We start from the raw sequence: 275,940 nt of genomic DNA, 5'->3' as shown, positions 1-275,940 counted from the left end.
AAGTTGGCTAAATATGGCAGACCTGCTCTGGCGGAGAAGGAAGCAACAGGAGTTCGATGCGGAATTGGGCTCTGGTGAACACGACATCAATTTTAATTAGCAGGCGTCTGCAGCTTCCCAACCAAACCAAAATAAGTGGCAAAGGGAGGGCGCTGGGGGCTGCTCAGGGCTCGTTTTGGGGTCCCAGGTGGCTCTGCCAGGGGGAAAGAGCCCCAGGGGTGCCCTCCAGGCACCAGCCCGGCTTGTGCTCAGCGCTGCCTGGGCTGCGAGCGCAGCAGCACTACTCTGCTGTCACACAGATCTTTTAATCTGGTGAGGAATCATTCATTTCCACCTCCAGGCCTAACACAGGCTGCCAGGGGGATGCTGAAGTTTGAAAAGCCCTATCATAGATCTGTTGTAGCTCGGAGAGAAGGGAAAAAGCTTTTCCTCTAAATGACTGTAAATGTTTTTTGCTCGGAGATGCTGGCTCACAGGGGGCTGGCGATTTATGAGCCGGTGTTTGACCTCACTGATGGAGACCTCCATCACCTGTCACCTCCCAAGGCCGCCACGGAACGATTTTTGGGGGAAGCAGCAGCCTCTTCTCTCAACACCCCTCAGGCTGGATGGTGGAGTTGCTCCGTGCCCTGCCTGTGGAGCGTTAAACCGGGGTTGGTTCTCTGGGATCTCTCCAGGCAGGGGACAAAACACTCCACAGAGCCCAACCCATCATCCTCTCCAAGCAGCACCGCTATTTTCGCCATCGATCCACTCCTGCAGAACACCAGGCATCATGTTTTTCAGGGGTCTCTTGTTCCCCAGTGCGGGTTAAAAGCAGCAGGTAAAAGGAACCCTTTGAAAAGTCCTTTTTCCCTTTCCCTTTCCTTGGTAATGGATTGAGGCATTACCAGCGGTCAGGGATGTTTTAAGGCATGGCCTGCTCAAGATAAAAGCAAGGTCCACACACAGGGCTTGGCTTTCAGTGCTGATTTTCTGTCCCTGGCTGCCACATTGTGCTCCCGCGTCGCTGCCTCACGTTGCACCCGCGCCCAGCTGTGGGATCAGGACAAGGTTATGGACAGCCCAGTGCTGAGAGTAGTTTTAATTTAGCTCCTCAGAGGGAGTTCTGCTGAGTTTTAAGAGGAAAAAAATTAGACACATTCCAGTACCTACAGGGATCGACAGCTCCAGAAACGTTCTTAGTGAGTGAGGGTAACTGTGGGTGCCTTTCCCTGGAAGTGCTGGGCCGCGTGAGCACAGCTGGCGGGTGTAGAATTTGTATGGGATTTGTATGAATTGCTTGGAAAGGGCGGGGTTGGTGGCTTTCCAGGGAGGGACCCCCAAAGAGCATCCCTGAAAGGGGGAATAACTGAGAACTGGCTTAGGGAGGCTGGAAAAGGGGAAAACCTCCTCCTGTGGAATGAGAGCTGGGCAGATACAGAGCGTGGCAGAGTTTTGTGAGGAGGGGAGTGACCAAGATGTGTGTGCTCCAGCTGGGGCTGGACTTTAGGGGGCCGTTGGTCTGGGGCTGGAATTTAGGGGGCCGTTGGTCAGCAGAGCCACTCCTGAGTGCTGGTGGGGCACAGCCCCAGCCAGGGAATGCTGCAGCAGCAGTGGGAGCTGGGAAGCAGCAGCCCAGGCCCTGCAGCTTGCTGGAGGAAGATGGAATGCTGCTTCCGTAGCCAACGCTCTTGACGCTCTTTTTAATACATATATTAAAAGGGTGCTAATAAGCAAATCCGTCAGTTATGCAAATGAGTGGCAATTGCATCTTGAAGAGCATCCCACAGTTTAATTACATCATAATTGCAATGTAACACTTTAATTACCATATGCATCACGAAATCATGAGCACTGTTTCTAATCTCTCCACCAATATTTCAAATCAAACAGATTGCACAGGGCCCGGCGTCGTGCTGCCATCCTGCACAGGGAAACTGTGGCTATCTAAAACAGGGGCCAGACAAGGTTAAGAGAATAAAAGCAGGTATTAATTGAAGGCCTTCAGTAGATACATCTTGGGCAGTCAGAAGTCTGCCGGGGCTACGCCCAAGGTGGAGATTTTCATACAGTTGTAAGTTTGGTCCATTTACATATCAGGGGTTAACCCTCCAATTATATATAGCTATATATATATAACTGTATATACATTATATAGTTTTAGGTAATGAAGTCATTTACTCCAAGTTTATCCCCTGTAATTCACTGTTGTTAACGTCTCTCGGGGCCGGAGGCAGTGAGGTGTCCTTGAGTTTCAGGCCTAAATAAAACCTGAATCCTAAGGCACGAAGATGCCGGGTTCATCCCATCCCCTGCAGGATGGAGGCTGGGAAGGGCTCCCCTGTGTCCCTGCCTGGCCCTGCTGGCAGCAGATGGCTGCACGAGCGTTCTTGGCCAGCGTCTCCAACCACGTCCCACCGTCAGGGCCGTGCTGGAGCCGCAGCCCTGCGCCCTGGGAGCAGAGGGAGGGATGGGGCCACGCTGGGCACTGCTCCAGGATCTTCCCTGGTTTAACCCTCTCAGTCTCCACCCCTGCCCGGTTTGGGGTGATCACACCAGCCAGCTCGGATGAAGGGAGGGAGATTTGCAAGTGGCTGTTTTTTGGAAGAAGGCGTTCGATGAAAAAGCTGCCTGTGATCCTTCCTTCCCCATCCAGCACAGAAAAATGAATTTCACATTCTCCCTCTCGCCCCAGAGAGGGAAACAATAAAGTTTACTGGGGCAGAGCTTTAGCTGGAGGCCTGGGAATTCGATTTAAACCAGTTGATTTCGTAAATCTTCCCAGTTTGCATTCTTTACTTTTCCTCCCATCCGGCTTCTTTCCTTTCCCCCATAAAGCCACATCTAATAAAAGACTTAAGAAAAGCAACAGATTGGCTTTAAAAGGGACTAAAATCCACATCTGGGGACTAAGAGATGAATGTTTTTAAGCAGATGTGGGTGTGATGGAGTGATGGATCAGGAGAGGAGCTGATCCAGGTGAATCCCTCCTGTCCATGGCAGCGCCCCAGCTCTCCTGGCACACAGAGCAGGGCCAGGGTCTCCTCCCAGCCCTTCCCAGCACTGCTGCTCTTGCTGCAGGTTGCACATTTGCTTTGCCGTGAGCTGGCGGTGATTTAAAATCATCCCGCGCTAATCCATATAAATTCTTTTAATCGTGGATTTAATCTTCTAAGCATGTGGTAATTAAATTACACACCAGTCAGACACATCAACAAAAGGTGTGAGTTTACAGGACAGACCACGGCCAGCACAATCAGGCTTTTGATTACTCCACTGTTCCCTCGTCACGGGTTTTTCCCTTTCTGTCTGTTTTTCTCAAGTCATTTCGGTTGGAAAGGCATCGAGTCCCATCTGTGCCTGATCCTCACCTGAGTGCACATCCAGCCCTTCCTGGGACACTTCCAGGGGTGGGCACCCCAAACCTCCCCAAGTTCCGATGCCCAAGAGCTCTTTCCATGGAGAAATTCCTGCTGATGTCCAACCTGATGTTCCCCTGGCACAGCCTGAGGCCGTTTCCTCTTGTCCTGTGTGACAGGGAGAAACAGCAGAGAAGATACAGTCCCAGAAGGAGTTGATGGCCAGGACAGGGCCTGGAGCAATCCAAATGCTGGAATGTTCCTGGAGAGCAGAAGGAGATCTGGAGGAAAGCACTCCGGGGCTCCCTGAGCAGAACATTTTGATGGGCTGGTGTTAATGGAGGGAAACACCGCGACACCAGAAGCACATTAACAAATTAAACTTTGGTGCTGGGAAGGGGAAAGTCTCAGTGAACTGCGAGGTGGGGAGATGGCTGACTTCGGGAACGTGACAATTACCGTACTTAACTTTTTTTTTACTTTTTTCTTTTTTCTTTTTTCTTTTTTTTTTTTTACATTAAGAGCCAAATAGGAGCATATATTTAATTCATTAAACCGGTCTGAAGTGGCTCCCTCCATCCCAGAGCAGTTAATCGGTGCTCAGTGTCTCCTAATGAAGGGGTCCCTGTAAGGTCAGCCCCGACACTCGTTAGCTAATCGGAGACTTATTTGTTTTGCAAATTGCTCTCCCATTTTGAACCTCCGCGCAGCAATTTCCGTGGCGGGGAGGCAGGAGAGAGTTCACGGGGCTGGGTTTCGGAGCCCTCAATCTGTCACTGGGAGGAGGATAAAATTAGGATGAAATTAGCCTGGGAAAGAGAAGGAGCAGGATGCCGGGTTTGTTCCAGGCAATCCAGGTGCGTCCCCCACGTCGGGACTGCGGGGTGGCTGGAGGGCTGTGTGGCACCATCCCGCACGTGCCAGGGGACAGGGGACATGGTGTGACACCGCAAACTCCTCACCACGCCTGGCTGGGCAGCGCTGTCCTGCCCTTTCCATGCTCCTCTGAGGTCCATGGGAGACCTTGAGTGGTCCTGCTGCCCTGCCCACGTCCTCTGCCCAGACACCCGCACCCTTCGGTGCCCCGAAACACTGGGGATGTGCACAGAAAGATGCTCCCAGGGTGGCAGCGTCCCTGCTCCGTGTGGCCGAGGCGGCTCGGTGGGAGCAGAGCGCAGTGTGGGGATTTCGGGGTAGAGGCTGAGCGGTGGGGACACCCACAGAGCCCGAGGAAAACACAAAGCCTGGATGAGCTGTTTAAAGCCTTTTCCTCCTCTCCCTGAGGCAGCTGGAGGTCTGGCTGCTGTCCTGAAGCACGCGACGGGTCCACCCTGAGTGGGAATTCATGTTTATCTCTGGAGGAGGAAGCATCTCCCACCCTTTCCGTGGATGAAGACCCTCGTCCCTGCTCCGTTCAGATTTTGTTTTACAGATGTGGGAACAAGCTGGCTGACACGACGTCCCTTTGCATCCCAACCCAGCTCCATTCCTGTGACACAAAGGTGACACAAAGGAACGGAGCTGAATTCTTCACCCTCCAGGGCTGGAGGGGGCGAGGAGTGACCCAGAAAACAGGGAGGAAGGCGTTTTGCATTTTGTATTTTAGGTCCAAATGCAGAGCGATGTGTGGACTGGGGCTGTCAGCCTTTCCTCCCCATCCCACGGTGGGTGATTGAGAGCCCAACTCCCAATTTCCCTCCCGTCTGGAGAAACCAGGAGCCAGAGCAGAGGGCAGAAGCTCCCTGTGCTCGTGCTGGGGCTGCTGCCCTGGCTCTCCACTGACTGACCTTTGGCCATGAACTTTTAGCAGGGATTTTCCCCTGGTTTCAGAGCAGGATGACTGGGAGCACCGGGAGCAGACCCCGGCTGTCCTGGCTGCTCTGCTCATTCCACTTGGCAGATGCTTGAACTTACAGCAGTGAAGGGGGTGAAAGAACCTTTATTTTCCAATATCACAGGCAAAAAACAAAACAAACAAAAAACCCCACCACCTTTACTTTAATTTCCCCTTTAAAGTAATGGCATCTATAGTGTAAAGAAAGCGTTCCGCTGAGGCACAATTTTTTTTTTCCCCAAATGTCATGGAAATGGAGGAATTTCAGCAACTGTATTTCTGTGCAAAAGAGGAGAGAAAGTAGATTAATTTTAAAAGGTTACACTGATTGCAGTCAAGCATGGACCTGCAGCAAGGAGGGGTGGGAATGAGCTGCTTTTCTCTCTGTGGGGCTGTTCCATCTCAGCATCTCCTCAGGATGCTGGGGCACTCCCAGTGCCAAAATTCCTTAACTCCGAGAGGACCGAGCTCGTGTGACCCTGGAGCTCGGGAGAGAGCAGCCCTGGCTCCTGAAACATGAGGCTTCACCCATGAGCACGAGTCCTCATGCAGCTGGGGGCTGGTGGTGAGGAGTTCCCTGGTAACAAGCTAAAGAGGGAATTTTTACTGGACTTCTATTTCTCTGACGGAGCCCTGACATCTGAGAGGAGCTCCTGGTCCTTCAAGGTGGTGGAGCTGATTTCCTGCAGCTCTGTCAAGACAGAGAAGCTGCTCAGAAGCCTCTGTTTCCAGAGAGGCTGGAGGAGAGGCGTGAGTCTGACATGGTGGTGGAGCAGGTCAGGTTCTGTGGGTTCTCTCCAGCCCAGCCTGGGGTGGTTTGGGGGCTGCAGTCCTGGCTTGGCTCTGCTCCTGAGGACAGGGGGAGCTGCCTTTTGGAGACCTGCTGCTCTTCCAGCATCTCCAGAAACCTTGGGATTGGTTAATTCCTGGAGCAGTTTGTAAGAACCAGAGTGGCAAAGGCAGCCTGGAAGCACCAGCCACAAGGGAAGTGTTCCTGCAGCAGCCTTGAGCTGGGAGCATCCCCAGGGCAGGGTGGGGTGTCCTGCTCAGAGGCTCCTGGGCCCTGGGATAGCTCTGCTGATTTGGCTTCACTTTCGCAGAGATGGGCCCAGTTCCCTTCTTCAGGCACTGGCTGCACTTGTGTTACACACCGGGCCTGGCCGTCGGCCTCTGGGATGGGATGGGATGGGATGGGATGGGATGGGATGGGATGGGATGGGATGGGATGGGATGGGATGGGATGGACACAGGCCCTTGGGGTGGTGTTTCTCCTCACCATCACCCCCAAGGCACCATGGCTGGTGCTGATGGCAACTTCCATCCTCTTGCAGGGCAGTGGAACACAGCCTCGAGGGGTCACTTGCCATCGTAACTCATGGGATCTTCTTCTCCTCACGAGGACGAGAGCTGGGGGCAAAGTCACCCAAGCAGAAAACAAGAGCCCGAGCCTCTCTCACGAAAGCACGAGGGAATTTTTAGATCCCAATGACCAAACCTCCCTCCCAGAGCTCCTCTCCTCCTCTTCCCTAAGCGACAACCTCTGCGTGGCACCAACACAGGCGCAGGAGCCGTCCCCGCGCTGCCGCCTTCGCTCCGGCGTTTCCCACATCAAGCGCGAACCAAGGCTGACCTTCCTCGGAGCCGTACCCACATCTCCACATCAATACCCGGCCCCACGAGGCGCTCTCTGAGCTTGAAAGCTGTCCCCATCGCGGCGGGGTCGTGCCCCGCAGCACGGGGCTGGGGACGCCCACCGCCGCTCGGCACAGCCGCCGGTTCCCCGCGCTGCCCCGGCCACCTCGGGGCTTCAATGGCAGGAGGAGGAAAGGTTTCTCCTTGATCAGGAGGGATAAGAATAGCGAGCGGCAGGCGGCGGTTGGTGGGGTGAGGATGAAAGGCGGCTGGCTCTCATTCTTCCCCCGCGCCGGGGCGATCTGCCCCTTCCTTTCCCGGGCCATAATTGCGTGGGCACGCCGCCGCAGATGAGTGTCACGCTCCACCAAAGCCCCAGCGCCGCGAGGCCAGGGCTCCAGGCTCGCCGGCAATGAGCGGGGAGGCGGCCAGGAGGCTTTTGATGCCGCTCTTCTTCCTCTGACGCGCTGAAGGATTATCAGGCTCTGAGGAAGGCGTTTCTCTGGCTCGGAGCTTCGCCTCGTTCTGCAGAGGAGAGCAAGGGCTGCTGTGCCACGCCAAGGGGGCAGAGGGGCAACGCCGGCCCATCGCCCAGGAGGTGCTCAATGGACCAAGGCCAGACCCAAACCCAACATCCCCGAGCCCTCCAGGGCACCATCGCCATGGTGGACACGCCTGTGACCCTTCCTGACGGTGGCCGCTGGCCTTTGGTGGCTTCTGCCCTCGGAGGTCGTGCTGGGGACAGCACGGTGCGGAGAGCAGAGCCCTTGGACGTGCTGTGACACCCCAGCACCGCGATTCCCAAGCCCAGCAGCTGCGGTGGGGTGTCGTGGCCTCCCACTTCCCTGTGTTTTTTCAGGTGTTTCCCCTGGCTTTGCTTTCATTCCTTTATCACACGCACACAGAGCAGAAGTGGGCTCGAGCCTCCATCTCCAGCAGCTGAAATCGAATAATTTACCCAGCGTATCCCACCTGGAGAAGAATTCCCGGCTGGTCAGCAAATTGTGAAGGAGTTCACTGTATCCTTTGGAGCAAGAAATTATCCTGGAGTGTAAGTTACGGCTCCAGCAGCCGTACAGGTACGGAAAATAAAATGAAGAAGGTGGGTGAGATGGAGATTTAAACGACGCTGTAGAAAACAGTGAGCAGGGGACACCTTGATCAAACTGGGGGTTCCGTTTGGAAGAAGGGCACCTGGCAGCAGTGTCTGAAGGAGAACAAAGGGAAAAACCTGACACAAGAACCTGGGAACATCGCCTCAGCTCTCCCAGGGCAGGCATCTCACAGCTGAAGCCCTTTTCCCTGCATTGGCGTGATGCTGCACAACATCATCCCTACATCTGGCTGGTATCTTGGGGGGGGATATTTTGCCCTATTTTTAGGAAATGCCAATATGGATTGAGGACTTTTTTTGGGGTCTGGGAGGGAAAAGGTCAGCCTGAGCAAATTTCTCAACCTGAACTGAAAGCAGAGTGGGGTGACAAACCCACTCCAGCTTCAGATGGAGCTAATTAAAGTGCTGACATTTTAAGACATGATGATGCGAAATCTCTTCCTTCAAGCCAAGTCTGGGCCCTTTTTCAGAGTTCAGTTCTGCTGCCCAGAGCTTCCAGGAGAGGCACAAGCCAACTGAGAGGGGCGATGGGTTGTTTTTAACGTGGTATTGTCCTTACAGTGCAAGCAAGTTTTCAGCCTTTGGAAGAACCTGTAACGTCAGAGATCCCCCCCAAAAAAGTGGGGCTCTCCAGCTCAGGAGCCTGTGAGAGGATTTGAGTCTCGGCTCTGTTGTGTTTTACCCTGCAGGGAGAACAGGGGAGCAGAGCCCCAGCCCCACAACACGGGGGTAAGCTGGGGTGGGTGCACACCCCAAAACCTGTAGCATCACCCCAACAACTCTCCCCTGCACGAACAGTGATGTAAAATCGAACTAAGCGCAGTTTCCGGGGGGATGGAGGCTTTTGGGGTGCCCCTGGGAGGGCCGGGGAGGGTGGGCTGTGGCAGAGCCGTGTGCCCTGCGCTGCCAGCGGGGCCGGGGCTGGCTGGCAGGGAGGGAGCTGCAATCAGGAGCTCTATTGTGGCTCTCGGGCTGCCGGCACAATGCAGCATTAAGAGACAAAGTCAGCTCGGCTCAGTGGGGTGCGGGAGGTGATTTGGGGGAAGGAGAGGCCGGCTCTGACAGGTAGAATGAGCCTGGAGTGACGGGGGAGAGCCAGACTGAAGGCAGCGCCTGCAGTCTCTGGCTCCAAGCCGAGTTGCAGGTCTGGGAGGGTGAGGGAGCCGTGCTGCTCCACTGAGAATATCTCGGAGTTGTTCCCAGGAGGGACCTGTCTGCACCGGCCCCAGGGACAGGGATGCACCCAGGCATGAGACACAGCGGGGTGGATGGACAGACAGACAGACAAACAGGCTCATCTCCAGGGAGAGATCGATCAGGGCAGGGCAGGCACGATCTGCTTCAGCAGGAAAAGCTTTCCATGTGAAGGGAGCTGGCAGGATGCGGGGTCAGCAGGGGGCGGATGGGGCAGCAGCATCATTCGGGGTTTGGGACTCACTTTAAAGCCCCACTCCTCATCACCATCCCTTCTGCAGGTGCCCAGGTGCCCCTACCCCTGCCAGGTAAGGGCACAACGGGTCCCAAAGGGCTGTGCTGGTGCTGGTGGGGGCAGCCAGGCTCCACGGAGCCACAAGTGCAGCTTCTCATAGGAGGAAAAAAAAATAGTTTGGGGACAACCAATTTCATTAGCTCAGAGAAGAGGTGAAACACTCCGAGTCTGCCCCACCACCGTGATCTCAATGAGGGTGAGGTGCTGGAGGTGAACTGGGGAATGTGAGGATGGAGGTGAGCTGGTGGATGTGAGGATGGAGGTGAAGTGGGGACTGTGAGGATGGAGGTGAGCTGGTGGATGTGAGGATGGAGGTGAGCTGGTGGATGTGAGGATGGAGGTGAAGTCGGGACTGTGAGGATGGACTTGAACTGGTGGATGTGAGGATGGAGGTGAGCTGGTGGATGTGAGGATGGAGGTGAAGTCGGGACTGTGAGGATGGACTTGAACTGGTGGATGTGAGGATGGAGGTGAAGTCGGGACTGTGAGGATAGAGATGAACCGGTGGATGTGAGGATGGAGGTGAGCTGGTGGCCTCTCCCCGGCTGAGACATTTTCTGCTCCGTCATCCTGAGTTTTCTGCTGTTTTGCCAGGCTGTTCCGGGGAAGGCGGCTGTGCCGCGCCGCGCGTTCTCCCAATGCCATCTAGTGTCAGCTCCGGCAGCCCAGGACAGTTATTTTAAGGCATCGGCGCTGATTTATTGCAGAAGGATCTTTGAGGGCCAACAGGCTGCCCAGGCTGGTTATTAACAGCAGCGCGGATAACTAACGGGTGGGTGCGCAGGCTGGGCTGGATTATTTTTATTATCGCTCCTGCTTCGCACTAAAAACCCACCCTGGCAGGACGGAGTGCGAGGATGCAGTGCCGTGTCCCAGGTGATTAAAGTCTTTCAGTCTTCAGCCACTCGTCTTGCAGCCCCGCCATCACCTGAGGCTTAATCACTCAGAAAAGCGCTGTCATGTCCTATTGTCGCCGTATTGGGAGCGCGACCTCTTTCCCGTTTAGCTGCCATCTGAAAAGAATGTAACTTGCCGGGAGACAGGCGTGACTCAGGGGACTGGTGATGGGATGTGAAGATTTTGACCTGCGGGCCGCCCATTTGGAGGCTGCCAAGGTCAGCGCAAGGGCGACCATGCCCTCGGCACACGGTGATTATTTGGCCAAACAACCCAAAACAGGCAGTAATGGGTCTGTCCGCGGGGGCTGAGTGCTGGGTTGGACTCTGCTCCTACGGACATCAAGCCCCACAAACCCCTCCCCACCTGGGGTTTGGGGCTGTGTCACTGCCCGCTGTCCCCTCCTGCTTAGGAATTTGTCCTCCACATCTCCCCCTTGCCACCGCTGCAGGGGCATGGTCTGCACAGGCTGAGCACGCTCTCATTTCTGCCTCCTGAGGGGCAAAGAGCCACAGCAGCATCTCCCGTGTCCCATTCATCGCCCTCCTGCTGCCGGGGAAGATTTCACAGGACAGATGTGCCCCGTCCCCTGCTCGCCCTGTCCCCTGCTCGGCTCACCACGATTTAGGGTCCCTGCTAACCTCATCCTCATCCTCAGCCACTGCTGACCATGCCAATTTATCTCCTCGGCTGCAAACCACCTCATCGAGGCAGTTGGAGTCGGTGATTAATTAAGGCCTCCCTAGAAATGAGGTTACTCCCTGCAGCCTCACGTATAAACGTGAGATTAATGGGTGCCGGCCGTGTTAGATGGCCACGACCAGCCTGGACCGGGCAGGGTTCACCTGCTCTCATCCAGACGGTCCTCGAGCACAGATTTTCCATGGAAGAACTTCCAAACAATCCCGTGGGGTGGGGAATGCAGCTGGCAGTGCAGTGGGGAGCCATGGGGCTGAGGAAAGGTGTCCCAGGGCTGAGCCAGGCACGGAGCAGCCCGTTTGGAAGCAGCACCAGCGATGCTCCCACGATGCTCCCGCTGGCTGAGCCAACATCCAGCCTGCTCTGGGTGTTTAATTTTCACTAATCTGTTTGGGCTTTTTAAAATTATCCGCAAACAAGGTGCCTTCTTCATGGAATAACAATGGTGCTGGGGACACGGAGCTGTGCCCACACCCCTTCCCTGCCGCTCAGCACCGCTCCGGAACTTTGCCCAGGACTTGTTTTTCTGTCCTCATCCATCATCGACACACGGGATTCCGCCCTGCTAAGCGGCACGTGTGTGCAGCATGTCCCGACAGCAGGAGCCGGTCCTGCTGAGCCGTGTCAGAGCCTTCGCAATCCCCCTGGGCCACGGAGCTGGAGGAGGGCTTAAATACAAGGTTCTTTAATAAGATGAAAAGAGCCCTTTCTTTACCCACTGGTTTTCTGCTTGCTCGTTCATGCTGCCGGAGCCCTGGGGTTGTGTCAGGGCCTGCCTCTCCGTGGGCTGACAGGTTTCCTAACTCCCCTCCCTGCACTGTCAGCACAGTATCAGGAACAGCAAATACCAGTTGCAGCAGCTGGAGGAGGAGGAAGAGCAGGTCGCAGCAGTCCCTGGCCTCGTGTGTTTGGGGTTTTTTTCCTCCAAAACATCCTCAGTAGCACCGGTGACCTGGAGAAAACCCTGTGCCCCGGCGTGTGCAGCAGGGAAATGGGTCTAACCCCGTTCAGCCGTCTCCTCCAGAGCTGCCTGCGGTGTTTGATTCATGTCAGCGCCTTGGCTGGTGACTGCGGGATGAATGACGCTATATAAATGCAAAGTGTTATTAATATTTCATGTTGTAGTGAAAATGTACTAATGGGGCTTGTTCCTGGAAGATAAAGTGCTGCCATTAATACACCTCTGTGTCCCCTGCGCTGGGGACTCACCTGTGCAGGGATGCGGGGGGCTCTACCCGGAGCAGGAACTGCCCATCACACCAGGCACCTCCCCAAAAAAGGAGGTGAACCCAGAAAAACACAAAGAGCCGCTTCTGATGCCCACAAAAAATAGGGGTACCTGGGGCAGAAGGTCCCCCCACCCAGCACTGGGTGCTGGTGGATGGGTGCTGCTCTGGGTCCCCCCTGCCTGCCCGTGGGGGACACAGCCCCTGGGGACGCCCTTCCCGGCACGGCGGCTGCACAGGCAAGTTTAAAAAAAATAAAAATAAAAAAAAAATAAAAAATGGGCTTGTTTGATTTCAAACTGCAGAACTCTTCCCTGGAGCCATCCGCAAACACTGGTAATTTACTTTACAGCTGTTTAGATTTGTTTGTCTACATTTTTTTCCAAACCCCAGCAGAATTGCAAATGAAACATGTGTTTGCTCCTCAAATGACTCCAGCCCTACCTGAACTCTTGTGCCCCACACTTCCTCGGACCCTCTCCCCTCTGACCCCCATCCCTGAACCCCACAGCTGTGAGATGGGGGCCAGATCTCAAAGAGGGGGTTCTCTGAGCTGGGGGTTCATCTTGGGAGGGCTCCTGATTCTGGTATCAAGGAGGGGTGATGAGGAAGAGGCTTGTGCCAGCCTGCAGGTGAGGGGAGAGCAGGTAAACTGGTGAAATTATCAACTGCAACCCACTTATCAGAGGGTGGCGAGGGATGAAGGCTCTGCTGAATTATTGCCATGGTGCAGAGTTTCGATAAAAAAGGATTATAAAGGGCAGAGTTCGGCTGAGAGGCTCCCGGAGCTGCAGGCAGGGACTCTCAGGGATTCGGTCACTTTGGAGCACTGGGAGATGGGTGCAGGGAAGGCGTGGAGGGACCCCAGGGTGTGCTGAACGTCCCTGCAGAAGCTGAGGACAGACTCCTACCCGTCCCCACGGCGGAGCAGCCGGCTCAGCCCTTCCCGGCGCGGCAGCGCTGCGGGGCCGCCCTTCGCCTCGGGAAATCTGGCATTCCACGGGACACGTGGGGATCCGCCTGGAGCTTCATCCCTTCCCCCGGGAATCTCCTCCTCGCTCCCAGGAGCGCGCTGGGGTGACTCATGTGCCGTTCCTTGCGCCGGGCGACGCGCTCCTGCCCGAGCCGCAGCAGCGCCGCCGAGGGACGCCCGCAGGTGAGCGGCCTGGGGACCCCCCCTCTGCCGCGACCCCCGGGCCCGGGGAGGTGGGGAGGGCGCTGGGGAGGTGCGTCTGCCCAGCCTGGCACCAGGGAGATGGGCGCTGCTGCAGGGAAGGAGGAATCGGGGGTTTGCACGTTCCTCCAGGGAGCCACCGGCACCCAGGAGAGGGATCAGAACCGGGAGCGTCCGTGGTGGCTGCGGCCCTGCGGGTGGGTGCATCGGCTGAGCAGGGGATGTGTTCACCCCTCGGCGAGGGGTCATCCTGTTATTTCACTGCTAGGCAAAATATTTAAGGAGAGTCAGCGCCGAACGCAGCCCTGGGAGCCTGGGAGTTTGTGTGGCACGATGCAAGCCAGGGTCAAACCGGCCGCGCAGGGGCCTGGGGCTGGTGAAAATCGGTTGTTTTGGCCTCCCGGCTCCCACGGCAGCTCCGCGGCTTTGCAGCGGCTGTGCAGCCCCCCAGCCCAGCCGCTGCCTCTGCCCTGCGTGGGCACGGCGTGGGCACACGGAGCAGCGGCACAGAGCTCCTCCTGCGCCGCCCGCAGATTCCAGCGATGGGAGAGGAGCGCGGCCGGGTGAGTCACGCCCCGCCTGCTCCTATTTGTTGTGTGCCTGGAAACGTAAGGAAGATTAATAACAAATACCTGGGCAACGAGGCGGGAGCTGGGGCGGGACGGGGGCCGAGCCGCGCACCGGAGGTGGCGGAGGCTGGAGGATGCTGCGGCTGTGGCAGAAATCCCGAGCGTTGTGAGGTCCCCGTGTTCCCAGAGTGGGGGACAGTTCTTGGAGGAGACCAGCTAGGAGACCCTGGTGTCCCCGTGTGTCAGCACAGGTCAGGGATGGTTCCAGGAGCGCGGCTCAGTGCTTTGAGGCACACAGGGGCGCCAGTGGGGACCTTTTGCTGCTTTTTCGGTGTCACAGCGTCTTCTCTCTTCCCAGGCTGGCTAACAGGATCAGGGAGCCATGAACTGGGGGGTGTTCGAGGGGCTCCTCAGCGGCGTCAACAAGTACTCCACAGCCTTCGGCCGCATCTGGCTCTCCGTGGTCTTCATCTTCCGCCTGCTGGTCTACCTGGTGGCGGCCGAGCGGGTCTGGAGCGATGACCACAAGGACTTCGATTGCAACACGGAGCAGCCGGGCTGCACCAACGTCTGCTTCGACCACTTCTTCCCCGTCTCCCACATCCGCCTCTGGGCCCTGCAGCTCATCCTGGTGACGTGTCCGTCCCTCCTGGTCCTCATGCACGTGGCCTACCGGGTGGCCAGGGAGCAGAGGCTCCGTGAGACCAAAGGGGACAGCTACCGCTGCATCTACCCCAACCCCGGCAAGAAGCGGGGCGGGCTCTGGTGGACGTACCTGCTCAGCCTCATCTTCAAGGCCAGCGTGGACCTGGTCTTCCTCTACATCTTCTTCCGCTTCTACAGGAACTACACCCTGCCCCGGCTGGTGAAGTGCGAGCTGCCGCCCTGCCCCAACGTGGTGGACTGCTTCATCTCCCGGCCCACCGAGAAGAACATCTTCACCCTCTTCATGGTGGTCACCACCTGCATCTGCGTGGTGCTCAACCTCGTCGAGGCCACTTACCTGATCGGGAAGCGGTGCCGCGAGTGCGGGCGGGCCGGAGGAGGGGACAGCCGGCGGCACAGCCACGACTGCCCCGTCTCCTGCGCCGACCCCGCGGGCACGGAGGGACAGGGGCTCCATGGGGATGACTACAAACCCCACCCGGCCGCCATCCCGCTCACGGCCTCCTCCCCCAGCACGCTGTCCGAGGATGAGGCTTGTTCCTAGAGCTGCCCAGGGGAAAGCAGGAGCCGCTCACCTGGCCCGCAACTCCCTGGCTGCTCTTGCTCCGCTCTGCCCCGGTGCAGGAGCGCTGAGGGTGGCAGCACCCTGGAGCTGGGCTGTGCCCCAGGGGTCTCTGCCTCTCCTGTCTTGGGAAAGGCACTTTACATCATCCTGCTGGGTTTGGGGCAAAGCAGGGGCTGTAGGACACATGCTGGAGTGACAGGGAGCAGCAGCTCCATGGCAGCTGTGAACTGACAGCGGTGCCCAGACTCTGAGCCTGTACCAGCCAGGACACCCCGATCCCCCAGGAAACCCCTCTTCCTGTGTCTCACCCCACAACAGCCACCTCAGACTGATGCAATTGTCATTAATGACACTCATTAGCTGAGTGGGGACAAGAGCAGGTCCCTGGTGCCACAGCCACCGCGGGCGTGAGGATCCGGCCAGGCAGGCAGAGCCCGCTGTGGGCTGCTGGACCATCCTGCCTGGCCAGGGCAAAACACCTGAGCAAAACAGCCAAGCACAGGAGAGGAAAAACACCCCAACCATTGATTAAACAATAACATTAAATGGCGGAATCTGATCTCGTTTATTGTTGTAGCACATCGCGTTGGGCCGTGACACGGGCGGCACTGCCATTTCCGAGGCCATCAGAGGGAGCTGAGCATTAGCTGGCATGAATAATTAACAATAATTTCATGGCAAATGCACTCGCAAGTAACATTAACGTTGAACATGCAGCTCGATCTGTTACTGGTTTTGCTTCACTCAGAGGGTGTGATAATTATTTTTTCCACCAGCAGCGACGGTGCCAGCGCTCCCTGGCTCCGTCCCAAAGGAAGTGGCACGGGGGGGTGAGGGATCACCACCGCTGTGTCCTTTATGTGACTGAGGCCATTCTCAGTGACAGATCATTGCAGTGATCCAGCTGAGACCCTCCAGGGCAAAACTGAGCTCTTTCCCACAGCCCATCCTGGGGAAAGGGGGATCCTGAGGGGCTGCTGTGGCCAGGGGGATGCCAGGGACAGGCAGGGCCGAAGGGGAACCAGGAGCAGGCGTGGCTGCAGCACTGCTGGATGGGAGGGCAGGGACTGAACCAGCTGAGGGGGCTGAGGATGGTGGAGAAGCCCTGGGGGGATCCCAGCCACTGGCACAGAGCCCTCTGAGCCCACGGCAGCTCCTTGTGCTGACACCAGTGAGTTTGGGGACCTCTGGGGTCAGAGAGGCAGACGGTGAAATACAGATAGAATTCCCTCCACTTCTTCTCAGGGGAAGCTGTGCTGGCGCTGCCTTCCTTCCATCCGCCCCTGCTGCTGGATTATCCACACAGAAGTTTTCCTTATGAAGCCTGTAACGTCAGAGGACACAAGTTGTTCTTTGTGTGCGAGCCATTGCCCCGATTTAAAGAGCATGGGCTGGGCTGTTTGTTTTCCAGCAAGGCTGGCCACTCCTGCTCCAGGCTGGAGAGTGAAACCCCGAGGTGTTCCCCTCTGCAGGCGCTAATGGGGACAGAGATGAGCCCCAGAAGAAACACCCTGTCCCACTTCCACACATCAAAGCACAGCAGGAGCTGCTGCCCCCGTTGCGAGACACCTGAAGATCCAGTTGCTGGATGTTGTTGCGCCGTTGTGTCGCGCTCAGAGCGAACGTTGCAGAGCTTCGGGTGCCTTGCACCATCCAGGATTGCGATAAGCAGCAGTCAGCCAGAAAAACGGGAGAATTTGGCTGCTTCTTTTGGTATCAATGCTGCAAAACCAAGGGTCTGGATACTGGGATCCCTCCTGGGATGCAGGGTCAGAAAACCAGGGGGTGCGTCACAATAAAAGCTGAATATTTCCCAGATTTTGCATCCTCACACAGGAAATTCCCTGTATTTGCTCATGGGGTCCCAAAAGACCTCCTATATTTTATTTTAGGATTTTAAAGGGGGATTTTAAAGAAAAAGGATTTTAAAGAAACTCACCACTACTCCAGCCCTGGCAGAGATGTGTTGCGTGCACAGGTCAGGGGTAGCTTGACCCTCCCAGCTTGGGCTGGTTTCTGCCTGGCCAAACCCCCCTGTTTGCTGGGAATTGAGGAGAAACTCTCTGATTTATGTCCAGCCCCGCTGCTGGCTCCCAGGATCCCATGACTCCTCTGCCCCTGTTCTTGCGGGGGAGTCTCATCCCTGGGGATGTGGCCCTGGAGCAGGACAGCTGTTGGCAGGCAGAATCCTGCCATGCCCCATTTAAGACCCCTCTAAAGAGACTTTGAGGTTTTCCTGCTGGTTTGGCGTCCGCCTGCTCCACCGTTGGGGTTTTTCCTTTACGGAGGAGCCGAGGTTGGGCCTCGCTAAGTCGCTGGGTGTTTCAGTGTTCACATCTGGCACTGAGGCCTTTCACCTGTCGCCCCACTGTGCCAGAGCAGGGTGGCAGCTGGGTGACACATCCCAGGCACATCCCTGAAGCTCCCAGGTGCTGAGATCTGCAGAACCACGCTGGCACCTTGTCCCTGCGCCCACACTGGCAGAGGCACGGCGGAGGGGGCGAAGGGATGCGCCCCTTTGACGGATTTATGGATTTGCCCAAACACCCAGCTCAGCGTTTCAAAACACCGCAAAGCGCCGGGTGTTTCCGCTCCCCACCCAGCTGCCTGAGGGAAATCTTCTGCCCGAGCCAAACGCACCTGAACTTTCTCACCGTGGCCACACGGCCGCTCCTGAAATTCCAAAAGTGCAGGCGAGAGGCTGCCCGGGGGTGAGCCAGCCCCGCTCTGCTCCTGGCCCTTGCAGGGTTTTGGCCGCGGGGCAGGGAGCAGCTGCCTCTGCAAGGAATCAGAGCTGCCGGTGCTTCTCGACAACTTCCCTCTCTCCAGGGTTTTCCACCTCACAGGCCACAGCCCCCAGATTCCTGCCCAACTCCTGCCGCAGCAGCCGGCGGTAACAGCATAGCTCAAATTCCTGATCCGGGCAGCTCCGGGGTGAAGGAAGGCTCCGGAGCCCTCGCTTGGCTCTCATCCGGGATTGGGGTGCCTGTGCCTGTCCCCTCCTCCAGGCTCACCCCATCCTGCACTCCCGGGGTTTGTTTTAGGTCTCCCGGGCTCCCATTCCTGTTCATCCCCAGCCTGGCTTTATTTGACCTCCTGGAGACAAAAGAGCCTCCGGGCAAGCGAGCGGCTCCTCGTCTGCCTGGAGAGCAGGGAGCAAACCTCTCCACCACCAAGCAGCCCGGGGCTCTTCAGACGTGTGCCCATGGGTGGGGTGGCCCTGGCGAGGTGCCCAGGTGCCCTGTGAGGCTCCAGCACGGCTGCTCGGCCCCAGGGTGTGCCGGAGGATTCCAGGGAAGCCTCGGGACACTCTAGAAACCAGGTGAGCCAAGGAAGGCGCATTCCTACATCGGCACAGGAATCTGTCGGGGCTGATCCACTGGGCATTCGGTGGGATGGGGCTGGCTCAGCCTCCTGGGAGCCCCCGGTGCTCCGGGGAGAGGGATCCCCACTTAGGGACACCTCCCAGGTCCCTTGTGAGGCAGCAGCGGAGCAGGGTCCTGCAGCACGGGGACCCTGCTGCCACCCTGCTCCACGGGAAAGGTCCCAGCTGGCCACACCGGCCCCGCCAGGGCGGTGCCTGCCAGTTCCTGTAGGTCGGAGATACCGATGAGCTGTTGCAAAACTATTACTAAGGCAAAATCATTTAAAAAGTGGGTTACGGTTGCGTAACCTGGGACTCTCAGCGATGGTGGCTGGTGGGCCCGCAGCAGGTCTAGCTGCTGAGCCTGCAGCGCCCAGAACACCCCTGCAGGGGATGGGACATCGCCTGGAAGGAGCTGCTGGTGTTTCCCGTGGAGGGATCCGTCTCTGCTGGTCTCCCTGCGGGATTTGACCTGCCTTTTGTTGTTCCAGCCGAGCGTGTGTGTGCTTGTGAGTGGCAAGAACGTCTCCGGGAGCTGTTTGCCAGACTCACCCAGTTACTGGGAACCAAACCAACGCCGCTTCCCCTCCCCTCGCACGCTCAGACAATCCCTGGGCGTGCAGGAGGGCTGCGGCTGGGAAGGAGCTTCCCTGCTCCCAGAGGCGCCCGGATCCCGACGCTTTTCTGTGGCTTTCCCACCCGGACAGGTACATCCCGGGGCACAGGGGCTCTGGGGCTGCCAGGGTTGAGGGGGGACAGCCCCATCGTGTAACGGGGTTCAGGTGGGAGCTGTGTAAAAGTGGGACCTGGGGCTGCTGTGACTGTGGGGTCAGAGGTGGGGATCCCAAAGTCAGGACCCCACAGGCCGTGCCGGGGTCCCCATCCCGTGGGGTGACGCAGGGGGATGGCGCAGTGTGGCACCCCAAAGAGCAGCAATGACCACCACAGGCCTTGCAGCTCTGTCCCGCTCCCAAAAGAGGCAGAAACCCCCTGAGAAAAGTGGTTCTGCTGAGTCTTCAGCCCAGGTGGGAGCCGGGCGCTGTCGGGCGCATCGCCCTGCGCCCACACGGGGCAGGACCCGGCCGTGACACAGCGGGTTGGCATCCCGGGGGCTGGCAAGGGCTCTGAGGGAGGCAAACCGGCACTGCCGGCACAGCTGAGCACACCTGAGCGCTGCCCCTGCTCTGCCTGGCCGCCATCCAGCACTGGGGGGCCCGTGGGGCTGGCACGGTGCTGCACACACCCCCTGCCACGGGGACTGGCACGGAGCTTGGCACGGAGCTTGGCACGGAGCTCACGTCCCCCTCCTGCCCCACTGCGGGTCCATGACTGGAGCCAGCGCTGGGCTCAACCGGGCACACAGGTGCTGGGCAGGTGGGTTATGGGCAGGTGGGAGCTGGGTTGGTCTCACCAGCACCAGGGATGGGGTCGTGGGTGAATTGGCAGGCTGGTGAGGGGGGCACAGGCTCTGGGGGCATGCAGAGGCTCCAGGTTCTATCAGCACCAGTTTTGGGGGGGAAAACAGCAGCTCCCCTCTGCCAGTTTTAAATCCAAGGGTTGGGTGGGAACACGGTGATTGCTCCCCACCCTGACTCCCGGCCAAGGGTTTGCCAGGGAGGAAGACTGGGCTCCAGACCGGGCAGTGCGTGAGGGTGTGTGGGCATGGGCAGAGGCGCAGCCCTGGCACTCGGCACAGGCTGCCAGGGTCCCCAGCCCGGGGCCACTCAGCTCGGCCACACCTCCTGGTGTGTCCCTGGGCCAGAAGTGTGGGAGCACAGGTTCAGGGCTTGCTGCGGGGTGGCCCTGGACAAGGACAGGCTCTCTCAGACTGCTCTGTGGGCTCCGGGCAGTGCTCCAGCTTCTGTTCCGTCCCCACAGCCCCGGGACACCGCAGCGTAACGCGTGAGAGCCCCCTGATCACCGGTTTGCCGTCGCGCCCTGGCTATGCGCCGTGCCGGGCACTTCCCACCCCACAGCCCCCGGTGAGCGGGGAAGGAGCCTGAGCCTCCTCCAGGTACATCTCCGGAGGCACTGGGTGGGCAACAGGCAGCGGCAATTCCTTAAAAGTGGGAGCGACCCAGCGTTCTGTGAATCCCTTTTGGCAGGGCAGACACCTTCACAGCGCAGAGGGTTGTAAAAACCACCCGGGTTCGTAAATCCAGGTGCAGTAAAGCTCCGGGCTTAGCGTGTCACCCTCCTCACACGGGGCAGCCCCAGGCGGAGCTGCGGAGCCGGTTTGGCCGTCGGGACCTCCGGCGTTGCTGCCGGAGCAGGAGCAGAGCGCCGGCCAGGGTGACGTGCTGGTGACACACGGCCCGTGACACACACGGACTCTCACTTTCTGCAGCCCCGCTGTCACTTGTGTTTGGGCTGCCTCAGGTATCGCCTGTGAGACAGAAAACACGTCCCTGTGGCGTGTCCCAGCAGCCCAGGGCTGCAGGAGCAGCCATTTCCCCTTTGGCTGTTGAACCTGGCCTGCTCCAGCAGATCGTGCTGCCAGCTTGCAGCAGCACGCACAATCAGGTGTGGAGCTGGTGGAAGGGACTTGGCTGGGTGTCTCATCCCTCACAGCAAAGGGAGTCAGAAGGAAGTGCAGAGAGATTGAATCACCTCTGTCACAGAGTGTTGCAGGCTTTACTGTCTGCAAGGGTGAAGAGCCCCCAGCTTAGACGGGTGTAATGTGGTGGGGGAGAGGGTCCGGAGGTCCACGAGATTTAGTGCAGTGTGGCCCCGGAGGTGCCTCCCACTGCTCCTCACCCACCGCTGCTTCTGCCCCTCCAGGTCGGGTGACTCTGGTCTCCCCCGGCTGCCATGGATTGGAAAACGCTGCAGGCGCTGCTCAGCGGGGTCAACAAGTACTCCACAGCCTTCAGCCGCATCTGGCTCTCCGTGGTCTTTGTCTTCCGTGTGCTGGTCTACGTGGTGGCGGCGGAGCGCGTCTGGGGCGACGAGCAGAAGGACTTCGACTGCAACACGAGGCAGCCGGGCTGCACCAACGTGTGTTATGACCACTTCTTCCCCGTCTCCCACATCCGCCTCTGGGCCTTGCAGCTCATCTTTGTCACTTGTCCTTCCCTCCTGGTCATCATGCACGTGGCCTACCGGGAGGACCGCGAGAGGAAGAACCGGGAGAAGAACGGAGAGAATTGCCCCAAGCTTTACAGCAACACGGGCAAGAAGCACGGCGGGCTGTGGTGGACCTACCTGTTCAGCCTCTTCTTCAAGCTTGTCATAGAGATCCTGTTCCTCTACCTCCTCCACAAGATGTGGGACAGCTTCGATTTGCCACGGCTGGTCAAATGCGCCAACGTGGATCCCTGTCCCAACACCGTGGACTGCTACATCGCTCGGCCAACCGAGAAAAGGGTCTTCACCTATTTCATGGTCGGAGCCTCCTCCATCTGCATCGTCCTCACCGTCTGTGAGATCTTCTACCTCATCTTCAAGCGAGTTGTCCAGAGGGCAAGGAAGTGGAGGAAATCCACCAAGCACTCTGTCAGCTACAGCAAGGCCTCCACCTGCCACTGCCACGTCAAGTCAGAGGAGAAGGACAGGTCCCAGCCTAGGTGTGTGGCAGCCCTGACTGCTGTCTGAGGGGTGCTGGGGAGGGTGGGAGAGGGAAGAAGCGTCCTGGTGTGTGCCAGGGATGGTTGGCACCACAGGTGACCACCAGTGATGCCACCACCAGACTCTTCAGGCAGGACCTCGATGGCCATAAGGGGAGGGGGACACATGCATGGGAACTGTCCTGCTTGGGACCATGGGGACATCGCTGGTGTCCCAGTGGTGTGGACACGCTGGGTGGGAGCTGGGTGCTGGCTGCCCGTGGCCACGCCTGAGGGTGTCTGTTCTTCCCACAGAGAAGAGCTGTGAGCTCACCCATCCCAGCCGCTTCACATTCCCCTCAACTTGGCTTTTCCAGCCTGACAAATCCTCAAACCCTCAAGAGTCGACCCGTGTGAAAAAATGACTAAACCCAACAAAATAATGTCCCTGGAGAGAGACCCAAGGTGCCTGAGCAGACACAGGTAAGGCAAGGATAGCCCTGGAGCTCTGCACAGATCCTCCATGTCCAGCAGTTTCTCTTGGGTCCTGCTGCTCCCATGCTGGGTGTGAGTGCACGCAGCTGGTGCCCAGGCAGGGCTGGTGTCACCCAGGGCGCGCCAGTCCTCCCAGCCCGCTGTGCCTCACACAGGCACAGTCCCAAGCGCTGCTCTCTTCTGCACCAAGAAACCAGAGGAATCCTGGGCTCCATGGCCAGAGCTCCCTTCATGCACCCAAAGTAACGACAGAGGACCAGGGCTCCAGTCGGTTGGCAACAGTTCTGCTGGCCCAGTTTGCCCAGTTTGCCATTACTGGGGCAGGGCAGCTTCACCCCCTTGGCTCACACAAGCACCAAGCCATGTCCTGCCCAAATGCCCTTGCTGGCTCCGCTGCTTCCCCTGGTGCCTCTGTGTCCCCCCCTCACCTCAAATGCACATCGCACATGGCACAAGCTACGGATCCAAAAGGCCAGCAAACGTCATGTTTGGAGACACCAAGGTCTGCTCTGCATGCTGGAAATCGGGGGACTGGTGAGGGCAGAAGAGGCGGGTTTGCAGAGGTTCCTCAGGAGCCTGCAGCCAGGTCCTTCACATCTGCTCAAGCCGGGCATCAGTCGAGCCCACAGCCGAGCTCACGTCCGCCCGTTCCGCCTCTCCCAGCTTGTCACGCATCGTTAAACTTTAATTCAGCAGAACCTCACGCTGGACCCCAAGGAAATCAAGGAGGGATGAGCATCAATTATTTACTAAACCTTGATAAATATTACAATAAATAGAAATGATTTCCATTTAATCTCTCTTTAAGCAGCACGAGTGGAAAGCCCGCTGTTCCCAGCTCCGCTCGTTTCACAGCCCCACGAGCCTGTCGGGGTGTGCTGAGACTCCCGACAGCAAAGCTCCGTCTGGAACCTGCGGGGGATTCCCGGCCGGGCTCCGGTGGGGGGCATCCCGAGGACGGATGGGACGCGCGATCGCAACCGGGCTCCAGTGGGGCTCAGCCCGGGAGCCTGCGGGATGGGGGCCAGGAACCGGCAGGGTTCATCCCGGGAGCCGGCGGGGCTCAATCCCGTGAACGGGCGGGACTCATCCCGGGAGCCGGCGGGACGCGGGACCGCAGCCGGGCTCCGGTGGGGCTCCAGCACCACCCAGCGCCCGCCGCGCCGCACGGACCCTCGGGGGCAAACCACGAGCGCCGCAGCCGCGGTCCGGCCGGAGCGGGCAAGGACGGAACATCCTCGGGACACCGATCGGGGGACGGAGCATCCCGGGGTCTCTGGCTCAGCGGGTTTCCCGCAGCCGGAGGCGAGAGTGCGGGAGCACCCGGGCTTCCCACCGCTCCCCCCAGCTTCGGCCCCGACGAGCGCGGCCGCCCCCGCTCCGCCCGCCGGGGCCGCCCCCTCGTCCGGGGGCCGCAGGAGGGGGCGGCCCCGCACACCTGCGGCTCGGCCCGGCCCGGTACTAAAGCCCCGGCCCCCAATTTCCTGCCCGCGCTCCTCCTCCGGCTTCCCCGGGCCTCGAACAAACGGAGCGAGCTCGGTCCGACCGCTGGCACTCAGCGCGGCCCGAGCCCCGCGGGACGTGCCCGGAGCGGCGGAGGTGAGTGCGGGCACCGGGGACACCGCCAGGGCACCGCGACCGCTCGGGGACACCGCGCTGGGGACGGGGCACTCCGTCACCCCACCGCTGCCCGGGGCTCTTTTAACGGCACAGTCGGCACTTCTGTGCTTAATTAGGAGCGGTTAATGGGGAGTCGGGGCTGCGGCCGCTTTGTCCCTCCCTAACAGCCGGGATGAGCGCCCATGGGGTGCGGGCTTGGCTCCTCAGGATCCCGGGAGTGGCAGCAGGGTGGTGAGGGGTGCAGGGGATCCCCTGGCGAGGGGGCTGGGGCTGGGAGTCCATCGCCCCGCGGCAGGGGAGCTGGTGGGGGGCTGTCCGTTCAGTTTGGGGTGTGCCCTGAAGAGGCATCGGGGTGGCAGCTGTACCCCAAGGGGTTGTGCTTCCCCTCGAGACCATCCTGCTCTCTGCTTTTTGGGAAAGCTGGGGCAGCAGCAAATTTATGAGGCCCCACGGTGCCTCCTCTCTAGGTGCCCTGAGCTCCTTGGGCAGCCCCAAAAGAGCCCCTGCTGCGGGCGGTCCCCGGAGCGGCCAGGACAGCCACGAGCTGTGGGTGCTGCTGGGAGAGGGGAATCCCTTTCTCTCCCAGCCCCCTGTCCCTGCACTGTGTAGGAGGAGCCCTCTGAGGCCCCTAAACTCTGCCTGGAATCCTCCCTCCCTCAGCAGTGGGATGTTCCTCAGAGGGTTTGCTGGGGCACTCCGCAGGGCAGCTACATCCTGAAAACCACGAGGTTTAGGCGGCCACATCTGCCCTGTGCTCCCCAGCACGGGCAGAGGGAACTGACGTGGCTGCTCTCTTCTCCCTGCTGGCAGAGGCAGAGCGTTCCTAGAAGATGGGTGACTGGGAATTCCTGCAGAAACTGCTGGACCAAGTCCAGGAACATTCGACGGTGATCGGGAAGATCTGGCTCACCGTGCTCTTCATCTTCCGCATCCTCATCCTGGGCTTGGCCGGGGAGTCCGTGTGGGGGGACGAGCAGTCGGATTTCGTGTGTAACACCAAGCAGCCGGGCTGCACCAACGTCTGCTATGACAAAGCCTTCCCCATCTCCCACATCCGCTACTGGGTGCTCCAGTTCCTCTTTGTCAGCACCCCGACCCTGATTTACCTGGGCCACGTTGTCTATCTCTCCCGGAAGGAGGAGAAGCTGAGGAAGCAGGAGAGCGAGCTTCGGGCTGTCCACAGCAAGGACCCGAAGATCGAGCAGGCCCTGGCAGCCCTGGAGAAGAAGATGTCCAAGATCTACATGACGGAGAGCGGGCGGCTGAAGATCCGAGGGGCGCTGATGTGGACGTACATCACCAGCGTCATCTGCAAGAGCGTCTTCGAGGCCGGTTTCCTCGTGGGCCAGTGGTACCTGTACGGCTTCTCCATGGTGCCCCGCTACGTGTGCAAGAGGGACCCCTGCCCCCATCAGGTGGACTGCTTCATCTCCCGCCCCACCGAGAAGAGCATCTTCATCATCTTCATGCTGGTGATGGGCCTGATCTCCTTAATCCTGAACCTCCTGGAGCTCTTCCACCTCTGCTGCAAGAACCTGCTTAGCAACATCAGGAAGGTGTCGGGGCCAGCTGGGCCGAGCCAGGACGTCTTTGTGGATGACATGGTCTCAAGTCCCTACGCGCCCAAGCACTACCCCTTCCTGCCCATGGCCGAGAGCCACGCGCCCTCCTACCAGACCTACAACAAGCTCTCCAGCGAGCAGAACTGGGCCAACTACCGCAACGAGGAGAACCTGGCACTGGGCAGCGGCAGCAGGGCCCTGTCGGACCCCTACAGCCCCCGGCCTGCTGAAGCCTCCGCCCCGGAGGAGAAGCTGGGCAGCCGGCCCGGGAGCTCAGCCTCCAAAAAGCAATACGTGTAGTGCTGGGCTGGCCCCAGCTGGCAGGGGGACATTCCTCGGTCCCTTGTGCCTGCAAAGGTGCTGGCTGTGGGCAGGCAGCTGCCTCCTGCCCGGTGCTGTGCCGTACACATTCCCCTCTGGATGCTCCAGAGACCTGCCCGCCCTGGGGCGGGATGCTCAGGAGCACGGCCGTGGAGCGCAGCCTCTGCTCTCGCCGGTTTTCCCCACAGACCCTGCAAGGAAGGAAACAGCACAAAGTTCCCCGGGACGCCGTGTCCTGCGTGCCTTGCCGTGGGAAAGGGAGAAACCCCTGGAGCCGCGCCGTGGAACGGGCTGTCCCCGAGGCCGCGCCTGGGGGCTGCTGGCCATTGGGAGCTGCGGCTCGGCCGGACCCCAGAGCCTCGGCCGGCACGAGAGCCAGGAGTGCAGCCGTGGGAAGCTGCTGGTCTCCAGCCTCCACACGGAGCAGGCTGAGCCGGGGACTGCCGGGAAAAGCTGGGCTGGGGCAGCGCTGACTGATCCTGGCCACCAGCCCCATCCCGTTCCAGTGGCCCTGGCACCTGCCCAGGGTTTGCTGCAGAAGCTGCCCCCTCCCCGTGGGACACAGAGGGGTTAAGCCAGTTCTGTTGTGACCAGCAGATCCCAATGGCTGCAGGGTCGCTGTGGGTGACCCAGGAGTGTGAGTTCCTCCCCTCCTGACCCTGGGCTCTTTCCCATGGGATTTGTGCCTTTAAGTTATTTTTAACCTGCTGGCCTGAGCACGGAGTTTCTGCCTTAAAGCTGCAGTTTGCAGGGACTTTGGGGAGCCATATCCAGCCTGGCCGTGTGCCTTGGAGCCCTGTGGGGTTTGGGGAGGAATCAGCCCAGCACCTGATGTTTTGGGGGTTTGGGGGGTTTTATCACTTTGCACTAGTCATCTCCTGCTGTGGGCTGAGGGGCTGGGTGGGATGGAAGAACCATCTGTTGTCACAAGAGCTGTCACCCTGACTTCCCCAGCCCCCTGATGCTGTGAGAGGGGATTGTCCTGCTGTGACCAAGGGGCTGCAGGTCCTGTGTGACCCAGGTGTGAGTGTGGGGTCTGGGCACTGCCCTCAGCGCTGTTTCCCTTCCCCTGGCAGACTCGGTGTTGCATCTTGTTGAATAAAGTCGGATGAATGAGAAAAGTTGAAGGTGGTGTGACTGTGCTTCCTGCAGCCCCCAGCTGGCTCCAGGAGGGCGGGTGAGGGTTTGGGGCTGAGGGAGGGGGAAATGCCGTTCTCTGGGGGTGATGGGTCTGGGGTGAAGGGGTACATGGACACCCAGTTGTGCTGCAGGTGCCACTCACCCACTGAAAGCACAACCCTCCCTGCTGTGGCCCCCCGTCCCGTTGAGCCCAGCCTTAACTCAGGGTTTTGACAGAACTATCACACCCCAGGCTCATGGTGACCCAAAGCAGAGCTCAGCCCCTCTCCCTCCACTGCAGATAAACCCAGCAGAGGCCATGGAGCTGCTCGTGGCTGCATAATAGGTGGAAATGAGCCACCGATAAAGGCACACAATGTGGCTGGGGCTGTTTAGTTCCCCAGCCAAGCCAGGCCGAAGCAGAGCTGCTCTCTATCGAGGGCCTCTCCAGTGAGGGTGGGACAGGCTAAAAATACCCTGGAGAAAATGAAATATGGGTGATATGGGGCAGTATCGCTGCCATCGGCCACTGGAGGAAATGAGGAGGGAGGCACCCGGCTGCGCTGCCCTTGGGCTGGCGGCCGAGCCCACCCTCGGCTTCCTCCCCGCTGGGGACAAGAGGGAGTGAAACCCCCTGGGGTGGGGGTCTGGGCACTCCACCAGCTCCCAGCTCTTCCCTGTGCCCTCCTGCAGGGTGCTGGGGTAGAGCTGCTGTGGAAGGACCCTGCCTGCTCCCACTGTTGTCCAGCTGAGACATGCCAGGCCACCCCAGCGCATTGGGGGGCCACATCCCTGTTTTCCCCAGGTACCCCCAGAGCCCTGCAGCTCTGGGGGGAGCAGCCCAGTGTGCAGGGCCAGGAGGAAATGCCCGAGTGAAAGGGAACGGAGCAGCCGCGCCATGTTTACCCACCACAGTGTCCCCGGGTCACCTCCCCTCTCCTGGACTCCTATTTTTGTTGGCACCGGGGGAGCATCACGCTTTTCCGAGCGACCCTGCAAGGTGGAAAACAAGACGGCCGAGACCCCCCCCCTCCCCAAACCTTGCCTGGATCCAGCACCAGGGCACTGCACAAACACAGCTCCGTGTCCCACTATTGTTCCCTTGTTGTGACAAAGAGGTTCGGGGCAGCGGCGGTGACCCCACGCCGCCGGGACGCGCTGCCAACAACAACAGCGAGGGGCTTACCTGCAGGCCAGGCTGGGGAGGGGGCAGCAGCAGGGCTGGGGTTGGCAGCAGCCCCCCTGAAGGTGGGTGGGCAGCTCTTAGGCAAATAAAAGTTTGGAGCTGATAAGAGCCCAGGCTGGCCCGGCGGAGCCCTTTGGCACAGCCCGGGGGACAGATAGTGGCTGGACAGGCTTTTCTCACACCTCCAGCTCCCTCCTGAGTAAACAGGTTCCTCTGGTCCCTTGTGGGAACGGCACTCGCTCTCCCAGCCCTGCATGATGATGCTGAGCCCCGTGTTGGCACAGGCAGCCTGAGGGCTGCGGTGAGCGGCTCCCAGGAGGCTCTGGCACCCCCAGAGTTAGGAAACACTTTGAGGCAGCTCTCCCAGTCCTGGAGGGACTCCCCAGAAGCCCAGTTCCTGCTGGGGGTGTTGGTCTAACACCAGTCACAGTCCCCGGGAGCCCTGGGGCTCCTCTGCAGGGAGGTTTCTGCCCTCCTCACAGTTAGGACCAGTCCGTGCCAGGCACCCTGCTCAGCTCTGCCATGGCCTGGGACAGTTTTCCTGCCTGAAAGGCTCTGCCTGAAGTGCTGGCCAAGCACCAAGGAGTTTATTTTTAAGCTTTCCCAGCACACAGCAAGTGTCTAAATCTGACCCACTCAGGAAGAGCTGAGGTAGGAGTAGAATCCCAGTTGAGGGGGAAGAAGGGCAGAGAGCTGGGCAGGAGGGTGCCAGGCAGGGCCACAGCGTGGCCACACTTGCCCACAAGGCCTTGTCGATGCCCAGGTGTGTCCTCAGGGGGAGTGGGAGCAGTCAGGAGCATCCTCCCGGGCCAGGCACAGAGCCCTGACCCCAGCACTCTGTGCCCACAGCACCCACCATTGGGGCAACCCCAAACCAGGAATAATCCTGCCCTTTCCAGCCACTGCCAATGGTGCACAGAGAAGGAAAACCAAACCCCACGGAGCTCCCTTCCTCCCCAGGGTTATATTTAGCCCTCCACTAGGGTCGCGCCATGCACAGGCATGGCAGACAATGTGGCCCTGTGTGAGAACTGCAGGAGGGAGGAAACACGCTCAATAGCTGCATCCTGACATTGTCGCTCGCCCCCGGCCGTTTCCTCCTGTGGAGGCACCAGGACTGCGGTGCCCAGCACCCTGTGCCCACCCTGGCGTGGGTCCCAACCCTGTCAGCAGTTCAGGGCATCATCCTGATGCAACACCGGGCAAGCAGAGGCTGCTGCCCGCAGAGCCAGGGGCTTTTTGTGATATGGGGAGATCCAAGTGGCCTGAAAACAAGGACCCACGGTGGTCCTGGAGTGCTGGGGATAGGGAATCAACCCCGAGCTGTGCCCGCAGGAAGAGCCAGTGCTGAATGGGAAGGGTTCCACTATAGCTGTCCCCAGCTATGGCTCGAGGGATGTGACTCGGTGTAGAGCAGAGCTGCTCCTCTCCCACAGCACTTCACGGCTTTTGCTGGCCACAGAAGGAGCCCCCAGGCACAGCATGGAGGGAGCCATAGCAGGAAACGAGACGTGGAGGCTGGGAAAGGCTTGGCTGCTCTCAGAAAAAGGGCAAAACCAGAGCCTGGGAAAAGCCTCGGCTGGGAGGGAGCAGAAATCTCCAGGGGCTGAGGGGAACACGCTGAGGGGATGTTCTATTTGCTCTCCAGCGCAGCCAGGGTGAGCACCCGCCGTGTCCCGGCGCTGTGGGAGGGTCCGGGTGTCCCGGGGTCACCCCACTGTGGGGAGGTCAGGGTGTCCTGGGGTCACTGCACTGCACCAGGACGGGACACGAGAGCGTGAGTCCCTGCAGGCCCCTGCGCCCCCCGCCAGCTCCCACCCTGCTCCTCTCCTCCCAAAGCATCAGCACTCCAGGAAGGGCCCGGATGGCCTTGGTCCATCCCCGTGCCAGCAGAGTCACCTCATGCACAGCTGGAGCATCCCTGCTCTGATCTAACCGGACATCCAGGGCAGCCATCCAGGTGTGCCGGATGGCCGGGGGGATCTCCCTGTCCCCCCACACAGCTGTCCCAGTCCCCCGAGCCACCCCAGTGAGCTGGGGCACAGCTCGCTCCCGGCATCCTGCCGGCGGAAACCACCACCTGCTCCTCTCACGAGCTGTTCACGATGGATCTCGGGAGCAAAGCAGGTCCTGGGCAGGACAGAGGGTCCATCGGGAAGCTACAGCTGCCCTCAGGCCATGCTAGGAGCTCTGCAGCCAGCCTGACCCCCCCCATGAGCCTGGGGCACAGCCAGCACAGGCTGGACTGGGACCGGGAGCACTTGTGGCTGCTGGATTCAACCCCTGATCCATGGCACCGTGCAGTCACAGCCAGCCTCAGATGCAGGGGCACCCCAGAAGCTGGACAAGCCTTGGAGGATGCTCTCATACCCAACACTGGCCTCCTGGCCAGGCGTGGGGCTCCTTGCCTGGGGCCAGGCTTGCTGCAGGCAGCGCTTCCACAGCACTGCCCAGCTGTGCCCTGCTGGGAACAGCTGGATCCCAAACCCCCTGCACTAGACCGAGCCTTTGCACGGGAGTGGCTGAGTGCAGGCTCGGGAGGGCAGCGTTTTACCATAATGGTTTATTCAGCAAAGCTTCCTCTCGCCCTTGTCAGCCGCCGTGGCTGCTCGCCCTAGCCCTGAGAGCTGCCTGCTCCTATTCTTGTCCCGCCGGCACTTCCCAAGCGGCACATTGTTGGGATTCAATGGGAGGAAGGGTGGGTTTACAGCTCTGAAGGCTTAGGAGAAAGGCGAAGGGTCTGGGAAGCGTTCTCACCCCTGTCCCAGCGCCTTCGGGAATGCACAGCCCTGCAGCAATGCCGGCAGATGGACGGGAATCCCCAGACACAAGGAAAACAGCTGGAAGCGCTGCAGGCAGGGGATGGGGGCAGGACAGGGGCTGCCAGCCAGGTGCCATCAATGCCCAAGCTGTCACCAGCAGGGCTCAGTCACCGTGCTGGAGCAGCCTCCCCCACCGACACTGCGTGGGCCTGGGGCAGGAAATGGGGCAGCGAGGCCCCCCCAAAGCCCGATTGTGCCCGGCCGGCCCTGGGAACGAGGGGATCAATGGGCTGTAAACAGCCGGGGGAGCCGCTCCGGCGCGGGGTGAACAAAGGCATTTCAGAGACGGTTTCCGAGCTGGTCCCAGCTGGGAGAAGGAGTGGGACCGTTCCCATCCCAGCACACAATAGGGAACAGCCGTCACCCCACAGCCTGGCTGGGAAAGCAGGAGACAAAGGGGAAGGGGCTACTTCAGGGGACAGTGCCAGCCTGCCAGGGGTCAGTGTGGTGGGCACTGTGAGCCCCAGGGCAGGCGGTGGCAGTGGGACAGGGCTGAGACAGGCTCTAAATCACATCCAGGCTCCTCCTGCACCTTCTCCCGAGGCTCAGCTACCCTCGCAGCAAAGGTCGGAGCGTTCCCGGCAGTGCCGGGCCACGAGCTCAGCTGAGAGCAGCAGTCCAGCCCAGGACAGAGCCGGGAGCACGGCAGTAAAGCTGTCAGCGGGGCAGGAACGGCTGGCCGGGGCGCAGGACGGCGCGGTGTGAATGCTGACTGCCTGCTGACCTCAGCACTCGCACCGGGCACGGCAGATTTATCGTCCCCGGGAGGGGAAGGCCGGGCCGGGGCAGAGCCAGGGCCTTGCTCAGGCACCACGGGAAAAAACAATCCGGGAGACAGCGATAACCCGGGCCCTGGCCCTGCTCAGGCTGCTCTGGCTGGGGTTTGTCCCTGCTGTGCCAGCAATGCCTGAGCCTGGAGGGGACAATGGCCCCCCGTGCCTGCTGCCAGCCTGTCCCTGCTCAGCACCCCAGTGTCCCCTGGGACCCCACCCTATGCTGTCACAGCCCTTCTCCTCGAGATAAAGAGGTCAGAGGGAAGCAGATGACGAAGCTGGGGGAGCTGGGAGGGAGGCACAGGCACAGGCATTCCCAGCGGCTGGGAATTCGGTGCCTCCTCCTCCTTCCTGCCAGGCCTGGAGGTCAGTGCCCGGCCAGGGACAGCAATGGCATCTGTCCCACTGCAGGAGCTGCTCCCTGAAAATGCAGGGAGCAGAGACATGCCCTGGGACAGGGCTGGGGCTGTGCTGACGCAGAAGACACCGAGGCCTGAAGATTGACAGAAGTTTATTGTGCAGAGGGCAGGGATCTCCCCTTTCCCGACACAGAACCACACTCAGAGCACCACAACAGAGCAGGACCAAGACTTTCTGCTCCCCCTGTCACCGTTCCTGGGAGGGTTGATGCAGGGAGGGGGTCCCCAGAACGCTCCATGGCTGCTGGAGTAACATTGGGGCGTGGGGCTGTATTGGGGTTCATCAAGGGGGTCTGGAAGGAGGGCAGCAGTTCTTCCAGTCACTGGCAGTCAGCCTGACCCCATCCCGTGGCACTCAGGTCCAAACTTCTGCCTTCACACCACGGAAGAAATCAAACCTGAGGAGACACAGATGGAACCAGGCCGAGAGTGTTTTGTGGTCCAGAAGCCAGGCCTGGCGAGAGCTGAGGAGTTTCAGACTCGCTCCATCTCCACACACAGCTCCCTGCCCGCTCTGGGTACCTTGAGCAAATCCATGGGGCGGGCAAACCTGACCCTCCGGAGGGCCTGGGAGGGTGAGGAGCAGCAGGTGCAGGAGGAGAGGCTGGTGGAAGCAGTGCACTGTCAGGGGAGTCCCCAGCAGCCGCTCCAAGGCACTGCCTTTGCCCAAACCACCCTTGATTAACTCTTTTCCGGGCGGTTCCTGTTGAGCACGGCCCGAGGGGCGAACTCCAGCTTGTCCTTCAGGCTCACCACCTTGGTCACGTCCTCGCCCACGATCTCCTGCAGCTTGCGCTCCTCCCGCTGCTCCGAGATGCTCTTCTCCTCCTGGGCCGTGGGCGGGGGGTCTCCTCGCAGGAACCACTCCAGCTGGGAGCCCACCAGCCCCACCACGAAGGCCACCGGGAAGGTGACGTACGGGGCCTTGGAGCGCACGGCCGCCCACAGCACGGACCACATGCCTGCCGGGGGCGGGACGCGGCGGTCACCGGCCGGGCCCGCTCGCACCGGCGCCTCGGCGCTGGCCGCACGGAATAGGGACCCGCGTGGGCCGCGCCGGGACCCCCGCCCGGGTCCGCAGGGACCCCCGCACGGCCCCGGCCCGGCCCCGCTCACCCGGGCCCGGCCCCGGCCCGGCCCCGCTCCCGCCCCGCTCACCCGGGCCCGGCCCCGGCCCGGCCCCGCTCCCGCCCCGCTCACCCGGGCCCGGCCCCGCCCGTTCCGGTCACGGCCGTGAGGGCGCGGCGGGGCGGCGCTGCCCCCTGGCGGACAGCGGGGGAACAGCAGCGCTGGAGGAGCGACACGGGGGGACACGGGGGGGACATGGGGGGACACGGGGGGGACATGGGGGGACACGGGGGGGACATGGGGGACACGGGGGGGACGCGGGGGGACACGGGGGGGTACATGGGGGGACACGGAGTGACACGGGGGGACAGTGCGGAGACACGGAGTGACACGGAGTGACACGGGGGGACAGTGCGGGGACACGGGGGAACATGGGGGGACACGGGGGGACATGGGGGACACGGGGGAACGCGGGGGGACACGGGGGGGTACATGGGGGGACACGGAGTGACACGGGGGGACAGTGCGGAGACACGGGGGGACACGGGGGGACAGTGCGGGGACATGGGAGGACACGGAGTGACACGAGGGAACAGCGCGGGGACACGGGGGGACACGGTGGGGACACCGAGGGGGAATCATTGGGGACACTGTGGGGACACTGCGGCGACACGGGGGGACACGGTGGGGAAGTCCTTGGGGACACCGGGGGACACGGGGGAGTACCGAGGGAAATTCATGGGGGACACGGGGGGACACACCGAGGGGGGGTGTGGAGGGGGAGTCATGGGGGACACAGGGGAACCCTGATGGGACACGGTGGGACAAGAGGGAGAATCATGGGGGGACACTGCAGGGGGCAAAAGATTGGGGGACACGGAGGGGCGTAAGGAGGAGTCATGGGGGACATGTGGGGACACCGAGGAGAAGTCATGAGGTGACATGGGGGGACACCGAGGGGGAATCTTAGAGGGGACACAAGGGGGAGGGAATAAACACGAGAGGACAAGAGGGGAGCATGGAGGGGAGTCGTGCTGGGGACAAGGGGGTGTCATGGGGGGAGCCACGGGGAGACACCCACAGGGCGAGACCCCTGGGGAGTGTCGCAGGGTGTCACCCACCGGGAAATACACAGGGAGAGTCACAGGAGGAGTCCCATGGGAGACCCCAGGGACGATTCAGAGAGAGCCACGCACGAGTCACTCGGCTGGGAGAGCCACAGGGAGACGTCATGCGGGAGTCACGAGGAGTGTCACAGAGAGACACCCACGGGGGTGTCACGGGGGGTGTCGTGGTGGGAGACTCACGTGGGGAGTCACGGGGAGAGATCCACAGAGAGACACCCACAACAGGAGATCCATGGGGAGAGACTCAGAGGCAGAGACCCCTCTGGAAGAGGCACATGGGGAGATCTGTGGGGAATCTCCATGGGGACATCCACGAGGAGACTGCAAAAGCCCCTCTCGCACTGCACAGTCAGCAATTTCCCACAGCACAGACACGCATTTCCCACCCCACGGATACAAAAGGATGGCAGGCAGGTGAAAGGCGAGCCCGGTGCCGGCCATGACCCCGCAGGGAAGTGGCCGCTGGCCCGGAGTAACCAAAGTCATCTTTATTAATTGCGGCGGTTCGTTACAATAAAAAGGGAGCCACGTGTCACGGTCACTGCACGGCGCTGGCCGGGGCGGGGGCTGGGGGCCCTTCCCAGGCACATCCCTAAATCCGGGGTGCAGGGGGAGTGGGGTGGGGAAGGGCTTTGGGGGGCTGAGTGGGTGCTGCCGTCACGGAGGTGTTTAGCACCGACGGGCCCCCAGGAGCGAGGGACCCCAGCGAGGTGTCCCCCAGCTGCCCGCCTGAGGGCCCGGGCGAGGCTTGGCCCCAGATTTCGAGAGCTACCTGGCACCCACTGGCCCTGCCCTGGGGGGTGGCTGGTGATGCTGCGTGGGGCTGCTGGAGTGGCAGAGTGAGGGACACGGGTGGGGTCGTCCCCTCTCTGCCACCTAAAGCGACACTGAGGGGGACAGGATGCTTGGAGCACGGGGTTAAGGACAGGGATGAGGCAGATGCAGCCTCCTGCCCCACCACACTGCAGTGCCCTGGAGGAAACTCTCCGTCCTGCTCCTGGCTCTGTGCACAGGGATGGGCGAGCTGAGAACAACCACATCCCAGGATGTCCCTCGGCCCTGAGAGGCATCAGGTACGCGACAGCCCTGTGCCGGGGTGTTCCATCCCGCGGGGCTTCGGGAGCTCAGGGGGAAGGGGTGACCCCCTGAGGAGGTCTCTCTTGTCCACACTCAAGGGAGAGCCGCTGCCCACGTCCACACTCCCGTCCCACCCACCGGTGCCAAGCCCAGGTGGGACCCTTGTCACTGCAGGTGGGAACAGGCTCACTGGGGAAGCATCTCCCACCTACAGCGCCTGTCCACGGCTAGTGCCACATCGCAGAGGCGCTCCTGGACTCCAGGAGGGAAGGACAGACAGATGAGGGATGGACGGAGGGGAAGGAGGGGGAAGGGGAGAAGCGCGTGGCGATGCTCCGTGCGAGGGAAGCGGGGCGGCTCGCCGTGACCGGTGGCCTCTGCTGCTCTGGTCCGTCCCACCAGGCAGGACACAGCGCTGGTCACGTGTAGTTTCTGGTTTATTCCTTGGGTTATATTTATATATGTATATAGGGGAGGGAGCCCTGGGTCCCCGCGGCACCTGAGCCGCAGGCGGGGGGGAGCAGCGAGGGGACACCTTTGTCCCCACCGCGTCCCAAAGCCTCGTGCCGGCAGGGCAGGGCTGGGGGGCCGTGGCCGGGCAGGGGCTGGGGGCCCGTGCCCACCACACACCAGGGGATTGCACTGAGTACAGAGAGGCGGGGGGGCCTGCCTGCAGCCCCCTCCCCTCCAGCCCGGCGGGGCCGGGCGCTGAAGGTCACCTCTCTTCGGGTTGGGGTGCAGGGGCGGGTGTGCAGAAGGGCTGGGGAGCGGGAAAGGGACAGAAAGCTGGGACACAGCCCCAGGGAGGGCAGAGGGAGGGAGAGCCCCGGACCCCAGGAGAGGCTGGCAGGGGCATGCGGGCGGGGGTGGGGGGCAAGGGGACGGGGCAGAACCGGGCGTTGCGTTCACCCGCCGTCGGATCCACGAAAGGGCTAAGATAGAAAAGAGAGAAGCTGTGAGTGGGGCCAAAGAGCTGCCCCAGGGTGTCCCCGCGGCCCCCCATCACAGTGAGCTACGGCCGCGCCGTCCAGTCCGGGTAGAAAAGCGGAGGCTGCGGTCACAGCCGGGTCTGCGCCTCGGGGATGTAGATCTCGATGCTGTCCGCGCTCTCGGTGGCCGAGCTCTGGCGGAAGGAGGCGGCTCGCTTGGCTGCCAGGAGCCGCTTGCGGGCCTCCTGCCGCTGCCGGTCCACCGAGTCCAGGGAGCGCTCCTTCACCGGGTGCACCTTGGAGCGCGGCGGCTTCTTTGGTATCGGGGGAGGCACCTTCTTCTCCTCCTGCACAGACAACAGGGGCTTCAAGGCTGAGTCCTGCCGGGAATGAGCATCCCGGAGGGCTCAGCTGCTGCAAAGCCGTGGTGAGAGGTTCCACAGGCTCTCCCACAGGTTACAAGGCAGGGCTGCACATCTTCATCCCCCCCGTGCCAGGACCGTGCCCGGCCCTTTGCAGGGATGTGTCAGTGCAAGAACAGCCCTTCTCTAGCCTGACTTTTTCCCAGCTCCGTTTTTCAAGGGTTTGCTAAAAGCAGTCACAAGTGAGAGCCCAGCAGTGGTTTGGGTGCGGATGTGCTTGGGGACGAGGAGGGAGGGAGAGGTGACAGGTACAAGTGCCAGCGGCAGAGCCCTGCCCTTACCTTGGGCTCCATGATCTTCCACCCATTGGCCTTGAGCTGCTGGAGCTCCCCAAACTTCATGCTGACATCCTCAATGGAGAGCTGCAGGAGGTCCCAGAAGCCAGCCAGGTCTTGGAAGGTGGGCACAGGGAATGCGTTGGGATCCTGTGGGGGCAGTGGGACAGAGTGTCCTCCTCATCCATCGGTGTGACATTGGCTCTGCCGGCCGTGGGGCCATCCCATCCCCCTGTGCTGGGGGCTCTGTGTCCAGCTCTCCTCTGTGGTGGTCCATAGTCACTGGCTGAGGGTATGGGACATCCCCCTCCCCACCACAGCTGGCCCCCGCCTCCGCTGCCCACACTCACCATGTTCTGCTGGCAGAGGCGGTAGAACTGCTGCACCTTCTGGGACATGAGGAGCTGGGCACTGCCCACTGCGCTCCGGATCTTCTCCAGGACTGGGGGGAGAGGAGACAGTCACGAGCCGCTCAGAGCCCTCCAACACATCGTGTCTCTTCTCTCCTTCACATCCCTCTAGCCCCAGAGGGCTTCCTGGTGTTTCTCGCCCTCACCCAACCTCCTTAGCCCTGGCAAGGAAGATGCTCTAAGGTGGGAGCACTGCAGGAAAATGACCATGCCCCCGCCCAGCTCTGCAGGATCCCCAGCCCTTCTCTTCGCTGCGACACCCCACCCGACTCACTCTCCTCGGGCAGGTCATAGTCCTCCGCCTCCCTCTCCATCTGCTGGCACCAGCCCTCCATCTTCTCCACCTCTGCCTGCAGCAGTTTGATGAACCACTCCCCGTCCCGATGGCACGGGGAGGCGCGGCCGGAGTCAGGGAGGCTGCGGGAGCCCCGCTCTATCCAGGCGTCCCGCCGGGGCACCTCCACCGCGTCGTACTGCAGCTGGTAATCCTCGCGGTACGCCCACTGCCCCTGCGTGTGCACCGTCTTGTACACGGCGTACTGCCGGCCCGACTCGGGCTCCGAGGAGTGCCGCTGGAAGGGCCGCCCGAACTGCAGGGCTTTGTCCTCGGTGGCCACGGCCAGGCCGGTGAAGCCCTCGAGCTCCAGGTCCGCCTGCACGCCCGCTGTCACGCTGTTGGAGCGCTTGAAGCGCGCTCGCCTGCGGAGACGGGGGGAACGTGGGGACCCTTGTGGCCAGCGGGGATTGTCCCGTGTCCCCCCACCCAGCTACTGCACCGCCAGGGGCGAGGTGAGGGATGCCCACAGGCTGGATGGGGCTGGGAATGCCGGGGTGGATCCTGGAGCATTCAGGGCCACAGGGACAGCCCTTGAGCAGCTGCGATCTGCCAGTCCCTCATCTCCTCTGCTCTCAGCCTGTTTCCATGGCTACCGGCACTGGACTGAGGGTGGAGAGGAGCGCGCACCAGGCTGCGCGGGCACAATGCCGGAGCTCCCCTCCCGCAGGCCAGGCGGGTTCAGGCACACCTGGCATTCCCATCCCAACCAAAATGTCGTGGTTGGCTGAAGAAATGCCCAAAGGTTCATCTGCACCTGGCGTGGGCTCGAAGCTAAGGGCTGAGTCCGGCAGAGGAGACCCAGCACGGGGCAGGAATAGGGCAGCAGCGAGGACAAAGGACAGGACAAATCCTGCCCCAGGTCGGGGCAGCTAGCCTGGGATGGGGATGGTGCTGAGCTCTGGGGTTTCAGCCAGAGGGGAGAGGGAAAAGGTGTTTTGGGGTAATGCTGGTGTGTGGAGCTCAGGAAGCCCTGGGGAACCCAATGCCCCAGAGTGTGGCAGCTCTCAGCCCAGTCCGGCCATGTGGTACCTTTTGTCCTCCTCCACCTGCACCCCGATGGAGTGGAACTCCCTCTGGCTCCGGCTCTCCGTATCCGAGTCAGAGACGGCCTCAACCTGCCGAGGGGCAGAGGGAGAGCGCTGGAGGGCGGCCCCAAAATGCAGCGTGGCGGCTCAGCACGGCCCACACCCCTGGGGCAGCCCGCAGGGAGGAGCGGAGCCCACCTGGACGCCGATGGAGGGACGCCACTTCCGCTGCCGAGCCAAGCTCCGCAGCTCCTCCCGGCCAGGGATGGCCTTGATGATGAGCGTGGAGGGCTTGGGAGCGGCTCGGGGCTGCACCGGGGGCAGGTCGAGGGCCACGGCCGTCACCTTGGAGCTCTCCAGGCTCTCGGCCGAGTTGCAGCGGGCCGCGGTGTCTTTGGACCAGGCGGGGCTGCGGGCGACCTCGCTGGGCAGGTAACTCTCGTGGGTGGACTCGGTGCTGCTCTGCGCCGTGACAGAGATGAGAGGTTTGGCTTTGGTTCCTGGAGGGATGGGAGGTGGGGCTTTTCTGTAACTGAAGGCTGTTGTGGGAGAGGTGCAGGATGAAAAGGCACGTGAAAACACAGACACTTGCTCATTTCCCGCCGCGAACAGGGGCCCCGGGGAATGCTGCCCATCTCCTCCCACAGCACCGGGATCATGGCCCTAAGCTGGGTTAGATATGGGCCGGAGTTCAGAGCAGGTGTTTCACCAGTTTTTGGGATTGGAAAACATCCCAGAGCCACACTGGCCACATTGCTGCAGCACCCAGCAAGGGGCAGAGATGGGGACAGAAGTGGAGTGAAGGAGGGAATGGCTGCTGGGGGCACAGAGCAGCCCCTGACTGGGACTGGGTGATGAGCAGGACACTCACAGCCCGTCCCGGGCACTATAAGGGCAGAGGGCCAGGAGGAGGGCAGCAGCAGCCCTCGGCAGGTGCCAGGTGGGCAGGCAGGGAGATGCGGGGTTCCCTCGCGCGGCCAAGCCCTCGCCATCCCCCAGGACTCACAAGTGCTGGGCTTCAGGATGCTGCTGGTGATGGGCGGCCCAGGGGGGGCCGACATGGAGAAGAGTGAGAGACAGTCGTCGTCCTGGGAGCAGCCCGCCTGGATGGCCCGCAGGTAACTGTGGCTCCGCATGCGGAAGCAGCCGGGCAGGTCCAGCGCCTCCACGGCCTGCGACTCCACCTCGCCGAAAACCGACTCGCAGACGGCCTCAAACTGGTGGTTAAGCTCGTCGTTGATCTGGGGAGAGCGGTGGGTGAGGCTGAGCCGCGGCAAGGGATGCTCAAAGCGACCTCCACCACATCCCTGTCCCAGCCCGCCCTGTGAAACCCGTGCCACGGAACGCACCTGGCCGGTGGTGAAGGAGCGCCCGTAGCTCTGTCCCCGCGGGAGCATTCGCGGTGGCGTGCAGCAGCTGGGACAGTTACAGATATATGAATCAGAATAGTGCCTACTTGCAAACCTAATGAGAGACAGTGGGAATAGAAGGGATCGCACCAAAAGCAACACATTCCAGCAGAGCATTCGGAAACGCAGCCGCAGCGGTCCTCCCGCCGGCCTCTGCCACTGTCCCCACTCCTCACTGCCCCCAAAACTGTCACCCGCTGGGACTGAAACACGTCTCAGTCATCCCCCTTTGAACGTGCCTCTTCTCCCCACGGTCTGCATGTGGCCGCAGCAGCAGGTCCCCCCCCGACAGCCCAGCTTAGCCGTGTCCTCCCCAGTGCCCTGACACAGAGCAGGGACAGGGCTCGGTGCCGCTGCACTGGGGAGTGCAGCAGTGAGCGGGGACAGTGCTGTGAGCAGGGACGGTGCTGTGAGTGCCGTGAGCAGGGACATGCCACTCGTCCTCCCAGGGAGCCCTGGCCCACGGCCCCGCTGCTGCCCGCAGGGCTGGGACGGGGCCGGGAGGGAACAGCCCTTACTTGGTCCTGGCCTGGTCGGCGCTGGAGGAGCGGCGGTAGCTGTCTCGCCGCGTGGCCGCTCTGGGCAGCACTTTGGAGCTGATGTCGGAGTCGGCGCTGTCCTCGTCGCCCATGGCCTTGATGTAGCTGCCGCTGCGCATCCGCCGGCACGGGATCTCCCCGTCCTTGCCCGCCGGGTACCCGCTCCACTCGTCCTGCGGCACCTGCAGCAGGAGGAAAGCGTGGGAAGGCGTGGTGGCCGGGCTCCCACAGGTGGGGCACAGAGCCGAGCCGTGTGCCAGCCCAAGCCCAGCCCAAATCCAGTGCACCTGCCTGGCTCCTCTGTCCTCCCCACGCGCCCCAGAGCTGCAGGGACAGACCCTGGGGGCTCTGACCCCGTTGGAAAGCCCCCAAATGCAGGAGAGCAGATCCCTCCTAGCAGCCACAGCTCCTCATCCCCACGACGCGGGGCGGCGCAGCAGCTCCCACCTCACGGCCCCCCGGGCAGGAGCGTCTGGGCCAAATCCCACCCATGCCAGAGCAGCACCCGCCTGACGTATCGGGCACCACGTGCTGCTGACGCCAGCACCACCGGGTCCTTATAGGGCAGTGGCAGGGGGACAGTGTCCCCTGGGGTCCACAGCCAGGGCGGTGGGGCCGGCACCCTGCCCCGATGCCCCCGCTGCCAGCAGAGATGGGCCCCAGCCACCCCCACCCCTGGCCAGCGTGGCATGGCTGCTCCCTGTCTCCTTCCCCCAGGAAAGGGAGAAAAGAGTTAATTAGCTTTTAATTGGAAGGGGGGTGACCTAGAAGGGAGCCTGGTGATGAGGCAGGCGGTGGCACCCAGCCAGGCACACAGGCAGGATAAAAGCAGTGAGAAGGGAGCAGGCACAGGGCTGCTGGTGGCTCGGAGCTGACAGCGCTGGTCTGACCCCAAATCCAGCACAGGCCAGGAGGCAGCAGATGGGCTTCGAGGGGACAGCGGGGACCGTCACAGGACCACGGGAATGGGGCACAGGCGCTGGGGACGTGGAGCAGAGCTGGAGCATCCCCACAGCACCCCAGGCTGTCAGATGGAAGGTCCCAGCTCTGCCTCGCCCCACAGCACAGTCAGCCCCAGTCCCCTCACCCTGCCCAGCCCCTCACCTGCAGGTACTGGTACGCTCGGTCTTTGGCCTTTGCTTCCTGAAGCATCAAGGTCTTCTCGGTGCCGCCGGCGCTGGGATAGGCTTCACGCGCCTGGCTGACGGTCATGGTGTGCCAGGCACTCCTCTTGAGCGTCTGGCCGTCCAGAGACATGGACATGCCGGCACAGGCCAGGCATTTTCCTTCCCCGCCGCCCTTTAGACTCTTCAAGGTCAAGTCTCTGAAGGCACTTTCGGGAGCGTCCACGCAGTACTGGGTGCCCTGGTCGGCGGCGTGCCGGCCGGACACCATGTAGCTGCTGTCGCTGTCCAGGTTGTCGTCGGAGCTCCACCAGCCCAACATCTTGGACCGGTGCCGGGAGTCCACCTTACGGTCCTTGCTCTTGCTGCGCTTGCCGTGGCGGGACTGGTGGTGGTGGTGGTGATGGTGGTGGTGGTGGTGGTGGTGGTAGCCGTCCCCGCGGCCGTCCATCTTGGCGCCGTTGTAGTCCCGCTTGGCCGGCGCCTCCAGGGAGTGGGACTTGGCGAAGAGCTTCTGGACGGAGTGGACGAGGTGGCGGATGCGGCTGGGGCTCTCGCTGCGGGGCTCGGCGCCGCCGGCCCGGGGGTACTGCAGCGTGTGGAAGCCGTCGTGGTGCAGCGGCAGCTGCTTCTCGAACTGGTCCAGCAGCGTGGGGGGCAGGCGGTTGATCTTGCTGGAGGGGTGGGCGGTCGCCATGCATTCGTCGCAGGAGTCGTAGGGCTGCTGCGCGTGATGCATCCTCGGGAAGGTGCTGCTGGCGCTGGCGGAGGGTGGCTCGCTCAGGGGCCCGCCCGGGCACTCGCTGGCCGTGCCGGGGCTCCGCGCAGGGCAGTAGGGATGCTCCAGGGAACACGGCTCGCTGGGGCTGAGCAGGTACGGCGGCCGCCCCTCGGGGCCGTGCGGGGTGTGGTCGGCGGGATGCTCGCAGTCCTCTGGGATGCAGCGGCAGCGGTGGCCGGAGGAGGGCTGTGTCTGGCTACGCTCCCCATGGTAGCCCTTCATCATTTCAGCACCCACCCCATAGCCTCGGCATCTTGCAGGGATGCCCCTGCGGGCTCATCTGTGGGGACAGAGACAGGCACGGTGTCAAGATCACCTCTGCACCCCCACCTGCAGCAGAACATTGGGGCTACCTCACGGGAACCAGCTGAGAAGGCCGGAAGGTTCCAGGGCAAGATTCAGCCCTGTGGCTGGGCAAGGCCCTGTGAAGCACCAGAATCCTGGCTCTCCACGTGGTGGCAGGAGCACAGTGCCCGGGCCAGGCACCCGGGGTCACCCCCAGCTCAGGTGCTCAGAGGGGGCAGTGGCAAGGAGAAGGTGCTGCCGGCAACGATGCAGGCGGCAGGGCCTGCAGACAGCGAGGGAGGACACGCTGCCATCAGCAGATCCTTGTTTTCTTCTCCAACACCAAATATTATGAAGTGTTTCTCCATTAGAAAGCGGCTCTGGCTGAGTTTTTCAGCCGTTGCGATTCACAGCGCCGCTAATGAGCCGCCGCGGGGCGCGGGGGGGGCCGCGCTCTGATGTCTCCATCCAGCCCCACACGGAGCTGAGGATGGAGACCCACGATCCAGGGCTCTCCTGCCCTGCAAGCCCTCTGGATGGGGAGCCAGGAGCAGAGGTGGCTGTGCTGTGTGAGCCCCAGGCCAAAGCGGAACGATGGACGGCGTCGAGCCGGGCTGAGCCTGTGCCAGACAGCCATACCCATGGAGGTTTGTGTGCCTTACAGTCCCTCAAAGGCTCTGTCTTTGGTTTGACTGTAAATGAGGAAATTACTTATTCTCCAGAGTATCTCGGCTAATTAACAGGCATCGTTAATGCTCTTGCTGTTGTATTTGGGCCGGGTGCTGTGGGCAGCGCGTCTCCCAGACTGGCTGCAGGGAAAGGTGACCATGGGACATTCCCGGTGGCATGTGGGGATTTGACCATGGAGGCTGGACACGAGGGACACTGGGAGGGCCAGGGCTGTGCAGGAGGTGTTGTGCCCCCAAGCAGCCCTGGAGGAGAGAGCGGCTGGGGGTCCCCAAGGGATTTGGGGGTGGGCAGCGATGGCATTTTGGCCCTGAGAGGCAGACAGGGCCCTGGGAACGCATCTGCCCTAAGCCACCACGACCTTCCCTTCCAGACTTGAGGCTGGGCAGCTCCGTCCTGCGCCGCTCCCCATCCTCAGATCCCGCTCCTGCTCTAACAAGGCTCCCTAATTGCTGAACGGAAGGCGCAGCTGGTACAGAAGATGCGTCTCCCCTCCCGAGAGAGATGTTGCGAGGAGCCGGAGCAGCAGCGTGGGATGGAGCTGCCTCTCCGCCCTGGGATCGAGCAGCGGAAGGACGGACAGACAGACAGGCTCCCAGCCCAGCTCTGCCTCCGCGGGCTGAGCTATCATCTCCTGCTCGGGGAGGGAAGCTCTCAACTGATCCAAATATTGCTGCCGCAGCAGCAAGAAGGAGTCAAAATATCTGCGGAGCCCCGTCAGCGCCAGCCCGCCGGGCTTTTGTGCACGGCAGGTGCAGGAATTCAACAAAGCCGGAGCCGCAGGCGAGGCAGCGCCGCAGCTCCCCCGCACCTGTGGAGCGCTGGCGGCGGGTGGGGACACGCCGTGGTGGGGGATCCATGTCCCAACTCACCGAGGCGACACGGGTGTCTGCGCCCTGCCCAGGGACCCGCCGGGCTCCCCGAGGGATCCTCGGGATGGAGAAGGGGTCGGGAGCGAGCCTGTGGGGTTCAGCGCTGGCAGCGCAGCTCAGGGTCCCCGTGCCCATGTGCCAGCAGGAATGGGGGATGCGCAGAGGGTGGCAGAGGCTGCTGAGCCCGCTCCTCTCCCCTGTCCCAGGAAGGCAGCGTGGGCAGGTTGGCACACGGGACTGGGGCAGCTGGCTCATGGCCATGGAGCTGCGTCCCTCCAAAGGCCAATCCACTGAGCAGCCCTTGGGATGGAGGGATTAGTGCCACCGAAGCACAGATTTAAGTCGGGGGGGAAAAACCCAGCCCAGCTGAATTTTGTGCCATTTAACACCAGGGTAATTACCACCAGTGGGAACCTACCGCCCACACAATTATGTGCTAGGATAAACTGGAAGAGCATAATTACCATTACAAATAACTCACTCCTCGCCTTTATTGCATCCAGCGCCTGGAGAAACTCCCACCAGTGGCTCCCCACCACCACTGCCCTCTGATGTCTCTCCCCATTGCGAGGGTCAGCACAGGGAGGAGAGGGGCTCGTGGTCCCTGGTGCTCCAGCCCATCCCGAAATTCAGCCTCCTGCTTAATTTCCCATAGGAGCACTTGGCAGAGGCAGTTCCACTTCCCAGCAGCTGCCCCATGAGATCTCTGCCTTGGAGGCAGCTCCGTGCCGAGGCCCAGGGCTGCAGGGATTCAGGGCAGACTCACCAAGAGCCTGAGCTTCCCTGGGACCCCACAGCACTCAGGATTCTCCCATCTCTCCTCCAGCTCCAGAACACCAGCGGGGAGGTGAGAGGAGATCAGACCCCAATGTCTCAGTCTGTCGAACCACCCTGACACAGGGCAAGATGGGGTTTTCCAACGTTTCCAGGTGTAACGCCAAGAGCTGGGGTTGATGGCCTGCACTCAGGGGGTCCTGGCCCCCCGCCCTTCCCCAGCAGCCCCACCATGGGCAGCCCATGCCGGGCTCCCAGTGGAGCCTCTTGGCGGCACTCACCGCCCGGCGCTCAGGGGGATGCTGTCCTCATGGCCCCGCCAGCAGCAGCTCCTCCACGCTGGGAATCCCTGGGGCAGCAGGCTCTGGGGGAGGAACAGGATGGGGATGAAGCCAGAGCAAGGGTGTCCCTCCCCAAAACCAGCCTGAGCCACGTCCCCGTGTAATTTTTTATCAGCCCATCCTTCCATCCTCCCCTGAGGCCGCCCCACACCAGCGCAGCAACGGGGACAGCTCTGCACGGCCACGGCCACGTGTTTCACCCAGCTTAGCCCCAAAACCATCCCCAGTCCCATCCCATTACACAATTCCCTGCCAGCGGGTGCCAGGGCCGGCCCAGCGGCCACCTCACCATCGAGTTTCATTTGCTCGGGATCCGGCCGCTCTCTCCACAAAACCTCCTCCCGCCACCTCGGCTTTCCAACATCACCAAAGGGACTTTTATTTTTCCCAGCCGGGGAAAGGCGCGAGCTCGGCCCGTTCTGCTCTGCAAATTAATGCGAGATTCTGCCAGCTCGGGTCCTGCTGGGGACCTTTATGGCTTGGGATGAAAGCAGGAGAGAACAAACACGCAGCGTGAGCGCCCGGCGCCGCGCGCGAGCTGGAGCCGGGGAAAAAAATAAAATAAAGTGGTTTTCCCACTTAGGGGCTGAACAAATTTGATCTACGGTTGTCGGAAGAAAATAAATATGGAATACCGCCAGGTCGTTTGCACCGTGCTTTTAATCTATTTACTCTTTCCCCGCTCGTTGTAAGCGAGAAGGATTGTGGAAAGCAAACATTTTATTTTATTAATTATTGTTCTGCTGTTTTGTGAGGCTGAATTAGTAAAATTTACTCAGCCTGGAGGAAAAAAAAATGAGGGGTTTAGTAAGAGACCACCTAATTTGGCACAGAAAGGGGAAAGGTGAAGAAAGGGAAAGGGAATAGGAAAGGAAAGGGGAAAAAAGAGAGGAAAAGGAAAGAGAAAAGGGGAAAAAAGGAAAGAGGAGAAGGGAATGAGGAAAACGGTGTGAGCAGGGTGCAAAGATCATAGAAAAGACACGGGCTGCAATCAGGAAATCAAAACCAATTACTGTTAATAAAAGAAAACAAAGAAACTGCAGGCAGGCACTGCCTGCAGAGGGCTGTGAGGGGCAGGATCCAACAGGGCACAGCTGGAAAAAAGGGATGAGGCAAGATTTTTTAAAAGTCATGAAAGATGAACACAAGCTGAGGAACTGCAAATGTGAGTGGCGCAGAAAGTGTTTACCGAGGCCACTGGGAAGGCCACAGAAGCCAGCACAGCTGGCTGGGACCCCGACAGGGCTGGGGGGTTCTGGCACCCTGGCAAATATGAGGGATCCTGGCACCCTGACATAACTGGGGGGCTCTGGCACCCTGAGGCTGGGGACAGCTCCCCTGGCTCAGCCCTGTCCTGACACACCCCTTCTCCCCGAGCATGGGTGCTTCCCGGGCACCAAACCCAAATCCAGGGTGCCCCAGGGCTCCAGGCCAGCGCGGCCGCCCCGCTCCACATGCCAGGGGGATGAGGACAGGCCGTTCCACGGGCCGGGCATGTTATTAAGCACATGATTAATTTTGGCACCAGCCCCAGCTGCCTGACAGCTCCTTCTCCAGGGCTGGGAGAGCGAGCGCGAGAGGTGCTGCCTCTGCTGATGCAGCGGTTGGTGGGATGAAAAATCCTGCAATGCAGCACTGCTTCTTAATGAGCCATTTGTCTTTGAGTCTTCTTCACTCATTACCATGCCGGGAAGAGGGATGGGAGTTGCCCCACGTCCCCATCTGAGCAATTACTCCTGGAGCAGAGCGAGGAAATACGGCCACGACGCGCCCAGCTGCCAGGGATCCCTGCACGGCCATCGGTGCTGGGGCTCCCCGCCACAACACCACTGGCTCTGGCTGCTGCCACCACGGGGGGAACAGGAACCCCCTCCCTGCGCAGCACACACAGCCCAGGACCACTGCCCTGGCCCCCGACCTAATTCTCTGGGGGCAAGAGCCGTGCTGCTGTGCTGGGTGTGCAAAGGAGCTGGAGCGTCCTGGAGCTGCCAAGGAAAAGCCAGCGGAGAAAGAAGCCTGGCATTCCATCCCTGCAAAGCCCAAACCAGATCCTGGTGGAAGAGCCACATCTTCAAAAGCCCTTTAGGACGGGGAACACCCGGGCCTGGCAGCCAGATCCCAGGAAGCTGGCTGAGAAGGAAAGAGGTGGCACAGGGAATGGGTCATGGCCGTGTCCCTGTGCAGGTGCAGGCAGAGGAAGGGTTGGCATGGCTGAGAAGCCACAACCCCCCTGGCACGGGCACCTCCAGCCCCCTCGGCCCCACAGCAACGCTCACCCTGCCCACAGGAGCCAGGACACAGCGCACAGGGCATCGACTGCCAGAGGTGGGACTGCACAGCCAGAGCATCAGGAGCGCAGCCAGCTGAGCTGGGAGAGCACCGTGGAGGGACCCCCAGGCAGGGCAGGGCTCCAGGGACCCCAGCCCATGCCAGCTGGCACGGGGATTGTGGGCACCGAGCCGCACGGATGAGCTCTCATCACGGGTGATGCCCACGGACAGCTCCCCTCCCGTGGACACGCTCGACATCTTCCCGCACTGCTGCGGCCAGCAGCAGCCGGCACGGGCTCCCTCCAGGGCTTGGAGGGAAAGGGGGACGTGCAGGTGACACCGGGGAGCCAACGGAGAGACCACAGCCTGATGTGCACCTGCAGCAAAGGGAGGGACAAGCAGCGACTTCCCCCTGTGCTGCACTCGCCCTGCGGGCTCTGCCCACATTCCCACTTCACTCCAGCGGTGCCCCAGGTGGGCGGTGGGCTCCAGGATCCCCCAGGAATTAGAACTGCCTGTGCCAGAGGCACTGGGGTCTTGGCAGCCCGCTCAGGCCCTGTAGCTGTGCCAGGGGCCCCGGCTGGCAGCAGTGCTGGGTGAACCCCATTCCCTTATCACGCCCATTTTTCCCTCCCACCCACATGGAGCCACCAGCTAGGCCATGCTGCCGAGGCTAAAAGAGCCGCTTACTCCCCGGCCACGCCGTGCAACGAGCCAGGGATCGCTCCAAAGCCTCTTTGGTGAGCTCGGGGCAGCACAGCCTCAGCACTGAGCGTGGCAGCAGTGCCAGCTCTGGCCATCTCCTGCCCATTTCCTCCAAACCCCAGGGCAGGCTGTCCCTTCCCTCCGCGGCTTCTCTCGCACTGAGCCCCCCGCAGGCTGGCACTGCCCCCCTGCTCTGCTCCTGCCAGGTGCTTGGCTGAGCCAGGGCTCTCACCTGCCGCCAGCGTCGCTCCTCATCCTGCTCTCCCCGGCACGGGACACTCTCCGCTGCAACCCCAAATAACACCAATCCCAACCGGTTCCCGTCCCCATCCCCTCCCACGGGGCCGCAGGGGCCGGAGTTTCCAGGAACGGCGAGGAAGCAGAGCCCTCGGTCCCTGTGCCGGCAGGGATGCCCCTGGCCATCATCCCGTTCCCAGGCTGCATCCCCCGGGGCCGAGGCTGGGATGAGCGCAGCCAGCCCGAGGCGTGGCACAGCCCAGCTCGCCAGCAGAGGACCCAAACTGCCGCTTTAATGGATGGGCTTAATTTGCAAAGCTGATGAAAACCTAAATATTTAAATACATAATTCTGCACGATGCTCTTAGCGCGGGGACAGAGCCAGGGGAGGGGGGGGCACGGCTGGTGAGTGAGGACACGGTAGGTGTGGGGGACGCTCTGGTGGGACAACCTGGATCACCTGGGCCAAGAGCACCCCCATCACGATTTGGGGACCATGCACACCCTTGTCCCCAAAGCCATCAGCACCCGCAGAATGGATGCCATGGGTGCGCTGCTGTTGGCACTGGAGACCTGCTCCACCACCAGAAGCATCCCAGAGAGAAATGTGAGGAAAAGGGAGCGTGGTCCAAGCCAGGGAGCTGTGAATGGCAGCGGGATGAGCCCCCGTGGAGATTACACCACCAATATTCGTGCTACAACAGCTTAGAGATAAAAGAGATTACCAGGATTTACCAGCAATACAAATTGAATATTTAATTTCAGTTGCAGGGGAAGAGGAAGGGCTCATCCCAGTGGTGCACAGAAGTGCGCAGGTGGTGGGCCCAGTGAGGTGTTTCCAGCTCTTGGGGGAAAAACTGGTGTCAGGGCTGTCCCCAGGAGCCAGAGGGGCTGCGCATTGTCATAGCAGTGGGACTGGGCATCCTCTGCCCAACCTGCCCCCAGTGCCATCTGCTCACCGGCTGCCAGCTGCACGGTGCAGCCTCTGCCAGCACGTGGGAGCTCCTTGGATGGGCCACGTGTGCGGGCCCAGCACCAGGGCTGCTCTGGGGGTGCTCAGGAGGGGTCCTGACCCCCACACTGCCCTGATCCAACGCATGGCTGCGTCCCTGTGCTCCCCTCTGCCCTGACCAGGATGTACACAGCCAGGCTGTGCCAGGGTAAGGATGTCCATGGATGAGGCCATGCCACCCAGGGATGAACTTTGCAGGGGATGGGGCAGCAGGGAGGGAGACAGATCCGAGTATCCTGTGGGACGGAGTGGAGAAACCCCCAAGGGGACCCGGCCACCCTCTACAACACCAGAGCAGGGGCAGAGGACAGGCAGCAATGGCCCCCTGCCTGCTGTGAGAACGGGGCTGCTGGCTGGCCCCAAGCCCAGCACGGGGTCCCCATGGTGCCACCGAGGCAGGTGCCCATCCTGGCTCACCACTCCACGGCCGGTGTGCCGTGCTGGCGCGGGTGCCGGTGCAGGGCGGGCTGGGGGAGGATGGCAGAAGATGAATGAGGGAGTCGGGAGGCTAATGGCATTGTCTGGAAAGTAGGTCGTGTGCTGAGCAAAAAGATATTTATATCAAAGCTCGTTCCCCCGCAGAAGCTCCTGAGCTGGGTACAGGCAGCACCACGAGCCCATGGCCGCTGCTCCGCACCCCCGTGACACCCGTGTGGCACCCGCGTGGCGCCCGCATGGCATTCCACACCCCCACGGCACCCCCTGCCCGACCCCGTGCCCGGCCCTGCCACTCTGGGCACCCGCCAGCCCCGGGGCTGCCCTGCTCAGGGGCGGCAGTGCCGGAGGTGAAGTCATCCCCACGGAATGGGAGCCACGGCAGCTTTGTCTTTTTCTGACCTGGCTGCAGGCGCTGGGCACCGAATGGCACCAGGTTATTTTTATTTTAATGCGACCTTTGCCAAGGTTTGATGCTGCCCTGGACGCTCCCCAGATGGGCACAGTCAGCCCAGGATGGCCACGGCGGGTCCAGCCCAGCCTCAGCACCACCCTGGCCTCTCCCAGCACCCAGCTCTGCCCATGCTCCTCACATCCTGCATCACCCCTGACCGGAGCTTGGCCAGATCTCTGCCTTGCTGCAAAGCTCGGTCACCTCCTTCCCCGCTGAGAGGAGACCTGTGCCCCGGGATCCCTCCCTCACACCACCAGCCTTCCCAGAAAAGCCAGGAAATCATCCCAGAGAGCCCAGATGGAGTCAAACATTTTTGCCCCCTCTGACCACGCTGCCCCGGCGGTGAACATGACCCATCCAGCAGCCATGGGGACATCCAGCTCCGCTCTCCTGTGCCCATCCCCATCCCACACCTGGCAGCCTTCGATCCGGCACGGGAGCAGGTTCATTTCCCATAATAGCTGTGTCGGCTGGATTTACAGCCTCGCTCCGAGTTATTAATAATAATGGCCTCACTCTTAAGTAGGGCTTTTCATCTGCCTCGGAGCCCTTTCCAGAGGACGTCTGCAGCGTTATCACCATTTTATTCTCGTTTCAGTGGGCACAAGAGTGAGATGGAGAAGGGGGCAGCTGATCTGAGGTGTGGAGTGCATGGTCCTGCAGGAAACCCAGCCACGAGAGCCCCAGGGATGCTGGAATGCCCAGGGCCTGTCGGGGGATGCAGCCACAGCACCGAGGCTCCTTCCAGCCGTACCGTGGTGATTTACACCGGCAGCGAGCCCGGGCCCTGCCGCACGGATAAATCCACTTCAGGCAGCAATAAACCAGCGTCACCACATCGGTAATCCGCAGCGCTCCCACCACCGTGAGGAATCCAGGGGCAACGCGCACGTGCCGATAAATCCCGGACTTGTCTCGGCAGGGAGGTCCCTGGGGTGGAAATCCCCGCCGGAGCCGCGGCCGGAGGGGTGGGTGCAACCGGGCTCTCGTGGGAGATGCTGAGATCCGTGCTGGGGGATGGATCCAGCACACGGGAATCGGCCACGTGGGACCGGGGACATCCCCGAAACGCTCCCCACGTGTCCCCCCGCGATGCCCACCCACCCCAGGCGGCTCCGGTGTCTCCCCGCCGCGCGCCGCAGCGGGGCTCGATGGGCAGATTTATTCCCCTGTAAGAGAGCTTTGATCTGAAGTTATTTTTTGTTTACTAGCAACAAGGTATTGTAAATACATCTTTGCCGATAATTATAGAGTCTGGGCGCACATCTTAATCTCCATAAAATATCAGATGCTACAATTTGCCTGATTTAATGAGATCGGAGGCTGATAAGCCACTGAGGTAAGCTGTAAACTTGGGGGGGGAGGAGGGAAATGATCGCAAATGTGCTAAACCGCCTTCGTCCTCCTCCTCCTCCTGCCGCTGCCACGTGCCCAGCCCGGGAGCCTGTGCCCTGCCCCGTAGCCCCCTGCCCAGCTCCCGGGGTGTGCCCGGGCTGTGCCGCAGCAGCTTCACGCAGGGATGGGCATTTAGGGCAAACGGAGCTTTTTATACAATTTACCTCATTAAAACTCCAAGAGCTGAGAGCGGCACCGGGCTGCGGCCGGGGGCTGTGCCTCGGCACACTCGTGGGCCCCGTGCCGTGCCAGGGGGGAGCCAGCACAGCCCCAGTGCCAGGCTGGGTCCATGTGAGGGCCGAGGTGCGAGGACAGGGTCCTTGGGGGGCACGGGGCACGGCTGGGCTGCACGGGCAGGTCAGGACGTGCGTGTATCCAGGTGTGTCCAGGCATGTCCAGGCACGTCCAGGCATGTCCAGGCATGTCCAGGCACGCACAGCCCTTCCTGACACCACCGGCCATGCCAAGGGCAAGCTGGGCTGAGCCCCCCGTGCTGCGGGGGCTGCCCGAGGTCACCCTCCCGCAGGAGTACAGCCGTGCCCTCGCCACGTCCCTCCACAGACACGGGGGTCTGCACGGTCCCAGGTGCCCGGGGTGGGGGTCCCCTCCTGCAGGGATGCGGGGGGGCCCTGCCTGGAAAGCAGGAGGCTCCTCCCGGTAACGAGCAGCCCCGTTTCCACAGCAACCTTAAAGGCCGCACAGGTGCCGCCTCACCAACTGTGGCGTTTCGGGGGGCACCCAGCCCATCCCCCTGCCCAGCACCATGGCCTCAAACAACAGCACCCCGGCTCCCCAGCCAGCAGGCCCCAGTCCGTCTCCCCCAGGTGCCACCTGGGCTCAGCCACAGCCCCCTCCCTGCACTGAGACCCCCCCAAAGGGTGCAGATCCCCTGCACCAAGAGAGACGGGACCCCCCCCAAACCAGCCCTGTGCCCACCCCGGCGTCACGAGGAGCCGGTGGTGACCTACAAATGTCAGGCTGACAGGTTAATTAATTTCCCTCTTCCCCGGGCCGTTATCAGATGGATTCAGACGTCACCTGAGACTGTTAATTGGGCTAATTATCCCAGTTTCAGATTTTAAATAATTAGTTACTGTTGACTCCAGCCTGACTTCCACAATTTTCTATAAAAAGGTCAGACGGGTCCTGGATCCCAGAACCCAAGAGATGGGGTGGAGGGGCCGCAGCAGGGGCCAAGCACACCGAGACCCCTGAGCTGGCTGGGGACAGCGCGGTTCCCACAGTGCCTGGAGCTGGCAGGAGAGGGACATCCTCTGCCTCAATGGAAACCAGGAGAGGGAAGGGGGTATGGAAGCACAGGGTGGAGGGCGAGGAGTGGGAGGGAGCCCCCTCCTCCCTCCCTACCCCAGCACGGTGACAGCTGCCCCAGGCTGAGCTCCCTGCCCAGGCTGAGCCACAGCAGAGCCCAGGCCCCGCTGGGCACCTCGTCCCTCCTGGTTGGACTCCCCAGGGCTGAAATCTCAGTCCAGGGTTTTCAGCAGCTGTGATTTCCCCACTGGGTTTCTCTGCGGACGCCGGGCAGGGGGCACAGGGGCAGCACCTGCCCTGCAAAGGGTGATGGTGGCCAGAGCAATGCCTGCTGCCCACGGGCTCCCTGCAGGCACTACCTGTCACCTGCCCGGGGCATCGCAGAGAGGGACACGCTGGGCAGAGGGACGAGCAGAACCAGCTCATCCCCAGGCTCATTCCCTCAGGAACACCGCGCTTTCTCCCAGCCTCATCCCCGCTATTAATAGCCTTCACTAGCCTCCTCGGGAGCCATTTGCATATTTGATTGCAACTCCGGGGCGGGGCAGGGCCCTTCAATCAGCCGCTCCCGCAGTCTCATTTGCATGGGTTGACATTTTGTTCTGGGAGCAGTGACACCGGCACTGCGGTTTGGGGACACGCTTCTGGGGGCCCGAGGTGAGCACAGTGTCACCAGCCGGCAGCGCTGCCCCAGAAACTTCACACCAACCAACCTGTGCCAAGCCGGGAGCACCAAGCGGGGCGGGCAGCCCCTCCCTGGCTGTCCCAAACCCGTCAGGGAGTGATGGAGCCTTGGTGGCCCGTGTCCCCACGTGCCCTGCCCCGCTCCCCAGCCCGACTCACAACACTCCGTGCCCGTCCGACCTGCCCGGCGGGACGATCAGAAGCGCCCGGCGGAGGGAAGGCTGTGCCCAGCCCGGCGGGCAGGGCGTGGGGTGACGGGCACGCAGCTCTGGGTGGTTTCTCGTCCCACCGGCCCTGTCTGGAGCTCTCGCACATCAAAGGGCAGCGGCAGGGCTGGACGTCCCGGGGGAGCGGGGGGACCCCGAGCCCGTGGGGACCCCCGGGGGAGCGAGGGTCGGGACCCACAGCCTCTCCGGTTCGTCCTGCGGCTGCGACCCGAGCTTGGGACGGGGGCAGCGGAGAGGGATCAGCACCGCGGACAGAGCCCGCCGCCAGTGCCACCATGGCCAGCGCCACCGCCGCGGCCACCGCCGCGGCCGCCTCTGTCCCTAAGGCCACCATGGCACCACCGCCACCACAGCCACCAATACAAACTCCCAGCACGATAAACTCCCAGCACGAGCACCACTGCCACTGCCGCCACTGCCGCCACTGCCACAGCCACCACTGCCACCACTGCCACAGCCACCACGGCCACCAATACAAACTCCCAGCACGAGCACCACTGCCACAGCCACCACTGCCACCATTACCACCGCTGCCACCACTGCCACCGCTGCCACCAGTGTCACACACCGCCCAACAGCACGTGGCACAGGCGGCCCCGCCACCAGCCCCTCTGGCAGCCCCAGGCCAGGGAGGTGCCAGACAGCGGCAGGAGGAGCTGGGCGGCTCCAGGGCCCCGGGCAGACACAGCCGGGAGCGGTGTCCCAGGACGCCCTCGCTTCCCCCTGGCTCTTGGCATCACTTGGCAGGAAAAAAACAGGCCAGGGTGAGGCGTGGGATCAAGCCTCGGGATGACAGGGATCCGGAGAGGGCTCTACTGCTTCCCTCCCCCCTGCCTCAGTTTCCCCTCCAAGAAAACTCAGCAGAGATACGGGTTTGTGTCACGGAGAGGCAGAGTGGCAGGGGAAACCACGGAGAGGTACGGAGGGACACAACCGCCGCTGTGACTGTGCCAAGGAGCCAACTGAAGACAGGCAGGGCTCGAAGCACAGATGTCGGCACCGGCTGTGCCGCTCCCCGGCAGCGGGGCCGTCTGGCAGGCAGAGCCGGGGCTCCCCGGCTCCGTGCACGGACAGACGCACAGACACACAGGGGACAGACCCTGCCCCTCGCAAACACCGCGGTGCAGCCCTGCCCTGCTCCCCACGCCCCAGCGAACTGCCCCCGCGCAGCGCACGCCCTCCCCCAACGCTCACGGCTCGCAGCCCCAGCACACCCCCCCTGCGAGGCGCACAGCCCCCGGCCCGAGCGGCTGCTCGCCAGCGCACACAGCCCCGGCCCCGGCCCCGGCCCCGGCCCCGGCCCCGGCCCCGCAACGCTCACAGCGCCCGGCGCAGCACACGCAGCCCCCAGCCCGGCTCCGCGGGGAAAGGGAGCAGAGACCTCGGCGCTGGGAGCTCCCCATCCCGGTCGGGCGAGCTTCACCGGCTGTGCCGAGGCTCGTCTGAGCCAGGGAGCCACAGGCGGCACACGGAGGCGAGAACGTGGCTGCCAAGGAGGAGGAGGACTCGGCCATGGAAGGGTTAGGGCTGTGGGCTGCCTGGGCGCTCCATCTCCACCCGGGCCGGGGAGCCTCGCTGAACTGGCACAGCTGGGCACAAAGCGGGGCTCTCCCTGGACCGAGGCTCTGCAAGGAACGGAGCCCCCAGCGCGCAGCCAGGCCCTCTCCCCTCCCACCCACCGCCCCACTCACCCGCCGCCGCTGCTAAGACATGAAGTTGCCGGCCTGGGCTCGGCAGGAGTCGGAGGACGGCCGCGGCAGAGCGGCTGGATTCCCTCTGATCCTGCAAATTCCCTGCGGGCTGTCCATGCCGCGGCCAGGCCGCGCAGCGAGGCCGGAGGCGTCCCCGGGGTCACGGCCGCCCACGGCAGCGCGGCGGCGGCGGCGGCGGCCGCGCTCCGGGTGCCGACACCGGCACCGGCACCTCGCAGCCGGCGAGAGGCGGTGGCGGAGCCGTCGCCCCCGCGCGTTGGGGACACACCCACGCGCGCTCCCCGGCGCGCTCGGCCACCCCCGCGCACCAACGCGCACCCCCGGGAAGGGGCTGCCCACGCCCGCAGCGCCGCACGCCCACGCACCGCCCCGCACGGACAGACGGCCCCGCACAATGACGGATGGACGGACAGCCGGCCCCGCACGGACAGACGGACACACGGCCCCGCAGGCTGATGGATGGACAGACAGCCGGCCCCGCACGGACAGAGGGACACACGGCCCCGGACAATGAGGGATGGATGGACACCCGGCCCCACACGGACAGACACACAACCCCACACACTGATGGATGGACAGACACCCGGCCCCTCATGGCCAGAGGGGCACGCAGCCCCACACATTGACGGACGGACAGACACCCGGCCCCGCACAGACAGACGGGCACTCGGTGGCTCTGCATCACTGCCCCGGATGACTACGCAGCCACGTGCACCTGGCTGCTCCCCCTCACAGCGTCCCCCACACTCCTCTGCACCCCACAGGCACCTGAGTGCAGCTCTCGCCCCCAGCAGCTCCCCACTCGCACCCGCTGTAGGGGAAATGCATTCTTCCCCTAGCATGGGGCTGTTCCCAGTGTGCCCCCACCCAGGGAGGCCCAGGGGAGCCGGAGGCAGATGGGTGTCATGGCACAAAACATGAAACCTGAGGCCATCCCTCAGCTCAGCTGCGCAGACAGCTCCAACCCAGGGTGCATCAACCACCGCGGGGTCTCACCCCAACCCCATGTCTGGGGACACCAACCACAGCAGGAACAGCCACTTCCAAGGCAGGCAGGGTTTCCCCAGTACCAACCAGTTCGCCACTCCCAAACAAGTGCCCCAGCACCCGTTGTACCACCACAGCACCTACATCCCTTTGGGAAAATGAGAGGTTCCCCAGGAATGGGAAATCAGCAGGTCCTGTCACAATGGGACTCAATACCTTCGGCTTCTGTAGTCCTCATCCTCTCCCTCCAAGGCAGCACCCCCACATGCCCCACAGACAGGCTGCTCTCCCCCTTCCCCTCTGCCCACCAAAAACTTCAGCTAATTCCCAGCCCAAACAGCTCCTGATCCTCCTGCAGGAGAGGGCTGGGCAGGCAGCGAGGCCCCATCACCGCCCGCTGCCCAGAGCTGCCAATTTAAGGCCAACCAGACTCTTGGTGAAGCACTGAGCGCTGGCAGCCGCGCCGCAAACATCTGCTCTTCCAACGGCATCGTGATTCACAGGCTATTAATTGGGGCATGGCAGCGCTGGGAACTGTTTGCATCCCCTGGCTTTGCTCAGAGCCACAACTCCCTGCCGACGAGGTCTGGGTGCCGGAGACAGAGCCAAACCTGGCCGCAGTGGAGCCGCACCGGGATCGGCCACGGGGCACGGTGCCCAGCTCCCACACCCGCTGCACGGACACGCGGCAGCGATGCAGAATGAAGCCCAGGAAAGCAGCAGCAGTGGTGCCTGGTGCTTGGCAGGAACAGCCAGAGCCACAGTGCCCGCCAGAGCCACGGGGCAGCGGGCAGGCTGCCTCTCTGACAGGGTGGGTTGGCGGGTGCTGGAGGCGCTCTTCAAGCCACTGTCATCAAATATCGGTGTGTTTCCATATGCTGCTGAGACACTGACTTCAAGGGGAGCCACGGAGAAGACCCTGCTGGGGCAGCACCAAACAAAGGCTGTGGGGAGCCTCCAATGACAGCTAGGAGGAATCTGAATTCAGAACCTGATTAGAAACCATGTCATGGCTTCTTCCTGCTCCAGCATTTGGGGAGGAGTGAGCCGGGGGGCGAGGTGGAAAATCTAATTAAAATTGAGGGCAGGTTGCAGAGGCAGTGACACAGGTGCTGCAGGAGCACAGCTGTCTGTGGGAGGGGGACACCGGGTGCTGCAGCACCCCTGGCCCCGCAGAAATGGGGAAGGTACAGATTAATTCTCCTTAATCTGATGGGCACTTGCTCCGCTGCCACATGCTGCAGCGGCTGACAGAGAGCAGCCCGGCCTCCCCACGGCTCAGCTTTTGGACCCATGGTGGCCAGGCCCTCTCTGTCCCCCTGCCAGTGACACTGTACAGACCTGGGAGTGAGCTGCTGAGCAGGACAGGGTGAACAGAAGGGGCTCAACCCTGCCTAGTTGGGAGGAGATGAGTGCAGAGCTGTCTGCCCTGTCCACGGATTTCCAGGTGACCCCCTCGCTGCTGCTCCAGGAGGGACCAGGCACCACAGGGCCACTGAGACCGCCACGATCTCAGTGCCACTTTGCCACCCCCAAGAACAAGGTGCAAACCCTGCTCTGACAAAGCCCAGAGCCAGGCTGAAGGGGCACCAACGCAGGTTCTGCAGCACCAGGCGCCGCTCTCCGCGTCCCCCTCCCCTCGCCCTCCCCAGCACCTGCCTTGCCCTGTGCCACCTGCATCGCAGAGATGTCCTCCCCACTCTGAAGAGCTGCCACCCCACAGCCGGGGTGTGCCCCGGGGCACGTCCAGCCGCAGCCCCCAGCCCCCTGCCCGCCCCGCGAGTCCCCCGCTGCTGGCACGTCTCGCCTGCTATTCTTAGCTCTCCAGCGCTGCGCTCTCCCGGCAATGGCACCGTATATTACTATTATTGCTGGCTGCCAACGTCTTGAAGCAGGCAGCCAGGATCGTGATGGGGCTTCCACACCCCTGGTGAACCTGTCGTTCGGTCCTCGCTGGGCTCTGCTCTTCAACAGGCTATTTCGGGAAATCCAATTTGATGGCCAGAAGGAGCACGAGCCACACGTTCAGCCCCTGCGCTGGATCCAGGCTCCTCCAGTTTCTGCTCAGATCCAGATTTTAGCTTCGCCCGTGTTGGCAAGAAGGGCCAAGAGTCACCTTTGGCTCCAGATCCAAATTTCTGGCTGGGTGGGATCCAGGGTTTCGGCTCAGCTTGTTGGAGAGATGCGAGCGTCTGCAAAACCTGGATCTGGAACCCCAGCCCCCACCACAGCAGCACCACCTGGGCACGAGACCCCAGCACGGGGTCTGATCCTGCCCTGGAGGGTGGGCAGAGCTGGGGAGACCCACGCCAGCACAGCCACCCACACAGGCTCTGCATCCCACAGGTCCTGGCACTGCTCTGCCTCTGAGCCTGAAGGTTGAGCCCCCCCAGGCACCCCCAGCCTGAGCTGCCCAACACCCTCCACTCCTCCCGTGCCTTGCCCGAGCTGCTGGGAGCCAGGTCCAGCAGGAGGATGAGCGGGCTGGGGACTGCTCCTCCAAGCCCACGTGGCACAAGCCTTGGTGCTCAGGAGGGAGATTTGGGCAGCAAGCTCGGCACCATCTCACCCAGGCTTGGAGAGGGGGACACCATGGTTTTGTCACCGCATTCCCTGGAGCTGGTCCTGGTGCCCTGGCTCAGTGGGGTAACAACACCCAGGGCAGCCCCAAACTCAGCTCACACCAACACCTCCCACGTCAGTGCTCCCACCAGCCCCACAGCCAGAAGGGGCCCCTCCAGGCTCGGACGTTCCACGGTCACTTTGATGGCTATTTTTGCATTCCCAGCCCTGCCGGGTGCTGTAATAATGCTTGAAAGGGCTGACATGCTCCTTCCAGCCGTGCCCATCTCCCAGTGGCCTTCCCACTGCTCCATCCCCGCACAGAGAGAGTCCTCAAGGGCTGGGAGCCATGGATGCATTCGGGGCGACAGTGGGAGCACGGAGATGAGAAAGACCAAACATTACATCCATTTCGTCAAGGAGAATCTGCACTGCTGACCGGATCCTGCTCCAATTTACACCAAGGAAGGCTGCCTGCTCCCAGCCTGGATTCCCACGGGGATAACCAACACGCACCAGCCAGGCTCTGTCCCCCGTTCCTGGCCAGGGAACAGGCAGGGCTGGGCTGTGGGCAGCACAGCCCTGGACCCCACGAGAGAGGTGACACGCGGGGCTGGATGTCACAGGATGGAGAGGGACCAGCGGTCCCAGCGCCAACTTGCTCTGCAGGTTTGGCACAGGATGGAGGGACCAGACCGACCTCTCCAAGAAAACCCAGCAGTCTGGGGGAAGGAAGGTGGCAGCAGGAGGGAACAGGGCCCCCCGAAGCTCTGCTTGCCTGCCAGGCTGGGTTGGACCATGGCGCCTGGATGCGCGGTGATGGCCACAGCTCAGCTGGTTCCTCACGCCAGCTCCCGGCACCCGGCCGGGCACGGTCCCCGCAGCCAGCGCCCCCCGCCCCCGGCGCGATGGGGAGGGGGAGCCCCCTGGGCCGGGGAGTGGTCCTGGGCCTGCCCCGAGCCCTCCGCAGAGGGAGAACGCAGGATGGCTGGCGTCGCCATCCGGGAGAGGCTGGAGGGGCTGCGGGCTGTGCCTCCCTCCCCGGCGCCTCGGGCAGCAGGAGATGGGGATGCCCGCTGGCGCCTCTTCTCCCCCACCCACCGGGGAATCCTGGCGGAGCTGAGCACCTCGGTACCGGTGAGACGCCCCCTGCCATCCCACGGCTCCCTCCTCCACAATCCCCCCCCCCCTCCCCGTTCACCCCCGCACACCCGCTCGGCGGGGCTGGATGGGTCCGCAGGTGACACGTCCCGTTCCCGCGGGGCCGGCTCCGCACGGCTCCCGTGCCCCGTTGGTGAGAGCCTCCCTCCTCACCGAGCACCGCGGACCCCCGGGACCGCTTCCCCCCACCCCCACGCTGAGCGCCGCGGAGCTCGGGGAGCGGCCCCCGCTCCGCGCCGGGCACCGCGGTACCCCCGGCACCGCCGCCGCTCTTACCCCGCTCCCTCCTCCTACATCCTCCGGCGGCTCCCGGGCGGTTCCCCGACGGCCCGACGCGGCCGCCCCCGGCCCGGCTGCTCCCGGCCCGGCTCGGTTGGGCTCGGCTGGTCCCGGCTCGGCCCGGGCCGGCGCCCCGCGCGTGGGAGCGCGGCGGGCGGCAGCATGCGAGTGGCGGCGGCCCCGCAGTGCAGCGCGGGCGGGCGCGGAGCGGCGGGAGCGGAGCGGAGCTGCCGCGGCGCCGCCAAGACACGGCGGTGGATTTTCCCCGGGAGCCAGAGCGGGCGGCGGCGGCGCAAAATGGCTCCGGTGCGGCTCTGCCGCCGCCTCCCGGCGCCCCGGGACCCCCGTGATGTGGCGGGGGAGCGGGGGGAGCCGCACGTGGGGCCGGGGAGATGATTGCCGGAGCGGGGATGAGCGGTACCCACCCGTGGGCATCCCTTGAGGCACCCGGCGGAGCCGCACTGGCACCGGGACAAGCGGTACCCGCCCGTGGGCACCCCACTGGATCACCCCAGGGAGCCGAGGGCGCTCCGAGACCGTCAGCCACGCATGGCCACGGGCACACTGCCTGCCAGGGAGGAGACAGAGCGCAGAGACAGCCCTGGGGGTACTGAGCTAGCCCTGGGGTGTCGGGATAGACCCTGAGTGCCAGGACAGCCCCAGGGCGCGGGGACAGCCCCGGGCAGGGTGTGGCCCCGGTGGCCCAGCCTTCCCCCGGCAGACCCGGGGGCCACCCGCTGCCGCCTTGCCCGCTGAGCCGCTCACACCACACCCTGTAATTTGATAATAATTATAATAATAATAATTACAGCGTGCGCGGGCTGGAAGTGCAGGAACAATAACCCGGGTAACGCCCTGCACGGTGGCAGGAGCAGCGCGGTGGCACATGCTCCATCCTGGTGCCAAGCTGAGCCCAGAACTCCCCACCACGCCCTGCCCAAAGCGTGGGGGGACACGGCCCGAGCAAGTGCCCTGCGTGTGTTTTCAAGCAGTCGTGTCCATGCCCCAGTGCTGTGGTTTCAAGTCCCCAGACTGAACAGGACACCCTGGAAGGGTCAAAGCTGGGGATGCCCCCACTCCTGGTGCGCAGAGAGCCCCCCAAAAATCCTGGTGCCCCCTGGGGATCTCCACTCCCAGACCCCTGCAGCATCCTGCATTGCCGACACTGCTGCTCCTGCTGCATGCGGGGAGCAGAGCTCTGCCCCCTCCTTCAGCAGTTATATAAAAGGATTAAAATTTAATATGAACTTCAAAAGGGGAAGGACTGGGTGGTCGAAGGCAGCTGGCCCAGGGCCGGGCATAGAGCAGAGGCACCTTGGGACACGTCCCAGCTCTGCTGAGCAGCAGCACTGCAGCACATGGAGACCTCATCCAGCTCCATGCATGGGGGCAAAGTGTCCAGGCACCATGGGCAGCACCAGCATCCCATGACCCCACTCTGCCTTTACTGAGCCACGATCTCTCTGGGTCACAGTGGTGCACAGCTTCCATGGCACATGGAGACCCCATTCCCTGGGGTCAGGCCTTGCCCTGCACCTCCACCTCTCTGCTGCCATCCAGGAGCCCATGATAATCCACCACCCACAGGCACGGCATCATCCACCCATCCTGGTGCCCGTTCCACACCAGCATTCCCCAGGCATCACATCTGCTGCCCGGTGCCTGACATTTCCTTCCACGCACGTGGGTTGCGGTGTTCTGGAGAGCAGCCCTGCTCGGGGGGAGCAAGAACCCCCCAGCCGGGGGGCAGCTGATGCACCCCAGCCCCCTCCATCCCCGGCGTGGCTGCACAGCACCCGGTCTGCCCTCCCGCCGGAGCAGCGCCGGGAGCGGGGCTGTGCTGGCAGCAGGAACGAGCCAGGGCTGGGAAAACACCATCTTCCGCCCACACAGCCGCCCACGGCCCCGCGCCCGCTCCGCCGCCCCCGCCGCGCCGGGGCTCACGGGGAGGGGGCGGCGCGGCCGAGGGGGGGCTGCGCCCAGCACGGCCGCCCACCCATGGGCCGGGCAGGGGACGGGGCGGGGGACGGGGCAGGGGACGGGACAGGGGACGGGACAGGGGATGGGGCAGGGGATGGGACAGGGGATGGGACAGGGGACGGAACAGGGGATGGGAAAGGGGATGGGACAGGGGATGGGACAGGGGACGGAACAGGGGATGGGACAGGGGATGGGACAGGGGATGGGACAGGGGATGGGACAGGGGACGGGGCAGGGGACGGAACAGGGGATGGGACAGGGGATGGGACAGGGGATGGGACAGGGGATGGGACAGGGGACGGGGCAGGGGACGGAACAGGGGATGGGGCAGGGGACGGGAAAGGGGATGCAGGCTCAGCAGCCCCCCGTGCAAGAGCCGCCCCGGGACAGAGTCCTGCCGCAGGAGCGGGGCTGGGCTGGGGAGCCAGGGCTGCTCCGTCTCCAGCCCTCCTCGGGGCACAGGAACTTCTCGGTGAGGGGCACAAGCACCCGCCAGTGAAGAGACCGGGGAAGCCTTTGGCTCGTTCATTTTTAATCCTGGTCAAGAGCAGGAGGGGGGCAGGCATGAGGTTTAGTGACATTGCAGGACAGGACTGGCCATGGGGCCTCAAACAGCCCCCTCAGCAGCACAGCTCATGCCGTGGGGGTTTTTGGTCATGCGTGTCCCTGCAGGATGGAGAGCCCCGGGAGACGACAGCAACCACCGAGCATCCCTCGCCGTTCTGTCTTCCCACACCCCTCTGTGGCTCAGCTCCCATTGCTGGGCGAGTCCCTCTCACAGTGCCAGTGCCACTCTCCCAGTGCCAGCGACGCGCTCCCAGTGCCTGCAATGCGGGGGGCAGGATCTGTGCTTGAGCAGGAGCTGTGGGCGCGTGGGAATGCACAGAGAGCAGAGCGGGGTGGGAGGAGGGGGGTGCACGAAGCCAGAGCTCCCCCCACGCTGCTCCCGATCCCTCACCTGGCAACAGGAACCACATCCCACCGGGACTGTGGCGCCGGGGCAGGCGGGGGCGGGACGCTGGTGCCCACCCCGCTAAGAGGAGGTGAAGGAAGATGCTCGGGCGCCGGGCACCGGCCCGGGCGGGGCCGGCGGGGGCAGCGGGAAGCAGCGGCCGATCTTGCGCAGGGTCCGGTCCAGGTCAGCGCGGAAGCGCCGGATGGAGAAGCAGTAGACGAGGGGGTCCAGGCAGCTGTTGAGGCTGAGCAGGGCCACGCTCAGTGTGTGCAGCACATCCAGGGTGTCGGGGGGCTCGCAGAGCGGCTCAGGGGGCCGGCTACCCACCCAGGGGGCCAGCGTCAGGTGGTAGGGGGCCACACAGACCACAAAGACCAGCAGCATCCCCAGCACCATGGCGCGGGCCTGCTGCCGGTGGGAGCCCGGTGAGGCCGCGGCGGGCACCGAGAGCGCCCGGGCGATGGAGGCGTAGGTGCCCAGCACCACCAGGAAGGCGACGGAGAAGAAACCCACCATGGCGTAGGCGTAGCCCCGCTGCCGCCCGTGCTGCTCGAAGCAGGCCGTGGTCCCGGCGTGGGTGGGGAAGGTCTGGTGGGTGGCCAGGGTGGGCACGGCACAGCCCAGCCCCAGCAGCCAGGCCAGGGCGCAGGCCAGCGCGGCGCCGCGGGGCCCCGTCAGCGGCAGCACCCTCCGCGCCGCCCGCACCGCGCAGAACCGGTTGAAGCTGATGAGAGCCATGAAGGTGATGGCACTGTAGGTCGCCAGGTAGTAGGCGGCCCCGGCCAGGCGACAGGAGACCTCCGAGAGCAGCCAGTCCCCCCCAGCCAGGTAGTAGCGGATCCAGAGGGGCAGCGTGAGGTTGAAGAGGATGTCAGCCAGCGTGAGGTTGATGAGGTAGATGCGGATGGCCTTCCTCACCTTGCCGCTCTGCAGGAAGACCAGCAGTGCCACCAGGTTGCCCGGCAGCCCCACGCACAGCACCAAGCAGTAGATGACCGGCACCAGCACGAACTGCACCGGGTTGTTGGGCACGCACTCGCCAGGGTGCTCCTCCAGCAGCGGTCCCGGCGCCGAGCCGTTCATCCCGGGCTCCTGCAAAGATGGGGGACAGTGGCACAACCCTTGGGGACATGGGAGGGACGTTGACCCCGACAGAACAACCTCTCTGGCTGGCCCCTGCAGTAGCTGCTGGGCGCTGGAGGCAGAGCCCTGCGAGGATGCCATCGTCTGCCAGAAGGGCTCAGCTGACACAGGAGAGGAGGAGACCCCAGCTATGTCCCCCCACACAACAAGGAAACCTAGAGGCCACTGTCAACTGCCCAGCTAGAGCTCCCAGGGAGTGGCAGGCACAGCTGCAGCACAGCCAAGGGACAGAGCTGCAGCCGGAGGCACCCCGAGGTGCCGCACTGGCTCCAGTCGGCAGCTGCGGGGCTTAACACCTCCCACACAGCACGTGCCTGTGGGGCCACCCACCCCCAGCCCTCTCCCAGCACCCCAAATTCCACACAGAGCCAGGCATGAGGAAGTCACTCACTGGCTCAGCGAGCTCCAGAAGGGAGAAACCCGGGTATGGACGGGGGGTACAAGCACAGGGCCAGCATCCCCCCATGCCCCCCAGTCCTGCACAGCAGGGTTTGCCTCTGCTCCTGGCCATGGAAAACCACGCTGTGCTGCAGTGGCTGTATCCAGGGCTGCAGTTATTTCACCTCCCATCACTGCCTGCCCACACCTCGCCAACGAAGGCACTGAGTCACCAGCCGGTGTTTTCCAGTTGGCAGGGCTGGATTCGGCACACGCAGCACCCAGCCCAGGGTTGAGGCACGGAGAGCACAAGCTGCCGAGCCTGGGAGACCTCAGCTGGACCCCAAAGGAACCTCTGGATCCCTCAGTGGTCCCCTTTTCCACCTCCTTCCCCATCGTTAGCACAGTGAATGCTCCATCTCACCCACACCACGACTGTCACTTACCTTGTCGGGTCAGGCAGGAGCGGCTGCGTCCCCTCCGGCTGCTCCTCACTCTGATCCAGCCAGGCTGGGGACGGCTTTAAGTCCTGGGGGAGGCAGGGGCTGCCTGCTACCCACCATCCCAAGCCCCCCTGTGTGTTAGTGCCTGTGGGACAGCAGCTGGAGCGGGGAGAGCACCTGTGTGTGTATGTAATGGGGGATTCCCTGCTGGAGCCACCCTAAGATCCCCTGCGCCGGCTGACGGGGCTGGGGGCATGTGGGAGTGGCCAGTACTGGCCTGGCTGACCCCCCTCTGTGCCCCCAGCCACATCTAATTCCATTTCCCAGGGCCCTTCTCCCACCCACGCCTGGATGAAAGCAGCAGAGGGTCAAGTTTCTGCACCCGGCAGCTGGGGAGAAAGAGGGATGCCCCAAAGGGATCAAAGCAGGAATCTGCCTCCTCCTGGCTCTTTGTGCTTTTGTTGGCTTCAAAGCTGGTTTTAAGGGGAGCAGCCCTACAGGCCCCTCCAAGCTTTGGGTGGCCCTGCAATTTCCGTGTGTTCCTTTGGGACACCAAAGATGTCACCCCAAGGTAGTTCAGGTCCCATCAGGGGTACAGGGGTATCTTACACCCCTTGCTCACCCCAACAGCCAGGCTCCCCACACAGCCATCCCAGCCCCCTTGCTGGGAGACACACAGGGTTCAGATGGACCGTGGTTCACCCCGAGTGTGCTGTGCCCATCTGGGGTGGCAGAGGGTGGCTCCTCGGGGGAGCAAGATCCACGAAAAGCACATGCCTGCCTGGGCACTCACTCCCGTCACCCCCTGGATGTGCAGCAAGGGGCCTGGCACATTGGGTGGCTGAGGGATCCACCCCAGATGGGTTCTCCCCACTGCCCATCTGTCTCTGTGCCAGCTCCTGCAGCAGCTCCCACATGTTCCCAGGCCTTGTGTCCAGACATTGTCCCCAGGGACTGGGTCCTCCAGCCCCAGTTCATCCCCATAGCCCCCGAGGCTTAGCGCAGGGGAGAGACAGAAATAAACAGGGAGGCAAAACGTGAAAAACCAGACATTTTATTCCAAAATTTGAAAGCCCCCGAGAGAGCAGAGCCAGCCCCTGCTCAGTGCGGCCGAAGGCTGGAAAGAGTCGGACAACTTGTGTGAGTTTAGCAACGGAGCTGCCGGAGCAGTGCCACAGCAGTGTCACCGTGGTGCCACAGCCACCGTCCCACAGCACCAGCCCAGGTCCTGTAGTGTGGGGACAACCAGCACCAGAGTCACCGGCAGAGGCAGGAGAGGACACACAGTGTCTCGTCACCAAGTTACCCTGCAGGACGCGATGTCGTCCCTGAAAATACCATAAAGGCGTTGCTTCCCACCGGCCGAGCCGTCTGTCCTTCCTGCCTCTCGTCACTCGAACTTGGGCCGGGGGGCAGCTGGGTACCCGCGGATGTTGAGCAGCAGGAGGAGGCCGAGGCACAGGGTGGCTGGGGCACACATGGCCAGCGGCTCCTGCAGCGCCAGCAGCGTGTAGATGGCACCTGGGCAAGGAGAAGAGCGTGAGAATGGGGCTCTCTGCCCGAGGGTGTCCCAAGACCCCACGATGGGCAGCGGGCGCCCACCGGCTCTCACCGATCATGACGACGCTGAGGATGAAGTTGCTGATCTCCTGCAGCAGCTGGGGCCCAAATGCCAGCAACAGCCCGGCCGTCACCTCCAGCCAGCCCACGGCCACCAGGTACGTGCCCGGCTCCGGCACAAACCCCAGCTCCTTCAGGGGAAACACCTTGGCGAAGCGCACGAACTCCGATGCCTGGGAAGGGTGGGAGGGGAGTGAGGGAGCCCTGAGCCAGGGCTGGGGGAGATGCAGCCCCTCCAATGTGTCTGCTCTGCCCTGCCCTATCCTCCCAGGGGATCAACTCTACATCCTAAATAACCACACACCCTAAGGGGACCAGCCTTGAACCCCAAACTGCTTGGCCCTGCAGCCCAGCACCTCAACCTGCCCATTCCCCCCAGGGGATCAACCCTGCACCCCAGTGGGATCAGCCCTGCACTCAGAGGGATTCTGGCTGACTCACAACGAAGGGCTCAGCCTTGTACCCAAAGTGCTCCACCCTGAACCCCTGTATCCCAACCTGCTCATTCTCACCCAAGGCTCAGCACTGTACGTTTCCCCTGGAGCTCAGCCCTCCATCACAACCTGTTCCTTTCCCCCGGAGCTCAGCCCTGCACGCCAAAGTGCTTTTAGCCCTGTGCACCGCCGTCCCCAGGCTGCTCATTCCCCCCGAACCCGCGGCCGCGCTCACCATGTGCCGGTGCAGATCGGCGGAGAGCCAGTCCGAGACCTTCAGGGCGCCCGTGAGGAGGAAGAAGAGCCCGAGCAGGGCACGGAGGGCGGTGAAGGCCGCCGCCATGGCGGGACGGGCGGGCCCGGGGGCGGAGCGGGGCGGAGAGGCTCGGCCCCGTTCCCAGCCCTGTGCTCAGCTTGGCTCCGTTCCCAGCTCGGCTCCGTTCCCAGCCCGGCCCCGGCCCTGTTCTCAGCCCAGCCCCGTCTCCAGCCCGGCCCCGGCCCTGTTCTCAGCCCGGCCCCGTCTCCAGCCCGGCCCCGCTCCGCTCCGGCCCCTGCCCGCTTCAGCCCGGCCCCGCACGGACAGGGACCCCCGAGCCCTCGGGTGCTGCCGGGGCAGGGGGTGCTCAGATGTGCAGCGTCACCCCCCAGGCTGTGACACGTCCCCGCCAGCAGCACCACCCTCCCACCGAAACAGAGCTGGAGCATAAAGGGAACCCCCACCCCGTAAGTCCCACAGCGGGTGCGATGCATGGCAACACCTGCTGCCTTGGGGTGCGAGCGGCTGCGGGGACCGCAGATCAGGCGGGGGATAGGCAGTGCTGGGCACAGCTCCGGGCGGCAGGCAGGAGCCCATCGAGCAGGCGGCAGCGGCAGCGAGGATGCCGTGACCCCAGGGAAGCCGCTTCGGGGGGAACGGAGGCGGCCGCGCTCCCCCGGCCTCTGCGTCACCGCCTGCGCTGCTCCGCCACCGGCAGGGCCGAGCTCGCAGAACGGCAGCAGCCCGGGATTGGCGACAGCCAGGCCCAGGGGAGCCGCAGGCGCTGACGCTTGTGTAATTCAAGTGGAATTTTTTTTTTTTTTTTTTTAATGTCAATAAATCATGAGAGCCCGAAGTGTTTTCCAAGCACCAGGAAGCACTGCGGGGCACAGAAAGCACGGCCAGTCTGGACCTGCACCGACCCCAGCTCGGCCACCACAGGCACTGCCGGGCCAGGGGCAGTGACACTATTTTTATTCCTGGCAGCATATGATTCTTCAGCTGCTCACCATGATTTGGAGCACGGGTTATCACACAGTGCAATGACAGCAACAGGCCAGGGCAGGCTCCAGGCCCTCATGGCTTGGAAAGGAATTAAAAAACCACCACCAAACCCTGAAAAAGTGAGTGCAGCAGCACAGTGCACATGCAGGGCAGCAGTCACTGCACCCAGGGTAGTGTTCAAGTGTAGCTGCTATCAGCCTCTGATCTTTTATTGATTACAGAAGCTGCTTAATGAACTATTTGGCAGAATGAGGAGTCAGCCTCAACAGAGGACACCCCAGGTGATGGTAACAGCCAACACCAGCATCAGGGAAAACCCATCCCATCCCTACAGGACACAAGCTGCAGTTTGCTCATAGCAGGGAGCTGAGGTGAAGTTCAGCACATGGAATGCTGGGACAGTTTCTCACAGGAAGCAGCCAGTGCTGCAACAGTGGAAATGAGGACAAGTTACTGGAAAATAACAGAATCTGAAGAAAAAAGGCTTTACAAGCTGCAGTAGCTGTGGAGACAAAGACACTGAACCCCAGCCGCTGCAGGGCAGCTATTGAGGAGCCACAAACCACACTGAAGTCTTTTCAAGATCGAGACAATACCACAAAGTCATCAAATGAGAGTGAAACACCTCAGATTGCCCTCGCCCAGCACGTGATCGCCTGAGAGAGAACAGCAGCAGCTCCTAGTGCAGCACCAACCCTCCCTACCACGAGCACTCCCTGGCATTCAGACCCCTCTCAAGCATTTCATACCACTTTGCCACATGAAATTCAATTTATTTTCATGTTTCTAATCTGGCAAAGCAGGTCCCAGCCAAATGTTCATGACTCTTCGTGCCACTGCAGGAGGAAACCCTGCTACAATGAGCAGAGCCACCACTGGTGTATTTCAACATATTAAACAAGTTGATATTTAAACAAAGGATTTAATGAATGACAGCATGAACCACAGTGTACGTGCACAGTGCAGCTGCCAAAGCACCAAGTGAAGCAACATGAACCATGGCAATTTGTCCTGCAGCAGCTAAACCCAGCATTGCTCTCTCTGGCTTCTAGAGAACTCTAACTCTTGGCATCTCAGGCTTAATTACTACAGACATCACCAAGAAAGCTATTTAAAACCAACCAGGCACAAGTAAACATTTGGAATTCTACAATACAAAACTAAGTAACACGCAAAATGAGAGTAAGGAATGAGTGAAATTTCCAGAAATTTGTGTTTCTCAGACCCAGCCATACTAATCCACACTGACAGACTCACTGACAGGTATTCACTGAATACCCTCCAGAATAAAACAGAAGAAATTTGTAAAAAAATATTTAAATATTTTATTTTAAGAGCTGTATGTTCCTGGTTCCTCTTCACTGCACTCAAGACTTCTTTTTCTGCAAGTGCAAAGCACACAATTAGATTTTGAAAGAAAGACAGAAAACAACAGCAGAAACTACATATCATGGAATCATCACTCAGAATCACAGGCCACGTGCCTGCCAGATATTCTCAAGTATTCACATCAGATTTGAGATTAACAGAATTCATATACTTTTAAGATCAGATATGGCTTTGTGTGTTTTCCTACCCCACAGCAAGGAGCAGCAGTGACAAACCACAGAGAATTCAACAGGAATTCCCCCACGGAATCCCACTGCCTTCATACCTTACAGGTCTACTGTTACTTACCTGTGACTCCCGAGTTAAGGTACTCAGCATGTTGCTCCTCAAACAAGATTTTAAATATCTGAAGTTTCCCCTTGTAGTTTAGTGACAAATTAAAGGGAAAATATCATTAATTCCAGCTCTGCAAGTTGGTTTATATCCCTGAACTGCTGTTTGCTGTGCTCCTGCACATGCTGATTTATACACCAGGTTATTTTTTAAATTCAATGTTAAAGTATTCCAGCAAATAGCTTTTTAACAAGGTTTAGCTGAATTAACATCTGAGAAGCAGCTGCTCTATTTTCCTTTTCCCATGCTGACAATCACCAACTGCAGCCTGAGTGCAGAAATGGTCATTTCTTGTTTGACCACCTGCAGCACACAAAGGACAGAATTTCTTTGCTGCTGCAGGGCTGAAAAGCCTCAGACAATGGTTACATTTTAGCTCTACAAGAGCAAGATACAGAAACTTTATATAAAATTGAGATTATTCACAGGTTTCAGGCAGGAATTACACAACCCAGCACAGGGTCATGAGCTACTGAACCCTCATAGCAGTGTAAGGACACCAACTACTTACTTGTCCACCTGTTCCCTTGGTCCTTCCACACACCACTGGGCACCGTGCTCGTGCTGGATGTGCTCATGTTTGGCTCCTCAACTGGAAAAACATTCCCAAGTTATCATACCCACAGCGATTTTGAAATCTTTTGTACAAACCCACGTCTAGAAAGGTATTTTTAGCTGCTGCTGTCAAGGTATCAAGCCCAGGTGGAATCAGGGTGCTCAAGCCCACAGAGTGACAGCAGGGACTGCGTTCTACATTTAATGTATCCGTTTATCCCAACTTTCTCAGTGACCCCCAACTCAAAGGTACTCCTCAGTGACCAAACACCAAGTGTCCAAAAACCTTTTATTATTTCATCCATCCAGGACAAAAAAGGCAATACTTACTTCCCATGGATGAGCACTCTGGCATCACTCAGCTTTCATCTTCACCTAAAGGATAACAACTGAAGTTATTAAGAGTCATACACAGCAAATTGTGACCATTTCAACACTAACTTAAAAATAAAGTTTTAACATACATGGACTGATTAGTCATAAGGGGAACTTATTATTCCAAACTATTATGTGGAAGAGTAAGGGGCAGAAATAGGCTAGCCTAAACACTCATCAAGAGCTGAAGGAATATGCAGTCAGTTGCCTAAAGAACTGTACCCTGAGCACAAACCATAACCCCAGTCTGAGCACAGTGAGCTTTGATTGCAGCCAGAGGTATACTATCCCTTATGTGAAGGCATTAATTTTGTCAGCTACTTCAACTCTATGACCCTATTTTTCTCCTGTAGCAATGCCCCTCTCTTCCCCTTCCTGAGGGAGTGCAGTGCTCCTGGCCTCTTGGAGCCCTCATGTTCTACAGTCCAACAAGTGCTTCAGAAGCCAAAGGCAGACACTACGGGTTGGCACTGTCACTGCTTTTATCCTCAGCAAGGTTCTTCCCTCCTCAAGACACCCCCCCCCCTTTACTATAACTGAGGGCAGCCTGCAATGGTGAGAGCTGGGGACGTGGTGCAAGGCTCTGCACAGCTCCAGTTAGGAGGCAGATCCCACCATGGGCACAGCATGATCTGACCAGGCAGGGACAACTTCAGGCTTTAATCTCCAACCCACCACCCACCTGGCTTTCCTCACAGCCCTTGGGAGCAGGAGAGTTATGCACGTTTTGTTTTCTCTGCCATAGCAACAAACACCATGCATAAGGGATACTATATCTTTGTGCATCCTTTGAAAACTGCAGATTCCCTGCTAGCCACGCTCCTCCCAGCCCTCCCCAGTTAGCTCTTCAGTACTGGTGTTCAGAAGCAACATTTATAGAGATGGGGTGTTCACAGACCACTGCAGGATTGCACAGCCAAGTCCTAACGTGTCAATCATTACCTAGCAGCAATGACACAGGTGGGAGAAGGCCAATCCTCCCGTTTTTCCTTTTCCAGGCAGCAGCTATTTAACAGCCCCACTAGCTGGTATGGAGAGTGAAAAAAATCTGAAGCTAATTAGCTGATTCCAAAACTTGCTGGTAGTGGAAGAAGCCAAGTGATTCCCCAGAGCAGCATACTTGGATGAATCCTTCCCAACATGCTCAGCCTCATTGAACATAATGAAACAGAACACTGGCCTTCCTGATCATGTCACTGCAGCTGGCAATGATTAACAGAGACATGCAACCCCATTACTGCTCCAGTCCTAAAACTACTCACAGGCCTCAGTGTTTAGCTATGGGGAGAACTGCAAGCAAATCAACACTTTGTATGCTTAATGTTACAATAAAGCCCCATCCACGCTGTGCTGTGCTCTCCTGCCAGCACCAGGCTCTGCTCGGAGGGCCTAGCAGTACGCAGATGTATTCTGACACCACACTTCTGAGCTTCAGGTAAGCTTTTGAGAAAAAGTGTACTTCACACACAGATAAAACCAAGATGAAACACAATGCAAGCACTTGAATGTCATTTCTTGTACCCACTTGTTACAGATTGACTTAGAGCAGACATGACTAAGTTAGCTACCACACCAAGTTTCATTACTGCAGCCAGAGCTGGTTTGAGCCCCATGGTTCAGTCACAAATTGCTTGCTCCAAGAGTGTCAAAAACCTGCTTAGTTCAAGCACGTAGATGAGGCAGATGTGCCAATAACCCCTCCATGACATTCCTGCAGGTCAAGTATCCAGAGCACACTGGAAAATTTAAAGTCAGATCTTGAGCAATGGTTTAAGATCAATAATTCAGTTTTGCTACCTGACAGCACAGTGGCTGCCAGCAGGTTTGCTGCTGGATCCCAGTCCCAGGTAAGGATAAGCCATCACAAAACAGATTCAAGTCACAGGTAAAGGTAACCCATCATGAAAAGCCAAGCTGACTTTGTGACAAGGTGTCAGTCACTGTGTGACCAGCTGGCAGGGGCTACACTCACTGTGGTGTAACCAAAGAGCTGTTGTCATTATCTTACGGTGCACCTGCTACTTCAAGGGTTCAAGGGAACATGGAAAGTGGCTACAGCGGAGGGCAAGGCTGTCCAGCAGATCCCTGTTCACAAGAGTCCTGCCTGGAAGGTAACAAAGAAGGGTCCAGAAGTGACAATAATACCAGAAACAAGAATGCAAAGCAGAACTTTGCAGAACAAGGGAAAACATTACAACACCTGAGAAATAAACTGAGCGTCAGACAAGAGCCAGATCATTCACTGGAACAAGGGACCTTGAAATTCAGGTTCAAGAGCTAATGCAAAAGAGCTGGAGATCAGCACGTCTGGATGTCTGGCAACGTAAGCACGTTAATCCTGGAACACTACAGTCAGGAGTTCTAGTAATGAAGAGTTTAGAATTACATCCCAAGACTGATAAAAAATGAAATTGTACATTGCACTAGCAAGATGACTCTATGAGGCAGAAGTACAGAATCTCATCACTGTCAATTAAAGCAGAGGAATATATCAGGCTTGTCAATCAAAGGTTATAATAAAGACTGCTGCAAAGTCCAATATGAAACTCACAGGGATATTCAATCAAGCACTCATTTATGTCCTCAAAAATATTCTGGATCAGTCTCAGAGCTGCTTGTTCCAGTAGCTTGAGGTGATTCTCACACAGCACACACAAGGCAAGAGCAGAGGTTACTAACACATTCCCACCAAGCCAAGACTCTACACAAGGATGAGCTGCAGATGGGCCACTTCATCACTACAGGAAGTTTAAACGTGTTCTTTTCCAGGCACTGAGAGCACCTTATCAACTACCCAACTGAGTTTAAGATTACATTCCCTCTTCCCCACAGTGCTCATTTAAGAATATCTTCATTACATCAGAACTAAGAAAAATCCACCCAAGCCAAGTCGTATGTACAGAGGAATCATCGGGTCTGGAAATCCTCATCTAAGAATCACAGTAAGTTACTTGTTGTCTCTGAATGAGACCAAAGCTTTGAACCGAAAACCACGCAGCTTTGATGCAAGCTCAGCATACAGGTATGGAGTGCTGCACTGTAATTCCACAGTCAGAAGTGTGATGTCAGAATACCCACAGTATAAGATTACATAGAAAGTCACCAAGTTATATTATATTGCTTGTTACCTACCTGTACGCAGTCGGCAATGAGAATCTTGGAGCAAGCAGGAATACTACATCCGGGTCCTAATGTCCATTGCCATTTCTGGTACTACGTTCCTCACAGTTATGAACTGCAGAAATGCTGGCTAAGTGCAGTTATGTAGCAGGCCACTAGTTTAAAGTGTAAATTGCAGTCTCAAACTCCAGCAAGAACTTGCTGCCACAGCAAATGGTTGCCAAGGAGAAACCAAGAATTTGTCTACCACAAAAATACCACAAAATCTCAAAAGCATTTTCAATTTCTCATCAGCTGTATAAATGATTAGTGTAATGTATCTACGCCAGAAGGTAAAGATTATTCTGTATTCATTTCTGAGAAAGTGTGAAGATATATGTGTAACGATACCAGTTTCTACTTGCTGCAGTTTTTAGAGCTCCAAGTGTCAAAATGGGCTCAATTTTGATTAAACAAACTAAATTGCAACAGCCAATGTCCTCCAAGTCCAGTACAAAAATGTTATGTGATCCAGACCATCCAAAAACAGGTCTGACCAGCAAAGCACTTTTCTGAATGATTTTAGAAGATTCAATTATATAAATCTGAGTTTATGAAAGAAGTCCAAAACCTCATAGGAATAGGTCAAAGGAATGTCACTTTCTCGCCTCCCACGATCAGTAACTTTTATCAGATTTTAAAGTTGACATGTTTGCCAGCTTTTAAGACACCATCTTTAAAAGGTCTTGAAAAGAAGTTGGCTAGTTCATCACATGCCTGTTTAGTACATGCAACTCAAAGCAGAACTTGTTTTAGAAATTCTGCTTATGCAGCTACAACAAAGCCAGATTTAACCAAACTTTCAGATGTTTTGAAAACCGCCAAATCTTTCAAATATATTTACTAATCATGGTTTTGCAGCTCAGCTATTTTAATACCTAGCAACAGTAGCTTACGTACAAAACAGGGGTACCCAAAGAAAAGCTCTGTAAGGTACAAAGACAGCAGCATCCTTCACTCTTCCAAGTTACAGAACTACAAAAGAACATACTTTAGGATATGCACCAGCATCTCTTTTAATAAAGAATGACATGTAATCTGAAAAATAAACTGAAAAAATTAATTTAATGTTCACGTTCAGAATTCCCCACCTCGGACACCTTCACCTTTTGAGGGTGTCCCACGAACACCCTCCAGAAAAGATATTGTTTAAAACCGCTTCAATAATGCAAATTGCATCGATACTGCTCATTTGTAAACTATCCAGTACAAGTAACTTCCAAATACTTGGGTCTGCAGTTTAGGAGCTGCCAATTTGCAATTTCCTCCTCGAGAGCAATTCATTGTTGTAGCATGTTATCAACCCCAAAACTTTTCTGGGTAAGCAAAAAGCATTCACCAACCAAGCTGAATTGCTCTTTAGTGAGCTTCATGTTCCACATCAGTGTTACCTGTATCAGCATTTCCCAACTTGCTATTCTGTCATTTAAGGGGTAACAGTACTTCAAGAGGGATCAGACATCTGTACCCTAACAACCCTGCGATCTGACACTGAAGTTTTAACCAAAGGGAAAATTTAGCAGAAAATTTAGAATTAGCCAATGCTTAGCACAAGGAATGGAAGGATACTGGGAAGATTAAAGCTATTCACAGAACTCCGGTGGCTGGGGATCATGTGAAGGTACAGCCAAAGCTAAGTTTACCAACTTTGTGCCAAGCAGGTTGATGTATCCTGCATTAACACCGAGGTATTTGACACTGGGAAGTCAAGTTCCCAGTTTACCTGGTACATTGTAATAATAAGCAAAGCAACTACCTTACCAATGAGTCCAGAATGCTTTGAAATTCTTCTGGGGCTTAATAAAATGAACAGCAAACTAAGAATTCATCAGATCTTCTACAAAAAGAACCTTAAAGGGAGTTTATTTGCACTGTGTAGTTAACTCTTAAAACTCCAGATTCAGATACTACTTTTGAAGCATTATCTCCAAACATCAATAATAAAAGAGCGATAACCATCATGCAAGCAAGCTGATTGCTGTATTTTACATACAGGATTTTAGGATTTGCCCACCAGCTACACAATTTAAGAATAGTTCCTGCAGTCCCCATAATACAAATGATTGTATTCTGAACTAGGCAGATTAGTCCACTGTTAGCATGAGGACATAAGCAAGTTAACCTTAATCACTCGAGTAACACTTCTGGTCTTTTTTGCCAAGCAATTTCAGGCAGGTGTACAATATGGAGCAAGGCCAGATCCTGTAATCTCAAGACAGCTTAAGAGCATATAAATATCACATTAACAATCCTTTAGTGAGGAAGTCAGCCAATACAAGGCATCCTATGAATTTATTTTAAAATAACCATTGCTAGTCTTCTGCTTAAAGTCTTTGAAAGATTCCAAGCAGTAACTGCCAGGGTGGTAAGTGCTACCATCCCACCACCCATAGCTAAAATATGGACTTCATTACTGCACTGCTTGCAGCGAGGCTTTAAATAATGTATCTTTCAGCATTTGTAAGACTTCCATTTGCTTCCTTATTGCAGCACAATTACTGCTCAAAAAATCTGCACCTACTGCAAAGTTCGGCTACAATTTAACCCAATCTTTGGCTAGAGAGGCACTGTGGGAAGAGATCTCACTCTTCACTGCAGTTCCACACCCTGGTCTAGGTCCGACCTCAGCTCGAGGCTCTCAGGTTACTGTGGCAGGTGTGGTATTCGGCCTCGTTTGTTTAACCACGACTGGCAAGAAGAGTTACTACATTTAGTTTTCTATTTATTTGAAGCACAGTAAAAAAAAGGTTGGTACACTTTGGGAATTCAGTGGCACAAGGTACACTGCCATCAAGTTAGGGACGTTATACATCAAAAAAACAGCTAAATTTGATTTTGAAACACTGCATTACATAATTAAATTGTACTCGCCCAAACAGACCACTTACAAATATTAGGTCAGTAAGTTTCTAACATCCATAAAAACGTAGCTTTCTTACTAAAATGCAAGAATTAAGAAGTCGGTGTCTAAACAAGACAGACAAAAACAAACTGGAATGAAACTACAGGTCACATCTAAAATCGGGGCTTTTTGTTTGGGGCTTCATATTCTTCTCTCCCTCTACCATATCCTGGTGTTGTTCCAGGCCCCATTCCTCTAGGACCCTGGCCACCCACGGGCCCCGCACCTCCCTGCCCAAAGCGTTCAGGACGCTATTGGAACAGAATTAACAGTTCATTATAAGTAGTTGATGTCCATGTGTGTTAAGTATATATTTTTAGAAGGTTCCGTAGTCAAGGTTCGTCGATACAATCACCATTGAGCCGATCCACAGGTACCGGGAACATAGAAAGGAAAAAAGGGTAATTTAAAAATTAGTTTATTGTAATACATGCCTTGAGGTATGTTCCCACTTGATGCATTCTCATACATCTGTTACAAAGAACAGATCCTCCCTGCAGTGCTAGAAATGTAAGCATTAGTGCAGATGTGAATTAACAACTTCCAAATGAGCTCTAGCAAAATTTTCAACCAAGTTAATGCAAACAGCTTGCAAACTTCTCACCTTTAGTGCAGTAAAAGCTCAGATTACATCACTGTCATTTCCAAATAAGCCTAATGAGAGAATGCAGCTCCAGTTGGCTGAAGCAGGAGCTGACATTCATCAAATGTAACAGAATGCCTACTCACCAGGACTGGCATGTGCTGTCTAGAGACCATGTGCTTTTCAAGATGGGGTTAAGACTACGGTCTGCTGACTAAACTGCAGAGGCCTTTGGCAGTACCAAAACTCATTGTGAGCACTACTGCATTGCAAGAAGAAAAAAAAAAAGTGAAAAAAGCTACTGACCAGTGCTTTACCTAACCAACGCAACTGCTCGAGCAAAGACTGGCACTTGTTCAAACTCAACGTACTCCGGAGCTGCTGGTGCTGCATCAGATGCAAAACGTGTTCCAAGCACTCAGTGTTTCCAGTTAGAGCTATGCACAGAGGGATGTGTGCATCCAGGCAGTATCTCCCTTCCCGCCCCACCTTCACCACAAGCTCTTGGAAAATTCACAGCTTCACAGCAGTTGAAAGGTTTCACACCAAGGTGTAACAGCTATGTTACTCTGCAATAAAGCAGAGACTTCAGGTCTATTTACTAGCACCTCTAGTTGCATGTACTTTGTTCAGTTACTGTATTACTAGGTGTGATCAGCATTCAGCCTACAGAACTTACACATTATGAGGTCAAAGAGAGCTTTAAATTTTCATTTCAACCAAGGTTCCCACTACCGAGTCACAGAACAATGGTAGGTGGTTTGTTACAAAAAGTATCTGCAACTGAAAATGCACACTTCAGAGCTCCTGACTTCTGAAAGTCAGCATGAATCCTTCCTAGAAAGGAGTTTCACTAACATTACTTAGGTTAGTTCTGCCTGATTCATGGCAGCCTCAGCTCATCTCCAGTTCTGTTTAAAGGTATCAGCCCAGGAACTGTGACAGCATCACGTGGCAGAGATCCCCAACCTAAGAAACTCCAGGCAGTTAATCCACCTCACTGTCACATCTTTTGACCAGATCACATTTCAGGTATTACACAAGTTCAACATGCACCTGTACCATGATTTTCAGGAGAAAAATGTACATAGTATCCACCACACACTGCCTAACTGCTCACAGGAAGCTCAGGAACTGCTTAGATATCAGTAGGTTATCGAGATACCTTAAGGCAAACAGCACTGTCTACTGAATCAATGATGCTCTGTGAAGTTACCATTCCAAAGATCCGTTCCCCAAAAAGATCAAACAGAAGGTATCTGAAAAGCTACTAAGGTAGCTCAGTTCATTAAGCCAGAGGCCTAAACCCACCCAAAAATCATTTCGTTCAGCTTGTGCTACAAGTGCACTCCCTTTCAGGAGGGTAAAAGCACACTGGTATCGCCACCTAAGCCAACAGATTCCCATCCTGCCCATTAAACACTTCTGCTACATCCATGGTGCTTCAGTGTAGGAACACCAAGCAGGCTCCAAGCCCAGTCACACATGTAGTGTGCCAGAAATCAGTTTGGAAACATACCTCAGAACAGGAGATATGGCATAGCTTTTAACAGGCTCTACCTTTGTGTCATGCCCAACACAGGAAAACAGACTGGGCTATCTATCATTCCTTTGGGAAACAGGAACCACAAATGGCTACAGTCCAGGATAGCTGGAACGTGTGTGAAGCTAAAACCCAGCATTTCTGCTCTTCTACAGCAACATCAGCACAGACTAAGGGATATGCTGTTTACCATTGATTACTTAAGGTAATCTGCTGCTGGAACAGACCTGAGCACAGATTGTGAACTGAGCAGCACACCCAGACCAACAGGCATCCAGCCTACCTAGGCTTGGAAGGGCCAAAACAAACAGTGTGACACACTGGGAAGGAGAACAACAACAAAAAAAATCTCTCTTGTCCATCAATACAGAACATCAAATTACTGAAAAGCTACCACATTAAGTATTTTGATGAAATTTGTCAGATTCTCTAGAATTCAGAAAAAATCCTTCCAAGCCTAACAGTGACGCAGAATTTCTAAAGTCCAATGAAGTCAGTTAATTGCAAATATGCTTAAGAGCACGTTTGAATTCACTTACAATTTCTGAGTGTGTAAGCTACCATAAAGGTTATCAACTACACTAGTGCTACACACTGCCACGTTGTCCTGTGTTAAACACCTGACAAGAGAGTCAGCAGTTAACAGTGACATTTCCACAACGATCCAAACACTGGAGAACTCATTCCCAACTCCCTTGTGCTAAGCTAAAGCCACCACAGGATACGTTACCATGTCACTTCCCATCATAGAACCACTCATGGCTGCTTGGCCAACTCCTGGATTAGCTTCATAACCTATGCCGCCACCACCTCCCAGAGGTGGGAATTTCTGGGCTGCTGAAGCATAAGGATCTAAGAGAGAGAAATATATAATCATATTCTGACAATTTCTACGTTAGCCACATGAAGTAATTACTTAAAAGATTCTTTACCTCCCATGTTCATTGTGGCAGCACCACCCATTCTCATGTCTCGCTCCCTCTGCATAGAAGAAACAACTTTTAACTTGGATAATCAACCACCAAAATCCAAACTTTTCAGGAGACAAAGCACATGTACAGCCAACTACTGCTACTGCCCGTACACAAACACAGTGCAATCAACAGCCCAAAGGAAGCAAAACACAGCGATCTTGAAAAATACATCAACAAAACTCCTGAACAACATAGCAATGTAACCCAAGCCCACCACGATGTCACTTACTGGATCCATGTAACCCATTCTACTATAATTCTCTTCCCTCTGTCTTCTCATCTGCTCTTCCATCTCGCGCTGACGGATCATCATCTCCTCCTCCCGCCGGCGACGCTCCTCCTCCTGCCTGGTCACCCCAAAGCAGACTGTTAAACCCCGGGAGTGAAGCACATGGAACACACACCAACGTCACTCGCTCCAGCAATACAAAGGTACCAACTGATTACACTTCAGAAAAAACCCCATACTCTATGGAGTTCAAATACTCGAGGAGAAACTTACACAGCAGTTCAATTTCGCAAACACAAACTGAAGCAGCAATGCTGTTACTTGAAAAATAAAAACTTTCATATGTAAGTAACTGGGGGAGAAAAGTGTAAATGTAACTTTGAATAAAATCCCATGAAAGCCAAACTAACCTCAGCTGAATTTCCTTGCGTTTCTGCATTTCCTGATTATGGAGCTCCTCCATACGCCTCAGCTCCTCTTGGCGCCTCATGAGGTCTGCAGAAATGAAGCCTGTGAGCAGCTTTTTCACAAAATGCCATGTTTTAAATATTTCTGAATTAGATCTGCCTCAGCTGCACTGTGGCAGAGAACTACCTTCCAGTGGCACTGCTCTTACCAATACACCACTGAAATAAGTATCAAAAACTACCAGTTTCTCTTTACCTCTGAAATTCTCAAGTTCATAGTCAGAAGCATGAATTTACTCACTAAAGCATTAAAGAACCATAGATTTAAGCCAGCACTTAAAGAAAAAAGATAGTAAGAATTCAGAACCAATTACCTTGACGGAGGAGATTTGCCTGATGCTCATGATAAGCATCTTCCATCTCACTTTCAAGTTTGTCCTTGGCATCTTTCATGTTTTTTGCCACTTGCTCTCTCTGCTGCTTTTCCATTTCATCTAAAGATTTCCATCTCTGGGAATATTCAAATTCAAAACTGCCAGGCTGAGCAAAACGGGGAGGAGTCTCTCTTTCCCTGCAGAAACAGAGATACTCAGAACGGGCAATCCTGGAAACTCAAGGTCAATACAAGATCAGAAGCAAAGTAACTGAATTATCAGGGAACATCAAGGGCACCCTGAGAATACCTGACAACCACAGAAGAGAGAACTGGCTGCGATGCAAGTGCTGCATCTGCCACATTTAGACAACAGCACTGAACACAAATAATTATCACATGTGGAGACTCCTGCACTATCACAGCCAAGCAAATCTTCAGAGCCCTACTGCTTTGTTTGCCTCATTCTTAACTGTCTTTAGACACTTCACTGCTGACAACTGCAGGTGCAAAACCCTCAAAACAAGACAGGCCTTTGCCCAAGCAAGCACAGCTGAGGTGGATTTTTCCAGCGCCAAAGCACACTGTGTCAAACGCAAATAACAGCCTTCACTTTCACTTAAATAGCTCTAAAGATGCCTGAGGGCCAACAGTTTGTCATATAAACTCGAACTTAAAATTCAATAATTTACGGAACAAAACTACCAAGTTCAAAAGCTTTCCACAGATTACCAGTATAAAGTATTTCAACATCTTGGAACACTATTAATCCACATTATTCTCAAAGCTGCCTCTAAACAACTTATGATTTTTGATCAAAGCAAGGAATTTTGAAATCTTTCTAAACCGAGCAAGACTGACTGGATCTCCCTCCCTGCACTCCCTTTTGTGATCTGGGAAAACATAAAATTCCTACAACAAACAGGTTTAATATACAGATTCGAACACGAAACTGATGTTTCAGAAAAGATTTCTCTTGACTCTTTAATACTCCTCTAGACTCTTTGTTCCCTTATGCCAGTAGTCAGCTCATAAGGCAAATCCACATGCAACAAGTTCATGCTAATCATGGAATGAGTTAAAATTTTACTTTATTTCTCATTTCAAACTATGAATGTAAATTTCCAAGTTCCCCACAGGATCATCAACCCCAGACATGCCTTAAGGGAGATGACAGCTCTCAACAATAGCATGAAACAGTTCAAGTCTGATTTTTGAAGTTTCTACATACACCAAAACCATCTGTCGAGCTGCTATTTCTTTGTAATACAATGTAAAAAATGTCTTGTGTAACACTTGGTGAATACGCTAAACAAATCATTATGTTACTTTAAACTATGAACAAAAAAACCCCCAAGAACTGGAAATACAACTGAAAATCTAAAGCGTTTCTGGGAAAAAAAAAAAAAAAAACAAAAAACCAAACCATATCCCTCAGTGCCAGGAACAATACTACTTAAAACATCATTAACACCCTCTTTATATCAAAAGACAGTGCCTACTTTTGATACATCGGATTCTTCTGAGCAAGCTTTTCTGGAAGACCATCTTCATCATCCAGCTGTTCCAATGGTTCCACAATAACTGGCCTGGGAGTACTGAACAGAAAATACTCGTTTTACTCCTCTAAAAGCGTTCATTCCGAAAAACTAGAATCCTACAGTCTTTATTCAGCTTAAAACTATAAGATTCTGGCAAAGTACTTACGTTGTCAACAAAAACACCCCCTCAGTACACCGTTCAAATGCTTTCCTTGCAGCAGGCTTTGATGCAAACTCAACAATGCCTTTTCCTGTTGATCTACCTCGATCGTCTACAATCACAACAGCTCTTTCCACCGGACCGAACTGGGAAAAAGCTTCCTCGAGCAACTCGTTGGACACGTAGGGTGAGAGGTTCCGCACCGACAGGGCAGCGGCGTGAGTGGCAAAGCGAACGCGGAGCTGCCGGCCCCTCATGGGGGTATCGTCCAACTCTGCCTTTGCGATTTCTGCAAGAGCCCTAGATTCCTGGGGGAAGTGCAAAACCCAGTTTTAGAAAACTAAGCTGTACATCACCACATTGCGAGAACGAAACGGATGAACACACAACATGAATGCCTACCAATTTAATGAATCCAAAGCCTTTCCCCTTGTTGATAAAAACCTCTCCTGGCTCCCCGTATTTGGCAAAAAGTCTTTTAAAGTCTTCATCTGTGATATCAGCAGGCAAATTCCCAACAAACAACCTGCAGCGCTGTGTGTACGTCTTCTCCCCGGGCCGCCTCAGCAGAGAGAGGTTCGCTTTAAAGCCCTACAAAGAATCAGACCAGTTCGAGCCGCCACTGAGTGCCGCACACAGAATCGCGAGGAGCCCTGAGGACCCCCTAGAGAACACAAACCGCAGCCCCGGCACCGCCAAAGGCACCGCCAGAAGACCCAAATCATAGTCCCGGTGCCACCGCGAAGAGACCCAAACCACAGCGCTGGCACCGCCAGGGGCACCGCTCCGAGATTCAAATCACGGTACGGTGCCACCGCGACGGACACCTCGAGGGAACCTAAACCGCAGCCCCGGGCAACGCGACGGGACGCAAACCGCAGCCCCGGGACCGCCCCGACACCGGGGACCGCTCGCATCCCGCTGAGGCGCCGCCGCCTCTCCCCCGCTCCTCCCCTCAAGATGGCGGCGCGAGCGCGCGGAGCTGCCGCCATCTTGTGCCTTAGGGAGGTGGGGGGGGGCCGTGACTCACCTCGTCCGACAGCTTCTCGCTCCTTTCTCCCGAGCCCTGCTGTGTCCCGAGGCTCTGCTGGCCCTGGTGCTGCTGCCCGCGGCCCCGCGGCTCCCCGCCCGGCCCGCCGCGGTGCCCTGGGCCACCTTTGTGAGGCCCTTGCGGCGGGCCGCCTGGCCCCTTGGGGCCGCCGCCGGGAGACTGTCCTTGTCCCTTCTTAGGGCCGCCGGCCGGCGTGGGGCTGGGGCTGGGCTTGGATTGCGGCTGTGGGCCGGAGGGAGCCGAGGAGGGAGCCGAAACCGGCGGCTGCTGCTGAGGCTGCTGCCCGGCGGGAAGGGCAGAGGATGGAGGCGCTCCTGCCTGGCTGCCGGTGGGTCCCGCAGTGGTGGCGGAGGCTGAGGAGGATGAAGAAGGCGGAGCAGAGGTCGACGTGGGCGGCTTCGGCGGTTCGGGCTTCGGGCCTCCTCCCGGCGGCCCGCCCGGGCCTTGCGGGCCTCCCGCCATCGGACCGCGGTTCTGTCCCATGCCCATGCCGGGCGGCGGCGAGCGGAAATCATGGTTGGGGCCGCCGCGGCCACCACCGCCGCCGCGCCGATGAAAGCCACCGCCACCGCCACCACGGCTACGGAACCGATCCCGCGACATGGTGTACCGGAGGGAGGAGGCGGAGATGACAAGAGAGCTCCGGCCGCGGCGACTGCTGCTGCTCAGCGCCCGCTGCGCAAAATGGCGGCGAACTGAAGGGCCTCGCCGCCGCCTTTGTCCGCCCCTAATATAGCATCCCCGCCCCCGGAAGCCCCCTCCTCTCCGCCAGCCAACCACCGGCACCGGAGGCAGTGACGGGCAAGTGAGATCACCAATAGCGTGTCGCAATTCCGCCAACTCTTTGATCTCATTGGTAACGAGCCTGCCCCCTGTCCATTGGCGCGTTTGACCGCCGACGTTGGCACGGGACGGTCCGTTAACCCCCCGCGTGCTGATTGGGCAGTTTGAGCGGCGGGTGGCAAAATCACGGCACCGTGATTGGCTGGCTCGGCTGTCAATCAGGCGGAGGCGCGGTCCGCGCCCGGCTGCTCGGCGCCTCAGGGTGCGCTCAACACCGGCTGCGGCTGGAAAAATGTCAAATAAACGTATTTTCAATTACAGTTCGCTGCTTCAGCGCGGCCGGAGCTTTCGCTTCTGCTTTTTATCCCAATCTGCGATAAAAAATGTCCGATTTATGCATTCAAGTGTGGTAGTGGAACCCCGGCGCCAACATGAGGGGTCACATTCAGTCTGTTCCATGTGAAAAGTCGGGCAGGGAAGCGCCAAGGAAGAACCCCGCAGTTTCTTTCCAGATGCCCTAGGAAAGCAGGACACGGCTTAGTGCAAACAAAAAGTGACGCCAGTTCCCCAAAATGTACATGGTGCATTCTGAGATGAGAAATAAAGCAGCTGTACCAAGACCGTAGTGTTTAAAAAAGTTCCGACATTGCAAAAGCACATTCCATCTTTTTAGTGTCCCTGGTTTAAGCAGTGCCACACAGGAGACACAACATGACACCAGCACTGCCTTCCTTTCACCAGTTTCAGTCCATCCCTCTCTCAAGTTCCCCGGAATGTTTCACATTCAGTTTCAGGCCTGAAAGAAACAAAATCAAACCCCGTGTGAAACCCAAGGGAAAGTCCCACGTCAATTGCACAGAGCTGGAACAGTGGCAGTGCTGTGATAAAACATGGTCAATCTCATAAATATTTCTGATACTCTGGGGAAGTTTCGTTCTTCATTGAATCATGGAATCACAGAGAAGTTTGTGTTGGAAGGGACCTTAAAGATCATCTTGTTCCAAACCCTGCCATGGCAGGGACACCTTCCGCTATCCCAAGTTACTCCAAGCCCTGTCCAACCCAGCCTTGGACACTTCCAGGGATCCTGGGGCAGCCACAGCTGCTCTGGGCACCCTGTGCCAGGCCCTGCCCACCCTCACAAGGAACAATTTCTTCCCGATATCAATCTAGCCCTGCCCTCTGGCAGTGGGAAGCCATTCCCCTCTGTCCGTGTAAATTGTCTCTCTCCATCTTTCCTGTCAGCTCCTTCAGGTACTGGAAGGAATTAGGTCTTCCCAAAATCTTCTTTTCTCCCAGCTGAGCAATCCCAATTCTCCCAGCCTTTCCTCATATGAGAGCCACAAAAGAGGTGTTCCCGTGGCTTTCTATTTTTCAAATAAAAAGGAGCCAGAGATTGATCCTGACCCCAAATCAGTGGGACTTCATCCACTTCCAAGCACTGCAGGATGGAAACTCCAGGTTGTTTTAAAATGGATTCTGGCCGTGGCCCTGCTGCTAGCAGTGAGTGTTTCCACCACGAGGTGTCTCAGAGGTTAAATCACTGCGAGAACAAATTTGGGACTGGCTCTTATCACTCACAAACAACTGGCATCGCCTCGCTGTCACATCTGGTTCTGTCTCTTCAGGAAACAAATAATACTGAGTGGAAAAGGGTTGAGTTTGACTTTGTTGTGTCTTCAATATAAGTGAACTGTATTTTTGGGAGCTACTAATTTTTATCATTCTTCAAAATAAATAAGGAGTACAATTCTTCTCGTAATTCTGCAAAAATCTGCACAACAAAAATCAGAACAGAAATGGGAGGGCCAGCTCAGATCTCTGCTCTGTGTGTCCAGGGACAGACCCAAGGGAAGGGCTGGAGTTGTGGCAGGGGGAGGTTAGGTTGGATATTAGGAAAAATTTCTTCCCCAGAGGGTGGTGGGGCACTGACCAGGCTCCCCAGGGAATGGTCCTGGCCCCAAGGCTGCCAGAGCTCCAGGAGCATTTGGACAATGCTCTCAGGCACAGGGTGGGGTTGTTGGGGTGTCTGGGCAGGACCAGGAGTTGGACTCAATGATCTCTCTGAGTCCCTTCCAGCTGGAAATATTCTGTCATTCTATGACTATGAAAAATCTATACAATGAAAATCTGTAGAATTGATCTGAAGTCCACAAAGTGGCTTTGAATTTCTCCAGATCTAGTAGAGGCCAGGGTAAGAGTCCATGTTTTGCAGCTGCAATATGAGTGTTTATCCTGGTCTTCAAATCAAAGAAAAACTGATGCCTGAGCAGGACTTGAAGTAAAAACAACCTCCCTTAACTTAACAACCACCTGTTTTGTTAAGTGTTCGTGCTGGGCAGCTGGCTGATTTCATACAAAAACAGACACTGAGGAAGAAAGTTTGGAACGTTCTCCCCAGTATGTTCCACTGTAAATAAATATATCTGAGACTAGAAATTCTCTATGACACCTGGAGTAAGAGTTGAAGTATTTCTCCATCCTTCACATTGACCTGTCTATTGGGATGTTCAGTGCACATATACATCAGTTCAGTTTAATAGGGGCCATTGAGAGAAGCAAAAAAAGAAGAACTCCAGACCTTTCTTACCCTCAAAATATTAATCTATTTAAAAATAACACTAGTGTTAGTACTTCTGAGGATTTTTCATACTGTACAACTGATCTAAAAATTGAATTAAGCCATGGTAAGAAGCAGTCCGTGACTAATGAGGAAAAGACCTTAGAGGAATATGAGAGAGGGAATCAGGCTGACACAGAGGTGCCCAAAGTTCTGAGTGTCTCAGCTGCCACAAGCACAGGGTAATCCTCAGGTAATCCCTGTGTGGATCTCAGCAGGTGATTGATTCAGATAATTTTTTTCCCCCCTAAACTGTTTCCTCCTGTTATAAACATAAACACAAGACTGGCAAGGAGAAATCTGAATTATGTCTGTATTATTAATTGCAGATTGTAGGAGGAAGGAGCAGCGTGTGTCCAAGCTGCTAATTAGGAATAATTACCCCATGAGGTTCTCTAAGTGTCCCAAGTACAAACAAACACGAATCCCACTAACATCCCTTCCCACTGAAGAAGCAATTAAACGTTGGGAGGAGATGCCATGTCTGCACTCCCTGGACTATTTTGACCAAGAAGAAAACAGTTTAAGGGCTGTGTGCACAAATTCCAGTATGTCCCAGAACTAGAGGTGCTCAGGAATTTTAAGAATCAGGAAGCAAAGGGAGGAGTGGGAAGGGAGAGCAGAGCAGGGAGGCACCCAGAAGGTGCAGGGTAGAGTCCTTGCCCTGCTGCAGTTTTTCCTAAACCAAGTCTGTGGTGCACTGGGATAAGTCTGCCTGGAAGAAAAGGGATTCCTGTAGAACATTTCATCATTCTGGGGCTCACCACGGTGTCATGAGGAAGTGTGACCTTTGATAGAATAAAGGAGGAAGCAAAATGCCAACAGCAACACGTGGTACCTGAAGCTGAGGCAGGATGGCAGGAGCGGCCAAGAGCTGCTGCAGTGGCTCTTCAGATCATAGCAACTTTCCTTGGCACTCAATGATGAAGATTCCTCTCCCTCCAGTGCTGTTTTCACCTCTCCTTGGGCACAGATTAAATCTGCTCTCCAAGAGGTTTTTCTTCTAAACCATGACAAATATGCCTATAGGCTTAAAAAGAGAGAGCTCTGAGGTGGGGAAGTTCTGTGACTTGACAAGATCACACAATCTGGATGAGCTGGTCTTTCCCTCCTCTTGCTGCCTGTGTCTGCTCTGCCAGTGGGCAGAGTGAACCTTGGACAGCTGAGCTTGACAAAACTGTCTTCCAAGAGGCTCCAAGAGCCCTCCATTCCCAGTGATGTTAATTGGAGTTAAGGGTGCTCACTGCCTTGCGGGAGCACTCAGCACAGTTGTACGACAAATCCATGTCTGTCAATCCAGACATGTCCTTGAGCTGTGGAGAGAAATGAGATAGACGTAACTAGAATTTATCCCACTGCCCTACAGTTAACAGCATCCATGTCATCTATTAAGAGAATTTAATTTTTCTATGGTTTTCTACTAAAATGAATTTAATTTTGGTTTTGGTTTTGGTTTTTTTTCTGATTAAGAGAATTTAAAACTCTGTCATGTTTTGTCACCTGCTGATCACAGTCCCTCAGATGCAGCCCAGAAAGCCAGCTGGGCCCTGGGCTGCATCCAAAGGAAGAAGGCCAGCAGGTTGAGGGAGGGGATTCTCTCAGACTACCCGGGAATACTGCATCCAGTTCTGGTGCTCCCTACAGAAGGGGAATATGGAACTTTTGGAGCAAGTCCAGGGGAGGAACATGAATTTGAAAAAGGGATTCCAGCACCTTCTCTGTGGAGACAGCCTGGGAGAGCTGGGGCTGTTCAGCTGGAGAAGAGAAGGCTGTTTGGAGAGCCCACAGCATCTTCCAGGATCTGCAGGGGCCTCCAGGAAACTGGTGAGGGGCTTTGCATCAGAAACTGGAGGAATGGCTTCCCATTGCAGAGGGGAAATTTAGGCTTGATATATGAAAGAAATTCTCCCTTGTGAGGGTGGGTGCAGATTGCCCAAAGAAGCTGTGGCTGCCCCTGGATCCCTGAAGTGTCCAAGGCCAGGCTGGACTGGCCTTGGAACACCCTGGGATAGTGGAAGGTGTCCCTGCTCATGGCAGGGGGTGGAATTGGATGGGCTTTAAAATCCCTTCAAACCCAAACCATTGTGGGATTCCGTGACAATAAATACGTGGCAAGAACGGGATGTTACTGTTAGATAGAATCCTGTTCTTCCATCTCACAGGGACAAGCAGGGAAACATAGATCCACTCTGCAAAATCCCAGCAATTCTGAGCTGAGCTCGGGTTAATGTTTGGCTATGCATGGAATGTCAGTGGGGCAGAAGGGAGTAGACTCACAATGCTCTATTTCATCAGGATACCATGACTTCCTCAAAAATCTAAGGACTGGCAATGTCTTCTCTGTATATATTTTTTTTTAATCCACTGCTATTTCCAAAAGACAAACACAAAAAAGGGAACAGAAAATCAAAACCTTTTCTTTTTTTTTCCATAACACAAAAAGGGTGGAAATATTAAATTAAACAGTTTTATTCTACATTTGGAAAAAGTGATGTAGTCACAGCATGAATTCAGGGTGATACTAAAAAGCAGCAACCAGAATTTGTGAGTGGGCAGTAATTTCCAATAAAGATTCGAGTGAAGTTCTCCAAACAACACAATTGGCCAAAGAACTCCAGAGGTTATTCATGTCAGTTTTCAGTGACTCTCTGAAGACAAAGATAAAATGAATCCTGCTGTAGCATCAGGCAATTGAAGAGACTTCCCAGGGGATTACTCCCCTGACAACCTGACACCTATCCCAGACCTTGAGCACAATCAGATTTTGTGAAAGTCTAACAAATCCCTTTTTGAAAATTAGTTTTGACATCTTATTATGGCAAATAATAAAATCTAAACATCACGGTAACATGATGACTAGCAGAGCCTGCAAGCAGTCTGAGATGTCTCGTTTTACTGATCTCACCCCGTTTTACTCCAGGAGCTCACAGCGTGAGCTTGGTGCCAGCATGAACTCTCTCACTGCCAAAGGACCACGGGAATGTCACGGGGAGGAGGTTTACTTGGGGTGGGAGTTTGGCTTTTTCTGCAGGGAGACAAGAGCAGATAGCAAAACAAAAGGAAAGACCCAAAAGCGAAGAGAAAAGTCACTTTTCCTTTCTTCTGCTTCAACAAAAGAATCTGCCTTTGAACCTGCTACAAAATTTCTGTTACTATAAACTGTGTTTCCATTAGAAAAACTTTCCAGTAAGTCTGTTCTGGTAGCACAAGAAAGGCATGAATTTAGCTGGAATACAGATAATGGCTGTATAAGAAAACCATGTGCAACAAAGAGAAATTTTCTGCTTGCTCTTGTAGCAACCTCCACCCACTGATCTGCTGGGGGTGAGATGCACCCATGTCCCAAGAGGGCATCGAGCTGGTGGTCTGCATTTAAATAAGAAACTCAGTTCTCCATCTGGATTTTGTGCTTCTGCCGTAGATTTTTTCCCAGCAGATCATCCAGTACAAAAAAATAAGCTTCAAAATGGTGCGCTGACGATTTTTGAGGCTCCAGAGTAAGAAAGATGCAGAATCCCTGATGCAGAGCAGCATCAGCTGTTTGTAACATAGAATTAGCTACAAAAGTCTGCATCCCACATCTCCACGTTGGTCACTGTCTGTTTAAATATTTCATGATGTGTGCAATTAGGTTCTTTCCTCCCTGTTGACTCTATGACTTTAGAAATCCAAAGTACTTATCTTGACCCATGTTCTGGGTTTATTTTCACATTTGCACATGGAGAATGAATCAAAACAATTTCTTATGTATTTATAACCAGATTCACTTTGGGGATCTGAGAGCTGCCATATTTGGTGTGCAAAAACTGCTGTCTGGCATGTTTGGAAACAAAAGCCTGTGTTATTGAGACTTAAAAAGAGGATGCAAAATAGATTTATAATTATTGTAATTAGAATAAAAGCATGATTGCACTGAACTTAAATGCTGGTCCAAATTTCATACACATACACAAACCATCTAAACAGAAATTAACTTCATAATTAATATTGGATCATTCCTATTACAAAACAAAAAAAAAAAAAAAGTCACTATTAATTATTGATGATGCTTGTGCTTTTCCCGAGCTGTTTCCATCTTTTCCCCTCCAGTTCATGGAGTGCTGGGGGTAATGCAGCGTATACAAATAAATCACTCAGAAGTGTGTAATTTACTCCACGCTCCTGCACGCAGGAGGACCTGCTCCTGGATGTTCTTACCAAGCAGAATACAGAGGGGCATTTGTTTGCACGAGCAGAGCTAGAATATTCTCTTTAGAGTTCAGCTTCCTCCTTTCATCCCACCCACCACCAGACACTTCCTGACATTTCTCCTGCAGGCAGAGCAAGGCAACTGCCTTTCTTTTTTTTTTTTTTCCCCCTCCTTTTTCAACGGCTGCTCCTTCAGTTATCTGTGGGTGGTGGGGGAAGGGGATGTTATCTCAACAGCAAACACAGCCAGAGCAAGTCTGGGAATGAGGGGGAGTTTCAGGATGGAAATAGGCCCCTGCCAGCGCTCCTGCGTCTGTGTCTCTATGACTAAGCGTTCGCTTTTTAAAACTTGGCTTTTCTCTTTCCTTGATCCTTGTTTCCAAGCCTCCTGTTCCCCTTTGTCCTGGCAGCTCCTGACATCACCAGCGCCAGGGAAACGCAAATCCCACCCAGCACATGGAGGGACAAAGCCTGAGCAGCCCCTGAGCTGGGACACAAACCCACGCCCTCACTGCCCCTGGGTCTCCCCTGTCTGCTCAGGGCTCAAGAGGAAATACCACTACAACTGTTTTTTCACTGAAATATTCCCTGTATTTTCTTACAGCATTACAGCCCTGCCTTGGAAGAGTCTGCAGTACGAGCACCTAAAATTAAGAGATGTCCATGGTTTTGCCCATCTCTGGGACAAAAAAGACCGCTGGCTACTCATCTGCACATCCCTTCTCAGTTCATGACAACAAGGACAAACAAGTGCCCAAAGCACCACATGGTTTAGTGGTGGTGGTGCTGTGTTGATGGTTGGATTAGGTGATCTTAGAGGTCTTTTCCAACATTAACAATTTCATGATCCTTTGTACAACATCTGCAACAGCCATATTTTCCTCTACCCATCTCCCAAAGCTGTCTTATTTGGATGTTCACTGGAAAAGGAAACAAGACTATTTGTTGTTATTAATTCATGTTTGGCCCAAAACGCACAGCAGGGCTGTTCCACCTGCAGCTGGAATTCTCTGCAGAGACACCACACTGAAGCAGAGGCAGGAGTGCCCAACCCACAGGGCTGGCAGGTTTTCAGGAGTGCCCAGCCCCACTCCGTACGGCTGGCAGGTTTTCTGGATGATCTATATTCAGCTGTGCATGCCCGTGGGGATGAGCAAAGATTGTTCATCCAGTTCACTGAACTGCAGCCTGCATGTGGAGGGGGTTTCGTGGTTCCTTTTTAAATGTCACTGGTTTAAAGAGGAATAGTCTCACACAGGATTGTGCAGTGGATTGGAATATGGGCACTCCAGGGGTGAATTAAAAAGCAATTCAAAAACAATAGTGTGGAACAATCTTATCTTTTCCCTGCCTTTTCCAGGTATTTATCTTGGTCTGTTCTGTTGGAGTCATCACCACATTATCCATGTATTCTGCAGTGTCTTTTTAGCCACATTAGGGCACAGACAGTTCATGTAGAATCACAGAATCATGGAATGGTTTGGGTTGGAAAAGACCTTAAAGATCATCTTGTTCTAAACCCTGCCATAGATAGGGACAACTTCCACTATCCCAGGTTGTTCCAAGCCCCAATGTCCAACCTGGTCTTGGACACTTCCAGGGATCCAGGGGCAGCTACAGCTTCTCTGGGCACCCTGTGCCAGGACCTCCTGTGAACACACAGGGCTCCCTGTTCCCTCTCAGGGAACAATTCCTTCCAAATATCCCATCTAACCCTACCCTCTGGCAGTGGGGAGCCATTTCCCCTTTTCCTGTCATTCCAGGCCCTTGCAACAGTCTCTCTCTCCATCTTTCCTTTTGTCCCCTTCAGGCACTGGAAGGCCACAATCAGGGCTTCCCACAGCTGGGCCAACAACGCCCAAGAACCAAGAGTCTGAAGAAGCTGAAGAGTGTCCTGCTCTGGTTCCAACACCCTACGGAGAACAGTTTTGGATGTCTCAGACCACGCCAGGGTCGATCTGGCTTGAAATGGTGGCTCTCACTGTCACCCCCTCATCTGTCCATTATAGCATCAGCATCAGCAAACCCACAGCAGGCAAAGATTTCAACAGCACGTGGCTGATCTATGACCTATTGCAGTGACAGCACCTATTTCTCACAGAATACTTTGTACAGCAGTCTGAAGGCATTTTTTGTTGGATGCTGAAAGTTCAGGTATTTCCATCACTCCCTGATTTACTTAGGAGAATCAAGCAATGACACAAAGATGCCCGTTCCCTTTAAAATGCTTAAACAAGTTCATTTTATAGCATACTATGGAAATTTACAATGTAGCCCCAAGAAGTTACAGTAGTTTTGTGGAGTCTTGGGATGCCAGTGGAGTTCTCCTGGTGTTTGAGGTTATTCCAGAGTGGCTGAGCATTTGGTATTGGGATGGCATGAAAACAGAGGCTTAGTCAACACAAAACCACCCACAATTTCTAAACTTCAGCCTGAAAACATGAAGGCAGCTTTTACAAAGCCTCAGAAACCAGAGGGCAAAAAGAAAAAGCAAGTTTATTTTCCTAAATATCTAAAAACCTAAACCAAACTCAAATTTTTAAGGTCTTCCTCATCCTTGAGTTTATCAGCATTTTTGTTAATAAATATTTCTTCTTCATTCTACTTACGATGTAGTAAATTTATTTTTCTATTTTCTGCCTTCCTAGAAAATCCCATTGAGAAATCTGTCCATTTTCAGCTGGTCCACACACGTACTGCACATCTGTGCTGTGAGCCACATGCTTTTGGGACACCTGTGTGTTCACAGTGGGCTTTTGTGCACAACACCTGGGGAACCCTGACACGTGCAGCCTTAAACTGAGACTGTATTAGAACTTCTAACTCTTAAAAAATTAAATATAAATCCCTATATTTTTATTGTTATTGTATTTTGTCCCCATTAAAAATATTTAAATAGTCATTATTTTCATTTGTAGCTATCTAAAGATAAAATTATTTTTTAAAAATTACTATAAAATTTCACATCAGGCTCACAGTTCACATATAACATCTTTTGCCATCAAAAAACTCCAAATTCTTTGAGAAATTTCACAAAACAACTCATCAACTAGAATTATTTTAGACTTCAGGACAAGGATTATTTTAATTTAGACTTGAGGATGAGGATTATTGCGTAAGTGAAAAGCACTAATTATTAAATTATCACATTAATTATCTCTCTGTCCTTGGAATGCCATGATTTCTGAGAGAGACCTGACAGGATCTCCTAAATGAATCCCAATATTCTGTATCCAGCATTTCAGGCCAGCTGAAGGACAGTGTTTATATAAGGATCACTCTAGTCACCACTGAAATGCAGCTGCAGCTCAGCATCAGCCTATAATTGTGCAAATAACATAAACTGGGAAGTGGAGGTTTCCTTTAAGACCAAGTTTTAATTAGCAGATAGATTATTTAATTATCAAAGAGACAGGAACATGTTGTCCTTACCAACTTCTGGGTGCTGACAATGCCCGATATTGCTCACAATAAAAATCCTCCATGATCGGTATCTCAGACATGGTTTCAAAGGTTTTCTTAATAAGTCATCAGTGTTCATTGGCTACATGTTACATAGTTCTCTTTTAATTACTGTTCTGTCTTCTACTGGTTAACAACTCTCTTGCTTCTCGTGCTAATTAGTGCCATGCTCAGTGTTTCTCTCCTTTTGGGTTGGTGGTTTCTTGGGTCAGTGGTCCATGAGTTGGTGGTTGTGATCTCCCCCTGCCAGAATGACCCTTCACCCGGCTGGATTTGATTCAGCACAATTGCCGGGTTGGGTTTACTAGCTCATTCCTCAGCTTGGCAGTTCTGCCAGATGTCTTTGTGGCCCATCAATTGTGCATTTCCTATGTCCACCATCACTGGCACATCCTTCTCCCCAGGCTTTGTTATAAACTCCCTCTAGGTCTGAGATCATGAAGCATGTCCAGGCCTCAACCTTAACAATTTTACCAACAATAACTTGTTTTTCTAACACCTCAACATCACTTAGAGCTTGTGAGCTGCTATTTGTCCCACGGATCAGACCTCCCATCTCGTTGATGAGGCTTGAAAGCACGCACGCATCAAACATCGCAGAACAGCACCAACAAACGTTCAATTCAGTTAAAAAAAAAAAATCACTTAATTCAAAACGAATTAATTCACGAATGACGCAGCAGAGGTACAAGAGGCAGAACAGTTGAGGTGGGCGCCACGGGGGCGACAGGCCGTGAGGGCGGTGCTGCGCCCCGGCAGGGCCCTCAACCCCGGCGGCGCCTGACGAGCCGGGACATCACCGACCACCTGCCGCCACCGCGACAGCCCCGGCAGCCGCGCCGCGAGGTCACCGCCGCCGCGTCGCCGCTGGCGGCCCCGTGACGGTGGCGGAGCTCCCGGGCCGCTCCCGCCGCGGGATCCCGGAGCGTTCCCCCGGCCCCGGGGCCACCCCCGACCCCGCGGCCCCGCCGAGCCCCCGCCGCGCTTGCGCGGGCGCGCGCAGGCGCGCGGCGCATGCGCGGAGCGGCCCCGCGCTGGGCTGGTCGGGGCAGCTCCGGGAGCAGCGGCCGCGGCCTGGCGGGTCCGAGTTCTTACCCCCCCCTTCCCCTCTTCCCCCCGCCGCCCTCCGAGAGCCGCCGGGCCCCCCCCTCAGCCCCGCCCGCCGCGCCGCGGAGCCCCCCGGAGCCGCCGCCCCCCGGAGCGCGGGGGAGGCTGAGAGGGAGTGACCCCCCGGCCCCTCGCCCCGGGCTGGGACAGCTGAGGGGGGGCGCAACATGGCGGAGGCCAAGGAGGAGGGGCCCGGCCCCCGCGGCAGGGTGAGTGGGGGGCGCGGGGGGCGCGGGCGGGGGCGGGATGCGGCGGGCGAGGCGCGGCCCCGCCGGGGGTCCCGGGGGCACCGAGCCCCACGAGCTGCCCGGCCCCAGGCCGGCGGCGCTGCCCCTCCGGCCTCGGGGCCCTTCAGCTTCCTCTCCCCCAGGGCAGTGTCCAAGCATCATCGCTACGGGCGTCTTGGCATCACTTAAATAATAAACTTGCAGCTAACCAGGAGCTCTCGTCACCGATCATCTCCTTGTTTAAAGCACGATGTCCTTGCTGCTCCTCTTAATTTCAGTTGCCCATGTCAGGCCAGAGTGAGTCAAGATGGCAGCACCATCCAATTCTTGGGTACTCACGCTGTAACCATTGAGTGACTTTCCATTAGCCATGCCCCTTCCAGGACTTGGCTGTAACCCTTGTGTGACTACCATTAGCCATGCCCCTTCCAGGACTTGGCTACAACCCTTGTGCCAGTACCTTTAGCCGTGAACGCTCCAGCTCTTGGTCCTTCGTTGTCACCTCTTGGTCTGTAAGCACACTGTCCGTTCTCATCTATTTGGTATAGAATCATTAAGTCGGAAAACACCTCCAAGATGATCAAGTCTAACTTTACTTGAAGAATTACTTCATCTCTTAAAGCAGTGGAAGGTTTTTTGTGGCCAATACTTTGTAGCTGTGAAGGAATCGTGGGTGAATGTCTTAAGCATCCCTGAAAATAATCTTGCCATGAGTCCAGGCCTCTTTCCTGCACATATGTAGCATTTGGTGGAAAGCTTTGCGCCAGGAATGAGGTTTAAATCATGTTTGTGCTTGTGTGGAAGAGTCTGTAGCCCACGACAAGACTGAGCTGTCCAGTTTCCTTTTCCCAAATATGAAGAAGCTTTCCTATTCTCCAGGCTGGGGAAAGACAAGAGCAGAGGCTCAGTTTTTCCATTGGTGCATGGGAGAGAGATTTAACTGCTGCATTTGTCAGGGAACTTGAAACTTGTGATTATAGTGGAACTAGTTGTGGATGGACATTGAAACTAATTGTTACCAAACAGAACATGACCTTCCAGGGTCTCACTGGGTGAGCTGTGTAGATGTCTGACTACTCTGCAGCTAGGGAATGAACATCATCTGTCAAATGTGTGGTTCTTAGACCTGCGTCTTTCAAACACTTTATTTGCAGGCTCCCAGAATTTCATGAAACTTCTCACAGACAGTTCATAAACATTCAGGTCTTTGGGGGAATCAAATAGTGGCTAGCTGCAAGAAGTGTGAAGGGAAATGATTGCATGTAGGACGGTCACTTGAGAAATCTTGAATTAAACTTCGTTGCCAGTGATTGAAATGTTGGTGGACATAAGGAAACACTTTTACGCCATGAGGACAGTCAACTGTTGGAGCAGCTTGCTCTGAGGTCGTGCAGTCTGTCCTGGTGTCTCTGGTTTCTTCGTGCTCATTGCCTTGATGTCCTCCATTTATCTGTAGAGTTACTCAGTGTCACCTGCAGAAAAAGAGAATGTTGCCTTTTTGCTTTTCAAGCTTGTCAGTTATCCACTGAGGAATAACAAATATCATCAGGTCAATATCATCTTCACTGGTCTCAGGAAAAATCATTTCTCTCTCTGTTGGCTAATTATTCCCTGGGTGCCAAGTCTGGAAGTCTCCGTCGGTTGTTGCTCCACGTGTCTCTGTAAGTTACGGAAAACTTCCTGTGCTGTTGGCATCAGCAACGTTCTCTGCTCATTCTGAAGCAGAGGACTTCAGTAAAGTTTAGGCATGAGCCAGGAAAGTTGTGTTGCCCTGAGCAAGTTAGGAAAGAGGAAACACAGCTTGCTCGTGAGGCATCATTCCAAGGCCAGTTTTGCACCAAGATGTTCTTGAGGAACACAGGGGGAAGTGAATCCTGGGCTGCTCCAAAGGCTGATGGAGCCTGTGAGGAGGGAGATTAACAAACTGTAAATCCAGCGCACAGAGAGCTCATAATAATTAATGAGGTCATGGAAGACCTGCATATCCCAGTTCTCTTCCCCATAGTGGCCCAGTTCCCATTCTACAGGAGGTCATGATTTTGGATTCTTCCAAGTCTTGCGCCTAAGGCATAACAAGCTTTTCTTATAAAAATTATTTTCCTTTGTGTGGAGAAAATAAAGTCTAATTTAATGATTTCTTCAGACAGGAGCTTAGCAGTTGGTGGTGTTTTCAGAACTGTTCTTTTCAGTATTAGAATCTCTGCAATTATTCCAGAAGCACATACACTGAAACTGGCGTGTTGCAAATCCCATGGATAAGCAATCACTATCTTATAACTCAATCCACAAACAAGCAACAAACTAAAGAATAAAGTTTTTGCCAGTCTAAGACTGACAGAAGTTTATCTAATTTGATTTGTAATAGATTTTGGTAAGTTTTTATGACTAAATTGTTTTAGAGCAGGGTAGTTTCTGCCCTAAATCAAACTGTTGTGTATGCTAAGGAAAACATCGATATTAACTTGAAAGATACCTGCTAGTATGTTTCTTAGATAGTTTATGAAAGTATTTGTGGTGATTCAACTTCAATTTGTTTTGAACAGTTAATTGTTTATTTACAACAGTTGTCTATACCCTTGCACTAGACAAGACAGTTTGGGCTGTACTGAAATTTGACACTTGGGCTGTTGGAAATTCGTGTGGTGTGAACAGGTGAACACTTGGGTGTCCACATCAATAAAACAGGTGTTTGCAAAAGATTTTTAATTTTGCATGACAGTAATTAAAAATTGAAGGAGATCATCTCATTTAGAAAGTTTTGTTGCCAAATTGCTCCAGAATGATACAAAGATGATGAAAACGTTTCTCTGCCAAGGCTTGTGCGCCTCTCAAATGTTGTTTTAGTGTCATAATCTTTGAATTCTCTTTCCAAAAATGAGCATAATGGATCCCAGGCATTTAGGTTAAGACTTTTCACATTGTGTGAAGTACAGAAAGTTAAATCAGCTCTTTGTGCCGAATTCAAGGCCTTTTGCGTCTTTAGGGGTGTGGAATTTAATTCTGAAATTGCTCACAAGGTTCTTGACGTGGTTATCTCAACTCTTCTCTTATTAGGGGTTGGAACTGGGGTTTCAGGTCGCTTCCTGTGATTCTATGGTTGATGACTCTTGTACCTCATCATTCCTTCCAGAATGCCTTTCCCTAAGTAAGCCTTACAGGAAGTTTGCTCTCACAAACTTCAAGGTTTTCTGTCAATGAGTGACTCAGTTCAGATGATTTCCATCATCCTTTCCATGAGCGTGGTAAAGGCCTGAGAGCTCTTGGACCCCCCTCATGCTGTTGCTTGTAGCGCTGGTTCTCTGAGATCCTCTAAACTCTTCAAAAGGAGGTTTCTGCAGCAGAGAATATTTCATTGAGGACATGTCAGCAGAACTGGAGGTGCTTGCAGTGTCCATCCTTTTAGCCTGTGTTTTGCCTGTAGTGCCATTCTCTTTTCCTCTGGAAGTGCTCCTCAGAAGTTCCAAGGGAAATAAAAAGTTGAAGAGACTGTAAATCGCTTTACCAAACTGATATTGATCCAAAAATTATGTGAAGTATCTGTCCTTTCTGTAAATACTGATTGAAGAATGTTGGCAATGTATTTAATTTTGGTTACTTTGTTTCCTACTGCTTTAGATAAATTTGTTTGAATTCAAGAGTAACTGGAAGTATTATAGGGGTTACCTCTACATTAGATAGTTTTAAAGTGTGTTGTGTCTAGTGCCTTTGAATTTTTAGTAGAAAATGTGTGATGACCAATTGTTGTCATAACCTAAGTTTAATACATCATATATTTGGTGACAAAGCCAAGAGTAACTCTACATTTGGTCCTTTTCCCTTTTGATAGCTGGTGCACAGTCCCAGGGCAGGATAAATTGCTGCTGCCAGAATTCCTTAATTTCCTTTGTGAAGAGAGGAAACCTGAATCATTAGCCTAATAAACTAATGCTTAGTTGTCTAAATTTTGGTGAGGAGAACTTGAAACAGAGTTAGCAGAACTATACAGAGTTATTCCCACAGGAGACATTTTGGAGTGCTTCCTTTTTTATTATTATCTTTTTAATAACTTGTTTGTGTACTTCTGCGAATCTTGGTATCTCTTAAAAGAGTTGAAAGTACATGGAAAGATTTCATCTGCATTGAAAATCATCTTTAAATGGTGCTGTTTGCTCAGAAAGCTTTATGAAGCACAGTTAATGCAGGCTATTAACAGGATTTTATTGTGTTTAATTGTGGAAAAGGCAAAAAGGAAGCCAGAATCAAGAAGGTACTTTGAAGAATGAAGTAGATATTTTATTTCTTTAAGGATAGAAGTATTGAAATAGAATTGGATATACATACGGCTCTCCCATTTGCACCATCAATTGCTGCTGGCACTGAACTCTGAGGAGAAGGGAGAGAACTTGCAGTACCTGATGGAGCTGAGCCCCGTCACTGATGTGGGACTGGGGACACAAACCAGGCTGAGCAGGAGATGGTCCCGCTGTGTTTGTCACCAAGCAAAGGGTGCTACAGTTGAAACTTTTTCCAATTTGTGCACAAAACCACCTTGTGGGTTTCTTAATTGAGGACACATTCTAATGATGATCAGAGAACTTCAGGTTCAAACAGTTCACTCTCTTTCAAAATTAATTTACTGTGGATTTGGTTTATTTTTTTGCCCTGTTACCAATATAGCTAGTAGCAACTAATTACGAACATAGTTAATCATCTTTCTGGAAGACATTGAGTAGAGTGATCTTCCTGAGGTTCTAGTGCTGCTGCTCCAACTTGGATTGTCACCCTTGGTACTTCTTAGTTGTATTCCATGGACTGGCTTTCCCTAAAAGACACAGTGATGGCTCTCTCTTTATGAGCTGTTCAGCTTCTGAGCTGAATGGAATTAAGGAGAGTCTATGCTTTGCAGAACATTATCTTCTCACTAGCCATACTTTTGAAAGCTTTGGTCAAAAGCACACATTTGTGATCTGGACAGTGCTGGCCTGCTTGTGGAATAAGCTAAAACATGTAACTGAACTGAAACACTTGGTTTGGAGTAAGTAACTGCTGAGCATCACAGCATAAACAAATTGTGACACAGACCCTGCTCTGATATTGGGGATTTTTACATCCGTGTAACTTCCATTTAGGTTTCCTGCCTTATGCTGTGAGAAAATTGAATTATTTTTATTTCAGCTCATTTACAGCCTTAGTGTAACCAAAATCCCAGCCTTAGTTGTTGTTTGTGTCTTACCAGCAGCAGAGAGGTTCAGCACAGAGCTGGGGTGAGGTTTTGAGGGAAGAAGTTCTTTGTTTGGAAACAGTTTTTCTTGTGGGTATCTTGGTTTGTTTGCTTGCTGTGTGGCTTGTATCTGTGTGTGTTTCTTAATTGCAAAACCCAGAGCACATCAAAATCTGATGTCTTTGCAAAGACCATTGCAAGGAAATTTGTTGTTGATAACAAATTTTAGGGAGAAATTCTTCCCTTTGAGGGTAGTGATTCCCTGGCACAGGCTGCCCAGATGGCTGCCCCCATCCCTGGAAGTGTTCAAAGCCAGGCTGGACAGGGCTTGGAGCACCGTGGGATAGTGGAAGGTGCCCATGGCAGAGGGTGGAATAAGATGATCTTTAAGGTCCTTTCCAACCCAAACCAGTCTGGGATCCTGTGATTGCAGGGTGAAACCATCACATGTGGTGCTGCTTCCTTCTCAAGTCCATGATTTTGTGGGTGAATGGGAGAAAGGGCTTGCATCCTCCTATGGGTTTTGTAGATTAAACCCGCCAATATTCCAGAAAAAAATAAGGCTCTCTGTGACCTTGATGTGTTTGACAAATTCACTTGGCTCCATATTTGTTGGTAGAAGTATGCAGGTTCTCTGTGTGTGAGTATGGAAGCTATAAGGTTTGTTTGGAATTGGCCTGTGAATATTCCAAAAGCTCAGGAATATCAGAAAAGCCTGATGACAGAAAGGGATGATAAACTCCCATGCTGAACTGCTCCGTGTGATTTCTGGTGAATTGTCGAGAATTCTCAAAATACAGAAATGAAAGGGGAGCAGCTCATGACTAAATCTTCTGTTCTGACACTTAAAAATTGAAGATGTGTAAGTGAGGTGGAAAGTAAAACTGTATTTCTTGAACAGAATATAGGGAGCCACAAGCAGCTGGGAAATGCCTGCTTTTTTACATTAGAGCTTGTTTGGGATTTGCCTTTAAAAACACCCATCACCACCGGCAATACAGTCTCCACTGTATTACCCTCAGACTAGATTAAAAACTAGATTTTCCAAGTGTTCAGCATGGCTCAGGGAAGCCTCGGAGACACCCAGCCTGCCGAGCTCTGCTGTCGCTGTCCCCAGAGGGCCTCTGAGGCCGTTCCCAGGCCGGGAAGGTGCCTGTCCCCGGCGGTGCCAGGGGTCCCAGGGCCGGCTAGGGGGGGCTCTGCCGGCCTGGCCGCGCTCAGCTCTATGGCTGTGACCCCGCCAGGTTCTCTTCCTGCCGCAGCCCGTCTTTTCCTGTGGCAGGTATCTGCAGCAGCCTGGCTCTTTGTTACCCTGTCTGTTCCCTCCCCAGGTGCTCTGAAGGTATGGATCCGTAGGGCTGGCCGTGTTTCGGTGGGAAGCGGCTCCGGCAGGACTCGCCGCGTAACCCTGAGCGTGCCGCGGAGTTTTGCGGTGGCAGAGGCGCAGCGCGGTTGGCTGCACGCCTGGCATCCCTGCCAGGGCTGTGTCATGTGGAAAAGGTCAGGGGATGCTTCCTGAGCTCATCCCACCTGCCTCAAGAATAGCGATTGAAATTTCAATTCCTTTTTTTTTTTTGGTTTGTTTGTTTGTGTCAAATGGTGTCTTGTCAGTTGAATGAATTCTGGAGTGGGGGTTATGCTGTGCATAGAGGGACAGGGAAACTACAAGCAAACTGAGAATGATCTCTGACTGTTTTAATTGAAGTTCTCTTAACATCTGCTTCCTTTCCACAGTTTGCTTATGGGTATGGTGAAATCAAACTTCAGAAGCTTACTAGAAAGGTGTGTCTGTGTCTCTAAAGTAGCTACACTGTTTTGTTTATTTTTTAATGGAATTCTCTGTTTTGCATACAAAGCAATACTGTAGCCGTAGGCAGCTTCTCTCTTTATATTGCACAAAAATAATCTATGAATTTTTTGATTTATGGATGCCATGACAATGTTAAACACCATTAAGGTATGGATCAGCTTTTTAGTTATTTCAAACTGGCACATTGCATTGAAGTGTAAATATGTGTCCTTCTGTCCCTCGCTCCCAGCAAAGGCAGGTTAGTGCTGAGGCTGTGACACTGCTCCCTTGGAGTCTCATATACATTTATAAAAAAACAGTGATGTATCTGGTGGAATTTTAATATTTTTTATAAAAGCAATGCTGTCTTTATTTATAGAGTAGTTGATTTTAAGCAAGTCACACTGCTTTCAGAAACACCTCATTGTTTTGACACCATTTCTGTATCCTCGTTTCATTTCATTCATTCATTTATTTGTTTTTTACAGCCTGAGTAGGCAGAGCACTGCGTTGTGTGCAGTGCTAGCTAATGAGGCAGTCACTACGAAACATATAGCCTAAAACATTGAATTTCACTACTACCAAACTCAAACTGTTCTGTATTAAACACTTACAGAGCTAAATTATTAAAAACACAAAGAATTATTATCTGCCAAATATTGGCCAAGGTGATTTAATGAAGGTGGTTTAGAATATTGTATTTTTGAGTTTTGTTTTACAACTGCAGATATGTTTTGAGGACTGAGTTGAAGAGTTGAAGCCTCAGTATTTGAACAGAAAACTCTGAGACTTTCGTTTTGTAATTATCAAGGACTTAATGAGAGGTGTTGAGGCACCCTCTCTCCTCAGACCTGCAAAAGTGACCCAAAGGAAATGCCATCAGTTCCATGTTTGCCCCTCAAGTACTTTTGCTCCACTCCTCACTAAATCTTAAAAACTCTGAGCAGAAGAAATGAAAGGAATTAAGAGTGATGGTGGCGAATGAAAGGAGGAAGCGTGAGGACTGGAGAGAGGGAATTGCCTTGCAGAACTGTAATAGAATAATACAGAAATTGTAAGTTGGGTGTTGTTCACACTTCTGCATGATACAAGACCATAATCCAGTTAAATGCTAATGTTTGATTAAAGTGATACATTTTTGTAACTGGTGATACACAAAATTTCATCCTGAGATGGCATTGAACAAGACTGTAGTGACATTGGGGAAGGGAGTAGAAGTGTATAACTGAGAGAATACTCCACATTAATGCAGCAAAAAATATATAAGCTCTAATTTCAGTGAAAGTCCAGATATAGACCTACAGAATGAATAATTTGTTGGGGATATATATATATTTATGTGTGTGTAGATACATATGTGTACACACACACAATCCAAACACTTTCCCTGGTTTTCTTCCTTTGAATTTAAACTATGTGGGAGTTCTGATGGTGTTCACAGTCAGAAACTAGATGATGGCTTAGTTAAGGCTGCTGGTATTGTCAGATGCTGGAGTTCCTGGTTTATAAATATTTCCAGGAAAAGCTTTTGACCACGGACACAGATCTTCCTCTGTGCTCGAAAACCTTTGGAAAAAAGATATCCAAGATGATCTCTTCTTCTCATAGCCTCACGAAATAATGAGTAAAGAAACAAAACAGGGTTGGTTTTTTCCCAGGATGACCTTGTGTTTGGGAAGTGTCTTGGATTCTTTCCAGGTAGATGGCAAATGTTTTCCAGCTTCTCCATAGAATTTATGGGTGCCCCTAATGCTCTTGCAGGTGCTGACTTGCCTGTTAGTATTTCTTTGAATGAAACAGTTGAAGAGATCCACAGTGCAAAATGTATCCCTTGCTAATATGAGCATTCCTGGGGTTGTCAGCTGTTGGCAGAGGATTTGTTAGCACCAGAAGAGGAGAAGGAATACCTAGGGTTTGGATGTGTAAGGTAACCAGGGTGGTGTAGGACCTGGAATACTTCCCCCAGGTACTCTGGGTCTCAAAATAGTTGAAGTATTCTGATACAAATCTACTCTGAGAAAAGGATGAACTCATGCTTCGTCTCTGCTGAAAATTCCCTTCATCCTACCATCAAATTCTGTTACATTTTTGGAGAGGATAGAGAATTCCTGACAGGAAGCAAAAAAGGATCAGAAAAGGTCAGTATGGAGTGAAGGACCTGGGCTATTGTTTTTGGCTCCCAAAACTTCATGCTCTGATATCATTGTCAAATGGAAACAAGTTCCTTTCCATGTTCTTCCCTAATAGCAGCCCACTCCTCCTGTCCCTGTCCTCAGCAGCTTGTAAGAGCATTTAGTATATCCACTATTTATAGGAATCAGTTTTACACCTGTGTAAACTTAGTTGACTGTGAATGGGCTTCTAGATCAACATTAAAGTTCCATCTTCCAGACACTCCTGAGATCATTACAGCAGGAACAGAGCTCAGGCCTTGCAAACCTTCCTGGAAAGTGTTTCCTCGCTCTTCCCCTGTAGATAATTACTTGGAGACTTGCATCAGCCTTGCGGAACTGTAACCTTTTTTCATTTGCTTTGGTTCTGTGTTTCACTTTTCCAGCCTCAAGTGTCTCCTCAGAGAAACTAGAAAGTTCTGGTGCAGTATCCGACATGGCATGGTACCATGTTGGACAGGTCCTCACTATTCCATGTGTGTCCAGTTAAGCTGAAGGAGCTACCTTGTCTTTGCAGACCTACGAGTGGTACTGGAAAGAGACTTTTTGCCATCAAATGACCTCTGGGACATTCTGTTGTCATCCTTTCCTAGAGCTGGCTGCTACCAAACTGATAGTTTCCATCACACTCCTGAGAAATACCAGATTTATCAACTAAATGACTCGAGTTAAATGAAATTAGGGCTTGTCTCTTTGCTATCAAATCCCATTACTTTCCCTAAGATGGCTTAAGAATTGCAGTGTGTGCAGGATCTACCAGGAAAGAAGTGTAGAGTTGGCAAGGCAGAGAAAGGAGAGAGGGCGTAAATGAATTACTGTTATCTCTTGGGCAGAAAAGGCTGCTAGTGAGTTGGGCATTCTGAAGGAAACTTTAATTATCCTTCTCCAGGCAGTATCTAAGCATGCCAACAAATTCAACATCTGTCAGAGGATGTTTAATGCACACAGATGTTTGTGCGGCACTCAGCATCTGGTTCTTCTGTGCTTACGCTCACTCTGACGCTGTGTTGGGAAGTTAAGCATTACATTTCCCTGTTCCTGGAAAGAGGACATTCCCTGTAAGAGGGGTGAAACCCTTGGATCTGTGCAGCCCGTGGCAGTGGGAGCTGCCCATGCTCCTGGTTTCCATTTACAATATTCAGAGGGAATGAAGGCTCCTGGAATGTCAGGGCAGAATTTGTGGCCTTGACCTGGTAGCAGTATCCCAGGTAGAAGAGAAAATTGACATTCCCTTCCCTCTCTCCTCTGGGAAGCAACACTATTTCTAAATTTTCCTTAGGTGCCTTTTCTATGTATTCTGAACTCATTAGGGTAGGTGTGGCTTCTCAGTGATGTAACAGTCTTAATTCATAAAAATTTGCTTGGGGCAAGGAAGGAAGGAGGAGGAGGGATTGTGATCCTGCTGCTTGGTTTTGATCAAATACTTTTTAGCAAAGTACATGGCAGCTGACCAAGATAATGACGCAGTGCTTTCCTTTTTTACAGTTTGAAGATAAATCTGATGCGGTATTTGATATTACAGAAAAATGTAAGTATTTCTATTTATTCTCTAATGCCATAGTTTCACAAAGCCTTTCTTGGAAGTGTCATTGCTGCTGAGCAAGACTCTCTTGCCCTTATCCCAGCCCTTCCTGCTCATTCCCTTCTGCATTGCCTTCTCCACAAGTGCTCCAAGTGAGGTGAATGGAAATCAATGGTTTTTCTGTCTTTGGTAAATTTTGCTCAGTTCAGCTTCTGCTTCAGAGTGGTGAGGGTGACTGAGCCGTTTCTATGTCAGCAATGTTTTCACAGTAATATTGACCAGAGAAGGCTGAGAGTATTCAAGGAACTCCAGCATCAGCCGGATTAGGACACTCCTCCTTTGTTACACATTAAGTTGGTCGATTTTCTGACTGTTCACTGGGATTTTTTTCTCCCCAGGTGGTGAAATTATGGATGCAGAGATGACTGAGGACGCTGACCACAACTTAACGCCCGCCCTCGAGAGCTTGTCTTACGGAGTACCGAATCGAGCAGGACCTGAAAATTCACTGCAGGGTGATGATCATGATTATTTTCTGAACTCTGGGGAACTTGCAGGCATACCTGTTATTGGGAGTGACAATGAAGATGATCAGGATTTCACTGCAAAAGACATTCTTTCTTCAGCAATTCATGATGAAGATCATCTGGAAGAGGGCAAGAGAGTTCCAGATCATGAACTGGACAATGAAAAAGAAATTCAGGTTCAGAATGCAATCCAGAAGGATCTCCCTTCCCCTTTTGAGCAGGGCCCTGTATTTAAATCACTTCAAAAAGATTTTAGTATAACACAAGATAATGACAAAGAGACTTTTTCAGCAAAGGACAAGAATAGAGAAGGACATTTTCAAGAATGTGAAAAACAGTTGGAAAAAATCCCAAAAGATATGGATTCTAGATTGAAAAGCAGTTTTCCTGATGAAACAGGTAACTGTTGACATCATAGACCTGGCTGCCCAGCAGAGAGGAAGAAAGAACTAGAGAGAAATCAGCAATAGAGCTAATTGTTAAAAACATCACCTTGTTGAAGAGAACAGGCAGAGCTGTGTGTAGGGGAGCATTTTCTGAAGAACGCTGAAATCCAGTGAACTCTGTGTTAGGAGGAGAATTTGCAAAGGGCTTGACAGTGTCAGGGAGGTCTCATCCTCCACAGCTTGTTACAGAGCCTCAACATATCATTTGTTGTTGTGGTTTCTGAAACTAAAATGGGTGACAATTCAAGCTTCTTTTTGGCTTTCCTCACTGTTTTTTATAGACCATGGAACTTCTTAAAAAAAAAGGTGATGAAATTTAGGTTAAGTTCATGGCCAGTAAAGATTTTTCAAGTGAAGCACCAATTCTTCACTAATGCCTAGGCATTCAAAGCAGTATGGATTTGATAGTATCAGGGAAAGGCTTGCTAGAGAGGAGTTAGTGTCTGCAGGAACTAAGCCAGAACATAGCTTGAAATCTGCTTTTCCTGGGAGACTGCTCCCCTTCTTCCTCCAATACTTGTGTCTTGGACTTCATCCAGCCAACATGGAGCGAACCAAAGATGCTTAAAAATCCTTTCCTCATTTGACAGTCACCATAATCTTGCTGCCCACACACTTATTTTTGACTTCCCAAGCTCTGAAAGTTACAGCAGAGCAGTGAATGAAGGAGTTAAGAATAACCAAGCAGGAACACATGATTTGATCTTATTCAGCAGAGGGAGGCTGAGCCAGCATGTGAGGGACTTCTGGCTGCTTGTTCACATTCACAGCTTACTGTTCTGAGGTTTAGACTTTATATGTTCAGCAACAGCATCTTAAAATCAGTGCTTCCAGGTGGCACCAATGATAGAGAAGCAATAAAGATATTTTTTAAAATAAAGAAAAGTTACAGAGGTATCTCTACTTTTACTTTCAGTTAGAAATCAAGGGAAGAATGTGCATAAGATGTATTTCAGAAAGTTGTAAATACCTACAGTTAAAAAATCAGATAAAGCAGTCAGTAGTTGAAACCAGAATGACAAATGTTCATGGTAGCATCCAGTGTCTAGGCAAATCCAAAGTTTCTAAATGATATATTCTAAAAAAGCAGAAGATGTTATTTCCTGAGAAGAGGGGAAAAAGCAAAAGATCAGAACAGCAAAGAAAGAGCTGGAAGATGTTGCTCTGAAAAGTATTTTCTGATTTAAATGTCGAAACAGGAGAATTCAGAACCTGCTGGGGTGTGGAAAATTCTGAATGAACAGTTTGCGTCAGAAGTTTACGATTATTTTGCTGGAACGGGAAAATAGTGATCCAATAGAATAATTAAAAAGAATCGGTTTTCTTTAGGGATTACCACCTTACTTGCAAGGAGGAGCAAGGGAGTAGTGTAATAGTGGTGAGGTGCTGTCAGACGCTGGGGTTGGGGAGCAGGATGAGACTCTGATAGTTTTAAAGGAAATGCATTGGAACCTGTATTCATTTCTATTTAATGTATATGTTTTCCTCAGTTCATAATCAAGTAGAAGAAACATTACGGACGCAGTTAGTGCCACAAACTCCAGAAACTAACTTCAGGGTAAGCTATAGATCTTTCAACCACTTTTGCAAGTGCAGCGATATGCTGGAATAATTCAAAATACGTATTTTGTATTTGAGTGTAAATTTGAGTGTTAAGGAAACTGATCTTCTGACTCTTAGACATCTTTGCTACTTAAACAGTACATATAATTTTGTGAAATTTTCCTGACCCTCTCTTTGGATTGAGGATTCTTTTGGTAGCCACTTTTCCTGTTCAGCATGGTTGGAGTGACCGTTGAGCCGAACCTACAGCTGGATGCATCCACCTGACCTGCTGCCTTTTTTTCCACATGAGCCAGGGAACAGCTGTATCCACAGGAGACACTCCCAAACAACCAACTTACAGAGCTGGGTGTCTTCTGCTTTGGCCAGAGGAGTGGAAAGCGTTGGGGGTGGGATGAGAGAGGGGGCTGCAGGGAGGTTGAGGCAGCAGCTGCTGCCCTGCATTTCTCCCACCTTGGCAGGACCCAAATCTCTTGGTCTGCAGCACAAACTCCCCTTGGCAGCAGCCCAACTCCTCATGGCAGATGCAGGAGGGTGAATTCTTTTTCATATTATTGTTTCAGGAGTCTAGCTACCTATTTTCTAGTAAGGAATCTATTGGACAAGAGCTGGGGAATTCCTTTGCACCAAATATTAGAATTAAGAAGGAGCCTTTGGATGACGAATATGCTAAAGCTATGGCCCCACAGCAGGGACTATTAGACAAAATTAAAGATGAACCTGGTAATTCTGAGGTAAGTTTCCCATTGCATTTCTCATTTTGGTCTGACAGCTGACCGCTTAAGCTGAACATAAATTCAGCAATTTATTTGGTTTGTTGACCGAAATTTAACTTGAAGAACATAGTTTAGTAGAAGGATTTTTTCCCTCTTACACTACTATGAAACCCACCCCCCCTCAACTTTTTTGATGTCTTGTTACCTTGTCTTTGAAAATGTTTTTCTTTTCAGTTAGATACAAAGCCAAGTGCTCTAAAACTTCTGTAACTAAATCTTTGGCAACATAGACACTTTATCTAACTAGGAACTAAACTGCAAATAATATATTGTTAAATAGCTTATGAGTAGTCACAATTAGAGATATGAATTAAAGGAGTGCTATTCCTGCTACTCCCTTCTTAAAAGTTGCCTTAGCGAGCACAATAGTTTGTTCTTGTTTTAAATTAACTCTTAAAGGTCTTAGCAAAATATTTAAGTACTTTCACGTCAGTGAAGTCAATTTAAGTATGTGTTTAAGTGACTTTCTCATTCAAGACTGACACTTTTTATGATGGTACAGGTAAAACTCAGTAATTGCAACCTGGAGAAGGTCTGACCTATGGATTGAGCAGTGCTGGGGCCAGGATTGCTGAGCTCCAGCCAATCTCCATGCCACTGCTTTGCTGTGTGACACCAGGGAAACGAGCTGTGCTGCAATTCCTGTCTCCTCACTGCTCATATCTGGGTTCCATGTCAGGTTTTGTATGTTAAAGGTGTGCAAAACTTCCCAAAGTGATGCATCCCTTTGCACCCACACGTCAGCGTTGGTGTTCCTGTGCAGGTGTTAGTTTTTAGCATCAGTCTTTGTCCTTCTGCTGAACCTCCTCTGCTCTCTGGGCCTGTCTTCCTAGCACTTCTTCTTCTTTTCCCATAATACTCTCAATTTAAGAAGTAAAATATTTGCAACTTCAGATTTTACTGTCCTTCTGATTTGTTCAGTCTCTGTGGGGTTGTTTGGGTTTATTTCTCCTTGAACCTATAGAATGTCAAACCACGTGTAGATTAGTTAAATCTGTCTCTTCTTTTGTCCTCCCAAGATGGCATCTGCTGTGTGGATTTGTGTGGAATGCAAGGCGAGATGTCTGTGGTTATCAAAGATCATATTAATAAGTAAAAATGAAGACTTGAAGAATTTAAATGTCAAATATCGTATGGTTCAAAGTATTCCTTCCTGGAGTAAAATCCTGTGATTATCAACTCTGCCTGATACTGGAAAAGTAGGAGAACTGAGTTCATTTTGTTTTGCTTTAGATTGGAGTTACTATGGGGGGGAATATAAGGATTTTTTTTTTTTAATATTTCCTGAAAGATAAGAGCATTTCTTGCTGTAACCAATAGTTGGAGCTGAAGGTTTTTGGCTTTCAGCCCTGTTACGCTGCTGTGAAACTGCTTGATCATGCACAGTTGATGTCAGGATTTGCCTCCATTTCTTTTCCTACTCTTGACTAAGAATACAATTTTAGTTAAAATGCTTAAAAAACTGTATGTCTGCAAATGATTAATTTTTAAATAATAATAATACAAATTGTGCTTAAGAATCTTCATCATACCATGCCCATAATCCAGCCTAGAGCTTCTCTACTTGAGATTTGGTTGTTGCAGTCAGATGGTTCACATGATCCAGGAATACCATGGCCTGTCTCCTGGGAAACATGTTGAGAAATAGTTTGGTTGTCTAGTACAGAGATTTCTAATTTTCCCACAGGAGTGAGGGGAGTGCTCAGTTTGAGCACGTGCCCAGTGGAGGTTGTTGTGGGATTTTGGGAGCTGGCGGAAGCTGGGGGAGCATCCACTGGGAAGGGCCTAGAGCTTCCTTTTGCTTAGTGATTTTGAACTGGTTTCCCTGGCAGCCAGGCAGCAACTGTGAATTTAGCTCAGTCATAACATGACATCATGCCTCACTACTCTCAAACGACTGTAAGCAGGCTAAATCTTATCATCTCTGTAGTTCCAAGAGATTGTGCTGTTCAGCCTATTGAGATTTACATGGGGAGTGTTCCAAGCTGCTTTCTGGCTCAGATTTCTAGGGAGAGCAGGGGCAGGAAGAGTGGTGTCAGTGTGAAGAGCTGCTGGGGACTAAGCCAGTCATTTGTAGCATGTCAGCTATTCCACTAGCAGCTGTCCAGGGATTTTCTCATCCTGTACTAAATGTGAGGTGATTCCCCTCGTGCTGGAGCCAGGACTGTGATGGTCTGGCCCTGGTGGTGCCAGCCTTGGTCTGCTGCAAAGCTTCACCTTAGGCTGCTCCAAGGTCCTAACTCCTGGTTAGTACAGAACACTCCCCAGCGAGGTCTCAGCTCTATTTCACTGCTATCCTCCTTTATGTGAAGATAAAACTTCTTTCCCAGAACAGGGGCAAGGGCTGCAAAAGCACTTCCAGCTGGAAAGTTTGAAGGGAAGGCAGAGATTTTCTTAAGCTTTGGCTGAATTCTGAGGTGTTTTGGAGTGCAGCTGGAGAGGGGGATGCGCCAGGCAGCTCTACCTGTCCATTTGTGGCCCTCAGGTGTGGAGCTCTGAGCAGGAACTGTGTGTGGTGCTCACTTGTCACCCAGCCTTTGGAGCAGGCTTAGGACACCCACTCTTCCCTGAGGTTCAATGCAGTGCTGTGAAAGAATGCAATCATGTAACCTGTTATTACATGTGTGTATTTGTTCTCCTTTTCCTTTCCCTTTGTTTTAGGAGTACGGCCAACAGCCAAAATCTCAGGAAGGGGAGCTGAAAATCAGTGCTGTATTTTCAGTCAGTGGCACTCCTCTTGGTAAGGAATAGGCAAGACTTAATTTCATTTAAATCTGTAAAATGTGTCACCTTTGCAAATAGTCTTGCAGGTCACTCTGCATTTCGTTCGCTGTGTGTGATCCCAGTAGGAATGAAGAACTAGTTTGGTTTAGAGAGAATGAATTTGAGATTATAAAATAATTGTGGTTTTGAAATGTAGGAAAATTGAATGTGAAATGCATAGGAGAACTGAATGTGTTAAATAGTCTTAAGCTGAAGAAGGGCAGATTTAGATTAGATCTTAGAAAACCATTGCTCCCTGTGAGGGTGGGCATGCCCTGGCACAGGGTGCCCAGAGCAGCTGTGGCTGCCTCATCCCTGGAAGTGTCCAGGAATAGGTTGAACACTGGGGCTTGGAGCATCTCAGGATAGTGGAAGGGGGCCCTGCCCATGGCAGGGATGGGATGATCTTTAAAGTCTTTAAAGTCCCTTCCCACCTACACCATTCTATGATTCCATGAAAGGGATGTTAAAAGTACATTCTCCATCATCAGTTATAAAAATCTGCTATGCAGAAAACCAGCACGGGGCATGTATTTGTGGAGAGTTCATCAGCTGTCTGATTCTCCTCTAGACCCTGACAACCCAAAAAAAGCCATGAGCCTTGTGCTTGCCCCTGCACAGCAGTGAGCTCTATGTAATAGATCTGTAACACTTACTCTGTGTTTTCTCTCTGTGTGGGTTTTTTTTTTTTTAGTTCCACAGCTGTCATCAGGTTTCCAGCCTGCTGTGGCATCCTCTGGCATGAGTAAAATGCTACCCTCAGTTCCAAGCACAGCTGTTCGGGTTTCCTGTTCTGGCTGTAAAAAATTCCTGCAGAAAGGGCAAACTGCCTACCAGAGGAAAGGCTCGACCCAGCTCTTCTGCTCCACACTGTGCCTCACTGGATACACCGTTCCAGCTTCTCGCCCACCAGCTTCTACCAAGAAAACCTGCTCAAGCTGCTCAAAGTAGGACAGTGCTTTCATTTGTTCTACTCATAATTGATATTCGAGCAGATAATGAGAGGCTTCTGTTTTGTTCTTGTGCCCCTCGGTGTGTTGGTAGCGCTGCTCCTCTCTACGCTTCCCTTCGAAAATCGGTGGCTGATGCTGTTCCTTGTTAATTGGCCTTGCAGTTCCATTTCCTTAATTGGGTTTTGCATACAAATAGATTTAAAAGCCTCTGTGGTGCAGAATGCATCTTCTCTTTTTTTGATGTAAATGAGCCAAATATGAAAAACTGTATTTCAAAAGGTCCCGCATCTTCCTGCCATTTTGAAATGTCATTGCACTCTCAAAACTACTAACAAGAGTACGTTTTCAAAAAGTGTTTTATGCATTATTTCTGCTAGAAAAAAATAGATTTATGAATCCCTAAAATGAAGTAAAACGTGGGTGAGTTAATATATTCGAGGTAGAATATTTCCTTAGAGTCTCAAAAAAATGAACTTTTCATTTAGGCTCCATTGTGTGATCTTAGATTTCTGTAGGTCTTAGATTTTCAAACTACATCACTGCTGCTTTCATAAGATGTAGAGACACTAAATTTATTAAGGATTGAGTTTTTTAGGTAATGGGAATTTCAGCACCCAAAGCAGTTACTTTCTACCTAAGCCAAGAGTAGAAAGGTGAGGTTGGGCTTTTTTTGAGCCTATTGGGACAGAATAATTTAGAAAATACCTTAATTTTCCACATTCCTGCTGGATACGCAGTCACAGATCTTCAGCTCTAAAAACATTTTAATTGTTTTTTGCTGTTGTTGTTGTTCATTTGTCTTATTATATATTGTATTATTCAAATTAGCAAAAGGAGACCTTTGTGGCTCTGTTAGATGTCATTGCTATACATTCACTCCAGGCAAATCATTTCCAGGCTGATCGTGCTACAGTCTGTTTATAGAGAATTATTCATACGTATTATTTTTAGTTATAAAAGTTACTTTGCCAAAGGAATGCTCCTTCGTTCATTGTTTCCTCAACAACAAATTTAATACTTCAAGTTTTACAAGGGCAACTGAACTTAAACTTGAGGCTTCCATTAATTATTCTTTTCACTCACTGCTTGAGTGTGGAAAGGCCTTGTAACAAAGTTTAGAAGTCTCGGCTGTAATTTGTATTTATTCTGTTGAAAAATGGGTTATCTCTGACAGGACAAGTGAGAGGGAGGCATCCTTCCAAGCAAGGAGGTTATATAAGTATTTTCTCCTAGTTTTCTGACTTCAGGGCTTCAAAACTTTTCTGTGAAGGACTGTTTTGAATGAGGGAAGAAATAAGGAGAAAGTTCAGTGTGTTAAATCCAGCAACAAATAAACAAAATTCTGAATGGGAGATGAGAAAGTTTAAATACTCATCAGACCATGGTGAACCGATCTAATGGTGATGAGAAATTGTGGCCTTTCAATTTTCACTTTTTTCCCTACCCCCTTATTTGCTAAAAGGAATTATTCAGCATATCCTGCTTTCTAAATTTTTTGTTAATAGAGACTGTGCAAAACAGTTACTTTCTCCGAGTTCCTTTAGAAAAGATTTAATGCTAGAGCTTGTTCTTTTTATAGGCCTCTCCTAAGTCCGGCTACAAAATATTTCACAAAATACCTACTTGAGAATTGTACTTCTTACTTGTTTTCCTAATAGGAAAGCAAAAATGAAGTCAGATATTAGCCAGCAAAAAATAAAGGTTTAAATTAAATGGATCCTCTCCTGGAGTATGTTTAGTCTCCAGAATAAGCAAGAGCAGCAAGTTGACATGAAACCAATATTAATCCTTATCTCTGTGGGTTTTTTTTTCCATAGAGAAATTCTAAATCCAAAGGACGTAATCACTGCCCAGTTTGACAACACAGACTCCAGTAAGGATTTCTGCAGCCAGTCTTGTCTGTCCACATACGAGCTGAGAAGAAAACCCATTGTCACTATCCACACCAACAGCATTTCCAGCAAGTGCAGCATGTGCCAGAAGAATGCAGTGGTAATGGCCATTTCCTCATCTGAATTTCTTCAGCTCAGCACAGCTTGCTGCCTCAGGGATGAACACACACACACATTCTTTGTGTCCTTGCTGTATATTCCTTTCCTTGCAGATCAGGCACGAGGTGAATTACCAGAACGTGGTGCACAAGCTCTGCAGCGACGCCTGTTTCTCCAAGTTCCGCTCGGCCAACAACCTGACCATGAACTGCTGTGACTATTGTGGAGGATACTGCTACATTGGCTCTGGCCAGTGTCACATCCTGCAGATAGAGGGACAGTCCAAAAAGTTCTGCAGTTCCGTGTGTCTGACAGCTTACAAGCAGGTACATGTGATGGGACAAGGGGGAATGGATTCCCACTGCCAGAGGGCAGGGATAGATGGGATATTGGGAAGAAATTGTTCCTTGCGAGGGTGGGGAGGCCCTGGCACAGGTTACCCAGAGGAGCTGTGGCTGCCCCAGGACACATCCCTGGAAGTGTCCAAGGCCGGGTTGGACAGGACTTGGAGCAATCTGGGTTAGTGGAAAGTGTCCCTGCCCATGGCATGGAGTGGAACAGGATGGGCTTTAAGGTCCCTTCCAACCCAAAACATTCTGGGATTCCATGATTCTGTATTTGGACAAAATACTAAAAATAGAATCCATCTAATTTTTATTAGATTTGATTATTTATTAGATTTAATTATTTATTTAATTATTTATTAGCTGTTAGGTGTTTTAAGAAACACCCAATTTACTGGTTGATTATTTCAGTTACTGCATTGATCTAAGGTAACAGCTTTTGTCATTTCAAGAATAACAGAATCATTAAGGTTGAAAAAGCCCTTTGAGATCAGCAAGTCCAACCTTCAACCAAATACCCCAATGCCCACTAAACCATATCACAAAGTGTCACATGTCAAAGTGGGTTTTGAACACTTCCAGGGATGATAATTTGCTGCTCAATCTTTGCCTAAATGTGTTGCTCTGTTTTTTCCTCACCACTGGACCAGCTACCACAGAATTCCAGTGTGGGAGAAGACACAGTGGGACCCCCCAGCAGCAGCCCCCTGTGACTGTTTTCAGCTTTGAGATGCTCCTTAAAGAGTATTCTTTATGAAATTGTAGCCTTTGAATTAAATGGAGAGCACAAGTAATAATTAGTTGATAATTATGATTTTAACTTTTAAACTTTTCATGTTTATTTTTGATAATTGAAGATCTGAGCATTTAAGACCACCTTAATTCATTATAATAGCTCAATTATTTTTGAATGATTTATTCTAATGCACTTACTTTAGGAAAAATTGCCCTCTGATAAAAGAATGGAACTTCGTATTGTGACTTGACTCTGCTGTCCCATTATCCAGGCCACTTAGGTCAAGAAAGGCCTAATTAATTAAAAAAAAAGAAAAAAATGGTAAATGGATTTCATCCAGAAAATTACCCTCAGAATTAGTTGTCCTCTGAAACAAATCTGGAAACAAAATTAAATAAGCTGGAAACATTCTCATGCTGCTTTTATATCACACATCAAAACCCCATATGTGATAGTTCTCTTGAAAATACAGTATATTTAAAGCTTATAAGGTTAAGTCAAATCTGTTTTTAATTGATTTTTAAACAGCATTCAGCTCAATTGTCAGGTACACTCTGAGAGCTTCTGGAGGTTTGTGGGTGTTTTTAAATCCCTAAAAACTTATACTCTCTTCTGTCTTGTGAAGAGCTGGAATAGCTGGTGAAAGAACAAAGTGTATTTCTAAGGCTGTCATACTAAAATAATCTGGTGCACTAATTCTCAAAAGTTTTTTTCCAACCTTAAACACCTTAAAAAAAACCCTTAAGCACAGAAAATGTGTCTATGAAAGTCAGGCTTCTTCCTGCATCTCTCTTCAAAAGAAGTTTCTAGAGCACACACTGAAAACTGGGATTATTACAAACATAATTTTCCCATTTTGCTATCAAACATCATCAGGGGATCTGCTTCTCCCTGTTCCTTGTTTCTCTTCAGTGGGTATCGTTTACATGCACAGCTGGTGCATTAAAAGCCGTAAGCAAAATGTCAATCCGCAGCAAGATGTTGGAGGTTGTCTGATACAGGGTGCTGATCTGTGCTGGTACAACCTGTAGGAGTGTTTGCAGCACCCAGACAGCCTGGTACTGGTTAAAGTGGCCTGGGAAGGTGCTCAAACCAGAACTCAGATCAGTGAATCTGCTCCATAAATAACACAGCTGTAAAACAAGTGCTGTTTTGAGCACACCGGCACATTTAATAATTATTTTATATATTAGCGAGAATTTCCAGGTTAATAAAAAATGCCACGTTTCAGTTGAACAATTTCCATGTGTCCACAGAAGTCAGCTAAAATCACATCCTGCACACTGTGTAAATCTCTGAGATCTTCAGCTGAGATGGTGGAGGGTGCGAATAACTTGGGGAAGATGGAACTGTTTTGTTCTGTTAACTGTTTGTCAGCATACAGAGTAAAAATGGTCACTTCTTCAGGTAAGCTTATCCCTTTACTTCTATAGAAACGTAATTTCATGTGGCTCATATCCCAGCTTTATTTGTCTTGAAATTTAAGGCTGATATTTTTTATTTTGGAAGGGCGGGAAGTGGCGCTTTTTTTTGTCTAAAGAGGAAGCGCTGAGATGGGAATGAAAGAGAATTCTATTGTAGATAAACGTAGCAGTGACAGTACAGCTATTTCAGTTTGGTTTTAGGGAGCTTCAACATGATAACCAATCTTAAATCTATTTTTTGCTCTTGCAAGTGCAGCTGCTGGGTTTCCCAGCTAGACATACCCCATGTGCCATTACCACTGCTGGGGCTCTTTTGCCCTCGTCCCCTGGGCTGATCGGCTTTATTGCCTCTGCCTGATGTTGCATGGAGCTAGGCAAACATTTTCAGCTATTTTTCATGTTGAAAATAGAAAAAAATGCTTACTGACATCCTAGGGATACTGGGAGATTAATTAAATTTCTGGCAAGCAACAGGCACAGCAGCTGCAGTGTCTGCTTCTGAATCTGTGGAAACGTCGTCTCGGGCTTCTGTCTGTGCCTTGGCTCATCATTCAGACTCTTGTTTTTGTATGCACGGTGCAAAATTAGCTGCAGTACAATTTGATGTTGCATAAATCACTTTTTCTTCTCTGTTTCACCCTCAGGTGTCCAAGTTCAGTGCAACAGCTGTAAAACCTCAGCAAACCCTCAGTATCACTTGGCTATGTCAGATGGGAGCATACGCAATTTTTGCAGCTACAATTGTGTAATAGCTTTTCAGGTGTGGCATCTAGGATTTCTTCTTAGCTGAATTTAACAGAATGCGAAATTGATGGTGGAAATACCCAGGTGCAAGATGTAACCCTGTAAAATAAAGCCTGTCTATTTGCTTTCCCACAGAACCTGTTCAACAAGCCTGCAGGACTGAACTCGGTGGTGCCCCTGTCTCAGGGCCAGGTCATTGTGAGCATCTCCTCGGGGACAGCTGTCTCAGCCACTGGCACCACCTCCACTGTGTCCCCCAGCTCCACGAGCACCCCAGCTGCTGCAGGGCTCCAGAGGTTGGCTGCCCAGTGCCAGCAGGTCACCTTCACCCGCTCTGTCGTGAAAATCAAGTGTCAGCACTGTAACAGATTGTTTGCCACCAAACCAGAATTGTTTGATTACAAGGTAATAAAGATCGGGGCTTTCAAAGCTCTTTTTTCACAACAGAAACCCAAAAACTTACTGTTTATGTTCACTGGTCTGTCAGTACTGCTATATTGTTTCCAAAGGCCTGCTATGGAGGGTTTTGAAACTCATTTGGTTTAACCAGTATCAAATTAATAGTGATACTAGCTCTATGGTCTTAAAATCAGCAAAAATAGGAGCTCCAAAAAAAAAACAACCCAAACCAAATGATTGCCTGTCTAAATAAACACATCCCTGCGTCTTGGATCCAGAGATGCTCCTTTTAAACCAAGGACAAAGCACATTGGTGAGGGCTTTCTGCAGGAAATTTTGCTTTGTTATAAAACTGAATGGGGAGGCTCATTTGCCAGTGCTCTGTTGCTGATTTCTAAGGGTATAAATGCTCTTCTGTGTTTCTATTAACAATTTAGATGTATTATCTGGGATGTGACTCATCCAAACACTGAAACCAAAACATTCTGGCTGTGTTGCAGGGTAAAATGTTCCAGTTCTGTGGGAAGACCTGCTGTGATGAGTATAAGAAGAAGGGCAATATGACGGCGTTGTGTGAATACTGCAGGTTTGAGAAAATTATCAAGGAGACAGTGAGATTCTCAGGCATAGATAGAACATTCTGTAGTGAAGGTAAGAAAGGGCAAAACCCTGTCTCAGAGAAATCAAGTCACAAGTGTTTTGCCTTGAAATTATCAGTAATACTAAAAGAAATCTAACATTTTTAAGTTAGGAATCTGTTTTTAAAGTTTAGGAACACAGAACCCTGTTCACACCACATTTTAATGGTATGTTTCAATGAATTCTTACAGACCTCACTAAATACAGGAATTAGGAGTGCTGAGGGATTGTCATGTTGGTACTAAAGAATGCTTTTGCTGTTTTCTTTTAGTTTGTAAACTGCTCTATAAACACGACTTGTCTAAGCGCTGGGGAACCCACTGTAAAATGTGCAGTTACTGTTTACAAACCTCCCCCAAACTGGTCCAGAATCACTTTGGGGGCAAAACAGAGGAATTTTGCTCAGAGGAGTGCATGTCTAAATTCACAGTTTTGTTTTACCAGGTAAGCAATATCCCCACATCCTCTGGGTTTTTATACATGTAGCCCTCGTTGGTGTTTCCAAGTGTGTTCAATTTCCCCCTCTCTGTTTTCCTAGATGGCAAAGTGTGATGGTTGTAAGAGACAAGGTAAACTCAGCGAGTCCATAAAATGGCAAGGGGAGATGAAGCATTTTTGCAATCTGCTTTGTATTCTGTTGTTCTGTAAACAGCAAGGTGCTTCTGACCCTCCACTCCCAAACAACACAGGTAAAGCAGGCTGGGGATGGTATTGCCTTTTGATGTGTGGGGCAGTGAGATGAATGTTTATCTGCAAACTCACTTCAGTGAACTCTCTAAGATCTGTCTTCTCCTGGGGAGCTTGTCTGTTGCTGTTGAGTGGGCTCAGGTTTAGATTGCTCTAACTTGAGACTGTTTCAAACTTCTGTAGGTAGGAAATGTAATTGCTTTGTGTACCAAACAAATTTTAAAGAAGATGAAGCAAAAGCACTTGCTTTCACTCACTTTCATGAAACAAAGGCCTGTTTCATTGGGGTAAAATGTACTGATATCTAGTGCAGACAGGTTAAATATCTAGCTTGTCTTCATAGCACCTTGAAGATGTGGTAGAACATTAATATTCTTTTAACAACCAAGTGGTAAAATTAGTAGACGTAATGGTTTTAGATACACACTCCTATACATGCACTTAAACCAGCCACTTCTGTGCAGTCTGTAGGCATAGGAGGAGTTCCCATTTCTGTGTCATTAAGTGTTGATTTTTGGGAAGTATCAATCCCAAGGTTAACAAGTGCTGTAGCACTTGAGCAGGTGGAATGGGAGTGAGGGTAGGAATGAAGCCCACAGGAACAGGAACTATGAGTTTCTGTCGGGAATGAGACACAAAGGCATGAAAGGCCCACAAAGACAGGAAGAGAAAGGGAAACAAAAGGCTGGAATATCACTGATGCTATAGAGGGGCACAATTTCTCACTGAGTGATGGTGGCTGCAAGAGTAAGGTACCCCAAACCAATTAAATATTAACTGGAAGTTTTTAGTGTGCACCAGGCCATGTTCAGCTTGGTGTGCATTGTTTCAATTTGGTGCACATCTGCTGCTTGTGTTGGTGGGAGCTCTTTTCCCTTCTTGCTTGGTTTGCTTGTGGAACCAGCTCCTGTTTAAACTGAAATTCTGCAGCTTGACACCTACATCCCCTTTTCACACAGCAGCCTCTTTCATCTGGAGACAGATCTGAAGGGTGGGTGTTGTTTCAGAAATGCTTTTTTTCTCGATTATCTTACTGCTTATTCTCATTTTCTTCTGTCTACTGTGTCCAGCAAACCTTTCCATGGCACCAGCCTCCTCCTCAGGCCCTCCTTCTTTAAGAAAGGACTCAACCCCTGTCATAGCAAACGTGGTGTCCCTTGCAAGCACCCCAGCTGCCCAGCCTACTGTTAACTCCAACAATGTTTTACAGGGTAAGGCAGCTGAATACGATGCCTGTACTTTTACATATCTATTCCTGAACATTTATATTTGCTCAGGGATTTTATTTTTTGCTGAGAACAACGGCCACTCCTTCATTATGCTTCACATCAGTGCAGGTGATTGCGTTTGTCCTTCCTTTAGCTAGGTATAAGTAATGACTTAAATTTATGTACATGCATCAGGAAATGAGTTTTAATTGGAATTCTTTTTCTTGACCTTGGCAGAATATGGATTATGGATCTTGATGATAAGTAGACGTGTTACTGTATTTTTTTTTTCTTCACAGGTGCAGTCCCTACTGTGACAGCAAAAACAATAGGAGATGTAAGTTTTACAAGTGACTTTTGTCAGTTTTGCCCAGATTGTATCAATAACAAGTAAAGTATCCAAGAATTTGGCACCATGGTTTTGTAACTAATTTTTGATTCTGATTTAAAATTCACCCAGCTTGCAGATGCTTTTTGAAAAATGGATAGAACATACATGGTACAAAAGTCTTGTTGTGTCCACCGACAGATTGGATGTTTTAAGGCAAAACTTGTCAGATTGTAGCTCTTGAGGTGCCTGTGGTTCCCAAGTAATTCATGTGTGGCTTCTGCCCTCAAGGCTGCCTTTTGTGCCCTGAAGTGGGATAGGATGGGCAAAAGGAGCAGCCTGGGAGAAGGGGACCAGCCTGGGCTGCTGGGACTGACGTGACCAAGCTCCTGCAGCTTTGTTTTTCATCCCCACTCCCTGGCAGTGTGGTAACAGCTGTGGGGAACCACTGTCACCACTTCCCTGGGGATAACTCTGAGAGTTCCTATTCTTGAGCTCTTGAGGTATGTGGTGTAACATCCTGCAACTCTCCTAAAATACAGAGATGCTTTTATGTAGCTTTAGGTTCTGGAAGACTGAAAGCTTTGCTTTTAGCTGGAGTGTCACTTATGGATTAGAGTATGAGTTTTCCCGCTTGAAATAGATCCTGTTATTTGAACGCATGACTGAAAATTGCAGTTAGCAGGACATGGAATTAGTACAAGCATGAATAGTCAGTCTGTGTGTGTATCAGGAAATGATAACTGCTGCTGCCAGCATTGCTGTTCATTTTTTACATTTATTTGTTTTCAATGGTTTCACATTAGTTTACTCAGTTTTATCAGTGTCTATATCAGCCAGACTTTCAGTCATCAGAAGTATCTTAACATAATTCCTCTTTATATCTCTGCCATCAGTAAAATTCCAAGGTCAAAAGTTTATAGCGGTTATTTGACTACAGAAACCAAATATTCTTGCAGATTTGTTTGCTGCACTGTTAACAAAATTAGCTTTATTAGCAAAATTAGCTTTAAACAACGTTATTGTTGGATGGAAGTAAATTGAGATCGAAACCAGAAAGCACCAAATAAGCAAGCTTATTTTGCAGTAGTTTTAAAATGATCATTTTAATCAACAAATACAGTTTTAAATTATTTAGCTTCCCCTAGTAGAGAACAAACTCTGGTCTTATCCTTCAAACCAATACTGACTCGACCCTCGTTTGTGTTTTCCAAACAGGCAAGTACCCAGACAGATGCCCTAAAGCTCCCATCATCAAAACCACCCAGACTTCTGAAAAACAAAGCTTTATTGTGTAAGCCAATCACCCAGACTAAGGCCACCTCGTGCAAACCTCACACACAAAACAAAGAATGCCAGACAGGTGGGTGTCTGATCTCCTGCCCCTGTTGGAATTGTCTGTACTGCAGTTGAGAGAGTAATACGTGATTTATGTAACGGAGAATATTTTTGAATGTATCATAAAACCTTGACTGGTTTTCAGGTTGTCGTATGGCGTTTTCCAATAATTTTTGGTTTGTTCTGTTTTTGGTATAACAGAAGCACCTGCTCAACCCCAGATCATTGTGGTGCCTGTTCCTGTACCAGTGTTTGTGCCAGTGCCCCTCCACCTCTACACCCAGTACACACCAGTTCCCCTGGGGATGCCAGTACCTGTAAGTTATGCTGCAGTTCACTACAGAAGGCAGGGGTTTGCAGGCTTGTTTTGCACACTGTGTCACTGGGTGTGCAAAGTGGTATTTGGAGTCCTTGAAGCCATTTCTCTCCTTATTACGTTGTATTTGGTTAAACATTGTCACACAAAGCTACCAAATTGTAGGGAGAGTACAGAGCTGTCCAATCTGGAGTTATTTTTAACATCATTTTAGTTGTCCTAAAATACACGAGGTTAAATGGGTGGGTCTTCCTTTGTGTATTTGCTGTTTCCCTTCACCCCTAAATATGTTCTGATATTTTCCACATGTTCCATAGGTACCGGTTCCCATGCTCATCCCAACTACCCCGGATAATGATGATAAGATCATTGAAGATATTCAGGAAAATAAGGAAAAGATTTCCATTAATCCATTTGAAGCTGATCTCCTTCAGATGGCGGAAATGATTGCGGAAGATGCAGAGAGAGAAAAAACACACTCTCATGGTGGTAGGTGGTGGCTTTAAAAAGGACATGAAATGCAGTGAGGTGAAGGTCCTCTGACCACAGAAGTTTCCCTTTCCCTGATTCTAGATGCTGATCTGACTTGTGGTGACGGGAATAGGCTACCAGAGGTAGAAACCTCCAGATTAGTGCATCTTATGTTAGAAGGAGGAGTCAAAATCAAGAAGCCAGAGCAGCTGTCTTAAAAGAAAATTTTCCTTTCAGGCTTTTTATGGAGGCTTATTGAAGGGTGAGGTCAGTCAGAGCTTGTTGGGTATTGACCAATCCATGTAAAGAAAGTGAAGCAAGCTGGAAAGAGATGAACAAAATATCCTAGTGGTCTACAGATAACTCAAATAACAGACAGGGAGGGGTGGAAGCCTTTGGAAATGCAAACTTACATTAGCTCTTTCTACCAAGATAGAAAACTGTTAGGAGAACTCCAGTGAGGAGAAGGGATGTGTGTTCATGTTATGACCTATTACATAGGTTTTCGCTGTTCAAAATATTTTATATTAGTTGTGCAAGCTGTCAGTCACGTGTAGATACAGATTTCCTTCTTTTTCTAAAGGATCTCAAACGTCTGAGCACGAGCTGTTCCTGGACCCCAAGATATTTGAGAAAGGTCAGTCAGATTTTTTTGATTTCGCGAATGGATTTTGATCCTGCTGCACCTTTTCTTGCAAACTCCTGGTTCAGCCTTTCCTGTAGCTCATGGCCCCTGTGATCCCTCTCGTTGCAGACCAGGGCAGCACGTACAGCGGAGATCTGGAATCAGAAGCAGTGTCCACTCCACACAGCTGGGAGGAGGAGTTGAATCACTATGCCTTACGATCCAATACCCTGCCAGAGCCTGAGCCAGAACTCAAGCAGTTCTCCAAAGGTGATGTGGAACAGGACCTGGAGGCAGATTTCCCATCAGGTCAGTGTCATGTGAAGAAAAACTCGTTATTTTATAAAAGCACGCACGGTTTTCTGCATGAGCATTGTCCCAGCAGCCTGCTTGTGTGTTTCATGTAGTGACAGTGGATGTTTAACGCTGCAATAGTTGATCAGCTCTACAAAAAATTACTATTTTTAGAATATTTCTGCTGTCTTTAAAGACAACACTCTGCAGAACCTCTGACTGGAGTAGCAGGAAGTTCTTGCTTGCCTCCTTTGAATTCATCTCTTCTGTGTCCCTGGGTATAATCCATGTGAATGGCAGCTTTATTTGCCTGAATAAATACACCCATTGTTTTGGGGACTTTTTTACTATCTTTATGCAGCAGCTGCACAGATTGCTTAATTAGTCAAATGTCAGGATTATTTGAATATACAGGTGTGATTGTCAGCTGTAAGGTGCTCCATAGTATCTCAGTGACAGTGACACTTCTACCTGGGCTGCTAAATCACATGATTAAACTCTTCATGGTGTTGATTTGACTTCAGACTCATTTGACCCTCTCAGTAAAGGACCGGGTTTACATTCACGTTCACGGGCAAGACGGAGACACAGGGATGGCTTCCCACAGCCAAAAAGACGGGTAAGGAAGCACTTCTGGAACACAAATCCCTTCCATTTTGAAATCACATCATTATATGCCCTGATCTAACCACCCATGGATGAGGGGCTGATTAAATGCTGCTTTGTTTGGGTGTCTTTGCTTGCCTGTAGGGACGGAAGAAGTCTGTAGTTGCTGTGGAGCCCCGGAATCTGATGCAGAGCTCCTACCCCGGCTGCTCTGTTTCTGGGATGACCCTAAAGTACATGTATGGGGTGAATGCCTGGAAAAACTGGGTCCAATGGAAAAATGCACAGGAGGAACAAGGGGACCTGAAGTTTTCAGGTAAATTTGGTTCTCAGTGGAAACAGAAATACTTAGTTGAAGAGTACTTAGCTTGATTCATTGCTCAAGTAAAAATTAGGGTTAGATATCATTGAGTTTTGCAATACCCACGAGTGGAGAACAGATTTTATAGGATTGTCTTGCACCTTTCCAAGGATTTAAAAATTATAGCTATTACATTCTTAATTGATCTGTTTCTTTTAAAAAAAAGTCTCTAAAGCATTAGAAATCTCCACTTTGCCTTCCTTTGCACGCAGTAGTTCTTCATTTGTAGCACAGATGCTTTCTGCAGCTGCAGAGCTTCTCTGAGCTGTTATAGAATGATGAAATTACAGATTTATCAGGCCATAATTCTCAATTGACAACACCAACTTGGCCCCATCCATTTTATCTGTAGCTGGCACATTCCCAAAGTATTTGTTGGTCAGCAGAACTGTTTGCTGTAAAAAATTTGTGTGATCCAGCATCAAAATCTTAACACCTTATTTCTAGGCTTCACAGCTGGAAAGAAACATTTCCAAAGTCTGCCCATTCTGTGCTGCAAGCTGCCTGAAACTGACTTTATTGCTCCTCGTGTCTCACAGGGGTGATAGATAATAATGACAATATAATACATTATTTTTTATTTTTTCCAATGATGAATTTTTTTTTTTTTTTTTTTTTTTTTTTTACAAAAGCCCAGCAGAACTGGGATGTGGCAGTGTCTAACAGCCCTTTTTCCTGGTCTCAGATCTTACATCATTGCACTGAGTTTTGTGGGCGAATTTTCAGAGTCAAGCAGAGAATTTAAATTAGGAATAGAGTTGAGCTGTTTGGGAATGTGGGGAGGAGAGCAAACCATAATAAATACTTTTGCAATTTAAAGAACTAAGCACGGCAGGACTTAAATAAGAAAGACCCCCAAAGGGAAAAATTCTAGCTAGTATAAGATCTGCTTTTTCATCTCTCACTTGGAATTTTTGTTGTCACTCCATGAGAACAGCTGGGGTTTATTTCCCAGAAGAGGAGTATTCACATGAGTTACTATGTTTTTTTCTTGAGGCTAAGGAAGTCAATATTATAGTCATTTCCAGGGAACTGTGCCCGCTCCCAGAAAGATTCCCTGCTTATTCCCAAGCAGGCACTTCTGAGGTGTGGAGCAGCCAAGCCTGGGAATTTCATTGCAGATCTTTTGTTCAATCAATTCCTGGTTGTGCTGCCTCCCTTTCCAAACCCCCTGCATGTCCCATTGAACTCTCCTTCCTTTAAGAAGTGGGATATGCTGCACTCAACTCGTGTCCAGAAATACTGGGCGTGTTTCTCTGACTCTGGTGAGTCTCTCACTCCCCTGAGTCCAGCTGGAGGGGTGAAACCCATTTATCAGCCCCAGGCTGCCTCGAGCTCATTGCTGTCCCACATTTTGGGTTCAGCAGACTCCCAAACATTTACATGTCTGGGCTCTAAATTCCTGCAGCCTCAGTACTCATTGTAATGTTTGTAGTGATTTGTAACTCATTTATACTGATTGCACATGCAGCTGCTCTGGGTTTTATTGGCCAAATCATGCAGTTCTCAGCCAAGAGATAGGAAGGAGTTCACCGTGTTATCATGCAATTCATGTATGAGACAGGAATTTAGGACTTCTGTCTATGAAATAATAAAGAATGTGGGAAGATTTAATGTGCTGAATTCATTTTTTCTGATCATTTCCTCGGCCCTAGTTCATCCTGTGAAGCTCAAGGAGGACATTCTCTCATGCACATTTGCTGAGCTGAGTTTTGGCTTATGCCAATTTATTCAAGAGGTGCGGAGACCAAATGGAGAAAAATACGACCCTGACAGCATCTTATACTTGTGCCTTGGAATTCAGCAGGTAACTCTGGGAGCTGGGGCACTGCTGAGAACACACAGAACTTGCTCTGGTCATTCCTGGGACATCCACAGTCCCGCAGAGCAGCTTGGGCTTTACAGAAGAGGCAAGAATGTCTCTTTTTTTGTGTTTTATTGTTTGCCTTAGTCCCACACGTGACACATTTTTCTGGACTTTGTTATGGTCACAGTGACCGAGTGCTTCTGTCCTTATAGGAGTGTGATGTGGGGGCTGAGTGTTTCCACCTAGATGCAGGTACTTGGATTTGGAACTTTTTTCATCCTTTTTTGTGTGTAGGAAAGATTTGCTCCTCAGAAATCTTTGTTTTAAGATGGAATGATTTAGATCTAAAATAATTGCACAGTGCTTTTCCAATATCTAACTTCATGTGGAAGAGGTTGCCCAGGAAAGATTCTCAGTGACAAGAGAGATGCCTGTTGTGTTGGCAATAATTACAGAGAAAATACATTGAGAATAACTGCATTGTAATTAGTGAATATCAAGAGTAATGTAGTAAGACCTTATTACCAGCCTTGCAACAGTAGCAGTACAAAGCTACAATAATGCTAATTTGTGTTTAAAACTCAATGTTCAGTGCATTTCTGTTTCCTTTAGAACAGCCTGCTTGGTCCTGTTCTGAAACAGTCATTTTTAGATAGAGTCAAAAGCTATTTTGACATAAAACCTATTTAATTAGACATGGAATTATCTTATTTTTTTTCCTTGCTATGCTTGGATGAAATGCAGAAAGAGTTAAAATTCAAAATGCCATTGATAAATTCTAGGAGTATCAGGGATTTTTGTGTCACAGTTTTATTTATTGGTACAAACTCCTGACTTTTAGAAAACTTTTTTTAAACTTCTCCTTAAAAAGGTTAAGGAACTTTTCTTCCCTGGTGCTGCAAGTTGAGCAATTTCAGCTGCCTGTGCCTTTTGTCAGGAGGTATTAACATATAAAGTTCTTTTCAAAAGGAAAATACTCAATAACTATTCTGGTTTTTATAGGCAGACTCTTTCAAGAATATTAAGAGGAAGATGATTTTGCAGAAAACAGCTGTAGAGCTTGAAATAATAACCACAGTTCTTGCCTAGATCTCTCCCTTCATACTGGAGTGGTCCCAATCCCAGCAGAAAATTTGATTTGCTGTTTTACTGGAGATTTCACCGAAGTGTTTGGCCCCATGAGGCACTGGGACATAAGAAAGGAAAAGAATTCAATGTGCTGTATCTTCTCTACAATGTTACATAATCATAAACTGTTTGTCTTCCTGGTTTTTTCTCTTGTAGTACCTGTTTGAGAATGGTAGAATAGATAACATTTTCACCGAGCCCTATTCCAGGTTTATGATTGAACTTACAAAACTTTTGAAAATCTGGGAACCTACAATCCTTCCAAATGGTAAGACAATTCTTTTACTTTATGTAGCTGCATGACAAAGCTGTATCATAAATCAATGTTTTCTCAAGGCCAGGAAGAGAATGTGATCTCACATTAGCCTCCCCTCTCTACACCCTGGATTTTATATCTGTTTTAAGTTATGATTCCATTTAAATATATCTTTGCCCGTGATCAATCCTTGGAAAGAAAGGATTCCCATCCTGGCACTCAACACATTAGTTTTCTGCTTCCCTCAAGTTTTAGCTTTTTTTTTAAATACAAGTAGTCAGAATTTCATACCGTATTTAAATTGAGGTACTGCAAAATCTGTGTACAGTTGCACTGATATTTCCCTATTAGTGCTGGAAATGGTCCTGGTGAGTTCGGGGATCACATGAGCAAGTCATTGGAATCTCGTCTCAACTCCAAGTTAAGACTTCCCAAATTCTGCAGATATTTTTAATTGTTTTTCAAGCCTGATTATGTGGTTTATAGAGCTGGACACCAGCCCTGTGAGCACACAACATCTTTAGAGAATCAGTGAAATTTGAGTAAAGTTGGCAGCTCCACAACTGCCTTTTCATATAAAAAATGAAGTTTTTATTTAATACAGAAATAATCCAATTACCTATAGTTTGCTGCACACTGTGATTTTTTTTTACAACAAATTTCTTCTAAGCCCCCATATCTCCCTTTCCTAACTGACTTACAGTAATCACAATGGGCTATTTGTACCCAAAATGAGACGTTTTAAACTAATTCTTCACATTGTAGGAATTACACGCTGCTGTTGGCTGTGGTTTAATGCAGTGAAATTAAAATTTGGTGAGAATCTGTTGGTGTCTGCAGTTCCTTTTTATCCTTCTCTTCAGGTGTTGGAAGATCATGCTGCTCCACAGCTTGGTTCTCCATGCTCCCTCTTCCATTTGTGCATGCATTATTCTGGTTTTATTGGATTACAGTTGCTGATGATAGGTGTGAATTTGATTGGATATGTGGTTCATTAGTAGAAGTTCACTTAAAGAGGATTTACATCCATACATAACTATTTTCTTTGCCCATTCTTTGTAGGTTATATGTTCTCAAGAATTGAAGAGGAACACTTGTGGGAGTGTAAGCAGCTGGGTGCATATTCCCCCATCGTTTTGTTGAACACCCTTCTGTTCTTCAACACCAAATACTTCCAACTGAAGAATGTCAGTGAGCACCTGAAACTGTCCTTTGCCCACGTTATGAGGCGCACCCGAACTCTGAAGTATAATACTAAGATGACATATTTACGTTTTTTCCCACCCTTTCAAAAACAAGAGGTAGAATCAGGTGAGTGCTCTCTGCTCCTTGGTGTTTGGGCAGTCACATCTGTGTGGTCTGAATTCCAGAATCAGGGAATTCTGTTGTTTTGCATTGTCTGCTTCTCTTTTAAAAAAGACTGGGGAGAAATGTTCTGCAGTGAGCAGAGCTAAGCATCTGCTGTTATCCTGAATACATTTGCAGTATTTTTCACTGCTTTAAAGAGAAATTCTGAATGAGCCAAGGCGCCTAGGAAAAACTTACAAAAGAGGTGTCACAGATTTGGCTGCAAATTTGTTTAATAGTCTTTCATAACATCCTCAGCTTGCATAAAGCTCTGCTAATATTGCAAGAGTTAAAAGCCTTTTCTGAAATCCTTTTCTCAGCACTTAAAAATCTTGGGTTTTTCAGGTCCAGACCTTTATTGTGGATTTTTAATTCCAGTCTTTGTCCTGGATCTGTGAGGGGGACAAACCAGGCAGCCCCAGTGGACAACAACAGTATGGGGCTTGCACTCCAAGGCAACGACACACAGATTTTTGTTCTCAGTTAATTTTGGCATTTGGGAAAGGGAAATCTTCGATCCTTTTGGCTTCTCCAGTTCATAGTTCCAATGCATTACATGAATTCGTCTTTAATAAGTAAAGTTATGTCCTCCATATTTTCCTGCTAGTTCTTGTGGGGTTTCTAGATGAGGAATGGGCTGTGGATCTGGCCTGTAGGATGTGCAGTCCTTTGCCCACCCAGCATTTCACACCAGGTGACCATGGTTGGATGGTGACACGTGACAGAAGCAGTTCAAGGAGTGGGTTTGGGTGATGCAGAGTCACCACTGGGTGCTGGGCTGAGACACCAAGCCTTGTTTCTGTAGGTGCTGCTTTTCACTGAACTTCTGTAATGCCATTTTTGTGTGTCCAGATAAATTATCAGTAGGCAAAAGGAAACGCAGTGAAGATGAGGAGGTTTCAACAGCAGTGGAAATGGCTGAAAACACAGATAATCCCCTCCGGTGTCCAGTCCGACTTTATGAGTTTTACTTATCAAAATGGTAAGTAACAGAACTTGAATTTTGGTCTGTGTGTAGGTTAGAACAGGCATCTGGGCAAGGAGCCTGTGCTGTGGTTCCTCTCCCTGGTTCCCAATCCCTCCGTGGGAGCAGAACAGGGATTCCAGCAGCAGCACCGCCGTCAGACCCCCAAACAGGTTTTTTCTATTACTGGTGTTGAGTTACAGAGAGAGATGTATTCTTTAAATAACTCAGTTCTTTGATATAAATGTGAGACATTGCTACAGTGCCCATGGCATTCTCATCTCCCTCAATTCCCATACACCATCCTTGTAAGGAGATTATAACTAATACCTGAGAAATATCAAGTTCCTTGTGAAGGAGTGTAGGAGAAATGTGAATTTGGTAAAACTCCTGATAAATTTTGCCTGCTGAGATGTGAGATTAACTTATGTTTAGGAGCTAGAAAGGAGACTGTAGCAAGGACAGAGATACAAATCATTTTTCTCTCCCGTTTCTATATAAACTTCAGTTAGATCCTTGAGCAGGTGGAAGATGATGTTCCTCTCTCTTCAAAGAAAATACACGTGCAGAATGAAACAGCATCTCATTAGTGTCAGCTGAAACTCAGATAAATCACCCTCAGAAATGTACCTACTGAGCTTACTACAAATATCCCATTACCGAGGCACAGACAGGCGTGCAGCTGTCCAGATTCTTTCTCTCCCTCTTCTTACTTTCCTTGTCTTCACTGGCACATTATTAGAAGCTTTAATTGTTCTTGGGGTGGGAAAGCATTTTCATGCTCCCCGTCATATTTCATAGCTGAGCTTCTGCAGTGGTGCAGGCAGCAGTACAAATTCCCTTTGCTGTTTTGGTGTGATTATCCCAAAGCCAGGCAGGAGGGATCCTGGCTCTAGAGTCTTTACAACCCCACCAGAGCCTGGAAGCTGCCTTGGAGTCAGTCAGGCTTTCAGGCAGATGGGCTTAGCATTGCAGCATGGCCAGGCAAGCTGGGATTTGGTTTGACTCGCTCTTAAACAACACCTTAGAGTCATTTAGGTTCAAAAAGCCCTCTAAGCTCACCAAATTCAGCTGTTCCCCCAGCACTGCCAAGGGCACTGCAACCCATGTCCCCAGGTGCCACATCCCCATGGCTGTTAAATCCCTGCAGGGACAGGGACTGGGCAGCTGTGCCAGGGCTGGACAACCCTTTCAGTGACAAAATTTTCACTAATATCCAGTCTAAGCCATGAGGCCATTTCCACTTGTCCACATTATGCAGCAATTCCAGAATCCCAGAACCAGTTTCACTCAGAGATTGCATGTCAAATGCATTTATCACTCTACCATTAATTGGATGAGTCTGAAGAACCCTGCTGTAAAGTTGTTACTTTGATTTTCTTTGTTTCTTTATAAGCAACTAATTATGAGTGACCTGGAAACAACTTAACTGTTCCCCGGGAGAAAGGGGGAGACAGTGTTGCCATCGTAACTTCGATTACTTTGCTGACTCTCTCTTCAACTTTTGGTAAGTTTGTAAATGCAGCTCCTAACCCTTTTTTCCTTTCCCTTGGCAGTTCTGAAAGCGTGAAGCAGAGGAGCGATGTGTTCTACCTGCAGCCCGAGCGCTCCTGCGTTCCCAACAGCCCCATGTGGTATTCCACATTGCCAATAGACCCAGGAACCTTGGACATCATGTTAACACGGATTCTTATGGTGAGGGAGGTACACGAAGAACTTGCCAAAGTCAAATCAGAGGACTCCGATATTGAGTTATCAGACTAACTGCAGTGGGGTATTTTCCTTTGAATACACATCAGAAGCACCAAAATGTGAATAACGTCCAGCCTTTGGAAAATGTGTATCAAATAAGCCAAGATGATGTCACCTACAGGCAGATTTTTTACCACAGTGGATGTACAAACTGGAACTGGAAGGAAGCAAGCTGTGTAAGCTGCAAATCCCAACGTCCTGTGGCACCGATCAATCCTCAGAACAAATCCAAGTGGAACTCACCTACTGGATTGGTGCATAAATCCTTTCTCTGTTTAGGATTTTTAAAAGTTGTGAGTTATTTTTAAGGAAAATGGTTGTGTAAAATCTACCCTCACACTTTTGGGCATGGAGAGCTAGATTGTGGCTCAGGTGACTTCCCAGCCTGCTGGCTGGCAGCCCTTGCTGCCAAGGAACACGTGGAGATCCTCGAGCTCTTCCGGAGGATACGAGAGAGAGGGGTGAGGTTTAGACAAACAGACACCTTCCGTTATAAATACACCTACACGTACACTTTTATAATTTTGGTTTTTTTGTTGTTGTTTTTTGTTTCTTTTGGAAACTGGGATCAAATGTTAGGAAGGCAGGAGCCACTGGCCATCCCAGTGGACAACTCTGGCTGCTGTTAACTGGTCACACGAGGCCGGACTCCAGCTCCGCGCTCGCGCCAACGCTCGCTCTGTTGGAAGAGGTGCTGTAGGTCAAACTTCTGAGTGACCTTTCTGGGAACGTCCAGGAGGGGATGTCCTGGGCTCTTTGCAGAATTCCTTCCCCAGCCCAGTAGCTCTGCAGTCTGTCCATATAACCCAGCAAATACTGTGGTGCACGGAAAGTTTATTTCCCTTAAGGCAGCTTTCCTTTCTCCTCTTTCCCTACTTCCTATGGTTTTGATTATTTTGTAAAGTAAATCTAGAGAGGGTTTTGTCATTTCAAAGAGAAATACACACACACACTCTTTCTCTTTCCACCTTTGCAACACGGGCAGTGTTGTATAAAGGATGCAGTATTACTTCTGACAACAGAACTGTGGTAGAAAATGACCATGTGTGTTTTTATCCTGCCCCACCCAAAGAGATTTAGTCATAGTGTTGGAAATTGAAAGGGGTTTTTTTTTTTTATGGCTTGGCTGTTACTGAGTCTTTTGGAAGAGAAAAGCTCCCATGTGGTGTTTAAAGGACAGGATATTATCAGATACTGTCTGTATCTCTGTTTTTCTCAAGCTCTAGCTGTGTGTTACTGATGACCAGTGGTCACAAATTTGTTGGAAACCCAAACCATTTTTAAAGAGGAGAATTGTATGGTTTTTAATCTAGCTCTGGTCAGTTATCCATCTTCTGTAACAGGGGTCTGATATTTGAGCTTGTCACTAAAATTTCAAGAGATGAAAATCAACAGCCTTGAATATTTCAGGTTTTTTGTTTCGTTCTGTTTGGTTGGGTTTGTTTTTTTTTTTTTTTTTAATTATTTTTTTAGCAGTTACAAAAGTAATTTAACAAAAATAAAATCAGAAAGTAGTCTATTGACGTTGTGTACTCGGTAGTCCTGTCCCTGCCTGTAACAGATTTCACTGATGTATTTTTTAATACAGAAAACTATGTGAAAAGTAAAACCTGCCCCTGATTCTGTCTGACCAAAGCCCATCTGTGTCTGTCATTTCTGAGCAAAGGTTCTGCTTTCTCTGCGGCCTGGCATTCCCAGGGGAGATGTTTTGGCCGCTCCTCAGCGCAGGGATGCTCCTGCAGGCTCAGTTCCTGCTCCATGAACACCAACCTGCCCCTCCCCGTTGTTACACTGAATAGTGAAATTGCAGGCAGAGCGGTTTGGATTGGGAAGGTTCAGGGAATACAAAATCATTCTGGAAAGATCACTTTGTAGGGGATTAAGAATGTCTGAGGCGTGTCTGCTGCGCACATGAGCTCGGCGCCTCAGTGGCCGTAGCGCAGGGGAGGCTCCGGGAATTCCTGTGTCTCCTGGGCAGCTGCTGGGGGTGCAGCACGCTGTCCTTGCCTGCTCCCTCCTTCCCTGACCCCCTGGGAATCAGCAAGGCAGCAGTGAGGGCAGGCTTTCCTTGGGTGGGAAATGTTCCTGTAGGATAATGTTGGATATTTGTACCTTAGGAAAAACACTTTTCTTTCTCTGAACATCCTCGCTGCTTCTTGTCTGGGAACACTTTCATTGAGGTCAATTTTTTGCAGACATTTCAAATGAAGGATACTTGCCTTTCAGATTCTCTTGGCAAGGCAAGTGAAATCACTTTAACTTTCACTGGCTGAGAGCAGAGTTGTTAAACATTGTGTAAACTCCTTTGACGTGGTGGCCGTGACCTGAGAAACATTTGATTGCAGTTCCATGGTAATAATTAACACAGTAAGTAGGTTTTGTTTCAGTTTTACTCCTGCTTGGAGGCCCTTTTAGCAATGGTCTGATTTTTCCAGGGTCTGCCTGAGCCATTTTTGCCTCTTGAGGGATTTCTTGTCAATCCAGCTCAAGTTCACACTGATACACAAGAAGGATTAACTTGAAGGATTAAAGTATATTTGTAGATTATACACACAGGCTCGAAGTTCTGAACACAAACTTGTTTGTAATCAACATTTCTGACTGCTGAGCACACTAGATTTATTAAGATGTCATTTTAAACATAAAAATCATGCTGTGTCCTGCTGAACCACAGAGTTAACTGGGCTGAAAAAGACCTTTGAGATCATTGAGTCCAGCCTGAGACCTAACACCAGCTTGTCAACCAAACTCACCCTGTCTTTTCTTAAACTGTAGTCTCAGTGTGGACAGAGAAGCAATAGAGATGGATGTGAGAAAGAAAAAGAGAAGACTTCTTGCTACCAGGGTAGGAGCAGCTCCCAGTGCAGGAGATGCTCGGTGCAAACCTGCTGCTCCATCCTGGCCTCAGTTCACTAAAGAGGGGAACCGGGGGCACATTGAAAGCCTCAGAATTAGGTGCAAAAAGGAAGTTCAATTACCTTGGGAATTATTTGCCGACTGCTGCTAAAAAAAACACCCCAGAATTTCTCTGGAATAGTTTCCAACTCCTTGGAGACGTAAAACAGCAGCAAAGTCCCTCGTCACGTGTCCCCAGGTGTGCTGCTGGTTCAGTGCCAGGGCTCAGAGAGGTGACTCAGAGGAATGTGCAATAAAGTCACTGGTGTTTTTGGTAACAATCTCAGTAATTCCCCAGTCCCTTGAGCAGCAGTTTCCCTGTTGCCTTAACAACCAAAGAACCCAGAATAAATGCTCATGCACCAAATGCTTACTGTGCTCAGAACCGCCAGGCATGGCTGGAGCATTCCTCCTCTCAGCACAACAGGTTCCTCCCTCTTCTTCCTTGACCTCTCATTCATTTTAAACATTCCAGAGGCAAAACAAAGATTTGTTGTCTTCATTAAAGAGCTGCGGCCTGGCAGTACTTGTAAGATGATATGTAAGAAATAAGCTTTGAGCCGTTAAGCTCCTGAAAATTAACTGTTGGGTTTTTGTTGTTTTGTTTCGTTTTGGTTTTTTTTACCTGTGTGTGAGCACCAAAAGTATGTAAAAATCACAGACCATTGCTGAGGAGAAAGGCTAGAAGGAGTTTTGAGAGCACTGAAATGGGTGTGTTGTGCCTCCGAGAGCTGCAAGTCTTGTCTCGTGTTGCCAGAGCTTCACACCTCCAACAGGTGACGTGACGGAGGAATCCCCACAGGATCCCCTCCTCTGCATTACAGGGAAATCCCTTTGGTCCAGCACCAGGGCCACAGAGCTGGGCAGGTAGGACTGACTCTGCTTTTGCATCTTCCCCAGGAGGAAACAATTGGCTTGCAAACTATGGGGGGGTCAAATGGTTTTGCACACTATCTCTGTGTTTGTTAGGAAGTTGACCCCAGCCCTTTTCCAGGTGGATTTTTTTTTAAAACTAAGGAAGAAATCACTCATTTAGTGTGACCACTGGCACCATCTTCATCCAGCAGCAGAGCTATAAGAACTTGCCTTATTATCCCCAGCTTCCCCACCACAATCCCAAAGAGCATTCCAGAAGTTTTCTGTTGTGTTGTGCTTTCAGAGGGAACAATTTTGGACATGACAGGAAGAGCAAGTGGCAGAAGAGCTGTGGCAAGGTGCTGGGAAGGTGCTTTGGGGAAGCAGGTAATTGATGGTACATGGCAAAACATTAATATAAATATTAAGTCCCTAAGATTTATGGTTTTATATACAAAACATCACCCTGAGGAGGTCCTTGATGCTCAGCCACTGGCACCGGTGCTCACTCTGCTCCAGGGAGTGTTGCACAGATTCAGAATGGTTTTTAAGGTGATAAAGGCTCAAAGGAACTCCGGCAGTTTGGATTCCTCATTGGATGTCACATTCCCTAAGCTGATGGAGTCTCAGCAGACATCCAGCTTTTATTAAAGAAACAAAACCTGGGATACCTGACTTTCCCCTGCCAGGTGGGAGAAGGGAATTTATGACAATGAGGAAGTGAATTTAGCCAGAGCTTTACACCCCAAATCTCAAAATGAATCCCAAGAACATGATTTTAATCTTGGCAGGTCCAAGTGGATTTGGGCAGCCCAAGCCACACACCCCAGCTTGGTTGTCTCGATTCTTAGCCTTTGGATATGTCAACAGAGGGGCTTGGGCCTGCGAGTCCTGGGCTTTTTATCCTCTCTTCTGCATATTTATACCACAAACAGCCAGAGCCATTTGAAAAGGTCTTTTTGACCTGCTGGGAGCTGCAGCTTTGGACAGAAGGGTGAGGGTGGTGGCACCTGAACTTTCTCCCCAGCTAAGCCGCCGACTCATCCCCCAGCCTCAGCACACACTTCCCGTCACTCCTGAGGATCGATGACACCTCACGTCTTGTCCTTTCCAATCTGTACCTCGGTTGTACCCTCTGTAAATTGGCCAGACTTTCCTACCTCGTTTGGGCATTATGAGGCAGAATTCCATAGGATGCTTTGCAGCCCCGTGATGAAAGGTGCTATAAAATTGCAAAGTGTTACTTCAGAAGATGTAACTAGCTCACCAGTGCATCGTAACCTATATTAAACAGACATTTTCTTATACGAGAATTTATAGAGTTCAATGTATGGTATTAATCAGTGAATTATTGAGACCCTCAAAATAGTTTTTGTTTCAATCGTATCTGTATTCTGAAAAAAAGTGATTAAAAACCTTTAACCTTAATAAAAGAGTGCATCCATCCTCCTTTCCTATATGATGCTGGAATCTAAAAGCCGTTTGCATAACCAATACACTGTTGAAAAGCAGAACCTCACAGATTTCATATGAGGAGGGCTCAGCAGCTTTTAAGCCACAGTTAAAATTGCAGCTGATCACCTGCACAGCAGCCCCTGGTGGTTCCCACGTGGTGTTCCCATTCACACTCGGCTTTGTTCCTCTGGCGTGGGCTGTAACTCCACACCTGCCCCAAACCGAGTGCAGGGGAACTGGGGGCACCATCAGCGAGTGGGTCAGTGCTGGGGGCCGAACATCCCCTCTGCTCTGTCACCCTCTAATGCCACCATCACCCAAGAGCTGAAGTGACACAGAAACACCATCTCTGCTGCAGGCAAAGTGGCTTTATTGGCTTCAGGGCACTCCTGAACAAGAGAATCCAAAGCTTTTATAAGGGAAGGCAAAACGCTGAGGGGTCTGTGGGGCTTTGTGCCATTGTGCCATTGTGCATCGCAACTGCTTGGCTTCTCTTGGCTTCCTTGCCTGGAGTTGTTTCCTCTTCATGTTTCTCATCTAGTTACTTTTTCTTGGGTTTGTCACTTGGATTTTTGTCCTTTTTTAGCTTTGTCACCTGGAGGTTTCTTTCACTCAGACACGCATTCGCCGCTTGCTGCACCAGCTAAGCCCAGGGCAGTTGTAAGCCCAATTTTGGCACCAAGAGATAAACCTGCAGCTCCTGCAAAGAGAGATCAAGGTGTGAAGTCCCAGGAGCATCGAGGCTGCCTGCTGAGGGACCGAGCACTGGGCACAGCCAGCCAAGGATTCCTCCTGGGCAGCGAGAGCCCAGCGTTTGGAGCAATTCACACCAGCGAGGAGTTCAGGGGCTGCTCTGGCTCTAGAGCTCTAGAGCCAGCCCAGGATACAAGCCTGTGTTCCCTGCCATGCAGATAAAGCCCAGATCCCCTGCCCTCCCCACTCACCGACCGACTGCAGCACAGCCACGGTGCTGCCAGCAGCCACTCCACCTCCGTTGGCGATGGCAGCGGCCGACATCATCTTGGCAGCGATGGAGCCAGCGGCGATGCCGGCTCCTGTGAACCCCAGCGCGCCGATAGCCACTGGGAGGCCAACCAGAGCCACTCCTGCAGGGAGGGCAGAGCAGTGTTAGGGTGCTCTCTGTGACCCACATCTCCCCCTGCCACCAGAACCGGCCTCCCCAAAAGCACCCAGGGACCAGAGCAGGGAGCGAGGGCTGGGGCTGCAGGGACGGGGACAGCCCATGGGTGCAGGAGAGGAACAGTGTGCAGGGCTGCAGCAGCGGGGGCAGGCAGAATTCCAGGCCAGTGCCTCCTCCACCCTGCCTGCACCCCAATTCTCCCCAGCCCTGCTACTTGCAGCCCCCAGCCCAGACCCCAGGACCACACCAGGCTGGGACTGGGCAGTGAACCCGAGCGCTGCTCATCCAGCGCCAGACCCTCACCTGCTCCCAATGCGGCTCCAATGGCAGCTCCAAAACCACTCCCATTATTCCCTGAGAAAGAAAATGATAGGAGGGCAGAAGGGACAAGAGCACAGGCAGCAAAGCTCTCCTGAGCAGTGCTGAGCACTCTGTGCTGGGCAGAGCAGGACCCCAGAGCCAGCAGCAGCTCCTCCAGCCTCCCCCCACCTTCTTCTGGCCCCGGCCTCTGAAGACCCCTGGGAAGAGGCCACTGGTGGGGTGGGTCCCACTGCCCCCGGGGCTGGGAGGAGAAGGGAGAAGGGGCACAGCCCAGAGTGCCCACCCATCCTGATCTGCCCTGCTCTGCCCACCACACCCACCAACCCAGAACAGCAAGGGACACATGGCACGTGTCAGCCCAGTCTGTCACCTGCATTGCCTGTATGGCCCCTGTGCCTGCAGCCACCCCGGAGCTCAGAGCGCCTCGTGTTTGGAGCCGTGGCAAACCCATGTGTGCCTCAAACCCAGAGCCCCTCAGTGGTTGGAGTATGCTCAGGCTGGTGTGTTGAGGGGGGTTGGCTGGGCTTTGTGGGTGTTAGGATGCCCCGGGGTGCAGCTGAGGCTCAGTGGTTTGGGCTGCGGGGGCACCTGGAAATCTGCGCTCCAGCAAGGGTCTCCCCAAATTGTGCCAGAGAGTTGGCCTGCAGCAAGCTCTGCTCCCTGAGCACACCCAGCCCCTTGCTGCTCTCCCTTTCTGCCTCTGGGCACTGCTGCCACTGGACACAGGAGTTCCCTCCCCAGGGCAGACACCCGCCTGCACAGCCCCCGATGCCCTCAGCCCTGACCCCTACCCCAGCAGGTCCTGGCTCTTCCCACCACATTGGCATTGATCCCTATCCCACAGTTTGGGCCGACTCAGACCACTGAGGGGTTCAAGGGCTGCTTTGGCTTCAGAGGAATCCCAGGGTGCAATCCCGTGTTCCCAGCACAGCCCAGCTCCCCGGCCCTCCCCACTCACCATCATCGCGATCCTTTGCTGCTGCTGCTTCAGGGAAGATAGCACAGAGTTAGGGTGTCCCATATCTCTGTGACCCACATCTCCCCTTATCCCCCAGAACCGACCTCCCCAAAAGCACCCAGGGACCAGAGCAGGGAGCGAGGGCTGGGGCTGCAGGGACGGGGACAGCCCATGGGTGCAGGAGAGGAACAGTGTGCAGGGCTGCAGCAGCGGGGGCAGGCAGAATTCCAGGCCAGTGCTGCCCCTTCCCTCTCAGCAGCTCCCCAAGTGAATCTCTTCCCGTGCCAGACTCTCACCTACAACTGCAGATCCAATGAGGAGTACAGTGACGATTGCAACGGTGACTGTACCTCCACCTGAGAAGAAAAACAGCAGATGTACAGGAGTGTGGGCACCAAGGCTCCTCCCGGCTGGAGCCCAGTGCCCTGTGCCGGGCACGGCAGGGGCCCGGCGGCAGCAGCAGCTCTCCCAGCCCCTCCCTTCTTCAGCCCTGCAGACACCCGGGAGGAGAGGGGACAAGGGACAAACCCCAGGGTCCCCGCGCCCCCCTCTGCAAGACCTGTGCCTGCCTCCCACGAGCCACCAAACTTACCCATGGTGGGCTGGAGAGGGAGCGAGAGCTGATTGAGTCTTCCTATACCTAGTTCTTTGTGAAGCAAAATCAAGATTTTTTTTCCGTCAGCGGGTCTTTGCTGCCCTGCACGATCGCCCGCAGCCCCCCCTGTCCCAGGCAGCAGGATCCCCCCTCCCCTCCCAAGAAGAGACCCCTCAGCCCCAGCCCCGGCTCCTGCCCGGCCCAGAGCTCGGGGGCTGCTCCGCCGGTGCAGCGAGGTGAGCAGCCCCCGTTCCTGCTCCCCGCTCAGAGAAAGGCTGCTGTCCCCAGACACGCACCGCGGGACCGCAGCTCCCCGCTCCACCAACCTCTTCTGAGTCTGTTGTGTTCCAAGGAGACAAGAGTGGCCGGAAAAGTCCCGATAGGGAGCGCAGGGGCGGGTCAGGATATTTTCGAGAAATTCTGCGTCATTTCTGAGAAACGCTCGCTCAGTTTCGCTTTCCCTTTAGCGCTTGATGTTCCTGTCTCTGCTAGAGCAGGACTGCGGCTCTCCCGTCCTCGGGGCTCGCACCCTGGGGATGTTCCCGCAGGAGCCCTTTGGCCCCGGCCGGGAGGTGCGGGAGCTGCGGGGGAAGGAGGCTTCGGCCCGGGGCTCCTCAGGCCTGTGCCAGGGTTCCTGTGCCAGCACGGGGCTTTGCCCGTCCGGTGAAACCCCGTGGTTGTGGCGAGGGCCCCGGGCAGTCTGGAGAGCAGAGCTGCAGCTGCTCCGTCTGTCTCCTGTCCACCGGGCAGCCTCGAAAACCGACCAAAGCCCCACTCTGCACCTCCTTCCTCCACTCCCTGCACTACCCAACTCGTTCCTCTGCCCCCCTGCAGCCCACGGGACCCCCAAACTCCACATCCCCACATCTGTCCATGTGCCAGAGCAGCTGGTTCAGGCTGCTGCACATGGTGCCAGGGTAGGGGGGCACCCACCTCCCACACCCCCATGGCCCTGCCCACCTCCTTTGCAGTGACAGCCACACGTGCCACAGCTCCCTGCCGAGAGCCCCCGGGTGCCAGGCACAGCCTCACGTCACCAGGCCAGCTCAGTGGACCCCCAAGACACCAACCATTGCTGTGGGGCACAGCACGACACAGCCACGCTCCCCCCAGGATGTTCCTCCAGCACCCCAGGAGCTCCTGCATGGTTCATCCTCAGGGACCCAGCCCTGAGCAGCCCAGACACGGCTCCCAGCACCCAAGACAAGTCCCCAGCCCAAGAGCAGTGGTGGGGCCGAGCGTGTCTGGCAGGAGCAGCAGCCCTGTCCCAGCCCAGATCAAACTGAGTGGGTGTCCTGAGCCCGAGGTTGCAGAGATGCAAACATTAATATAAATATTAAATCCCTAAGATTTATGGTTTTATATTCAAAACATCACCCTGAGGAGGTCCTTGATGCTCAGCCACTGGCACCGGTGCTCACTCTGCTCCAGGGAGTGTTGCACCGATTCAGAATGGTTTTTAAGGTGATAAAGGCTCAAAGGAACTCCGGCAGTTTGGATTCCTCATTGGATGTCACATTCCCTAAGCTGATGGAGTCTCAGCAGACATCCAGCTTTTATTAAAGAAGGGATACTTGACTTTCCCCTGCCAGGTGGGAAAAGGGAATTTATGACAATGAGGGAGTGAATTTAGCCAGAGCTTTACACCCCAAATCTCAAAATGAGTCCCAAGAACATGATTTTAATCTTGGCAGGTCCAAGTGGATTTGGGCAGCCCAAGCCACACACCCCAGCTTGGTTGTCTTGATTCTTAGCCTTCAAGGTTTGTCTCTTGGAGGTTCGTCTCTTGGAGGTTTGTTTCTTGGAGGTTTGTCTCTTGGAGGATCGTCTCTTGGAGGATCGTCTCTTGGCGGTTTGTCTCTTGGAGTTTTGTTTCTTGGAGGTTTGTCTCTTGGAGGTTTGTCTCTTGGAGGTTTGTTTCTTGGAGGTTCATCACTTGGAGGATTGTCTCTTGGAGGTTTATCTCTTGGAGTTTTGTTTCTTGGAGGTTTGTCTCTTGGAGGTTTGTCTCTTGGAGGTTTGTTTCTTGGAGGTTCATCACTTGGAGGATTGTCTCTTGGAGGTTTTTCTCTTGGAGGATTGTCTCTTGGAGGTTTATCTCTTGGAGGTTTGTTTCTTGGACGTTCATCTGTTGGAGGTTTGTCACTTGGAGGATCGTCTCTTGGAGGATCGTCTCTTGGCGGTTTGTCTCTTGGAGTTTTGTTTCTTGGAGGTTTGTCTCTTGGAGGTTTGTCTCTTGGAGGTTTGTTTCTTGGAGGTTTTTCTCTTGGAGGTTTATCTCTTGGAGGTTTGTTTCTTGGAGGTTTTTCTCTTGGAGGTTTATCTCTTGGAGGTTTATCTCTTGGAGTTTCATCTCTTGGAGGTTCATCTCTTGGAGATTTGTCTCTTGGAGGTTTTTCTCTTGGAGGTTTGTCTCTTGGAGATTCATCTCTTGGAGGTTTGTTTCTTGGAGGTTCATCTCTTGGAGGTTCATTGCTTGGCGGTTTGTCGCTTGGCGGTTTGTCACTTGGTGGTTTATCACTTGGTGGTTTGTCGTTTGGAGGTTTCTCCCGCTTGGACAGCCAGGCACCACCTGCTGCACCAGCTGAGCTCAGGACAGATGTCAGCCCAATTTTGGCACCAAGAGATAAACCTGCAGCTCCTGCAAAGAGAGATCAAGGTGTGAAGTCCCAGGAGCATCGAGGCTGCCTGCTGAGGGACCGAGCACTGGGCACAGCCAGCCAAGGATTCCTCCTGGGCAGCGAGAGCCCAGCGTTTGGAGCAATTCACACCAGCGAGGAGTTCAGGGGCTGCTCTGGCTCTAGAGCTCTAGAGCCAGCCCAGGATACAAGCCTGTGTTCCCTGCCATGCAGATAAAGCCCAGATCCCCTGCCCTCCCCACTCACCGACCGACTGCAGCACAGCCACGGTGCTGCCAGCAGCCACTCCACCTCCGTTGGCGATGGCAGCGGCCGACATCATCTTGGCAGCGATGGAGCCAGCGGCGATGCCGGCTCCTGTGAACCCCAGCGCGCCGAGAGCCACCGGGAGGCCAACCAGAGCCACTCCTGCAGGGAGGGCAGAGCAGTGTTAGGGTGCTCTCTGTGACCCCCATCTCCCCCTGCCACCAGAACCGGCCTCCCCAAAAGCACCCAGGGACCAGAGCAGGGAGCGAGGGCTGGGGCTGCAGGGACGGGGACAGCCCATGGGTGCAGGAGAGGAACAGTGTGCAGGGCTGCAGCAGCGGGGGCAGGCAGAATTCCAGGCCAGTGCCTCCTCCACCCTGCCTGCACCCCACTTCTCCCCAGTCCTGCTACTTGCAGCCCCCAGCCCAGACCCCAGGACCACACCAGGCTGGGACCGGGCAGTGAACCCGAGCGCTGCTCATCCTGTGTCAGACCCTCACCTGCTCCCAATGCGGCTCCAATGGCAGCTCCAAAACCACTCCCATTATTCCCTGAGAAAGAAAATGATAGGAGGGCAGGAGGGACAAGAGCACAGGCAGCAAAGCTCTCCTGAGCAGTGCTGAGCACTCTGTGCTGGGCAGAGCAGGATCCCAGAGCCAGCAGCAGCTCCTCCAGCCTCCCCCTGCCTTCTTCTGGCCCCAGCCCCTGAAGACCCCTGGGAAGAGGCCACTGGTGGGGTGGGTCCCACTGCCCCCGGGGCTGGGAGGAGAAGGGAGAAGGGGCACAGCCCAGAGTGCCCACCCATCCTGATCTGCCCTGCTCTGCCCACCACACCCACCAACCCAGAACAGCAAGGGACACATGGCAGGTGTCAGCCCAGTCTGTCACCTGCCACCAGCACAAAATGAATCAGAGTTCATAACAAACCCACCCACTGCCTTGCCAGTCCCTCCCTGTGCAGGAAGACAAAGAGCAGGGGTGGAAACACTGCCCACTGGAATCCCCTCCTGGAGCACAGAAAATCCCAAGGCACTTAGCAGGTACCTGGGCTCTGACTGCACTCCCGCCACCATTACAGCCCCACCTGCAATGCACATTTGCTTTTGGGGCACCTATCACTCCAGCACATCCCCAGCTCTTCAGAGGGTGGCCAAGCTGCTGGGGCTTCCCCGTGCCACCAGGCTGCCTGGCTGGGATCTTGGGATCAGGCATCTGCTTGGCTTCCCTTGAGAAGTCACAGAGAATGACAGACTGAACTGGGTTGGAAAAGACCTTTAAGATCATCAAGTCCAACCTATGACCTAACACCTCCACATCAACTAAACCATGGCGCTGAGTGCCACGTCCAGTCTTTTTAAGAACACATCCAGGGATAATGACTCTACCACCTCCTTAGGTAGAAGATTCCAGTGTCCAATCACTCTTTCAGTGGAATTTTTTTTCCTGATGTCTAACCTAAACATCCTGCTGCACTTTACCTGGACTAGGCTTATCCCCAGGTTTGCCACCAGGATTTGTCTCATTCTTGGGCTCATCACCCGGAGTTGTCTCATCCCCAGATTCCTCATCTGAAGTCGTCTCATCCCCAGATTCCTCACCTGAAGTTGTCTCATCCTCAGATTTCTCATCTGAAGTTGTCTCCTTCTTGGGTTCCTTATCTGGCTTCTTGGTCATCTTGGCAGAGTCTCCTGCACCGAGTGACAGCGGGATAGATGTCAGCCCAATTTTGGCACCAAGAGAGAAACCTGCAGCTCCAGGCCAGTGCTGCCCCTCCCTCACAGCAGCGCCCTGGGTCTCTCTGGCCCCAGCACTCGCAGCACCCAACCTGGCAGTGAACCCGAGTGCCAGACCTTTACCCTCTTGGGCAGCTGCTCCAGTGCAGCTCCTTTGCCTCTGTCTCTCGGCTAAGGGAGAAAAAGACCAGAGAGCAGGAGGGAGAAGAGCAAGTGGAAAAGAGGAAGAGGACAGGAAGGTGAAAGAGGGAAGGCAGCAGCGCTGCCCTCGCTGCCCTTGCTGCCCGCAGTGCCCACCTGCCCGCAGTGCCCACCTGCCCGCGGCGTTGCCCACCTGCCCGCAGTGCCCACCTGCCCGCGGCGTTGCTCACCTGCCCGCAGTGCCCACCTGCCCGCAGTGCCCACCTGCCCGCAGTGCCCACCTGCCCGCGGCGTTGCTCACCTGCCCGCGGCGTTGCCCACCTGCCCGCAGTGCCCACCTGCCCGCGGCGTTGCTCACCTGCCCGCGGCGTTGCTCACCTGCCCGCGGCGTTGCTCACCTGCCCGCAGTGCCCGCTGGACTGGAACGGTTCCGATGCTCGCCCTGCGGCCGCCCTGCCCCAGCCACGCCCGGGAAGAAGGCAGAGCCTGAGCCTTTATTCGGGGGGGTCAGGTAGAGCAAGGAGGACACGGGACAGAGGTGGAGGTCCCAGCCGGGGCACCAGGGTGCGGGGTCACGGCAGACAGCTGCCAGGGTCCCGGTGCGTACCGAGGGGTCACGGCACGGCAGCCCAAGAGAGCACTGTTCGGAGCCTTGGTGGCTGTGGTGGCTTCACCCCAGCCAGCCCCGAGCATCTCGCAGCCGCTTGCTCATCCCGCCCCCCCAACCCCTTCACCTCCCGGCGGGATCAGGAAAGACAGTGGAAGGGTAAAATCCAGCAAACTCGTGGATTGAAATAAACAGTCTAATAAGGAAAGCAAAAGAGGTGCACTCAAGAAAAGCGAACCCAAGAATTCATTCCCTGCCTTCCCGTAGGCTGGGAGGGGTCCAGCACCTCCAGGAGAACAGAGCCCCGTAGGGTGAGAAATGCCATCATAACAAGTGCCCTCTCCTTTGTCCACTCATTCATGTCACACATCCTGGGATATCCCATTGGTCAGGTCTCTGTCAGGTCTCCTCCCAGCCTCCCATACACTCCCAAATCCCTCCCCAGCATGGCCATGGGAGGGGCAGGAAAAGCCTTGGCTCTGGGGAAGCTCAGCACTGAAAAAACATCTCAGAATCATCAACCCCGCAGTCGGCACGAACGCCAAGCACAGCCACAGAGAAGCCCCGGGAGGAAAATTCCCTCTAGCCCAGTCCCAGCACACTGACCAACAGTTGTGAGGAGTCCTGAGGAAGAAAAATCAGCCCAGGGCCCCCCAGCTGGCCTGGACTAAGCATAGGGCCCCCACCATCCCCCATAGCCAGGGAAACACCCCAGCGAGGAGCAGATCCCCAGATCTCATCTCCCTGCTCCCGTCAGGTGTCCCCACAGCCAGGGCAGTGCAGGGCACTCCTGGACCTGGACTCTGCTCCCGTGGCCACCCCAGGCCCTGGACATGTTCCTGGCAACACCATAGAAGGTCAAAGCTCAGGAAGCTGGGGAAATATTTTGCTGCCTTTTTTGCCAACACACATCATGCTTGTATTTGAGGTAAATAATGGAGAGAATACAGGAACTGAAACGCAGCTGAGTGTGGGGGGAGCCCTGAGGTTCATGCACACACGGGGCACAGCATGGGACACACAGCACGTGCAAACCCAGTCTGTCACCTGCCAGCGGCACAAGGTGAATCAAACAGAGTTTCTAAGAAAGTTATGCAGTGCCTGGAAGGAGGCAGTGGCCATGGTGAAGCCAGAGGATGTACAGGGCTGTGGGGAGCACCTGCTGCCCACCCCCAGTCCCGTCAGCAGCCTCTGCCCGGAGCAGCCCAGCTGAGGCACTGCCCGTATGGCCCCTGCGCCCGCAGCCACCTCGGAGCTCCTCGTGTTTGGAGCCGTGGCCAAGCCGTGTGTACCTGGGACCCAGAGCCCCTCAGTGGCTGGAGGGTGCTCGGGATGGTGTCTGGGGGCTTTTGCTGCCTTTGAGTGTGATGGGATGCTCCGGGATGCAGCCGAGGCTCAGCGGTTTGAGCTGTGGGGGCACCTGGGGAGCTGCACCTGTGAGGAGATGGGGACACGGCCAAGGGCCACGTCCTGTGAGCCCACAGGGGCCAGCACGGATGGATGGCACAGGCGTGTGCCTGTGCTTGGAGCCACTTCCACAGGGGGAATCCCCCATGGCCCTGGCTCTTGGCTTGTCTGGGTCCCCCCTGCTGCTACTGCTGCTGTGCTGGGTCAGGGTGCACCAACATATTCCCTGCACCCCCAAGATCCCCAAATTCCACATCCCCACATCTGTCCATGTGCCAGAGCAGTCGGTCCAGCCTGCTGCACATGGTGCCAGGGTAGAGGGGCACCCACCTCCCACACCCCCATGGCCCTGCCCACCTCCTTTGCAGTGACAGCCACACGTGCCACAGCTCCCTGCAAGGAGCCCCTGGGTGCCAGGCACAGCCTCACGTCACCAGGCCAGCTCAGTGGACCCCCAAGACACCAACCATTGCTGTGGGGCACAGCACGACACAGCCACGCTCCCCCCAGGATGTTCCTCCAGCACCCCAGGAGCTCCTGCATGGTTCATCCTCAGGGACCCAGCCCTGAGCAGCCCAGACACGGCTCCCAGGACCCAAGACAAGCACCCAGCCCAAGAGCAGTGCTGGGGCCGAGCGTGTCTGGCAGGAGCAGCAGCCCTGTCCCAGCCCAGACCAAACTGAGTGGGTGTCCTGAGCCTGAGGCTGCAGAGATGCCCCCACTTCACCCCTGGGGCTCTGCCGGCCCTGCAGTGCAGTGCCACGCTGCCGTGAGGATTTGCTGGAGCACTGCCGGGGTCCCAGCCACTGCCAGGACTGTCAGGGCTCACTGGCAGCCAGCCCCTGGCTGTGCAGGGGCACAGGGAGCAGGGCTGGAAACGCTGCCTGCTGCAACCCCCTCCTGGAGCACGGCACATCCCCAGGTGTGGGGCACCTACCGGAGCCACGACACAACAAACATCACCACACACTTCCACACCAGCAATGCATTTTTATTAAACTTTAAAACATTTATAGCTCAAGGCAATCCCAATCTGCTTGAGGGGCAGCTGGGGGTCAGCAGAGACTTTCCAGTTTCTGCAGTGTGAAGACATGAAGACGGTTGCTTAGAAGGAAGCAAATCTGTTTCTCTTCACTGGTACAGTTAATCAGCTTTCTTGCCAGGATGGCTTTGGTTTCCCCCTATGAAGATAGGAGTGTCATTTCCCAGAAGCATTGAGGCTGCCTGCAGATGGACCAGCACGAGGCAGGGACAGCCAGCAATGTCTCTCCAGCAAGGGTCTCCTCAGGCTGTGCCAGAATTGGCCTGCAGCAAGCTCTGCTCCCTGAGCACACCCAGCCCCTTGCTGCTCTCCCTTTCTGCCTCTGGCACTGCTGCCACTGGACACAGGAGTTCCCTCCCCAGAGCAGACACCTGCCTGCACAGCCCCCGATGCCCTCAGCCCTGACCCCTACCCCAGCAGGTCCTGGCTCTTCCCACCACATTGGCATTGATCCCTATCCCACAGTTTGGGCACACTCAGACCATTCAGGGGTTCAAGGGTGACTTTGGCTTCAGAGGAATCCCAGGGTGCAATCCCGTGTTCCCAACCAGCACAGCCCAGCTCCCCGGCCCTCCCCACTCACCAACGTCAAAAAAGAAGTCAAAAGATCCACTGCGAGACCCCCTTGCACTCATGCTCATCCCCATACCGTTTACCACGGCTGTAGGGAGGAAAGAACAGCATTCGGATGTGGTGTGTAATCAACATCTCCCCCTATCCCCCAGCCACCAGAACCAGCCTCCACAAAAGCACCCAGGGACCAGAGCAGGGAGCGAGGGCTGGGGCTGCAGGGACGGGGACAGCCCATGGGTGCAGGAGAGGAACAGTGTGCAGGGCTGCAGCAGCGGGGGCAGGCAGAATTCCAGGCCAGTGCTGCCCCTTCCCTCTCAGCAGCTCCCCAAATGAACCTCTTCCCGTGCCAGACTCTCACCGACAATTGTAAATCCAGCGACGAGTACTGTAAATCCAAAGGCGGCTGCGATTGCAATGGCGATCACAACTGCAAATAAGAAGGAAAATGGCAGATGGACAGGAGCGGAGAACTAAAACTCCCGGCTGGAGCCCAGTGCCCTGTGCCGGGCACGGCAGGGGCCCGGCGGCAGCAGCAGCTCTCCCAGCCCCTCGCTTCTTCAGGCCAGCAGACACCCGGGAGGAGAGGGGACAAGGGACAAACCCCAGGGTCCCCGCGCCCCCTCCGATCTGTTCCACTGGATGTCCCAGGACACCAACCCCACGAGCCACCAAACTTACCCATGGTCGGCAGGAGAGGGAGCGAGAGCTGGGAATCTTCTCGAAGCCGGGTCCTTTGGGAAGGAAGAACAAGATTTTTTTTCCGTGCGAGGCAAGTGGGGTCAGCAGGTCTTTGCACAGCCGCCCGCAGCCACCCCTGTCCCAGGCAGCAGGATCCCCCCTCCCCTCCCAAGGAGAGACCCCTCAGCCCCAGCCCCGGCTCCTGCCCGGCCCAGAGCTCGGGGGCTGCTCCGCCAGTGCAGCGAGGTGAGCAGCCCCCGTTCCTGCTCCCCGCTCAGAGAAAGGCTGCTGTCCCCAGACACGCACCGCGGGACCGCAGCTCCCCGCTCCACCAACCTCTTGTGTGTTTGTTGTGTTCGGAGGAGACAAGAGTGGCCGGAAAAGTCCCGTTATGGAGTGCAGGGGCGGGTTAGGGAATTTTCGAGAAGTTTTGCGTCATTTCTGAGACCGCTCGCTCCGTTTCCCTTTCCCTTTAACGCTTGATGTTCCTGTCTCTGGTAGAGCAGGACTGCGGCTCTCCCGTCCTCGGGGCTCGCACCCTGGGGATGTTCCCGCAGGAGCCCTTTGGCCCCGGCCGGGAGGTGCGGGAGCTGCGGGGGAAGGAGGCTTCGGCCCGGGGCTCCTCGGGCCTGTGCCAGGGTTCCTGTGCCAGCACGGGGCTTTGCCCGTCCGGTGAAACCCCGCGGTTGTGGCGAGGGCCCCGGGCAGTCTGGAGAGCAGAGCTGCAGCTGCTCCGTCTGTCTCCTGTCCACCGGGCAGCCTCGAAAACCAACCAAAGCCCCACTCTGCACCTCCTTTCTCCACTCCCTGCACTACTCAACTCGTTCCTCTGCCCCCCTGCAGCCCACGGGACCCCCAAACTCCACATCCCCACATCTGTCCATGTGCCAGGGCAGCTGGTTCAGGCTGCTGCACATGGTGCCAGGGTAGGGGGGCACCCACCTCCCACACCCCCATGGCCCTGCCCACCTCCTTTGCAGTGACAGTCACACGTGCCACAGCTCCCTGCCGAGAGCCCCTGGGTGCCAGGCACAGCCTCACGTCACCAGGCCAGCTCAGTGGACCCCCAAGACACCAACCATTGCTGTGGGGCACAGCACGACACAGCCACGCTCCCCCCAGGATGTTCCTCCAGCACCCCAGGAGCTCCTGCATGGTTCATCCTCAGGGACCCAGCCCTGAGCAGCCCAGACACGGCTCCCAGGACCCAAGACAAGTCCCCAGCCCAAGAGCAGTGCTGGGGCCGAGCGTGTCTGGCAGGAGCAGCAGCCCTGTCCCAGCCCAGATCAAACTGAGTGGGTGTCCTGAGCCCGAGGCTGCAGAGATGCCCCCACTTCACCCCTGGGGCTCTGCCGGCCCTGCAGTGCAGTGCCACGCTGCCGTGAGGATTTGCTGGAGCACTGCCGGGGTCCCAGCCACTGCCAGGACTGTCAGGGCTCACTGGCAGCCAGCCCCTGGCTGTGCAGGGGCACAGGGAGCAGGGCTGGAAACGCTGCCTGCTGCAACCCCCTCCTGGAGCACGGCACATCCCCAGGTGTGGGGCACCTACCGGAGCCACGACACAACAAACATCACCACACACACCCACACCAGCAATGCATTTTTATTAAGCTTTCAAAGCATTATACCTCAAGGCAATCCCAATCTGCTCGAGGGGTAGTGGGGGATCAGTGGGGGCTTTCCCATTCCTGCAGTGTGAAGACATGAAGCCGGCTGCTTGGAAGGAAGCAAATCTGTTCCTGATCACTGGTAGTGGTAATCAGGAGTTTTTTTCTTGCCAGGATGACTTTGGTTTCCCCCTATGAAGACAGGAGTGTCATTTCCCAGAAGCATCGAGGCTGCCTGCAGATGGACCAGCACGAGGCAGGGACAGCCAGCAATGTCTCTCCAGCAAGGGTCTCCTCAGTCTGTGCCAGAGTTGGCCTGCAGCAAGCTCTGCTCCCTGAGCACACCCAGCCCCTTGCTGCTCTCCCTTTCTGCCTCTGGGCACTGCTGCCACTGGACACAGGAGTTCTCTCCCCAGAGCAGACACCTGCCTGCACAGCCCCCGATGCCCTCAGCCCTGACCCCTACCCCAGCAGGTCCTGGCCCTTCCCACCACATTGGCATTGATTCCTATCCCACAGTTTGGGCACACTCAGACCATTCAGGGGTTCAAGGGTGACTTTGTCTTCAGGGTGCAGGGTGCAGCCCCGTGTTCCCACCCATTGCAGTCCTGCCCACCCCATTCACCAGTATGGAAATACGCACCAGTGGCATTCCGGCTCTGGCGATTTGCCATCGCTGCCACTCCTGCAGGGAGGTCAGAGCAGTGTTAGGGTGCACTCTGTGACCCCCATCTCCCCCAGCCACCAGAACCGACCTCCCCAAAAGATCCCAGGGACCAGAGCAGGGAGCGAGGGCTGGGGCTGCAGGGACGGGGACAGCCCATGGGTGCAGGAGAGGAACAGTGTGCAGGGCTGCAGCAGCGGGGGCAGGCAGAATTCCAGGCCAGTGCTGCCCCTTCCCTCTCAGCAGCTCCCCAAGCAAACCCAAACGTTGCTAATCTCGTGACAGTCTCTCACCTGCAATTACAACTCCCACAGCGACTCCCAGAAGGACTACAACGGCGACTGGTGGTAAGGCTAAGAAGGAAAACGGCCGATGGACAGGAGTGTGGGCACCAAGGCTCCTCCCGGCTGGAGCCCAGTGCCCTGTGCCGGGCACGGCAGGGGCCCGGCGGCAGCAGCAGCTCTCCCAGCCCCTCCCTTCTTCAGCCCTGCAGACACCCGGGAGGAGAGGGGACAAGGGACAAAACCCAGGGTCCCCGCACCCCCCTCTGCAAGACCTGTGCCTGCCTCCCACGAGCCACCAAACTTACCCATGGTGGGCTGGAGAGGGAGCGAGAGCTGGGAATCTGCCCGAAGCCGGGTCCTTTGGGAAGCAAGGACAAGATTTTTATCGCGGGCGGCAAGTGGGGTCAGCGGGTCTTTGCACAGCCGCCCGCAGCCACCCCTGTCCCAGGCAGCAGGATCCCCCCTCCCCTCCCAAGAAGAGACCCCTCAGCCCCAGCCCCGGCTCCTGCCCGGCCCAGAGCTCGGGGGCTGCTCCGCCGGTGCAGCGAGGTGAGCAGCCCCCGTTCCTGCTCCCCGCTCAGAGAAAGGCTGCTGTCCCCAGACACGCACCGCGGGACCGCAGCTCCCCGCTCCACCAACCTCTTGTGTGTTTGTCGTGTTCTGAGGGGACAAAGATCGGCCGGAAAAGTCCCGATAGGAAGGGCAGGGATGGGTCAGGATATTTTCGAGAAGTTCTGCGTCGTTTCTGAGAAACGCTCGTTCAGTTTCGCTTTCCCTTTAACGCTTGATGTTCCTGTCTCTGCTAGAGCAGGACTGCGGCTCTCCCGCCCTCGGGCTCGGACCCTGGCTGTGCAGGGGCACAGGGAGCAGGGCTGGAAACGCTGCCTGCTGCAACCCCCTCCTGGCAAATCCCCAGGTGTGGGGCACCTACCTGAGCCATGGCACAACAAACATCACCACACACACCCACACCAGCAATGCATTTTTATTAAACTTTAAAACATTTATAGCTCAAGGCAATCCCAATCTGCTCGAGGGGTAGCTGGGGGTCAGCAGAGCCTTTCTAGTTTCTGCAGTGTGAAGACATGAAGCCGGCTGCTTGGAAGGAAGCAAATCTGTTTCTCTTCACTGGTACAGTTAATGACTTCTTCTCTGGCCAGCATTGTTTTCCTTTGGTTTTTCCCCTATGAAGACAGGAGTGTCATTTCCCAGAAGCATCGAGGCTGCCTGCAGATGGACCAGCACGAGGCAGGGACAGCCAGCAATGTCTCTCCAGCAAGGGTCTCCTCAGTCTGTGCCAGAGTTGGCCTGCAGCAAGCTCTGCTCCCTGAGCACACCCAGCCCCTTGCTGCTCTCCCTTTCTGCCTCTGGGCACTGCTGCCACTGGACACAGGAGTTCCCTCCCCAGAGCAGACACCTGCCTGCACAGCCCCTGATGCCCTCAGCCCTGACCCCTACCCCAGCAGGTCCTGGCCCTTCCCACCACATTGGCATTGATCCCTATCCCACAGTTTGGGCACACTCAGACCACTGAGGGGTTCAAGGGTGACTTTGGCTTCAGAGGAAGCCCAGGGTGCAATCCCGTGTTCCCACCCATTGCAGCCCTGCCCACCCCATTCACCAGTATGGAAATACGCACCACTGGCATTCCGGCTCTGGCGATTTCCCATCGCTGTCACTGCTGCAGGGAGAGCAGAGCAGTGTTAGGGTGCTCTCTGTGACCCACATCTCCCCTTATCCCCCAGAACCGACCTCCCCAAAAGATCCCAGGGACCAGAGCAGGGAGCGAGGGCTGGGGCTGCAGGGACGGGGACAGCCCATGGGTGCAGGAGAGGAACAGTGTGCAGGGCTGCAGCAGCAGGGGCAGGCAGAATTCCAGGCCAGTGCTGCCCCTTCCCTCTCAGCAGCTCCCCAAGTGCAGCCGAATGCTGCTCATCCCTTAACAGTCTCTCACCTACAACTACATTTCCTGCAACTCCTACAGCTACTCCGAGTAATCCTGCAATGAATATAAGGGGACCTGGAAGAAAGTGTAAGAAGGAAAAGAGCAGACGTACAGGAGTGTGGGCACCAAGGCTCCTCCCGGCTGGAGCCCAGTGCCCTGTGCCGGGCACGGCAGGGGCCCGGCGGCAGCAGCAGCTCTCCCAGCCCCTCCCTTCTTCAGCCCTGCAGACACCCGGGAGGAGAGGGGACAAGGGACAAACCCCAGGGTCCCCGCGCCCCCCTCTGCAAGACCTGTGCCGGCCTCCCACGAGCCACCAAACTTACCCATGGTGGGCTGGAGAGGGAGCGAGAGCTGATTGAGTCTTCCTATACCAGGTTCATCGTGAAAAAAAAAACAAGATTCTTTTCCGTCAGCGGGTCTTTGCTGCCCTGCACGATCGCCCGCAGCCACCCCTGTCCCAGGCAGCAGGATCCCCCCTCCCCTCCCCAGAAGAGACCCCTCAGCCCCAGCCCCGGCTCCTGCCCGGCCCAGAGCTCGGGGGCTGCTCCGCCGGTGCAGCGAGGTGAGCAGCCCCCGTTCCTGCTCCCCGCTCAGAGAAAGGCTGCTGTCCCCAGACACGCACCGCGGGACCACGGCTACCCAAGCCCGCAACCTCTTCTGCGTCTGTTGTGTTCGGAGGGGACAAAGAGAGGCTGAAAAAAGTCCCGATAGGGAGCGCAGGGATGGATCATCAAATTTTCGAGAAGTTCTGCTTTCCTGAGAAGCGCTCATACAATTTCGCTTTCCCTTTAGCGCTTGATGTTCCTGTCTCTGGTAGAGCAGGACTGCGGCTCTCCCGTCCTCGGGGCTCGCACCCTGGGGATGTTCCCGCAGGAGCCCTTTGGCCCCGGCCGGGAGGTGCGGGAGCTGCGGGGGAAGGAGGCTTCGGCCCGGGGCTCCTCGGGCCTGTGCCAGGGTTCCTGTGCCAGCACGGGGCTTTGTCCCTCAGGGTTGTGGCGAGGGCCCCGGGCAGTCTGGAGAGCAGAGCTGCAGCTGCTCCGTCTGTCTCCTGTCCACCGGGCAGCCTCGAAAACCAACCAAAGCCCCACTCTGCACCTCCTTTCTCCACTCCCTGCACTACCCAACTCGTTCCTCTGCCCCCCTGCAGACCACGGGACCCCCAAACTCCACATCCCCACATCTGTCCATGTGCCAGGGCAGCTGGTTCAGGCTGCTGCACATGGTGCCAGGGTAGGGGGGCACCCACCTCCCACACCCCAAATGGCCCTGCCGACCTCCTTTGCAGTGACAGCCACACGTGCCACAGCTCCCTGCCGAGAGCCCCCGGGTGCCAGGCACAGCCTCACGTCACCAGGCCAGCTCAGTGGACCCCCAAGACACCAACCATTGCTGTGGGGCACAGCACGACACAGCCACGCTCCCCCCAGGATGTTCCTCCAGCACCCCAGGAGCTCCTGCATGGTTCATCCTCAGGGACCCAGCCCTGAGCAGCCCAGACACGGCTCCCAGGACCCAAGACAAGTCCCCAGCCCAAGAGCAGTGCTGGGGCCGAGCGTGTCTGGCAGGAGCAGCAGCCCTGTCCCAGCCCAGATCAAACTGAGTGGGTGTCCTGAGCCCGAGGTTGCAGAGATGCCCCCACTTCACCCCTGGGGCTCTGCCGGCCCTGCAGTGCAGTGCCACGCTGCCATGAGGATTTGCTGGAGCACTGCCGGGGTCCCAGCCACTGCCAGGACTGTCAGGGCTCACTGGCAGCCAGCCCCTGGCTGTGCAGGGGCACAGGGAGCAGGGCTGGAAATGCTGCCTGCTGCAACCCCCTCCTGGAGCACGGCACATCCCCAGGTGTGGGGCACCTACCTGAGCCATGGCACAACAAACATCACCACACACTTCCACACCAGCAATGCATTTTTATTAAGCTTTCAAAGCATTATAGCTCAAGCAATCCCAATCTGCTTGAGGGGCAGCTGGGGGTCAGCAGAGACTTTCAAGTTTCTGCAGTGTGAAGACATGAAGCCGGCTGCTTGGAAGGAAGCAAATCTGTTCCTGATCACTGGTAGTGGTAATCAGGAGTTCTTCTCTGGCCAGCATGGCTTTCCCTTTGGTTTCCCCCTATGAAGACAGGAGTGTCATTTCCCAGAAGCATCGAGGCTGCCTGCAGATGGACCAGCACGAGGCAGGGACAGCCAGCAATGTCTCTCCAGCAAGGGTCTCCTCAGGCTGTGCCAGAGTTGGCCTGCAGCAAGCTCTGCTCCCTGAGCACACCCAGCCTCTTGCTGCTCTCTCTTTCTGCCTCTGGACACTGCTGCCACTGGACACAGGAGTTCCCTCCCCAGAGCAGACACCTGCCTGCACAGCCCCTGATGCCCTCAGCCCTGACCCCTACCCCAGCAGGTCCTGGCCCTTCCCACCACATTGGCATTGATCCCTATCCCACAGTTTGGGCACACTCAGACCACTGAGGGGTTCAAGGGCTGCTTTGGCTTCAGAGGAATCCCAGGGTGCAATCCCGTGTTCCCAGCACAGCCCAGCTCCCCGGCCCTCCCCACTCACCAATACAGAAATACGCACCATTGGAATTCCTGCTGCGATGCTTCGCTGCTGCCACTCCTGCAGGGAGGGCAGAGCAGTGTTAGGGTGCTCTCTGTGACCCACATCTCCCCTTATCCCCCAGAACCGGCCTCCCCAAAAGCACCCAGGGACCAGAGCAGGGAGCGAGGGCTGGGGCTGCAGGGACGGGGACAGCCCATGGGTGCAGGAGAGGAACAGTGTGCAGGGCTGCAGCAGCGGGGGCAGGCAGAATTCCAGGCCAGTGCTGCCCCTTCCCTCTCAGCAGCTCCCCAAGTGCAGCCGAGCGCTGCTCATCCCGTGCCAGTCTCTCACCTGCAACTACAGCTCCTACAGCTCCTACAGCTCCTACGAGTAATCCCACAAGGAATATAAGGGCACCTGGAAGAAAATGTAAGAAGGAAAAGAGCAGATGTACAGGAGTGTGGGCACCAAGGCTCCTCCCGGCTGGAGCCCAGTGCCCTGTGCCGGGCACGGCAGGGGCCCGGCGGCAGCAGCAGCTCTCCCAGCCCCTCCCTTCTTCAGCCCTGCAGACACCCGGGAGGAGAGGGGACAAGGGACAAACCCCAGGGTCCCCGCGCCCCCCTCTGCAAGACCTGTGCCTGCCTCCCACGAGCCACCAAACTTACCCATGGTCGGCAGGAGAGGGAGCGAGAGCTGGGAATCTTCTCGAAGCCGCGTCCTTTGGGAAGGAAGAACAAGATTTTTTTTCCGTGCGAGGCAAGTGGGGTCAGCGGGTCTTTGCACAGCCGCCCGCAGCCACCCCTGTCCCAGGCAGCAGGATCCCCCCTCCCCTCCCAAGGAGAGACCCCTCAGCCCCAGCCCCGGCTCCTGCCCGGCCCAGAGCTCGGGGGCTGCTCCGCCGGTGCAGCGAGGTGAGCAGCCCCCGTTCCTGCTCCCCGCTCAGAGAAAGGCTGCTGTCCCCAGACACGCACCGCGGGACCACGGCTACCCAAGCCCGCAACCTTTTCTGCGTCTGTTGTGTTCGGAGGCGAGAAAAAGCGGCCGAAAAAGGTCCCGTTAGGGAGCGCAGGGGCGGGTCAGGATATTTTCGAAAAGTTCTGCGTTTCTGCGACCGCTCGCTCAGTTTCGCTTTCCCTTTAACGCTTGATGTTCCTGTCTCTGGTAGAGCAGGACTGCGGCTCTCCCGTCCTCGGGGCTCGCACCCTGGGGATGTTCCCGCAGGAGCCCTTTGGCCCCGGCCGGGAGGTGCGGGAGCTGCGGGGGAAGGAGGCTTCGGCCCGGGGCTCCTCGGGCCTGTGCCAGGGTTCCTGTGCCAGCACGGGGCTTTGTCCCTCAGGGTTGTGGCGAGGGCCCCGGGCAGTCTGGAGAGCAGAGCTGCAGCTGCTCCGTCTGTCTCCTGTCCACCGGGCAGCCTCGAAAACCGACCAAAGCCCCACTCTGCACCTCCTTTCTCCACTCCCTGCACCACCCAACTCCTTCCTCTGCCCCCCTGCAGACCACGGGACCCCCAAACTCCAAATCCCCACATCTGTCCATGTGCCAGAGCAGCTGGTTCAGGCTGCTGCACATGGTGCCAGGGTAGGGGGGCACCCACCTCCCACACCCCCATGGCCCTGCCCACCTCCTTTGCAGTGACAGCCACACGTGCCACAGCTCTCTGCCGAGAGCCCCTGGGTGCCAGGCACAGCCTCACGTCACCAGGCCAGCTCAGTGGACCCCCAAGACACCAACCATTGCTGTGGGGCACAGCACGACACAGCCACGCTCCCCCCAGGATGTTCCTCCAGCACCCCAGGAGCTCCTGCATGGTTCATCCTCAGGGACCCAGCCCTGAGCAGCCCAGACACGGCTCCCAGGACCCAAGACAAGCACCCAGCCCAAGAGCAGTGGTGGGGCCGAGCGTGTCTGGCAGGAGCAGCAGCCCTGTCCCAGCCCAGATCAAACTGAGTGGGTGTCCTGAGCCCGAGGCTGCAGAGATGCCCCCACTTCACCCCTGGGGCTCTGCCGGCCCTGCAGTGCAGTGCCACGCTGCCGTGAGGATTTGCTGGAGCACTGCCGGGGTCCCAGCCACTGCCAGGACTGTCAGGGCTCACTGGCAGCCAGCCCCTGGCTGTGCAGGGGCACAGGGAGCAGGGCTGGAAACGCTGCCTGCTGCAACCCCCTCCTGGAGCACGGCACATCCCCAGGTGTGGGGCACCTACCTGAGCCAGGACACAACAAACATCACCACACACACCCACACCAGCAATGCATTTTTATTAAGCTTTCAAAGCATTATAGCTCAAGCAATCCCAATCTGCTTGAGGGGCAGCTGGGGGTCAGCAGAGACTTTCCAGTTTCAGTAGTGTGAAGACATGAAGCCGGCTGCTTGGAAGGAAGCAAATCTGCTTCTGATCACTGGTAGTGGTAATCAGGAGTTCTTCTCTGGCCAGCATGGCTTTCCCTTTGGTCTCCCCCTATGAAGACAGGAGTGTAATTTCCCAGAAGCATCGAGGCTGCCTGCAGATGGACCAGCACGAGGCAGGGACAGCCAGCAATGTCTCTCCAGCAAGGGTCTCCTCAGTCTGTGCCAGAGTTGGCCTGCAGCAAGCTCTGCTCCCTGAGCACACCCAGCCCCTTGCTGCTCTCCCTTTCTGCCTCTGGCACTGCTGCCACTGGACACAGGAGTTCTCTGCCCAGAGCAGACACCCGCCTGCACAGCCCCCGATGCCCTCAGCCCTGACCCCTACCCCAGCAGGTCCTGGCTCTTCCCACCACATTGGCATTGATCCCTATCCCACAGTTTGGGCACACTCAGACCACTGAGGGGTTCAAGGGCTGCTTTGGCTTCAGAGGAATCCCAGGGTGCAATCCCGTGTTCCGAGCACAGCCCAGCTCCCCGGCCCTCCCCACTCACCAATACAGAAATACGCACCATTGGAATTCCTATTGCGATGCTTCGCTGCTGCCACTCCTGCAGGGAGGGCAGAGCAGTGTTAGGGTGCTCTCTGTGACCCACATCTCCCCTTATCCCCCAGAACCGGCCTCCCCAAAAGCACCCAGGGACCAGAGCAGGGAGCGAGGGCTGGGGCTGCAGGGACGGGGACAGCCCATGGGTGCAGGAGAGGAACAGTGTGCAGGGCTGCAGCAGCGGGGGCAGGCAGAATTCCAGGCCAGTGCTGCCCCTTCCCTCTCAGCAGCTCCCCAAGTGAACCCAAACGCTGCTCATCCCGTGCCCGTGTCTCACCTGCAACTACAGCTCCTGCAGCTCCTACAGCTCCTACGAATAATCCCACAAGGAATATAAAGGGAACTGGAAGAAAGTGTAAGAAGGAAAAGAGCAGATGTACAGGAGTGTGGGCACCAAGGCTCCTGCCGGCTGGAGCCCAGTGCCCTGTGCCGGGCACGGCAGGGGCCCGGCGGCAGCAGCGGCTCTCCCAGCCCCTCCCTTCTTCAGCCCTGCAGACACCCGGGAGGAGAGGGGACAAGGGACAAACCCCAGGGTCCCCGCGCCCCCCTCTGCAAGACCTGTGCCTGCCTCCCACGAGCCACCGAACTTACCCATGGTGGGCTGGAGGGGGAGCGAGAGCTGATTGAGTCTTCCTATACCTAGTTCTTTGTGAAGCAAAATCAAGATTTTTTTTCCGTCAGCGGGTCTTTGCTGCCCTGCACGATCGCCCGCAGCCACCCCTGTCCCAGGCAGCAGGATCCCCCCTCCCCTCCCAAGGAGAGACCCCTCAGCCCCAGCCCCGGCTCCTGCCCGGCCCAGAGCTCGGGGGCTGCTCCGCCGGTGCAGCGAGGTGAGCAGCCCCCGTTCCTGCTCCCCGCTCAGAGAAAGGCTGCTGTCCCCAGACACGCACCGCGGGACCGCAGCTCCCCGCTCCACCAACCTCTTCTGAGTCTGTTGTGTTCTGATGGGATGAAGTTTGCAGCAAAGATCGACTTGTGCAGGGTGTGTCGGGTGAGGTGATTTCCGAGAATTTGAAACTGCTCGCTCCGTTTCCCTTTCCCTTTAACGCTTGATGTTCCTGTCTCTGCTAGAGCAGGACTGCGGCTCTCCCGTCCTCGGGGCTCGCACCCTGGGGATGTTCCCGCAGGAGCCCTTTGGCCCCGGCCGGGAGGTGCGGGAGCTGCGGGGGAAGGAGGCTTCGGCCCGGGGCTCCTCAGGCCTGTGCCAGGGTTCCTGTGCCAGCACGGGGCTTTGCCCGTCCGGTGAGACCCCGCGGTTGTGGCGAGGGCCCCGGGCAGTCTGGAGAGCAGAGCTGCAGCTGCTCCGTCTGTCTCCTGTCCATCGGGCAGCCTCGAAAACCAACCAAAGCCCCACTCTGCACCTCCTTTCTCCACTCCTTGCACCCACTCCTCACCCTGAGCCCTCTCAGGGCAGCACGGCGGCAGCGGTCAGGGGCAGCGGGTGCCGTGGCTCATGCGCCGCTGCAGCTGGTTGAAGGGGACCAAATCCAGTGCAAGTTGATCTGGTTCCTTTTTACCAGCCCCAGGGACGCATCATCTCTCCGGAGGCGCTGTCTGCACGGTGCTGATGATGGGGGCTCCCGGCGTGGGGGTCCCAGCCCAAAAATACATACTTCTTAACATTCCATAAGGCCGGCCGGCTCCCTATGGGCATATGAAGAAGTATGTAGGGTTGGGAGGGAGAGGCGGGCGCCGCGGGGCTGGGGACGCAGGGCACGGGGCTGTCCCACCCCAGGCCGTGTCCTCCAGCTCCGCTGAGATCCTGGAAGGAGGCAGTGGCCATGGTGACGCCAGAGGATGTACAGGGCTGTGGGGAGCACCTGCTGCCCACCCCAGGTCCCGTCAGCGGCCTCTGCCCGGAGCAGCCCAGCTGAGGCACTGCCCGTATGGCCCCTGTGCCCACAGCCACCTCGGAGCTCCTCGTGTTTGGAGCCGTGGCCAAGCCGTGTGTGCCTGGGACCCAGAGCCCCTCAGCAGCTGGAGGGTGCTCGGGATGGTGTCTGGGGGCTTTTGCTGCCCTTTGAGGGTGATGGGATGCTCCGGGATGCAGCCGAGGCTCAGCGGTTTGAGCTGTGGGGGCACCTGGGGAGCTGCACCTGTGAGGAGATGGGGACAGAGCCAAGGGCCACGTCCTGTGAGCCCACAGGGGCCAGCACGGATGGATGGCACAGGCGTGTGCCTGTGCTTGGAGCCACTTCCACAGGGGGAATCCCCCATGGCCCTGGTTTGGCTGGGTCCTCCCTGCTGCAGCTGCTGCTGCTCTGCTGGGTCAGGGTGCACCAGCATATTTCCCTGCACCCCCAAGATCCCCAAACTCCACATCCCCACATCTGTCCATGTGCCAGAGCAGCTGGTTCAGGCTGCTGCACATGGTGCCAGGGTAGAGGGGCACCCACCTCCCACACCCCCGTGGCCCTGCCCACCTCCTTTGCAGGGCCAGGAGAAGGACACGGGAGTCTGGGTCCTTCCCACCCTCTCCCCATGCAGCAGCTGTGGACAGGAAAGGCTGGAGCTGCCTTTGCTCATGGGAGGAGGGATTCAGCTGAGCACTCAGAGGCTTGAGACCCTAAGGGCACTTCAGGTGCTTCCTATCCCCAGCACAGCTTGGCCATGGCGGGGTGACAGAGGGGACAAATCTTGACTTCAGTGACCTTCCCTGCCCTAAAGCTGCAGCTGGAAGGGGACAATGGCAGGTACAATGAGTGCTCCTGGGTTCCCAGAGCTGCCTCCTCTCAGGACAGGGGGCCAGGGGTGTGTGGGGGTCTGGCTGTGGGCAGGAGGGGCTGGCTGTACACAGCATGGCCGTGACTCAGCACTGGGAGCTGTAGTCACACGCACCACAGCTCCCTGCAAGGAGCCCCTGGGTGCCAAGCACAGCCTCACGTCACCGGGCCAGCTCAGCGGACCCCCAAGACACCAACCATTGCTGTGGGGCACAGCATGACACAGCCACGCTCCCCCCAGGATGTTCCTCCAGCACCCCAGGAGCTCCCGCATGGTTCATCCTCAGGGACCCAGCCCTGAGCAGCCCAGACACGGCTCCCAGGACCCAAGACAAGTCCCCAGCCCAAGAGCAGTGCTGGGGCCGAGCGTGTCTGGCAGGAGCAGCAGCCCTGTCCCAGCCCAGATCAAACTGAGTGGGTGTCCTGACCCTGAGGCTGCAGAGATGCCCCCACTTCACCCCTGGGGCTCTGCCGGCCCTGCAGTGCAGTGCCACGCTGCCGTGAGGATTTGCTGGAGCACTGCCGGGGTCCCAGCCACTGCCAGGACTGTCAAAGCTCAGTGGGAGCCAAAAGCTTGTGGCTGCACCCACCCTGAAACTGCAGTGCCAGGACCCGGTGTCTGGCTCTCACATCGCAGCCAAGTTCATCTCCAGTCACCTCGGCTGACCTTGGGCATCCTCCCAGGACTGGGTATCAGAGATACCCCAGCCAGAGTGACCCACACAGCCCCATCCAGTGTCACGGTTCCCACAGCCCTCGGCCAGGCTCAGCCAGTGACCTTGGAGGGCTGCACCCAGCTCCACAGGATGCTCCTTGCATCCAGGGCACCTCGTCCCCCCCAGCTCCAGGCCTCCCCTGCCTGTCCCCACCACCGCTCCTTGCCCCTGCCCTGTTCCACAGACCGGCTCTACCCCACTGCCCTCTCTGCCCAGACATTCCCAGTCACAACCACCAACCCCTCTGCAGCCCTGGGCGTGCCCCCACCACCGAAGGCATCCCTGAGCCCTCCCCAGCCCCTGCCCTGCTTCTGGCAGCTGTAGACCCCGAGCCAAAACCCACCAGGGAGCTGTGGCCTGGAGCAGCTCCTCTTCCACGAATTCTCCATGTCCGCAGACCGGCTGTGAATCCCCGGCCAGGGCAGCCCCCTGTGTTCTCCACCTGCCCCGAGAGCAGCTCCCTGCCCGGGCGGGTGCGTTTGTGGGCACCAGACGACTTTGCAGGGGGAGGCGGAGGAGCCGGGGGGCTGCCGGGGCCGGCCGTAGTGGCACCCAGGCGCCCGCAGGCACCCAACAACCCCAGCTTGGCTATAAAAGGAAGAGTCTTTTTTTTTTTTTTCCCCGGCTCCGCCAGCGCCGCGTCCCTGGCCGAGCTCTGCAGCCGCTGCCCCGCAGAGGCCTTTCCAAGTTTTCCCAGTCAGCGCTGCCCCCCAAGACGGCTTCCCCCCCTTCATCCATCCCCGGAAAACACACTGCAGCAGCTGCTGAGCGACTTATAAAATACCAAGAGGCCCAGCAAGCAGGAGGGAGGCGGGTGCAAAGGGAGTGCTGGCACGGGGTGCCTGGAGGAGCACCCCGGCTCCCGTCCTGCCGTCCCTTCGCCCGTGTCGGAGCGGTGGGCGCACGACCGCTGTGCACCCGGCCGTGGTGGTCAGCACTTCCCTCGGTGCGAGTCCGAAATGCGATGCCGAGGTGCCCAGAAGCTGAGTTTCCCTTCCCACCCTATGCCACTGTCGCAGGGTGTCCCCCTTTGCGTGGCGGAGGGCACCTCGGCTCCCTGGGGAGGGGGTGACCGGCCCCGGTGCAGGGAGACACCCGCGGGCAGAAGGGCCGGGCGCTGCCCGCAGACCCCGAGCGCTCACCACCCAGGACCCTGCCGGGGGGGCCCCACTGTCCCCCCAGCCACGCAGAGACTCGCTGCTACCCCCCACCCCTCCGCCTCCACCCGGGCTGGCCCCAAGCAGGGGGGGCTGCGGTGACCCCCTCCCCAGGGTGTCCCCTCCCCAGGGTGTCCCCTCCCCAGGGTGTCCCCTCCCCTCCCACGCCGAGCCTCTGCCGGCGCCCAGCAGCAGCAGCATCCCCGGCCCCGGCGGGCTCAGCACCGGCCGGGCTCGCTGAAGGTTAAACCTCGGCGGCGGGGAAAGCCCCTCTGCCCCCCGCAGACCCCTCACCTCCCGCCCGCAAGGCCACTCACGGTCCTGGAGGTGACACCGGCCGCAGCTGGCTGGGCCGGCGGCAGCGAGCTGCGGTGACACCCGGCACCAGCACGCTGCTTCCCCGCTCGCCTTGACTTTGCCACAGGACTCCTCCGGCTCGTCCGCAGGAGCTTGCAGCATCCTCCAGTTCAGCGGGAGAAGTTCCTCGCCAGGGAGGGAGGGAGGAGGGAGGGATTTAAGGCAGACCCTGCCTGGGATGCAACATTTACGGCTGCGGCTGAAGACCCCTCGCTCGCTGAGCGCCCCGAAGCTCATTCCTCGCTCGCCCCATCCTGGTGTCGGTGTCCCGGCACGTGTGCCCAATTCTGGGGATGCTGTGTGGGTGATCTCTGCTGAGAAGCCCTCTCCCTCCCGCGCAGAGGCAGCCAGGGCTGTCAGCAGCAAGCAGACAGCCTGCCAGCCCTGCCACCGGCCCCGCGTCCCCCGGGAGCCCGGCGGGGGTCCCAAAGCCGTGTGCTGGGGGGAGCCGGCACACAGCACCGGGCCCAGCAGCAGCCCAGGGCAGCTCGAGGGCAAAACGAAACTCGTGGAGTGCGCAGAAGGGTAAAACCTGTCACCACTTCAGCCACAGGGGATCCCCATGGCCAGGGGGACCCCGTGGGGACGGGGATCCCTGGGTTGCCCCAGGCCACCCGCCTGGGGTGTCCCCAACACCCACGGGACGGTTGTTCCAGCATCCCCAGCCGCCAAGTCCGGGGGTACAGGGCTGCTCTGCCCACCCGGAGCCCCGCCGGTCCTACCTGCCGAGAGCTGGCGGGGCGAGGGGGGCCCGTGCCCGGGGCAGGATGCTTGGAGACACCTTAGTGTGGTTCCCAAAGGGAAAAGCCAGGACCAGCAGCGTGGCATCCCTCCCGCGGCGGTCCCGGCGGCTCCCTGCCTGCCACGACACCCTCCCCACCCCGGGTGAGCTCTGTTTGCCTGCTATTTTTGGCAGCCTCCTAAGAGCTCCTCTCGGGCTATTAATAATGAGAGTGAGAAATTCGTTTGGCCTCTCCTATATAAGGAAAGGTAGAGGCTTAGAGGCAGCTAAATATACTGGAGCGTGCGGGAGCGAGCGGGGAGCCTTTGGCACCGCGTGTGGAAAAGAGATTGTTTGAACAATGGAAAGACGGACTCACTCTGCGCACGGGGCCCCGCGTGGACCGACCGAGGGATGGACGGAGGGTGCCGGTGCCCGCGGGCCTCCACCGCAGCCCCTCGGGGCTCTGCCTCAGCAGGAGGAGCAGCGGGAGAGGGGAGGCAGGAGCAGGGATGCTCCGCGAACTCCCGCCCCGAGCCAGCCGCAAAACGCCTGTAACAACCTCCACCGGGCCAGCAGCGACCCGGGGGGTGTGTGCCCGGTCCGGAGGGACGGGAGGGGGGCTGGTGGCGGGGAGCAGGTGGGCTGTGGTGGGCAGACAATTTCCCATCGGGATACGGCCGCTGCAGGCTCGGTCCTCCAGCCGAGCCCCCTGCAAATCCCGGCTTCTGTCGGGGCCGTGACCAGCGCTCCTGCCCGGCCCTGGAACAGCCCCGGGGGCATCTCCCGCAGCCGGGGCCGCTGCAGGGTGCCAGCGGTGCCACAATGTGTCCCCAGTCCGCAGGGAGCCACCAGCATCCCCGCAGTGTAATTTGAGGATAATTTAAGTAGAGCATCGTTACTGTAAGTGCGTCCCCCCCGCGGTTACGGGGGACCCGGGCGAGGTGGGGAAGCTCCAGTCAGCGCCGAGGACTTGGAGAGCCCGGCTGGAGCAAGGAAAGCAGCAGCAATCCAGGGAATCCTAATGACAGGAAGGCGCTGGGGAGCAGCGCCAAATCCACACGGTCGGAGCAAGGACAGCACATGCAGCAGGATGAGTACAAAGAGAGGAAAAACCGGGCTCCTCTGGCTCCAGGAAGAGCCTTTTGTTTTTGTTTTAGGGTTTTTTTTTTTGGTTTTTTTTTTTAACTCTTCGTAGTCCCGGGGGCTGCTTAGGGAGGCACAAGTGATGTAGCTGCGACTGCGACCCCGATCTCCCCGGCTCCGTCACGGTCCCTCGGCCGCGGTGCCTGCGGCCAAATCCCTGCACCGAGTCCCCCGGGGACTGCGGGGCTTCCCCGGGCTGCTGAACCACCGGAACACCGGGGCAGACGTGGTGGGCAAAGCGCTCCGGCTGCTGCCGCGGCCACCGTCGCAGCTGCCTGAGTTTCTTGAGCTGTGAAATTCCAGCAATAAAACCCATTCCACAGCCTGCGAGCGTGGGGCTGCTCTGAGGCTCCAGCCCAGGCCCTGATTCCCCCTCCGAGGATGCGACACAGACCAAAAACTGCTGGAGGCAGGAGCAGCTCTTTGCCCTCAGGGCAGTGACAATCCCCATTCTCCCCTTCCGGGGCTGCTGCAAGTTCTCCCAGCCCACCAAGCCGAGCCCGCAGCTGCGGAGGGAGCTCAGCAGATTTGGCTTCTTCTGCCCTTAGGTGACATTGAGGGAAGTGAACTCCGAGGCCTCCAGCTCACCCCATGGCCCACGTGAACTGTGCATGGACGGAAGGGCAACTCTGAAGGTGAATCTCCTCCCCTCTCCGAAAAATCCGTGTCCCAGAGTGCCACCGGGTCCCTCCTGGCTGCCACGGTGCTGAAGCGTGTTCCCTACACAGCCAGCCCCAGCGAGAGCTGGGTGGCCGCAGTCATCTCCATCAAGGACTCCGCTAATTAATAAACGTACCTCTGACGCATGAAGAGGCGCTGCTATTTGGGTGTGGGGCAGCTGCTAATTCGCTTTCCTGTGAAATCAAGTTGTTGGTGAGAACTGTTCCACAGCTGGAACTGGAGAAAGAAGCAAAACATTCTCCCCTTTGCAAGAAACATTTTGTCAAAACAAACAAACAAACAAACAAAAATTATTAGTCTTGACCCAAGTAACATTGGAATCACCAAAGTGCAGGCAGGTTGGGCACCCCCAGCTACGCAGCAAGATGAGGAAAAGATTTAAGAGCAAACTACAATTTGCCTCAAACATCTTCACCACCACTCGAATATGTTAAAGGAAACAGAACAGAGTGAAGGTGCTGGTTCATCTGACAGATGTCTCAGCCTTTAACTTCCACACGTGGGCAACTTGTGGCCAGTGTCTAATTGTGAAATCATAAAGCATAGCAATGCAGAAACCTTCCTGAGCAAGGTCACGCTCACGACGCTCGGGCAACAAACCAGCAGCAAAATTAGTGACGCTGAGGGAGGAGGAGAGCGGAGAAAGGGATCCCAAAACCCCAGGGAGGCTCTGTGCACTCGCCTGGGAAGGGTGTGCTCCTGGGGCACTACAGCAGACAGCCCATCCTGCTCCTACCTTGGGCCAGAAGTTTCCACCTTCAGCCTGGGGGGGGTCTCCTCACCTCTGTCAGCCCCACACATCCTTGTGCCCCCCCAAGCTGGGGTGCAGAGCTGCCTGTCCCCATTCCTGAAGGCCTGGTGGCACTGAGGGTTAACTCGTGGAGGGGGAAGAGGCTGCACAGCCAGGGAATACTAATGGGAGCTAGGAATCTCCTGTGAGCTTGTGCTGTGCTGTCACAAACCTGCACTCCGAGATGGCAAGTGACCACGAGCTGCTGGGCACGGAGAGAAGGCCAAAGCCCTCCCCAAAGCCCAGCCTTGTGCTGGGGTGCAGCACTCCCTCCTGAAGGGCTGTGACCCCACAGTGAAACATGGGGGTGAAGGAAACGACCGCAGCTGAACAAAAGTGTTGGGGTGACAGCTGCCCTGACTGAAATTCCCCCTCCTGTAACGAGCAGCCAGGCTCACTGCAAAGGCCACCCTGTGTCTGTCGAGAAGGACACTGACCCCTGCAGCAACAAATGCCCAGTGGCTGAGCCCCATCTGCTGCTGGGGGCCCTCCCTGGCATGGGCAGGAGCGAGGGGCTCAAAAAGCACAAGTTCTAAGGACCAGAACCATGCAGAGCCCAACAGCTCCCCTCCCTTTGGAGGTGCAGGGATTGACCAGTGCAGCCTCAGAACCACACTTGGTCAAGCCCTGCAGCTCCAAACCCTCCTATTTCCTACAGCTTGTTCACTCACTTCAACTGAAGGGACACGCAGAGGCTGGTGTCACCCAGGAGGTCAGTGTGTGGCCATGGACAGCAGCGCTGGGCTGTGCCCTCTGAGGAGCACCCTGGGGTCAGCCCTCCGTGTGTGTGTGGTCCTGGGCGGGTCTGGAGGGAAGCAGCTCTGGGGAGAGCGAGGGCAGGGGCCTCCAGGAAGGAGAGGCCTGAGCCAAGCCCCAGCTGCGTGCCAGACAGGCAGAGGGTGGCCCGTGCTGTGACGCCACCAAACGCCGTGGCCTCGGCACTGGGAGAGCTGCAGGCTCCAGTGCTGGGCCTGAGGAACAGCTGATTGCCCAAAAAATAAACTCAGCGGCAGCCATGACTACATTCAGTGAGGGAACGTCCCCTCACGTTCAATAGTGTTTAATCTTCATCTAGCTCAACACAAATCAGTAGTGCAGCAATATAAATACAACTGAGGAACTTAAAGCCTTTTGGCTTTCATAGCTCAATAAGAAGGGAAAACAAAACAAAACAAAACAAGCCGATGAAACCAGTTTCCAGTTTTTAAATTAAACACAAAGAAAGGCAATGAATGCCCACCCATCCCCAGAGAAGCAGTGGCATCCTTCATGCCAGCACGAGGACAGGGTGCAACTCACGACAGCAGCACAGTGAGATGAGGAGCAGGAATGGGAAAGGATCCCCCTGCCTGTCCTTGGGCTCAGGCAGCAGGGACACAGTGACGTGCTGTGCCACGTGCTGCTGGCACTGCCCGCTGCCCTCAGGTACCCAGAGTTCCCTTTTCCACCATGAAAGGACACCAGGTGTGCTCCTCACACTGCGATGGGAGCACGCAGGGCTCTGCAGCACACGGCCAGTGAGCTGCCAGCCTCAGGGAGCAGCCACAGACCAACCCCCGTCACCTGGGATGTGCAAATTTTAAGGGGAAAAAAAAAAAAACCCAAACCAAAAAAAACCCCACAGTACACAGTGTTCCATAACTGAGATATGATGAAAGTCCAGCCTCATGGACGGCCTGGTGACCAACAGAAGGCGCTGGGGCCACGGAACATGTCACAGCTTTGGAATGAAGCCAGACGTTGGACACAGGTACCAAAGGTGGGTGTGTGTGTGCCCAGCTCTGGTACCCAGCAGGACTTTGCTGCAGGAGGGGGTCTCCCAGCCTGGGCAGTAACCACAGGTCAGCTTTTCACACATGAACAGGCACCAAGTCCCCAACACTCAGCATGAGAGCGGCCTGACAGCGATTTAGAACAGCCACAAACCCCTCTCCTACCTGCAAACTGCCAGAGTGTGACCAGAGTGTTGACATTCCCCCTCCTCTACACTCCAACAGCAGCCAAGTGCATGTGAAAGGACAAGTCTACATTAAAATAGTGCTTAAACCATTAGGGAAGGCGGGAGTAAAGGAGAAGAAAGATGTTGGACAGCACAAGTAGCCTGTGGTAGGCTACAGGAGCCTGAAGGGAGCTCAGAGCACAGCTCAAGGACTTGACCTTTCTTCTCTGAGAAACACCAAGGCAAGTGAGCTGCAAGTCCACAGGTGCTCCCTCCACTGCAGTGTGAGGTGACTTAGGAGAGTCCTGCACATTCACAGTTGCTCCAAGTGGTTCTGTCCTGCCCTCTCCAGATGCCAGCTCTGTCCTTTTCTGACCCTTCTGGGGTTCACAGTTGCCTTCTCCTCCCTTTGATTCCCCTTGAAGTTCAAATTCAAGTACAACCAGTTTGAACTGAATGAAAAGAAACCCACAAAACCGAAGTTATTTTCTGTGAAACGAGTTAGCAGCGTTGATCTAGTCAAAGTGGCCTCCAAAGGCCTTGGTAGGACAGGGACAGGATTGGCCTTCCCTGCTGAGCTCCAGCCAAGGCTGCCCAAGGGGAGCTATAGGATTTCCTCCCTCTGGTTCTTGGCTTTGAGTGCCAGCTGTCCGTTGCGCAAGGAGCCGTTCTGGCTGCGGAGCAGTTTCCCTTTTTCCCGGTCAGGCCATGTGAAGATGGCTTCATCACTGTCCAGCTCGGACTCTGAGTGCATCAGGCTTGTGTTGAGGACCTGGGCTTTCTGTCTGCCACCTTGAAGGAGAAATATTCCCAGGTTAGAAATGTTTTTAACACCAGTGAACACCTCACCTAGCTCTATCTCCTCTAAGTCTCCTTTTCCAATCACGTCTAAGAGGCAGCAGAATCTGACTTTCCTCTGTGTGTCTCTTACTCCCTCTGATGCTGAAGCCAAAGCGATCCTGTCCCAGACACGCTGGCATGTCAGAGGTCACAACAACACTCCAAGACAGCACAAAGCACAACAAGCAGACAGGAAGGCAATGATGTGACCAGAAGGGGCTGTGGGAGCTCTGTCTCCCTGACCTTGCTCGGGGCATTGCCTACAAAACACTTGGAGGGCTCACGACTGGAGTAAGAGAATATGCAGGTGTGTGAGGGGAGATCTCTTACACCTCACTACCCTCTCCCTACTCTCCTCTCTGCTACTCCTGCCTGCAAGGGAAGAGAGATAAATTAGCAGGATGAATTTAGATTAATGCACAAGGACGAGAGAGAGACATTTACTGATATTGTCAGCAGAGGAAATATTTAAATTTAGCTTTTCCTTAATGGAGAAATGCAACATTTCCTCTGTTTAGCAGAAAGCTCTCTGGACATATCTAGCAGGGAAAAAGACTTCAGTCAGCAGCCAGCCTCGGAAGCAGCAAGATGAGTTTAGTGACCAGAGAGCAAATGGTGAGGCACATTTAGTACATCTATTGCACGCTGGGCTCTGAGGTGACAGATGGTCAGATTAAAGCAGAGTTGGGTGCTGAGGGAGGGAATCACACCCGGCTTTCCTGCAAGGGTATCCGTGTTGGAGCAGCTGGGACAGCCAGGTCTCCCGAGGACCAGCTGAGGAGTCTGTCACTGCAATGCCCTCCACGCTGCTCTGGGGCACTGCTCACTTTGCTGGAGCACCATTAAATGGGGTAACACTGGGATGAGCAGCTATTCTCCCCTGGCAAACAAGGATCAGGGACTCCTTTCCATGCACAGTTAACACATCCCCTTCTCCAAACAAAAGCAGGACACGCTCTGATATGAAACACACACTCAGCAGCTGCAGGGCTCCCTGGCATTCAGCAGGATTGTACTTGGCACATCCTTTCCAACATTTCCCTCTTTTCCTGGTCAGTCAGCAGGAGACCACAGCATGGTTCATGTATCAGATAAAAACACTCCAGCCTGAAATAACTCCCTGATCTTTGCAAAGCACCTGACAAGCACTCTCAGGACAGCAATGCGGGCAGGAAAATGCTGGCTAAGAACACTGAAGGCAAATCCTGCCTTTCTGCAATGGGCCAGCGGACCTGTAGCCACGTGGAGCACTGAGGAATTCGTGGATCTCCCTCTGAAATGCACCTGCTTACTGGAAAACTAGAGGATGAGCTAAAATGTGAAATTTTCGTCGCCTGATGCGCACAAGAGCAAGAATAAGTAAGCTGATGAACCAGTTGTTTGTGGTGGGCGAGTAGCAGAGCAGAAATCAACCTCAATCTCTCCAGTACACAAGTATTCTCAGGTTGTTTTCAGGTGTTGATCAGTTTAGAGCAATGTTTAGTGCCACTGAATTCCTGCTTTGCTGTAGAGAATGACCAAAGAATTGCATATTGGCAAGAAGGGAACTACCAAAACCTGGTGGGAAACTAATTTAGAGAAGTTACAGTCACGACCCAATTTGGGGCTTCCTGAGTCAGGCAGTTCTGCACAGCTTAATGAATTCACTTCCTGCTTCTGAGGCACGAAGTGGAGACATCAGGACCAGGCCAGTTTCAGCCCTGATTTCCAAACCTAAGAGTCAGATGACTTTACTAAATTCCCCATATACAGATCTGAGACTTCTAAGCCCAGAAGCTCTCAGATCTTCTGAGACCCCTCTGCCAGTCCCTACATCACGTTTGTTTCACTATGATTTTAAGTCAGCTGAGGAAGAGGCCTCAGTCAGCACTCTGGAAGTGCTGAGCTCTTCCTTCTCATGTTTTACCTGCTTTGGGATTTGGTTTTAACTCCAGGCTTTCTTGATCCGTTGCATCCAAAATCTTGTATTTGCTTTTTCTTTTGGATTTTCCTTTCCGTCTAAAGGGGAGGAAAAGGAATTAACAGATGGTCCACTTCCAAAAGAGCCAGAAGAAAAACACCTCTGATCCTCAAAGCTAAAGCACTTGCTATTTAGGATTATGTTGATATCACAAAGTGAAACATTAAAATGTTGCTAAGTTGCACATTTATATGCTAATCCAAATTTTGCTTCTTAACATAACCCAGAGTTCTGGGACTTCAACATTTAACTTGAAACATTTCAGTGAGAAAACCCAACATCCCAAGGCTCAGCAGGTAACCTGCTGGGACAATGACTTTGAATCTTTAACCTCCTGCTGCAGACACTTGGCTGTGAAACCTGGATACAGCGGGGGTTTGGTCCCAGTCCCACCTCTTGCAGCAGCAGATCACCATCCACGACAAGATTCCGAAGGCAACCACGATGACGAAAGATGCAATGATCACATACAGCACACTCCACTCTGCAAGCAAAACCCCAGAGATAAACGCGTTTTGGCACCTCATACAATTGACAGTGCACATTTTAGGGGGCTGTTCTTGGGAAAGAAAAGGCAAGGCCTGGCCCTTTGCAGAATTAGAGGCCGGCACTCCCCACTGGCAGTACCAATTCCCTTGGGGAGCTCGAGATCCAGTGTGTGGACTCACAGGGCAGTTTTCACCATGGTTGGTTTATAAAATTTGCTGTCCTGTGGCAGGAAAGCCTCTGTACAGGCATGACAGAAGAGAGCTATGATTTACACACCCAGAATGGACTCAGCTCTTTGGGGGTGTTCACTGGGAGGGTCTGAAGGGGACTCACTCCCCTATCAAACATCATCTGCCCAGAAGTGAGACAAGGGACTGTGTCCTGGTGTCAGCATCTCATCAGAGCTGCCTGGCTCTGTGCCCACCCTGGGTTCAAACACGGGTTTCTCTGCCAAGGTGCCCACCCCAGAGGGGTTCACGTACCGCAGTTGCTTTCGCCGTCCCCCATCTGCACCCTGAGGAAGTTCTCCATCCAGAACGGGTCACACACGCAGCGCTTGGTGAAGGAGTCACAGCGCCCGTGCTCGGAGCAGTTCAGCTGACAGGCTGGGGGCCAAAACCAGCAAGGTGAACTAAATGACTCACAGGTGAGGCAAAAATGGGACAAAATAGTTCAATACAGCCAAGTCCTCCTGCAGGCTCTGACCTGAATGTGGCCCCTCTGTAGCTCATTCATACTCACGAGAGGTGAGAAGTGCTAACGTAAGCACCTGGGCCTCATGCCAAACTGAAACATCCCACTTCACCAGCAACATACATTTTGCCTAATAAATCCTCATTTTGATACACAAGTCATGGAATTTGTGTATCTGTCGAGTAAATGTTTTTAAACAAAGTTTTGATTTTCCAATTCAAACGCCGCCTGTGAGACAGGCAAGAAACAAACAGATCCTTTGGAGGGACCAAACAGAACTGAAAAATGGCTTCTGAAGGCCACAAAATGATAAGATGAGGAAGTAATGAAAATAAATACTTTACACAATTCTAGTTTCAAATCTCCGACTGATTAGCAAATGATGCTCACAGGATGGATCTCATAAAAGAGTGCTAATGTAAAGATGTAAAATAATGACAGAAACGGAACATTTCCTGCAGACTGATGTTTGTGCTGCACAGGAAATGAGTGGGTTCACAGCTACCAAGATTATTGCAGTTTATTGTTTTCAGGATGACACTCATTTCAGTGGCTGTAGTCCATTAACACTGTATTTGAGTTTCATAAGTATCAATCTGCTTTTAGTTTTGTGAACTCTTATCTTCACAGCAACACTGAAAGCAATTATTTATAACAAGTTGAACAGTGAATAGATGGAATTAATTGGTAAATAAGTGATTAGTGAATAGTCTAATAGACTTAATTTTCTATTTCCCATTTATTAACATGAAAGCTCCTGCACTGAGTGTAAGAGTGTGGGGATGTGGGTGTTTTTAGCACCCTTATCGTGTCAGGCAGCTGAAAAGAAGGTAACATATGTTCAGTCTGTCCCAAGAGACTCTCACTTACTGACTGTGTTAATCTCCAGCGCCCGGAAGATGAGGAAGTCTGACTGTTGTTTCCGCAGCTCGTTCTTCAGCGTCCAGGCCACATCCCGTCCTTTGAATATCTGATGGGGAGGCTGGTTCTGCACAAAGAACACCATCTTCGTGCTGGAAGAAAGGCGAGAATTATCATTGCTGCTGCTTCGAACATCACGTGGAGAGCCACACTCTCCAGTCTGTCATTAGAGGGACTTGCACAGAATCCCAAATTTATTTGAAGACCAGACTTCTGGCTCTGTTTGAAAGCAGTAATGGCAGACCTGGTCCTGCAGTAGAAAACCCTTCAGGGTATCTGACCAGTTCATGTTTTCCAAGCTAGGGCTGCCCTGGTCTTGAATTTGCACATCAAGCAGATCTTTGCATGTTCATGCTAAGCATCAAATCCCCAAACTTTAAGGCCCTGCTGTTTTCATATTCTCCTCCCTTCCTCCCTGTGGGATCCTTAGACTTTAGTACACCTGGAACTTGAGGGTCCATTTACCTCCTCAGCACTGAGCCCCTGCACCAGACAGTGGAAGTTTACAGTCTTTTGCAGAGCTGAGTTCGAATGCACCAAGAGCTATAGCCCAAGACCAACCCAAGTGTGAAGGATTCTGTATTCTGCAGCTTTTGCTGCATTAATTTTATGATAGAAGAACTTGCTCCTCATGGCTTGCTCACCTTGCAGAGCCCTGTGGATCCTTTAGACTCACAAAAGGATGCATGAATGTTTGGGATTTATTATCACTACTGAGCTTATGAGTCAATGTGATATCAGCGTATGTGAAAAAGAACAAACCAGCAGTCAGAGGAAAAAGCTCTTTTTTAAACAGCACAAGTTACTTTGAAAGTGGAAGCAAAAATGGGATCTTAAAGCCATCTGTCAGGAAACAGTCTCTGCTCCTTTGTAACACTTCCCACTCTTTTGTCTGCTTGAACATATAAACAGATGAAGCACTAATGACAAGAATCCCTTATTTGCCTTACTCAGGGGCGACTGGCTTGCTCATGGCAGAGACAGAGAGCTAATGTTACAATAGAAAGTGCTGGCTCCTGTGTTCTCAGCTCTCCAGGTTTGCATGGACAATGAATTCTGATTTTCCTGCTACAGCAGGCCACGTGGACATGAAGGAATCAATACATCACAGCACTCAGGGAAGTGTAAAGTAACAGCAGATGTATTGCTGACTTGCTGCAGGACTTTAGGCATGACCCTTAAATCTTCTTCAGTGCTTTAGGTACTTTGAAACTATTCCCCTTTAATAAAAACAAAGGGCAATATTGCAGTTATTTCAACAGATTGCCACTCATGGCTTGCTGCCACTTTCCAGGCAGGCAACACCACCCTGACCTACAGCCCTGCTCAGCAGCCGACCTCCATGTGTTCAGGAAAAATGCAGTTTTCTGTAAGCTAACTAGTAATCAAAATTAAGCTTTTCTATCTCTTTAAACAGAAATTACATTGACTGTCAACATTTTTTCATACACTAATTTGAAGCAGTTGTGTAGGCAGTAAAGCTACTGCAGAATTAGTGGAAGGTGTCCCTGCCTGTGGCTGCGTGGATGGAACTGGATGAGCCTCAAGGTCCCTTCCTACCCAATCCAGTCTGTGATTGTATGAGCTACCAATTTGGCATGAAGGTGAGGAGGATTGTTACACACTCTGGCGTGTCGTGTTTCAGCAAACTCCTGCACCAAGCCCCAGTTACAACTGGAGTTACTTCTCCAGTTACAAATCACAGCTGCAGAACATCCCTTCATGCAGTCTCCCCAGTTTTCAAAAAACAAATCAGATTTGTTCTTATTTTACAGGTTTGAGGTGAAAAGACACTAACAGCAGCAGTTTTCAAGGGCAATGCACCATCTCCAGAGGGGAAAGATACTCAAGACCTGCTTGGCAACTCTGATCCGAGCAGGAATATAAACGTTAAGCAACAACTCCACATGTTCCCGTGATCCAATCTGCTTCCCAAGAAGCCTTGATTTTCCAAGCCCTCAAGCAATTCCTCACCATGTACCCTCCCAGATGAATCCCACCTTTGTTCAGTGTAGGGCTGGATCTTTTGCACGGTGATGTCTGAGTCGAGGACCCCCAGCAGCACCCCTATCTGTCGGATGAACATCCCCTTCTGCCGCTCCGTCAGCTGGCTCACGTTCACATCCAGAATTATCTCCACCAGGTTGTTTTTCCTAGGATCTAGAGAGAATGTAGATAGTCCAGACCTTAGAGTTTCTATTTAGCAGCCTGAGCACGAGGCAGGTTTTTAGCTATCTTTCCAGGATGTTTCTGATTTGAGCACAGAACGACAGAGTGGCACTGTGGGAAGGGACACAAATGTAACTCACAGGTAACAGAAGCAGTGAGAGTCAGCCCTCAGAAACCACAGGAAAACACAACCACATCCCCCAAAACTTTTGATGTTTACAGTTCTAAACTGGACTAGATGACACATTTTAATCCCAGTATATTGTATCCAGAGGGTTGCAGGCAGATGTGATACAGCACAAACCCCAGACTCACCAGGTTTCACCTCCACCGTGGTTCTTTCCGCATCACTCTCTCCTTTGGCATCTGTTACTCTGAGGTGAAATGTGTAGGTCCCTTCTACCAGATTGGACAGGAGGAGGACAGGATGATGGTCTGAATTATTTAAGACTTCCTGGAAGGCAAACCAGAGTAAGTATGGGGAAAAAAATGATCAAAGTAGCACCATGTATCATCATATTTCGGGATACGACAGAGTAACAGCCCAACACTGAGCTTTGCATTTCCTCAGGAGCTGTCAACACTACCTTGCACTGATTTTTGTGATCCTTTACAAAAGAAAGCTCACCCCAGCTGCAGGGCTCCCCTCATCTCGGGTCCACAAGTAGCTGACAATTCCTTTATCATCAGAGGACTTTGATCCATCCAACTCCGCTGTGTTTGTGGGCAAGGTGATGACAACGTTACCAGCAATTTTTGCAATGGGCGGCTTGTTTATCTCTAAATAAACAGAGAGAAAGCACTTGGAGAAAGATCTTGTAATGCCCAATCAAAAATTACTGCATTAAATCTCCAGTGTACTGCAGAAATCCCTGCCTAACCCTAGGGAGGAGAAGGGAAATACCGCAGGATTAAGCTGAAGATACTGTTCTTCCGGGAAAGGGCAAACCTCAAGGCCACTTCAGCGCTCTCCACATTGTCTCCCTGCATTCCTTACTTTTATTGTACCTCTGGACACAGGTTTTGCTGAACTGCTCAGAGATAAGCTGTGACTGAGCAGCTCTGCTCGTGCCTGGACCTACCTTCTTTGACGATGACATTGACGGAGCTTTGGCTCTGCAGGTTCCTCTCATCTTTCACTGTCAGGGTGAACTCGTATGTCCCAACCTGGAGGCCTGTGACAGTGGCAATGCTGCTGTTGGCGTTCTCCAGCTTCACACCATCTGGGCCCCTAACCAAGACACAAGGGGTTTGGTTAGTGTTGGACCTTTTTCAGGGGGTTTGATCAGTTTAAACTTTGCACAGAGCACCGGAGGCAGCCTCACTCCAAGCAGGAGCCTGGAAGGAAGAGACTATAATAAAGAGCAAAATTATGTTCTCCAGATACAGCAAGATAATCTAAAGAGTAAATGCAGGATCCAGAACAAAAAGCCTAATTTCTGGCAGTTTAATGTTTTGGTTAATTTTAAACCAGAGGAACATTGGTAACAGCATTTAAGTGATGTTTACAAATACTGGTAATTTCAGCAAATTGGCTTGTGAACTGCACAACGAGCCAATTTTGTAAAAAAAAAAAAAAAAAAAAAAAAAGGTGCAAAGCAAAAACAGTCCTTCATTTCTAGGGCTTTGCACAGACTTTGCATCAGCAAACAGAAAAAGCAACTGCAAGCTGCTCGTTGGCTTTTTCCTGAATTCCTTAAGGCATTTCAGGGAATTTAGAGCTGGAAGAGAACTTTGCCTCATTCAAACAAACTGCAAAAGCATTGATTTAGGAGGCCCTGCTGTTGTTTGATCACAAGCATCAGTCTTTCCATGAGACCAAGACCAAGTTTCACTGCTGTGAATGGAAACACAGCGGAGCCACACCACGCTCAGAATGGGAGTCAGGCCTAGAGATGAAGGCAAAACTATTTCTCATGCTCAAAGAAAACCCCACCTCTTTCCAACCAAACATAAATCCTTGTCTTATTCAGGTCACTGGTAGAGCTTGTCAGGCCCAATGTGATCATGACTGAACACAAGGGAGGTGTGGGGGATGTGACTTGTTTTAAAGGAAAGGTTTGGATACACAAGAACATGGAAGGCGATTCACACCGTGTTTTTTCCCAAAGAAAGAAGACTATCTTCTGGTCATCCGAGCTCTTACTGCCATCTAGAGTGGTGCTGTCCACAGGAAGAGTCAATTCTTTATCTGGACCAGCATCTGCCTTTGGGGGCTTGTTGTTCTCTGGAAAAGAATGCAGTATTTCTCATACACACACCATAAAGGTGAAGCTTAAAACACCACCATTAAGATTTTCTCCATGATCCCCAGTACATCCCTTGCCCACTGCCTTGCACTTAGATTAGAGTGAGGTTAAAAGCAGTTAGTTCCAATGAGCATTTCATTCACATATCTGCAATAAAATGAGACTGAAAACTGTGAGTTTTGATTTTTGCTCTTATTCTCTAAGTACCGCTCCACTTTTCCTGCCCCCATCCCAGGACCCAGCACCGTGGGCAGACACAACTGTCTGCAAATACAATCCTGCCTTTACTGTAGGAAAACATCAATTAGGTTACATTGTGTAAAAGAAGAGAATGGCCTACAAAGGCAGTATTCCTATAAGCTTTCTTTTGCTCATCTATCAGCAATATACCAGCCCAGAATGATCCTAAATCAGAGCAGCTTTTCTGAAAGTCACCGTGAGACCTAGAGGCTGCTGACAGATTGCTGTTCACCTCCAACCCCTGGAAGGGAAGCAGCAACAGCAGGTAAAGGCAGCTTACCTGGCTGGACTATCACAGTGACCTCTGCAGTGGATTGGTGCCCAGCAGAATCAGTCACTATGAGCTGGTAGGTGTAATCACCTTCCTGCATTGCAGAGAGCTGCAAGACTGGCGTCCTCACGCCCTGTGAGAAAAGATATTCATGGATTAAAAACATTCCTCACGCAGATGATGATGGACCAGAAGGCTCTGATTCTAAAATAACTGTTACCAGAACATTCTAGGGGTTTATCCCCAACTCCTGCTATGTGCCACTCCAGCATGCAAAGCTCTTGCAGCTAAATTTATGCACGCTACAAGGACATTGCTGTGGGCATAACAAGAGTAATGCCATACAAGCAGACCTTTTGGGATTCAGTAGTTTCCAGCTCCAGTAAAATCTCTGGGGAGCCCTGTGCAATCCCACACATTGTGAACCTGATTCATGGACTTTCTTATTCTATAAATTTGACAGTAGTAATAATCTTTAAAAGAAAAATGATGACACAGAAACAAGTTCCAACAATTACTGTTTAGCACTGAGGAGAGCCTGACCAGTATCAGCAAAATTTCGACGCCAAGATTCAGCTCAAAAGTTCCCACCTCTCTCAATCCCCCTTCTTCAGCAGGATTTAAAACTGCATTGCTCAAGAAAGGAACAGGATGCCAGTGGGGAGGCTGGTGCACCAGCTCAGCCACTAAACCAATACCAGCCTCACACACACTTAACTTTAAGCACATACTTAATCATCACACATTTGCTCTGTAGGATTCTAAAAGACATTTTCTAACAGTCCATTAAAACTGGTATGATTACAGATAAAAACCCAGCTAGTGACCAATCCAGGTGGAACACTAGAGACCTGCACTGACCTGCATCTCCATCACCTTCCCTTTGCTGTTGGGGCTGAGCAGCCACTCGTAGCTGACGATGCTGTGGTCATCCGTGCTCTGGTTGCCGTAGAGCGTGATGGAGTTCTGGGGCAGGGTGATCACCTGGTTTGGGCCAGCATTGGCCACTGGAGGATAATCCACTGCCTTCTTCACAGTCAGGTTGGCAGTGGTGGAGTTGCTGGCACCATCTGAGTCCACGACTGTTAGACTGGAGAGGGAAAACAGACGTGAAAGCACTGAAGAGTGATGGTGATCAGAGCTGAATGCAGGCTTTTCTGAATAGAAACTTCCCCCAAATGTTCAATTATCAGCCTCAAAGCGATGAAAGGAATTCAACAGTCACATCCAACTCTCACTTGAAATCTAATAACCAGTTCCAAGGTGAAACACAGAAGTGCATTACTAACCCACAGCACATCTTCTCAGGTAGGCTGGTACCACAAAGCACAGCTGCTTTTTGCTAAATATAGATCTGAACATGGATCTGATTAGTTCATATGCTAACTGCTTAACAAGAAAGCAGTGTTCAGTAAGAGGTACTCCAGTTTATTTCACTTTAAACAGATCTGCTGATGGAGTGACGGACACCACACCAAAAGACAGGCCAAAGGAAAAACACAGGGAAAATACAAAAGTAAAATCAGCTACCACCTATTGCCCAGGTTGTGCATCGAAGCATTAGGCCTCATTCACTTATCTGAGACAAACACATTGCATTTAAAAACTGGATTTGAAGACTGCATTTCTTCCTAAGCCTTTACCCAAAGAATTTAGATTTGACATTTCAAGAGACATTTCGTAGCACTGACAGACCAGCCATCACCTTAACCAGGGCTACAAGTGAAGAATAAGAAGTAGCTGGACATCTTATCTCCCCTGAAGTGCAAAGCTACAAAACTACTTGAAAATGTAGGAGTGGAGAGAGAGAACATCACAGGATGGAGTTCTCTCCATGTTTTGTGTTGTTTTTTTTTAAACCAGATTAACATTTCAGGAATCTTATACATTTCACTCTTAAGGGATGAGAACTGATGGTGTGACCTACCTGAACGTGTAATTCCCAGGTACCAGGTTGGTCAGTGTCAGAATGGGAGTATCACTGGAAACCTTCTCCTCCCTCAAGGGACCCTTCAGCTCTTCCCAGTGGTAGCTGATAATTTTATCATCATCAGTGCTCTCTGTTTCAGTAATGGAGGAAAACACACACACAAGGAGTTGGAAAATGCTGCTTCACAGATTCCAGATGGTCAGTCCCTAATTCTGCCCTGGGCTTAGTGGGCAAAGGTATTTTTGGTCCAAGCCCAGAGTCTCTGTAATGCTCAGACACCCAAACTGTAACAAATCGGTGCTACTTGGGGCTAAGACAACCTGAATTTGTTTAAAGGAACTCCTGAAAAGCTCTAGTGCAGGTCAAGATCACTGAAGGTGCGTGTCAGTAACTTAGACGTTTGAAGTTTAACCAAGAGCCCAGTAAATTTTGACTGACAGTAATTATTTTTTGATTCTAAGCAGCAACCTCCAGAGCTTTTCCTTTTTTACGAGATTGGCTCTGGTCAGCGCCCTTCAAAAGGGAGCATGGAAAGGTGCTGCTGTGTGTGTTCTGCTCTCCTGGCCAGAGAGGCTAATTCTTTTCACTGGATTGTCTTTGACAGCGTCACTGTTTCTCTTAAACTTTATGCAAAAGGCCAGCCCAGGACCAAACACAAACCAGCCCTGCTGGATACTGCACTTAAACCTGCAGGTACTCACTGCTGCCGTCGATAAGAGTGGAAATGGTCGGCAGGGAGATTTCCTGGAACGGCGGGGCCACGATGGCAACAGGAGGCTGATTCACCCGGGGCTCTGCAACAACAACCCAGCTGTTACCATGACACTGCAGACAGAAAGCCCTGGCCAAGGGACTGCAAAACTACCAGCAACAGTGCTTCCAGCACCTTCTACACCAGCTTGGGGGGGGAATCAGTGCTACCAAAAGGGGGTTCAAACAGCGTGGAGGTGAGCAGCCAGCACACCAGTGCCCTGGGAAGGTTGCTCTGCATCAGTTTTCCCCTCCTGGGTCAAGCACCTACAGTTTCTTGCCACAGTGTGGCTGCTGCTCTGAAAAGTGAAGGATTTTGGTGCATGCTGCCAGCTGCAAAGTCACTGCTTATAAGGAAATGATCCACAGCACCCAGAAGACCAGCCACACACTCTTGCTCATTTAGGGAGCGCAAGAGCCCTTCTTTGCCCTCAAAGCTTGTACAAGAAGTCTCGCTGAAGACTGCAAAATGAAAGGGTTTTATTGAAAGCTGTGGCTGTCTCTTTACACAGGCCACCTAAACAAGATGCTGCATCTCCACCAGCTCATCTGCAAACCATGTCTTACAGTAAAGAATGAGATTTGACTTAACCTGCCTGTGGTTGGGAATGATATTCCTTACTGGACAGGGAAGAAAGGAACCTCCAAAGGAACTTCAAAGCTCTGGTTTCTCTTCAGCTTTTGCTCCTGCTGCTATAAGCTTTTGTCAGACTGCAGCTAGTTTTTATGGAAGCAGTGGTCTTCCAGGGCGAGTTGTTTGCTGAGCACTTCCCTATCAGGATTACAGCTCTTTTATCAAGTGGTTGATTTGATGCAGTACAGCAAAAATAGCTGTGTATTAGCAATAGCTTCCCATCTCAGGAAATTATTTAACACATACATACATATACACATATATACATATACATATAAATATAAATATATATACACACATGCCAGAAGTTCACAGCACAATGAGTTATCACCACACTAAACCAAATAATCCAACCCCATGCTGGAGCTGCCTTGGCTTGTCAGAGAAGAGCGAAGTCAAGGAAAATCCAATCCCACCACTCACTTGGATTCACTGTTACATTCACATATCCCTCTCCATGAGCGTTTTCTCCATCCACGATGACTTTGAACTCGTACAGACCAACAGTAAGCTGGAAACAAACACAAAGGATTATTTATCTAAAGGTTGGTGGCACCTTGTCAGGACCTACTGGAAGGTCAAGTTCCTGTGCTTTGGCACAGGAACACCCAAGCAATTGTGCTTCAGCCTCTGCACACAGAGCAAAGGATGGTTTCCAGGCCAAAATGGTATTAGACATATTTTAATTTACAGTGACTATGCAGAAACCTAAGACTCGTATTTCTCCCTGCCACAGGATTGTCAGTCAAGCTTTATTTTCCAGCAACAAAAGGCAAACAGAAGAGAGATAACAGAGGTTAGTTCAGGTTGTCTGGCCACAGGAATCTGCACCAGCAGATTGCATTTGAGGTGAGAAAGGCTACATGTAAGAAGAAAATCTCTTTTTGTGTGGTTTTTATAAATGCAAGTGTTTCTTCTCTCCCTTCTAGGTGACAGGAGCCAGGCAGTCACCTCTTCACCATTCACTGTTGGGGCAAAACGAGAGGGTGAGGGACCAGGTGCTGGATAACAATCTTGATACCCAAAAGGCTGAAGCCGTGACAGAGACCTGCACACACCTTTCAAAAGGTTCGTCTCTGCATGATATCCTTACTAAAGCCTGTAGATTTTTTTTTTCTGAGTGCAGTAGAATCCAGGCTGCTCCAAGGAATGTCTCAAGTATAGAACTGTATATACACAGTACTTAGAGCCATTTTCTTGTTAAGAATCCCCACGTGCAGGGACTGGCAACCCTTTTCCTGTTAGAGCTGTCTAAGAGCAGCAGCCAGGGACATGCCATGAGGTGTTACAGGACTCTCAATAATGGAAGCAGCAAATCCCTCTTCCAGTGGGCAGTACAAGGCTCAGACCTAACCAGACTACCATAGGAATATTCCCAGCCCTTGTTACTGTTAAATTGTGCCATTTGTGTGCCTTGTCACACTGCTTGTAGGCAGCTTGTACCTCCTGCAATCAATTTCTTCCTTCCCTCGTGCCAGATCAATCTCCTTTTTCTAAGAGCCTCAGAAGAGGGCTTGCAGTCAAATGTTGGCTGCTTGCCCATCATGCAATTTCCTATTCATCCTGAAATCCCATACAAGCCTTTCCTGACTGCTGGGGTCCCCATCCTCTCCACTTGGCATTTAACACAACAGGATACAAAGCAGCCAAAGCTTTACCTTAGACAACTTCAGGGTCTGGGAGTGTTTCCCTGCCATTTCTCCACTGTAGTCTTTTGGATGAGTAATCAACTCCCACTCATAGGAATATGTGGTTCCTTAAAAAAATAAAAAAAAACCGAAAAGGTCCAGATGTTTGTTTTCAAAGCATGTCTTTCTGCCATGCTAAAGAACTGCAAAGGTATTAAACATTTACAAGGCACATTCTGCTGCACTGTGGAGAAATGAGACAGCTTGGGCTGCGGCTTTTTGGGAATATACCCAGGAAAAGAGACAATCTGTGCTTCTAAACTCATTTACACTAGAATCAAACCCCATCTTTCAGCCTCCAAGGCAATAAAGAGCTTTGGAACAATCACAGCTCCAGGATAATAAGAGAGAAAAGCTTTATCACATCCTCAGATCCTGCAGACACAGGAATGCCAATTTTTGAACAGAAATGAATCAATCCCTGCTGTCACAAAGCATGGAACACACCTGCCTCTACAGCTCCCACTGCCACAGTGGACAGAGTTAAGAACTTTAAAAATACTTGCCAACAATTTGCATGATGAAATGAGGAGTGTACAGAATGTGTTCCTCAGCAAGCAAATAATTCAGATTTTGATCACTCGCTAATACAGCTCAGTTCCTATCAGCAAATACCAAGAATAGATGCTAAAAATCCAATTCCTCCTCACACACCACCCTGAGAATGTGCCATCTCTTCTCCCATCTCTTCTCCCATCCCTTCTCCCATCCCTTCCCACAATCTCCCAAATCCACTGGCTTTGTAGCACGTTCCATTTTTTTGTGTCTCACTATTTTCTCTAAGAGGCAGCACAAGGTAATAGCTGAGTATGAAAAATCTCCATAGGAAGGTGCTCCCTGACAAAAGACATTTTCAAGACTGCCCTTATTACAGGCCATACATAATGACTGTTTGCCTTTTCACATCCCAAGCCCTTTAGCAGAATTCCCAGGGAAACCTTACGAGGTGGTGGTTCAGGAAGCACAAACGCATTCAGCTGGACTACATTCTTTGGCAGGGTCACTTCGACACTGTCTCCAGCAGAAACCACCAGCTCCTTCATAGCTGAAAGGGACAAACACAGAATTGGAAGAAGAACAGAGGAAAAAAAAAAACCAACATGTTCATAAATCCACCTTGGTTCCAGTTTCTGGAATGAACCCCAGCTACAAATGATGATGTATTTCGTAAACGCCCTGGTCCTCAGCAGACCTCCCATTTCAGGTTTCGCTCTCCTTGTCAAGGCAAAAGCGCTAATGGGGGTTTACAATTTTTGGACAAGCCCAAAATTACTCAGTCACCTCTCTCTTTGCAGATACTGTGCTGAAACGTGGCCCCTGGGGAGTCTCTTCACCCAGGTCCAGCAGGATGGGAAGGGTGTTTTACTTGACAGCTTTTTGGCAGAGAACTCAGGCAGGCTCACGGCACAGCAAGACAAACACTGCTACTTCCAAACTGCAATTCCAGAGCTTCACAAATATATAAAGAATCCACAGAATTTCTTCTTTGAAAAGCTGCTTGAGGGCTAAGAGAATTTTTTTTTAAACCTGCATGGCTGCCACATTCAGTGTGGAAGCTCAAGATACCTGGTCCTTTTATTTATATTTCCTTTTCCACCCCTGCTCAAGAATTTTCTTGCCATTCCATTTCAAATAAACTGACAGGTTGCTTTGAAAGACTACAGGGTAACCTTGAAAACTATGGCCAGGGACATATTTTTTCCTGCTTTTTATTATTAGGATAACTAGAAAATTGAACACATTTCTTAAAAACACCTCTTGGCCTCCTCATCTCCCTCTTCCCTTCCCATTTACTTTATATTTGTCTTTTTATTATTGGACCTGGGAATTATGCATAGAAAATAGGCTTTCTGTAGTTTGACCCTGTCAAAGACAATGTCTCAGAGGTATGCACAAAAATCCAAGTTAAAAAAATGGGAAAAAAGGACATTAAACATTCAGCTATTTTCCCACCTTTATTAACTATTATTTATCTATCTTCCAATTTTAACAGCTAGTGGAATTAACCACTTTTTTCCTCCCCTCTCAAATACTCCATCAGTCTTTCACCTGCAAAGAGTTCCAAGGCAAAAAGCAATCAGATCTCATTGGGAAATAATAAAAAAATCCCAAATAATAAGAAAAACAGACAAAAAACCTTGGAAAAACGACTCTTTACATCATCTTTGCATTGGTTAGCAAAACCAGGGAGCCCTGGCTATATTAGTCTTCCCAGACAAACCAATGAAGATGTTTAAAGCATATTTTTCAGTTTTAGCTGGGGTAAGCCCTTAAAAAAAAAAAAACAACAAACCATTAACTTGTCAGCACAAGCAGCCACTGAGCACCCTGCCAAAACCACCCTCGGATGAAGTGCTTCCCTTACACTTTCCATTTGTTCCCTTGTAAGGGAAAGGAACCCTACATTCAAAAGAAATTCAGCTGTGAACGCTTCAGCACGCTGGATTAACCGAATTCTGAGACACCACACGAGCAGTACACGCCATTCCCTGTGCGCAGCCACCCCCACAGGGAGGGAACAGAGCTGCCAAAGGGCTTTTTGGCCTTTTTGCATTTTCAACAGTCTGTTTTAGGAAATACCAGCGTGAACAGAAACATCCTCGTGCTGCAAAGCAAAGCACGGGCTGACAGCCAAGAACGCTGTTCTCCACGGCTGAACGGTGCAGTGACACCTCAGGGACAGGAAATAATCAGCTCCACCCCTGGTTTTTTTTGAGCACACATTAAGATTTCTGCTCGATTTGATGGATAGCAGCGTGCCAAGGCTACTGGAAAAACGTTTGCCAGGACTCTGCCACACATCACATCTCAGCCTTCACTTTGGGAATTAAGATATCCCCATTAGTTCCCAGCTGTCCTCACATGCAATGGTCACATGCAGATTTATGATGCCCAAGCTCCATTCCAGACCTCAGGAGTTACTGGGATCCGGCAGCACACGTGCTGACAGAGATATCTCAGTATTTTCCCCAAGGTTCCATAACTATCTCCTATTTTTCCACGCTTGAAAATGGCTTGAAAAAACCTGAGCAGGTGCTGGAGCCCTGCAAGTCCTCACCTGGTGTGGTGGCGGCAGTGCTTGGGGCTGCAGCAGTGCTGCTCTGGGCTGTAGGGACACTGCCATTTGTGGGGACTCCACTGGGCACAGAAGTCTCTGCCTGTGCCTTTGCTGTGCTCTTCACTGGCACGGGGCTGGCTGTGGGGAACACCTCAGAGTGAGGATGGGCATCACCAGGCTGCCCAGGCTTCTCAGTCTTCCCTGGAGCTGGCAAATCCAGTGCCACAGGGCTGGAGAATGTAGCCAGCACCGAGGATTCTGGTGTAGATGTTCCTGCGTGGATCTGTAAAGCAAAAAGTTGCCTGAGTTTGACCTGAACACTCAGTGTCAGTTTTAAGTTGCCCTTCTCCTCCTCCACAGTTAGGGAGGCTGAAAAATCCCTGATTTGTTTCTACAGCTTCCTCTTCTCTCTTCTCAAGTGTCTCTCCATGTTCTTTCTCCACAGCAGACCATTTCTACCCCAGCTGAACACCAGTTAACACCAGACTTAGCTACAACATTTAACTACCAAGGCTGCTGATGTGGCAAATAGAAATTCCAGGTTTAAAACCACAGTGAGTGAGGCTAAAAGAACAGAAAAGTGGGATAAGACAAACCCTAAAGACAGGCACCACAAACTGGGGTTCATTTACTTTGGCTGTGATTTCCTTTTCCTGAAGCCATGCAGTTGGCCAACACAAAGCAGGAGGATTGCAGTGGCATTTTTTTTATGTAATAATTGAATTGCTGCAGCAAGAGGAAATTTATTTTGGAATCACTCTTCAAAGCAAGGTGAGCTGACACAAACAGCTCCCTGCGTGCCTGCCCCAGGAGATGCTGCTGGGGCAGGGAGAGGAGCTGAAGGGCACAAAGTCTGCTCACATCCACACAGGATGTGCCACTTGATTGAAAATAATCAAGAGTGGCAGGAACAATTTCCTTTCTTTCATCAGAAAATTCCTTTTACCTAGCCCTATTCCAGTTCCTAGCCTGCCAGGCCACACTCATGACAATTTACCCTCCACCGTGACATCCATGTGTGTAGCACGTTTTTGGTGGTTTTTTAGCTAACTCTATTTTGAGAACATCTGCTAAATATTTAAAATGGAGCAATTTACCATCTTCGACTCAGAAAGTGCTTTGGAGCTGAATTTCCCACCACTACTCCCCATTAGAGGAGTGATCAAAAGCTCATATTGGAGGAAATATACTGAAGCTTTTAGACCATGCTGTTGGCATTCAGTCCAGGAAACAGGAACTGGGAAAACAGTTCCAGACCATGGTGGGCAACATCCTTGTCAGTAAATGGGCTGGGCTTTAGAAAACACTAAATGTTGGTTGTAAAAATAAAGCTGTGCTGCCCACACTGAACAACCAGCCAAGCCAGGAGCAGCAGTGAAGGCACTGAGGGCTTCTCTGCAAGGTTTATGTTTCAGCCTTGGGCAAATAGCTCACTTTGCTCACAGAATGTAAAACATTTGTTTGATTAACATCTGAGCTTTATGGACCAAAGAATCAAACACTGTTTGTTAGTGTTACAGACATAAGCTGTCTTCCTTTATTTGGTTACTTGCAAATGGGCTTACTTAAACAAAAGTATGGATCCTTTGGAATCCACGCAGGAAAAACCTGGCATGCTGCTCCTCCTCAGTGGCCTCAGGACAGCTGGATGCCCCAAGCTGCACCATCTTCCATCCCCTGACAACTGCAAAGGGTACTGACTGCCTTTCCTCAAGACAAAGTTTGAAATGCTGCCAGGAGAAAGAGGGGAACAGCCAGGCAGGAACTCCAGTGAGACAGACTTTAGGAAAGGCACGGGAGCAGAATGTTCCCATGACTCCCTACCACTATGGGAAACCACTTTTTGCTTCTCAAGAATCAACCCAGAAGGGTCACGAGAACAAGAGTCACAAACAGCACACAGGAAATCCACATTCACCTGCTGGCCACAGCAGAGTTCCCACTTTGCTTGGCAATATTTTCAGTGAGCTGAATGCTTCCTTGACTCACTTTTAATTCCCAAAAAACCCCCACTTTTACAGTTAAGAGAGATCCTCTTCCTTCCAAAAGTCTTCAGGATGAACTGACAGCTAAATGTCTGTAGAGAGCTTGAATTAGATAAGCTCTGCCTGGGGCAACATAACAGGCAAAAATGCCTCTAATACTTGCAAGCTAAGACATTTCTTATCTTTGCCCCATAACTCTGAATTCTTTAAAGCAAAGAACAGATTATTTCATTCTTGGGGATAAATGACAAGGAGACTAGAAGTTTGCCAGCTGTCCTATCTTATTAGCTTAGAAAATAGAGAGAAGTGACACATTGGCCTGAGTCAACACAGGAGCCTCAGACAATTTTGATTCCAACCCCTAAATGCCTTTGGCCTGAGACAAATAACCCAGTGTCCTTGTCTGAGAGTCCCATGTCTGTTAGAGAGACTAGAGCAGCCCTGTACATCAGAATCCACACCAAGCCCAAGTTACTTGAGAGAAAAATACCTCTTGTGCCCTGGAATTTTCTTTTATTTTTTAATTTAAATAGGCCTGGTCTGAATTTACAAAATGGGCTCTTTCCAGTTTAGATGATGGCCTTGCTGTCTGCAGTAAGTGCCACATCCGTGAAGACTCTTAAGACACTAAAATGTAGGTAAATGTCACAAACCATGACAGAGTTAGTGCTGGTGGTAAAGAGAGACATTTCCTTGTTCCTTATGGATGAAAAGCACCCAGCACTTGCAGGAAGTGTGACAGCAAGAGCCAAACAGTGGGCTTGATGTGAGGGCAGGAATGTGTTCTCTGGCTCCGTTGCAATGCTCCTGCTCCAGCCTTTCCCAGTCTGCCTGCAGAGCTGCTGCAGTGCTGCAGCAGCCCTGCTCATCAGCAGTGCTGCATTTAAATGCTTCTCCTGACTGGCTGTTCAATGTGTTGCTATATTTTAAAACTGACAAGGAATTCTACAACAAGACAGGAAAAAACTGGTGCCCGGAAAATGTCACTCACTTTAATGAAAAAGTACCGATCTCCCTTAATTAAGGGCTGATGAGCAGGATGCACTGTGGTTTATCCTGGTTCCATAGCATGGATACAGTAAAAACAGAAATTAATGTTCAGTGCACATCAGCAAATGCCATTGCAGATGGCTGTGGAGCTATCAGAACTGCAAGAGGAAAATGAAAACCCACAGAAGCAATGTTTTCCCAAAACCCTCATTTTCCTTCTCTCTGAGCCTGCAAGAGCAAGGACAACATTTGTCTTCACACACTCAATGCCCAGCAGCAGCAGAGCAGGAAAAGCACTTTGATTTCAAATGTCCTTTCGTACTTCAGGTGTTGGATGCTCTCAGGTACGAACAGCCAGTACAAACCAGTACTGACCCCATCTTCCAACCCTCCCTGAAGAACAGCGTTAAACACTCGCCATGTGCTCCATGGATTGGGCCAAATGTAGCCCAGGAGAAATTCTACTGATTTCAGCACAGGTGTAACTTAATTTTGGTCCATAACCAGCCCAGCTTGGAATACCTCCCTCCTGGGAGGTCTGGCCATGTCCCAAGAACACAGCTTCCAATGTTGTGTCCTTGTCTCACGTTAAACTGCTCTCGGGTTTGAAGTGCAAGGACAGCTGCAGAGCTGGCTTTGCATTTTGCAGGTAAAGTTGGATGGTTCAATAATCCTGGAATTAACCCAGGTGGAAATTTTAATTCTTCCTTCTCCTCAAAAACTCCATCCTAAACCTCAAAAATGCAAATGCCAGGAATTCCATCATGCCGCTATATTTTAGTAGGAAGTTTCTATTTTTATGAACTTACATTTTGTTGGGACATAGACTTTATTATTAGCAAAAATCATCAAGGAGAGTAAAAACCTTCCCCTAGCACGCATCCAACAGTGCATGTTAATGACAATGGGAGCACTTCCTAAAGATGGGAAATCCTGCATTTTCAGCAACATCCAGAAACTGATTAATCAGTGTAATTTATTATTTGCAACCAGTTTACTAGACACGTTGGACAGTAATAGCAGGATAACCTGGAAAGCAAAACTGCAAACAGAACAAGCAGGGAGATGTAAAAGCTGCTCCCCAAGAGGAAGAGGAGACATTTAAGAGTGTCTGCAAAGACATCTCACATGTGCGACAGCTGAGAGAATGGGGTCACCGTGCTCAGCTCAGCTCAGCTGCCAGGAGGAGGAAAGAACAGGGAGGATGGAAATGCTGCAGCATTGCAGGGGAGAGAGAAAGCTGAGCTTGAGTCAGCCCCAAATGCTGGGGGGGGATCTGGAAAATCAAACATTTGTCAAGCTTTAGTGCCTGGTTTCACACGTGTCACCCTGGCTGCCCGGGAGCTCTCGGCAGCGTCCCTTGGCTGCTTGCCACATCCTGCTCCAGGGTGGTGGCTCAGGCAGTCACAGCCCTACCTGCAACCAGGATTTGAAAAATTCTGTCATTTCCAGAACCAGAGGCAGCAGTTTTGTACAATGCCAAACCCTTGGAACACGGCAAAAGCTATTTCAGGAACAGATTAACAAAGTACAATTATATTTCACCATCAGGAGCGCACAAGCATTTTTGAGATAAGGCTCAAAAAATTATTTGCAGAAGTGAAAATACAAACATCACTTAACAATTCAAACGTGCCAAATTCTGTGTAAAATCAAGATGTACTGGCTTAACACTGTATGTATTTGGAGTAGAGACTAAACTGATTTCATTCACCCAGTGCCAAGGTAAGCTTTGGTGGATTTGAGAAACAGGAGCACTCTTCAAAAAAGAGAACATTTGGCATTAAGATGGCAACTCAAGCAAGCAGACTGACATCAAAGTACACTGTGAGTTGTAGGCATGACTCTATAAAATAATGTATTTAACTGCCTCGATTCAGCATTTAAATGAAAACAGCTTATTTTATTGTGTGGATCTGAACAGGTACTTTTACAGGGAACAGTTTTCAGCTCCCAGACTATTCCCACTGACAGTCACCTCTCCTTCTCATCTGGCAAGCACACTGTGTGATTATCCAGATAAGCACTATCACAGCCTGCCTCACCTTCCCACTTCAGTGGTTTATCCCAGCTACGAAAAGGGAGGGGAAAACCCTACCCCAAAACCCAAACAAAACCCCAAACTGCTGGCCGTGCCTTGTTGACAGGAGGCTGAAAACTGGTAAAAAAACTGGCTGAAATCTACCTAAAGCCAGACTGAGGAGGGGGACAGCTGTCCCAGACAACCCCACTCCAGCCCCAGCAACCACTTACCTGGGGCAAGTCACTGTCAGCATCCTGTGACCTGTTCACATTATTGCTCTTAGCAGGGAGTACACTTCTGGGGTACTGTTCTCTTGGGTTCTGTCCATTTTTCAGCAAGTTTTGCTTTTGATTTTCTTTCTCAGGAGCAGCTCTGTCTGCCACTAAGTGCCTCAGGACCTGATCCTTCAACCGCTCCGCTTCACTTTGGCTGCTTCTGGAGTTCTCTGCCAGATCCCTTCTCAGGAGCTGCACCCTGTTACCTGCCAACCTCCACTTCTGGAATGATCTCCGCAGTCTTTTCTTCCTCTGGAGAGGCACGTCCCAGTCCAACCACTTGTGACTCCAAGTTTTCACATCACTTTCCATATGGAAGTTTAACAAGTGCTCTGTGCTTTTTGATTTCTTTAAAAACACCAAAACGGAACCTGAAGAGCCAGTCTTGTTGGCCTGACACGTGCCAGGCACGGTGCAGTTCACCTGGATGCACATATTTTCCAAGAACCAAAAGGCATCACAGGTGGGGCGCTGGCAGCAAGTGGTCTGACAGGAGCTCAGAGTATGGAACCCTTCCAGAAGCTGCAAATGATGACCTGCCCACGATCTCAAACGACCACCAAGCAGGATCTTCCCCAGCTCACACTTAGATCCGTTCCAGTTTGCATCTGGGAAAGAGGAGACAAAAGACAAACAGAAAAATTCTCAGTCCTTTAAAGCAGTGGATAATAGACCTCATCACTACTGTCAAGGTGAATTTGGGGCACAGGAATAACGCAGGAGAGCGGATATAGGAAAGTAAATCTGACTTCTCAGAATCTCTACCTGGCCTCGCTATCCAGTATTTCCACAAGATTTTAAGGAACAATCTGCTCCTCCTACCTAAGCCACCACCACCCTTTCCAAAAGGGATGGAGAAGTAGAAGTGAGGACAGAAATGTTCCTGTTTCAGAGCCCATAATGCCCACAGGGAGCAGCTGGACCAAGGTCACAGGGAAAGTTCAGAGCCAGAAATTCAACCCCAAAATCCCAAGTGCAGTTCTTTACTCTAACCAGTTATGCCCTTGCCTCTCTGCCCACAGTCTGCGTAGAAGGAAAACACTGCAGACAGTGGCACTGGCTTGGTGCACAGTACAGAGGCGTTTTTAACTCTTCCATGCTGATATTTGACATCAGTTGCTTATTCTGACAGAATTTGCTCCACTTGGGAAGTTGTTACCAGCTTCTAGAAAAGAGTTCTTCAAGGCAAGGCCTTGCCACCCACCCTGCCATAGTGTTTCTCATTAAAAACCCTCAAACATTTGACATAATTTTTGTTAAGAGTCAAGTCACTTCAGGTCTCAGCTCTGCAGTAAAGCAGCAACTGCTTTGCATATGGATTCTTTTTTTCTTAGCATGAAAATTTTGAGTGCTTGCAGGGATCAATGGATTAAAGGCTTCCAAAATTCAGAGCTCTGCAGATTAAGGACCCCCTAAAAATAGCCTAATGACCTATGGGACTGTTACACTGTGCTGTGTTCAGCAGCCAAGCGATAATAGGTCATTGGAAGATTACTTTACAAACAGTGTTCCTGGACTGGGAGTTGTGCAGCTGGAGAATATGTTCCAGATCTGGCTCCTTCCCTGTCAAGAATGGAGTTCTTGAACACAATACAAATGGGAAGCATTTTTCTCCATTAAAATAAAGTCTGAATTTAAGTTACAGTACCCTGATTGAGAATGAACTCGAGTTTAGTGACAGAGCTCCCTGTGGGTGTCTGAACCGAGCAGAAGGGGGAGAAGCTCCTAACTCGAGCAATGAAAAGTGCAAATGTTCAACAGCAAGAGGAGTTGACATCAGCACCTTTAAAAACCTCAGCATCCTCATCACACCTCATCAACACACATCACTTCCTTGGAGAGAGAGCAGACAGGGAATCTGTGTGTCCAGGGCAACAGCCAACCTCATCACACCCGGAATGCCTGCACAGCCAGGCCCTGGCACCACTGTCACAGTCACAGCTCCTGGCACCAGCCAGATAGGGATGGGATTAGAACAGAACATGGCACGTGTGTACACACCAAACCCACCTGTATGCACACACACACTCTCCAGAGTTGGAGAAACAATAACAAATTGAAGAATTACACCATTCCTTGTGAATTTCAACAGGATCTCATCCACTCAAATTTACATTTTGCCTGTAAAATTCCCTTTCTGTTAAAGGTGAATCACTGCCCCTAATATATCCTGTGCATGAGGGAAATGTGCTGCTTCCCACATTCCTAAAATCCTTCCTTCTCCTCCTCCACCACTGCTCATCCATCTCTCCTCATATGTCAGGCCTGGCTCACACATACCACTCAAATTAAGTATGGAAGCAGTGAAATTCAGCAGCAGCTTCTAGTACCAGGCTTAGAAACGGGGCACATACAGAATAGGGAACATTTAAGAGAAAAGTGTTCCCAGGAAGATATCCCTAGTGACAAATCACTACATAACACAGGGATTATATATACTCATCTCAAATGTAAAGCCTGGATCCCCAGAAAGATCTCCTCACCATGTCAGAGCCATGACTTAGCCTGGATGACACAACACTACCATGCTGAGAGCATTCTGCTTCTCTTTTAACACACTGCTAAAACAAGATTTGAATAATATTTTGGCTACATATCATTTCCAGAACTCTGCTAATGGCCACTTGGGACAGGTTTATTTGAAATTAGCCAGTACGTGCTTCTGAATTGCTGTACATGGACAGCTTAAAACTCAGATAACTCTCAAGAATGACAGGAGTGAACATGCAACCCCCAGCACGCCAGCCCAGGATTCCAGATGGAAATTTTCCACAGAGACACACTGATTTTCACTTCTCATTTTCAAGTTCCATGGCCTTTGGTGGGCATCAAACATTCAGACAACTCTATGTGCCCTGGGAGAAAACAGAGTCTACACTTGCATTTCATCTGTGGAAAGCAGAAACATTCCTGAGGATGAGCTCCCTCCTAAGCTCAGCACCACACAAATCACAAGACAGCTGCACAGTGGGTGTGCTTAGTCCCCTTTCCATATTGTTTTTGTCACATCAGTGGAGAAAACTGTTCTTCCCAGGAACTCAGGAGTTCTTGTCCCAGGAATGCAGCTCGCAGCTTTGCTGAGCAGCAGGGGAATGGAACACACAGGAACAGCTTCTATTAATAACTTCAGGTTTACAGACTTGCCCAGGCAGTCAATCCTGCCTGATACCAGATTAATGATTAAACACTTAACTCTGTGGACTTTTTAAACCTGCCACAAGTCAGTCAGTTATGTCAACACAATCCCCCTTGCGTAACTCCACATGACCACGCTCATTTCTAGGCAGCCATAACTCCTCCTCAGCTTCACAAACGCCGCTGCCTGAGTGACACAAACAAGCCCAAAATAACAAAAACTCTGCAATGGAAAAAATGTCCACATCAGGGTAACTATGTCCATATAATTATATTTATTTCTGCACACGCAAAAACCTTAATTTAATGGACTCTTCACTCATTTAACCGTTGGACTTGATGATTTCAGACCCACACTGTTCCAACCCCAACAGTTCTATGAGTTGGCTTTAACTCTTCCAAGCAAAGCAGCCCTTAAACACACCAACACCATCTAGAACACCCTCAGGAGTCTCATAGGAGCTCTAACTCTAAACTTCCAAGAAATTACTGAAGCCAGGAAATACATGCAGGAAGCCCAACTGAAATGGAAACACCATTCAAACACACAATCCTTTGCTAGGACCAGGAATACAAACATGACTTTCCAGGGTCTAAATTAGCTGATTAAAATCACACAGCTCATTAGCTTAATCAAATCTGTCACTGGGAACTGTCCAGGAAGGTCCAGTAACACAACAGCGATGCTGCAGCTGCCTGGAGAACACATCCACGTAACTGAGAAACAAAGCAAACCAACCCCTTCCCAAACCAAACATCACACAATCCATTAGAGGAAAACTTCCACCCAAGCCACTGTCTTGGTTATTTACTTGAGCAGGAGGTTGGTTGCTCAAGTTTGAACAGGAAGTAACAAAAACAAACACAGCCATTGCCTGTAGGCAAATAAAGACTTCTGACACACTGCTCTTGGGAAGAAAATTCAACATCTTAGGGCTAAAAAACATTCCTGCCTTTCCAGGTTGCTTTCCTTAAATTAAATTATTTTCTGGATTATCACTTGCTCCTTTTCTGAAAAATTAAGGAAAAAGCTCTCTCTGAGATACAAGCTACAGTTTCGAGAGCTCATTTAGTAACTGCTAAGGGTGGTGTTTTGTTTGGTTTTAAAAAAAAGGACAACAGCTTTGGTTTGTTAGTTTAAAAAAAAAAATCAATTAAAAGGGAAACCAATAAAAAACCAACCCTACAATGCCTACCAGCAAATCATTTCACTTTTCTCTCAGAGTATTTTAAACAAGTAAGAGGGATAAAGACCATAAAAACCCATACACACAGTCCCAGAGAGAACAGAAGAGTCACCTGCAGAGGAGCACAAGGCACACAGGCAAGTGCACAGGTAGAACAGCTGCAGAATTCCCAGCTCCCTTGCAGCTTTTCCCAGGCAGTATCGTGACAGGAACCAGGCGCTGATGCTGGGCTTGGCTTCCAACCTCTTCTCCATGGCCTTTGTGGGCAGCAGCAGGGTTCTAGAAACACGTAGGGTATGAAACACAGAACATCCTGTGGCAATTGAAACGTTCCTGCACAGATCCAGCGAGAGTGCAAAGTGAACAGAGCATTTGTGGAGGAAAAGGAACATCTTATCAGCTGCGATTAGTCCAGCTGTTGCTAAGGAACTATCAATGTCTGATACCAAAATGAAATCTGCAGTGGCACAGCTCCCAGCGCTGAGTGCAGAGGGCCTTTCCCTTGTGGTTTTCTCCTCCAGACCCCGTTTTATCATTTGATTTCACAGCAGCTGTCCACTGGATCCCAAACAGGCATTTGGGAAACTTCAGTTTCAAATACGCCTGAGGGTCGGACACCCAGGCAGCAGCAGGAGGATAACACAGGCACTGACAACCCCTGCACATCTGCCCGGCGATGTCATCGCAGGCACGTCCGTGCCGCCTGGTGCCAGCCAGAAAAAGGGAAACGAGAGCACAGCAACGCTGGGAAACCGGGAGCTAACGCCCTGGTTTGCTTCTTATCTTGCTCCACAGAGCAAGGATCACCAAACTTCTCTGCCTTTCTAATGCCAAAGGCTATTCAATAGCCTCATATGCTAACTGAATGTAAATGATCACTAGGTGATGCGGTAGGAGAACATTAATTATTTCACAGGTAACAAACAGTATCTATTTTAAGGGAGCAATGAAAGCATCATTAGGCACTAAACGGCATTAAATCTTGCCAGTTCTGAAGAATCCAAAGCGAATGCTGCTACAACAGCCAGATCTACCAGCGCTCCTCAAGCACTCAGAGCTTGTTACACCTCGAGGAATTGCACTCAACCGTCCGCAGCAGAGCAGGAACAGACACGGGAGGAAAACTTCACGGGGGAAGATGTAAACCCGCGCCCGCTCAGCCAACAGGTCCTTAAGGAAACTTTCCGGCTCCCCAGATCCCCGGTCCCCGCACCTGCCCGGCCGGAGCCCCCAGCCCGGAGCCCCCGGGGCCGGGCCCGGGCCCCGCGGGAGGCGGCAGCGCCCCGTGCCGCCGGCGGGTACGTACCAAGGACGCATGGCGAGGCTCGGCGGCTCCTCGGCGGCTCCTCGGCGAGCTCAGGCGTGCACCGGGCGCCGGGCACGGCCGCGGCTCCAGCACGGCGGGCCCGGGGGCACCGCGGCCTCCTGCCCCGCGGCCATGGCGGCGCCGGCGCACGCTCACCCGGAAGCTGAACCACCGCCTCCCGGCACCAGAGCCGGATCCGGCCGTGCGGGCAGTGCCAGGAGCCGCGGAGGCGCAGATCCCCGCCGTTCGCTCCCCCGCCGGTCCCGGTCGCACCGGGCGGGGCGGGCGCGGAGGCCGGGCAGCCACAGGCGATTTGCCCACAGTTCCGCGCGGGGCCGGCGGCGTCGGGCACTGCCCAACAAGGTGGCACGCGGTTGGCAGGCGGCGCGGAGGCGGCGCGAGGATTGGCTGGGGCGCCGAGAGGGAAGGGGCTGGAGCGGCGAGGAAAAGGGCTGGAACGGCGAGGAAAAGGGCTGGAACGGCGAGGAAAAGGGCTGGAACGGCGAGGAAAGGAGCTGAGGGAAGGCTGCCCGTGTTCCCCTCTAGTCCTTCAGCCGCGCTTCCCGGCCATGGCCTCGGACTCCGGGGACGGGCACGCCACGCTGAAGCGGTGCCTCGGTGTGCTCAGGGACGCGAGGAACGACAGCGAGCAGTTCGCAGCGCTGCTGGTGGTAAGGAACCGCGGAATAGCCTCAGGAGCGGTCAAAGCAGGGGGCAAACACCCTGCTGGACATGGGGGTGTCCGGGGGAGGTGGGGACTGGGAGCTCGGAGCGAGCTGCTTCGGAGCTTTGGGGTTCCCTTCAGCAAAGCAAGGGAGCCTGGCCTTGACCTAGGTCAGTCAGTGCTGGCACACTTTTTGGAACACCGTGGTAAACCTCTGGGCTAGCGCTTGGGCCAAGTGCCAGCTCAGTGGGTACTTCCCTGCGCTAATTCCAGTTGTTTTGCCTTCTGATTTGCAACAGTTGCAATATAGCAAACCCTTTAGCTATGATCACACTCCTATTTCTCCTCGTAGGTGACCAAAGCCGTCAGAGCCGGAGAAGTGGACGCCAAGACACGCCGCCAGATCTTTGACGCGATCGGATTCACATTCCCGAGCCGCCTGCTGCTCTCCCGGCAGCCCCCGGCCGGCTGCCCCCCGCACACCTTCCGTGCCCTCGGCCTCACCTTGCTGGCCTGTTTCTGCACCGACCCGGAGCTAGCTGGGCACTCCCAGATCCTGAACAAAATCCCGACCTTCAATGACGTCCTGCTTTCCCCCTGCGACCCCGAGAGCACATCCATGGTCGATGACGTGTACCAGTGCCTCAGCGCTGTCCTGGCCACGGCCAGGGGCCCCAGGGAGCTGGTGACCAAAGGGACAGTGTCTGCCCTGTGCCAGGCCTACCTGAATGGTGGTCACGGCTCTGACCGTGCCCTCACGCTGCTTGTGGGGCTCTTGGCCATAGCAGAGGCCAAGTGCTGGCAGAGAGATGCTCCACATCTCCTGGCTGTGCTCAGCAAGCTCTCCAGTGACTTCCTCAAGGCTGAAGACATGACCAAATTTGAGCTGTGTGAGGTTCTGCCTCACTTCATCCCCCTGTCACCTCCTCTCACAGAGAACTCGCAGGGCTCCGAGTGCCTCTGCAGACTTTACAAAGGGCTGGCTGACGTTTTGGGCAGCAAACTCAGCCAGTCTCAGCGGGACCCCGCTCTGAAGCTCGCAGCCAGCCTCGTGCAGGCCTGTGGGGCTGAGTGGATCCCAGCAGGGACTGCTGGCAGCAAGTTCCTGGCCCTGCTGGTGAACTTGGCTTGTGTGGAGGTCCGCCTGACCCTGGAGGAGCCCGATCCCCTGGAGGTGGAGGGGAAGAAAGAAGTGGTGACAGCCTGCTATGTCCTTATGGAGATGGGGATCCAGGAGTGCCTGAGGGAAGAGAACTCTCTGCTAGAAAATGTGCAGAAAATGCAGCTCATGAGGATTATGGAGGAGGCATTTGGAGCTGTAATATTCTACTTGAGACAGGTAATGCAGGGCTTTTAACAAAGAGCAGGTTGTGGGGAGGGGTCTCTGTGTGGAGCAAACTCTGCCTCTTAGCCTACTGTGGTTTCCAGACCTGTGGCAGTTGATGTACAGTGACAATACTGTGTCCCTTTGCTTTCTTCATGTAGGTTAAACAGGAGGAGCTGCAAGATCCTTTCATCTTTGCCTCTGTTCGAGTCCTGGGAGCTTGGATGGCAGAAGAGACATCCTCCCTCAAGCAGGAAATCTGTGAGCTCTTGCCTTTCCTTGTTGATTATGCCAGGAAGCTTTTCAAGGAGGGCAGCCCAGCTGTGAGTGTTCCCCAGGCAGCTCTGGTCAGCACCGAGGGCTCTGCCTTACCCCAGGATGCTCTGAGGTGAGCATTTTAAACTCACGTTTGTTGCATTTTAGTGCAAACCTGCTCAAATATTTTCTGTTTTTATGCTCCCTGCAGTGCCAGTTCCATGGGGCTTTTTCCCCTGAGATGGATGCAAATGCAGGGTTTCAACCCATTCTACCTCATGCTCCCAGTTTCTTTTCCCTTCCAGATTTCTGCTACCTGGCTTTTGCCATTTGACAGCAGAGGACAAGCCTCGGGACATCCTCATCTCTGAAGGGGCACCAGCACTGCTGTGTGAGTACTTCCTGCAGCAGTGGAAGGTTCTGAGCTCTGAGTCCATGGCCCCAGCGCCCCTGACGAGCACTGAAATGAGTCTGCAGACCACGTGTGGGGTTTTCCTTAACCTGGTTGTGACTGCTCCGGACCTGGTCAGGTAACAGAGCTGTGGGAGCTGGCTCTGAGGTTGGCAGTGGGAGGAAAAAGTGCCATCGAGCTTGAGGCTCTGCTAACACACTCTGCTGAAAAGGGATATTCCTTTTTCAGCCCCAGTTTCATTACATTTCTGGTGCTGTGTTTAACCTTGACATTCTCAGGTGCTTCTGGCTCTGCTCAGGAAATGTGTCAAAAAGGACTTATTTTCTCTCTAGGCATGACAAAACCTTTTCCTCCTTGATGGATGCGTTGCTGAAGTCTCTTCCACTTCTGCTGCCCCAGAAGCATCACCTGGCTCTTGCAGCAAACGTTGCCACTCTGGGCCTGATGATGGCCAGGCTCCTCGCGGGGTCTGCAGGTAAAGGAAGTTCCCATTGGCAAAGCCCACACTGTTCTGCATGGGCAGAGACCAGGAGCTGGGAATTTGGGCTGGAGAAAGCAAATAGGTGGGAAACTGATCCAGTTTGTTATGGGAAAAGTGATAAACCAAAAATGTTCAGGAGCAAGGAATACACGAAACACTCAGCAGGCTGAGGTGCTGGGATGAAGAGATTTCTAGGGCAGGAAGACGTTGTCCTGCTCCACACAGCACCACCACAGAGCCCTTCTTCGAGAGAGCAAACTCTACATTGTGACATTCATCTCCTTTTTCTTCCAGCTCTTCAGGGAACGCAGTCTGCCAAGGAGTTTTTTGGAGCTGCCATTCTCTTCCTCTCCCAGGCCCACACGGCCCGGGCAGAGCCCAGCAGCGATGGCGTGGCCGTGGCCGTGTCAGCCGCCTACGCGAGCGCCTGGGATGACATCCGTGAGCTCTGGTTCCTGGGAATGCAGGCCTTGGCCGGCTGCATCCCGCTCTTCCCGTGGCTGCCGCACGCCGCTCTGCAGGCGCGCTGGCCGCAGGAGCTCTCGCGGTTGCTGTCCCGCGTCGCTCCAGCCTCCGTGGATTTGGAGCTCATCACCGCTTTCCAGGCCGTGCTGGTGGAGCTGGCCGGAGCCAGCGAGCAGTGCAGGGATGTGCTCCTGTCCCACCACGGCACGGAGTGGGCCAATCTGTACGGAATGGCAGCTCTGGAACAGTGTCTGGCCGAGCAGGGAGGAGCCAGCAGCACTCTAGGTGGGAAATGAAGCCAGACACCTGCACGAGGTTTGTGCAGCACTTCTGCCGTGCTCATTGCTGCCAGATGGGCACAAAAGAGACAATTTAAATGACCAAACTTTACGAAACGAGTGCTGCAGCAGCACCCACATCCGTGCACTGCCCACATCCATGTGCAGAACTGCTTCTACCTCAGAACATTTCACCATGACCTTGCTCGGTGTTGTGAGGATTTCTCTGTAAAAAAGCCTGTTTTGTTATTAAAGACATTTTGTCAGTTTGTTTTTCAAACTCCTCGGTGCTGGGATTTCTTTCTGCTCAGGGCCCTCACAGGATGCTTGCTTTTCCCATTAATATGGTCACGGTAAACCCTGCAGCTTTTCCCCTTATTTTCTCTGAGTCCTGCGCATGTTAGTAAATAACTTAGCACTACACATAAAACCCTGAAAAAGGCAGGAATGGGAAAAGCTTTATTATTTACTGATAGCATTGGGAATAACTCCTTGTGACTTGAAGATGCCGTGCTGCTGGTTGATCCCCCAGTTCATACCCACCATTCCCATCATCCCAGGCTCACACCTAGAGAACCTTCCCAGCACCACTTGCTTTGCCTGTTTTGCCCCATAAAACACCTGCACAAAGTTCATCCATGGCCTTTTCTATTTGCTCCCTCTCACCTGTGGGATGGGAGGTACAGGGAGAGTTTTCTACTCTTGTAAGGTGAAGGATTCAGTTTTCCTCTGCTCTGCCCAAATGCGCGAATTCCCCGTTGCTGATTCCCAGCAGCCCAAAGAACATCTTGCTTTACAGAAGAGAAAGGCCACACGTACCATGGAATAATTCTCTCGTAGCAGCGGCTTTACAGCTTGGCCTTCCATTTCTCCGGTGCCGCGTTATCCCGAGGATATTTCCCAGAAGGAGCAGCAGCGCAGGGTGGCTGCTGAGGCTGAGGCTCATCCGAGCGGCGCTCCCTGCTCCCGCTTTTCCACCAGGTGTCAGCCGAGGAGTTCTCTGGGAGCTGCTGCCTCGCCGGGACCGGCTCTGCTGCCAGCCCAAGGCGTTCAGCAGAACTCATCGGAGGGGGCTGCGGAATCGTCTGATCAAGGGAAAATCAAGCACGAAGCTGCCTCAAAAGGAGGGCTGGCTCAGTGTGTTCCTGCTTTACACTGTGTTTTTGGCTCACTGCTTTATTAGAGCGAGTGCCTTACACAACTGGAGACTGTTGCTCAGGGAAAGTATCTTTAGATCTTTTCAGCTCAGCCCTGAGCAGCCAGTGCAAGTTGGAACAAAGGCAGGTGCTCCCAGCAGAGCAGTGTGAGCCAAACAGGCAAATGAGCCTCCCGGCCTTGGAAAAGAGCAGAACTTTGTGGAGCTGGGCTGGAGGAGACATCCCTGCACCACAGGGAAACACCAGCAGGAAAAGTAAGGAATACAATGCAGGGTCAGAAAAAAAGCACCCAAACCTTCAAAGCCTTTACCTTCAAGTGTTCCCAGTCCTGTACACATTTTCCTCTGCTCAGGGGTGTGGGCTTCCCATTTATGACAGCCACTAATTAGTGCTAATGAGAGATATGACCTGTATCACCAGGAGGATGTTCTGCTAGCCCCAGTGCGGTGCAGGGATTGCTGTGGGCAGCTAATCTGATTTGGCCATGGTTCATTCCTGTGGGCAGTGGCTGGAGCTCCCACAACACCTGACCAGAGATCAGCCTGGGCCCACAGTTCCAACACGAGAACAGTCCCAACCCAGAGACCTTTGGTTGCTGGTCTTTTAATTCCCTGAGAGGCTCCCTGGGAGAAAACCAAGAGCCCAGGAAGTCCTCCAGTTTTATCCTTCCCCATCTTAAGGAGTAGGATTTGGCCACCAGCAGGTACCTGGAGAGGAGCATCTGCACCTCATTCTCACACTCTCTGCTGTGAAGTCCCCTCAAGTGTGAGCAGGGCCGTCCCTGAGACCCTGGTGTTGTGTACTTGTCTCTTTTCATGAAAAAAAGCATGCTCCCTGTGAGCCCCTCACAGCTGCTGAGCTGGCAATGGAAGGGTGAGACACCCACCTTGCTCTGGGACGTTAGGCTGAATGCCAGTGGGGATGGCAGAGCTCCTTGAGGAACATCACTGCTCTCTTGTCCCAAGGCACTTCCCAAACATTCTCAGACAGAGAACCCCCAAAAGACTCTTTTGCCTGCCCGAGACTGAGCGCTCACAGCGGTGAGCACTGCGCGTTCGGGAGGGGAGGGACTGGAGCTGTTGGAAGCCTCCTGCCACGTGGGCATCTCCTTTGGCTCCATGTGTGCCAGCCCACAGGCCCCAGCACGCCCGGCTGGCTCAGCCCACGCGAGGGAGATGGTGCCCTGGCAGCCTGGCCAAGACTTCAAAGGCTGCAGGGTGTCCTCAGCCACCCCGAGCTTTGCAAGCCCAACCACAGGTTCTGCCCCTGGCAGTGATGACCTGGTGCCAGAGAGGTGGAAGTGGCATCATCTAACGTCCCCTCTCTGCCGGTGTTTGAGATCCCAGCACGGAGTGGGATTGCAGCCAGCAACACCCAAAGCAAACTGTGCTTCATCTCCCAAGTGCATTTCCAACACCAGGACAAGCTCTCCAGGAGCAAGATCACTGTTCTCCAACAGGATGGACAAGGCCTCAGAAGAGCAGATCCACATTCTGTTTCTCTATGACGACTTAAATGTCATAATGCCATTGCAAACCTGACCTTGGTATGCATTCCCTTACAGCATTTATCCATCTCACCCCCAAAGCACTGGCAACAAAATTAAATGTTTCATAAGGTTGTTATTTGGCTGCTGTGTTGCCAGAACCCAGCACAGTGCCTTCCCTCCTGCCATGAGGTGTAGCAGGGGTGGTGAGAGTGGAGGCCTGAGGAATAAAAGGGATGCCACATTCCCTGCCCACTCCTCAGAAGGGTCCCTGATCTCCTCAAAGCCCTGCCTGGCTCTCCAGACCCATAGCAAGCAGATTCCTTCTGAGAATTAGTAGGGGCAGCCTGTATTTCCCTGAGGTGTTGATGGGAGCTGAGCTTCTGGAGAACTGGTTCATCTTTGACTAGGGAAGAGCTCTGCTCACATACTTTAGTCTCGTGCTCCCATCACCCTGCTCCACCAGTATGTTTTTTGCTGACCCCCAGGAGCAGAAGTTGCTGCCTCAAGCCTCTCTCAGCTCCTGGCAGTGCTGGGGATCTCCTGGGAAGGAGCTCTGGGGCCTTCGCTACAAAACCAGTTTTTCAGAGATTTCTGGCTTGGGTCCACGTACAAGAAGTGGTCCCTGGGGTGGAGACCCCGCCCAGACTCACAGCTCTTGTGTTGGGGTCCTCAGCAGGACCACAACACTGTTAGGGAACACAAAGGATGTTTGAGAGAGTGAAACACAAGCACAGCTGGACTTGTGGTCCTTAAACAGGGATGCTAAAGAACAGGGGAGCTGTGTTTGAGCCTCCTGTGCTCAGATGACCCTAGCAATTGTCCTGGCCAGGTTGAACCAGTAACAAAACCAGGCAGCTGCTGGCAGGGTGTGCTGGCAGCCCCCTGTGTGACAGTCCTGGGCTCTACCTGGGACCTCAGGACAGCAGGTAAAAGTGAGTAATTGTTCATCATCAGCACTGGTGGCTTAACGAGTGCTTCCTGTCCGTGAGAGGCCCAGGGGTTTGGTTTGCCCTCATCATCAGACAGGCTCTGTACAGAGGGCCTGGGGCAGTGAAGGTCTCAGGTGGGTCTTGGACATCTTGCAAGGACAATTCTGCTTCTTGCAGGGCGCTGAGGGTGCTGCTGGGCAGGACCCCAGAGCTGGGAAGGTGCACTTTGTGCTCCCAGAGAAGGTGAGAGAAGGTGCCAGTAACTCCTGGGGGTTTCCCAAAGCCCAGAGTCTGTTACAAGGTCCTTTTTCTCATTCCTGAGCACTGCTGTGCTGTGCTGGGGAGGGTCACAGCCCCCCACAGCCCCACAGCCCCAGGCTGCCCCGGCCCACTGCCCCAGCCCAATGTGTTCCCATAACCCCAGTTCACCCAGCGTGTTCCGTGAGGGGCAGCAGGACAACTCTGCCTTTTGTTTTTCCTTCCCTTTGTCTGTCAGTGTTGCAGGTTTCCTCTGCTCTGTCCCATTTTTGGGTGGAAATACAGCTTCCCTCCAAGCTGCTGCAAGGGACCATCCTCCTGCTCCTCTGTGCAGGCTGACTCCCAACCCTTCCTGCCTGCATTTTACACAGTTTCACCTCTTTCAGATGAATAAAGACTCAATATTATACGGACTAGATGAGCGAGGGACATTAAGAATGAACTGGAACATAACTGCAAAATACAGCATGTCCAATCCAATTTTTCCTAGCAAATGAAATGGATCTGGTGGAAAATAAATACAGAACTTCCAGGAGCAGCGTCCTTGAAGAGCATTTGAGGGGGATGAAGAGATTTGAATGGATCAACCCTCTATACCTCTGCATATCCCTCCTCCCACACTTAAATGCCATCTTTAACAGAAATAAATTAGAATAAACGATCAGCCCTTGCCTCCTAAAGACAGGTGGCAGGGTAATATTAAAAGAAATGAATAAAAATTCATTTAATGAGCATTGTTAATTAAACCTGGAAATCAAAGAGGTCTGAGTTGTGGGAATTCAGAGGAAAAATGAAAATGAAGGGAGCCGTAGCTCGGGGCGGGAAGAGTGGAATTAAATTAACTGCAGCGAGGGGTTGTGTTTGTTGATGTCGATCACACGGCGCGGCGCGTTAACAGCTGGGGGTGAAGGGTTTGCGCTCTGCTCCGCGTAAAACGCGCGCTGCTAATGGAACCTCCCGCCCAGCGACGGGCGGCCGGCACCCTGCGGGTGGCACGGTGAGACCGCGGGGACCCGCGGGGACATGCCACCCCAGCGCCCGGCCACGGCGCCCGTGGGCCGCGGGGAGCTGCGACCGCGGTGTCCGGGGGCAGTGGCTGCGTGTCGGGGTGTGAGAGCGGACGAGAGTGTGAGTGTGTGCGGATGGGGCATCGCCGCTCCGCCGTGGGACCTGCGAGGGGGGGATGTCGCTGGGGTCACTCAGACGGTGGCGGAGCTTTCCCCTCTGCCCGGCTCGCCCCGCTGGTGTCCGGTGCCCGGTGTCGCGGGCCCGCCTCGTCCTGCCCCGGAGGGAGGGCTCAAACAGAGAGCGAGGGAGGGATGGAGAGGCGGAGGGAGGGATGGAGAGGCGGAGGGATGGAGGAGGGCGGAGAGGCAGGCGTGCTGCCCGTCGGTGCTCCTCGTTTTCCCCAGGCTCTGTTGCACCCTGCGCCCGTCCTCCCGTCCACCTCTGCGGGCAGGGAGCCAGGCCCGCAGCACCCCCAGACACTTCTCGCTGTCACCAGTTCGGGATGCAGCTCCCCGCTCCCCGTCGGGGAGGAGGGTGAAGCATCCCGGGAGGAGCCCCGAGCTCTCCCGGCAGGACCGGCCCCGGGCCCCGCTCCAGCCGCGCTCACGGGAGGTCGCAGCTGCCGCCGGGGCCCTCGCAGCTCTCCTGGAGGGGTTCAGCACTCGGCTCGGGCTAATAAAGTCAAACCGTAGAGCATCGCCGCGGCCCCGCAGCCCGCCCGCACTCGTGGGCTCTCCCGACCCTCGGTGCTCGCTCCCCGCTGCGGCCCGAGGCGCTCCGAGACGGGACCCTCAGGCGGGGGGACCCGGGGCGGGGGGTCCCGGGGTGGCACCGGGGGCAGGGTGCGCTGCACCGTGCCACACGGGACCGGGGCCGCCCGACGGCGCGGGGGTAGCGCCAGCCACGCTCCCAGGGGGCGGCGGGTGCCCCTCGTCCCCCGCGCCGGCCGCCTCCCGCCGCTGTCCCGCAGCTCCCGCTGTCGGGAGCCGTCGGGGCCCCGCGGGAGCGGGCGGCGCGTCCCCGTCCCCGCTCTCTGACGCGCGCTCCCGGGGCGGCGGGCGCGCCCCCGCCGCTATAACTGGCGTGCATGGAGTCGGGGCCGGCGCAGAGGAGCGGGCGGGCGATGGGAGACGCCGCTCCGGCGGGATAGAGGGGCGGAGACGGGGGCACCCCCGGGGCCCGGCCCGCCCGGGGCTTGCCGCGGGCCCGCACCGATGCTTGTGCACAGCTACGCGGGCATGGTGAGTGCGGGATGAGCACGGGTGGGACGGGACGGGACGGGACGGGACGGGACGGGACGGGGGTTAGGGGCTGGGGCCGGGGATCTGTGCCCACCTCACCTCCGCTGTTTTCGCCGCCGCAGGACCGCTCCGAGGGGCTGCCCGGGGCGCCGGCCGGGGCCCGCCTGCCGCAGCTGCCCTCGCTCAACCAGGCGCCCTACGGCTCGGCGCCGCCGCTCTGCCACACGCCCGCCGCCGACTTCCAGCCGCCCTACTTCCCCCCGCCGTACCCGCAGCCGCCGTTGCCCTACCCGCAGGGCCAGGAGCCCGCTTACCCTCACCTGGCGGACCCGTACGCGGCTCTCAGCCCCCTGCACCAGCACCAGCAGCCGGCCTGGCCCCCGCAGCGCGGCCGGCAGGACGAGCCGGGGCTGCTCTCGCAGACTCACCGAGCCCTGGGGCTCGACCCCCGCCGCGAGTACCCCGCCGTGCCCCGCCTGCTCCACGGGCTGCCCGACGGCGGCCACGGCCTCGCCGACGGCCCGCTGGGGCTCCACGGCCTCGGCCACCACGGCCTCGAGGACATCCAGGTACGGGGGGACGGCGGGAGCACCGGGAGGGTGCCCGGGGTGGGTTGGTTGCTCGGGTACCGGGCCGGATCACTCTGCCTGTGCCACCGGGGTCTCTCAGACACCACGCTCTCCGTACCCCCGGGCAAGCAGAAACACCGGGCCGGGGATTCCCATTACTGGGGCTTGCTCGTGCCCTCGGAATTCCTTCTGGGAATCTTTCTGGGGGCAGCGGGTGGATCGGGCTGAGGCCGCGGCGTCCCCGAACCGCGAGCAGCCGGTGCCAGGAGCTGGCTGACGGCTTTTTCTTTCCTCGGTGCTTTCAGGCCGTGGACGACGGTGGGATGAACCTGCTCGATCAGTCCGTCATCAAGAAAGGTAAGAGCGCGGCGGCTCAGCGGGAAGCGGCACCGGACCGGGCCCCGCTCCTGCTCTCGGGGCTCCCCAGCGTCGGGTCCCCCCTCGTCCGCCCTGCCGCGGGGCTGCGCCTCGCCCGTCGGGAAGGGCTCGCTGCTGGCCCCGGCGAGACTAAAACGAAAGCGGCTGGTTCCGGCGGGCCAGCGAGCCCATCCGTCCCCTCGCTGCTCTCCCTCGGGCGGTACCGCGGCCGCCGCTCCTTCCCGGTACCGAAGGGCCCGGACGGGCGGACCCTGCTGTCGGGGAGCCCCGCGGCCCGTCCCGCCGGCGGCAGCGTACGGTTTGCATTGAGAGCCCGGGGATGCCCCGGCGGCGCTCGGCGGCAGCTCCCGATGCCCCCGGAGCCCCGTGCCCGGCGGAGGGGGAGGCAGCGCGGGCATCGAACCGCTTCACACCGCCCCGGGCCGCGGCGGATCGGGCCCGTTCGGCGGCGCCGGTACCGAAGGGAAGGACGCGTTTAACGGAGACGGGAAGTGCCGCGGCTTTGGGGCCGGTGCTGCTGCTCCCCACCTCGGCAAAACCCGGCTCCAGAACCGGGGATTCCCTCCGGGACCGGAGGGAAGGAACAGCTTTCCCCTCCGGGACCGGCGAGGGAACGGGGATGCGGGCAGAGGTGCCGCTTCACCCCCGATGTCTCCCGGGTCCGGTTCTGTCCCTCACATCCCAACCAGCCGGTGGGTAGAACAGCTCAACTCCCTAAAATATTTCTGCGCTAAACCTTCTGCCGGGACATTGCGAGAGCGAGGAGGGAGCCCCGGGAGCGTCCAGCTCGGGATGTTGGCTGCTATGGAATATTCCTGCTCTTGCCTTCTCCCCGCGATTCTTTACTGCAATGCGTGCATGGGAAGGATTCGTTTAACCGCCGAGCCCCGCTGCGAGCGGGTAACGCGGGCCGGTGGGTGCTGCAGTCCCGGTGCTGGTCCCGGCCGTAGCCGATCCCCGGGAACTGCACGGAAATCCAGCCCATCGTGCGGTTCCTCCCCAGCCGCCCCCGGTCGTTTCACGGGGGGAGCGGCGCTCCCCTTTCCCCTTTCCCTAAAAAAGGCTGTTCTAGGAACACGCGGCAACCAGCGGGACATTAATGACCCGCATTAATTGAGCTTTAATCAGAACGCTGGAGAGGAGTTTCATTAAACATTCGGGCTTGAGGAATGGTTGCAAGAAGGAATGGGCCGGCACCGAGCGTACCTCCGCGGCTTGGGCCGGGCAGGAGCACCCCGGAACCCTCGGGAAACACCCCGCAGCGGGAATGTTTGTCTGGAAGTTGGGTTGGAGTTATAGTTATATATAGTTTGGGTTTTCCCCCTCCCTTTTCCAAAAGAATTTTTTTTTTTTTGGCTCCTATCGGGAGGATTCGTCGTTGTTTAGTGCCTGGATTTTGCCCTTGGAGTTTCTCTAGTGCTCTAGTCTTAGAAAGAAAAAAAAAGGGAAAAAAAAAAGAAAATGAAAAAAAAAAAAAAGGAAAAAATTAATCTCTCCGGTTGAAGGTGGGAATGGGGCAAAAAGCTCAAGCAGAATCCCTGTGCTCACGGACAGTTGTTCTTCCACGCCTGTTCTCGTTTGGGTTTTTAATTTTTTTTTTTAATATTATTATATTTTTCCATCCCTGTTTTTGCCTTCTTTTTCATTATTTTATTTTTTTCTATTATTATCCCTGTGCTTGGGAGCGCGAAGCTCCGATTTCACTGGAGAAATCGATAAACCCAAAGCCAAGAGCGTGTTTGTGGGGGGAATTGGGCGGCCACACGGGAAGCGGCGGGACGGAGCCGCCGGGGGCTCCTGGCTCTGTCCTGGCACCGCTCTGTCACCCCCGCTGTCGGGGATGGCGAGAGCCGATGGCCACGCTCCCCTTCCCCTGCCCCTGGAAGCTCCCAAACCGGCGAGTTCAGCTCAAAAGAAATCGGAGGAATTGTGGAAGCTGCAGCCGGGAGTCCCGGATCAAACGCCTCTGCCCTCCACGCGGCCCGGGGAATAAATTCCTTTATATTCGGCTTTATTTAATATTTTTTTTGAGTCTATAAAATGTGGTCGTTTTCACTCCGCTGGCTCTATCAGCTTTGAGCTGTGTCCTGGAGCCCCAAGAGCCGAGCCCGGGCCCCCGCGGGTGAACGACACCCCAGGAAAAATAAAATTCAATTAAAACCATCTGAGGCAGCTCCCGGCGGGTCCCGGGCAGAAAGTGTCGGAGGGGGCTGCTGGGCAGCAGGGCTCGAGGATCCCCTCTCTGAAGGCAGCGAGGGCAAAGCCTAAAACCCCTCAGTCTTGTCCTAAATCGCACCGAGATCCCAAATACCGATTAATCCTGGAATTCCTGACGGAATGGCCGTCGGACAGAAACCTGATAGAAATCTGCGCTTGTGAACACAGATTTATCTCGCCTAATTAATCGCCGAGATACTCTTGTCCTGGTTCAACAAAATATTAATTACCTGCCCCAAATCCCCAAATCTCCCTTTTAACTCCCGTCCTTGGAGTTGCATTTAATCCCCGGTCAGAAACAGCTCGGATCGGGAGGGAAGAGCCCGCAGCCCCGCGCTGTCCCCGCAGCCTGTCCCCTCCCGTATCGCGGAATTTTGGGGCCATCCCCACGACAAGGGGGTCACTGCCGATGTCCCCCCAGCACGGGCCGGCCCCGCGGGTCCCCGCGTGGGGAAGATGCTGCCCGTAGCCTCGGGGCGCTGTGTGGGAGCATCCCTGACCGCGTGTCTGTTTCCCTTCCTTTTCCTTCTTAAATAAACTTCCACGGTTCCAGCCGTTAATATAATTCCAGGGATTTTTGTGGGCATCTCGGAGACGCTGTGCGCTGCCACCCTCTCACCTCCGAGTGTTTTCCCGGGCAGCGCTCCGCATCCTTGGCTGCAAGTAACCCCGAATTAAGCAAGTGGAGAGGAAAAGGGGGGATCCGCTCCAGCAGGGAGACCGGGCACCGCTCCGGGACCCCCATCCCGCAGTCCCGGCGGCCGGTGCAGCTCAGGGAGGCAGATCCCGGCTGGAAACAGGAGTTCAAATACCCATTTCCAGCCTTGCCCTCGGGACTGGTCCCAGTTCGTTATCGCCGTGGTGATCCCTAGGGCTGGAGGCGCCGGGTGATGCGGGAAACCCCCGGGCGAGGGGATCCAGTTTGGTTGTGGGGCGCGGTGTGTGAGCTGGGACTTCGCTTGGAGCAGGGAGAGATGTGATAGCTCTGAAAAACGGAGGATGAGTCTTTTTCCCCCCGTGCCGCCGTGACAAACGGGGTGACAGATTTTGTTCAGGAATTGAGTAGATAATATTTTGGATAGGGCAGTAGAATATTTATTAATATCTTTTACCCTTGTTTGCTCATTCTCCCTTTTTTTACGAAAGTAGTTCAGAAATTGTTTTCCACGTCTTTCTTTTGTTGTTGTTTTGTTTGTGGTTGGGGGTTTTATTTTGTTATTATTATTGTTGTCGTTGTTATTATTATTATTATTATTTTTGCTTTTCCTTCCAAGCATTTATATAAGACCAGGAAGATAATTAGACTAGGAAACATTAAAATTAGCTCTGAAAAAGTTTAGTTGGGGCTCTGGCTGCTTTAGTCTACGGCAGCTCAGGAATTTTCTGCTCCACTCACCTGCTGCCCGGCTGTTTAGATGCCCAGGACAACCTCCGAGGTCTGGCTGTGAGACACCCAGATATAAAACTGAGAATTCAGCAAACCCCGAGCTCGTGGCGCAGGGTGCGACTTTCTGGTTATGAAATCAAGCATTAGGTCGTTGTGCTCAGTAGCAAAAAAAAAAAAAAATCCTGCAGCTCGGTTGTAAAATAAGGAGGGGTTTTATTGCTTTCACATCCTTTTTGGATCAGCAGAAAGCTTCTGAGAGAGCCTTTTTATTACAAAGAAAAATAGAAATCTCTTTCCCTGGCACCTGGGGACGCGCTGGGGTGCGGGAGCAGCCCCGGGTCCTGCCGGCCGTGGGCTGGGGTTGAGCTGGGGCCCTGTGGCAGCGGGAGCAGGGTGAGCCACAGGGGCCGGTGCACCCGCTCGCGGGCACGAGTTTTGGCTGTGGCATTTTACAACCCGGAGTAGAGACAGAGCAGGGTGTGACCAGCGTGGGCTCACACTGGCACTCAGTCGTGCGCAGCGCACGTCCCCCGGCTCTGTGCTGCGGCGGTGGGACCTGGTCCTGCCACTGTCCCTCGTGGCTGTGGATCTGATCCTGCCACTGTCCCTCGTGGCTGTGGATCTGATCCTGCCACTGTCCCTTGTGGCTGTGGATCTGATCCTGCCACTGTCCCTCGTGGCTGTGGATCTGAGCCTGCCACTGTCCCTCGTGGCTGTGGATCTGATCCTGCCGCTGTCCCTCGTGGCTGTGGATCTGATCCTGCCACTGTCCCTCGTGGCTGTGGATCTGATCCTGCCACTGTCCCTCGTGGCTGTGGATCTGATCCTGCCGCTGTCCCTCGTGGCTGTGGATCTGATCCTGCCGCTGTCCCTCGTGGCTGTGGATCTGATCCTGCCACTGTCCCTCGTGGCTGTGGATCTGAGCCTGCCACTGTCCCTCGTGGCTGTGGATCTGGCTGCTGCCGCCCTCCCTTGTGTTTGTGACTGGTTCCAACTCCCACCCGAGGCTTTCGAGCCGCTCCGAGGGGCAGTGCTAGCGTTTCTGGCTCAGGAATGTGGACCTGTTTGGCTGGATACTGGACAGACAGATGGAAAGCTGCGCCTCAGAGCCCACAGTCAGGAATATTGCAAGAAGTAGCTGTCACTACTAAGGAATGCGGCAGAGGAGGGAGATTAAGCCCAAGATCCTTAGATCCACTCGCCACCGCACGCGAGCTCCAGGTTTTGAAGCTTCTTGGCTTCTTCTCAAGCTGGTGGGACTGGGGCACTGGCATGACAGCAGCGGTGCCATTTCTCCTTTGTTTTGGTGCAAGGAGGAATTGATCTGTAAGAAACGTAAGAAGCCAGATGTAGCAAAGGGGAAAAAAAAAAAATCCTGAAAGAATGGTAGATTAGATAAACATCATTTCCTGTGACGAGCAAGGTAATAAATGAGGTCATCCTGTAAAACACCTGGGGCCGTGAAGACACAGCTTTTATAGGATTGTCCAGGGCCGTGGGTGGAGGTACTTGGCTTTCAGTCAGCCGCAGGGTGCTGGGCTCTCTGGGGAGCCCCCCCGGCTCTCTGCAGCTCCATCTGCAGCGGTAGTTTGCCTGAGTAAGGAGAAGGGGCTCACCTGGGACAAGCCAGGTCTTGACTGGAAAGTTTTGCTGCCTTAGCGCTGCTCACGAATGCTTTAAAGTTTTGACAAGCCCTCGCACACACCGGGAGATAGAGCAGCCTTCCTCAAAACGCAGTCGCACCTCCCGACGCCGGCGCTTCCCCCTCGCGCGCTCGCGGTGCGCGGCAGGAACACCTACTAATCAAACAGAGGAACTTAAAAGAAAGTTTTTGCTCTGAACTGCATCCAGATCACCATTCCTCCATTTAAAATTATATTTTTAATGCCCTATAATTGCGCCAGGATAAGCCCAGGTGTGTGTTCGTGTGAGATAACACACGCGGGTACCGGTGAAGGCGCTGGGCTTTGTCTCAACCTCCCCAGTGCCTCCCAGGCATGTGTTATCTCCAAGTTTCATGTACCTTGTCACGACTTACTGTTTAATTAGATGTTTTTAAATGAAATTTTTTTCTTTGTTAGAAATAAAGAGCCACTCTTAAAGGGTAGGTTCAGGGAAGCCAGCTTGGGTTGTTTTCTGGCGTGTGGTTTGAGCCAAAGCAGCAGCACCTTTGCTCCAGGAGGAAAACCCAGGTGAGGCTCCTCCATGGACAGCACCAGGCAAGCAGCACAGACATGTTGGGCTTGCTCTGGAGCACCCTTCCCTTCACTTTGGGGGCTGTGAGGTATTTTTACAGTTTGGTGGCTGCTGTCACATCGTTCCCACAGGGGTACTTCATCCACAGGTGGGCTGGCAGCAGGACAGCCTTGGCCAGGTGACACCTCTGGGGTTTGCTCCTTCAAAGGAAGTGGTGCCAAGACCTTAATTTGTGTGACAGCACAGGTATCTGCCTCACTTGGTCCAGCAGGATGCACACCATGGCAGCACAGACACAGCCAAGACCCACAGGGACCCATCGATGTCGCTCCAGCCCAGGGTCACACTAAACCTGCAGCAAAGCAGAGGCAAACACAGACTATTCCTCCCAGTTTAATAATGTTCCAAGACACATGATCTCAGAAAAAAAAGTGTATGCAATCTCTCTTAATTATTTGAAGAGCCTAAATGAGGTTCTCTGAAGTCCTAGACTCGCGCTCTAACCACCAAACCATCCCACCCTTTCCTGTGTGATCCACGGAATTACTCACTCTTGCTGTCCTTCCATCTGTTTGTTTATTTTAATTCTTAATGGAGGAACCAATTAGCGAATCTGGATGTGATGCTTGGAGCTGCTGTGTGCTCAGCTCTCATCTCCCTGGCTTGTCCCCAACCCAGCTCTGCCATGCCCAGGTATTGCTTTCCCTTAGGTGGAAAGCATTGTGGTTTTGGGGGAAAGGGCAGAGAAGCCCACGGGAGTGAGAGGGAATGGCTAGAAATGAACCCAAGGTGCTCATTGCAATTAAACAACCCCAAAACACAGCGCGGCAGGAGCTTGGGGCTTGGAGCGGGATGAGGGGAGCTGGGAGCAGGTTCACCTTCGTGGCTTAAAAATCCATCCGCAGTGTCTGTGGTGCGTGCTTGGGATTCCAGCCGGGCTGAGCCTCCCCACCCTCCATCTCAGGCATTTATCTGGCATCAGTCACCAGCGTGCCGAGGCGCCGGGGAGCGAGGGACTGGGTCAGGCCCTCTTCCCTCCGGACTGGTCAGACAGGTCCCAGGGAGCAAGCGGTGTCCCCAGGGCTCCCTGGGAGCCCCAAAGTGGCCACAGGCATGGGAGAGAGCAGAGCCACCGTCCCAGGGCTGGAGAGGTGGGAGCAGGGGAGATCACTGCGGGAGCTTAGGGAGGTTTCCAGCACAAAGTGCCAGTTAGCAAGAGACCATTGAAAAACCATCACCAGAGGGTTTGTCTCACCGATACACTGGTGTCAGCAACCCAGGGCATCCGAGCGAGGAAAAGGAAAAGCCTTTTGTGCCGTGACAGTGGGTGAGCAGCGCCTGTCCCCAGAGCCATCCCTGGACAAGCCGGCAGCTCACGTCGCTGCGGTCAGACCCTGACTGAAACCCCACCAGCTCAACGGGCTGGCAGCGAGCTCAGGACGAAGGGAAGATTTTTTTTTTCTATTATTATTCCTGTCTAACCTTTGCTGAATGGTCTTTTGCCCTTCAGCAACCTGAATAGATCTAACATAGAATAGAATAGACAGGAACATCACAGCGGCTTCCACGGGATCGGCCACGGCTCACCGCGATGTCACAGCTTTGTTCTCCCCTTTTAGCTTGTGGAGATCCCAGCCACACAAATTCAGGTGCATCTATGGGAACACAGGGAAAAATCTCTCGTGCGTGTCATTGTAAAATGGATTAAACTGTTTAAACACATAAAGATCTCATAGGCTGGGTGCCAAAATGTTTGTGCTGCTAAAGGAGCAAATTTGGGGTGGTTGATGCTACAGGCAGAGTTGTGGGTTTCCAATTCCTCTGGCTGAAATCCTTCGGCACTCCAGCCTCCCGTTTCTAAACCTGCTTGGTTTGTGCCGTGAAACATGAATTCTGTGTGGGCAGAATTTGAACTGAATTTTAAATAATTATTCAGTTCAATTGAAATAATTAGTTCAATTGAACTAAAATTGAAATAGTTAATTTTCTAATATGGAGATATGGAAGATATGGAAAGGCATAGCTGCAGATTCAGATAAAGTAATTTAAAATGAAGGGAGAGGGAAATAATGAGAATTACCAGACTAAACTGGCTTCTCCAATGAAGTCGCTGCATCGGGGCAGCTTCCAACCAACAGTGCAGGAAATATCTCCAAACACTTTGTCACTCAAAAGCAGAACCCAAATAATTTTCATCCATTCCTTTCAAAGGTTTGGACACCTGAGTTTTACTATTTAGGGGGACATTTTAGTCACTGATGTCTGGTGCCTTCCAGTGAAGTGTTTCGGCTCAGGCTGTGACATCAGGGCTCCCCAGACAGCAGAATCCACTCCATGAAATGAAGCTTGGAAAGAAAACATGTGGGAACTCACCACAAATTAATTGTGAGCAGTTTCCAAAAAACGGACAAACTATTCTGAACAGCAGCATATTTGAGGTCGAGTCACTCCTAAATGATGAAACAGGAAAAGGCTTTAGCTGAAATTATCGACTGCAAAGCACTTTCTAATCCCCTTCCCGAGTCCTGCAGGAGCACAGGGGGCTGAGTAAATTTTAATATTTAATCAGCTGGCCTATCAAAGCATGATGTACTGAGCAGGGACCACCCTTAAGAAAGCCATTGTACCTATTGATTTGGAAGAGTCCGAACCCTCCTGCTCCGTCAATCCATCCCAAAGCTCCCCAGGAGTCACCTGCAGTGATGCATGGTTGGGACTTCACCGGATCAAACAGAGGTACAGAATGGAAAACGGAATTAATGTCACATGGCAACTTCATATTTCTTTCCCAACCTGATGAATGGATTTGCATGGGAAACAAAATGTTAAATATGGGAGCTTTGCATAGGCATGGGACCTCTCCTGATCAGCTTTCTCATGGGAATAATTTGAAGTTGTATCCCCGCTCTCCTCGGAGGGTCCGGGATTCATTTCCCTATCAGGACTGCCATCTCGAAAAGCCACAGATAAAACCAAGATTCTTTCCATCCTTCCATTTGAAAAGGCCGATGATGGTGGTTCCTAGAGAGGCTCTTTGACACGGGGACTTGGTTCAGGTTGTGCATTGGAGATAAAGAGAATACCTGTATAATCCCCTCTGGGAAGAGAGGATAATTACAGAGTGCGTTTGAAATACAGCTGATGGCTCTGACCTCCTTCCCTGGACCATCAATAAATACCTCTGTGCTGAAACACCAGGAAATTGGAGCAGCTGAACTCTGCAGCACCTTCTCCCTGAAAAAAAAAAGGTTTTTAAAGGGATGGCGGGAGCAGCTGCCCCTGGCTCACACCCACATCCAGATATATTTTATATATGTATCTCCATCTTATAATTTACATCAGAGACATTCAAACGAAGGTTAGACGAGCTCACTGACAGCTCTTCCCGGAAGACAACAGCAACCCCTCGCCCCTCCGCAGCACTTTTCATCAGGGGCTGAGCACAAACATCCATCAGCCCGAGCTGCTCAGAGCAGCGGGACCCCCGGGCAGGGAACAAACCGGGGGGTTCGGGGCTGTCATCGCTGCACCTGCAGAGCCATGGAACCGAAACCTCGGCATTTCGGGCAGGTTTGGAGGGTGCAGGTGTCCCCACGCCGGGCAGCGCGGCTCAGGTCTCTGCCCCGCAGCGATGCCCGAGGCTGCCGAGCTGAGCGGGGCGAGGCCCTGGAGAGGGACGGGGGTAAGAGGCTTTGGTGGGGGGCTGGAGACAGCGCTGTTGTGCCTGAAGATGAGCGATTGCTTTGTCCCAGGCTGTCTCCTAAGGCGATTCACTGATACCTGTTTAAAATGCAACCTCAACTGCAGCACACTCCCACTTTGAAAGGGATGTGGCAATAAAAGCTCCGATATCCAGGGATTCCGCCTTACCCGGGAAGAGAATTTACCTGCAGTGTATCTGGGGAGAGAAGAAAACAGACTTGAAAGACGGGCAGCAATTTGCCTGTTCCCTCTGGACCTGTTTTTCCCCTCACAGCACCCCGAGCTCCGAAACGGAACACAACAAATAGCACCACGATAAGCGGCCCAAGTACCACAAATTTTCCTGCTTACAAATCATTTTGCGAGCAGGCAGCACATTTCTCCTATGGAAACGAGTCAGTACTTGGCGGTTTTTCTCTTTTTGTAGGCAAAGTTTCTTTTTCTTTACACCCGAAAGTCGATGGTTTGCTGCCTGCCCCCGGCTCCCGCAGCTCCCGGCAATCCCCGCACCGAAGACGGGGCCGGCTGCAGCTGCACGTTTTTCACGGAATATTTACATATCAAAGTGTCCATTTCCAGGAATCACAGTGGTAATTTCAGCCGCAAACTCTGGTGAACAAAGGTGAGGAGGCAGAAGGGATGCAGGAGCTGAAGGACGGAGCATCCTCAGCCTGTACGTGGGAGAGGGAGGACGGGGAAGCAGAGGCGCAGGGCTGCGGATCGGTTGGTGCAGGATTTCACCGGGAAAAAACAGGAAATTCTCCAAGGTTTTCTAGGTAAAAGCCCTTGAAGAATGGGTTTGTTTTGCTCCTTCTTTTTACCTCGAACTTAAAAGCCAAAGGACCTACCTCTGCAAGCCAGAACAGAATTGGCAGAAATTTTGTGCTCTCTTTTGGGACACTTGGAAGGCATGAGGCTCATTATTCCATTCACTGGATTCACAGCCGAGCAATCCTTTCAGCCTTGGTTATATCTTTCTCCCGGCTGTCTCCTGAAAAACCCTCAGCGAGAGAAGGCTGTGACATCCCATCCTACCCGAGGCATCGCTGGAGGTATCAGGGCTCCTGTTGCTCATGGGAATTTCCTTTTCATTGCCTGTCTGCTCCAAGGGGCATCATCACATCCTGTGCTCAGGCACTGGACCAACTCCTCCTGGCTGCACTCAACACCCAAGGCCTTCTCACCTGGAGAAATCTCTCACCAGAGATTACTTGGCAAGTTTTAATTTGGTATCACGGCATCCCTCCCAGGTAGACATTATTATATTATTATCTGCAGTTTGTTGCTGGAGACAGTCAAGCCCAAACTGGGAGAGTGGCTTGTCTTGTGTCATAACACAGTTCCACTCTGGCTGTGCCAGACACAAGGAGGTAACCCCAGGCAGGCAGGGTGTTCTCCAGCTCAGGGGAGACAAGAAATGGAGCCCTCGGTGTTTTTGGACACCAGGACTTGTTTGAAATCACTCTCTCTCTGCATCAGGGTTTTTTGAGCCACAGCAAATGCAGTTGTGGGGGTTCATCATCCGACAGGGAATGTTTAAAAGACAAATCAGAGCTGACTCAACACAAAAGGCTCCTCTGATGGCAGATCACAAACGTTGTGGCTCACAGGGAAGATGGAGTCACGTGTACCTGCTCCAGGCAACTCACACAGGATTTTGGGTCTCTCCACTGCTGCTCACACACACCTGGAATACGATGGATTGAAAGTGGCACCCGCTCTGTGAGGTTCAAGGCTGAGTCTGATGGAAACACTTCTTGTGAGGGGTACAGAAGAAATGAGGATCATCTCCCTTCCCACACTCAGCAAGATTCTGCTGTTTGCCTGTTACTGCCAAGCTGCCCTTCTCCAAATCGCCACAGCTCCAGGAGCCGAGATGATGTGGTGACAAAGAGCTCGATTTCACAGCTTCCCACAGAAAATCCAGAGCTATGAAAAGAGAGGCTGTTTGTAATCAGCCTGCAGCACAGCACTTCCCAACGCCTGGGCAATAGCTGCAGCCTGGATTGCTTAGAAAGGCATTCCCACAGGCTGGAATGGCACACACACAGATCATGCCCGTGTACCTGAGCTCTGGTAAATCATTTACCTTGCTCTGTGCCTCAATTTTCCCCAGCTGCACTAAGGAACTGGCTTGAGTCAGGAGTGAGTTAATGGCTTTGGTGGCTGGGGCTGTACCAGCACTGGGCTGAGGATCAGCAAGGCGTGAAGCCCTTCGAGGTCTGCCAGCATAACCTTATTCCAAAATCTGTTTTCCCTTTCAGATCTGACCCCTCTGACCCGTGCCAGCGCTCTCCTGTGTCCAGCCCACCTGCAGCATCCCCAGGGCAGGTCAAAGTGCTTCACAGGGGCTTTAGTTTTTGAAATCTGCAGCCAAGCTCACCTGGATTTGCTGATTTAGAAGTAGCAGGATTAATCTGAATAAATAATGCTTCCATGGGAAAATCCCTCTCAGGAATGCCAGGCAGTTTAAGAAAAGAGAAAAAATAAACAAACAAACACTTTAGGAGGGCAGAGTGAAGCAATCAAGCATCAATAAATAATAATTGATAAATAATAAGAACAGATAACAAAGAGGACCTTGCACTCCCCAGGAAGTCTCAGAGCAGTTGTTAAACATCTGAAATCTTCTTTCCCTTCCTTTGGCTGAATCAACCCAAATTCCCACTTGTGCCTTGTCATTTATAGCCTCCTGGGGTGGGCTGGGGTGACCCAGGGGTACCCCATCCCATCACCAGGCAGGGCTGGAGGGGCACTTGTTTGGGCACCAGCATCCAGCCCTTCCTCACCAGCCTTTGTGGCGTGTTGGTCTGTCGCTGTGAGCACGAGCATCCCTGGGACCCGTCCTCCGTGGTCAGGAGTGGGACCTGAGCCTGCCAGGGGGACGAGCCGGGGGAGAGCCGGGTCCCTGCAGGAGAGGTGATGCCCTACTCTGCCAAAAGCGGGTGATCCCACAGGACCTCGGAGGGGACGACGAGCGCGGTGACACGCTGTGACATTTCTTCTACCGCGCGGGTCTCAGGTCCTGGCTGCGCCCGGCCGCTCCTTCACTCGGGCACGGCGACACCGCAGGCTCCCCGCACTCACCTCGGGGCCGTTCAGTGCCTCAAACCTCACGGTGCAGATCCTGTCTCCGCTCCGAAGGGTCGTTCCTCTGCTGGAGCCGGGATGCGCCCTGGGCACGAGGCCGTGGGAGCAGCGGCGGCGCTCGGACGGGCGCAGGGGGTCGGCGCCGGGGCGTTGGGCTGTCGGCCGCGCGCTGGGCGCCCGCACCGCTCTCACGCTTCCTTCTTGTCTGCAGGCTGGCTCAGGTGCTCCGATCACCTGCTGCTTGCGGGAACGGGAAAGCAGCAACTGAAGATCGAGGGGGACTTTTGGTTTACTCAGATGACAAGAGACAATTTTGGTTCCCCAAAAGCCAAGGAAACAAAGCTGTCAGGCTTTAATGGTAGCTTGTCTCCCTCCTGCAGCATGTTTATGGGCAAACAAGCTGCAGAGCAGACCAGGCAAACAGCAGCAGGTGAGGCTCAACAACAATAATTCGTGATTAATGGCGAATGTGGCTTTGTTTATTCTTGTTGTATTGAGGCAACGCTGTCTAATGGATGAAGCACTGCTGCAGGACTCCAGGGCCTGGCTCAGCTCCGTCCCTCACTCACATCCCATGAGCTCCGTGAGGGGACCAGCTCTAGGTGACACCTGCACCCTGTCCCACACCTGCACGTGCCCAAAGTGACGGGGCTGTGGCCTTGGCTGAGGCTTTGAGGCAGAAGAGCAATGCCAAAATCCACACTCAGTGCTGGTTTGCTTGTGGCACAGAGCTGTGCTGGGCTTTACCCTCCACAGCAGTCGGCTCCAAGGCACAGCTTTCAGGGCTTTGTTTCTGAGCATAGCATCATTCCTAAAATGTCCAGTGTGTGTTTCCCAAGTGTTGTGTCTCCATGCTGCACACCAACATCATCCGTGCCTCCCCGTCACTGCCTGTGGGGCGACTGGCAAACGCAGAGCTGTAGCCAACCCTTCTCCAGCCCAGTTTTCCACATGCTCCGGTGCTGTCCCGCTGGCACCAGCTGGGTTTGCCTCCTCCCCACCCACGGATGCGTGGTGAGGCACGATCCCCGTCCCTGCATGGCTCTGCTGTCCCGCGGGTGTGCCACGCATGCGGCTTGAGCGCGGCCACGGCATGATGGCGGGCGTGCACCGACGTATCCGGATACAACCCGGGTTACAGAGAGAACCAATGACAAACAGCTCTTCACACCATGCTACAAGCAACACCTGCTCCCCAGGGCCGTCGGGTTTGGGGGTGGCCCTTTCTGCAGCAGAGCCCCATCGCTGGGACCCTGCAGGGCCTCAGCCCTCAGCAGCGCTGCACGGATATTTGCGAACCACGCTCTGACTCCTGATTTTAAGGGATCCCCTAGAGACTAACCTAACCTGTTCTGGGACCGTGGAAGAAAGCTTTGAAGTTGCTCCTTCCTGGAAGTAGTTCTGGTTTCCTACGTCTCAGGGGGATCCTGTGTTTGTTCTGCCCCGAACCAACCTCAGTCTTGGCAAACGCTGACCGCAGCTGCCGGCTCCAGCTGGGCACGGGTGCATCCCGCCCTTTGCTCCCTGACTTTGTGCAAGTTTTGTGCTGGGAGGAAACTCCGTGTCTTTTAGCTCCTTTCCATTCATCCCTTAGTCTTAAAACATGAGTCATTTTTATGTAGCATGTGCTGATTTTTTATTGCCGTGCTAGCAAGTCGTTGAGCTGGATTTACAATATGCCAATTGTAAGCGCCCCCACGTAGATCCAGTCCATGGACCCTCCCTGGTTAATCCTGGGGCTTCTGTTTCGTTTTGGGCATATGTATTTCCTTTATAAATCATGGCATTCACTGCTGTGTTACTTGCAGGAACCATCTGACTGGGGAACAGTCGTTCCTGAGGAAAACAAAGAATGCCAGGGCTGAAGTGATCTTCGGGTTCTTTCAAAACCTGCTTTTTGGTTTTTTTTTTTCTTTCCCCGAGTTAAATTGGTTATTAATTTCAGAGCATCAAAGCCAATGAGATTTGACACAAGTCTCAGCCACAGTTTTAACTTATAAACCTTTACTGCGTCTAAGAACATTTCTTAGGGATTGACAAATGGGAAAACCGAGCCCCTTTGCCCTGGCGTGATGCCGTAGGCCCAAAGAGATGCTGCAGTTACCAGTGCCTGCCTAACCTTGTGTTAATTGACTTTCTCCCATTAAGCAAAAGGAAGTTTGTGCTGGATTAATTAGGTTTGATCTTCTCAAGCTTCCTTTAAGCCAGGGATGATGAAAGTTTAGGGCTGCGGCTATTTGTGGGGCTAATCCCAGGGCTGAAGGCAAAGAAACTCTTTCCCCCGGTTCCCGTGGGCACAGAATGGGAGCACAGCTCTTGGCCAGCCCAGCAGCTCCCGGGTTTTGGGGCAGGGAATGGAGGTGTTGGCTCAGGTGGTTGATCCTGCCTGGTGGGATGCAGTGTGTGCTGGCACAGAGCTGGGCTGCAGCTGCAATCCCAGGATTGAGGATCCTGGCCAGCGGGACCAGCCACGTTTTTGGCTGGCCACCCCCTTCCACGAGCAGCCAGAGGGGACAGGGAGGGCAGCTGGCCACAGGTCCAGCCAGCAACGCTGCGGACAATCCTCAGCTTTCCAGAAGACCAGCCCAAACCTCGGCTTTAATTACAGCTGGGCTGGGAGGGGAGGGAATGCAGGTGAGAGCAGCGTCCAGGCTTCTTCCTTTCCTTTAACCTTTATTTAGTTTAGTTTCATCACCCCACCTCGCTTCTCTCATTGAGGAAAAGAAGGAACTAATGAGACATCCCAGCTGTCTGGGAGGGGCTGGAGAGCTGCCTGGAGAGTCTGGGTCTCTCAGCCATGGTCTCCTCTTCTCTCCCTCTCCCTTGTCTCCAGTGCCCATCCCCTCGAAGGCCAACGGCACCACCATCTCCACGCTGTCCATGAACAAAGACGGCCTGATCGGAGGGGTCACGAATCCCAACGAGGTTTTCTGCTCCGTGCCCGGCCGCCTCTCTCTCCTCAGCTCCACCTCCAAGTACAAGGTGACGGTCGGGGAGGTGCAGAGGAGGCTCTCGCCCCCCGAGTGTCTCAATGCCTCTCTCCTCGGCGGGGTCCTCCGCAGGTAAGCTGCCCCAAGAGCCCTGAGATCCGTGGTCAGCACCAGCTTTTACCTCAGATAAAGAGAGGAGAAATTCTGGTGTGTGGTACATTAAGGAATAGTATTTTTTATTGCTTTTTGTTCTTTCCTTTCAACCCTCAAGGCTTAAGCTGGGGTTATGGTTATTTTAACATGAATTACGTGGGAATTTATCTTGCCTCTTTGTTCTCTCTTTTCAGAGCCAAATCAAAAAATGGGGGTCGGTGTTTAAGGGAAAGGTTAGAGAAAATTGGATTAAATCTACCTGCAGGAAGGCGCAAAGCTGCCAACGTCACCCTGCTCACATCCCTGGTGGAAGGTAAGAGTCTGAAACTTCCATCCCCTTAATTTCCAGCTTTCCACAAACCAGAACTCTTAAATATGGAGTGGTCATCCCTGAATGAGGACGGCAATGTCCCTGTGTAAGTCTCCACACTGATCCAGAGATGGGTCCTTTTCAATGAGCAGACTCTTGGGAAGGCAGCAGGCAGAACACAAATTAAACCCAGACAGCCAATGTCCAAGGAAATGTCCGAGCATTGTTGCCCTGGCTGGGGTGGGAGGCTGGAACTGAATGATCTTTAAGGTCTCTTCCAACCCAAACCATCCTAGAACTCTACGCTTCCATGTCTGCTTTCCAAAACTCAGCCAGTTCTGTCGGATCAGATGTGGCCCATGGAAAAGGCCTCCTCATGGACGCCAAGCAGGACTGTGAGCATCCTTCCGGCTGGAGCTCAGGGTATCCCTCATTTCTGTGAGACCAAACACAAAAAAGGCCTGAATAAAGCCGCCAGGATTTTCCCAGCTGCTCTGCAGCCCCCTGTGCCCACCTACGGCACAGTTTGGGTGCTCCTGACCGCGCCGCCCTTGGGCAGAATCCCAAGCTCAGGTCCGTGTCATGTCGCCTGTAAGAAGGAAATTCCCCGTATCCAAGTTCTTCCCTCCTCCAGGAAATGAGTGAGACACCAAAGGAGATGTCAAACGGCTCTGAGGTTTTGCAGGTGGAGCTCAGGTGTGTAGCAGCCGCCCTCAGAGCTATGGAGAAGGCGCTGCCCTGGCAGGCAGAGCCCTGCCCAGACATGCGAGGTGCCCCTGCCTAACTCGGTTACTTCCCTCCCACTTCTCCCCACCATGGAAATGATGATGTTGCCTCTGCATCCTGGGAGAAAAGCACACGGGGATGCAAACAAATGGAATGACAGCTCTGCCTCCCTCTGAGCTCAGGAATCCATTGTGTCCGTGCCCGGCACGGTGCAGGCAGCTGCCTTCGGATCCTGAATAGAAAATCATCTCCATTGTCGCCAGCAAATTAAATGACCCGCTTCATTAGGCGGAGGTTGTTACCCAGGGCAGTTGGTTCTCGTGCTGAATGAAAGGCTGATTTCCATGAAAAGAAAAGAAAGAAAAAAAAAGAATGAAGGGAAGAAAGGAAGGAAGAAATGTACTGTTTGATTTCAAGTGGCTGCTGATGTTTTGGTTCCTGCTTCCCAGCTCATAGTAAATAGGAGTGGTGCCATGTGTGTTTAGTGGATTTAATTTCCTCCTGCTTGTAAGCATGATGGAACCAGGGGATGTTCCACCCAGAGGAAGGTGCTGCTGCACTGCCATCGCCCAGCACACACAAACTGTGCCCCTCTGCCCCAAACACACTCTTTCCTGAACGTTTGCTGTCTTGGCTTGATTTGTTTTCTTCCCTCTGCCTTCCTGAGGTCTAATTATTTAAAAGACAGAATCGATGAGGTTTCAAGTGCTAGTGAAATATTTTTTTCTTACACTGACCCACAGCCACTCATACAAATGGGGAGGACGTTCCTGGAGAACCCAGGGAGCACCAGGTACAAACAGCTCCCTCGGGAGTCCTCACCACGTACACCAAGCACTCACCCTCTCTCGGGGCAAGGGCTCCACGAGAGCACCTCCAGCCTGGACCCAGGGGAGCAGCAGGGCTCTATTTCCAGTCCAGAAACATCCCTAAGCTCTTGGAAGGAGGTTTGCCCTCAGCCAGGCTCTTGATGCCCCCTCGCCCACCATGGTCCTCTGTGCACTCTCCTGCAGCCTCTCCTCCTCAAGGTCTGGCTCAATGTGTCTGTAACACTAAAGCCAGGGTGCCCTGTCCCTCTCTAATCCAGCATTCAAATTGTCTTCAAAAGACATTAAAATGTGCAGCCACTCAAACTCTCATGGAAGAAATAAATCCTGACTCCAGCCCTGGCTCTGACCATGAGGTCACTCAGCTCTTTTTTATTACCCCACTATCAGTTTTTCAGCAGTCGTTCCTTTCTGACTGTTTTTTTAACACACGAACAACTGCAATTCTGATTCTTCAGATTAACCTTATTTGCTCTTTCTCTGGAGGAGGAGATGAAGTGGAAAGTACTGTGGTTATGTGGGAAGCAGAGACACTTCCCTGTGACAGGGCTCCAGAGTCTGGGCAGGCTGGGATGGGATCTGGGTTAATGCTATTAGGATGGATGGCCTAATACGTGTGAGCAGCAGGGGGGCAAGGCAAATTAGCTCTGCCTGCCCGACCGGGATTTCGGGTGTTGGGCATGATCAATTGCCATCAGCTCTGATTATTTCCACGGGGACGCCTGGAGATGGATCAATTCCATCAATGGGTGGGCATTTCCACGGCGTGATGGATACTCTGCCTGCACGTCCAGCCCGAGGGCTGTGGGGGATGTAACCCCCTTCCTCTTGCTCCTTCCTCCTGCCCCTTTCCTCCTGCCCCTTTCCTCCTGCCCTGCCTTGTCCAGCAGTCACAGGGCTGAGGTCGCTCTTTGACCCTCCAGTCTCCCTTTCAATCTCTCCTCAGTTTGGAGCGGCCAAGCAGGAAATTTGGGAATAATTAGGGAAAGATGCAGCAGGGGATGTTCCCAAGTAAGAAATGCCTCTGCTATTCTTCCTTTTGCAGCGGGTGCTCAGAGTCACACCCTACCCTGCTCCAAGGCCAGCACTGTCTTGATGCTCTTGTAACAGGGAGTAAAGGAAGGACCCAGCTGCTGTTCAGAGCTGGCACTGGCTCATTTGGGCCACACAGACTAATTGTCTTACAGATGAGAATAAGAGACTCAGTGGTGTTTCTGCAGCAAGAGGTGAAGGTGGGGAGAGCTCTTGTGTGGCCACTGAGACAGGGAATCACAGAATCACAGAATCAGTGGGTTGGAAGAGACCTCCAAAATCATCGAGTCCAACCCAGCCCTGACACCTGCACTAAACCACGGCACCCAGTGCCACATCCAATCTTCCTTTAAACACATCCAGGGATGGTGCCTGCACCACCTCCGCGGGCAGACCATTCCAGGACTTTATTATTCTTTCCATGAAAAACTCAGTCCCACCAGAACTGAGTCCCAACAGTGAGTGGCTGAAGCTCTACAGTTGTTCTCTGTTCCCAGTTCCCAGTTCCCAGTTCCCAGTTCCCAGTTCCCAGTTCCCAATTCCCAGCTCCCTGTCACGCTGGTGCTGGCACAGTGCTGACGCTCCTCTGTCCTGTCACAGGTGAAGCCATTCACCTGGCTCGGGATTTCGGCTACGTCTGCGAAACGGAGTTCCCGGCCAAGGCGGCGGCCGAGTACCTGTGCCGGCAGCACTCCGACCCCACGGAGCTCCACACCAGGAAAAACATGCTGCTGGCTACCAAGTGAGTCCAGAGGGCAACGAGCCACCGGTGCATTCGGTATTGCCGCCCAGGAGAGCAGCATTAGCCCCCAAACTTTATTCTTTTGTGGAGAAGAGGTGGGCTCACACCGCAGGAAGGTGCCCAGCAGTGGGAATGGCCTGCATGGGTTGAAGGGTTTGCTCCTGCACGGGAGAGGGTAACCCAGCCCCGGGGAGCATTTTGGTACTGCCTCAGTAGCTGGAGCAGCAGCGGCTCCAGTCCGGCACCCAGGGGCTTTCCCCAGGCTGAAGCCAAAAGCTCCCAGCGGGGAGGTGCCCGTTCAGGCAGGGAGCAGGAAAAGAACCCTGAAATACAGCCAGAGAAGTTGTGGATACCCCATGGCCTGAAAGCATTTTATGCTTGGTTGGATGAAGTTCTGGCGTCCACGGCCGAGGGGTTGGAACTGGGCGATCTTTTAGGTCCCTTCCGACCCAAACTGTTCTATGATTCTATCACTGCGTCCTGCAGCTCTCCACGCACGTTATAGTGACCAAACCTCTCTCTTTCAGGCAAATTTGCAAGGAGTTTGCAGACCTGATAGCCCAGGATCGCTCTCCGCTGGGGAACAGCCGCCCCTCGCTCATCCTGGAGCCCGGAGTCCAGAGCTGTTTGACTCATTTCAGCCTGATAACCCACGGCTTCGGGGGCCCGGCCATCTGCGCCGCCCTCACCGCCTTCCAGAACTACCTGGTAGAGTCCCTCAAGGGGCTGGATAAAATATTCATGAACAGCACAGGGAACGGGCACACGACCGGGGACTCCAAAGCGTCAGACAAAGAGGTGAAGCATCGGAAATAACAGCGCTGCCTCCCCCGGCGGGAGCTCCCCCGGGCACCAGGGAGGGCTCCGGGGGGAAAGATGACCCAGTGCACTGGTTTCTGGACTGAGTACGAGCGTGTGAGGAAAACTCGTGAAGCAAACAAAGAAACGACAGGAAAAAAAAAAAAAAAAAGACTTCAAGAATTTAAGAAGAAAGCAGTGCTAATGAACGTAGTGAGATTGAGAGAAGCCAGGCGGATGGCTTTGGGGTTTTGCCTTTTTGTTTTTGTAACTGTGGATGCAGGAAGCCAAGTCATGTGCAATTTGATTTTATTTTGCTTTTTAAAAAAACCCATTGTGAAATCCTGAAGCGCTCCAGGAGTTTGCTCCAGCTGATAAACTGAGAGGAAAGAGCAAAAATCTCATCAGTGCAAGACCCAGAGCAGGAGCAGCCGAGGGCAGGGGGACGGAGCCCTGGCTCTACCTGGATTTCTCCGCTGCTTTTGAGGCACACAGGAAACTTTCCCATTTCCCCACCCACAGCCCAGCCCTGACGCCAGGCCAAGGAAAATTGCTGGCAGAACTGCTGTGGATTTAAAGCGGGTCCAGGCTTTGTTTACAGCTTCAAACTGAGACTCGCCGTGGATTTTTGGTCCCAGGGCAGGATCGAGGGGAGCTCCCCTGAGTGCCGCCCTCCCGGCCGGGGATAAGGCAGGTGAAGTTAAACCCAGGACTAAATAAAAACTCCACAACCTACAGATAACAGCACACAAGTTTCTAAAATTAGTAATAATGATAAATAAAGCACAAGGAGCAGAACTTGAACCAGGCCAAACTGAACTGTTCGAAATCTGTATATATTTATTTATGTGTAATTAAAACCTGAAAGTTTTAAAATGTCCAGTGCAAGTTATTTATATCAAATTGAGTTGGGTTTGTTTTGTTTTGTTTTGCCTTTTTTTGTTTGTTTGTTTTGGGTTGGGTTTTTTTTTTTCTTTTGAAAGAGGAAAATCTTTGGATTTTCTGCCATTAGAAATGGGAATGAAATTTTGGATCCACCAAACTGTAGCATGGACAAGCTAGGCTGTGATGACCATGACTCTAGAAGTTCTGCAGGATTTTGTACTTGCTGTTGTTTCTCTTAATGCTGCAAAAGATGTACAACACCCACACTACAATGTCATTCTCATTCTCTTAATAAACCTCTTTTTATTTGAAGAAAGCACCTCCATCGTCTTTGTGAGAAGGATCCTTCGCCTCTGTGGTTGTACCTTTTAAAGCGATTGTATAGTTTATTATATGGTAATTACATAAAATTGCATAGATTTAAGAAAGAATTATCCAGTTTGATGGCTGGGGGTTGAATGCTGCCACAAGCAGAGCTCGGGGGGTGACAGGAGCTGGTGTTCCTGCCCCGTGTCCCCAGCCCTCGTGCTGAGCCAGCTGGCGCCTGTGGAGATGAATGAGTTTGCTGATGTTTCATAACTACTCAGGGTAGTCAAATCTAAACCTGTCTGTGAGGAGCTGCAGAAGGACCTCATGGTATCAGTGATAAAACAGGAGATAAAACAGCCCCACTGATCTCCAGGCAATGGAGCTCCAAGTGAGTTGCGTTTGTGGCATCATCACCAGCGGGACTCTGCACCAGCGCCTCGTACTCGCAGAGCTTAGAAACAAACACCATGGGAATGGTCAGAAAAAGGATTAACAAAGCAAAAAGCAGATCATTTTGCATGACATCAGTGTGCTTGCTCTGTTCTGAATGGCACTTACGAGCCTGCTAAACTCCAGCGGGTGAATCCATGGGAACTCAGGTGGGAGCGAGGCAGGACCAAGGGCTGGAGCTGCAGGAGGAAGCACATGAGCAGGATGTGGCAGAGGCGTGGAAAACTGTGGGATAAAAGAACACAAAACAGGGAAAGTTGACACCAAACCAAGAGACAGGACACTCATGAAATGGTCAGGAAGCAGGTTTAAGTAAGTCTTACCTGCCTCGGGTAAGGAGCTGCAACTTTTCATGGGAACAGATGTAAAAATGGTTTTTGACACAGCGTAAGGGGGGATTTTAGGGAGCCACCTTGCTGTCTTCCCTACACATCATTGCTCCTCACAGAGCAGCAGCTGCAGGGACTGAGCTACGGCAGCACTCCCTGCACTGGACCCTTCTCTGGAGGTGCAGGACAGGCTGATGGTAATAGAGGGAGAACCCCAAACAGTCCCAAACGAGACCACAGGAGGTTTGAAACACAAACCTTCAATTCAGGAAAGTGTGAAAGGAAGCATTTAATGTCCTAATATAATCTGTGGGGATGGCTCAGTGTCAGAAACTTGCATCTAAATATTCCCTTCAAAGCTTAGGGAGGCATTTAAATTGGGAATTGGATTGGAAACGTCCCTTGGTATTGAGGTCTGTGAAAGCAGAGACCTAAATGACGGGCTCTGCAGGTCTGGTTTTGCTCTGGACCTTCCCAAAGGAAGAGCCAAGAAACAAGGAGGAGTCAGGGAGCAGAATGGAAATATTACAGACACATCAGAGGCTTGTTTACACTTCAAAGCCAGTTTGGATAATGCAGGGTGTGAGCCAAAAGCACACAAACTATTTCTATTTAAAATTATTCCAAAGTAGGAGCGCCCTGTTCTGCATCAGCATAATCCACATTTAAATGGATTATGATAAAGGAGAGTAAGGTGCTTTTGTGCTACAATACAGGTTTCCCTGCATGGGGTTATTTAGGATAACTATCCTGAAATAATTCCATTTGCAGACATCCTCTGGAGCACGGTATCAGAGCAGAGCAAGCGACGCTCCAACACAGGATGAAAGTGTGTGTGTGTGTGTGTACACTGTAATATCCAGGCATGAAATATCATTTCCTAATTTAATCACATTATGCAAACCTGGCTTGGCTGGGGCACTTTGAATATCAAGGAATTCTTAGACACAGCACAGATGAGCAACGCAGACAGAGAATCAGGATCTGCCTCCAGTAATTACACACCACATCCATGGGCTGGAAAATACTTCCCTCCTCATTTTCCTTTTTGGATACCTGCAAGCCTTTGGAATGTTTTATGAGGAAGAGTCTGGTGCCTGAAAGGCCGGGACACCTCCAATGACCCGTGAGTGGGAGGAAGCTGCATGATTTGGATTCACTTGTTGATTCCACCAGAGATGCTCAGGATGAGTAAGGGACATGTCACATAGGAGCGACTTTCTAAAAGCATCAAGGCTTCCCAAAATTTTGGACATCCTCATTCCTGCAGGCCCACAGAGACACTTCAGAAGAGCCAGGGGTCGTGCAAGGCCAATTTTGTCTGTGCTGGAGTCCCCTCCCAGCTCCCTGCCAAACAAGGCCATCCCCTGACATGTCCTCTCCCTTTCCATCCTAAGAGGAAAAAAAACCAAAAAACATTTTACACAATTCCAGGCTCAAGCCCAGTATAAATTCCCACACTGATTACAAATCTCATCGTGGGAAAATACATAGGATTGTGTCAAGGAGTAAAAATAGATCCAGGCTCAGGGTTTCTACGCTTGTTACAGAACACGCCGGGATTTCAATTCTAAAGGGAAAGGAAACAAAACAAAAAATCTTTTTTGAATTAATTTTGAATGAATGACAAATCCAGGGAAACCACATACCAATCCTTGACAAGTGAAAAAGAAAAGGAGAGAAACTCCTCAAGCTGTCCCAAGGGCAAACCAAGGGGAACGTGGAGCTGGGACTGTGCTGCATCATTAACGCCAGGGAGCAGAGGCTGTGCTGGAATTCCACACGGCTCTGGACAGACTAAATAATTACCTTTAAACAGGCACCTTAAAAGCAACAGGGTAATAACAGCTCTCGGTGTGAAACAACCCAATAACCAGAGTTTGCTGACCTGTAGTTAATGCATTCCTTCCTATAGGAGAGTCCATTAAATTCCCAGCTTTACACGCGGAATCCAAGGAGCCCCTGTGAGCAAGGGAAGCTTTTCCTGCTGGTGCAACTGCATCAAAACACCAACACTGGAAACTTTTTCAAGTCAGGCAGTAAAATAAATGTCATTTGTGAGGGTGACGTGACGCTCCTGAAATTATTGGTGTAGACCCTGCTCTCCCAGTGCCGGTGCAGGATGTGGAGCCTTCATTACCCAAGCAGAGCTGGCAGAGAGAGTCTGACCCAGTCATCAGCCAGAATGTGGCCACAATGAGCCACAAGTTATCACTTTGGTCTTCCCACCTCAGCTCCTTTATATGGAAAAGAATTCCCACTGTGGCCACCTGAGCATTTCCAATAGCATATCATAATAATTCAGACACTGAACATAATAATTCAGACACTGAACATCCACCCAAGCTTTGTTCCCATGATTGTGGTGCTGAAGCATCCCAGAACTTTTCCAAGGCAGGAAATATCATGGCAGTGAAGTTCTGGATGGTTCCTTTGTATGTTTTTGTCCTGACACCTTCAGATGCTTCTAATTTGATTATTTTCAGCAGAGAAAGGCTAAAATCCCTGAGATCCAGGAGAATGTCTCATCAGGATAGCTTTGGTTTAGTAGCAAAGGTTATAGCCAAAGTAAATGTTAAATGGAGACAACTCAGCTTTTTCTGGAGTGTGAAATGAGTTCAGAGAAAGATCCATTTATTGCTCCAAGCCAAGAAGTTCTGCAGCACCTTAAGATGTGTCTGGATGCTGCAGCTTCTCACCTGACAATGGCTCTGCTCTGCAGAGGTGCCTTAAATCCTTCTTGAGCTTTTCCACTGTTTAGAGCCCTAAATTAACAACAAAAAAAAATCCCCAAGAGGTAGCATTTTCTTGGTGTAACTGAATGACTCCCACCAAACAAAAAACAACCGGTCCGTCATCTTCCTCTGGCCCAAAATTCCACGTGTTCTCTGTGATCCTATTTGTTACCTCACAGAACAATTTCAGATAATTCTGCAATAGCATCTTGGATTTCTTTATCCTTAAAAAAGTGCAATGAGTAAATCACATACTTCCCACTGGACACTCAAGGTCTCCCAGTCAAACTTTTCCTTTGTCACAGACCTGATCAAAGTGGATCCATGGATTCTTTTACTGGATGAGATTCAGAACATCAGTGGCTGAAATGCCGAGTGCCTTTTTTCAGGGGTTATGAGAGTTTCACCAAGTGTTGAAGATCTCATTGGCAGCTACATGGAATTCTGACCAGATTCCTGTGTAGATTGGCTCTTCCAGGGATGTTGCTTTTTTTCTCAGCATGCAGCAAATACTTTCAAAGAAAGGAGCTCTTCCTGTGAAAACATTTTATCCAATCCAAATATCTCTTTCAGGAGGGTGGCATTTATGTTCCCACAGTACTTTGCTGTGCCATCAAACACCAAATCCTCATTGTATTAGACCCTGTGCTGAAATTCTTACCTGCAGGTTTCTATTTTAGTAGATAAGTTTACAAAGGAAGCAGTTACCTGAACCTCACTGAAAACAGATGTGACACAAAGAGCTGAAGGGACGTGGGGCGTTTAGGAATCGGTTGGGATTCGAACACAGATACATCAACTCGAGCACCGTAATTACAAAACAAACAAACAAACAAACTTCATTTCAACAGCCTGTTTCAAAGATATAATCTGTATGCTTATCATTTTTTTCCCCCAATGATAAAAAACTCTCTCCTTTAGGGATCTCTGTTCAACCTCACTACCTGCAAAAGCGTTCCAGCAGGGAGGCAGGACACGTAGGATGCAGGCACTGCTGAGGAGGAGGAGGAGGCTGGTGGAAAGGCCAGTTTGCTCAGTCTGGACCACGAAAACAACCTTTCTTACACCCTCTTGGTAATGCGCTGCTGTTTTGCCTCTTAAATGGACCCTGGCACCACAGGGAATTATTTCAGCCCAGGCCTCCCACTCCTGACACATTTTCATTTCATTTCCTCTCCCAGCCCTGTCATACGGCAGCAGCACATGATTATTTATTACAGATTATGGCTTTTGGAGTTTCCTGCTAATTTGGTCATCACAGGGATCCTCGGGGAGCACACAGTAATCACCATGAGAGATGAGACCGGTCCTGTAGCACAGACAGCCCTGACTTGGCACTGTTCAGGTTCTCTTCGTGAGGAAGGTGGGGTTTGGCACAAAACCTCTCCAAAAAAAAAAAACTTCTTCAAAGTTCTCCAGAGCCCAAACAGGCCCAGGGCATCCACAGCCCATCCCTGCCTCATCAGGACACGGGCAAAGGGAAAGGTTTCAGACAAACTGAAGCATTCAGCTCTCCCCAGGGAAGTGAGGAAAGTCCAGGAGATGGGAAACCCCTATGGATCATCTTTCAGAACATTTGGTATGTGGACCGTATAGAGAACACAATGGTCTTACCTCCTGGTAAGGCAGAAAACTTAGATAAAATGCTTAAAAAAAAAAAAAAATTAAGGAACATTCTTGTTTAAAAGCATTCCTCAAAAAAAGTTGTCAGTGCCTTTGAACCTACTGAGCCAAGGAGTAATTCAGCAAATCCTGTGAGGAAAAATAGCTCCGTTCAGCTCAGCTTGGGGCAAAAATGTTTTCTATTAATTCCATGTGTTAATAAGCTTTCTCACAGCTTTTGAACATAAAGAACCCTTTGCTTTAGTACCCTGTAAATTTTGGAGCCAGCATGGAAACCAAAACCAAAACTGTGACCGTGTGGCTTCACAGCTCCTAAACACATTGGGATGGGTCAACCTCAAATCCTTTCCTGGTTCACGTGAACGTGGGACGTGGAGCACACACAGCCAGCGTTCCCCTGGTTCCTCACAGCACAGGCATCAACCCCGAGGCAAAAACCAACACAAAAACCTTGGAGTTATCAGATGTGCCCAAGCAAAGCCCCTGGTGTGATGCTCTGGGCAGGTTTCTCACGTGCATCGAGTGAACACTGTAAGACAAATTAAATTAAAACCGTGTTTTAATTATTTTCTTCTTGAAGGTGCTCGCTAAGAACTATGTGAGTTTAAGGATGATTTAAAAAAAAAAAAAAAAAAAAAAAAGAAACAGGTTTGAATTGTATAATTTTAAATCAGAGAAAATAAGGAATAAGTAAACCCTGGAAATCCTTTCATATCCCAAACTCAGCCTTGCCCAGTAACAAAAGTTTCAAATATACAAGAAACTTCTGTCCCAAAAAAAAAGAAAAAAAAAAAAAAAGGAAAACCACCAAACAAGCTGACAGCTTTAGAAATGTTTTCCTAATTCCCATGTCAGAGTCTGGCTATGCACTTGAAAGTTTCTGATTCCCATATAATCCAACTGGGGCCATTTTAATTACACAGACAAGTGCATTTTCTGCTCCAGCCAGGCCCATAATGCCACCCTTGAGCCAGAGGCTCAGCACACTGCAGGCTTGTTGGGAGGGAGCAAATGAAGGGGTTGTGATATCCCACATTCCAAATCAGCCATTGCAGGCTTTTCCCGATATTTTTTCTTCAGCAAATTTTGCTGCGGGATCACAGAAAGTCCTTTGAAAACAGTACCATGTGGTGCAGGAGCTTTTCCTCCCTGGCACAGCTGCTGCTAAAATCCTGTGAGCATCCTCACTGAGAGCACACAGCATGAATGTCCAGAGCAGCTCTGCAAGGGAGAATTGTAATATCCCAAAAAAACTCTGAAGATTTACCTTAACTTCACGTCCCTGCTCGTCAGTGCTTGGACAAACCAGGACAGGATGGATTCCAGCCGCTCTTTTTGGGTTTTTGGCAAGTCCCTGGCTATCTTCCTTTGATAATATGGATAAATTACGTGTTTCACAGCACAACTGCACAACATTTGTGAAAACAAGCATCTTCCAAGGGAAGAAACAAGCCCGTAGATCCCACCTCCCACTGCTGGACAAGGCTCTCTCCATGAGCTCTGTGCCCACCAGCTGATCTGCACGGCAGGAAGAGGACAAACCAGCTCAGGAGAAGGCAGCAGTGTGCGAGATCACTGCCCTCTGCTGAACCCAGAGCTGGGCAGACACAAAGGTGTTCCCAACAAACCAAAAACTCCGGGAGCAGGGAACGGCATCAGCCACGCTCCCACTGCAACATTCGGCAAGAGGAGATCAAGCACCGCGGAGGCCCACGGGTGTTTTGGTGGTACAGTCGCAGGATATTGTCAATAATCCTCCAAATACTGACACAAAAAATTATGGAGTTCCCTCTGTCTGCTGTAAATTAACTCCAGGAGATCCACGATTTTCATGTTTGTGCATAAACACGAGAAATATCTAACAACATCAAGGAAACCTCTGTTAAGCAAAGGGTAATTTAACCAAATCAAAACACACCCAACCAAGAAATCACTTCAGAGGATTCAGTGATTAGGTTGGCCCCACCTTGTAGGGCTGTCTTAGAGTTGATTTATAGATCAAAAATTATACCACACTTGCTGGCATTCAGAGAGACCCATATTTTGATTTTCTCTCTATAGATTTGATCAGCAGAGTTTAGTTTTTCATAAATCTTGCAAACTTTACTGTATTACACAGGGGAAAATATCATCCTGGCAGTTCTGAAACAGATCCTTTTAGACACCCTCTCCCCATGCCCCAAGAGCTCAGGGTTTTCTCTGCCTTCCACAGCTGTCTCGAGTTAAACTACATGAATCAGCTTATTGGATAACGACCTAATTGCACATTAGCACAGAAATAAAACACTTAAACTGTCACTTTACATTTTCAAGACAACTAACTTATTTTTTAGCATCAGTCCTCAGCCAGTCAGAGATCTAAACCAACAGAGTCAAGGGCATGGAAAACAGACAAGTTATAAATTTTAATTCCATCATTTACATTTTGCATTTTTTTTTTAATCTGTTAAAACAACTGATGTCTGTTTAGCTTGATCAGTAAAAATTTCCTGCACTAAATTACTGTTGATGGCTGATAACAACACATGGAAACTCCGTGTAAGGTTAAACCCTGAAAGAATTAAAAATGGCTTGAAGGAAAAGCTTTTTACAAGTAGGATAAATTAATTTTTCCTTAAATATATCCAGTGCTTCACAGGTAGCAGAGGTTTTTTTTCTTCCTTAAATGCCAAGTTATTTAATACAAAAGGAATATTCCGTCCCTGCTTCAGATGGGAAAATGGACTCAACCAAATCCTATGATCATAATCCCGAATGTCAGCCCTGGCATGGGCTAATGCCTCTTGGAAGAGCCTACTGCCAAAACTAGAGACAAGAGCAAAGGAAAACACATCCTTGGGAGAGCTCAGCCTGATCTCTCCCCTCTGCTCCCACACCGTGACTCTGGGAAGTGACAGCTCCATTTGGTGGCAAAGTTTCTGCCAGTGACTGATCAGCATGAACAGAAGTCAAACTCAGGGACTGCCGAGAATATGCTGTAGGAATGATCACGCACACTTTATTTCTATATTATTATTATTATTATTATTATTAGGTAGTCTCACTAATTTCTGCTGAGGACACTCAGGTTTGCACTGAAACCCAGGCCCTGCTTGAGGCTGTTCACCTGCCCAGGGCTCGAGCATCTCTTGGTTTAACAGAACAGGGCCATGGATTCCCTGAAGAAATCCTGGGGAAAGGAAGGTGAATCAGCCTGGGGGGCTCCCCCTTACCAGCAGCTCCCCATAAAAGTGAACACAGCACGATGGGAGACAGTCTCAGTATTTCAGGTTTTGACTGATGACCTTGCTTGGCTGTCACTTCTCTCAAGATGACTTTCGAGTCACGGAGTCACTGTTACAAATTTGTGCGAGACCAACTCCACAAGGCAGCCGAGCCCTGACAGCTCGTCTGGGCCAATGCTTCTGGTCACAGGGAGGTCTATCCCAAAACACAGATTTTCTTCCATGGAAAGGTGTAATTAACACCAAGAAAAAGCCCCGTGAGCGCTGCACCTACGCTCACATTCCTCTTCCAGCAAAGCACTCCCAACCCAATGTGGCCTAAGGCACAGAGAAATCTGTAAACTGATCCTGGAACTAACTCCAAGCTCTGGAGAGATGAGCTGGTGATGATCTGCTCCCCAGGAAAAGACCATCCTTAAACAGGAAACCTAACACGAGAAAAAGGGCCTTGTTAACTCTTTGGGCCCTGAGGCTTCGAGAGTAAAACATATGGTCAGAATTACCAGGCAAGGCAAGGCAGAGCAGCTCACCGTGGCCACAGTGCCCCAGGAACACAGTACCTTGACTACTACATTCATTTCTCATAATGTGAGCCACAAAAATTAGTACAAAGCGGTATTTTCTTGCGGTGCTCAATTACGTCAGAGATTTCTTATGAAAGAGAGGCCTGTCATGACAAATACAAATGGAGAGGTGAATTCTTTCGAAAAGGGATTCCTGGATTCTAGGCAAAATATGGTTTTCAGAAGCTTTAGGGCTAAATTTGAAGCAGGTAAGGAGCCTTCTACTCTTTCATTAACTTAAATGTTGATTTTTCAAACAGATTCCATGTAATACTGTCAAAAATAAAAACCGTTTTGTGAATCTGAATACCAGCACTGCAGACATTTAGAAAAATAAGTTATACAGCAGAAGTATCACACTTTTCCTTAAAAAGTATGAATTCTTGGAAAAATCTCAAAAAATTCTCCTTTGTTAGAGGCTACAGTCCAATCTCATTGTGGGCCAGTTCTTTTGTTCTTGGTTTGAAATCAAGGGCTGTATTTATTCATTCCTCGAGGTTGCCGCTCCATTGGCTTCGGATGCAACCCCTTGGATCTTCCTATCCATGGGGGATTCAGATCCTGGGCCCTGCCCTTGGGCAAAACATATGTTCCACTCCAACCTGGATCCAACCAGAGAATAATTGTTTTATGTTTATTAATCACCTGCATGCAAATAGGTGCCAATAAAAACTCCAGGCAGATTCTCTGCCAGGGCTCACATCATCCGAGAGCTCCACACCCCAGTTCGGTGTCGGAACAATGAATCCCTCCAATGAAGGGGCATCGCTGCTTTGATATGCAGCGACAAAAATATCACATCAGCTCAGCCCCTCTGCAGTGATGAGCTTGAAACGAGACAAGAAACCTGCAAAAACATTCAACATCAGTGGTAAAATAAATTAGAGATGCTGCATTAAGCTAAACAAGTACATTAATGCAACACGAAGGGGTGAGATTTCAGCGGCGGAACGACAACGCTCCGACTCCGCTCGTGCTAAATGTGACCTGCCAAGAGGAAATCGTCAGGCTGGGGACTGCTGAGTGTAAAAGTCTAAGAGATTTTCAAGAGATAAAGTGAGTTTTAGCAAAATGTTTCAGAGTTCTGTGTCATTTGCCTTAAATAAAAGCCATTGCAGCCATTACAGCAAAACCAGCTGTAATTAAACTCATTCTGGGAAGAATTAAACTTAAACAAAGCCTGATGGGACTCCAGGGAAGAATTAGATTTAAGTTAAAGGCAGGGTGAGTTAAGGCACTGGAGCTGCAAATTTCTTCTGTGTGATTAAGCAAGTCTCACTCTCATCCAGTTCTCATCCATTCCAGAAGACTTGAAGACTTTTTTTTTGGGATGGAATGAACTTTCTTAAACACACCACTGGTGTCTGAGGTAAGACCGAAAAGCTTAGACAAATTAAGTCTGTCACTCACCTTTTCCAGCGGAGAACTTGGGTGTTACACCACAACACACAACTATCAGTCTGCACACAATCCTGTATGCGTCTACCCTACTTCCAAGATTCTTTTTGTGAGCTTATTCAAACATAAAATAAGCACCCAGAGCAATTTTAATGCCAATTGAAGTAGGGAAGGAGTCACACCAAATACTGCTCTCAAAAGAATCACTTCTGGGCAGACCACAAGTATCAGCCACATGATAATTATCCGAGGCTGTTCCGTGAATGGGGGTTTTATAGGGAAGCAGCATCCTGAGCCTAGATGGATCATCAGGGATTATTCTCAAGGAAACAAAGCTCTAGCTAACTGAGAGTAATTCAAAGATTTCTAAGGAGTGCTGCAGTTTAATTTCTCACTGAACTGTTTTCATGTACTTCTAAATGTATAGACACATCAATTAGGAAAAATCACGCAATTGATATCCCAGTTTCTATTTAAAATAATATTTAAATTCTATTTAATATGAATCCACTGTGCCAGCTCTTTCACAGTAACAGAACCATTGCCAGGTGAGTTAAAAGTGCATTTTAAAATCCATTGTACTTGAAAACCTTTGTATCAATTTAATTCAAGTGGAAAAAACCCCAAACTTTATCATAAGCAAATTAGGTCTTTGAAAACCTGATTATTATTTTTATACAGCAAAGAGTGGCAACATCTTTGAAAAAATAAAGCAGATGCTGTATATTTGGCACAGACCACTTATCTGGGGTTTGCTGAGCTTTAGTGATGAGAGGGATGACAGCACAATGTCATCTAGAAAATACAGTTTTCCCACAAATAAGAAACTTGGAGAGCAGTAAAATCTCAGAGGAGGAAAGATAAATAACCTGAATGTGCCCTCATGAACTGTAAATCAAGTTTCACCTTCACTGTGGAACAATTTACTCAAATCCTCTCAGGAAGCATCAGTGGAATAAAAAGATAAAACTGGCTATATAAATGTCAGGTTTTATTCGAGCTCCCACTGCAGTACATTACTCGTGTGCTTCAAATTAATAGAAAAAACAAAAACCAAGAGAAAACAAAACAAGAAGACTGCTGAAGAAAGATCTCAGGGGTTAGGACTCCACTTTGGCAAGGGGTATATTGTCCACTTCGTGGATGCCCTCCTTGTCAATGAACCGGGCGTTGAAGGAGGTCAGGTTGAGGATGAAGCGTTTCTTAAGCTGTTCAGCAAAGACAAAAAGAAGAAATGAGACTGACTCAAAGCTTAAATAAAATAGAAGAGTATACTTTAATTTCCATCCTGGTTCTAGTGACCTGAAGTATGAGGAACCACACTGGGTTTTTTTCACTGCTTAGGAGTGAATTAGTGGGAGTTTGTTGCAAGATGATGCTCATTAGACAAGCTTCAGGTAGAGATGTAAAATAGCCAGGGCTGTTAACAAGGAGGACATTTAAGCAGGAAAACTAGAGTGGGCTAAAATTTTGGACACAAAGTGTAAATATCACACTGATATTTCAAACAGGACCTCTTCAGAGTACTTCTTCTTGATGTCATATTCAAATCAATCTCTTAAAGACAAGGATAAAGACTATTTTCCTACAATAAAAGCCTTGGAGTCTGAAATGTCTGGAGTCTAATATTTACTCTAAAACTGGTCATGAACTTTAAGGTCAATGCTTTACCTCAGGTATCACTGCACAAGCTGGAAAAATATTAGTATATACTTCTGAGAGTTCTTAAGTGTAACACAAGTGACAAGGATGCTGCAGCATGTTCAGAAGAAACGCAAGAGGAAAAAGTCTGGATCAATGTTATGCTAAGCACGCAAAAAGCAGAAGGAAAGCAAAGCGATTAAGCTCCAAGTTTACGTTCTGGAGGATGTGAACCGTGCAAAGGCAACGCAAGTGCCCGTAAATCCTTTTCCTCAGTAGCTATTCCACATCTGGCCAGTGCCTTTATTACCCTTTGGCAAAGGCAGCAAGAAACGCGACAAGAGGAACAGGAAAGTATCAGCGAATGAACGCAAACAAACATTCCTTTCTCAGGAGCATCAGGGCCTGAGTTCAGCAACTCACCTCCTCTAGACATTTTTTTAAGAGCTCCACAGCTTCCTCACGTGTGATACCTGAAAGGGAAAACATCCACAGATTGATTTCATTAGAGGCCATTTCTCTCCGCAGAAACTTTTATTAAATTTAAACAACTTTTCAGCTGAGCACCAAAACCTCTCCTTTCCAGCTCACAGAAAACACTTTCCAGATGTCCCGAGGACGCCCTGCACCGCAGCGCTCACGCCGCAACAAGCCATTGAGAATCGATTTGTTACAGGGAACGGGAAGCATGACGGAATTCTGCCTCCCATGGCCAGGGCCTGGCTCAGAGGAGCCCAGCCACCGCCCTCTCCTACAGTTTATTGCAGCTCTAAATCAGCTCCAGCTGCCCCGGCCGGCTGCGAGTCCAGGGCAGGAGGTGGAGATGGGCTTAGCGTGATGTTCCTGCTGGGTATGAGCTCAATAAAGGGTGAGGCACGTGTGGGATGCTCCTGCTATTCTTACACTTCAGGATAAAACCCAGCACTCTATAGGGGTGACAAGGCACAACAATGAAGTTCATTATTTTCCTCTGTTCCACAAGGAATGGTGAAAATGGAACAATAGATTGTTGAGGGACATGAGTCGAAAACAAACAGGGTCTGTGGGTCTAAAACTTCTTTCTAGGATTTGTTCCAGACCTGCATCCACTGCTCAGGCAAGTTAAATGAAAATGATCAGTTTATAGCTACATTTCTTGGAGGAGGTGGATGAAAGGATTTCTAATCTCAGAGCAGAGATAATAACTTAAACTCAGCTTTGCACACAGGAGTCAAATAGTTTGTAGCTAAAGCCAAAGATGTCAGATTAACAATATTCCATGCTTTGCACATTTCTTTATCTGCACAGTGGGGATGGGGCCATGTTTATTCCTTGGCAGTGGATTATGAATCTAAAACTGAAAGTTTAGACAGGTACAAACACGTACAGGAGTTATGAGCAGCTGCCAAGTGCACAGAACTGTGAATCAGTCTCAAATCTCTCTGTTGCAAGAGGAGCTGTGGCTACCCCATCCCTGAAGTGTCCATGGCCAGGTTAGTGGAAGGTGCCCTTGCCCTGGCAGGAGGTGAAATGAGATGAGCTTTAAGGCTCCTGCCAAACCAAACCACTCCAAACTCCGTGATTCATCACCACCACTTCAGAGCGCTGGAGATCATCTTGCTAAGAATATCTTTTCACTTGAATGTTTTTAATTTATCACGCACCAAGCCAATCCAAGATATGGAGCAACAGGATCTGGGACTATTGAATAGACTGGCCTCTGAATATTGATACTCTGGGAAAATGTACGTGTCAGAGCCAACAGACTAGTAAGAAGATAAAGCTATCAAGCTTGACAAAAGCAGACTACCAGCTGCCAATGGTCCAGGAAAGTCTAATCATGTCTTAGAATAACTGAAACGTCCTTTAGTCCCAGTTTGTTATGCTGCAAACAGGAAAAAAAAATCAAGAGTTGGCTAGTTTTCTGTTACCATGCTAGCAAAACCAAAGGCAACCTTTTGAGCTCTATTTATCTAGCAGAAAGTCAACTTCCAATCTGCTGCACCACAGCAAATGTCAGTCTCACTGGTTAATAAACTCAAGGCCTAAACTGAAGCAGGAGAATTTTCCTGTCCAGTGGCTCCACTCACCTGGCTTGTAATAGCGGTCAAGGATGCTGAGGGTAAGGAATGCTCCATATCCATGTGCTGCAAAAGGAGCCTTAGCCAGAGCTGCCAGGTAATCCATGTAGTACAGGGCAGGGCCCTCGTGGTCGTCGTAGCCAGCCAGGAGAAGGTTCACGTGGTAAGGGGTCTGCCAAGAGAAAGGATGTTTTTGTTAGGGCACCGACACCAAATCTTTGAATCCCGGTTCCCTGCGCACCAGGGAACGGCAGCAGAGCTGATTACCCAATTCCTTATCATAAAATGCTACATCAATCCTGTCTGCAGCACACTGTGGGTCTCTAGCTAAAAGTGATCAGGTCTTCTGGCAACACGGACTGCAGGAGCAAATAAAAACATAGAACTCTTACTCTCTTGAAAACCAGTGTGTTTGGGGTTTTTTACAGCTTTCACAGCACACTCAAACTTTCAAAAACTTGAATGCAGTTTTCACGCCAGATTCTTTCACTTCAACATAAAACTCGTGGATTTTTACTGCTGACACGTGAGCACAACGTGAACATTCTGCAGTTTCTAAGAACTCTTTGTTCATTTAACCTGCTCTTTGCTCTCTTCCCAGTCCCCCTCCCAGTGAGCACATATGAAAGCTCTCACACAGTGCAGTTACACACAGTGTCCTGTTCACTGGCAATTTGGTTTTTATTGCATGTACCAAGTTTAATATTTGGCAGTTTACTCCATGTTCTGGGTTTAGTGTTCCACCACCATGAATAAATCAGACATCTCTTCTTCTCCTACATCTCCTTCCAAGATCTGTACTTTGTAAGACCATGAAAAACACGTGCACTGGATTATTTTTAAACACAGGATCAGAAAAAAATTTGGGTATTGTATGTATTTTTAAAAGAAGCTTTTATATACTTCCAGTGTCTCCATATCTGCACAATGTTTCTTATTAAATTAATTGTACTAACAGGATATCTCCAAACTGCTGGAAAGCCTGGATCAAAAAAGCAACAAAATAAGGAAAAAAAAAAAAAAAAGATGATGCAACTACCAGATTAAAAAAGCAAACAAAATTTCACCCTAAAGCCAAAACATTAACTGCATCATAGGAAAAGTTCATTTTGATACTCAATACAGTAAATTTCCACTCACACACACACACACACAAAAATCACATGCCACTATACTTTCAGACAGTATGAAAGAATAAAGCAGGCTACAGTTATATATAAAACATCACTTTAAATTGTGTGATTTAATCTTCAAAGCACCCAGGAATATTTGGAAAGAAGTTACCATGCAGCTGTATTGGTTTAATTAGGCTGTATTTCATCATTTATTTATTCTGAAACATCACACAAGTTGATATTTAAGAGCCATGACACAAGATCACTCAAATTATTGTGTGACTTGCAATTACCAACATTGGCATATGCGAGATACTCAACCATAAATAAATGGTGTTATACAGACTTAAACCCATCTGTAAACTGATTTTCAGTTTTAAGTTCTCCTGCTAATGGTCTCTGAGACTTCTTAAAACTCAAATGTAAATAATTATCCCTCATGCCTTATTATTCTAGAAAGGCAGGATTTAAACATTAGCAAATATAATCTATTTACTACTTCCATGATTATAAATGAAGTTTGCAGCGCAACACCTCGATGCTGGGACTGGAGTTTCTTTTACATCCCAATCCTCCTGTCCATTCCAAAGGCAGCCTTCCTTGACTTCTGTAACTCAGTCCATGCCAACAATTCTCAACTCTTCACAAGGCTGATAGGTTAAAGGGCCATCAAGTGAGTGATGACTGACATTCCAGGACATTATTTTTAACCCCAACTTCCCTTCCCACAGAAGCACCATTTCTCATCCCAAGTAGCTTTGCACTTGGTGCTGTTTGATTTAAAATAACGACAGCGATTAGGAGATGTGTGAAATTGCTCAGAATTTGCAGCTGAAGAGCACAGTTGTGCTAAACAGCCCAACCCCAGCTCGGTGGTGACACAGCCCTGTGACATCTGGCGGAAGCCAAAGTCACAGCGAGGGGGGAAAGGTGGGAGCAAGGAAGCTTCCTGCCAAGTGTGGACATGGGGAGAGGAGCTGAAAGCTGCCTTTGGAATGCAGCCAGACTCTGTCACCTATAATTAAACAGCATCACAACCAGAGACTGAACTTCATCACCTTTAGAGGGCAGGGGGTTGTTTTTCCTATTCCCACCCACACACACAACCTCAGCAGCGAGTTCAGTGTACCAAACCCTGCACTGGATCCAGCAGTGAACCAGGTGAAGTGCTGGAATAGGTAACAACACAACCCTGGAATGGCCTGGGTTGGAAGGGACCTTAAAGCTCATGCCATTCCCTGCCATGGGCAGGGACACCTTCCACTATTCCAGGTTGTTCCTGGCCTTGCACATTTCCAGGGATCCAGGGGCAGCCACAGCTTCTCTGGGTAACCTGTGCCACGGCCTCGCCATCCTCACAATTTCTTCCCAATATCCAAGCTAACCCTGCTCTCAAGGCCATTCACCTTTGTCCTGTCATTACACACTACAGCACCACTCACCTCCATGAAAGCCAAAGCAACTTCCAGGTTTGCCTCAATTGCAATATATAAACGGAAATCACATCGATTCTTTTCAGATTCCGCTTTGGAGCAGAAATCTCGTGTTTTAAAAAGAGAAATGTCATGAAAAACCGCATGGTGACTATCAAGCAGAAGCAAAGACAACAGTGATGTGTAAGATACAAGCCCAGTGTCCTCATACTTGATACTTACCAGCGGAAGAACAATTTCAAGGCACTGCCTTATGAGCCATCCCCAAGATATCAAGAACCTGGACTACAGGAATCATGAGAATCCTAAATTAACTCAAACTGGATAACCGGGAGGAACTCAGATGGTGATGAACAATGCTAAACAAACTATTTCGATCTTGGCCACAACAAGAGTCTAAATGCCTGAGAAAATCCTGCTGCAGTTTAACCTTCCCTTACATACAACTTCTGTCCCCCCTAAAAGAGTTTCACACAATGAGTGTCAATAAAGCAACAAACTACCTTTTCCCCACCAAACTTTTTACTTCTCAACTATTTTCCCACTCCTAACAGGAGGCACTGTCATGTTTTCCCTTTTAAATTTTATTTTCATCCTCCACATGATTACATTAGTAGCCTCCAGGAACCCCCTATGCAGTTTCAATAGATACCGAGCGCTAGTGATAATCCTTCTGGTACCCCACATACTATGATGAAAATGTAACGAAATTCACAGGAAAAAACAAAACAACTCTGAATGCAAGGCTCGTATTGTCGAATTCTAAATGCCACAAACAAACCATTAAGAAAGAAGGTTCTGCCTGCAATGTGGAGATCAGTGTAGTGTGACAGCAGTGTCAGAGAGCGCAGCGCGCCCTGGGGCGCTGCCATCTGCACCAGAGCAGCGTTTTGTCTCCGGTAAATAAACACATCTGCCTCTGCCAGTGTCCTCCCCACTCTGCTGCCCATCTGGAGCAGGTGAGCTGGAAGACAGGCGTGGGCTCAGGAAGGAGCAGAGCCAAAGGGAGGATCAGGCCCCAAGGGACGTGGTACAGATGAAGGAAAAGGTGCCACATCAGTGCCACCTCCTGATGGGCAGGTTTACCAAAAAGTCTGTTAAAGCTACTTTAAATGATATATAAGAAATAGCTGTGTTTGCTGAAAGAGGACAGGGTCAGGTGTCAGGTCAGATGTCCCTGAGATGAGACATTAGCACCAGGGCCAGGCCCCAACAGCATCACTGCTTCACATCAGCCTCAAGAACTGCACAGGAATGCACAGAACGCACACAGACCTTCCAAATCACACCTCAGCACAAGCTAAAGCAAACAGCATCCCTGCCAACCATCACCTGCCAGCCATGCTGTTGGATGAAGCCATTTAAACCAGAAGAGTAGTGTGGAATCACGGAATATCCTGATTTGGAAGGTCACAAGGAAAAATTGCTACCGGCAGCTGTGATCCACATCAGAAAGGAGAACAAGAATCTCTGGCTGTTCCTGTGGAAGGGTTCTGGAAGAACTCTCACTCTTCATGTGTAGTTCTCAACAATACAGCCCTGAGATTAATACTGGCCTTTATTTGCTACTGTGTAACCTGATTTCAGGCCAGAGCAGTGCACTGTTAGAACAGCAACACAATTTAACCCACCCTCTACCCGTGACAGAGCTGATCAACTTCATTCTCAACATCCTCTTTCATCCTGTTTTCTTTCATATAGCACATTAAAATTCTTCTCAATTAAATGCTTCCTAACCTTGGATCTTTAAAGGTTTGTTTGCCCCCTCACAGCAGCTCATCATACTTTGAAAAAAATCACCCTGAGAAACATCATTAATTGCAGTTCAGTAACTTGAAAACACAACCCCAACTTGGATGTGGTATTTACCAAAAGCCTCATGTTGCTGTTTACAAAAGGCACTTGTTTTCCTAAGTACATCAAACGGCTTTGCTCTATGAAATCATTTTCCAAGAAGATTAAACGGATTTGGTGTATTTGCATGAAAACTCACAACCTTATCTCGATGTTCAAGAAGTTTAATTCACTTCACGTCTGCAGCGTGTGACAAAGTGTTTATTGGGCCCAAGGCTGGAATTTTAAGTCTAGGGTTGCATCAGCTATTGATAAGTGATGTGATAAGTTTTTAAAATAAGCAAATCAAGTTCTGTTTTACTAAGACATTATTTCAGCAACGTGAACTCAAAGAATTTCAGAATCACTGACGTTGGAGAAGAGCTCCAAGGTCATGGAGTCCAACCTGTGACCCATCAACCCCTCGTTACCCAGAACAGAAGACTGAATGCTAAGTCATTCCTTGACCCCACCCTGTCCCTGAGCAGCCAATTCCAAATTCAGCACTAAAGACAGCAGCTCCCACCTTTTTCAGACTCCATTATTTGAGGATGGAAATGTTCCCTGGAAGCTTTTGCCAAAATCTCTCAGCTATTACTCACCCGACTCCGCAGATAGTCCGCGAGGTTTCGCCGGGTGAAGTTTGCAGCTGCAGTGGGAGACAATTCATAACCTGGAGAAGAAATGTGACTATTTATTTGGTATGTAATGTAATATTTATTTGGTAACAGCCCAAATCATTCATGTTTCACTTCCCACTTTCGCATTCCTGTTTTAAAATAACAAAATGTTCTTTAGCAACAAAATGTAGTGGCTTTTGTCTAATCCTGGTTTATTCTGAAAGCTATAAGCATAAAAAGGGCCCTCAGAGTTTAGGTAGATTATACCTGTATGGATCACAGAAACACAGGGCTTCAAAAAATTAAAATATTAGGGACATGTAGCTTGACATTTTTTGTCCAATATATCAGAAGAACTGGAAACAGTTGGCATACAATGGAAATATTAAGAGAATAATAAGTCTGTTAGCAAAATATTTGTGTCATTTATATTGCAAAGAATTTTGCTGCGATTTGGATAAACAATTTATACTGTACAATCCAGACTCTATTTCTGCATCCTGCCTGAATTATCACGTTTGCTGGACACTAAAAATGCAGAAATCTTTACAGAAGGGTTGAGAACAGCACTTTCCACCAACATTCACCCCCTGGACTCCAACAGGAAACCACCCTTAGCTCTGCTCCCAACCCCCAGGGCCTGTCCTGCTCCACTCACCATTTCTCATTTTGTAGAGCTGAACATTTTTCTGGATGTATTCTGCAAACTGCACCGTGTCTCCAGGCTCCCCCACACACAGCAGTAAGATCTTTTCACTCATCTTAAACATTTTGTCATGGTCTAGGCAAAAAAAACCAAAAAAACCAAAACATTGAGTGCCATGGCCATGAGGAAAAATAAATTTCTTTGCCAATATCCTGACACATCAGGACTTTACAGAAGCAAGAAAGAGATTTGGGTAACTGCATCATGACCTGGAGCACCAGTAAAAAGCCTTTCTGAGCAAACACTGACATTTGGTGTCTCACAGCCGGTGACACAGAACACAAGAGTTGTTAAAGAGAAACAAAGCCCTTCAGGAAGGGAGGCATTCCAGAAATATAGAGTATTTCCTACCTTAGAAACAAGGTAGGAAAGAATAAAGCTTCACACAGAATATTGTGTTTAAAACATAAGGTTTTGCTTCCTGGAATCAGGAGGAAGAATTTTGCTTAGTGACTATGCAACTTTATTCAAATATTCTGCAACAGAAGCAAATAATTTAATATAAAGTGGAAATAACACATCGAGCTAAATCAATCTTGGAAAACTGAGAAACAAATTCCATGTGAAATGAGGCCCTTTTCCTCATATCCAGCAGTCCCAAAAACTAGAAGCTTTACGTGAATGAGGCTTTTCCAGAAACATTTCTTTTGCTTGTCATTTTTTGTGGAAAAAAAACCAAACAACCAAAGAGAACGAAAATTCAAGTAACAATTATAAATTGTAATGAAGCCCACTTATATACAGGAAATGAAGGAACAGCAATCCCTATTTTTAGTTGTAACTGCAGTTTAAAACAGTTTTAAGTTTGTGCGTGTTTGAGGGGATCCAAGTTGTTGCAATGACAGTGCTGAGGACGATCCTGTGCTCACAGAATCTCCCCTCACCAGAGCAGGGATCTGGCACTTGGATATCCCAGACAGACACTGAGCAGCTGTTGGAGTGAAGGGAAAATCCCTTCTCTCCACTGAGGGCTTGGACAAACACCAAGCCTCCACCTCTGAGCTCGCCCTCCAGCCCACTAAGTGGTGCTGAACAATCTCTGCTGCAAGACAGGCACCAAGTGTCACAACCCTCTAAAACGATGACAAAAGTTATCACCGCACTGGAGCTGCTGTCTGGAGCTCAGGGAAAGCTGCTGACACTGCCCAGCCCTTGTAACCCCAGACTGGTTGGGGTTGAAAGGGAGCTTAAAGCCCATCCCCTTCCATGGGCAGGGACACCTTCCACTGTCCCAAGTTGCTCCAAGCCTCATCCAGCCTGGCCTTGGACACTTCCAGGGATCCTGGGGCAGCCACAGCTTCTCTGGGTACCCTGTGCCAGGGCCTCCCCACCCTCACAGGGAACAATTTCTTCCCGATATCCCATCTATCCCTGCCCTCTGGCAGTGGGAAGCCATTCTCTGTGTCTTGTCCTTCCAGGCCCTTGTAAATTGTCTCTCTCCATTTTTCCTGCAGGCTCCCTTCAGGTACTGGAAAGGGCAATTAGGTCACCTCGAAACTTCTCCTGGCTGAAATTAATTTACAAATAAATAGTCTAAATATAGATCTGAAATTTATGGGTTCCTCCGCCCCTCCAGCAAAAGCAACTAAATCCTATGTTCAAAGTACGTTTTCCTTAAACCTTGTGAACAAACCTACTTGGAACAAACATTAACTTAGAAAACAAGTGATTAAATTTTTATTTTGTACGTACCACCAGCTTCCTCAGCCTCTAACAATGATCCAATTGGCTATCGCAGACTTGAAGTGAAATATTTGAGGTAAAAGCAGTGCTATAACATTTTTATATAATTTATATTAATTTGTATGGATCTAGCAATCCTCTATACTACAACGTTTTTAAAAAGAGGTACTAAAGCACAGTCTTTAGAACAGAACAAGCTTCAGTCTAGGCCATTGCAACAGCAGGAAGAAAAATTGATTTTAGAGATTTCCAGAGACTTGGTGACGCCCTAGATGTTTTACCACACAGAGAAATCAAGGCCGTGTTTCAGTTTGGCCCCTGCGCCCTGCGCTATGAATTTCACTGACACTTTTAGTCCCCATAATCCCTTTTCTTCCATTAATTAAGTTTTACCTGTGAATTAAGCACAAGCGAGCACCTCCTGTCACACATCGTTATGCCTGTGCGGTATTTAGACACTTTTACATCGCTGTGCAGAGCGAGGCTTGGGATCACAAGCCAACGCTCACCTGAACCGGTAAATTAAGGTGACAACCCAACACAGAGCGGTCATTCTCGGTCAGGACTGGGGACTTTACCCGGAGCAAGCGGCGATTTAAACCTCATTTTGGCTCTGCGCTCCAGAGGCCGCCAGGTACTTCCTACAGCGATTACACCTCCCTTGAAGGCTTCGGCAGCGCTCAAACCGAGAAACCTCCTCCCCTGCCAACAGCCTCCTCTCAGCCCGACCGGCGGGCCCGCAGCACCCCAACCGCGCACACCGCGGGCACGCCCGGGGCGCTGGCACACCCTGCCGGGCCAGGGCTTCGCACGGTGCCCCGGCGCTCCCTAGGGTCTCACCGTGCTTCATCTGGATGATGCTGGTGGCCGCCACGGTGTCCGCGGCCACCAGGACGTAGTCGGGGCCCTGGATGCCGATCAGGTACTCCATGGCCGTGACACAGCGCGGCCCGGCCCGCCCGCGCGCGCCGATGACGTCACGGCTCGCGAGAGCCGCCGCCCGCGCGAGGCCGTGGAGCCCTGAGGGGAGGGAGCGGGGTGGGGGGGGGACGGGAATTCGATGGGGTCGGGTTCCATCCCTTTGGAATCACGGGGTGGTTAGAGGTGGAAAAGGACGAGGGACACACACGAATCTGAGGGGGTCGGGTTCCATCCCTCTGGAATCACGGGGTGGTTAAAGGTGGAAAAGGACGCGGGGGGACACACGAATCTGAGGGGGTCGGGTTCCATCCCTTTGGAATCGCGGGGTGGTTAGAGGTGGAAAAGGACGAGGGACACACACGAATCTGAGGGGGTCGGGTTCCATCCCTCTGGAATCACGGGGTGGTTAAAGGTGGAAAAGGACGGGGGGGACACACGAATCTGAGGGGGTCGGGTTCCATCCTTCTGGAATCACGGGGTGGTTAAAGGTGGAAAAGGACGCGGGGGGACACACGAATCTGAGGGCGTCGGGTTCCATCCCTTTGGAATCACGGGGTGGTTAGAGGTGGAAAAGGACGCGGGGGGACACACACGAATCTGAGGGGGTCGGGTTCCATCCCTTTGGAATCACGGGGTGGTTAGAGGTGGAAAAGGACGCGGGGGGACACACACGAATCTGAGGGGGTCGGGTTCCATCCCTCTGGAATCGCGGGGTGGTTAAAGGTGGAAAAGATCCCAGAGACACAGAGTTGGAAAAGATCTCCGAGGTCACCCTCAGCCCAGCGCCACCACCGTGCCCTCCACCAAAACATGTCCCCAAGTTCTGCATCCACTTAAGATATTCATGGAATCATCAAGGTTGGATTTAAGATCATTCGGTCCCTCAACCAGCACTGGCTCTGGAACCACATCACCCAACTCCTCTTGGACGCTTCCAGGGACAGTGACTCCACCACCTCCCCAGGCAGCCTGCTCCAATGTGTGACCATGCAAACAATGAAATTTTTCAATATCTAATGTGAATCTCCTCTGTCTCAGCTTGAGGCCATTTCCTCTTGAGGCCATTTGCTGCTGCCTTGTGCTCGGAAATTCTGTCCTGAGGGATCTGGGCTCAGCCTTCTGCTCAGTCTCCATCTCATATGACCAGTGTGGAGCTGTGGCGTGACCCAGGATGGTGGGATGGGAGGGATTTGTCATTCCAGGGGTTGTTTGAGCAGTGCTTGCACTAGCTTTTGTCCTTTATTGTCTCTCAATATGTATTAGTAAAGATGATGTTACAGTTACTGGAATGCCTGGATGAAGTTTCCTGCAGGAGCTCCTGCTTGCCAGAGAAGAAAAAAAAATCCTCATGTTCTTGCTGTTTCAGGTGCAGGAAATGAAGGAGCAGAGAGGAGAAGTGACTTAGGAGATCACAGGGCAGGGTGACGGAGTGGATGGGAATAGAAATGTCTTGATTCACTGAGCTTCTCTCCAGCGGCCGGAGCGTGCAGTTCAGATCACCAACCCCAAAATGAACCCTGCAAGGCTTACACGGGGCTTTGCTCCTAATCTCCCTGTCTGGGCTCCACAGAGCTCCTGGAACTGACTTTCTATAGGCCTAAACATGGTCTTTTAACAGGTTCCCCTCAGGGAAGGGCAGGGACAAGCCTTGCCTTCTTCCTCCCATGCCAAGGCTGTGGCAACCCTGCTGCCAAATCTGGCTTTGTCCTTCCCACCACAATGTCTCGGAGTCCATGGAGAGCAGCTCTTGCTGAATTTTTAGTGAGCTAAGCTACAGAATCTCTTTCACATGTTTGTTTTGACGGTGTTAGACATTACCTAGATGGAGGTGTTTGTCAGTGGGATTTAAATCCTGAGCCTGGCTCTCCCAGCATGCAGAGCAGGCTGTGGGCATCTCCCTTCAGTGCTTGCTTTTAGGGGCACAGCAGCATTGCAGAGGGATTGTTCTGACCTTGGGATGCCCTATTCCCCTCCAGACATTCCCAGGCTATCATCAGTGTGGAGGGACTGTCCTCCTTGCCCACCACCAGCAAAACTCCTTCCAAGGGTCCTCATTCTTGGCAAACATGTCAGGGAATGTCGGTGCCTGGTTCTGTGAATCCTACAGGCATCCCCCTGCCTCCCAGAGCTGCTCTGCTCCTCCCTCCCAGGACCGCTGCAGAGTGTTTCCCCTCCACCTGTGATGGCAAGAGCAGGGCATCCATCGGAGTGTGCAGGTGAAAATGGATTGTAACCTGCCCTGCCAACAGCTTATTAACGTTTGTGTCTCTGGCAGGATTGATCTTGCGGGTGAGAGCGTTCCAGAGTCCAGCTGGGGCCCTGCTCCTCAGCTGGATGCTCTTCCCTGTGCTTCTGCCATGGTCACCATTGTCTGCTTGGGGTGAGGAAGAGGATTATCCACTGTGAGCGGCTGGGATGGCCGAGGACGGGGTGTTATTTCTCAGTTTTCGCATTTCTCCCTCCCCAGCAGTGCAGACCCTCTTCCCACTGTGGTAACTTTGGGTTCCCCTCTCCCAGTCTGATTTGTCACTCGGACAAATCAGAAGCAGCAGGCACTGCAGGCTCTGCTACACAAACCCAGGCTGGTGACCCCAAAATGATGTCCAGCATTGGGTTGTGTGTGACTCATAACTGCACATAACAGCAGGATGATCCATTTCATGATTTTTGCTAATTATAAAATCAAATCATAAAAGTAAAAGCTGCTTCAAATCAATGAATAGGTTTTTTTCTCCTATGTGGAGGCACAAATCAAGAAATCTAAATATTTAGCCAGAGATTACTGCAGTGCTTGGGGGGATTTATTGACAGCCACATCTAGTCAAAGCTTCCCTCAGCTCCTCTAGCTCTGTACTGTTTGAATTCCTGCTGGTCACTGAATTATTTCTTTTCTTACTATTTCCTGTGCTTTAAAAGTGTGGAAAGTGCAATCAAATTATCGTCATGCTCATTTGGTTAATCACCCATTTAGTTACTTATTCAGTTCATTAACAAGATGCTGGCTAGTGTCAGTGTGGAGGAAATTCGGAGAGGCAGGCAGTTAAGAGACAGGATATAGGAGAAATAGGCCATTACTCCAGCCCAGTGAATGGCAATTTCTATCCCTCTTTTCTGCTATGTCACTTCAGTGCACGGTTTGTTCTGGATTTAAAAAAAGCAGCCAGCAAACACGAAGAAAGCACTCTGCAGATCACTGTTGTTTGTTAGATTCCATTTATGTTCAATCCAAAGCTCTGCAGAAGACCAAACCCCCTATTCTAGGACTCCTTTTTTTTTTCAGTTGAGAAAAATGTGCTGCTCCACAGGTCATAAGATGCCTGTAATTATGACCCCGAATGGATAGAAATGCTGCTTCTTGAGACAAATTCTATCTGACAGTTTTTACAGTACGTTCGTTCAGAGCAAAATGCCCTGTCCCCTGTCACCCGGATTGAAATTATTAAGGAAGACAGACATTTCACTGACAACTCTAGCCTCAGGGGGGAAAATATTCCTTCTGTTCCCCTCTGAAGGTCAGAGCTCACATAATGCAAAACACTTAGAACACGCGCGTACACATGCTCATGCACATGCGGATGAAACTTTCTCTTCAGCACAGCTCTGGATGGGTTTGATGGAAAATAGGAATCTACTGTGTGGGCAGCTCAGGGAGTTTGGGCCAAAAGAGATGGGCCTTGCATTGCTTCAGTGTTAATTCTCATTGTCTTGTCAGTAATCTCTTTCTCCTCTGCATGTACATCACATCAGGAGATGGTCATGTGTACTCACATGTTTGTACTTCCCCTCACATGATACGTGCCCAGACGTGGCACATCAGTCACTGGCAACTCCTCCAACAATGTGGGATCTGTGGGATAGTCACACTTCCCTGGTAACTATTTATTCTTTCAGAACATTTCATGCCTTCTTCTCCGTGCTGTTAAAAGCCCATTTGCAACCTGTATGTCCCATTTCTCACTTCAGCTGCATCGCCAGCTGTCATTTGGCCCAGTCTGTCACCCAGCAGTGTCCCCGTGCTGAGGATGTGCAGGTCCTCTCTTGTCAGAATACCGACTCTGGCCGCTCCAGAGCTTTTTCGTGCTGGAGGAAGGGCAAAGCCTGGTCCTTCAGTGCCTCCCCAGCCCCGGCTGGACGTGTGAACACAGCAGTGCAGCCGCAGATGAGCTGTCAGTCACCGTGTCGTGCCTGTGGATCACCAACCTCACTTAATCTAGGGCTGAAAATTGGACCTGAGCCAAGGTGACCAGAGGTGAGAAACCAGCCCACAGCTCATTAACCTCTTTCCATTGCACAAAGGCTCTGTCTTCCCCAACTTCCCAGCGAATTGGATGGCATCAGGCTCATGCCGGGTCCCTGCTGACCACACACGTGTCCTAGTGTCATTTGCACCGAGTTTCCCTGGCAGGACCCAGCTCCCAAGCACTGACCCTGCTTTTCCAGCCTGTCCTAGAAACACTTGCCAGGGTGTTAATGGGCAGCTGCTTCACAGCTGCCCTCCCAGCACGCCAGCCTTGAGCCCTTCACAGGTGCTGGTCCACGTATCTTCCAGAAACCCCTGGATTAATGTCACTAGTTGCTTGTGGACCTGAATGTCTTGCCCTGACCAGCTCATTCCCATGGCAAGAGTGCTTTCAAGTGCACACTGGTACCAGTGGCAGAGTGGGAAACAGAGCTGGGAAGCCTTTGTGCTGCATTTGCTCACAGAAAAAGGGTGGAAATCCCAAATCCCGCTCTGTGCTGCCTGTTCCATCCATCCCGCCCCGCTGTGCTCCTGCCAGGTGGGAACACAGCCCTGTTCTGCCCAGCTCCTGCCTCTGTCCTGGCTGCCCTTCCCAAAGGGACACACATCACAGCATCCTCCCTCAGATCTGCAAGAATCTCCAAACTTTTCTTTCTTCTTTCTCTCACTCCCTCTTTTTCTAAGTTTAATTCTGAACAGCCGGCTGCGTTCAGCCTGACTGGTTTGTTATGGCTTATAATTTGTGTTAGGATTAATTAACTAATTACCGACAAATGTCCGTTGGCAAGATTCTGCTTCTGCTTGTCAACTTGAAGTATTTAATTATTTTAATCATTTACTTTCATCTTCAGAATTTATGCTCTTCCAAGAGCGTTTCTAGGCATCTTTTAATTATTATTCTGATTTTTTTTCAGAGGGGTGGCGAGCTGGGGGGGGAGAGAGCTGGGGGATGGGATCAGTCCTCATTAACTATTTCAGTGAGGAAATTTCCTTGGAAAGCCATCCCTGGTTTTCGGACACCGGTGCAGGGAAGGGACAGTCTGGAATGCAGGTGTGTGGGAATGCACAGAGAGAGGGATGGGCTGGGCTGTCACTTCCCAGTAAGAGTCCTCCCTTTCCTCAGAGGATTTCAGGGATGCAGACTGGGGCTGCCATGGGTTCTGTTCCTTGGTCTAGGGGTCAAGCAGGAGTTGATTTACACAGATGCTTCATCCACCAGAAATAACCCCTAAACGCAGGGGAGGGCTCAGGACACCCTATAAGGCACAAAAGAGTCTCTGCAGGATGAAAATTGAAATGGACTCACAGCCACTGTGCCAGCAATTATATAAAACAAGATCATAGGAAAGCATCCATTTATATAGGCTTTTCATCTTTAAAAGGTCGTGAATTGCTGAAAACCCACAAACTGAATCCTGCTTTGAGCAACCCATGGGTTTGAACATGGAAAGGGCATCAGAATAGATTTGGGCTGGGATCCTGTCCTGGGGCTGTGGGCATATACGGAAATCCCATCCCACAGCTGTGAGCATGCACAGGAATCCCAGACCCTGGCTGTGCTGCCAGCTGTGGGACAGGAGGGCAGCAGGTAACTGGGACAGTGGGGAAACCAGTCAATGGCATCTTTTTTTACAGAAAATTCCATATGGGTGCCATAGACAAGGTCCCACCTGAGCATACTCTGAATGAAAAGTCAATTTGCTCAGAAAAACAATGGACCACCTGAAAATATATTTTATGAATAATTCAGTGTATGCATTTAATTCCTCTCCTCCAAACACACTGGCCTTGCTGTTCCTTCCCACTTTTGATCTCCAGGTGGGGCAGGGCACCACAGTGATGTGAGGGTTTTGATTTCCACCTGCTCACACAGAGCAGACTCTTGAGCGTCTTCCCTCTTTTTCCTTCACACACCGAAGCTGCAGCACTTGTGTGAGATTAAAACACAAGAGAAGGAAGTGTAAGAAGCTGATAAAGGACAGTGAAACTCAGAGTCTTTCGCTGATACTTTCCAGCAGATTTCCAGGCTTTTTTTTCCCTGCCAAATTCTTTATGCTGCCAAGAAACCAAATTCCAAGTGGTTTGTAAAATCTTCCTGTGGTGGGCACTGCCCAGGCAGGCACAGCCCCACATCCTCCAGTGGGACACACAGACCCCGCTGACTCCAGCACGAGTCTCTCCAGGAAAGACTAATGAAGGATTCAGCCCCAAGAATATTTCTTTCCTGAGACAAATGAATCCCTTGGACCAGAGCACTGAGGAGAATGTGCTATTTAAAAGGTTTCTTGAGGGTACATAATTATATTGAATATAATTAGGGGCAAGGCAGCAGTATTATTACTACTTATCATATCACTCTAAACTTAATCCAGGCTGATCTTTGGGAATGCATTGGGAATGCAGAGGATGGACCTTTCTTGAACAAGATGGGTCTGTAATGTTGCTGGCTTTGGGCTGACATGGGAGACAAGAGTTTCTCCTTAGGAACCACCTATGGAGACAGCAGCTTTGTCCCAGAAGGAAATGGAGGACTCAGGAAGGCTGGAGCCTGGCCCTGGAGTTTGTGGAATCAGGATTTCCATGTTGGCCATTTGGTCCTTTGGACAAATGTGTTCCATGACCTGGCAGCCTTTAAGTGACACACCAGACCCTTTCCCGAAGATACAAGAGCCCCTGGGGTGTGATTTGTGAGGTGAGCAGAGGCTTCCAAGGAGCCCAGGGATCAGCATTGCCCTTGTGAGCATTCACAGAGAGATCTAAACGAGATTGTTTTAATTAACTTCAAAATCCTGTTAATTAGAAGCCTCTCTGCATTAAAAATTGCTCCAGAGACCAGACCAAGTCGTGGCTACACATGAAGGCAGAGGAAGAGGCAGGTCAGGCGTGGATGGCTCACACTCAGGACCTGTTTGGAGCAGAGGCTGCCAAATGTCAGGGTTAAAAATCCAGCTGGGGTCTCAAGGCTGCTCAGGAGACCCAGCTGAGGATCCCAGGGCAGGTCATGGCACGGCAGGAGCAGAGCAGGATGCTTTGGAGAGGCTGAGAGCTGCCGTGGGACCTTGGGAGACAAGAGATGTGACCAAAGCCTCAGGAGAGCTGGGCTGGAGGGTCTGGGAGAGCCTGCAGCCAGGGAAACTGAGGCACAGGGGGAGCACAGGGTCAGAGGAAGTTGCTGTAAAGCTGTGGACAGCTCCTGGGGTGGGCTGGGTGTTCCTCAAGAAATCATCCCTGTGGAGAGCACAGGGGCTTGGAGGGCTCTCCAGTGGAAGGGGAACAGCTCTGGGGTCACAGAGGAGCAGGAGCGGGGCTGGGGCTGAGGGTATGGACGGGTCCTTGTGGGAAGGAGAGCCTTGTCCTATTGAAGGCTGACAGAATGAACTTCAGTTTATGCCCCTGGCAGTTTTTTACAGCTCAGCTATTCCATTTAGGGGTTGGGAGCCAGTGGAAGGAAGCTCGGATCGCTTCACTGACCAGCCATAACATCCAGCCAGTACATTAACTGCCCTGCTGCCCTGATCTGATGTGGTTTTACAGACAATAGCTACTGGCTATTTAGGCAATGTATAAATTAACATATTCTGCACAAACTAGGAGCATATTTAAATGAAAAGAAAGTGCCCTTTATTTGTCAATCATCCAACATCCACAGTTTTACGTTCCTTTAAAAAGAAAATTTCAGCCGTCTTAATCCTACCTCAAACTGTTCTTCTTCATGGGGGAAAAAATGTTGTTTGATTGCTCGAGTGTTGCTCTGCCCCCCTTCCCCTGCCTCTTTCCTTTAATTAAAACAATCCAAATCTGCTCTCTTGGAATTTCTTTCCCAGATTGGCTCAGTAACTTGTGACCTTCATTTCTGCCCAGGCTGGAATCTGCTGGCACGCAAGGGTCAGAGATGAGGAGATAACAGAGTCACCCCACAGGGAGCCACCAGAACATGGGTGCACAGAAGGGTTTGGGCTTGGTCGCAGCAGCAAACTTTATCGGCTGCTGTTTCAATATTGATGCCTGACATGGCAGAAAAAGAGAAATGGGCATTAGGGAAGCGTTGGATTTGACAAAATCATGCTCAAAGGGTGAAAGAAATGACCTGAGTGATATTTTCCAAACCGTAGCAGCCTGAGTCACTCAACTCTCAAGTGCCATTTCCTGTAATTTTAAGACCTACATGATGTTGGTGGAAAACATTTCCAAGAAGCTCGGGGTTCCTTGGAGCTCTACAGCTCTTGGAAGATGTGAATTGCCACAGCTCAGCAAATTATCAAAGGGCTTTTCTCTTGACAGCAGCTGTCGGCAGCAAAGCACCTTTCCCTGCTTGATGGTCTGATCAGGCACCAGTGAGATGTGGCGGCTCTTAAGAGTTCAAAGATTCAAACAGAATTGTGCTGCTGTTTTTCTGTCTACGGAAGACGTAAGTTAAAGGAGTAAAATGCAAAATAACTCTGTTTTAAAACCTTCCTGACTGCCCTATCCCAGCTTCCGCCTGGCTCTCATGGCTGAGAGAAGGGAAATAAATTTCAAAAAAAAGAGAAATATTGCTAAGAATGCCCATTTGGCAAAGTTTGCCTCTCTCTGCCTGTCAGCCAGATGCCGACACCTCGCCCTTCACAGCAAACCAGGGCCAGTGTGTTTATTTAAGACCCAAATCAGCATCGATCAGGGTCTGTCACTCACTCTCCCGGAATAAAGCGCCGAGGTCTGGAGTGCGGGCGGTAATGGACACACGCTCCAATGAGTTTGCAACCCTCCCACCACATGCCCCAAGGCTGGAATTCTTTTATTATTATTATTATTATTGATATTATTCAGAAAAAAAACATTTTGTTTGTTAAGGAATTGTATTTAAGGTGCTGAAGTGGAGATTTCTTTAGCGCAGAGGTGCCTTTCCTGTAACTGTCAGCTGTGGACAGGGTTTGGAGAAGCTGCCTGGGTGCTGAGCCTGGAGTGTGAGGCAGCCTCAGCTCATCCTGCAGCAATCCCAGGGGATGAGGAGGAGGAGAGCTGCTCCAGCAGGCAGCATGGATCCTGCACAGTCTGACAGCGTCATGGTGCTGGCTGGAATCAGGCTGCGAATAACATCTGAGAGCTGTGAACGCTGCAGCGTGCAGGAGCCTCCAAATGATAACAACTCACCAAGGGAAAACCACCCCGACAGCCTTCAAAATGGAGTTGCCTCCTCCCTGTTCCCCTCCTCCTCCCACCTGCCTTTCATTTTTCCTCATGCATGGAAGGTATTAATTACCCTCCGTGCTTTAATGGCTCGCAGGAAGTGCCCTGCAGCGATCCCGGCACGGAGCGAGCTTTGCCCGGTGCGTGGCCAACGAAGAGGAGCTGTGACGCTGCTGGGGCACGAGGTGTTTCCTGTGGCCCTGTGGAAGGGACCCCATTTTTCTGAGTCCTCTGAGCAGCTCTTTTATCTCTGGTGTTCAGCTGAAGCAGCTCCTGTGCCCTTAGGGTGCCTGTGCAGGGTTTGTTAACCTCTGGGACAGGCAAAGCGTGACCTCCTCTCCTCCTGGGAATGAGCACGGCTGCTTGTTCCTGCTCACTGACATTTGCTGCTGCTGAGCTGTGCCCAACCTGGCTGAGCTGTGCCTAACCCTGTTAACCTGTGGGGAGAAGCCAGAGGAGCACGGCCAGGTAACCCAGCCCGTTCTGGGAGAGCAGAAGAGGGACACAATCCACCTACATCCCCCAGGAAGGTGTCCATCCTGCGGCAGAATGCAGTGTTGAGATCAGCAAGTGCTGGGCTCCAGGACTCCCTCTCTCTGCTTCCAGCTCTGCGCTCCAGCTGTCAGAGGAGGAGTTTGGGCACCAGGCTTGTATCTGGCATGAGGAACTCACCAGTAAGCTCCTCCTGCTTGCACGGACTGCAGGAACCTCCTACAAAACTGTGTTTGTACCAGCAATTTTAATAAACAGTTTGGAAAATAAGCATCTGGAGCAGCAGGGCGCTAGGAGTTTTTTAACCCCAGCAACCTCTGCCTCAGCACTGAAACCTGGGATGCCACTCCCTGGGGAGGCCCTGAGCTTAAATCTGGGCTGTCTCCTGCTTTCATTGCACCAGCCTAAAACCAACAGCAAAGCACTCACCAGATTGATCCACAAAGAGGTGGATATGGGGCAGTTCCAGAGGCTGCATGAGGCAGGAGCCAGGTCTGAGTCTCAGCCCTGGGATTCCTGAAATACGCTGGCCCTTGACAGCCCTTGACCCTCTCCCGAGAGCAGACATTAATTCACAGACTATCATGGCCAAAGATGAACCCTTAGTTTTGCTCTGCCCTGCCCTTTCCCACCCCTGCCAGCTCCATCCCTGCTCTCAGCACCAGGAAAACTGATCCCCATCCCTGCGCGGCCGAGTGCCTGGTGCCCGCCGGTGCGGGACCTGCCGAGGCAGCAGGGCTGAGCGAGGGGGGCACGGAACAGAGCAGCGGCGCACGGGAGCAGAAGGGCATTAATCACCTCGCTGTGATTAGGGGCTCAGTGAGCACGGGCTGCCTCGGGGCCTTTCTGCTCCCTCCAATGCCCCAGTTTGTCGAGCTCCCCGACAGATGCAGCCCGGCCGCGTGCGCCAGCCTCGGTGGCTCCAGCTCCTGCCCACCCTCTGCCAATGCTGCTGGAGGTTGTGTTGCCAGGATGGAGACGGGCATTTAATAGCTTTTAGTGCTTTGCTGCGCTGGAGACAGGTAAAAACCGAGTGTGCCTCCTGCTGTACTCCAGCTCCCAGCTGTGAGTCCCCGGTGTGGTTGGAACGGGAGTCTTTGGTCCATTCTTTGTGGAGGAATGAGGTGGCAGCAAGGACAGGATGGCCAAGGGTTTTCTGGGAGCTGAAGCCCAGGAGTGGCCATCAGGAACACATCAGGGGAGCAGAGCTGCCGGAGGAGATGTATGGAAAGCAGGAACAAGGGGACACAATGCACCACTAAGGGAGGGTGTGGCTTGAGCCACATTGTCCTGGGGAACAACACCCACCCTCACCAAGTGAAGTGTCAGGAGATACAGAGATGTTTCTTCCCCATCTAGAAATACACAACTTTATTCATTCAGAGCCATCCTTTCATTGCACGGAGATGGATGTGGCCGCACACGTTATTTTAACTTCACGGCTCTGCCATCCGTACATAAAACAGCCCAGGGAGCTGGAGTGGATTCATCTGTTTGCCACAGAAGATGGATCAGTTAGCAAATTATTTTATTGACCCGCAGCGCTGCTCAAGGTCATTTGTTTCAGTGGACAAGCAGCATGCCTGGCATGCAAAGGGGGCTGAGAGGGAACCTCCATATGTGACTGGCATATCCCAGCCCCTGGCCTCATTGTGGAACCCTCGGCATCAGGCTGGAGCCCTCACAGCCCGCCTGGGCTCGTCGGATAAGCTCAGCATTTGGGCTGTGATGCTGTAGCTTGCTCAGCTGTCTTCAGGCTTTTATCCCTGGCTGCTGCTGGGAAAGAAAATCCTTCCTTCTTTACCAGAATGTGGTTTGGAATCGTTTTGCTTTGTTCTTAAAGGGCAACAAAAAACATCTGTGGTGAGGAAGGGAAGAAATGGAATTAAGTAGCTCAGTCCTCATCCAGATATAACCCAGGTCTGTAGATTGCAAGGATGAGACATGCACTGAAAATCACACTGTAGAAAATCCAGGCCCTTCCCAGGCTGCTGATCTTCCCCCAGAATCAGACAGGGAGAAAAACATATAATTTCTTACAAAAACGGGGGTGCCTCTGCAGGTTTGGTGAACAACCCTCCTGCCCCACAGCCTTGTGAGGTCCCACCAAGTGCAGAGACTCCTGGCTGCCCTGGCACATCTCACCCTCGGTGTCCTGCTGCCACCCACGGCTCCGGAGCATCTCCACTTCCCACCGTCCTCCCTGAGCTTCCCGTTGAGCTGGGGCCTTGCTAACCTTCATTGACTTGCCCAAACATTTATTAATTGATCACTGCAGGGTTACCACAGGCTTCTGCTCGCGTTCGGGGGAGATGGGATGTCCACGGAGTATCCTCGCGTGAACTCCCGTCATTCCTCCGGCTCCGCGTGCTCCCTTCCGCATCTGCTGCTCTCGCTGAGCGGCTTTTAACCAAAGACATATGGGGCCCATTAACACGGTTTTGCTTGTTTGCAGAGTCTGATCTTGGGAAGAACTGGCTGGTTTCGGCTCATAGTTAAAAATCTCAAGCCTAGGTGATGCAGGAGTAGGGTTGGAGCCAGCCCTGCAGCTGGCTGTCAGCACACAGGGGTTCATCAAGCTCGGGATGGATGTGGTTGAAATCCACAGTGGACACCGAGCAGATTAATTATATCAAAGTCATGGATGTCTCCTTTTGACCAGCTTAATGCTGAGCCCTTCCTACTGTAGGCTTCATTCCACCTGCAGCCTGTGTGGGTGGAGGGGAGGGGAACTGGGAGGAAAGCCCAGGCTACAGGGATGTGCAAGGAAACAATCCTTATTCAAAGTACGTAAGAACACCTCTGTCCTGCACCTCTGCCTCAAGAAATGGATCTAAAATAAAAGCTGGGCTTTCTCCATCTGTTGCCCCACCCTAGCCTTCACACTTTTTTTTTAACTTTACAAATGTGCCAGATTAAAAAAAAAAAGAGAAGGAAAACCAAAAAGGGAAAGTAGCACATCCCTTTGTGCAAGGCTTTCTTCCAGTCCCTGTTAAGTTCCTGTACATGCTGACAGTTTTACAATTTACATGACAGCTGGCTTGCTTGGAGGAGATCTCTGTTAATTAAAATAACACAAAGGGAAAGAAGCAAAATCGTGTCAGCGGATAATTAATTCAGAGCAGGGCACCAGGCTGTGCGCCGATCCCGCTAACAAAACTCCGCAGGAATTCGCAGCTTTACAGCCCCAGTCCTGCTGAGCCTCCTGGAGCCACTCACTGCTCGGCCCCTTCTCCCCACCAGGCTGTCCCTTCCCTCAGGACACACTGCCCTGCCCTGCCCTGGGCGCGAGCGCTGCATTCCAGAGCGAGCTGGGATTCGGATTTCCTGAGGTGCTGGGTCCAGCCCCAGTCCTTCTGCCCTCCTCCTCCTTGCCTCTGCCAAAGGAATCCTTTCTGCTCCTGCCCGTTCGTCCTAAACCCAGGGGCAGAGGCCATGGAGAGCATCTCACCCCCACCACCTTCACTGCTCGGTGCTGGGGCTTCCAGGGCTGGGAGCAGTCCTGGGTACCCGGCCAGGGGCCAGCACAGCCGAGGCCAAATCCTTCCTGGCGGCAGCCGGGCGGGTTATCTCTTTCCTCCAGCCCCACTCAGCATCAGAAGCTGATCCAGAGGCAGCTGCTGGAGGTGGGCTCTGTCCCTCTTGGCCAAGCAGCAAATCTGTGGTGAGATGAGCCATCAGTCCCTCCCCGTCAGGATGGGACTTACGGGAGAGACAAGGAATGGGTGCATGAGGGTGAGCCCTGGGAAGATTTGAGGAACCCAGGGGGGCCTGGAGAGCAGGGAAGGCATTCCTGCATGGAGTAACAGGATTTAGCGGGGCTGAGGACAGTGGAGCGAGCCAAGCCCTTGGCTGCCGGCCGCAGCCCTGGGGCGCTGGCTGGCTGAAGGCTGTGCTGTCACCGTGCTCACGTCCCTCTGTGCCACCCCAGTGCCAGCAGTGGCACCTCACAGTGCCCTGGTGCTCCCTGTCCACGAGCAGGGACAGCGGGTGCCCCCAGCACCCTCCCCAAAACCGGCCACTCAGCACCTCACCAGCGGAGCTGTGCTTCGTTAACGATTCTGCAGCTCGCTCTCGCTGCCTCAGTGTGCTGATCAGGCGGGCTCGGGGATGGGGAACAGGAAAAAAACATGGAAAGAAAAGAGAAAGAGCAGCCCAGGGCTCCAAAGCAGCTGAGGTGTCAAAGACAGAGATTTAATGAATGTGCCTGCGGTTCACCTGAACAGATGAGCATGAGCTAGAAGGAGAGAAGGAAGAAAATGGAAAAAAGGAAGGATCATTTTTCAGATTGGCAGCTCCCCTCCCAGACATCTTTTAACAAGAGAGGGGGGAAAAAAAGCTTTAAAGGGCCAGCCATCTTCTTCCCTGCATCGTGATGGGTGCTCTGCACCCATTCCAGGGGTCAGGCTGGGTTGAGGCTGTGACTCCCAGGCCCCCACGTCCCCCCGGCTGCCCGGGTGCTGTAGGACCTGGGTGCTGTGGGACCACGCAGAGAGAAGGATGGGGAGCGACTGCTGAAAAAGGGTGAGAGGAGGCAAAGCTGCTGGCTCACCCATCCCTGCCCCAGCCCCATGGAAAGCAGCAGTGTGTGCCTGCAGAGCCTCTCTGTGCCCTGAACATGGCAATAAATGGGGGGTTGGCAAGGGCCAGCCCAGGACAGCGGCTCTCCCGTGCCCAGAGCACCCAGCACACCTGGGCATCCCTTGGCCCCCTACACTCCACGACTGGAGTTCCCTCTGCTCCATTGCTTCTTCCAGAAGTTGCTCTGGGAGCCTGGGAAAGCCTCAGTTCCAGAGTTTCTTTGCAGTTTTCCAAAGGAGAGACATTTTTTCTCCAGTGCAGCTCCTTTTCTGTAACTATTTGCCCTACATAAACCAACAGTCTGTGTCCAAGCAGTTGGCCACCAGTTTATCCAGTGTTTCTCTGTCTAGTGGGAACAATATGAATAAAATACTGTATTTATATAATAAATATTAATGCAATTTCATTTAGAACAATTGTATTAAGTGCAATATGTGACGTGTCCCAAGCCAGCAGCTTCCCTCTGCTCCTTCACATGAGGACCCACACCACGATTCTCATTCAGACATCACTGCTGAGCTACGTGGGCCTGTGGGAGCAGGGACAGGAGTCCTCCAAAAATAAAACCAGTAAGGCCAGCATATCCCCAGTGTGTTCCTGTCCCTCCCAGCCAGGTGCTGGGACCTCTGGGTCCCCCCCAGCCCGTCCCCCACTCCAGCACCGCGCCAAGCGCTGCGCGCCGCTGCCGCAATTAGGGCGAGCTGGGTTTTCTTCGTAGCTGCAGGACAATGTTTTTGAAGGCAGGACTTTGATCTCATTTCCTAAGAGTTTCTCTTTCCCTTCCTTTTCATGTGTATTTTCCCTGGGTTTTGTCTCATTACTCAGGTGAAGGCTGACGTTCCCCACGGCGGCCGTGCCGGAGCCGCGGTCCCCGTTCGCCCGCCGCCGTGGGGACCCGCGGGCTCGGGCACGGGGCATCCTCACGTCCTGGAGCAAGTTTGTCCACGGGCCTCTCCTGGGCAGAGGCTGCCAATTATGCTCAGAACGCCGAGCTCTGTCACATCAGGTTCTTGTCAGGGAGAACACGGCACTGGGGTCCTCCTTTCCCCCGTTGTGGTGGGGGTTTTTTTGTCTGCGGTTGCTTTTTTCTTGTTACTTTTAATGATTTTGCAAAGGAGGCTTAACGACGGAGATGAGGGCACTGCCCACGTGCTACTCTGGGGGGTCTGGGACTGTCACCCCCTGGCAGGAGAGGATGGGGACAGGGGCTGCCCTGCAGCCTGGGGAAGTGCCACCAAAGTCCAGGCAGCCCCTGGGAAGCTGTCAGTCTCTTGAGATGTGCCGTTGGCTCAGGCCTGGATATCAAAGTCATCCTGGATAAATAAATAAGTAAGTCTTGTCCCCTGAACATCAGCATTTCTTCTTAAAGCAGGCCCAGCCTTCTTGCAGCCGTAATCCTACCCAACACCAACCTCCGATTAAAACTCCTGTGCTGAGTGAGTCGTAATTCTCGGCACCTCAGGGCCATTTTATTATTATCATTCTTTTTTTTTTACCCATTAAAACCTGTTGTCTCTAAATGAAATAAAATGGGGGCAGAGATAACAAAGCTCATTGCTTTTTCATATATATATATATATATATATATAAAAGAAAGAAACATTTTGCATTTTAAAAAAGTTAATAAATGGCCGAGCCCCAACAGATGGGGGTGTGTGTGGAATTTGCATTTTTCAGATTAACATGCACGAGCGAAGATAGAAAACGCACTTGCCCGGGGGAAATAATTTGAGAAATCTTTGCATATTTTATTTAAAAGCATGCCACGTTAGGCAGGGTAATAATGCAGAGCGATGGTGATTAGGTTAGGCCTGGAGGGATTGCAGCCTGGGACCCTCCCTCCTCTTGATCCGGCTCATCCTTTTGCAAAGCCCCCCTCAAACCCTTGGTGTTACAGCCCAGACACCCATCCCAAAATCCAGCCCCGTTGGGGTGTTGGTGGGTTTAACCCCATGGATTTGGGGCAGGTCCTGACACGTGGTCCATGAGCAGCTTCTCTCCTCACTTCCAGGTGGCAGAAAGCTGCCGGTTTCGTTTCCTCCCAAGCTCCAGAGCCATGGGATCCCCACACGTGTCGGTAGTGGGAGGGAATCCCCGCTCTGGCTTCAGCCCTCTCACAGGTGAGGTGTCTCCATGGGGCTCTGCAATTCCCCTGGGATTTACAGCATTCCGCAGGAGCACTCCAGGGTCCCAACACCCCAATCCCTCAGGATGCTTGGGAAATCACAGAGGTGGAGTTCAGGTGTGGCAGCACCGAGGTCGTGCTTCTGCCAAAGCATTTGTGCCATCGTCTCCTGTTTGAAGCCAGGGAGTAAGTCAGGGCTCATCCCTAAAAGTGCTGGGGATGCTGCACATGGAATGTGTTTTGAAAATTCTGTGGACTTTTGTGAGTTTGTGAGCTTGGGAGGAATTGGGTGATCTCTCATAACATCTAACAGCCTGTTCTTGGCATTTATAGACCCCCAGGCCTCTGAGCTGAAAGGTGTTTTTTCTCTCATCCCACAGTGAGGAAGAGGAAGGTGAAACAAGCCCAGCTCCGGGTGCCAGTGGTCCTTCAAGACACACTTCTCCCAGACACCAAAGATGGGCAGCCTGTGCCCTACTCCAAGGTCACAACCCCACAGCCATCAGCTCTCAGGGACTGTGTTGCTCTTCAATTCCACCCAAAGCACCAACACCAGGCTTAGGATGCTGCTCTGGCCTTGAAAATATTATTCTCCTTTTTAATGTCAACCTCTTCAGCGTTTAAAGCTTAAGATCTTTTTTTTTTTTTTGCCAGATCTCTTTCAAGGTGATGCGATCTTGCCATCATTCAAGAAATTCTTCAGTGCAGAGAAGACAGTCCTGTGCAGTGGAGCAGAGCTTGGAGCAGCTCCCAAGCTGCCAAACCAGTGGTGGGCACTGCCCATCCCTTCCCAGCCATCTCTGGGGGGTCCCAGGTGCTCAGTAGCCCCAGTGCTCCTCAGAGCCACCACCAGCACCTCCAAACCCAGCTGGAAACATGGCAAAAAAACCCTCCTCCCTGGCAAAACCAGGCCCTTGGAAAGCTCCTGCCACTTCCCTGGCTTTGAAATCTGACCCAGAGCCTGACTCTCTCCCTGTCTGCTCCCATTATTAATAAACTTTGAAGGGCTCCCTTCTGTCCTTAATGAGATTAGTGTTATTTTCATGCATTGCTGCAGGGCAAAGGACTGAAAAAGTGGCTGATCTGTAAACTAAAGGGTGCTAATCTATAGAGGGTGGGTCCCCCATTCTCATGGCCTCGGGGGCTGGGTGAGAGTAATCAATTAAAAGAGGGGATTAGAGGTGCCGTGGTCACCTACTTTATTGAGGTCACCCTGACACCCTCCCAGCGCAGGCGGCCGTGGGCACACGCGGGTCCCGCTCGGTCATTGAGGCTCTTAGAATTAAAAAAAAGCCTTAATCACCAGCCCCTGTTCAGGCTTCGGACCCAAAGGAGTAGTAGGGGAGAATCTGTTGTTAATATATTAATGGGCACAATTTGCTTAGCGGGTCTGTCTGGGCTTTGTAAATTAATGCTAATTTAAAACTCAACCTCACTGTCTTGTGGGGTTTTTTGTTTTGCTTTGTTTTGTTTTGTTTTCGTTTGTTTTGTTTTGCTTTGTTTTTTTCAACTTTATTCAAGTGTCTTCTTTTTGCCAGGAACTTAGAGAGGGCAAAATATTTGACCTGGCCAAATAAGGAGTTGCTTTTGCTGTGGTTTCGTAGATGTTTTAAAGGCAGATTGCTTAAGGAAGGAAAGGGTGGCCTTGTGCAGACTGAGTGTGTCCAAGCACAGCTCCAGTGGCCATAATTGTGGAAAGAAGAGATTTTCTCTCTGAGGATTTCCTTACCAGAAATGCCTTGGGCAGCTCTGGGTAGGGATTGAGTCTGCCCCTGTGTCCCATTAGCTGTTGGTTAAAAACCAGCTGCACTGTGCGTGTCGTACTCCTGGGATTCCTGTCCTTCCCCTTGGATCACAAATCTGCGCCTGAAAATGGCCCAAAGCCCTGACCCGCCCCTGGCCCATCTTTGGGGAGAGGAAAGAGCACTTTGCTCAGGACTCGGGCGCTGACAGTAATTAAAAGCCTCTTTGCAGCCAGCAGGAGCCTCAGAGCATCCAGCGAGGACCGCAGCCCGCCTGAGCCCTGGGGAGCGGGATGCAGCACACCCCTCACCTGTCCCCTAATGTCCTTCCCCTGGGACGTCCCAGCCACGCGTGGGACATCCCACGCACCTCGGGAACACGTCTCCCACCGCCGAGCCCGGCAATTCCCCCGCAGCCAAGCCGTGCCCCAGCTGTGCGTGTGCCGGGCGTGGGAAGCAGGGCAGGGCCACGGTGCCAGCTGCGGGTGCCAGCGCTGTCACCACCCGCAGGCGCGGCTCGGTGGCATCGCGCTGACACTCGTTCGCCCCGAGCCGGTGGCACTTGGGACTTGTCGCTGCCACCGTGACACGTCCCCCGACACACCCAGCCCGCCCCGCTTCCCGGCGAGGACCCTCCGACGCGTCTCTCCTCGCTCCCACGCGCGAAAAGGATGTCAGTTCGGGTTCATCCCGAGCCCCCGGTGCTGTCCGGGTGATGGTTCTGGAGTGCTAAAGGGATTAGCAGCTGTGCCGGGCTCGGGCTCGTAACGCACCGAGTGTGAAAATAATTGCCTTCGTTTCAAGACCAACTTTAGACGGAGGAGAAAATTTATGCTGTGGGGGCGATGGCTCTTTTTCTGGGCGCTGGGGGAACGTCAGGCGCAGAGGAAGGGGTTTTCCATAAATTGAGGATGGGCAGCGTGTGCGAGGAGCCAAGACTCTCCTGGATGCCACCAGGCGTTTGGGGTGTGTGGGACAACGACGTGTCCTGTGCAGTCACCGGTCCTGGTGATTACAAGACTGCTGGGTTTATATGGGGGCTTGTGGCTCTTCCTGCCCCGGAGGGGAGATTCCCCCTGTACACAGCCTTACATTGGGAATGTGGGCACGGAGCTGAGATGGGAGCTTGAAGGCAGCAGCCATTAGGGAAAAGCAGCTGGTCCAGTGACTCCTGGCACAGCCTTGGAAGGCCTCGGGCTGGGCAATTTAGGAGCTGTCATTTGCTGTGAACACTTTCTGGAATTTTGTGTAAGAACGGGAGAAAATAAAGGGTTTCTTTGGGCTGGAGATGCCACAGAGGCTCTTGCTCCACCCTCAGCATCTCTGCCGAGCCCGACATCGATCAGCTCCCAACAGCCCACCTCCTGCCTTGGCAAGGATCCGCACCAGCCCGAGGTCCGGCGCTGCTCCCTGGGGCGAGGGACGAGGTCTCAGCCTCGCTGCCTCCACCCCACCTCCTGCGCCAGCCCCTGCAGGGACGGATGCCCCGGAGGGCTGTGGTGGGCCGGGAAAGGGGGGACAGCCCTCGGCACCCCCATCCCCGCCGCTAAACCCCGGCGTTGGCAGCGGCTTTAATCCGCGCAGCGCCGCTCCGGGCTGCATCGCCACGGGCAATGCTGGATTAGGGACCGGCCGCCGCACGCCTTTGTCCTCCCTTTGTGCAGCGTTTTGCTCGCCTCTGCCTTAAACCTTGTAACCATTTTGCTGCCTTTTAAAACCGCCTTGAATAGGGGGTGGGATGGAGAGGGGTGCTGGGGAGAGGGGCCGAGGCTTTGAGGTTGAAGAGAAGCATTCAGGCTGCAGCTGCC

General features: G+C 52.5%; 15 protein-coding genes and 3 long non-coding RNA genes across 43 annotated transcripts; 6 read left to right on the top strand and 12 right to left on the bottom strand.

Moving 5' to 3' along the window:
• Positions 1-9,290: 9,290 nt before the first annotated feature.
• Positions 9,291-15,185, top strand: LOC120763160 (gap junction beta-5 protein-like). Of its 2 annotated transcripts, none has more exons than XM_040086288.1 (2): positions 9,291-9,423; positions 14,334-15,185. In XM_040086288.1, exon 2 carries the CDS (start codon positions 14,358-14,360, stop codon positions 15,183-15,185), a length of 828 nt encoding a protein of 275 aa, XP_039942222.1. In that variant the 5' UTR covers positions 9,291-9,423; positions 14,334-14,357. The 2 variants fall into 2 exon arrangements, with proteins under 2 accessions (XP_039942222.1, XP_039942221.1); XM_040086287.1 differs by lacking the exon at positions 9,291-9,423 and adding an exon at positions 13,889-13,969.
• A 3,957-nt stretch (positions 15,186-19,142) lies between these two features.
• On the top strand, positions 19,143-22,720 carry GJB3 (gap junction protein beta 3). 3 transcript variants are annotated; one of them, XM_040086237.1, is made up of 4 exons: positions 19,143-19,277; positions 20,449-20,584; positions 21,352-22,136; positions 22,431-22,720. In XM_040086237.1, exons 3-4 carry the CDS (start codon positions 21,382-21,384, stop codon positions 22,441-22,443), a joined length of 768 nt encoding a protein of 255 aa, XP_039942171.1. In that variant the 5' UTR covers positions 19,143-19,277; positions 20,449-20,584; positions 21,352-21,381; the 3' UTR covers positions 22,444-22,720. The 3 variants fall into 3 exon arrangements, with proteins under 3 accessions (XP_039942171.1, XP_039942169.1, XP_039942170.1); XM_040086235.1 differs by lacking the exon at positions 22,431-22,720 and having other exon boundaries at positions 21,352-22,164; XM_040086236.1 differs by lacking the exons at positions 20,449-20,584; positions 22,431-22,720 and having other exon boundaries at positions 19,201-19,277; positions 21,352-22,164.
• Positions 22,721-24,060: 1,340 nt separating this feature from the next.
• On the top strand, positions 24,061-27,240 carry GJA4 (gap junction protein alpha 4). The gene is made up of 2 exons (XM_040086377.2): positions 24,061-24,209; positions 25,041-27,240. Exon 2 carries the CDS (start codon positions 25,061-25,063, stop codon positions 26,090-26,092), a length of 1,032 nt encoding a protein of 343 aa, XP_039942311.1. The 5' UTR covers positions 24,061-24,209; positions 25,041-25,060; the 3' UTR covers positions 26,093-27,240.
• Positions 27,241-32,507: 5,267 nt separating this feature from the next.
• SMIM12 (small integral membrane protein 12) lies at positions 32,508-33,644 on the bottom strand. Of its 3 annotated transcripts, none has more exons than XR_005704025.2 (2): positions 32,955-33,445; positions 32,508-32,830 (listed from the first exon to the last, which is right to left on the bottom strand). XR_005704025.2 is itself a non-coding variant. In XM_040086234.1 (2 exons), exon 2 carries the CDS (start codon positions 33,390-33,392, stop codon positions 33,114-33,116), a length of 279 nt encoding a protein of 92 aa, XP_039942168.1. In that variant the 5' UTR covers positions 33,393-33,394; positions 33,633-33,644; the 3' UTR covers positions 32,508-33,113. The 3 variants fall into 3 exon arrangements, 2 of the variants coding, with proteins under 2 accessions (XP_039942168.1, XP_058279555.1); XM_040086234.1 differs by adding an exon at positions 33,633-33,644 and having other exon boundaries at positions 32,508-33,394; XM_058423572.1 differs by adding an exon at positions 33,549-33,569 and having other exon boundaries at positions 32,508-33,394.
• A 1,398-nt stretch (positions 33,645-35,042) lies between these two features.
• DLGAP3 (DLG associated protein 3) lies at positions 35,043-61,384 on the bottom strand. Of its 2 annotated transcripts, none has more exons than XM_040086130.1 (12): positions 61,301-61,384; positions 45,855-45,937; positions 42,155-43,235; positions 41,030-41,232; positions 40,452-40,566; positions 40,109-40,343; positions 39,301-39,641; positions 39,107-39,192; positions 38,015-38,439; positions 37,681-37,772; positions 37,337-37,480; positions 35,043-36,980 (listed from the first exon to the last, which is right to left on the bottom strand). In XM_040086130.1, the coding sequence occupies exons 3-12, from the start codon at positions 43,178-43,180 to the stop codon at positions 36,762-36,764; spliced, it is 2,886 nt and encodes a 961-aa protein (XP_039942064.1). In that variant the 5' UTR covers positions 43,181-43,235; positions 45,855-45,937; positions 61,301-61,384; the 3' UTR covers positions 35,043-36,761. The 2 variants fall into 2 exon arrangements, with proteins under 2 accessions (XP_039942064.1, XP_039942065.1); XM_040086131.1 differs by having other exon boundaries at positions 40,452-40,518.
• A 2,932-nt stretch (positions 61,385-64,316) lies between these two features.
• Positions 64,317-65,321, bottom strand: LOC120763244 (platelet-activating factor receptor-like). Its single transcript, XM_040086417.1, has one exon. It carries the CDS (start codon positions 65,319-65,321, stop codon positions 64,317-64,319), a length of 1,005 nt encoding a protein of 334 aa, XP_039942351.1.
• Positions 65,322-67,240: 1,919 nt separating this feature from the next.
• Positions 67,241-68,614, bottom strand: TMEM35B (transmembrane protein 35B). The gene is made up of 3 exons (XM_040086243.2): positions 68,492-68,614; positions 67,815-67,995; positions 67,241-67,723 (listed from the first exon to the last, which is right to left on the bottom strand). Exons 1-3 carry the CDS (start codon positions 68,597-68,599, stop codon positions 67,593-67,595), a joined length of 420 nt encoding a protein of 139 aa, XP_039942177.1. The 5' UTR covers positions 68,600-68,614; the 3' UTR covers positions 67,241-67,592.
• Positions 68,615-71,750: 3,136 nt separating this feature from the next.
• SFPQ (splicing factor proline and glutamine rich) lies at positions 71,751-85,804 on the bottom strand. 3 transcript variants are annotated; one of them, XR_005704044.2, is made up of 12 exons: positions 85,071-85,804; positions 84,443-84,631; positions 84,047-84,348; positions 83,842-83,937; positions 82,341-82,537; positions 81,970-82,054; positions 81,560-81,677; positions 81,289-81,337; positions 81,087-81,208; positions 75,302-78,481; positions 72,125-72,169; positions 71,751-71,831 (listed from the first exon to the last, which is right to left on the bottom strand). XR_005704044.2 is itself a non-coding variant. In XM_040086353.2 (11 exons), exons 1-10 carry the CDS (start codon positions 85,692-85,694, stop codon positions 72,149-72,151), a joined length of 1,803 nt encoding a protein of 600 aa, XP_039942287.1. In that variant the 5' UTR covers positions 85,695-85,804; the 3' UTR covers positions 71,751-71,831; positions 72,125-72,148. The 3 variants fall into 3 exon arrangements, 1 of the variants encoding a protein (XP_039942287.1); XR_005704043.2 differs by having other exon boundaries at positions 72,125-78,481; XM_040086353.2 differs by lacking the exon at positions 75,302-78,481.
• An 11,527-nt stretch (positions 85,805-97,331) lies between these two features.
• On the top strand, positions 97,332-136,580 carry ZMYM4 (zinc finger MYM-type containing 4). 9 transcript variants are annotated; one of them, XM_040086089.2, is made up of 29 exons: positions 97,332-97,460; positions 108,124-108,166; positions 108,559-108,675; positions 110,624-110,691; positions 111,260-111,430; positions 114,134-114,212; positions 114,930-115,182; positions 117,006-117,180; positions 117,293-117,505; positions 119,516-119,666; positions 120,328-120,443; positions 120,563-120,832; positions 121,327-121,477; positions 121,737-121,909; positions 122,004-122,154; positions 123,223-123,363; positions 123,660-123,697; positions 124,907-125,051; positions 125,228-125,343; positions 125,660-125,831; positions 126,397-126,450; positions 126,568-126,747; positions 127,257-127,351; positions 127,483-127,654; positions 129,355-129,506; positions 130,791-130,902; positions 131,953-132,201; positions 133,090-133,219; positions 134,758-136,580. In XM_040086089.2, the coding sequence occupies exons 1-29, from the start codon at positions 97,419-97,421 to the stop codon at positions 134,963-134,965; spliced, it is 4,137 nt and encodes a 1,378-aa protein (XP_039942023.1). In that variant the 5' UTR covers positions 97,332-97,418; the 3' UTR covers positions 134,966-136,580. The 9 variants fall into 9 exon arrangements, with proteins under 9 accessions (XP_039942023.1, XP_039942018.1, XP_039942025.1 ...); XM_040086084.1 differs by having other exon boundaries at positions 108,559-109,086; XM_040086091.2 differs by lacking the exon at positions 111,260-111,430.
• Positions 136,581-140,508: 3,928 nt separating this feature from the next.
• LOC120763033 (interferon alpha-inducible protein 27-like protein 2A) lies at positions 140,509-143,842 on the bottom strand. Of its 8 annotated transcripts, none has more exons than XM_040086016.2 (7): positions 143,470-143,842; positions 143,171-143,224; positions 142,875-142,934; positions 142,579-142,605; positions 141,603-141,653; positions 141,103-141,264; positions 140,509-140,858 (listed from the first exon to the last, which is right to left on the bottom strand). In XM_040086016.2, the coding sequence occupies exons 2-7, from the start codon at positions 143,172-143,174 to the stop codon at positions 140,767-140,769; spliced, it is 396 nt and encodes a 131-aa protein (XP_039941950.1). In that variant the 5' UTR covers positions 143,175-143,224; positions 143,470-143,842; the 3' UTR covers positions 140,509-140,766. The 8 variants fall into 8 exon arrangements, with proteins under 8 accessions (XP_039941950.1, XP_039941952.1, XP_039941951.1 ...); XM_040086018.2 differs by having other exon boundaries at positions 143,500-143,842; XM_040086017.2 differs by having other exon boundaries at positions 143,171-143,218; positions 143,500-143,842.
• A 1,058-nt stretch (positions 143,843-144,900) lies between these two features.
• On the bottom strand, positions 144,901-148,438 carry LOC120763001 (uncharacterized). The gene is made up of 5 exons (XM_058423574.1): positions 148,331-148,438; positions 147,657-147,746; positions 146,559-146,609; positions 146,059-146,220; positions 144,901-145,814 (listed from the first exon to the last, which is right to left on the bottom strand). Exons 2-5 carry the CDS (start codon positions 147,730-147,732, stop codon positions 144,931-144,933), a joined length of 1,173 nt encoding a protein of 390 aa, XP_058279557.1. The 5' UTR covers positions 147,733-147,746; positions 148,331-148,438; the 3' UTR covers positions 144,901-144,930.
• A 2,478-nt stretch (positions 148,439-150,916) lies between these two features.
• LOC120763037 (uncharacterized) lies at positions 150,917-152,670 on the bottom strand. Of its 2 annotated transcripts, none has more exons than XR_005704012.1 (5): positions 152,576-152,670; positions 152,240-152,292; positions 151,920-151,988; positions 151,572-151,649; positions 150,917-151,127 (listed from the first exon to the last, which is right to left on the bottom strand). It is a non-coding gene; the product is annotated as an uncharacterized LOC120763037 (long non-coding RNA). The 2 variants fall into 2 exon arrangements; XR_005704011.1 differs by having other exon boundaries at positions 152,546-152,649.
• A 1,156-nt stretch (positions 152,671-153,826) lies between these two features.
• LOC120763036 (uncharacterized) lies at positions 153,827-155,562 on the bottom strand. 2 transcript variants are annotated; one of them, XR_009208502.1, is made up of 5 exons: positions 155,434-155,562; positions 155,100-155,152; positions 154,804-154,863; positions 154,490-154,531; positions 153,827-154,038 (listed from the first exon to the last, which is right to left on the bottom strand). It is a non-coding gene; the product is annotated as an uncharacterized LOC120763036 (long non-coding RNA). The 2 variants fall into 2 exon arrangements; XR_005704010.2 differs by having other exon boundaries at positions 155,404-155,506.
• Positions 155,563-161,507: 5,945 nt separating this feature from the next.
• LOC120763035 (uncharacterized) lies at positions 161,508-166,209 on the bottom strand. Its single transcript, XR_005704009.2, has 6 exons — positions 166,000-166,209; positions 163,108-163,861; positions 162,809-162,862; positions 162,495-162,560; positions 162,183-162,221; positions 161,508-161,724 (listed from the first exon to the last, which is right to left on the bottom strand). It is a non-coding gene; the product is annotated as an uncharacterized LOC120763035 (long non-coding RNA).
• A 5,319-nt stretch (positions 166,210-171,528) lies between these two features.
• Positions 171,529-201,355, bottom strand: KIAA0319L (KIAA0319 like). Its single transcript, XM_040086167.2, has 21 exons — positions 201,241-201,355; positions 200,047-200,213; positions 195,568-196,220; positions 190,340-190,622; positions 188,225-188,326; positions 187,252-187,349; positions 186,017-186,104; positions 184,911-185,003; positions 184,207-184,339; positions 183,141-183,369; positions 182,289-182,412; positions 181,614-181,746; positions 180,602-180,750; positions 180,148-180,299; positions 179,835-179,973; positions 179,351-179,510; positions 177,300-177,442; positions 176,219-176,341; positions 175,641-175,731; positions 175,194-175,285; positions 171,529-173,239 (listed from the first exon to the last, which is right to left on the bottom strand). The coding sequence occupies exons 2-21, from the start codon at positions 200,186-200,188 to the stop codon at positions 173,052-173,054; spliced, it is 3,315 nt and encodes a 1,104-aa protein (XP_039942101.1). The 5' UTR covers positions 200,189-200,213; positions 201,241-201,355; the 3' UTR covers positions 171,529-173,051.
• A 258-nt stretch (positions 201,356-201,613) lies between these two features.
• Positions 201,614-205,399, top strand: NCDN (neurochondrin). The gene is made up of 6 exons (XM_040086164.2): positions 201,614-201,911; positions 202,257-203,243; positions 203,390-203,616; positions 203,789-204,013; positions 204,228-204,370; positions 204,671-205,399. Exons 1-6 carry the CDS (start codon positions 201,810-201,812, stop codon positions 205,135-205,137), a joined length of 2,151 nt encoding a protein of 716 aa, XP_039942098.1. The 5' UTR covers positions 201,614-201,809; the 3' UTR covers positions 205,138-205,399.
• Positions 205,400-211,174: 5,775 nt separating this feature from the next.
• Positions 211,175-233,348, top strand: TFAP2E (transcription factor AP-2 epsilon). Its single transcript, XM_040086244.2, has 7 exons — positions 211,175-211,201; positions 211,324-211,770; positions 212,076-212,127; positions 227,574-227,802; positions 228,018-228,136; positions 231,319-231,460; positions 231,988-233,348. Exons 1-7 carry the CDS (start codon positions 211,175-211,177, stop codon positions 232,274-232,276), a joined length of 1,305 nt encoding a protein of 434 aa, XP_039942178.1. The 3' UTR covers positions 232,277-233,348.
• An 11,396-nt stretch (positions 233,349-244,744) lies between these two features.
• PSMB2 (proteasome 20S subunit beta 2) lies at positions 244,745-255,860 on the bottom strand. The gene is made up of 6 exons (XM_040086364.2): positions 255,706-255,860; positions 253,135-253,257; positions 252,459-252,529; positions 247,485-247,647; positions 245,839-245,888; positions 244,745-244,982 (listed from the first exon to the last, which is right to left on the bottom strand). The coding sequence occupies exons 1-6, from the start codon at positions 255,794-255,796 to the stop codon at positions 244,875-244,877; spliced, it is 606 nt and encodes a 201-aa protein (XP_039942298.1). The 5' UTR covers positions 255,797-255,860; the 3' UTR covers positions 244,745-244,874.
• Positions 255,861-275,940: the final 20,080 nt, after the last annotated feature.

This window comes from Hirundo rustica, chromosome 25, assembly GCF_015227805.2.
Source record: "Hirundo rustica isolate bHirRus1 chromosome 25, bHirRus1.pri.v3, whole genome shotgun sequence".
NCBI lineage: Eukaryota > Metazoa > Chordata > Aves > Passeriformes > Hirundinidae > Hirundo > Hirundo rustica.
The sequence above is the reverse complement of the archived record's forward strand: the minus strand, read 5'-3'. Positions and strand labels throughout refer to the sequence as shown.

Excerpts from the sequence above, each read along its gene's own strand:
- LOC120763160 (XM_040086288.1), top strand. The coding sequence starts at position 14,358 with ATGAACTGGGGGGTGTTCGAGGGGCTCCTCAGCGGCGTCAACAAGTAC.
- GJB3 (XM_040086235.1), top strand. The coding sequence starts at position 21,382 with ATGGATTGGAAAACGCTGCAGGCGCTGCTCAGCGGGGTCAACAAGTAC.
- GJA4 (XM_040086377.2), top strand. The coding sequence starts at position 25,061 with ATGGGTGACTGGGAATTCCTGCAGAAACTGCTGGACCAAGTCCAGGAA.
- SMIM12 (XM_040086234.1), bottom strand. The coding sequence starts at position 33,392 with ATGTGGTCCGTGCTGTGGGCGGCCGTGCGCTCCAAGGCCCCGTACGTC.
- DLGAP3 (XM_040086130.1), bottom strand. The coding sequence starts at position 43,180 with ATGATGAAGGGCTACCATGGGGAGCGTAGCCAGACACAGCCCTCCTCC. Across the intron at positions 41,233-42,154 it reads GAGCGTACCAGTACCTGCAG|GTGCCGCAGGACGAGTGGAG; the intron begins GTGAGGGGCTGG and ends CTCCTGCTGCAG. Across the intron at positions 39,193-39,300 it reads GTCCCTCCATCGGCGTCCAG|GTTGAGGCCGTCTCTGACTC; the intron begins GTGGGCTCCGCT and ends GCCCCTCGGCAG.
- LOC120763244 (XM_040086417.1), bottom strand. The coding sequence starts at position 65,321 with ATGAACGGCTCGGCGCCGGGACCGCTGCTGGAGGAGCACCCTGGCGAG.
- TMEM35B (XM_040086243.2), bottom strand. The coding sequence starts at position 68,599 with ATGGCGGCGGCCTTCACCGCCCTCCGTGCCCTGCTCGGGCTCTTCTTC. Across the intron at positions 67,996-68,491 it reads CCGATCTGCACCGGCACATG|GCATCGGAGTTCGTGCGCTT; the intron begins GTGAGCGCGGCC and ends CACCCTTCCCAG. Across the intron at positions 67,724-67,814 it reads CCTCAGCGTCGTCATGATCG|GTGCCATCTACACGCTGCTG; the intron begins GTGAGAGCCGGT and ends CTCCTTGCCCAG.
- SFPQ (XM_040086353.2), bottom strand. The coding sequence starts at position 85,694 with ATGTCGCGGGATCGGTTCCGTAGCCGTGGTGGCGGTGGCGGTGGCTTT. Across the intron at positions 84,349-84,442 it reads GCTTTGGATTCATTAAATTG|GAATCTAGGGCTCTTGCAGA; the intron begins GTAGGCATTCAT and ends CACTTCCCCCAG. Across the intron at positions 81,338-81,559 it reads GAATGGGTTACATGGATCCA|AGGGAGCGAGACATGAGAAT; the intron begins GTAAGTGACATC and ends TCTTCTATGCAG.
- ZMYM4 (XM_040086084.1), top strand. The coding sequence starts at position 97,419 with ATGGCGGAGGCCAAGGAGGAGGGGCCCGGCCCCCGCGGCAGG. Across the intron at positions 108,167-108,558 it reads ATTTGATATTACAGAAAAAT|GTGGTGAAATTATGGATGCA; the intron begins GTAAGTATTTCT and ends TTTTCTCCCCAG. Across the intron at positions 127,655-129,354 it reads AGGGGACCTGAAGTTTTCAG|TTCATCCTGTGAAGCTCAAG; the intron begins GTAAATTTGGTT and ends CCTCGGCCCTAG.
- LOC120763033 (XM_040086016.2), bottom strand. Across the intron at positions 141,265-141,602 it reads TGGAGCCGCATTGGGAGCAG|GAGTGGCTCTGGTTGGCCTC; the intron begins GTGAGGGTCTGG and ends CCCTCCCTGCAG. Across the intron at positions 140,859-141,102 it reads GGCTGTGCTGCAGTCGGTCG|GAGCTGCAGGTTTATCTCTT; the intron begins GTGAGTGGGGAG and ends CTCTCTTTGCAG.
- LOC120763001 (XM_058423574.1), bottom strand. The coding sequence starts at position 147,732 with ATGACCAAGAAGCCAGATAAGGAACCCAAGAAGGAGACAACTTCAGAT. Across the intron at positions 146,610-147,656 it reads TGAGGATGAGACAACTTCAG|GGAATAATGGGAGTGGTTTT; the intron begins GTGAGGAATCTG and ends TTTCTTTCTCAG. Across the intron at positions 146,221-146,558 it reads TGGAGCCGCATTGGGAGCAG|GAGTGGCTCTGGTTGGCCTC; the intron begins GTGAGGGTCTGA and ends CCCTCCCTGCAG.
- KIAA0319L (XM_040086167.2), bottom strand. The coding sequence starts at position 200,188 with ATGGAGAAGAGGTTGGAAGCCAAGCCCAGCATCAGCGCCTGGTTCCTG. Across the intron at positions 188,327-190,339 it reads CACTGCCGCCACCACACCAG|CTATGAAGGAGCTGGTGGTT; the intron begins GTGAGGACTTGC and ends TGTCCCTTTCAG. Across the intron at positions 175,732-176,218 it reads GGACGGCGAAAGCAACTGCG|AGTGGAGTGTGCTGTATGTG; the intron begins GTACGTGAACCC and ends TTTTGCTTGCAG.
- NCDN (XM_040086164.2), top strand. The coding sequence starts at position 201,810 with ATGGCCTCGGACTCCGGGGACGGGCACGCCACGCTGAAGCGGTGCCTC. Across the intron at positions 201,912-202,256 it reads AGTTCGCAGCGCTGCTGGTG|GTGACCAAAGCCGTCAGAGC; the intron begins GTAAGGAACCGC and ends TTCTCCTCGTAG. Across the intron at positions 204,014-204,227 it reads ACTGCTCCGGACCTGGTCAG|GCATGACAAAACCTTTTCCT; the intron begins GTAACAGAGCTG and ends TTTTCTCTCTAG.
- TFAP2E (XM_040086244.2), top strand. The coding sequence starts at position 211,175 with ATGCTTGTGCACAGCTACGCGGGCATG. Across the intron at positions 212,128-227,573 it reads TCAGTCCGTCATCAAGAAAG|TGCCCATCCCCTCGAAGGCC; the intron begins GTAAGAGCGCGG and ends CCTTGTCTCCAG. Across the intron at positions 231,461-231,987 it reads AACATGCTGCTGGCTACCAA|GCAAATTTGCAAGGAGTTTG; the intron begins GTGAGTCCAGAG and ends TCTCTCTTTCAG.
- PSMB2 (XM_040086364.2), bottom strand. The coding sequence starts at position 255,796 with ATGGAGTACCTGATCGGCATCCAGGGCCCCGACTACGTCCTGGTGGCC. Across the intron at positions 252,530-253,134 it reads GCTCTACAAAATGAGAAATG|GTTATGAATTGTCTCCCACT; the intron begins GTGAGTGGAGCA and ends TTTCTTCTCCAG. Across the intron at positions 244,983-245,838 it reads TAAAAAAATGTCTAGAGGAG|CTTAAGAAACGCTTCATCCT; the intron begins GTGAGTTGCTGA and ends TTTGCTGAACAG.